This window comes from Salvelinus namaycush, chromosome 31 (genome assembly GCF_016432855.1).
Source record: "Salvelinus namaycush isolate Seneca chromosome 31, SaNama_1.0, whole genome shotgun sequence".
Taxonomy (NCBI): domain Eukaryota; kingdom Metazoa; phylum Chordata; class Actinopteri; order Salmoniformes; family Salmonidae; genus Salvelinus; species Salvelinus namaycush.
The window spans coordinates 43,870,518-44,158,875 of NC_052337.1; the positions used below are offsets into that span (position 1 = coordinate 43,870,518).

Consider the following 288,358-nt stretch of genomic DNA (forward strand, 5'->3'; position numbering starts at 1 on the left):
AGCAGGATGTCATGAAGCCGGCCCAACGCATCTGGTCACCAGTGCGTCTCCTCGGGACGGCTTACATGGCACCAGCCTTACGCATGGTGTCCCCGGTTCGCCTACATAGCCCGGTGCGGGTTATTCCACCTCCCCGCACTGGTCGGGCGACGGGGAGCATACAACCAGGTAAGGTTGGGCAGGCTCAGTGCTCAAGGGAGCCAGTACGCCTGCACGGTCCGGTATTTCCGGCGCCACCTCCCCGCCCCAGCCTAGTACCACCAGTGCCTACACCACGCACCAGGCTTCCAGTGTGTCTCCAGAGCTCTGTTCCTCCTCCACGCACTCGCCCTATGGTGCGTGTCTCCAGCCCGGTACCACCAGTTCCGGCACCACGCACCAAGCCTCCTGTGCGTCTCCAGAGTCCTGTGCGTCCTGTTGCTGCTCCCCGCACTAGCCCTGAGATGCGTGTCCCCAGCCCGGTACCACCAGTTCCGGCACCACGGACTAGGCCTAATGTGCGTCTCCAGGGTCCAGTATGCCCTGTTCCTTCTCCCCGCACTAGCCTTCAGGTGCGTGTCCCCAGCCCGGTACCACCAGTTCCGGCACCACGCACCAAGCCTCATGTGCGTCTCCAGAGCCCTGTACGCACTGATCCTTCTCCCCGCACTCGCCCTGAGGTGCGTGCCCTCAGCCCGGTACCAACAGTCCCGGTACCACGCACCAGGCCTATAGGGCGCCTCGAGAACTCAGTGTGCCCTGTTCCTGCTCCCCGCACTAGCCTTGAGGTGCGTGTCTCCAGTCCGGTACCACCAGTCCGGTACCACGCACCAGGCCTATAGGGCGCCTCGAGAACTCAGTGTGCCCTGTTCCTGCTCCCCGCACTAGCCTTGAGGTGCGTGTCTCCAGTCCGGTACCACCAGTTCCGGCACCACGCACCAGGCCTACTGTGCGCCTCAGCAGGTCAGAGCTGCCCGTCTGCCAAGCACCGTCTGAGCTGCCCGTCTGCCAAGCGCCGTCTGAGCTGCCCGTCTGCCAAGCGCCGTCTGAGCTGCCCGTCTGCCAAGCGCCGTCTGAGCTGCCCGTCTGCCAAGCGCCGTCTGAGCTGCCCGTCTGCCAAGCGCCGTCTGAGCTGCCCGTCTGCCAAGCGCCGTCTGAGCTGCCCGTCTGCCAAGCGCCGTCTGAGCTGCCCGTCTGCCAAGCGCCGTCTGAGCTGCCCGTCTGCCAAGCGCCGTCTGAGCTGCCCGTCTGCCAAGCGCCGTCTGAGCTGCCCGTCTGCCAAGCACCGTCAGAGCTGCCCGTCTGTCCCGAGCCGCTAGAGCCGTCCGCCAGACAGGATCAGCCCGAGCCGTCCGCCAGACAGGATCAGCCCGAGCCGTCCGCCAGACAGGATCAGCCCGAGCCGTCCGCCAGACAGGATCAGCCCGAGCCGTCCGCCAGACAGGATCAGCCCGAGCCGTCCGCCAGACAGGATCAGCCCAAGCCGTCCGCCAGCCATGAGCAGCCCGAGCCGTCCGCCAGCCATGAGCAGCCCGAGCCGTCCGCCAGCCATGAGCAGCCCGAGCCGTCCGCCAGCCATGAGCAGCCCGAGCCGTCCGCCAGCCATGAGCAGCCAGATCCGTCAGCCAGCCATGAGCAGCCAGATCCGTCAGCCAGCCATGAGCAGCCAGATCCGTCAGCCAGCCATGAGCAGCCAGATCCGTCAGCCAGCCATGAGCAGCCAGATCCGTCAGCCAGCCATGAGCTGCCGTCCCTCAGTCATGAGCTGCCCTCCAGTCATGAGCTACCCCTCAGTCCGGAGCTACCCCTCAGTCCGGAGCTACCCCTCAGTCCGGAGCTACCCCTCAGTCCGGAGCTACCCCTCAGTCCGGAGCTACCCATCCGTCCGGTGGCGCCCTCTGGGATGGTCTTCAGTCCGGGACTTGCTACAAGGGTCGCCGCTCCAGAGGCGCCACCAAAGCGGGTATTGACAATGGTGGAGTGGGGGCCTCGTCCCGCGCCCGAGCCGCCGCCATGATGGGGGCCACCCCGGACCCTCCCCTTCTGTTTCAGGTTCTGCGGCCGGAGTCCGCACCTTTGGGGGGGGGGGGGTACTGTCACGCCCTGGCCTTAGTATTCTTTGTTTCCTTTATTATTTTAGTTAGGTCAGGGTGTGACATGGGGAATGTATGTGTTTTTGTATTGTCTAGGGTGGTTGTATGGTTTAGGGGGTTAAGTAGAATAGATGGGTTTGTGTTTAGTGTAGGTGTCTAGCTGTGTCTATGGTTGCCTGAATGGTTCTCAGAGACAGATGTCATTAATTGTCTCTGATTGGGAGCCATATTTAAGACAGCCATAGGCACTAGGTTAATGTGGGTAATTGTCTATGTTGTACGTTTGTAGCTTGTGTGTGCACTTACGTCTATAGCTTCACGATCGTTTGTTTGTTTTGTTTCGGTTTGTTAAAGTGTTCGTTGCGTGTTTTTCCTTTTCTCTAAAATAAAAGAGAATGTATTTTGCACACGCTGCGCCTTGGTCCACTCTCTCTCAGCAAGACGATCGTGACACCACAGGGATTTAAAAGTGTTTACAGTCATGTTCTTAATAGGTGCAAGCTTATTGGTAATTGGGATAAGCAATTTCATAAATGTGTGCAACGTCTGTTTTTTCCTCGTTACATACCACAGACCAACAAATGATTCTTTACATCAACAACTTAGGAATCACTACAAAAAGTATTGTATGACACTATATTAGGCCCAGCTTTTGGAAGCTGGTTTTCCTAGATATGGCTACTATATTGTGATCACTACATCCAATGGATCTGGATACTGCTTTCAAGCAGTTTTCTACAGTATTAGTAAAGATTTGATCAATACATGTTGATTTCACTCCTGTGCTGTCTGTGACTACATTGGTAGGTTGTTTGATAACCCGAACCAGGTTGCAGGCACTAGTTACAGTTTGAAGCTTTTTCTTGAGTGGGCAGCCTGATGAAAGCCAGTCAATATTTAAATTACCCAGAAAATATAACTCTGTTGACTGTAAGCATTTGGTGGTCTATAGCAGCTTCCCACAAGAATGGGCTTTAGGTGAGGCAGATGAACCTGTAGCCATGTTACTTCAACAGTATTTAACATGAGATGCTCTAATCTTTACAGGAATGTGGTTCTGAATATAAACAGCAATACATCCACCACTGGCATTTATGTCTTTTATCAAATCACATTTTATTGGTCACATACACATGGTAAGCAGATGTTATTGCGAGTGTAGCGAAATGCTTGTGCTTCTAGTTCCGACGGTGCAGCAATATCTAACAAGTAATCTAACAATTCCAGAACAACTACCTAATACACACAAATATAAGTAAAGGGATGGAATAATAATATATACATATAAATATATGGATGAGCAATGACCGTGCGGCATAGGCAAGATGGAATAAAATACAGTATTTACAGTTGAAGTCGGAAGTTTATATACACTTTAGCCAAATACATTTAAACTCAGTTTTTCACAATTTCTGACATTTAATCCTAGTAAAAAATCCCTGTTTTAGGTCAGTTAGGATCACCACTTTATTTTAAGAATGTGAAATGTCAGAATAATAGTAGAGAGAATGATTTATTTCAGCTGTTATTTCTTTCATCACATTCCCAGGTCAGAAGTTTACATACACTCAATTAGTAACTGGTAGCATTGCCTTTAAATTGTTTAACTTGGGTCAAACATGATGCTGCCACCCCGTGCTTCACGGTTGGGATGGTGTTCTTCGGCTTGCAAGCATACCCCTTTTTCCTTCAAACATAACGATGGTCATGATGGAAAACTTATTTGGGACATTGGTGACATTATTGGTGACATCTGTCGTGGAAAATCATCTCAGAAATATAACACTCATAAGAACTTGTGAAATCAAATAGACTTTTTAATACAAAGTATATCAAAGCCGGAATGTCCCGCGGAACACACCCCGCTTCCCAGCCCCGGTTCCAACATTTATACACAAATAGCATATGGGTCCACCCCATATGCAAATAAGCATACTTCCCCTAATTCTTCCTGCCATCATTATCTTTTTAGTTCAGGCTTCCTACTTGTTCACACCCAATAACGCCCATATCTGCTTTCAGTTCGATTATAATAGTGACCAGACCCATGCTTGTCTTAAAAATAATATATGTCCATCTATCCTATAGGCCTATGACTTAGCCCTGTAATTAACTCAATGCCTCAGCATGTTCTCTGGTATGTGTGTTTATTGGAATTGGCAGACTATGTGTCTCTTCTATCATTAGTATCCAGTTGCCTTAGGCATATTTCTCTGGTATGTGTGCTTATTGGAATTGTCAGACTATGTGTCTCTTCTATCATTAGTGTCCAGTTGCCTTAGGCATATTTCTCTGGTATGTGTGCTTTTAGTGGAATCAGCAGACTATGTGTCTCTTCTCTTCATGTGGTCTGCCACTTCAATGTTCAGCTGTCCTATGCCTCCACATGCCATCCATGTGTCTCATTTTACTCCTACAATCCCTCCTCTGGGGCTAATCAGCCACATAAATCATACAAATATGACTTTGGGATAGTAAATGAGAATACCTATGATAAACAAGAAAATACAAAAACAGAGTAAAACACATAAACCAACTGGACCAAACATCTCCAAATGATTAAAACTAAAATAGGAGTAAAAAATCCAATTAGAAACATTAATGAAAACCTAACTAGACCAAACATCTCCAGTTTGCATAAGAGTAAAAGATCTAATTAGGTGTAAAAATTAGAAAGATTAATATATTACATTTTTGAAAAAACATGAGCATGTAGGTACCTAGCCTTGCCTGAGGTTATCTCAGTTATGTGAAAATAAAAAATAAAAGATAATACAATGAGTATAATAATAAATTGAATATGAGAAAATCAAAGACCTATATGCAGTTATAAAAGAAAATTGACACAACATCATTCTAAATTTAAGCATTTCAACATGATCCTCCCTCGCAGACACCTCTCTAATAAAGTGATATCAATGATACCAACCTTTGTTTAGAAGATTAAGGACATGGTCCATAGACACTTGTAACCGGAATACCCTCTGTTACCTAACATGTTTTTAAAATTAACCTAGTTTTTTAGAAGGCATAACTAGCTTTAATTAAAGAAAACCATATATATTCATCAATATATATATCTAAAAATTCAAAGAAACATACAAAGAACACAAAGCTTTAGGCAAAATAAAAATGCTAAAACTCTTACATAGGAGCACAGTCCTCATCCTGACAGATTCTACAATCACCTCTTTGACATTTCGCGCAAAACACGGTACTTCTGTCTAATTGAGGTCCATTTGATTCAGTTCTAATGTTATAGGCAGCACAATCATTATCTCCCAGCATGGTCTCATTAAACATAATTTTACCCCTAGTGCTTACCCAGAGCAATCCTACATTCTATGTCACACAAGGGAATAGAATACTTTCTATTGTTACAATGGTCATTTTTCCAACTTACACAGTTTTTAAATGATGCTGGTTCAGAGACTATTAAAAGATCAGACAAAGTTGATTTTCTACACAAAATACAATTGTCCATTTTGTGTTTGTTTGCCATATACTTAGCTCATTCGTATCACTCCTTCTTCACTACTTCTTCTCGTGTGGTGTCCTTGAGTGGTTCTAATATATCTAATTCTGTTGCTTTTTCAATGTTCTTATCTTGAGGTAGATCATTAGAGTTTATCAGAAAGTTCCAAATGTCAGTAAAAAAAAACTCTCCTGACTCTGATGTCTCAGGTTGCTTTGTGGATACGGTGGTCTGCTTGGTAAGGGAGGTCGATGTCACCTTAGTGGTAGCTACTGTGGTCGTCACAGCAACCGCCACCCTTGTTGTTGTCACAGGTTCTTCCTGTTCAGGTGCAGGGGTAGGATCAATCTTAATGACCGTGGTGCTACTCCCTTCGGTCACTGTTGTTCTTGTTATTTCAACTATTAATTCTTCACCTTCAACTGGTTCAATCTGATTCATGATGAGCACCCTCTCGTCTTTTTCTTTGATTAATGTCAGGTCACATCCTTTCGGATCCCAAACGACTTGTCCCTTTGTTTGGTGATGTGTCCATCCACAGAGTGCCATCTCCGGTAAGGGTTTGATCCTTATGATTGAGATAGACTTCAGTTCTCCTGCTTCTGTTATAAGTTGAGGTGGAACAGAGATTCTAACCTTGTCAGTCTTTTTGGATTGTTCAGCTGATTCCTTTCTTCTCTTCCTGCTTCCACCATACATCTTGATTGTGCGTGAGTCTGTTGTTTCTGTACTAGTGTTCACTGTTACTTTTGTTTATGTCAATGTCATTATTCTTTTGTTGTTCTACCTTCAATTGTCTGTAAAGGAGGCCATTCAAAAGTTTAAAAGTCAATTGTGAGGAAATCCCCATTTTCTTCAGCTTGCGGGACTTTTCCTCCTCTTTCTTCACCTGAGGCTCCCTCCTCAGGCCGGACTTAGCTTCCATCTGGAAGGGTTTCAATTTTAGGGAAGAAATGTTCTCATTCTGTTCCTTGTGAGGCCTCTCCTCCTCTTCTGGGTGCATTAGTCGGTGCACCTGTCACATTTTGGCTTTCACTTGATTTGCTGTTTTCTTGGCTCCTCCCTGGCGTCTCAATCGTTTCCGCTGCTCCTGCTCCCTCCGGGCTCCCTCCTGGTGAATCAGCATCCTCTGTGTCCTCATCTCTATGTGGTTGTATCCTTCTCTCTGTTGGGACTCAGCTGCAGTGGTTCAGATGGTACCACGTCTGGCTTCTTTTCACTTGGACGGCCGTTCTTGTTGCTTTGGCCACCTCATAGGGTCCTTCTCTCCTCGGTTGATCCCACTTCCTCCGGAACACTCGAACGTGGACTAGATCTCCTGGTATCACTGGGAGAGGTCCTTCTGGTCCCCTTGGATCATCAGACGCAGAACCTCTCGTCCTGGTTCAGGTTTCTGCCTACTTTCTGTGAGGCATTCATACTTAGAGACTTATGGCCTCTGTTCTATGATTGCACCATACATCCTCTTACTTCCATCACTCATCACACAACAAACTGACATTCCAGCTGAAGCTGGCGAACCCCTCTCCTTCTGGTTTCCTAAACATAAGACTTGGAAAACAACAGACAAAACATAACAGCATTGACAATGTTATGTGTTATGCATAAATATATTCATGCAAACTGAAATCTGAGACCATGACAATTCCCACTCTCTCTTTACCTGACTCTATGCCTCCAGGATACTTTTCTGCTGGACTCCACAAAAATAAAAGCCCTAAAAAGCTTCCTCATGCTTCCACCCAGTCTTCCCCTTTCGGCCCCAGGTTCTGAGAGGTGTTCCCAAATCATGTCATTTTTTACTTAGTTTCCCATCTGCTCCATTTTAACTGATAATCATGTGCATAACCTTAATCAACATGATCTCTTCTTGACGTAATTCAACACTATATATGCTTTCACATCAATTCCTTTAACATGTTTGTTTAGAGTATAATATCCTATCATCTATTCTTTTTCACATGATGCATTAAAAAAGGAAACAAGTAGCCCCCAAACTCAACCCAGTATGTCTATAGTGGAATCTAGTCTCTCTCTCTCTCTCTCTCTGATTCCACGTCCTCTGTCATGGTGTTTTCAAGCTCACCCTTTATTCAGCTGGACCTCACTTCTCGTGAGACTTATGTACCCACCAAAGAGAGACATGAAGAACTTTACCACTGCAGTGTTGTAAGAAGTATACCACCAGCCTGGTGTATCTTGATGTACACTCAGTCTCCAGAATGCAGCCCAAGCCCTTCCATTTCTGGCTGTTTTTTCCTGAGGACATACACACTAACACATGGATTATTCCCTGACAACAGACTTTTCTTCTTATAGCAAGATCACTAAATCTTAATTTTTAATAACAGCCCTATGTAACCATTCTGCCTCAAATACCTGGCCTCCTGCCACAGAAATATTCATAATGATAGTCAAATGATGGTCCCTACAGCAACTGCTGTAAAATAACATATAATCAGTCAAGTGTCTTCCAGTTGGATTAATATTCAATCCTAACAAAACTAAGTCATAAGTTTCTTAAACTTTTGCTCTAATGTTCAAAATGCCACCACTTATTATTTTTACCATATCTTTAGATATGTGAATTGTTCTATTTACTTTAGAATTGTCGCTATATTTTACACAGCCAGCTGTCTTTCCTTTTCTGTGAATTATCTCTATTTTTATACATAGTTTCTAGAAATAACACCCCTTCACTACCATTACCTTCATTTATGAGCCCTCTCATATCCCCTAACCCATAACAGCCATTGTTTGATACATACTTAAAACATCCTTAAGTCAATTTATATATCATTTATATCAGTATCAGTCCCTCCTCAGGAACATATACACAACCTTATGTTCCTCAAAACAAAAATAAATTGACCAAACGAGAAAAACAGAAAAAAAAAATTATAATAATTACACATTTGCAATAAATTACCACTATTTGTAATGTAATTAAACCTGGGGAGAATGTCCATCTGTTTCATTCTATGCCCATGTTATTATTGGTCTCTTTCTTCTTCATTCTTGGGTATCATCGCACAACAGACTACCTTTTTATTCAATTAAACATTACATTTTATCATTACAATTCCAATGACATTATAAAACAAAAGAAACAAAAAACCTTATCTAATATTCTGTAAGTTTTGTCAACCTCCTTGTCTCAGGATTAGTTTCCAGAACTTCCCTAAGCCTATTAACGTTAAACAGTTCTATATCCAAATAACTAAACAGTTCTTTAAAAAAAAAAAAAAAACTTTTTCCAATCCAATATTCAGGATAACAGTCCTTAGTGTTTCCTTTAACTCAAATTTGACCTTATCTATTCAATACACATCATCCCTTTAATAATTAACATTTATACTAAACACTTTAAATACCAGTATTATCTATTGTACAATATCCCTTTAGTCTCAGTTTTTCTCTCATGAGTGGCCTGATAATAAAAGGTCAGTACCCCAATTCCTTTAAGTCATTATTCACCCAACAAATATATTTCAGCATGTCTATTTTTAAACACAGTTCACAGGTCATCAGACACAGTTGTCCCTCACCATTCAGTCGGTCAGGGTGGGTTTGAGCTCCACACCCACTTGTGGTGATATTCTCTCCCATGCCTTAAAGCATTCTGTCGTCACCTTTTATGATAACTCCCTTATTCTACTGGTGATCTCTCAGATGAATTACAGATGAGGTATTAATCAACAAAACCCTCACAGAAACCCACACTCCAATAAACCCTTTGGAGTAACTTTCATCACTTTTTATATGCAGAATGAACAAAACACATTTGTATTTACCCAAAGACCATAACCCCAAGGAACTGATAGTTTTACCTATGAACCCATGTTATATCAAAATAAAAATTAAAATAAACCTATTTGAATAACTTATTCAATTTAAGGGTACAACTCTTCATAATTTTCCCAGGGACATAATAGATTTTCAAAGTAATTATACAGTTTGAATAGAGTCTGGTGTCTTTTAATCATTTTATAAGTAAATCCCACCTGTTCCAACAATTTCTAGTAAAAGGTGATCAGTCTTTCACAGGAAATTCTTAGGATTCAGGGCATTTTGACACCATTAATATGTTTCCACTCCCCCTTTCTTTAGGAACAACTTAAATACATTTTTCAAAAACATTTCCATCCTTTTGCATACCCAATTTGAAACTGAATTGGAAAAAACCCTTCCAATAAATCTACTAATGCATATTCATTCCCAGTACATGGTGTACTTACTAGTGAACCATAAGCCAATATCGCAAAGGGACTGGACTCACTCATCCAGAACTCCATTTTTTAGCCTTATCCAGATATTTTTATTTTTAAAGCAACTGACTTTAAGAACTGCTTTCCACAGTAATGCAGTCTCCAATGACATTTTGACCAGAGAAGATTAAACCCTTTTTTTCTGGAAAAGAAAGTATACATATCGTTAATATTCACAATGTTACCTTTTAATCAGCAAATAGTTTTTATTCCATAAACGTCTTAACAGTTTTCAGAGAATGACGGTATAGAATGCCTAACAATTAAAATTCCATCTGTACTCTACTAGATGTCAAGTCAAACGTGATCTAATACTTCTTCTTGACCACATATAAACTGTAATCTCTATGAAACACTCATTGTTCGCTCAGAGACTACACACCGCCAAGTAAAAAATTCCATTCTCACTAACCTCAAACCAATTAGTTGTTTGTTATTTTGACAAGGATATAAACTCTTGTATAGCGGCATTTCCTGCTACCGCACTAAGTTCTAGTGTCACATTACACTAATTTTCCCCATACCCGATATACCTATATCCAGAACAGAGAGCTATTTTCTTATTGGTTCTTAGATCTTGTCAATAGTTCTGCTAATCACCCGCACGTCTGCGAGGACTAGAGGAACCACATTTGTACCTCATCGCAATGTATTTTCTGATGATAGAATGTTGACATCAGAACGCCTGCAAATCGAGCTTCACATTTTGGTCCCATGCGACTGTGCCTCCCTTATTCTATTCATCCTGTTTATCAGGTAATAGTGTCCTGGATTCCACTATTTATCTTAACTAACCTAGATTCGTTTTTAACTTTATAGTATAATTTCAATTTATCGGCGATTCTGTTTTCTCTTTTGTTACCCACTGTTCTATCCGTATTTATACTATTCGGTTAACGCCTTTTTAAGTATTTTTATTTATTATTTGTTTTGACACCTTTTTGTTATTTTTACCGCGGTCTCTTACCACTTTATCACATCAGTGTTTTTATCCTTGATTACAACTTATTTTACTTCGATGTTTCTTAATTCCGTTCCATCTGCCTAATAGCAGTTAACTGCACCTTTCTACAACTCTATACTCTATTCACAGGAGGGCTGCGCGCTCCCTCTTCTGGACGTTCTGCCTACACACACAACCTGTCCTTTCTTTCTTCCTAATGTTCTATCTTTACACAGATCCACTCATTTCTTACAACATTTTCATTCATCCTTTTTATTTTTCATCTGTTCATTCAATCCCTTTGTTTTTACCTCAAAACAACTTAGTCTTTCTTTATTGACTTAATTCACTTCCTCCTACATAAGCCTAGACTGCTAAGATTTCTACAATATGACGAGACTACTGTCTAATCGGATCAGCTTGTCTTCATATCCTATTCACCCCCCCAATACTGATCTTTTCTTCTATTATTAGAGTAGTATTGTGGCGTGACCTACTGAATTACAAAACCCTGTTAGCTAGACAGAGCGGTTTTTTATTCGCAGGATTTCTTTTGCATTTGAACGCCGCACAATCGGGCCAACGTCCTAAATATTTCACCCGTACAGTCCCCCTTTCGGGGCGGTAACCATGAATATTTATTTAACTACTGATTTACGTTTTAACCGTATAAGCTACTTTTGCAGTTGAACGCCGCACAATCGGGCCAACGTTTTCCTGCAACCTAATATTTCACCCGTACAGTCCCCCTTTCAGAGCGGTAACCATGAAATATTTATTTAATTACTGATTTATGCTTTGACCATATAAGCTACTTTTGCAGTTGAACGCCGCACAATCGGGCAAACGTTTTTTCTGCCTTCTAAATATTCATCCGTTCAGTCCCCCATTCTGGGGCGGTAGCCATGAAATATTTATTTAACTACTAAATATTCACCAACAGACCCTTCTGCCGTGAATATCCCACCCAAGCAGACCTCTTAAAAAATGTTCCTTTTTTAAAGAGCGGTATCGTGGCTTCCTAACTACTTATTTATGCAGTTCTCTGTTATCTTTAGAGCCGTTATTCATAAGTAACCTGTCCAAGCATTCCTTCTACTAATTTTATTGAAGAGGTATCACAGGATTTTCTACCTACATTATCTGTCCCTTATTATAGCCAGCCATCTCAGCCAGATGCGCAAACAACCGCATCATTTAAGCTACACATTCGAACGGTCTGATCAGAACGAGCGCATGCATACCCACTCCGCTAAACACCTAACACAAGCAAAGTTCACAGCGCCTATTCACTCAGTCTCTATACTACATGCGCATACATTTATATTTAATACAATTCCCCAAATTACACATACATGCAAATTCATTGAATTCAAAAGTTCTTTAGTATTTACTGGTTTCATTTTAGGAAATTTGAAAGAGAGACTTACGTGGCGCCCCTCTCGCTGAGACAGGATCTCTGAAGCAATCCATACAAACATTTCAACTATGTAAGAACAAGCTTACCTTTTTCATAGTTGTGGCCATAGTGTTTGCAAGATTGTCCAAAGAAACTATCTCCAGCCCTGAACGCCATTCCTCAGTCCCTGTCCCTTCTGGCTAAGCTCGCCAAATATGTCGTGGAAAATCATCTCAGAAATATAACACTCATAAGAACTTGTGAAATCAAATAGACTTTTTAATACAAAGTATATCAAAGCCGGAATGTCCCACGGAACACACACCGCTTCCCAGCCCCGGTTCCAACATTTATACACAAATAGCATATGGGTCCACCCCATATGCAAATAAGCATACTTCCCCTAATTCTTCCTGCCATCATTATCTTTTTAGTTCAGGCTTCCTACTTGTTCACACCCAATAACGCCCATATCTGCTTTCAGTTCGATTATAATAGTGACCAGACCCATGCTTGTCTTAAAAATAATATATGTCCATCTATCCTATAGGCCTATGACTTAGCCCTGTAATTAACTCAATGCCTCAGCATGTTCTCTGGTATGTGTGTTTATTGGAATTGGCAGACTATGTGTCTCTTCTATCATTAGTATCCAGTTGCCTTAGGCATATTTCTCTGGTATGTGTGCTTATTGGAATTGTCAGACTATGTGTCTCTTCTATCATTAGTGTCCAGTTGCCTTAGGCATATTTCTCTGGTATGTGTGCTTTTAGTGGAATCAGCAGACTATGTGTATCTTCTCTTCATGTGGTCTGCCACTTCAATGTTCAGCTGTCCTATGCCTCCACATGCCATCCATGTGTCTCATTTTACTCCTACAATCCCTCCTCTGGGGCTAATCAGCCACATAAATCATACAAATATGACTTTGGGATAGTAAATGAGAATACCTATGATAAACAAGAAAATACAAAAACAGAGTAAAACACATAAACCAACTGGACCAAACATCTCCAAATGATTAAAACTAAAATAGGAGTAAAAAATCCAATTAGAAAGATTAATATATTACATTTTTGAAAAAACATGAGCATGTAGGTACCTAGCCTTGCCTGAGGTTATCTCAGTTATGTGAAAATAAAAATAAAAGATAATACAATGAGTATAATAATAAATTGAATATGAGAAAATCAAAGACCTACATGCAGTTATAAAAGAAAATTGACACAACATCATTCTAAATTTAAGCATTTCAACATGATCCTCCCTCGCAGACACCTTTCTAATAAAGTGATATCAATGATACCAACCTTTGTTAAGAAGATTTAAGGACATGGTCCGGAGACACTTGTAACCAGAATACCCTCTGTCATCTAACATGTTCTTGAAATTAACCTAGTTTTTTTAGAAGGCATAACTAGCTTTAATTAAAGAAAACCATATATATTCATCAATATATATATCTAAAAATTCAAATAAACATACAAAGAACACAAAGCTTTAGGCAAAATAAAAATGCTAAAACTCTTACATAGGAGCACAGTCCTCATCCTGACAGATTCTACAATCACCTCTTTGACATTTCGCGCAAAACACGGTACTTCTGTCTAATTGAGGTCCATTTGATTCAGTTCTAATGTTATAGGCAGCACAATCATTATCTCCCAGCATGGTCTCATTAAACATAATTTTACCCCTAGTGCTTACCCAGAGCAATCCTACATTCTATGTCACACAAGGGAATAGAATACTTTCTATTGTTACAATGGTCATTTTTCCAACTTACACAGTTTTTAAATGATGCTGGTTCAGAGACTATTAAAAGATCAGACAAAGTTGATTTTCTACACAAAATACAATTGTCCATTTTTTGTGTTTGTTTGCCATATACTTAGCTCATTCGTATCACTCCTTCTTCACTACTTCTTCTCGTGTGCTGTCCTTGAGTGGTTCTGATTCTGATATATCTAATTCTGTTGCTTTTTCAATGTTCTTATCTTGAGGTAGATCATTAGAGTTTATCAGAAAGTTCCAAATGTCAGTAAAAAATTCTCCTGACTCTGATGTCTCAGGTTGCTTTGTGGGTACGGTGGTCTGCTTGGTAAGGGCAGTCGATGTCATCTAGTGGTAGCTACTGTGGTCGTCACAGCAGCCGCCACCCTTGTTGTTGTCACAGGTTCTTCCTGTTCAGGTGCAGGGGTGGGATCAATCTTAATGACCGTGGTGCTACTCCCTTCGGTCACTGTTGTTCTTGTTATTTCAACTATTAATTCTTCACCTTCAACTGGTTCAATCTGATTCATGATGAGCACCCTCTCGTCTTTTTCTTTGATTAATGTCAGGTCACATCCTTTCGGATCCCAAACGACTTGTCCCTTTGTTTGGTGATGTGTCCATCCACAGAGTGCCATCTCCGGTAAGGGTTTGATCCTTATGATTGAGATAGACTTCAGTTCTCCTGCTTCTGTTATAAGTTGAGGTGGAACAGAGATTCTAACCTTGTCAGTCTTTTTGGATTGTTCAGCTGATTCCTTTCTTCTCTTCCTGCTTCCACCATACATCTTGATTGTGCATTAGTCTGTTGTTTCTATACTAGCATTCACTGTTACTTCTGTTATGTCAATGTCATTATTCTTTTGTTGTTCTAACATCAATTGTCTGTAAAGGAGGCCATTCAAAAGTTTAAAAGTCAATTGTGGTGTAATCCCCATTTTCTTCAGCTTGCGGGACTTTTCCTCCTCTTTCTTCACCTGAGGCTCCCTCCTCAGGCCGGACTTAGCTTCCATCTGGAAGGGTTTCAATTTTTAGGGAAAAGATGTTCTCATTCTGTTCCTTGTGAGGCCTCTCCTCCTCTTCTGGGTGCATTAGTCGGTGCACGTGTCGTATTTTGGTTTTCACTTGATTTGCTGTTTTCTTGGCTCCTCCCTGGCGTCTCAATCGTTTCCGCTGCTCCTGCTCCCTCCAGGCTCCCTCCTGGTGAATCAGCATCCTCTGTGTCCTCATCTCTATGTGGTTGTATCCTTCTCTCTGTTGGGACTCAGCTGCAGTGGTTCAGATGGTACCACGTCTGGCTTCCTTTCACTTGGACGGCCGTTCTTGTTGCTTTGGCCACCTCATAGGGTCCTTCTCTCCTCGTTTGATCCCACTTCCTCCGAAACACTCGAACGTGGACTAGATCTCCTGGTATCACTGGGAGAGGTCCTTCTGGTCCCCTTGGATCATCAGACGCAGAACCTCTCGTCCTGGTTCAGGTTTCTGCCTACTTTCTGTGAGGCATTCATACTTAGAGACTTATGGCCTCTATTCTATGATTACACCATACATCCTCTTACTTCCATCACTCATCACACAACAAACTGACATTCCAGCTGAAGCTGGCGAACCCCTCTCCTTCTGGTTTCCTAAACATAAGACTTGGAAAACGACAAACAAAACATAACAGCATTGACAATGTTATGTGTTATGCATAAATATATTCATGCAAACTGAAATCTGAGACCATGACAATTCCCACTCTCTCTTTACCTGACTCTATGCCTCCAGGATACTTTTCTGCTGGACTCCACAAAAATAAAAGCCCTAAAAAGCTTCCTCATGCTTCCACCCAGTCTTCCCCTTTTGGCCCCAGGTTCTGAGAGGTGTTCCCAAATCATGTCATTTTTTACTTAGTTTCCCATCTGCTCCATTTTAACTGATAATCATGTGCATAACCTTAATCAACATTATCTCTTCTTGACGTAATTCAACACTATATATGCTTTCACATCAATTCCTTTAACATGTTTGTTTAGAGTATAATATCCTATCATCTATTCTTTTTCACATGATGCATTAAAAAATGAAACAAGTAGCCCCCAAACTCAACCCAGTATGTCTATAGTGGAATCTAGTCTCTCTCTCTCTCTCTCTCTGATTCCACGTCCTCTGTCATGGTGTTTTCAAGCTCACCCCTTATTCAGCTGGACCTCACTTCTCGTGAGACTTATGTACCCACCAAAGAGAGACATGAAGAACTTTACCACTGCAGTGTTGTAAGAAGTATACCACCAGCCTGGTGTATCTTGATGTACACTCAGTCTCCAGAATGCAGCCCAAGCCCTTCCATTTCTGGCTGTTTTTTCCTGAGGACATACACACTAACACATGGATTATTCCCTGACAACATCCTTAAGTCAATTTATATATCATTTATATCAGTATCAGTCCCCCCTCAGGAACATATACACAACCTTATGTTCCTCAAAACAAAAATAAATTGACCAAACGAGAAAAACAGAAAAAAAAAAAATATATATATATATATATAATTATAATAATTACACATTTGCAATAAATTACCACTATTTGTAATGTAATTAAACCTGGAGAAAACGTCCATCTGTTTCATTCTATGCCCATGTTATTATTGGTCTCTTTCTTCTTCATTCTTGGGTATCATCGCACAACAGACTACCTTTTTATTCAATTAAACATTACATTTTATCATTACAATTCCAATGACATTATAAAACAAAAGAAACAAAAAACCTTATCTAAAATTCTGTACGTTTTGTCAACCTCCTTGTCTCAGGATTAGTTTCCAGAGCTTCCCTAAGCCTATTAACGGTAAACAGTTCTATATCCAAATAACTAAACAGTTATTTTTTTTTATACATTTTCCAACCCAATATTCAGGATAACAATCCTTAGTGTTTACTTTAACTCAAATTTGACCCTATCTATCCAATACACATCATCCCTTTAATAATTAACATTTATACTAAACACTTTTATTACCAGTACTATCTATTTTCCCAATAGCCCTTTTGTCTCAGTTTCTCTCATGAATGGCCTGATAATAAAAAGGTCAGTACCCCAATTCCTTTAAGTCATTATTCTCCCAACAAATATAATGTCATTTCAGCATGTCTTTTTTTAGATACAGTTCACAGGTCATCAGACACAGTTGTCCCTCACTATTCAGTCGGTTAGGGTGGGTTTGAGCTCCACACCCACTTGTAGTGATATTCTCTCCCATGCCTTAAAGCATTCTGACGTCACCTTTTATGATAATTCCCTTATTCTACTGGTGATCTCTCAGATGAATTACAGATGAGGTATTTATCAACAAAACCCTCACAGAGACCCACACTCCAATAAACCCTTTGGAGTAACTTTCATCACTTTTTATATGCAGAATGAACAAAACACATTTGTGTATTTACCCAAAGACCATAACCCCAAGGAACTGATAGTTTTACCTATGAACCCATGTTATATCAAAATAAAAATTAAAATAAACCTATTCGAATAACTTATTCAATTTAAGGGTACAACTCTTCATAATTTTCCCAGGGACATAATAGATTTTCAAAGTCATTATACAGTTTGAATAGAGTCTGGTGTCTTAAACATTTTATAAGTAAATCCCACCTGTTCCAACAATTTCTAGTAAAAGGTGATCAGTCTTTCACAGGAAATTCTTAGGATTCAGGGCATTTTGACACCATTAATATGTTTCCACTCCCCCTTTCTTTAGGAACAACTTAAATACATTTTTCAAAAACATGTCCATCCGTTTGCATACCCAATTTGAAACTGAATTGGAAAAAACCCTTCCAATAAATCTACTAATGCATATTCATTCCCAGTACATGGTGTACTTACTAGTGAACCATAAGCCAATATCGCAAAGGGACTGGACTCACTCATCCAGAACTCCATTTTTTAGCCTTATCCAGATATTTTTATTTTTAAAGCAACTGACTTTAAGAACTGCTTTCCACAGTAATGCAGTCTCCAATGACATTTTGACCAGAGAAGATTAAACCCTTTTTTTCTGGAAAAGAAAGTATACATATCGTTAATATTCACAATGTTACCTTTTAATCAGCAAATAGTTTTTATTCCATAAACGTCTTAACAGTTTTCAGAGAATGACGGTATAGAATGCCTAACAATTAAAATTCCATCTGTACTCTACTAGATGTCAAGTCAAACGTGATCTAATACTTCTTCTTGACCACATATAAACTGTAATCTCTATGAAACACTCATTGTTCGCTCAGAGACTACACACCGCCAAGTAAAAAATTCCATTCTCACTAACCTCAAACCAATTAGTTGTTTGTTATTTTGACAAGGATATAAACTCTTGTATAGCGGCATTTCCTGCTACCGCACTAAGTTCTAGTGTCACATTACACTAATTTTCCCCATACCCGATATACCTATATCCAGAACAGAGAGCTATTTTCTTATTGGTTCTTAGATCTTGTCAATAGTTCTGCTAATCACCCGCACGTCTGCGAGGACTAGAGGAACCACATTTGTACCTCATCGCAATGTATTTTCTGATGATAGAATGTTGACATCAGAACGCCTGCAAATCGAGCTTCACATTTTGGTCCCATGCGACTGTGCCTCCCTTATTCTATTCATCCTGTTTATCAGGTAATAGTGTTCTGGATTCCACTATTTATCTTAACTAACCTAGATTCGTTTTTAACTTTATAGTATAATTTCAATTTATCGGCGATTCTGTTTTCTCTTTTGTTACCCACTGTTCTATCCGTATTTATACTATTCGGTTAACGCCTTTTTAAGTATTTTTATTTATTATTTGTTTTGACACCTTTTTGTTATTTTTACCGCGGTCTCTTACCACTTTATCACATCAGTGTTTTTATCCTTGATTACAACTTATTTTACTTCGATGTTTCTTAATTCCGTTCCATCTGCCTAATAGCAGTTAACTGCACCTTTCTACAACTCTATACTCTATTCACAGGAGGGCTGCGCGCTCCCTCTTCTGGACGTTCTGCCTACACACACAACCTGTCCTTTCTTTCTTCCTAATGTTCTATCTTTACACAGATCCACTCATTTCTTACAACATTTTCATTCATCCTTTTTATTTTTCATCTGTTCATTCAATCCCTTTGTTTTTACCTCAAAACAACTTAGTCTTTCTTTATTGACTTAATTCACTTCCTCCTACATAAGCCTAGACTGCTAAGATTTCTACAATATGACGAGACTACTGTCTAATCGGATCAGCTTGTCTTCATATCCTATTCACCCCCCCAATACTGATCTTTTCTTCTATTATTAGAGTAGTATTGTGGCGTGACCTACTGAATTACAAAACCCTGTTAGCTAGACAGAGCGGTTTTTTATTCGCAGGATTTCTTTTGCATTTGAACGCCGCACAATCGGGCCAACGTTTTTCCTGCAACCTAATATTTCACCCGTACAGTCCCCCTTTCAGAGCGGTAACCATGAAATATTTATTTAATTACTGATTTATGCTTTGACCATATAAGCTACTTTTGCAGTTGAACGCCGCACAATCGGGCAAACGTTTTTCCTGCGTCCTAAATATTCATCCGTTCAGTCCCCCGTTCTGGGGCGGTAGCCATGAAATATTTATTTAACTACTAAATATTCACCAACAGACCCTTCTGCCGTGAATATCCCACCCAAGCAGACCTCTTTAAAAATGTTCCTTTTTTAAAGAGCGGTATCGTGGCTTCCTAACTACTTATTTATGCAGTTCTCTGTTATCTTTAGAGCCGTTTTCCATAAGTAACCTGTCCAAGCATTCCTTCTACTAATTTTATTGAAGAGGTATCACAGGATTTTCTACCTACATTATCTGTCCCTTATTATAGCCAGCCATCTCAGCCAGATTCGCAAACAACCGCATCATTTAAGCTACACATTCGAACGGTCTGATCAGAACGAGCGCATGCATACCCACTCCGCTAAACACCTAACACAAGCAAAGTTCACAGCGCCTATTCACTCAGTCTCTATACTACATGCGCATACATTTATATTTAATACAATTCCCCAAATTACACATACATGCAAATTCATTGAATTCAAAAGTTCTTTAGTATTTACTGGTTTCTTTTTAGGAAATTTGAAAGAGAGACTTACATGGCGCCCCTCTCGCTGAGACAGGATCTCTGAAGCAATCCATACAAACATTTCAACTATGTAAGAACAAGCTTACCTTTTTCATAGTTGTGGCCATAGTGTTTGCAAGATTGTCCAAAGAAACTATCTCCAGCCCTGAACGCCATTCCTCAGTCCCTGTCCCTTCTGGCTAAGCTCGCCAAATATGTCGTGGAAAATCATCTCAGAAATATAACACTCATAAGAACTTGTGAAATCAAATAGACTTTTTAATACAAAGTATATCAAAGCCGGAATGTCCCGCGGAACACACCCTGCTTCCCAGCCCCGGTTCCAACATTTATACACAAATAGCATATGGGTCCACCCCATATGCAAATAAGCATACTTCCCCTAATTCTTCCTGCCATCATTATCTTTTTAGTTCAGGCTTCCTACTTGTTCACACCCAATAACGCCCATATCTGCTTTCAGTTCGATTATAATAGTGACCAGACCCATGCTTGTCTTAAAAATAATATATCTCCATCTATCCTATAGGCCTATGACTTAGCCCTGTAATTAACTCAATGCCTCAGCATGTTCTCTGGTATGTGTGTTAATTGGAATTGGCAGACTGTGTGTCTCTTCTATCATTAGTATCCAGTTGCCTTAGGCATATTTCTCTGGTATGTGTGCTTATTGGAATTGTCAGACTATGTGTCTCTTCTATCATTAGTGTCCAGTTGCCTTAGGCATATTTCTCTGGTATGTGTGCTTTTAGTGGAATCAGCAGACTATGTGTCTCTTCTCTTCATGTGGTCTGCCACTTCAATGTTCAGCTGTCCTATGCCTCCACATGCCATCCATGTGTCTCATTTTACTCCTACACATCTTCCTGTGACATCGGTTGCTGTAGATGTCCTGGAGGGCAGGTAGTTTGCCCCCGGCTATTTTTGTTTCATCAGACCAGAGGACATTTCTCAAAAAAGTACGATCTTTGTCCCCATGTGCAGTTGCAAACCGTAGTCTGGCTTTTTTATGGCGGTTTTGGAGAAGTGGCTTCTTCCTTGACGAGCTGCCTTTCAGGTTATGTCAATATAGGACTCGTTTTACTGTTGATATAGATACTTTTGTACCCGTTTCCTCCAGCATCTTCACAAGGTCCTTTGCTGTTTTTCTGGGATTGATTTGCACTTTTCGCACAAAAGTACATTAATCTCTAGGAGAAAGAACGCGTCTCCTTCCTGAGCGGTATGACGGCTGCGTGGTCCCATGGTGTTTATACTTACTTACAATTGTTTGTACAGATGAACGTGGAACCTTCAGGTGTTTGGAAATTGCTCCCAAGGATGAACCAGACTTGAGGTCTACAATTTTTTTTCTGAAGTCTTGGCTGATTTCTTTTGATTTTCCCATGATGTCAAGCAAAGAGGCACTGATTTTGAAGGTAGGCCTTGAAATACATCCACAGATACACCTCCAATTGACTCAAATTATGTCAATTAGCCTATCAGAAGCTTCTAAAGCCATGACATCATTTTCTGGAATTTTCCAAGCTGTTTGAAGGCACAGTCAATTTAGTGTATGTAAACTTCTGACCCACTGGAATTGTGATACAGTTTATTATAAGTGAAATAATCTGTCTGTAAACAATTGTTGGAAAAAATGCTTGTCATGCACAAAGTAGATGTCCTAACCGACTTGCCAAAACTATAGTTTGTTAACAAGAAATGTGTGGAGTTGTGTCACAATCGCCTGGAGTGGTGGGTGCAGAGTCAAATGCAGAGAGCAGAGGATACTGGGGGAAACCGACTTTATTAGGATTCCCAAAACGAACGCCCAAAACAACAGGCGGAAAATCGTCAGAAAATAGTCCAACCCAACACAGGGCGCAAACGGACAGGAACACAACACGCACAACCTGACTAACAGAAAAACAATCCCGCACAAAAATAGGCTTAAATAGACATGAATCAAGAAACAAAATAAGAGACAGGTGCAACCAATAAGACCAAACAAACAGAAAAGGGGATCGGTGGCGGCTAGTAGACCGGCGACGACGACCGCCGAGCGTCGCCCGAACAGGCAGGGGTGCCACCTTTGGTGGGAGTCGTGACAAGTTGTTGTAAAACAAGTTTTAATGACTCCAACCTAAGTGTATGTAAACTTCCGACTTGAACTGTACATATGAGATGAGTAATGCAAGATATGTAAACATTATTAAAGTGCCATTATTAAAGTGACTCGTGATCCATTTATTAAAGTTGTTGGTAATCAAGCCTACTACTGTTGTGTCGTCTGCAAACTTGATGATTGAGTTTGAGTTGGCTGCATGTCCACGCAGCCATGGGTGAACAGGGAGTACAGGAGGGGGCTGAGCATGCACCCTTGTGGGGCCCGAGTGTTGAGGATCAGCGACGTGGAGATGTTGTTTCCTACCTTCACCACTTGGGGGGTGGCCCGTCAGGAAGTCCAGGACCCAATTGCACAGAGCAGGGTTGAGACCCAGGGCCTCAAGCTTAATGATGAGCTTGGAGGGTACTATGGTGTTGAATGCTGAGCTGTAGTCAATGAACAGCATTCTTACATAGGCATTCCTCTTGTCCAGATGGGATAGGGCAATGTGATGGCGATTGCATCGTCTGTGGACCTATTGGGGCGGTATGCAATTTGAAGTGGGTCTAGGGTGACAGTTAGGGTGGAGGTGATATGATCCTTGACTCGTCTCTCAAAGCACTTCATGATGACAGAAGTGAGTGCTACTGGGCGATTAGTCATTTAGTTCAGTTACCTTAGCTTTCTTGGGAACTGGAACAATGGTGGCCCTCTTGAAGCATGTGGGAACAGCAGACTGGGATAGGGATTGATTGAATATGTCCGTAAACACACCAGCCAGCTGGTCTGCGCATGCTCTGAGGATGCGGCTAGGGATGCTGTCTGGGCCGGCAGCCTTGCAAGGGTTAACACATTTAAATGTTTTACATTTAGGAGAGTCCGCAGGTTTTGGTAGCGGGCCGTGTCGGTGGCACTGTATTGTCCTCAAAGCGAGTGAAGAAGTTGTTTAGTTTGTCTGGGAGCAGGACATCGGGGTCCGCGACGGGGCTGGTTTTCTTTTTGTAGTCCGTGATTGACTATAGATCCTGCCACATTCCTCTCGTGTCTGAGCCGTTGAATTGCGACTCTACTTTGTCTCTATACTGACGCTTAGCTTGTTTGATTGCCTTGCGGAGGGAATACCTGTACTGTTTGTATTCGGTCATGGTTCCGGTCGCCTTGCCCTGATTAAAAGCAGTGGTTAGCTCTTTCAGTTTTGCGCGAATGCTGCCATCATTCCACGGTTTCTGGTTGGGGAAGGTTTTAATAGTCGCTGTTGGTACAAGATCACTGATACACTTGCTAATAAACTCGCTCACCGAATCAGCGTATACATCAACATCAACAGTTCAGAGGAGACTGCATGAATCAGGCCTTTGTGGTCGAATTGCTGCAAAGAAACCACTACTAAAGAACACCAATAATAATAAGAAACTCGCTTTGGCCAACAAACACGAGCAATGGACATTAGACCTGTTGTGAGATTAGTCCAAATGTGAGGTTTTTGGTTCCAACCACCGTGTCTTTGTGAGACGCAGAGTAGGTGAATGGATTCTCTGGTCTGATGAAACCAAGATTGAACTCTGGCCTGAATGCCAAGCGTCACGTCCGGAGGAAACCTGGCACCATCCCTACGGTGAAGCATGGTGGTGGCAGCATCTTGCTGTGGGGATGTTTTTCAGCGGTAGGGACTGGGAGACTAGTCAGGGACGAGGGAAAGATGAACGGAGCAAAGTACAGAAACATCCTTGATGAAAACCTGCTCCAGAGCGCTCCGGACCTCAGACTGGGGTCACTTTCACCCTCCAATAGTACAACAACCCTAAGCACACAGCCAAGACAACGCAGGAGTGGCTTCGGGACAAGTCTCTGAATGTCCTTGAGTGGTCCAGCCAGATCGCGGACTTGAACCCGATCTAACATCTCTTGAGAGACCTGAAAATAGCTGTGCAGCGATGCTCTCCATCTAATCTGAAAGAGCCTAGCAGTACTGTATCTGCAGAGAAGAATGGGAGAAACTCCCCAAATATAGGGGGAGCTTGTAGCATACCCAAAAAGACTTGAGGCTCTAATTTCTGCCTAAGGTGCCTCAACAAAGTATTGAGTAAAGGGTCTGAATACTTATGGAAATGTGATATTTCGTTTTTTTACATGTTTATACATTTGGTAAAATTTCGAAAAACCTGCTTTTGCTTTGTCATTATGGGGTATTGTGTGTCGATTGATGAGAAAGAAAAACAATTTAATACATTTTAGAATTAGGTTGTAATGTAACAAAATGTGGAAAAATTCAAGGTGTCTGAATACTTTCTGAATTATTATTTATAAAGTTACATATAACTAACTTTAGGTTATAGTTTCATATACCAAACCACTGTATCAGGGGCGATTTTAGCATGTAAATCTTAGTGGAACAAACTCAACAATTGCACTATAACGGTGCCCACAAACTGTTAGGGCCTACATAAAGCTGTCCCGACATATGAGCTTTGCTTTCAGCACCATGGAGTGAATCCTTACCACCGCTACACCTGGCTATCAGTGGAGCCTCGTCTGGCAGCGAAACAGTTCATTCAGCCCCATTTACTGACTTTTTAAAAACATGGCTGACTTTCTTAAACAAATGTGGTGTCTACTCACTCCATGTGGATTTGTGTAAGTCGATAAGAACCTCACTGTCCTTTAATAATAAAGAACGCCAACATGAGTTTTGACTTTTGAACCATACACAAACATTATTACATTTATATTCAGTAAATGCAAACGAGCTGCAACGAGGTAGGCCTATTCGGTCAGCACTTTCAAAATGGATACAGACAGAAATTCAGATCGACTCTTTTTAAATTTTCTCTGAAGGGGCATTTAAAAATGTGGAGCTAATGTTGTAAACTGTGATTGACCACACACTCCAGTACAGTAGGTGGCGGCATGCACCTTTAACGTTTGAGAACTGCCATTACATAATAGAAGAAGTGTGTCTCTCTCTCTCTCTCTCCACACACACACTCCGACGGTATTACAGACTACAGTGTCTTGTAAAGGAATGGAATCTTTGGAAATTACACTTTGCTTGGTTTTGTCACGGTCCAGCCATGAGTAATATACTAAAATATGTCAACGTTTGCGTGCTAATTTATCAGCTATAGAGGGAAAACCTCGTGCAAGATAACAAAAAGTTTGTTAGAAATCTATTTAGATTGCTGTCAAACGTCAAACTAGCGTTCTACACGGAGTTATCTCGCACCCAGAATGAATCGGAAACAAGAACCTGACACGAAGGAGACGAAATTAATGGGGAAGCACGCGGACTGCAACGTTAATGGTTTTGACTTCTGCAACAGTCATAACTGTCATTCGGAATAATTTCCTTCCCGTTAGCTACAACATTCAGAACGGACAACGTCCAGGTAAAGTACGTTATGCTGTCAATCGTTTAGCAGACCAGTTTAGCCATCATGCTGTTTTCCGTGATATAGCCTATAAGCTATAAAGGCCCAGGGAAGTTGTGTAATTCAAATAAAACCAGACGAACTTCAAAATAGTTCAAATTGCAAGGCATTGTTAGATGCAGATTACCAAAATATATGTGCACGCTCCTGCCTCTCTCCCTCGCCCTGTCTCTGCCTGCAAGTCTTCTGCGTGTAGAATATGCTGGCACAGATGTCTTCGGGACAGTCTTATTTGTTTTATTTTTAATTTACCTTTATTTAAGTCAGTCAAGAACAAATTCTTATTTACAATAACGGGCTTCCGGGGAACAGTGGTTTAACTGTCTTGTTCAGGGGCAGAACGAGAGATATTTACCTTGTCAGCTCTGGTATTCGATCCAGAAACCTTTCGGTTACTGGCCCAACGCCACTAGGCTACCTGCCGCACGGTTTTACTAGCACCTTAGTCTTTTTTGTGTGCCTCATCACAGGCTACCGGTAGCCTGTATCGATTACGTTTTTCAGATGGAATGGAATGTTGCCCCGGCTACGGAATGTTTGTTTGTCTGTTAGGGTAGGCTACACTACGGTTTTTAAATTGCTGACTCGAAACCTCCGGTGATATGAACGGACATTCTACTTGTCTGTAAAGGATTGCCGTTTCTGAAACGGGACTAAAATCCATCACAAGGTTATTTGATCTGCAGTTCTGATAATCTCGAGCTGCTGCGGGCAGCCTGCTTGTCTACTGCCTGCGCGCAGACGACTATCTTAAAAAATTACTTAAAAGTTTGTTAAATACCGTGATTTCCCAAGACATTTATTAGAAATAAAACACATCTAGCTACCATATCATAAAAAAACTGCATAAAAAACCAACACAGCAGCACATAAATCAGTGACGTTTATTGTTAGGGGAAAAATATACTCTTTTTTTATTTTATTTTAAGGCTGAGCATAATTCTACGGTATGAAATGGTACAGACCTGATGCACTTTTATTTCCTGAGAATTGATCAATTGTTGCTATCGACATGTCACTGTAGCTGCATTCTCTCTGTAGAGGGTTGCGGTAGATATAACTTAACTGCCCGGCCCTAGCGGTTAAACGTATAACACCAATATTGGGCATTGTAAATTGACATGGAATTGTATGATTTTTCTTATAATTAACTGAAAACCGTAAAAAAAAATGGTAGTTTAAACATTAAGCAAATTGTCAGTTTGTCTCATCCCTAGTGCCCACTGTGCCACCATCAGGACAAATAGTATACATTGGCCTAAGATAAGCTTCCTCTGTACAGTTTACAACGCTTGCCAAATATCAGAACTCAAAATCAAACTGATCATGCAATATAATATGCTTTTGGTGTATTTTGGACCATATGAAGTTGACTACTTTAAACGTCTTCTCCAGAACCGCTGGACCGATGTTGTATATATCATCTGGATGCACATCTTAAAACCCAATATTTTCCAAGACTAGCTGAAACAATATGGCCAATGAGCTTGCAATAATGTTTTTTCCTGACCACAATGTGGTCAAACTCAACCATACTTTACAGGTTAGCTAGACTCATCCTTGAGCATGTGTGCCAAATTTCATCACTCGGAGTCAAACCGACCAAGAGAGAAAAATGTGGCAGTTATAACGCCACTGTGTGGTGTATGAAGTGTATACTCTTAGCATAGTCTATTAGCTAGAAAGGTACAGTGTATCTTGACGCCATAAAGAAAAGTTTTCTGTTGTAAATCAAAATGTTCCAATGCTGTGTTTCTCTGCTCAAACAAAATCAATGGGCATGTGACCTGAATGCCCGTTAAATTTTTTTTAGATTCTCCCTGACTGTGTAGCTTTTATTTGATTATTATGGTATTATTTAAAAATGTATATCGTTTTCTATCTGGTTTTCTTCATTTAAGGTGACACCGAAACTGTTTTTCCATCTCAAAAATTACTGCTTAGACTGCCTGTCGAAGAATTTTCTATACAGAAAAACCCAGTAATAGCTCCAATGACTGTAATTTCCTCCAGATTAAAAGGGTAGTTTGAGTCATTGCGCTAACACTAGTTAGCATTGGCTTGTGAAATTACCTCTGCCTACCTTCTGAACGCAAGAGAAATAAAAATGGTGTCTACAATGGTATTGTTTTCCAGCTAACGATATTCATTAAAAAAAAGTAAAATCACCAAAAATTGCCCCAAATATTTTCCCCAAAACATATTTTAAAAAGTACGGCCCCCTGCAGTACCCCGGGACCCCAGTTTTAAAACACCTGCCCTAGTTCATTCAAGAATGAACCTAGTCTGATTTAATCAGGCTGTAATACACAAATAATTGGTATATACAGCCTGAGACGTGTGTGCAAAATCATGTAAATGTTCCTTACAAACCAGAACGTTGAATAAAATTACATTTAAACTTCTCTACCGGTTGTCTGTGCTCGAAATTTGAGACAAAATATCCAGAGTATTGTTTACCTAACTTTTTAGAGAGCTGATAGGTACCAAGGTAAAGTTAGTTTCATATTGAATGTGGATAATTCTCCATCATTTGATTCAGAATATAACATTTTCATTGTCATGGCATGCTTGGTTCAATAGATAATGACGAGAAAAAATATCCAATATAAAACTAACATTACCTTGGTGCCTGAATGGAACCATATACCTACCGGCTCTCTTAAAAAGTTGGGGAAACAATATTTGGTACAAATGTGTACCGTTACATCCCTACTATTCAGTAGCCTATATCCCCTGGATAGCCCCCGTCTCCCCTAATCTGCATAGCATGTGCTCCTAAATTTGCCGCTATACTCACAGAACGGTCAAACAATAATACTGCGCGACCCTGGTTCTTTTGCTGTGTTTGTTCCGGACTGCGTTCTCCCCTGCAGCGAACCGCACTACGGTACGAATTGACTCGGGCGAGACCACCCTTGTTTGAGCTAGGTGCATGGTTCAGTGCTCTCCCGAGTGTGGATTGTGTTCACACCATTCCAAATGAACCAAACTAAGGGGGTAAACGCACCAGAGTTTGGAAAAAAACACTCCAAAATAATTTGGTGTGAAAGCCCCCTAAGGGTGTTTTCACATATAGTCCTCTTTAAAATTAATTCTGTGGTAAAAATGTTGGAATGTTCACACTGCACAAATGTAAGCCAACTGCACTGAGTTCACAAAAAATTGAATGTTGGGTAAGCAGCATCCTCACAGTAGCTTTACGCAAGGTTTTGCGACTCAAGACATCCTGCTCATGAATTCCACTGTCCATTGGTAGAACTGTTGTAGAACTCGTGTGAATATGCCTCATGCTAGCTGCATGATGTCCCTTTTGACATTGTCAGTGAGAGGTCAGGAGGGTTTTTAGGAGTTGCAGACCCAGTAGAGTAGATGGAGCAAGCCTTGTGACATTAAGGCAGAGTGGACAGTACAGGACAGCCTGCAGGATACAGTCTGGCTGCAGTGATAGTGGTTCGCCCCAGCTTCCCCCAAAGCCCTGATAAGCCGGTGACACCATGGACAAACCAGGGTTACGTACGTAGTTGTGTGTGTGGTTGCGCCTGTGAGGGTGTGTGTGTGTGTGTGTAATCTAGAGAGTTAGAGGGGTGGCTGAGCAGGGTTTAGGGGATTGTTAGGGAGTGTCCCAGCCCTGTGTGTTTTTTGAGTTTCAGCAAAACAGACCGCTGAAAGAATACTGAGCTAGGCTTATTGATATCAGCATGGAACGAGTCTGGCTGTGTCCCAAATGGCACCCCATCAACAAGCTCTGTCTCATTGCAGAATGAAATGTTTATCCACTTTTCTACAAACCAGTGTATGTATGTGAGTGGATTTGAGCTGGCGGCAATCTTGCTCATGGAGCAGTGCACTCCAGCGCTCCACGTCCTTTCCAACCACTCTGCGCTCACGGGGGGGGGGGGGTGGGGGGGGGGGGGACACTATAGCTCCAAATTTGTATTGAAACCAAACCATATGATTTGAATGAAAAGTATTTTAATAAACATGAGAAGATGAATGTTAGAAGTGCTCATTTTAAGTAGGCTACATGTCATATTAAACAGCATATACGGTGCATTCAGAAAGTATTCAGACTCCTTGACATTTTTCACGTTTTGTTACGTTACAGCCTTATTCGAAAATGTATTCAATAATTTTTTCCCCTCAGTCTACACACAATACCCCATAATGACAAAGCAAAATGTAGCTAATTTATTACAAATAAAAAACAAAAATAGTATTCAGACTAGAGGTCGACCGATTCATTGGAATGGCCGATTTAATTATGGCCGATTTTCAAGTTTTCGTAACAATCGGTAATCGTCATTTTTGGACACCGATCATGGCCGATTACATTGCACTCCACGAGGAGACTGCGTGGCAGGCTGACTACCTGTGCAGCAAGGAGCCAAGGTCAGGTGCTAGCTAGCATTAAATGTATCTTATAAAAAACAATCAATCTTAACATAATCACTAGTTAACTACACATGGTTGATGATATTACTAGTTTATCTAGCTTGGCCTGCGTTGCATATAATCGATGCGGTGCCGGTTAATTTATCATTGAATCATAGCCTACTTCGCCAAACGGGTGATTTAACAAGCGCATTCGTGAAGAAAGCACTGTCGTTGCACCAATGTGTACCTAACCATAAACATCAACACCTTTCTTAAAATCAATACACAAATATATCTTTTTAAACCTGCATATTTAGTTAATATTGCCTGCTAACATGAATGTCTTTTAACTAGGGAAATTGTGTCACTTCTCTTGCGTTCTGTGCAACAGAGTCAGGGTATATGCAGCAGTTTGGGCCGCCTGGCTCGTTGTGAACTAATTTGCCAGAATTTTACGTAATTATGACATAACATTGAAGGTTGTGCAATGTAACAGGAATATTTAGACTTATGGATGCCACCCGTTAGATAAAATACGTAACGGTTCCGTATTTCACTGAAATAATAAGCGTTTTGTTTTCGAAATGATAGTTTCCGGATTTTACCATATTAATGACCTAAGGCTCGTATTTCTGTGTGTTATTATGTTATAATTAAGTCTATGATTTGATATTTGATAGAGCAGTCTGACTGAGTGGTGGTAGGCAGCAGCAGGCTCGTAAGCATTCATTCAAACAGCACTTTCGTGCGTTTGCCAGCAGCTCTTCGCTGCGCTTCAAGCATTGAGCTGTTTATGACTTCAAGCCTATCAACTCCCGAGATTAGGCTGGTGTAACCGATGTGAAATGGCTAGCTAGTTAGCGGGGTGCGCGCTAATAGCGTTTCAATCGGTGACGTCACTCGCTCTGAGACTTGGAGTAGTTGTTCCCCTTGCAGAGTAACGATGCTTCGAGGGTGGCTGTTGTCGATGTGTTCCTGGTTCGACCCCAAGTAGGGGCGAGGAGAGGGACGGAAGCTATACTGTTACACTGGCAATACTAAAGTGCCTATAAGAACATCCAATAGTCAAAGGTATATGAAATACAAATGGTATAGAGAGAAATAGTCCTATAATTCCTATAATAACTACAACCTAAAACTTCTTACCTGGGAATATTGAAGACTCATGTTAAAAGGAACCACCAGCTTTCATATGTTCTCATGTTCTGAGCAAGGAACTTAAACGTTAGCTTTTTTACATGGCACATATTGCACTTTTACTTTCTTCTCCAACACTTTGTTTTTGCATTATTTAAACCAAATTGAACATGTTTCATTTTATTTGAGGCTAAATTGATTTGATTGATGTATTATATTAAGTTAAAATAAGTGTTCATTCAGTATTGTTGTAATTGTCATTATTACAAATAAATAAGTACAATTTTAAGAATCGGCCAATTAATCGGTATCGGCTTTTTTTGGGTCCTCCAATAATCGGTATCGGCGGTGAAAAATCATAATCGGTTGACCTCTAATTCAGACCCTTTACTATGGGACTCGAAATTGAGCTCAGGTGCATCCTGTTTCCATTTATCTTCCTTGAAATGTTTCTACAATTTGATCGGAGTCCACCTGCGGTAAATTCAATTGATTAGACATGATTTGGGAAGGTGCACACACCTGTCTATATAAGGTCCCACAGTGCATGTCAGAGAAAAAACCAAGCCATGTGGTCGAAGGAATTGTCCGTAGTACTCCGAGACAGGATGTGTCGAGGCACATATCTGGGGAAGGGTACCAAAACAATTCTGCAGCATTGAAGGTCCCAAGGACACTGTGTCCTCCATCATTCTTAAATGTAAGAAATCACTCTGAAAGAGCTCCAGAGTTTCTCTGTGGAGATGGGAGAACCTTCCAGAAGGACAACCATCTCTACAGCACTCCACCAATCAGGCCGATATGGTAGAGTGACCAGACGGAAGCCACTCTTCAGTAAAATACAGCCCGCTTGGAGTATGCCAAATGGCACCTAAAGGACTCTCAGACCGTGAGAAACAAGATTCTCTGGTCTGATGAAACCAAGATTGAACTCTTTGGCCTGAATGCCAAGTGTCACATCTGGAGGAAACCAGGCACCTTCCCTGTGGTGGTAGCATCATGCTGTGGGGATGTTTTTCAGTGGCAGGGATGGGAGACTAGTCACATGAATGGAGCCAAGTAGAGAGATCCTTGATGAAAACCTGCTCCAGAGCGCTCAGGACCTCAGACTGAGGCCAAGGTTCACCTTCCAACAGGATAAGGACCCTAAGCACACAACCAAGACAATGCAGGAATGGCTTCGGGACAAGTCTCTGAATGCCCTTGAGTGGCCCAGCCAGAGCCAGAGCTCCCCATCCAACCTGAAAGAGCTTGGGAGAATCTGCAGAGAAGAATGGGAGAAACTCCCCAAATACAGGTGTGCCAAGCTTGTAGCGTCATACCAAGAAGACTCAAGGCTGTAATTGCTGCCAAAGGTTCTTCAACAAAGTACTGAGTAAAGGGCCTGAATATTTACAGTACCAGTCAAAAGTTTGGACACAAGTTTTTTACTATGTTTTACATTGTAGAATAATAGTGAAGACATCAAAACGATGAAATAACACACATGGAATCATCTAGTAACCAAAAAAGTGTTAAACAAATAAAAATATATTTTATGTTTCTTCAAAGTACCCACCCGTTTCCTTGATGACAGCTTTGTACACTCTTGGCATTCTCTCAACCAGCTTCGTCTGGAATGCTTTTCCAACAGTCTTGAAGGAGTTTCCACATGCTGAGCAGTTGTTGGCTCCTTTTCCTTCACTCTGCGGTCCAACTCATCCCAAACCATCTCATTTGGGTTGAGGTCAGGTGATTGTGGAGGCCAGGTCATCTGATGCAGCACTCCATCACTTCTTACACACTCTGGAGGTGCTTTGGGTCATTGTCCTGTTGAAAAACAATTGATAGTCTGTCGTGGAAATTCAGTACTGAGAGAAACTTGGTCAGTTCTTCAAACAATCATCTTTATTTAATATCGATGAATTATTGCAGTAATGAGACCGTCAGCCCAACAGTCTTGTTCTGACTGTTAGGCTGAGAGCCTAGCCTTTACAGACAATGCACAGTTTTTATATTGCTCATACCAAGATTGCTTAGTCAGTCATTTCTAACCTTTCCATCAGCCACCTTGGTTATCTACGTAGGATGATGTTTTACTTAGTTCCCCAGATGCCAGGAATATGAGACAATGAAGCATTGTTCTACTCCTCTGTATCCCAGTTACAATCACCCTTCATTCTGTCACTGGAATGCCATCTGTAGGTTTTATCACCAGGTCAATCAATTGCCAGCTCCAGCTATCTCTAGTAAAACCCATGTCCACGACACCCAGACTAGCTGCAGGAAGCTAGAGTGGACACCATAAAACTCAGCATTAGCAGGACTGAAATATCTTACTTTTTGTTAAGTAAATAATTGTTACATATCCAACAAATAAGGTGAATACATAATTTTTCCCTCAAGTCCCACTAAGCGCGAACCAGATGGGAGGGTGTATCACTGCAAAATGCTGTGGTAGCCATGCTGGTTAAGTGTGCCTTGAATTCTAAATAAATCCGTGTCACCAGCAAAACACCTCCATGCTTCACGGTGGGAACCACACATGCGGAGTAAATCCGTTCACCTACTCTGTGTCTCACAAAGACACGGCGGTTGGAACCAAAAATCTCAAATTTGGACTCATCAGACCAAAGGTCAGATTTCCACCGATCTGATGTCCATTGCTCGTGTTTCTTGGCCCAAGCAAGTCTCTAATTTATTATTGATATCCTTTAGTAGTGGTTTCTTTGCAGCAATTCGACTAGGCCTGATTCACGCAGTCTCCTTTGAACAGTTGATGTTACGATGTCTGTTACTTGAACTATGAACAATTTATTTGGGCTGCAATTTCTAAGGCTGGTAGTTCTAATCAACTTATCCTCAGCAGCAGAGGTAACTCTGGGTCTTCCTTTCCTGTGGCGGTCCTCATGAGAGCCAGTTTCATCATAGTGCTTGATGATTTTTGCAATTGCACTTGAAGAAACTTTCAAAGTTATTGAAATGTTCCATATTGATTGACCTTCATGTCTTACAGCAATGATGGACTGTCGTTTCTCTTTGCTTATTTGAGCTGTTCTTGCCATAATATGGACTTGTTCTTTTACCACATAGGGCAGTCTTCTGTATACCACCCCTACCTTGTCACAACACAACTGATTGATGAGTTCAAATGCATTAAGAAGGAAAGAAATTCCACAAATTTTACTTTCAACAAGGCACACCTGTTAATTGAAATGCATTCCAGATGATAACCTCATGAAGCTGGTTGAGAGAATGCCAAGAGGAATCTAAAATATATTTTTACTTGTTTTTGTTTACTACATGATTCCTTGTGTTATTTCATAGTTTTGATGTCTTCACTATTATTCTACAATGTAGAAAATAGTAAAAATAAAGAAAAACCCTTAAAAGAGTAGGTGTCCTTACTTTTGGCTGGTAATGTATGTAAATGTGATATTTAATTTTTTTAAATCGTAAACCTGTTTTTGCTTCATCATTATGGGGTGTGTGTAGATTGAGGGGGAAATAAACATTTGAATACATTTTAGAGTAAGGCTGTAATGTCACAATTTTGAAAAAGTCAGGGGGTCTGAATACTTTCCGAAAGCACTGTAAACATTCTAAATATTTCCGTAGCTAGACAGGGAGCCTAAGAAGGAACTAAAATGAATTATTTAGGTGTAACCGATGTGAAATGGCTAGCTAGTTAGCGGTGGTGCGCGCTAGCAGCCTTTCAGTCGGTTACGTCACTTGCTCTGAAACCTAGAAGTAGTGGTTCCCGCTCTGCAAGGGCCGCGGCTTTGGCTGATTGGTTCGGACACAAGAAGGCATGGGCCATTTTAGTAAAATGATCAGTGACGACCAGAACATCCAATGACTTGTTGTTGGAGTCTTCAGCAGACCAGAAGTCCACACACACCAACTCGAGGGGCTCAGTCGTGATGATGTTCTCCAGTGGAGCTCTGGCCTCTGGCTCGGAGGCCTTACTGAACACACACCTCTTGCAGGTCTTGACATACTCTCTCACATCCGACTCCAGACCATGCCAGAGGAACCTCTGTCTTTTTCTGCAGCAACCAGTGATCCGGGTCACGGCACCAATGTAACAGTATAACTTTATGGCGTCCCCTCGCCCCGACTCGGGCGCGAACCAGGGACCCTCTGCACACATCAACAACGGTCTCCCACGAAGCATCGTTCCCCATCGCTCCACAAAGGGGAACCACTACTTCTAGGTTTCAGAGCAAGTGACGTAACCAACTGAAAGGCTGCTAGCGCGCACCACCGCTTACTAGCTAGCCATTTCACATCCGTTACATAGGCAATATTATTCCAAGGCTATAGCTTACAAAGAAATACATTGGGAAGCATTTGCGGGTGTGACAGACTAGGCTGGTAAGGAGTCAGGGACATTAGGCGCTCAGCCTTTAAACAACATTTTGTTGTATTGAATCATTATAGTCTATAAATTGCACATATAGGCTGTGACTTACTTAAATGACTTTTTTATTAGGGTCAGTCTACAGTGCCTTTCAATTAATTTTTTAGAATCACGAGTTTGGCCAGAGTCTGCTCATGCTATTGTCCCTGGAGAGCAGGCCAGCAGTGGAGAATATCCTCTCTGCTTGCAGAGCCACATTTTTATTTATATTATTGTTTTTGTATTTATTTAACTGACTTGTTTAGTTAACCTTAATTTAAGAAAAATTCTTATTTACATTGACGGCCTACCAAAAGGCCTCCTGCGGGGACGGGCTGGGATTTAAAAATCAAATAAAAATATTGGACTAAACACATGACGAGACAACACAACACTACATAAAGAGAGACCTAAGACGACAAAATAGCAAGTCAGCAACACATGACAACACAGCATGGTAGCAACACAACACATGTTAGCAGCACAAAACATGGTACAAACATTATTGGGCACAGACAATGGCACAAAGGGCAAGAAGGTAGAGAGAACAATACATCACGCAAAACAGCCACAACTGTCAGTAAGAGTGTCCATGATTGAGTCTTTGAATGAAGAGATTGAGTAGTAGCTAAAGCAAGGGGCTAAAGCAGCACACAAGTTGACTACAAATTCATGCTGGGCTGGGCATGCCCTGAGCTCGTGAAGTGAGCACCACTGGAGCGCTATTGGAGTGGGCGAGAAGGCCAAAGCTCCAGCCTTTGGGAATCTCGCTCCCCACTCCAGTCAAATTGGGCACGCTCCTCTCCAGCTCCGCTCACATACTCTGCTTCAAACGTCAAATTTCTACGTGTTTTTGATACCCTGGGTTGCTCCTGCTTCTCTGTATCGTTCCATTTCTCCAAATTTCGAAGTTTAGTTCAAGCCCTCATTCCGAATTGTTAAAGGTGCTAGACATGGGATGCTTTTTTAATTTTTGTAATTTCATTAAATGGCCATAATATCTGCAGTAATAGTGGAATGATAGTGTTTCACAGGGAGATATGTTTTGAATGCAGCCTAGTGCATTCAAAACGAATCTTCACCGCATCCCATTTCCCCTTAACATAGCAGATTCGCGCTTGAGCCTTTTACTTTCAGGTTTGGTCCACCAGCTTCAAACGGCTGTAAATAAATAAAAAGTTTTATTTTATTGAAAAGATTTTGCAGAGATTTAGATGGTATACACACTATTCATTGCTTGTTTTCTCACAAACTTAAATTGAGTGAACAGTGTAGAATTTTACCAACCAGGAAATAACAGAGCAATTTCCCCAAGATGTCACAGCCACAAAGTCAGAACAGCTTTGACTACGGATGCCACTCTGGCGGGAGAAATCAATAGGCGAGTCACAGCCAGTCACAACACTGGTGGGCAAGTAATACTGTGAAGCGCTGTCATTCCACTATTAATGCAGATATGTTATGGACACCATCCCTGTCCACAACACCCTAGCAAACCCAAGCGTACTTGATGGTAATAACGCTCACTTTTGCACCTAGTGGCTGGTTTTGAAAGCATTTCCCGAGGTCCTCAGGACATGGATAAACTTCCAATTTCGAAGTCAATCTCCCTGACCCTATTCCCCTTAGTGCTCTGGTCAAAAAGTAGTGCACTATAAACGGAATGCACCTGTGACTAACTTCTCCCACCTGTAGGAGTTCAAACAGCTGTAGAAATTAATTTAGCCCATGACAATTGTTCATGTGTGAGACCGAGCAACCACATGTGATTGTAGAGTTAGTAGCCTACATCAGTTGACCACAGCTACTTTTGCTTCGCTTGTCATTGTCAGCTCTGCCTGGGCTACTACCTACGTGATTGGAGCTGTGCATGCTGAACATTCTAGAGAAATGCAAAAATTCTAATAGAGGAAGTGTTGCACATCTAGCAATCTGTGTAAATAGTCACAGTTAGGCCAAAGCTATACGTTACGTGTCGACCTACTTTTATGTTCACTTCCTTTTTCCTACTATCGGTCTGCAGGGACTCCCCTAATGACACATTGAAGTACTGAAGCGCAATAGCAATGCATTGTGTGACGCAATGATAGCTTGAAACATGTTTTGTTTAAACTGCTGGTTAACATGGACCTTGTTTAGCCTACGTTTCGGTTTGCACTACTTTTCATCATTTTTACTGATGAAACGTGATGTACTAGCGTAATGGCAGTGCCCGAGTGCTTTTCAGAAGTCAGCCACAGTGTGGACTATTCTCACGTCACCAATTCTAGTGCTTCCCATAGGATTTTTGTAAAGCAGCGGTGGCGAAGTTAGCTCGGGGTAGTGCGCGTGGCCAATGGCGCCGTATTTTCGGCCAACATTTTTAGAGGCCTTCCTTTTGGCCGCAGAGATAACGTTGCTGTATTCCCAGTCATGTGAAATCCATAGATTACGGCGTAAGACGTCCTCAGGCGGAGATGTCAATAAGGAAAACATTATGAAAACGATCTGAATATCTGACCAAGGCCAGGGAATGTTTTAGCTACTATAAGGGATTTGCGTCAATTCAATCTGGTATAAGGACAAAATGTGATTCAGTCACCGAATATACTTTAAGTATTTTTATTAAACTCAAGCGATAAATGGTAAATGCAATTTTCGTATATACGGGTTCACTGTAACACCTCGCAGGGTAGAACAGGGAACTGGCAGGATGTAAGTAAACAGCTGTTCTTATACTGTGATAGACGTAGTTCCAACCCGTCTGTTGGCCTATCACAGTAGAGGATGAGCGTGGTTTAAACTTGCTCAGCCTATCGCCGGCGCTCAGGCTGGTCCCAGCCTCTTGGCGCTCCTTGGTGTCCGGCGCTGTTGCTGTGTAGATTACGCTCCCACACCCCAGAGACTGAGGTCAGACAGCTCTGCAACATTGTTTGAGCCACTTGCACCTGCATAGAAAGCACACTGTTCTCGCTCAAGGCTAACCACAGCTTCCCAGCACACAGATCTGGGGCAAAATGTTACCTCCAGCACACACACAGGAACCTAGACCAACAGTTGCTAATATTCAATTATAGCGCAATAAACACAGATCCTCACACTACTAAAAATGTAGCCTAATTATGGTGTACTTGTTTTTTTTAACCTCTTGTTTTATATTCTTTATTGATTTCATACATAATGGTATCTGATCAGATTTGCTCATTATCATAATCTTGATGCCATGTACTGTAGAATGCAAGCAATTATCTGCAGGTAGGTAGGTAGATACTGCTTAGCTTTGCAGAGTCCGTGACATCTACAGCCACCTACCTCCGGTTCAAACCTGATTCATAGGGAAGCTGTAGGGCTGGCACAGTAATTGTATAATCGTGTAACCGCCTATTATGAATGAAGACCGTCATGAAAATCAAATGACCGTCGACGTACTTTACCCAAAAGCAGCACGGTAAAAGTAAGCCTAGTCAACAAAAAACAGCTGATGGTCATTTGACTGATGTGTCACCCAAAAATCCATTACAGTCACAGCCTCAGGAAGCAGTTGTCGGCCCAAAGCTGAGGGTTGGAAAATTACTACGGGATTTCCATCTAGGATGAGTAACAGAATCAGTGGGACAGTCTAGTCATGTCAAACGGTAGGCTTGTATCTTTTCTCTGATACAGTTGGTGGATCATTAACTCTCTGCCTCATCTCCGCGCTCACGTGGATTGCTATTTTTTATCATTGTTTAACAATTAAATCTTATCATAAACTGTTATGATGGTTCTCATAAATGTTGAGGTGATCAGTGTCTGAAAATATGTTTTTGTAACTTTGTTTCATCATGTGAAATATCTCAATGGTCACTGCAACCGTAAAAAGATTAGCAAGTTTTTACTCACCTGTTACCTCCTTTTTCACAACAGATACTGTATTGTCACAGGTCTACTCGTTATGACATGGGAATAGAGCTGAGCATACAGTAGGTAATACATTGTAGTTATATACCGTAATAACACATTAACCTTTTCATACATAAAACACCATTATAGTAACGTTTTGCTACCGACAATTGATAACCTTAAGCGCTGATAAGTCATACAGTGCATTCGGAAAGTATTCAGACCCCTTGACTTTGTCTAAATGTTTTACGTTACAGCCTTATTCTAAAATGGATTAAATCGTTTTTGCCCCCTCATCAATCTACACACAATACCTCATAATGACAAAGCAAAAACAGGTTTTTAGATATTTTAGTAAAGGTAGAAAAAAATGAAAAAAATAATCTCATTTACATAAGTATTCAGATCCTTTACTCAGTACTTTGTTGAAGCACCTTTGGCAGCTATTACAGCCTCGAGTCTTCTTGGGTATGACGCTACAAGCTTGGCACACGTGTATTTTGGGGAGTTTCTCCCATTCTTTTCTGCAGATCCTCTCAAGCTCTGTCAGGTTGGATGGGGAGCATTGCTGCACAGCTATTTTCAGGTCTCTCCAGAGTTGTTCAATCACATTCAAGTCCGGGCTTTGGCTGGGCCACTCAAGGACATTCAGAGACTTGTCCCGAAGCCACTCCTGCGTTGTCTTAGCTGTGTGCTTAGGGTCATTGTCCTGTTGGAAGGTGAACCTTCGCCCCAGTCAGGTCCTGACCGCTCTGGAGCAGGTTTTCATCAAGGATCTCTCTGTACTTTGTTCCGTTCATCTTTCCATCGATCCTAACTAATCTCCCAGTCCCTGCTGCTGAAAAATTCCCCACAGCATGATGCTGCCACCACCATGCTTCAAACTTGGTTTCATCAGACAAGATAATCTTGTTTCTCATGGTCTGACAGTCTTTAGGTAATTTTGGCAAACACCAAGCGGGCGGTCATGTGCCTTTTTACTGAGTTGGTGGAGTGCTGCAGAGATGGTTGTCCTTCTGGAAGGTTCTCCCATCTCCACAGAGGTACTCTGGAACTCTGTCAGAGTGACCATTGGGTTCTTGGTCAACTCCCTAAGGTCCTTCTTCCGATTACTCAGTTTGGCCGGGCGGCCAGCTCTAGAGAGGGTCTTGCTGGTTCTAAATTTCTTCCATTTAAGAATGATGGAGGCCACTGTGTTCTTGGGGACCTTCAATGCCGCAGAAATGTTTTGTTACCCTTATACAGATCTTTGCCTCGGCAGAATCCTGTCTCGGAGCTCTACGGACAATTCCTTCGACCTCATGGCTTGGTTTTTGCTCTGACATGCACTGTCAACTGTGGGACCTTATATAGACAGGTGTGTGTGCCTTTCCAAATCATATCCAATCAATTGAATTGACAACAGGTGGACTTCAAGTTGTAGAAACATCTCAAAGAGGATCAATGGAAACAGGATGCACCTGAGCTCAATTTCGAGTCTCATAGCAAAGGGTCTAAATACTTCTGTAGATAAGGTATTTCTGTTTTTTACTAAACCTGTTTTCGCTTTGTCATTATAGGGTATTGTGTGTAGATTGAGGTAAAATTATTTAATCGATTTTAGAATAAGGCTGTAACGTGACAAAAGGGAAGGGGTCTGAATACTTTCCAAATGCACTATATTCTATAGAATTCTCAAACGCTCCAGGAAACCGAAACAGGGTAATGAATTTCATATGTGAAAACGCCCTTAATTAAATATGGTACATAAACACACTGTACGTGGTTAACCCGTTTCCTTTCCCCCAAGGGAATGCATCTGTCAGCGTCTAGTCTCTTGTGGATACAACGGGATGCGGGAAGTAACGAGCAGCATTAGTTCCGGAGCTTTGTACAAATCACGATTTCGCATCTCTCGAATTTCGTGAGGGGACATTTGGCATATTGACTTGCCCGTAACTTGCGAAAAGAGAGGTGGAACTCTTCGTTACGGTTCCGATCCTTGTTCTATCACTTCTCTTAACACGTATGGACCCTGAACCTACAGTAATCGAGCAGCTGACCAATAACGCAATGATTTTAGTTCTGGGTTAACTGAGATTAGATTGCGTCTCCACACAGTATGCACATACCACGTTTTATTACATATTAATCCATATCACAGTAAATCAAATACAGGAAAAGTTACTCAAATAATTTCCCATTACACAGGTTTACAAAGCAAGTTTCAAATGGCCTTCATTTGTGCAAGAGAGGGCTTACTGTCACTTAAAGTAAACCGACTTGATTGTGCAATTCAAAGCATCTATTCATTTTAGTTGGGGAATTTTGGTTATACAGCAACAGTATGGTATTCATCTACTGGCCTAGGACTTATATCTAGTGTACATCCCCTGTTCCTTATATAATGCTCTACTTTTGACCAGAGCCCTATCCAGAACCCTATACAACGAAAAGGGTGCTTGATTAGGATATACGGGTCAGTCAAAGGTCTATATTATAACACTGACATCAACATACCATGGCACATTTTTCCGGGAATGTTGGTGTGAAGACTTGTTCCTCATACAGGCTAGTATTTCACTTTCCTGGTCAGTGTGCCTTGTGACATAGTAATCTGATGCTTGCAGACAGTTTCAGAAGTGATATAATAGTGCAGCTGTAAGTACAACTCTCACACTAGAACACCCTGGACATGAGTCAACTTTGACCTTTTTGATCGCTAGCCTCTGACTCTGAACATTATCCATTCACATGTCAAAAGTATGCAGGCCTAGCACTTGTTTAGACAGTGATTTGCAGCCCTGAGCGTTGGGCTGGGCGGTATACTGTATTTTACGATATACCGGTATTGATGCATGGACTGGTGTGGGTTTTTACGTTACCTTTTATAACGGTATTTTAATTCTCTCTCCCCCCCCCCCCCCCCCCCCCCCTGCTGCTTTCCACACAGACCTATCCCCGCCCCCTGTCACCGAAGGAGTGGATTTGTTGTTCCTCGACCACAGCACACTTTCGTTCAGTCTGCATGGTCAATGCCACAATGTTGATGACAACGATGCTGTTTTCACTTTGCTTCTTAATATAAAGTATCAGTCAAAAGTGTGCAAAGCTGTCATCAAGTCAAGGGTGGCTACTTTGAAGAATCTCAAATATAAAATTGATTTTCGTTTGTTTAACTTTTTTTTGGTTACTACATGATTCCAGGTGTTATTTCATAGTTTTGATGTCTTCACTATTATTCTACAATGTAGAAAATAGTCCCAAAAAAAGACAAACCCTGGAATGAGTAGGTGTGTCCAAACTTTTGACTGATACTGTAAATCCACTAGTGTTCTATAATTACACTTAGTTTGTTTTTCTTTCATCTGCAATCGGCTAGTTTGCCTTTTCTTAGGGAGTTGGGCCTAAATCGTGTTAGCCGCTAATGCTATTGGCTGGCTGGCTAGCTAGCTAGCTAATAAATGTACTGAGTCAGAGCAAACGTAACTAGCAATACAGCCTGCTAATACCATTGATGGTGTAGACTTAAATCAGCATGTTGTTTGTGCAACAGTATCTTCTAAATCACAGAGGAATAAGCAAGGCATGAATATGTTCGCTATATGAAGTAGCTAAGAGAGAATATTCAATGTAGGCAAAGATAGTAGGGCACCCTAGGAACCACTTATATACACTTTGGTCACAATAACTCCTCTTGGAATTTTCAGTTGTCATGTCAAACAACACTTTGAAGTGCACACTATCATATTTTAACTATAGAATTAGAATAATTATCAGATCACAATTGCAATATTTGGTAAAATAAATAAGGCATTGATTGTTTGCCCATATCGGGCAGCCCTACTTAGAAGTGTGGAAATGACCGCAAATTATTGCAGGAAATGCAGAATTGGATACATTTATTTTTGGTTGTAGTTGAATTGAACAGTATAAAACAATCAGAATGGAGAAAAACAAATTGAAATCACTTGGCATGTATGTGTTGCCACCCTAGGGTCACGCCTACTCATAAAGTAAATGTAGAACTTTTTAATTATTCAAAAACATAAAATTGTGTCAATGTAATCATTTAAAAAAAATAATGTGATATATTTTGGACATATTGCCCAGCCCTACCTGACAGGCATTCACACTTGGAAATGTATGGTTAGCTTGGTTAGTTATTCTATTCTCAGAAAAGGCTATTTTAAATGTTTTATTTTACATTTATTTAATTAGGCAAGTCAGTTAAGAACAAATTCTTATTGTCAGTGACGGCCTAGGAACAGTGGGTTAACTACCTTGTTCAAGGGCAGAACGACAGATTTTTACCTTGTCAGCTCGGGAATTCGATCTTGCAACCTTTCGGTTATTAGGATCACTCCAGTGTTAATCTGCTAAATTGTAATTACTTTGATACTATGGCCTATTTATTGCCTTACCACCTTACGCCATTTGCACACACTGTATATAGACATTCTTTTTTCTCGATTGTGTTATTGACTGTACGCTTGTTTATTCCATGTGTAACTCTGTGTTGATGTTTCTGTCACACTGCTTTGCTTTATCTTGGCCAGGTCGCAGTTGTAAATGAGAACTTGTTCTCAACTAGCTTACCTGGTTAAATAAAGGTGAAATAAAATGTTTAAAAAACGAGTCCACTAGGCTACCTGCTGCCCCCCTGCTATAGCATAACTGTAAACCAAGCAGAGCAGTTAAAGGTCTGTGTTTCTATCTCACGACATGAGTCAACTGTGCTAACTGACTCCCCTCTGCCCCCCTCCATCTTCCCCTTTCTGACTTTCTTTTGCTCTTTCCCCCCTATTTCTCTCTGCTCTTGCTGTCTCCTCCCCTCTCCCCTCTTCTCTATCTCCTCACACTCTTCTTTCTATCTCTTACACTCTGTCTCCTCTCTTCTCTTTCTCCTCCATTCCTCTCCCTTTAGGTGGATGTATCTGCTGAGCCACACATGGACATGGAGTGTCCAGTATGTCCCTCGTCCAATCAGGATGGCTGTGTCCTAGACCCACTTCATGTCTCCGAGCCCAAACAGGTAGTAGCTCCTCCCTGTCTGAGGGTGCACCTGTATCACCTGGGCAGGGGCAGGGCCAATAGCCCAGACCTCACCTATCCTTCAGGGAACTATGTGGCTGAGGAGCTGTGCATCGATGCGGCCATGGCATGCGGTGAGTGAGACAATGCATAGAAAAAAGGGAATGTCTGCTCAATGTTTTTCTGCTCCCAAAGATGATTATTTGATAAAGCTTAAAGGGATACTTTGGGATTTTTCCCAATGCTTTCCTTTTATCTACTTCCCCAGAGTCTGATGAACTCGTGGATACCATTTTTATGTCTCTGCGTCCATTATGAAGGAAGTTGGGAGTTAGTTTTGCGAGCCGATGCAAACTAGAGATGCCAATATCACAGACTGCCCCCAGCCTCCATCAGAACCTACATGGGCTCCAAACACGGGTCTAGTGTCTGACCCACAGACAGTCGCCTGCCCTACAGGACCTACAGTACATGATGTTCACTCTTATTGCCCCTAAAACAAGCATTAAAGAGATACTTTGTGATTTTTGACAATTATGCTCTTTATCATCTTCCCCAAAGGCAGATGTACTCGTCTCTGTGTCAAGTATGAAGGAAGTTGGAGGTAGTTTTGTGAGCCAATGCTAACTAGCGTTAGCGCAATGACTGGCAAGACCATTAAGATTAAGGGCATCATTACGCGTTCCACAAAACATGTGATATACCTGATCAAGTGTATTTGTGGTTTATGCGATGTAGGTAACGAAACAAGCTCTGGAAACAGAACACCGGAGTAATATCAGGATATTTGAGAGAAATCCTGTGGCTGCGCATTTCATGGCGGCTCGTCACAACATTATCTCTCCTGGGATACATTGATATAGAACGTGTTACGACTCTTAGGAGGGGGGGGGGATCTATTATTGACAAGGGAATTTTATTGAATTCACCGTTTGTGTACCATGTCTCCTAAAGGTCTGAACCAAGAGTTTGATATCAGACCATTTCTTACACGAATATGTCACGTTCATTTGTCCTCCCTTTCAGGTCTCCTACTTGGTCATTTTGTACATATATTAGATTCTGTAACTGGAATTATATCTACGACCACCACGCCTAGTGCGCGTAATGGTCATGTAGGCAGGTATTCCAACAGTTTCCAACAATCTTTTTTATGGTTGCCCAGGTTTTAACTTGAACCCATTTGTATGTATTTCTGTGATTAATTAGGATTTTATGCACAAAAGTGAATTGAATTGTTTCCAACCCCGCCATGTGTCATGTGCGTAATGGTCATGCGAGGTGAAATGTGTAAATTTTGGGAAGTGAGCACTCTGTTTGTTTTGACCTGACGAAGATCCGTTTCGGATTGAATCGTAGTCAATATTGGGATGAATTGGGAGCTTCGAGTGTGCGGCCCTTATTCTTTATTAGCCCAGCACCTATGTTTTTAAGGATGTACGTATGACCACAAACTTTTCTATGGAAGACTTCCAGTCATAATGCTCCCGCTAGTTAGCAATTGCTCTAGCGCCAGTTAGCAACTTCCTTCAAACTGCACGCAGAGACATAAAAATGGTATCCACGAGTTCATCTGACTCTGGAGAAGTAGATAACGGGCCTCATTGCCAAAATCCCGAATTATCCCTTAATGCTTGTGTCGTGTCTTTACTATCATTATATTGAAGACTCAGTTTTTTATCAAAGATTCCTGTAATTAGTATTACGCGATTAAACTGAATAATCATGTAACTGTAATTAACTAGGAAGTCAGGGCACCAAGGAAAGTATTCAGATTACAAAGTTATAATTTCCCAATATAACCTTTCAGATATTTTCATATCTGATCAATAGTCTTCTGATTAATGATTTATTTATTTTACCTCACGTTAGTCTCATTCCAAACGTCGTAAATTGTTTGTTATCTCCACGAACCCAGTCTTCACTGAGTCATCCATACATCAATTGTCTTAAATCATGTATTTATTACTAACTAAGTAATTCACAGAAATGCATAAACAAACAAACAAACAAATTAAATGTGGTTACAAGAAATGATAGGAGAATCGGCCCTAGTGGGCTAAACCGGCATGGCGGCTTGTTAAACCAAAGGGAAGTGGGGGTCGACTGAGATGAGACACTACAAAATTCATAATTATAACAATTGAAATGCTAATCCTTTGCACATGAACGCTCACTCATTCGGGAACAATTGCAATCAATATATATATTTACGCTCAGTGTGTCGTCTTGATCGCTGGTGAAAAGTTTGTTTCTGTTGGAGAGTTTCGTCCTCTCTCTGTCTCTCTCTCTGTCGTGGTTATAGTGGATAGTTCAGAGTGACATTCATTCGTGTTGTAGAATGGATGTTTCGGTGGTATCGTTCTTCGCGTTCAATGATACCGAATTCCTAGCTGCAGACTAGTAATTAGTATCAAAGACTTGTTCTTATTCTGTCAGTATCGATGGTCTAAGAGTTTAACCACGTGGTTAAAAGATTCTGCAACCTTTAGCCATCTCGTGATTGAGGTAAGCTCGGTCTGCTGATCATTTCTCAAAGTTGGGTTTCATTCGGAATGGCAGAAAAGGGGCTGTCCCAGGATGTCTGACCCTAACTGGTCTCAGGGACGGTCCTCTGATTTAGTTCAAATCAAAAGGGAATTGTATTTCTCTTCATTAAACAGTCCAAAATCATTTTACACAATTATACAAACAGTATCATACTCACTCATTCATCTTATACAACAATTAGATGTAAACCTCATATCTTTGGCTATTATATAAACAGCGGTATGGTAATGTAACCACAGTCTCCCTTGAGTTTCCCTAAGTTGTAACAAACGGACCAGTTCGTAGCTGGATTCTTCACCGATGTTTTATACTTTCTCCGGAACATGAAATTTGTTCGTACCTCAAGTTCTGTGAGGTGGAAGAAATCCATTTGTTCTCTATGAAAGTGTACCCTCTGCTATACTGCGTGGCCAGGGTCTTCTACTCAGGAATTTACGACCTCTCTTTGACCACAGCAGCCTAGTTGTAGGGGGCGGGGAGAGGCAGGGAGAGGGGGATGGGGCTTGCTGTACCCAAACAGGCAACGTCATGACACTTGTTTAAGGGGCAATAAGAGCAAACGAGATGTACTGTAGTAATGTACTGTAGGGAAAGCCCATACCCCTAACAGTTGATTAACCTTTCAGCGCAGACAGCAGCACAGACCGAACCAGACTTTCTCACTGTGAGGAGGGAGTGTAATAAAATTGATATCTATCCACACAAAGCTCTCTTCTGCCATATTTTTCACTAGCATCGAGTCTGACTCCGGTTGACTTTTTCTAAGGGCTTTGTCTAACTATAACTACAGTCATTGTTAACTGCAGTTTACCGAGCTCTCATTTGATGATACAGAGCCATTTTACGTCATCGGGCGGAACATTCATTCAATGTAGGAAGTCATTTTTTTGTATATTGGCCTTTATTTAAACTAACCCCCAGGGTGAACCCAATTCGTACACAAGAACAAAGCGTTGTCTGAAACGTCTGTGTGAAATTACCCCTGCTGCTGAAAGACAAAAAGATTTAAACATCACTAAAGGAAGACCGTCTGTCTTAACTTCGTGTGGGAACCCACTTCATTAAACCATAAGGAAGATGATAATGTATTCGTTATGGTGGTTAAGGTCAGTTAGTTTACGTATAATGACACTAGCAGCACTGAGGTTGTGTGTTTGATTCTGACATGGGACTATTCCACACCTCCATTTAGTATAAGAATCTGTCGAATCCAGTAGTCGACACGTAGGATTCTGACAATGGGCAAGCTAAGGGTTGATTTGGGATTCAGCACGTGTGACCCAGCCTAGCCACCATGGGATTAAATCATTAAAACCTTAATCTCCTCCTTGGTATAGACCTGTATTGTGACAGGGGTCATATCTGTGCCTGAAGAGAGGCTATGTAAACACAGATGAATTAATTAAGGAATTATTCCATTAGGCTATTTGATTAGGTAAATGCTGACGAAGAAGTGTTGCGCTTCTTTCCAGTCGTGGTGTGCAATGTGCTTGACTGGCGGTGACAAGTTGTATACATGAGAGTTGGGAAGTGTGGTCTGTTCTTAAAATATAGAGCAGTGTACATAGGAGGAGAGATACACTAGGTCTATCACACTTTATTCTTGGCAGTCTTACAATTAGTTATTTTATGCAGTTAAGTGCCATAGTTGGTGTATTTTTAAAGGGGGGCTGGACTTACTGATTTGGCCTCGTTTTGAACTTTGCTCATTAACAGTTTAGAACCCGAAGTGGCATCTCTTTAAATTACTATAGCGGCAACGAACTGCCTTGTTTTTCTAACAATATTATGTGTCAATTTCACAAAAGTAGTGAAAACCTTGTGAAGACTTACAGAAAACGTTTGACCTCTGTCATTGCCAACAAAGGGTATATAACAAAGTATTGAGAAACTTTTGTTATTGACCAAATACTTATTTTCCACCATAATTTGCAAATAAATTAATTAAAAACCCTACAATGTGATTTTCTGGATTTTTTTTTCTCATGTTGTCTGTCATAGTTGAAGTGTACCTATGATGAAAATTACAGGCCTCTCATCTTTTTAAGTGGGAGAACTTGCACAATTGGTGGCTGACTAAATACTTTTTTGCCCCACTGTAATTTGCTATCAACCAGTTGTTGTATTCGCGTGGCTGTTGTCATCAACCAGAAGCCGGAAACGCGGTATGCTGTTATTTGACCTTCTAAAATACAAAAATCACAAAATTACAGAAAATTATTCTTCTGCAGGAAATCCCACAGGATTTTTGTGATCATTTTCCTGTGGGACAACATCATGATTCCTGCAGGAATGGTTTTGCAGGACCAATCCTGGAGGATTCTTATAATTCCTGCAGGAAGTACCTCAGAATTGAATTTAGACATTTCCTGCTGGAACGGTCTTGCAGGACCAGTTCTGCAGGGATCTTCTGCAGAAATCCTACTCATACTACCTTCAGTATTATAATTTTTCTTGTAGGACTAACCAACAGGAGCAATACTGCACAATTTTAATTATTCAGGATTCAACAATTTTATTTATGCAGGATTCAAACTCAAATGTATCCTGCATGACACCTACTTGTAATTCCTGCAGTAGGCCTATATGCAGTATATACTTTCATATAGATGGGGGAAAAGATAACACTGCATCAAGACTCTAATTCAACATGTGTGTATGAGTGCTTGTCCACCAATCATCCAGTCATGTAACGCAGGAATTCCTAGGAGACAAAAAATAAACTGCATCAGGAAAATGGGATATTGGTTTTGGGCCTTTATCAAATTTAAGATTTCAAAAAGCAGAAATTCCTGATTAATCATCCCTTATCTATACTGAACGGAAATATAAATTCAACCTGTAACAATTTTCTAATATTTTACTGAGTTACAGTTCATATAAGGAAACAAATCAATTGAGAGAAATTCATTAGACTCTAATCTATTGATTTCACATGACTGGGTAGGGGCGCAGTCATGGATGGGATTGGGAGAGCATAGGCACACCTACTTGGGAGCCAGGCCCACCCACTGGGGAGCCAGGCCCAGCCAATCAGAATGAGTTTTTCCTCAAGTCTTTATTACAGACAGAAACACTCCTCAGTTTCATCAACAGTTTCATCAACCCAGGGACTGCGGTTGAAAATTAGCCGGCTGGCTAAAACCGGCACTTTTACTGAAACGTTGATTAATGTGCACTGTCCCTGTAAAAATAAAATAAACTCAAACTCAACTGTCTGGGTGGCTGGTTTCCGATCCCGCAGGTGAAGAACCTGAATGTTGAGGTCCTGGTCTGGTGTGGTTACACGTGGTCTGCGGTTGTGAGGCCGGTTGGACGTACTGCCAAATTCTCTAAAGTGACGTTGGAGGCAGCTTAAGGTAGAGAAATTAACATTAAATTCTCTGGCAACAGCTCGATTGGACATTCCTGCAGTCAGCATGCCAATTGCACGCTCCCTCAACTTGAGACGGCTCTGGCATTGTTGTGTGACACAACTGCACATTTTAGAGAGGCCTTTTATTGTTCCAGCACAAGGTGCACCTATGTAATGATCATGCTGTTTAATCAGCTTCTTGATATGCCACACTTGTCAGGTGGATGGATAATCTTGGCAAAGTAGAAATGCTCACAAACAGGGATGTAAATAAATTTGTGGCCAACATTTTAGAGAAATAAGCCTTTTGTTCTTATGGAAGATTTCTGGGATCTTTTATTTCAGCTTATGGGACCAATGGGAGCTCATGGGACCAACACTTTATATGTTGCGTTTATACTTTTTCCACAAGAGTTAATGTTAATGATTTATCACTTCGCTTTAACATGCAATGTCCAAACAGATCCTCATGAGTCCACTGTTATGATGATTTCCTGCTGATGAAATATAAGATCATTAATTTGTATTAAAAAAATATAGGCTATCCTAATAGTGTCCATTCAATTAAAAAAAAATCTTAATTGGGCAGAGTCATGGTGACAGTTAGCGTATTCTATATCTACACTTGAAGTGGGCAGAGCTGTTTTTGATGATGTTGTGGGGGAACCTCATGCATGCCTCTGGTGGTGTGTAGACTCAATGTGTAACACCGTGGGCAAATAAACAATATAAAAAAAACTCCATAAGTCAACTGACCAAAGGAGTTGAGTAGGTTGACTTATGATTTTGAACAGCATTTCAAGATTTCACAAACTGTGGTCTGAATCCAATCAACCAGGATCACAACACACTCACCATGAGTGAGGGGTCAGTCCTTTTCCTCCATGTGCTCCAGAACAACCTTCCTCTGTATTGCCAGAGGTCTGTGAAACAGTTGATGGAGAGCAGAGGGAGTTGGAATGAAATTATATAAGCACATTTGTGCTCTTTTGTGGGGATTTTATAAGGCAAAGAGAAGGCCTATCACAAGTGGCACATGTTTGGGACTAGGATAGTGGGAGAGGTGGTTTAAGGTGGTGGGGGGGGGGGGGGGGGGTGTAATCATTTCTGTATTGACCTCGCTTTGTTCATGGGGCCATTGTCATGCTGAAAGGGCCTTCCCCAAACTGTTGCCACGAAGTTGGAAGCAGGGAATCGTCTATGCTGTAGCGTTAAAATGTATCTTCACTGGAACTAAGGGGACTAGCCCGAACCATGAAAAATATCCCCAAACCATTATTCCTCCTCCACCTAACTTTACAGTTGGCACTATGCATTCGGGCAGGTAGTGCTCTTCTGGTGTCCGCCAAACACAGTCGTCCGTCGGCCTGCCAGATAGTGAAGCAGGATTCATAACTCCAGAGAACTAATTTCCAATGCTCCAGGGTCCAATGGCGGTGACCTTTACACCACTCCAACCAGTGCTTGGCATTGCGCATGGGGATCTTATGCTTGTGTGCGGCTGCTCTGCCACGGCAACCCATTTCATAAAGCAAACAGTTATTGTGCTGACTTTGCTTCCAGAGGCAATTTGGAATTCGGTAGTGAGTGTTGCAACTGAGGACAGACAATTTTTACGTGCTTCAGCACTCGGCGCTCCCATTCTGTGAGCTTGTGTGGTCTACCACTTCGCAGCTGAGCCGCTGTTGCTCCTAGACATTTCCACTTGCTACTATAACAGCACTTACAATTGACCGGGGTATCTCTAGCAAGGCAGAAATTTGACTTAAACTGACTTATTGGAAAGGTGTTATCCTATGACTGTGCCACGTTGAAAGTGACTGAGCTCTTCAGTAAGGCCATTCTATTGCCAATATTTGTCTGTGGAGATGGCATGCCGGTGTGCACGATTGTATACACCTGTCAGCAACGGGTGTGGCTGAATAGCTGTATCTACACATTTTTAAGGGGTGTCCACATACTTTTGTGTGTGTATATATATATATACAGTTGAAGTCAGAGGTTTACATATACCTTAGCCAAATACATTCAAACTCAGTTTTTCACAATTCCTGACATTTAATCCTAGTAAACATTCCCTGTCTTAGGTCAGTTAGGATCACCACTTTTTTTTAAGAATGTGAAATGTCAAAATAATAGTAGAGAATGTTTTCAGCTTTTATTTCTTTCATCACATTCCCAGTGCGTCAGAAGTTTACATACACTCAATTAGTATTTGGTAAAATTGCCTTTTAAATTGTTTAACTTGCGTCAAACGTTTAGGGTAGCCTTCCACAAGCTTCCCAGAATAAATTGGGTGCATTTTGGCCTATTCTTCCTGACAGAGCTGATGTAACTGAGTCAGGTTTGTAGCCCACCTTGCTCTCACACGCTTTTTCAGTTCTGCCTACAAATTTTCTATAGGATGGAGGTCAGGGCTTTGTGATGTCCACTCCAATACCTTGACTTTGTTGTCCTTAAGACATTTTGCCACAACTTTGGAAGTATGCTTGGGGTCATTGTCCATTTGGAAGACCCATTTGCGTCCAAGCTTTAACTTCCTGACTGATGTCTTGAGATGTTGCTACAATATATCCACATAATTTTCCTACCTCATGATGCCATCAATTTTGTGAAGTGCACCAGTCCCTCCTGCAGCAAAGCACCCCCGGTTGGGATGGTGTTCTTTGGCTTGCAAGCCTCCCCCTTTTTTCTCCAAACATAACGATGGTCATTATGGCCAAACAGTTCTATTTTTGTTTCATCAGACCAGAGGACATTTCTCCAAAAAGTACGATCTTTGTCCCCATGTGCAGTTGCAAACCATAGTCTGGCCTTTTTATGGTGGTTTTGGAGCAGTGACTTCTTCCATGCTGAGCGGCCTTTCAGGTTATGTCGAAATGGGACTCGTTTTACTGTGAATATAGGTACTTTTGTACCCGTTTCCTCCAGCATCTTCACAAGGTCCTTTGCTGTTGTTCTGGGATTGATTAGCACTTTTCACACCAAAGTACGTTCATCTCTAGGGGACAGAACGCGTCTCCTTCCTGAGCGGAATGACGGCTGCGTGGTCCCGCGGTGTTTATACTTGCATACCATTGTTTGTACAGATGAATGTGGTACCTTCAGGAGTTTGGAAATTGCTCCCATGGATGAACCAGACTTGTGGAGGGCTACAATGTTTTTTCTGAGGTCTTGGCTGATTTCTTTTGATTTTCCCATGATGTCAAGCAAAGAGGCACTGAGTTTGAAGGTAGGCCTTGAAATCCGGAAGGACAACCATCTCTGCAGCACTCCACCAATCAGGCCTTTATGGTAGAGGGGCCAGACGGAAGCCACTCCTCGGCAAAAGGCACATGACAGCCCGCTTGGAGTTTGCCAAAAGGTACCTAAAGACTCTCAGACCATGAGAAACTAGATTCTCTGGTCTGATGAAACCAAGATTGAATTATTTGTCCTGAATGCCAAGCGTCACATCTGGAGTAAACCTTAAACCATCCCTACGGTGAAGCATGGTGGTGGCAGCATCATGCTGTGAAGATGTTTTCAGCGGCAGGGACTGGGAAACTAGTTAGGATCGAGGCAAAGATGAATGCAGGCAAAGTACAGAGAGATCCTTGATGAAAACTTGCTCCAGAGTGCTCAGGACCTCAGACCGGGCGACGGTTCACCTTCCAACAGGACAACGACTCTAAACACACAGCCAAGACAACGCAGGAGTGACTTCAGGACAAGTCTCTGAATGTCCTTGAGTGGCTCAGCCAGAGCCCGGACTTGAGCCCGATCATCTCTGGAGAGACCTGAAAATAGCTGTGCAGCAACGCTCTCCATCCAACCTGACAAAGCTTGAGAGAATCTGCAGAGTTGAATGGGAGAAACTCCCCAAATGTAGGTGTGCCAAGCTTGTAGCGTCATACCCAAGAAGACTCGATCCTGTAATCACTGCCAAATGTGCTTCAACAAAGTACTGAGTGAAGGGTCTGAATACTTATGTAAATGTGATATTTCTGTTTTTTTATTTTATAATTTAGCATTTCTAAAAGGTATTTTTGCTCTGTTATTATGGGGTATTGTGTGTAGATTGATGAGGAGAAAAAAAACTATTTACAGAATAAGGCTGTAAGAGCAAAATGTGGGAAAAGTCAAGGGGTCTGAATACTTTCCGATGGCACTGTAAATATTTACACCGCTGAGTGAATAATTTATAGAAGCACCTTTTGGCAGCGATTAGAGCTGTGAGTCTTTCTGGGTAAGTCTTTTTAAGAGCTGTCCACACCTGGATTGTGGGCATTTGCCCATTATTTTCAAAATGATTCAAGCTCTGTCAAATTGGTTGTTGATTATTGCTAGACAACCATTTTGAGGTCCTGCCATAGATTTTCAAGTAGATTTAAGTCAAAACTGTAACTCCGTCACTGTCTTCTTGGTAAGGAACTCCAGTGTACATTTTGCCTTGTGTTTTTCGTTATTGTCCTGCTGAAAGGTGAATTCATCTCCCAGTGTCTGGTGGAAAGCAGACCGAAACAGTTCTTCCTCTAGGATTTTCCCTGTGCTTAGCTCCATTCCGTTTATTTTTTTAATCCTGAAAAACTCCCCACTCCTTAACGATTACAAGCATACCCATAACATGATGCGGCCACCACTATGCTTGAAAATAATACAACAATCTCACTAAAATGACAAAAAGACGAAACCCATTTTCTACCATAATTCCCCTTGGATCACTAATATTTGGTTAGTATTGTGAAATAACTAGAACCTTGTTCATCCGTCTTCAGTTTTGTCCTATCACAGCCACAAACTCTAACTGTATCAATTGGCCTCATTGTGAAATCCCAGAGCGGTCTCCTTCCACTCCGGCAACTGAGTTAGGAAGGACACCTGTATCTGGGTGTAACTTCACCGTGCTCAAAGGGTTATTATTTCTCTCTCTCTCTCTCTCTCTCTCTCTCTCTCTCTCTATATATATATATATGCCCTTCTTTGCGAGGCATTGGAAAACCTCCCTGGTCTTTGTGGTTGAACCTGTGTTTGAAATTCACTGCTGAAGGACCTTACAGATTGTATGTGTGCGATACAGAGATAAGGTAGTCATTAGACAATCGTTAAACTCTATTGCACACAGTCCATGCAGCTTATTATGTGACTTAAGCACATTTTACTCCTGAACTAAGGCTTGACCTAACATTTCAATACATTTCAGCTTTTCATTTTTAATTCATTTGTAAAAATTTGTGTGTAGGCCCAGTGACCAAAAATCTCAATTTAATCCATTTAAAATGTACGCTGAAAAAGTCAATGGGTGTGAATTATTTCTGAAGGAACTGTAGATTATACCTCAGTCCCGGGTGTTCATAAACTTTACACCGACCTCGGCAGGCTGTCGACTTGTTGCTTTTGTGTCTTCTATTGCTCTATCTCTCTCAAACACACTCAGAAGGTCTCACACTGATAAGCACCTTGCAGCTCTCTTTCTTGCTCTCACTCTCGCTCGCTCTCTCTCTGTCTCTCACTCCCCCTTCTCCTTCTGACGTTTAACTAATCCATACTGCAGTGTAGACACATATGGGGCAGTGAGTAGTCTTCCGTGTGTGCAAGGGACCTCATGATACGATATTATCACGGCACTTTGATGCCGGTACGATATGTATTGCGATTCGACACTGACGTTTTATTGCAATTCAATGTTCCAAACATATTGGTCACCATATTCTCTGCTGCAGAGGGACAAGAGGGACATGATATCTAATTTTGATCAGTCATGGAAATAAGTGCTGAGAGCAAATTGACACTATTTAGAAATATGGAGAACAAGCTATGAAGGATCATACTGGAATTTTGCTGCAGGTACAGCCAATGAGCGCAAAAATAATAATGCGGTTTCGATGATAATATACACTACCGTTCAAAAGTTTGGGGTCACTTAGAAATGTCCTTGTTTTTGAAAGAAAAGCAAACATTTTTGTCCATTTAAAGTAACATCAAATTGATCAGAAATACAGTGTGGACATTGTTAATGTTGTAGATGACTATTGGAAACGGCAGATAAAAAAAAAAAAAAAAAATGGAATATCAACATAGGCGTACAGAGGCCCATTATCAGCAACCATCACTCCTGTGTTCCAATGGCATGTTGTGTTAGCTAATCCAAGTTTATCATTTTAAAATGCTAATTGATCATTAGAAACCCTTTTGCAATTATGTTAGCACAGCTAAAAACTGTTCTGATTAAAGAAGCAATGAAACTGGCCTTCTTTAGACTAGTTGAGTATCTGGAGCATCAGCATTTGTGGGTTTGATTACAGGCTCAAAATGGCTAGAAACAAAGATGATCTGAAACTCATCAGTCTATTCTTGTTCTGAGAAATTGCCAAGAAACTGAAGATCTCGTACAACGCTGTGTACTACTCCCTTCACGGAACAGAGCCAACTGGCTCTAACCAGAATAGAAAGAGTGGGAGCCCCCGGTGCACAACTGAGCAAGAGGACAAGTACATTAGAGTGTCTAGTTTGAGAAACAGACGTCTCACAAGTCCTCAACCAACAGCTTCATTAAATAGTACCCGCAAAACACCAGTCTCAACGTCAACAGTGAAGAGGCGAATCAGGGATGCTGGCCTTCTAGGCAGAGTTGCAAAGAAAAAGCCATATATCAGACTGGCCAATAAGAAGAGAAGATTAAGATGGGCAAAAGAACATCGACACTGGACAGAGGAACTCTGCCTAGAAGACCAGCATCCCGGAAAGTACCAGCACAGCACACCCATTGACTATACATTAGAATTAGCGTATTACCATTACTGAAATTAAGGTTCTCGTTAATAAAATAGGCAATAATTATAGCTCAATAAGCAAGTAATCTTAGACAGCCATTGTGAGTCAGCAAACAATTGAACACGTCACTAAAGCCCATTCATGCCTCCATGTTGGTAAGGTAATGGTTTTCTAAGTTTTTCCCCAATTTTTTACTTTTTAGTCATTTCGGTAATAAGGTTGGTGTAAAGGGGGTGTTTGAGAATAAGATCCTCATTCTGAAGGAATTCAATTAATTTGTTAATCTAAGGACTAGTACTCCTAGATGATGCATCATAGGTGAATAAAACCACAATTGTGAACTTCAACTAGTATACCATTTTTATGATTTATGGACAAACTACAGCAACATATTTATTTTTATTCAAAAAAGTTAGAATTTTCAAAAGTACAATTTTATAAAATGTACCCAATTTTATCCAGACGTATTTCACTAAGAGAATTTGGTTGATAAGTTACATAATTCAAATCAGACACTACCTTACACTAGGCATTTTAGTCTTCCGAATGATAGTTGAGTGTTGCAGATGCATCATGGTTTTCTAAATCAGTCTTACTACCTCAATTTGTTACTACCATGGTTAAAACTGTTTTCATGACAGTCACCCAACTAACCTCCACCACACAATATGCTCTGCTAGGTTTCTCTTCCTGTTATCACACGGCACTCTACTCTCACTTCCTGCTTCTTTCATCTACTTTCTCTTCTTCCTTATGTGTGTCACACACTTGTCTTAGAGTTTGTTGTTGTTGTTGTTGTTGTTGTTGTTGTGGGTTGAGCTGCAGATAAATAGTGTTGCTGAGGCCTGGCCCAGGACATCTGAACTTCATCCATTCTCTGGCTTGTTGTATTCTGTCTTTACTCTGTGACTCAAGCCTCTTCTTGCATTTTCCACTGGCCCCTCGCCCTTAGCTTTGTCCCCTGCACAAGGATGTCATTCATAGACACATTGAAACCCAAATATATACATACGTGTGCAAAAACATGCAGGACATTGTCACGACTTCTCCCGAAGTGGGTTCCTCTCCTTGTTTGACGGTCGACGTCACTGGTCTTCTAGCCATCGCCGATCCATTTTTCATGTTCCATTTGTTTTGTCTAGTTTTCACACTCACCTGGTTTCAATTCCCTAGTTACATGTTGTATATTTTCCCTCTGTTTCCCCCATGTCCTTGTCGGGAATTGTTTATTGTAAGTACTTGTGCTATGTGTTACTTGTGCGCTACGGGTTTTGCACCCATGTGTTTGTTATTTTGTATGCCGTTAGTTTTATGTATTAAACTGCTCCGGCTATTCACCAAGTTCTGCTCTCCTGCGTTTGACTTCCCTGCCACCAGTTACGCACCCCTTACAGGCATCTATTTACAAGTACAAGTTTCAAGCTGTTGTAATGCCATTTCAGGAGCCTAAAACCCACAAGTCAACAGTTTTTCCACTGTCCATTTTACAAGGCTATTTCCATTCTGAGAAGAGTGACACCTCCTGACCTCAACCCCTCCTTCATCTAATCCACAGATATCCATCTGTCTTAACTATATCAACACATCGCTCTCCTCGCCTCCATCAAACACATCCCAAAGCCTTCTGGCTTTCTACAGAGAACCCTTAACTTTCTCCTTTGATTCTATGCTTATTTTCTATCATTTATTTAATATCTCAATGTTCAAAATGTCAAACCCAACAGGACACGCCTCCTTCTCTCTCCAATCCTTACATCTTATGGTTCAACAGAAAGTAGGGAACCAGATACTAAACCCTGATTACTCCCTTAATAAGGGGAACTGACCTCGCCTCCTGACCTCAACCCCTCCTTCCCCTAGTCCACAGATGTCCACCTGTCTCCCCTATCTCAACCGTTGCTCTACTCCCTCCCACCCAACTTATTCCAAAGCTATCTGTCTTCCCACAGAGAACCATTAACATCTGACACACAACCCAGTCTCTTTCACTCTTCCTATTCAAGGCTTTTTCTCTATCATTTATTTAATATCTCAATGTTCAAAGTTTAGCCGATTCCAACAATACCCTCCAAGATTCACAAGAAGCTTAACCATCCCCCAGGAAGGCTGTCGTTTTTTCTATTGGTTTTGACCGAGAAGATGTCCCCCCAAAAAATCTGAAACCACGTGACTACCCTACCAGCCTATGTGAGAGATTCCGTGGACATGAGAAGCATATTGAAGTCTTTAGGATGTATTGAGGGAAATGTCATTATGGCTACATTTGATGTTGAGTGCATTCGGAAAGTATTCAGGCCCCTTGACTTTTTCCACATTTTGTTACTTTACAGCCTTATTCTTAAATGGATTAAATCATTTCCCCCCCTCATCAATGGACACACACTACCCCATAAAGACAAAGAAAAAATTGGATTTTAGACATTTTTTACTAATTTATAAAGAATTTAATACTATCACGTTTACATAAGTATTCATACCTGTTACTCAGTACTTTATTGAAGCACCTTTGGCAGCGATTACAGCCTTGAGTCTTCTTGGGTATGACGCTACAAGCTTGGCACACCTGTATTTGGGGAGTTTCTCCCATTCTTCTCTGCAGATTGTCTCCAGCTCTGTCAGGTTGGATGGGGAGCATTGCTGCACAGCTATTTTCAGGTCTCTCCAGAGATGTTCGTTTGGGTTCAAGTTCCGGCTCTGGCTGGGCCACTCAAGAACATTCAGAGACTTGTCCCGAAGCCACTCCTGTCTTGGCTGTGTACTTAGGGTCGTTGTCCTGTTGGAAGGTGAACCTTCGCCCCAGTCTGAGGTCCTGACCGCTCTGGAGCAGGTTTTCATCATGGATCTCTCTGTACTTTGCTCCCTGCCTCTGAATAACATCCCCACAGCATGATGCTGCAACCACCATGCTTCACTGAAGGGATGGTGCCAGGTTTCCTCCAGACATGACGCTTGGCATTTAGGCCAGAGAATCTTGTTTCTCATGGGCTGGGACTCTTTGTTGGTATGTGGTGGAATGTGTTATTGGTATAATGTTTTTAAGTATTTTTGGGGGACTCGTTAGAACATATCAAGGATGATTCATGGAAACAGGATGCACCTGAGCTCAATGTCTATGCTCAAAGGGTCTGAATACATATGTAAATAAGGTATTTCTGTATTTTATTGATAATACATTTACAGAGATGTCAACTGTTTTCATTTTGTCATTATGGGGTATTGTGTGTAGATTGAGGGGAAAGAAGTTCATACATTTTAGAATAAGGCTATAATATAATGTGGAAAAAGTCAAGGGGCCGGAATACTTTCCGAATGCACTGTACTTGTATTCCCCACCATAGAAGGCTAGAATCTCTCACCTTCTTTCTGAATCAGTGCTTCCCTGAGGCACGCCGATGGGCTCCCAATTATGCCAACCTTTTCATGGGGCTCCTATAACCGAAAATAAATAAAATAAAATAAAATAAGCCAAAATAAAACCTTTTTAAGCCGGGTAAAGTTATGACTTCGCTATGTGGATGATGATATGGTTATTTGTCATGGGTCTTTTATGACTTTTTAAACCACTGCAACGAATACTATGTATGTACAATTGAAGTCGGAAGTTTACATACACTTATGTTGGAGTAATGAAAAACTTGGTTTTCAACCACTGCACAAATTTCTTGTTAACAAACTGTAGTTTTGGAAAGTCGGTTAGGACATCTACTTCGTGCATGACACAAGTCATTTTTCCAACAATTGTTTACAGACAGATTATTTCACTTATAATTCACTGTATTACAATTCCAGTGGGTCAGAAGTTTACATACACTAAGTTGGACAATTCCAGAAAATGATGTCATGGCTTTAGAAGCTTCTGATAGCTAATTGACATCATTTGAGTAAATTGGAGGTGTACCTGTGGATGTTTTTCAAGGCCTACCTTCAAACTCAGTGCATCTTTGCTTGGGAAAATCAAAAGAAATCAGGCAAGACCTCAGAAAACAAATTGTAGCCCTCCACAAGTCTGGTTCATCCTTGGGAGCAATTTGCCAACGTCTGAAGGTACCACGTTCATCTGTACGTACAATGGTACGCAAGTATAAACACCATGGGACCACGCAGCTGTCATACCACTCAGGAAGGAGTTCTGTCTCCTAGAGATGAACGTACTTTGGTGCGAAAAGTGCAAATCAATCCCAGAAAAATAGCAAAGGACCTTGTGAAGATGCTGGAGGAAGCAGGTACAAATGTATCAATATCCACAGTTAAACGAGTCCTATATCGACATAACCTGAAAGGCCGCTCAGCAAGGAAGCAGCCACTGCTCCAAAATCGCCATAAAAGCCAGACTACGGTTTGCAACTGCACATGGGGACAAAGATCGTACCTTTTGGAGAAATGTCCTCTGGTCTGATGAAACAAAAATAAAACTGTTTGGCCATAATGACCATTATGTTTGGAGGAAAAAGGGGGAGGCTTGGTGTCAGCGTCATGTTCTGAGGGTGCTTTGCTGCAGGAGGGTCTTGTGCACTTCACAAAATAGATGGCATCATGAGGTAGGAAAATTATGTGGATATATTGAAGCAACATCTCAAGACATCAGTCAGGAATTTAAAGCTTGGTCGCAAATGGGTCTTTCAAATGGACAATGACCCCCAAGCATACTTCCAAAGTTGTCGCAAAATGGCTTAAGGACAACAAAGGAGAGGTATTGGAGTGGCCATCAAAGCCCTGACCTCGATCCCATAAAAGATTTGTGGGCAGAACTGAAAAAGCGTGTGCGAGCAAGGAGGCCTACAAACCTGACTCAGTTACATCAGCTCTTTCAGGAGGAATGGGCCAAAATTCACCCAACTTATTGTGGGAAGCTTGTGGAAGGCTACCTGAAACGTTTGACCCAAGTTAAACAATTTAAAGGCAATGCTACCAAATACTGATTGAGTGTATGTAAACTTCTGAGCCACTGGGAATGTGATGAAAGAAATAAAAGCTGAAATAAATCATTCTCTCTACTATTATTCTGACATTTCACATTCTTAAAATTAAGTGGTGATCCTAACTGACCTACGACAGGAAATTTTTACTTGGATTAAATGTCAGGAATTGTGAAAAACGGAGTTTAAATGTATTTGGTTAAGGGTTATGTAAACTTCTGACTTCAACTGTATGTATACACACACTCTCTCTACTGGTCAAACGTTTTAGAACACCTACTCATTGAAGTTTTTATTTTTATTTGTACTATTTTCTACATTGTAGATGAATAGTGAAGACATCAAAACTATGAAATAACACATATGGCATCCTTTATGACTGGCCTGCACAGAGCCCTGACCTCAACCCCATTGAGCACCTTTGGGATGAATTGGAATGCCGACTGCTAGACATTCCTAATCGCCCAACATCAGTGCCCGACCAACTAATTATTTTGTGGCTGAATGGAAGCAAGTCCCCGCAGCAATGTTCCAACATCTAGTGGAAAGCCTTCCCAGAAGAGTGGAGGCTGATATGGCAGCAAAGGTGGGACCAACTCCATATGAATGACCATGATTTTGGAATGAGATGTTCGACAAGCACTTTTTGGTGAAATAATCTGACGAAAATCCTTGCAGGATCGAAATGTTGTTTATTTGTGAATAAAGGTACGTGGTGGAGTTTGAGTGTGAAGGCTCTTTTATACCTACTTCTTTCGGCCTTTCACCCCACTTGAGGATGTGCGTTTGATCACACTTGACTACTACTATCAATTTCCACTGGAATGTCTCGTCTCAAGCTTGAAATCCTAAACCCTCACAACCCCAATGCTCTTATAGTGACCATTTGACCACAGCAACCCTGTTTGTGTAGGATTGCTGATCTAGAATCAGCTTTGCCTTTGAAGACCCACTACACTTCTACTCGAGGCTGCGGTGTAAATATTTAAATCATGCCTGTCAGGCTGCGCAGGCGCCGAAGTTGCACACATACTTTTTTTGCTGTGAAACTTGCCTGTGAGGCAGCGTGCGTGCCAAAAGGACCTTCAAAATCTGCACACTGCCCCTTGTGGTGAAATTAAGAACTGCCATGAGATACATTTGCAAATTGTTTTATTTTATTTATTTAATATTTTATTTAACTAGGCAAGTCAGTTAAGAACACATTCTTATTTACAATGACTGCCAAACCCTAACCAGGACAACGCTGGGCCAATTGTGCGCCGCGTTATGGGACTCCCACTCAAGGCCGGTTGTGATACAGCCTTGAATTGAACCAGGTTCGATTCAAGTGACGCCTCTAGCACTGAGATGCCGGGCCTTAGACCGCTGCGCCACTCGGGAGCCCCAAATACAGGGCAAATACATGGTCATAGAAGATATGAATTATTCGAATAAAGGAAAAGTTACTGTTTGACCAAATAGGCATACAAAGACAAATGTAGCAAAGTGTGGAAATGATAACAATTGAGTGAAGGAAATGCGTAAATTGGTAAAAATGCGGACATTTTTGGGTGATTGAAGTTTCATTTGTTTTATACGGTTCAATCAGAAGAAAGCCCCATTAAAACCACACCCTGGGGTCATACACTACTCAAAGCACATTTAGAACTTTTATTATTAAAAAACCTGTAAAATACCGTCATACCATCAAAAATTAGAAATATATTGTGATATATTTTGGCCATATCGCCCAGACCTACGCTAGTCTATTGCAGGGCCTTCGCCCCAATCCATCTCCTTAATGCTGTGTGTGCCAAGCAGAGAGGCATCAGGTCCCACTTTTTTTGTGTTTTCGTGTGACTCGACCAGGGATAGATGCCTGTGGATATGTTTAGTGTCAATGTTTTTATTATTCTGTTCTCTCCTGTGTCCCAGGCCTGTCACCAATGTACTGCAGCCTATTTGGCCTGATGAGGGAGAGCGACCGCATGTGGTTCCCACCCAATCACATCCTCAAACTGGACGAATCAGCCAATGAGATGCTCCTCTTCAGAGTGAGGTAGGAACTAGGAAGTGTCATGGGTTCAGGGGTCTAGCACTATTTATTTCTCTGTTGAAAAGGAAATGTTTAGTTGGACTAGATTTATTTATTTTTTAAATTAAAAAAATGGAGGAATTAAAGTGTGACATACAGTGGTAATTAAGTTTAATCAAAGTATCATTGTTATGTGGTATTATACACAATGTTAATTTATCTTCTATGACATCTTACTCTTTGGCTCAATCCCAATAACCCACCCCCTTAGCCCTCCCCCTCCGTTTTGCGCTATCCCGCAAGTGGTATGTCGTGGAAGTGGTGTCCCAATTCAACTTTGGGCGAGGTGTAGTGCCTTTTCAGTCCTCTAGTTGGCCCTCCAAACAATGTGAATCGAGTTGCTGACTTCCTACCGCAATAATGTCCATCTGCGGACTGAGGTTACTACATGGCGCCTACTATGCCTCGCTAAATGCCGCGGCCACTGCCATTGTGGCTGCTAGCGTGGTTTCTGGCCCAGACTGCAGCACAATAAGTGGCGGTAATGTACCAAAAACCCACCGAAGGAGGCTGCTAGCTAGCTAGGGGACACCGGTACACAGTGTCCTTCACCCCCGCCTGCCGACCACTGATTTCCCACAGTTATTTTAACGTTAGGGCGAGGGAGGTAGTTAGCTTCTGTCGCCAACCCAACTCTCGCGTGGCACTACCCTCGCCATAACATTAAAATAACTGCGGGAAAGCAGTGCTCGTCAGGTGGGGGCGAAGGACACTGTACTGGTGTCCTAGCTAGCAGCCTCAATGGCACTGGACGAGGCATGTAGTGACGCATAGTGGGCGATACATGTAGTAACCGCAGTATGCAGATAAACCCTACTCTCCTACCGAGTGGTTCTCAAAACTTCCAAGGCTCGAATGTTGCTTCAGGAAAGATGGCTGATTAATAAATACTAGGATAGAAGCAAATGTAAGTAATTTTTATGAATCATGCAAAACATGTACTGTTAAGAGGAATATGTTCGGTAGTCCGTTACACTCGTACCCCTGTGCGGGTTGAAAATGGCAGATTTGGGGACTGAGAAGTGCCTAAATTGGAATGCAGTGGCTGTACAGTAACATGCTATAAATGATGTCAGAGCTCAGGCTCTGCGTTTTCACAGCGCTGTATGGGTTTTGACTGACAGCCGTTCTGAACTTCCCCACCGCACAGTTCAAGAAGCTTCCGTGAACCCTCCTGCTAATTGGGCATTTTTTGTTTTCTGAGGGAAGAAAAGGCTTTAAAATTAGGAAGAGACTATGTATTTTAAAAGAGGAGACGATGAGGATTATAATAAATGCCACTTTCATGTCATACAAGCAAGCCAAACACTCGTGAGTCCAAATATGCACTTCACATTAAAACTTATGTCCTAAACAGTCAACGTTTATGATCACTATGTTTGATGTACAGTTACAAGATGACATGGCGTCATACCTAGTCATGTTGGCAATAGAACGAGATTTCAAATGATGCCCACCTGACCCAGATAGCGATTTATAATGGGCTGTTTTTGGATTGCGTAAACAACAATAGTAATTGTGTGATGACGGGGACGCAGGGCTCTATTCCAAACAAAACAACTACAAGTGTGCTTGCTCTAGTTCCTGAACCGCACAGCTAGGACAGCTCAAAAAAGCATCTTATAGTTGAAGACTCTTTGAGCCATAAAAGTGCATTGCGGATAAAAAAGACATGTACGTCTATGGATGTATAGCCGATCTGTGTATGGACCCTAAAACATTTGGTATAAATATTAGTTCAGTAACATTGGTTTTAATTGTTCTACAATGATTCTACTGGTTAATCGTTAATCCCTAAAAAATTGCAGAAAATGCCTGTGTGAAGGAAATGTGACTGTTTGTAGCAGTATTTATTAGAGAGGAGTAAATATAAAGATTTTGTTTGGGCGCCAGGCAGGTATTAACCATGCCGAAAGGAAAAGAGTAGAATAGAGAGAGTACCACTACCAGACCCACACACATCAGCAGAAGAGACTGCCTAGAGTGTAGCCTGTTTGCCAGATAGCCAGTGGAGAGAAAAGAGAAGACACACCATATAAAAACCCACATCACAGCACAGGGGAAACCCCACCAAGAATACCTCATACAATAATAATAATAATAATGGCAGAGCAATTGAACGGCAACTTCATAGAAACAATTTACAAGAAAGAACCCAGTCATCAACAGAGGATTTGCAATAATCTGTATTCTCTTCCAGTGGAGGAGTGCAGAGGGTATGAATGTGGGACACAAAACAAAGGCCTTAAAAATGTCCACAATCTTCTCGGCCACATGTCAACATGTTACATGTCAAACTGCTATTATGGAATGAAAGTCCTACTCCACGTTGAACCACAGCCAGAGGATGTGTCCGGGCACTTTGTTGTTTTGCTGTTCTCATTTGTTGCTGACGCAGTAAGTACGTATTTGTTGCATAAGAAATATAAGGAAAGCTATTACCGCCGCCTGTACAGGCTAGTCATCCTTTGCATGGTAGGCTATCCATTGGCTGCTTTTATTTATCGCTCCACCACTAGTTGCTCCGTTTTCAAGTGCCACTCCCCCACCGAAGGACACATGAAAACAAGGTGAGGGGAAACTAGTGGTAGAGTGATAAATAACCCTCGGGGATGGACATCACTTCATCACTCGCGCACATCTGATCGTAGCTTGTTGGGATGGAGCCCTTATCTTTCCCTTTTCTCTTACTACTCTGTTTCTTTCCCCTCTCTCCAGGTACTACTTCCCTGGCTGGTATAACAACAGAGTCTCCTGTGCCCACCGCTATGGGGTCAACAAAGGACTGGAGAGCCCCGTCTTAGACGACACCGTCATGTCCTACCTCTTTGCTCAGGTTAGTCTTGACTTTGGCATTATTTTTGCCTGGTTTGTTTTCGGTCTGGTCGAGTGAAATTCAAGAGAGCAAAGGTGTAAATTCATAAAAGAGTCTCAGGGTAGGAGTGCTGATCTAAGATCAGCTTTAAATTCATCGTCTCTTCTACTCAGAGTTGCTTTGTAAATATGGGCTCTGACCAGACCATGTAGCCTTCAGGCTACATTTGAGGGAATGGTCTCTATAAGCAAAGCACCAATCAGCGAGGCTGTAGAGCTTGCGTTGTGTAAATCATTGCTTAATCCACCCATTGGGTGGGTGGGTGGTAGGGTACTGAAGAAAGGGGAAGTGATATTGGGAGGCAGGGTGAGAGGCACAGTGGTGGAACCTGGGTTTTTTATGTGTTTTTGTGTGTATGTGTGTGCGCTTCCTCACATTTTTACAATGTATATGTGAGGATATGTGAACCAGGGGGCCCTTTCACTTTATCTCTGCTTATCCTTTTGACTTTACTATGAGAGAATATGCTGTCATTTAAGGGGCGATACGCATATAAATAATATAAATGATATACACTCATTGATTCTTGAAGAATATAACTTAGAGATGCCTCATGAGCTTAGTTAAACTTTCGTACATCAGAATCCAAAATATAAGCTTGTTTTACCCAATGTTTGTAAAAAATTGTAAATATAAATAAACACTAGCTTCAAAATATGCTTAAAACTATAATTCTGATTACCTTGGATAGTCAGTCCTTGCATCAATTACACTGTCTATGAATTTAAGAGTGGTTACATTTCTCCTGGCCTTTTTACCAGAACAGAGGTGGGATGTGCTCTGTTATTGTTTCAACTGCAGATTGCCCCTTAAGTCTGTAGTGTTAGGTTCTACATTTCTGGTACGAATTCCAGTTTTAGTTGATGTTATCCACAGAGAATATAGAAAGTGAAACTGGACTGGCCATAGTTCAAATCTGAGTATGTGAGCGGAGCTGGAGCAGAGCGGGCCCAATTTGACTGGAGCGCAGAGCGAGATTCCCAAAGGCTGGAGCATTAGCCTTCTCGCCCTCTCCAATTTTGCTCAAATAGCGCTCCAGTCGCCCTCATTTCACGAGCTCAGGGCATGCCCAGCATGCATTTGTAGTCTACTTGTGTGCTGAGCCCCTTGCTTTAGCTACTGTCATGGAGTTACATTTACATTTTTTTTTTTACATTTTAGTCATTTAGCAGACGCTCTTATCCAGAGCGACTTACAGTAGAGTGCATACATTTTATTACATTTTTTACATACTGAGACAAGGATATCCCTACCGGCCAAACCCTCCCTAACCCGGACGACGCTATGCCAATTGTGCGTCGCCCCACGGACCTCCCGGTTGCGGCCGGCTGCGACAGAGCCTGGGCGCGAACCCAGCCCAGCCTGGGCGCGAACCCAGAGACTCTGGTGGCGCAGCTAGCACTGCGATGCAGTGCCCTAGAACACTGCGCCACCCGGGAGGTTAGCGAACCCGGGAGCGAACCCGGGAGGTTAGCGAACCCGGGAGGTTCGCTAACAAATGTCATAAAGAAACTAGTAAAACCCAGTTGAAAAATCAAGGTGACTTACAAAGATGAGGACCAAGAGAGGCAGTGAAGTGATGTAGTGTCCACAACTAAAGAGTCATTCTGGAATCTGAAAAGACACATATCCCGAGAGCATGATGGTGTACTTACTACCAATGTTCCCTCTAAGCTGCGTGCGTGTGCTGCCGTGCGCCTCCAGGACTGCCGCGCAGAAGAAATGCCATGCCTCGCAGAGACACAAGAGATTGAACTTCACTGAGTTCGCCTCATTAGTTTGCACTATATAGATTAGGGCCGACCCCAATTAGTCGACTGGTCGATTGTTTAGTCATTAGACTGTTGGTCGACCGAGATTGTTTTAGTCAAGCAGTAGTGTGTATATGTATTATAATATATATATATATACACACATAGAGTTGAAGTCGGAAGTTTACATACACCTTAGCCAAATGCATTTAAACTCAGTTTTTCACAATTCCTGACATTTAATCCTAGTAAAAATTCCCTGTCTTAGGTCAGTTAGGATCACCACTTCATTTTAAGAATGTGAAATGTCCAAATAATAGTAGAGAGAATTATTTATTTCAGCTTTTACTTCTTTCATCACATTCCCAGTGGGTCAGAAGTTTACATACACTCAATTAGTATTTGGTAGCATTGCCGTTAAATTCTTTAACTTGGGTCAAACATTTCGGGTAGCCTTCCTCAAGCTTCCCACAATAAGTTGGGTGAGTTTTGGCCCATTCCTCCTGACAGAGCTGGTGTAACTGAGTTAGGTTTGTAGGCCTCCTTGCTCGCACATGCTTTTTTCAGTTCTGCCCACACATTTTCTATAGGATTGAGGTCAGGGCTTTGTGATGGCCACTCCAATACCTTGACTTTGTTGTCCTTAAGCCATTTTGCCGCAACTTTGGAAGTATGCTTGGGGTCATTGTCCATTTGGAAGAGCCATTTGCGACCAAGCTTTAACTTCCTGACTGATGTCTTGAGATGTTGCTTCAATATATCCACATAATTTTCCTACCTCATGATGCCATCTATTTTGTGAAGCGCACAAGTCCCTCCTGCAGCGGTTGGGATGGTGTTCTTCAGCTTGCAAGCTTCCCCCTTTTTCCTCCAAACATAACGATGGTCATTATGGCCAAACAGTTCTATTTTTGTTTCATCAGACCAGAGGACATTTCTCCAAAAAGTACGATCTTTGTCCCCATGTGCAGTTGCATACCGTAGTCTGGCCTTTTATGGCGGTTTTGGAGCAGTGGCTTCTTCCTTGCTGAGCGGCCTTTCAGGTTATGTCGATATAGGACTCGTTTTACTGTGGATATGGATACTTTTGTACCTGTTTCCTCCAGCATCTTCACAAGGTCCTTTGCTGTTGTTCTGGGATTGATTTGCACTTTTTGCACCAAAGTACGTTCATCTCTTGGAGACAGAACGCGTCTCCTTCCTGAGCGGTATGGCGGCTGCGTGGTCCCATGGCGTTTATACTTGAGTACTATTGTTTGTACAGATGAACATGGTACCTTCAGGCGTTTGGAAATTGCTCCCAAGGATGAACCAGACTTGTGGAGGGCTACAATTTTTTTTCTGAGGTCTTGGCTGAGTTCTTTTGATTTTCCCATGATGTCAAGCAAAGACGCACTGAGGTTGAAGGTAGGCCTTGACATATATCCACAGGTACACCTCCAATTGACTCAAATGATGTCAATTAGCTATCAGAAGCTTCTAAAGCCATGACATAATTTTCTGGAATTTTCCAAACTGTTTACAGGCAAAGTCAACTTAGTGTATGTAAACTTCTGACCCACTGGAATTGTGATATACACTGCTCAAAAAAATAAAGGGAACACTTAAACAACACAATGTAACTCCAAGTCAATCACACTTCTGTGAAATCAAACTGTCCACTTAGGAAGCAACACTGATTGACAATAAATTTCACATGCTGTTGTGCAAATGGAATAGACAAAAGGTGGAAATTAAAGGCAATTAGCAAGACACCCTCAATAAAGGAGTGATTCTGCAGGTGGTGACCGCAGACCATTTCTCAGTTCCTATGCTTCCTGGCTGATGTTTTGGTCACTTTTGAATGCTGGCGGTGCTCTCACTCTAGTGGTAGCATGAGACGGAGTCTACAACCCACACAAGTGGCTCAGGTAGTGCAGCTCATCCAGGATGGCACATCAATGCGAGCTGTGGCAAGAAGGTTTGCTGTGTCTGTCAGCGTAGTGTCCAGAGCATGGAGGCGCTACCAGGAGACAGGCCAGTACATCAGGAGACGTGGAGGAGGCCGTAGGAGGGCAACAACCCAGCAGCAGGACCGCTACCTCCGCCTTTGAGCAGGAGGAGCACTGCCAGAGCCCTGCAAAATGACCTCCAGCAGGCCACAAATGTGCATGTGTCAGCATATGGTCTCACAAGGGCTCTGAGGATCTCATCTCGGTACCTAATGGCAGTCAGGCTACCTCTGGCGAGCACATGGAGGGCTGTGCGGCCCCACAAAGAAATGCCACCCCACACCATGACTGACCCACCGCCAAACCGGTCATGCTGGAGGATGTTGCAGGCAGCAGAACGTTCTCCACGGCGTCTCCAGACTCTGTCACGTCTGTCACATGTGCTCATGTGCTCAGTGTGAACCTGCTTTCATCTGTGAAGAGCACAGGGCGCCAGTGGCGAATTTGCCAATCTTGGTGTTCTCTGGCAAATGCCAAACGTCCTGCACGGTGTTGGGCTGTAAGCACAACCCCCGCCTGTGGACGTCGGGCCCTCATACCACCCTCATGGAGTCTGTTTCTGACCGTTTGAGCAGACACATGCACATTTGTGGCCTGCTGGAGGTCATTTTGCAGGGCTCTGGCAGTGCTCCTCCTGCTCAAAGGCGGAGGTAGCGGTCCTGCTGCTGGGTTGTTGCCCTCCTACGGCCTCCTCCACGTCTCCTGATGTACTGGCCTGTCTCCTGGTAGCGCCTCCATGCTCTGGACACTACGCTGACAGACACAGCAAACCTTCTTGCCACAGCTCGCATTGATGTGCCATCCTGGATGAGCTGCACTACCTGAGCCACTTGTGTGGGTTGTAGACTCCGTCTCATGCTACCACTAGAGTGAGAGCACCGCCAGCATTCAAAAGTGACCAAAACATCAGCCAGGAAGCATAGGAACTGAGAAGTGGTCTGTGGTCACCACCTGCAGAATCACTCCTTTATTGAGGGTGTCTTGCTAATTGCCTATAATTTCCACCTTTTGTCTATTCCATTTGCACAACAGCATGTGAAATGTATTGTCAATCAGTGTTGCTTCCTAAGTGGACAGTTTGATTTCACAGAAGTGTGATTGACTTGGAGTTACATTGTGTTGTTTAAGTGTTCCCTTTATTTTTTTGAGCAGTGTATAAGTGAAATAATCTGTCTATAAACAATTGTTGGAAAAATGACATGTGTCATGCACAAAGTAGATGTCCTAACCGACTTGCCAAAACTATAGTTTTGCCAAAACTAAGTTTTAGAACACCTACTCATTCAAGGGTTTTTCTTAGTTTTTACTATTTTCTACTTTGTAAACATTAAAACTATGAAATAACACATATGGAATCATAAAAGTAGTAACCAAAAAAGTGTTAAGCAAATCAAAATATGTTTTATTTTTGAGATTCTTCAAAGTAGCCATCCTTTGCCTTCATTACAGCTTTGCACACTCTTTGCATTCTCTCAACCAGCTTCACGAGGTAGTCACCTGGAATGCATTTCAATTAACAGGTGTGCCTTGTTAAGTTAATTTGTGGAATTTCTTTCCTTAATGCATTTGAGCCAATCAATTGTGTTGTGACAAGGTAGGGGTGGCATACAGAAGATAGCCCTATTTGGTAAAAGTCCAAGTCCATATTATGGCAAGAACTGCTCAAATAAGCAAAGAGAAACGACAGTCTGTCATTACTTTAAGACATGGTCAGTCAATACGGAACATTTCAAGAACTTTGAAAGTTTCTTCAAGTGCAGTCGCAAAAACCATCAAGCGCTATGATGAAACTGGCTCTCATGAGGACCGCCACAGGAAAGGAAGACCCAGAGGTACCTCTGCTGCAGAGGATAAGTTCATTAGAGTTACCAGCCTCAGAAATTGCAGCCCAAATAAAGGCTTCACAGAGTTCAAGTAACAGACACATCAACTGTTCAGAGGAGACTGCGTGAATCAGGCCTTCATGGTCGAATTGCTGCAAAGAAACCACTACTAAAGGACACCAATAATAAGAAGAGACTTGCTTGGGCCAAGAAACACGAGCAATGGACATTAGACCGGTGGAAGTTTGTCCTTTGGTTTGGAGTTCAAATTTGAGATTTTTGGCTCCAACCGCCATGTCTTTGTGAGTCTCGGTGTGGGTGAACGGATGACTTCTGCATGTGTATTTCCCACCGCAAAGCATGGAGGAGGAGGTGTTATGGTGTGGGGATGCTTTGCTGGTGACACTGATTTATTTAGAATTCAAGGCACACTGCATTCTGCAGCGATACTCCAACCCATCTGGTTTGCGCTTAGTGGGACTATCATTTGTTTTTCAACAGGACAATGACCCAACACACATCCAGGCTGTTTAAGAGCTATTTGACCAAGAAGGAGAGTGATGGAGTGCTGCCTCAGATGACCTGGCCTCCACAACCCCCTGACCTCAACCAAATTGAGATGGTTTGGGATGAGTTGGACTGCAGAGTGAAGGAAAAGCAGCCAACAAGTGCTCGGCATATGTGGGAGCTCCTTCAAGACTGTTGGAAAATCATTCCAGGTGAAGCTGGTTGAGAGAATGCCAAGAGTGTGCAAAGCTGTCATCAAGGCAAAGGTTGGCTATTTGAAAAAACATATATATATATATATATTTTGATTTGTTTAACACTTTTTTGATTACTACATGATTCCATATATGTTATTTCATAGTTTTGATGTCTTTACTATTATTCTACAATGTAGAAAATAGTAAAAATAAAGTACCAGTCAAAAGTTTGGACACACCTACTCGTTCAAGGGTTTTTCTTTATTTTTATTATTTTCTACATTGTAGAATAATAGCGATGACATAAAAACTATGAAATAACACATATGGAATCATGTAGTGACCCAAAAATTATTAAACAAATCAAAATAGATTTGAGATTTTAGATTCTTCAAAGTAGTCACCCATTCCCTTGACAGTTTTGCACACTTTTGGCATTCCCTCAACCAGCTTCACCTGGAATGCTTTTCCAACAGTCTTGAAGGAGTTCCCACATATGCTGAGCACATGTTGGCTGCTTTTCCTTCACTCTGCGGTCCAACTCATTCCAAACCATCTCAATTGGGTTGAGGTCGGGTGATTGTGGAGGCCAGGTCATCTGATGCAGCGCTCCATCACTCTCCTTCTTGGTCAAATAGCCTTTACACAGCCTGGAGGTGTGTTGGGTCATTGTCCTGTTGAAAACAAATACTAGATATAATAGACTCATTCAAGGGTTGTTCTTTATTTTTACTATTCTCTACATTGTGGAATAATAGTGAAGACATCCAAACATGAATAACACATGGAGTTTTGAGATAAAGGAAAACCCTTGAATGAGTAGGTGTGTCCAAACTTTTGACTGGTACTGTATATATTTGTGCCCATCTCAATGAGCTAATCCATTGCAGAGGTATAGACTAAAAGTCAATTTATGCTTGATTCGAAAATGTGGTCGGAGTCTCCATATGGAGGGTGTGATGCAATTGCGGAGCCTCCAGAGGCCAAATCGAGCTCTACCGCGTCTTCATGCGCCTCCCAAATGTTGTAACAATGCGGAGAACTCATTGACATGAGTGGTTGATGGTAGGTGGGGGTGGTACATCCTGTATAAACTCAAACTCACTTCCTTGTTCCGCTCTGCGAAGCGCAAGAAGTATGAATATCACCGTAAATGCTGCATGGTCTATGCAGACGTCGGATTGACCATGCGACCAGATGCACAATGCTCTTTCTTTCCATAATGCGCTCTCTCCAGTACAGTCATCGTTTCATAACTTCATTGTGTGAATTGTTTGCGTTTGATTGTTAGTGTATATCAATTCGCCATTACATACAGTGGGGAGAACAAGTATTTGAAACACTGCCGGTTTTGCAGGTTTTCCTACTTACAAAGCATGTAGAGGTCTGTAATTTTTATCATAGGCACACTTCAAATGTGAGAGACGGAATCTAAAACAAAAATCCAGAAAATCACATTGTATGATTTTTAAGTAATTAATTTGCATTTTATTGCATGACATAAGTATTTGATCACCTACCAACCAGTAAGAATTGTATGATACATTAGCTAGCTAACGTTACGTGTATGATCTGCGTAGTAATATTTGTATCTCAGTTAGCTTGCTAACATTGAACCTGGTTGGTTAGCTACCTGCAGATTCATACATTATGAGTTTAGTTTATGGTTCATTGTTTAGCTAGCTACATGTCTAAACAAATGACTCCACTATGCAAGTAATAATTTCAATTGAATGTTCATGATGTAACTACAACAACTGTCGATAGACGTAGCTGGTAAATTCGCTCTGACAAATTTACGAACGCTCAACACCCGTTGAATATGGCCTGTGTCGTGCAGCGTTGAGGTGCATGGCAGCGGATGCATGGCACCACAATGGGCCTCAGGATCTTGGCGCGGTATCTCTACATTTTAAATTGCCATCGATAAAATTCAGTTGTGTTCGTTGTCCGTAGCTTATGCCTGCTCATACCATAACCCCACTACCACGATGGGGCACTCTGTTCAAAACGTTGACATCAGCAAACCGCTCAACCACACAATGCCATACACGTGGTCTGTGGTTGTGAGGCCGGTTGGACATACTGCCAAATTCTCTAAAATTACATTAAGGTGGCTTATAGTAGAGAAATTAGCTTTACATACTCTGGCAACTGCTTTGGACATTCCTGCAGTCAGCATGCCAATTGCACACTCCCTCAAAACTTGAGACATCAAGTTTTGTGTGACAAAACGGCACATTTTAGAGTGACCTTCTATTGTCCCCAGCACAAGGTGCACCTGTGTAATGATCATTCTGTTTGATCAACTTCTTGACATGCCACACCTGTCAGGTGGATGGATTATCTTGGCAAATGAGAAATACTCACTAACAGGGATGTAAACAAATTTGTACACAGAATTTGAGAGAAATAGGCTTTTTGTGCAAATGGAACATTTCTGAGCTCTTTTATTTCAGCTCATGAAACATGGGATCAACACTTTTCATGTTCCGTTTATATTTTTATTCAGTGTAATTGGAAGCTTCCTTAACGGCCAGATCCGGGTACCTTTTATACTTTTCAGAACTGTAGAATTTAACTAACTGCTCTACCAAGTCAACGGCCTTCAAAGGGAGAGATGGGTACTATACTAAATCACTATACTTAATCTTAATCAGTAACAAAAAGGTTTTAATTACTGACTAAACAAAACACAACTTCTGTTCACAGGGAGGCCACTCTCCCCCTTTACTTTAACCTTACTGGAAGGTATTGTTTTAATCTACCCCAAAGTTTTACTGTATGTACTATTACAATCTCTGTTGGATATTCACTATTTGCTTCACACTCCTTGTGTATTATTTTGAGATGAATAGGTTTTGTACCCAAATTATAAAATACATCAGCCAGATACCAATGTTCACCAAATTAAAACTTAGTGTTTTTTCGAGCCAGATATCGCACAAAAAACAAAAATGTTGAAGGCTAATTTACCCCATTCTGACAGAGGTTAAACTATTTCAGAATAAGAATGAATAAAGTCTCACAAAATTGAGCGTGTGAGGAGTGTTTGGTCATGCCAACAGATTATCCAAACACAAAATCGGTTCTACCCCAGCTACAATAAAGAATAAGCCCGGGAATTGTTACTGGACCTATTGTAAACTGCATGGGTAGTAGTTAAATTGCTCTTGACTCTGTCTCTTGGCGCCACTGAACGTAATGATTTTTCTCGTCGTAAATGTAGCCAATTTGAGCGACTGCACAGAGGCCAAATATCCCTATGCTTTCTTTACCTCCAACTCCGGACATTTTCAGGAGAGTTTTTCTGCTGCCCACTAGTCAGTGAAGAAAATGAGTCGGCGCAGAGAGCCCAGGCACCACCGTACATTCTCACCCAATGGCCAAGTGGGCGGCATCGGTTTGCTTTTATTCTCCCTACTCTCAAATCCATTACCAGTGATTGGGGTATGGGTAGGAGCGACAACACGCACTGCTGCACCGTGAGTTGAATTCGATTCCGCTCTCAATGCAGCTTGCACTATCTGTTCCCAGCTGGCGTGTTGATCCACCACGCTGGCCATAGCAGACTTAATGGTGGGTTTCAAACCTGTCACAAATTCCTCTATATCTTTAATTTGAGCTTTATCGTTTCAACCTTACTGTTGATTAAACAACGCCATCAAAACGCGTGTATATTGAGCTTGCGATTTGTCCTTGACGTCATTGTGCCATACCACCACATCTCTATTTGATTGGAATTTTCAGTCAGCAGGGAAATTCTGACCAATGTCTCAATTTGCACGATTTTCCCCATACCAAGTTGGTAGATTCTTTGCGCACACCCATGGATTTACAAAATGTTTCCTCCTCTATTTCCCGTCTCCCGACGGTATCCAAGGTGATTAGATGTTCTCACCCAGTAGTTACGGTATACGTGCTTAATAAATTTGTCACTGGACCGGATATCTTGTGTTGAGAACGACACTGAAGCGTCTGCAAATTTACTATTGGAGAATCCAGGAGACCTAAGGTCTTTAATACCAGTGTCACGCCTCAAGTATTACTATGGTTGACAACACAAGTTGTTTTATTGCTACACAATCGGTCTCTATTATTAGCCCCAATAGACCACAAACCAACCTCCTGACTTATAGTATCTCCACAGCAACCTTCTAACACTATACGCATTACTACTCACTGATAACGCCTCATCCTTGATTAGATGCTATTAACAGGAACCGTCCATGTTCAATGAATTCATGGTACCCAAGAAGGTTCTTTCAACATGAACTCCTTCTCTACAACCAAACGTACTGGTATAAAAATGACCATTTATCCATACAAAGAACAGACGATAACACACAATAAGACAAAACATTAATATAGTCATCTGGGCCAGGAACAAAAGGGGTCGGGCACGAGGGGTCGGCAGGGGAGACTCATTCCGGCTTTAAGCGTACTCTTGAAAGTTGTAATAGTAGAATGCACAAGGTGCAATTTTGAAATTGGGTCGTGCTTCATCGGTTCCTCTTGTCATGCTAGTCAATGCATACCTTACAGAGCTATTTATAACTTGTCAGATATGTCCAGAACAACTAACCCATGTCAGCTAACATTTTTTATTTCGTTTTTTTAGCCCATAGATATTGTTGTAATTTATTCACATGAATACACATTAGACATGGCAAAATGTATAGAATTGCCATAAAATGTGCTTTAAAACTTTAAAATTCTCTTTGCCCCCCCATGACAAAATGTGTAGAATTGCAGGAAATAAGCTTTAAACCTGCTAAATTCTCTCCATTAACAAGAAGGGTATGAACAGTTGTCATGAACAGAGCTTGTCTCAATAGAAATAGATGTGGTGCGCAGGGGGGGGATGTTCCCCAATGCTGGAAGCGGAAAATGTTTGGGAACCCCTGATCTAAGCCTCAGACTTCAAATTACATAGTCATCCAGTAGGGGACGCTCAAATGAAAATAGTCATCTAGGCCACAAACCTAAAAAATGACAATCATCCACGACGTCAAAACAGTGGGACGACTGAATAAATCCAGGCTTTCGAAGTCCATTTCCAAAAATTCATATTCTGCCTACGACAAAGATCAGAATGAGTGGAACGGTTATAGGAACTTTGCCTACCTCGTTTTTGTGTGCCGGCTCCTGTTCCACTGATTCAGACTCTTTAGTTCAACTGTAAATCGTGGTGAATCCTACCGACAACGCCAATTGTTAGGTTCGAAGTTTCTGGAACAAATTCCCGTCGGACTCCAACGAAAGCTAGATTTACTAAACCACGCTGGGTCATACAGCTGCGAAAGACAAGGTACAGAATCTCAGAACATATATTTATCACCTCTGTTTTCCCGGACAAGCCCTCCCCTTCCTGAGTCTAGGATGTACAATGAATCTCTGGCTAGGCAGGTGGTGTTAGCATCCCAGCCCCAGTCCAGAACCTTTGGTACTCTTCCACGCATCGCCCGGTCTTCTTATCAGTAGGGAGTATACATTCTTGCACCTTGCCGCAGTCCATTGTTAATTATCCTCTCATACACAGAGGGCTATTTGAGAATTAGCAATACATTCATGATGCAAATCATATTGAGAGAATATAATGATATAAAACAGTTAAGCTATAAGACAGTGTTACAGGGCAGTAGTTCGCAATCTATTATCTCTACCATATGACTCCTATCTCACCCTTATGGAAACATTCTGTCTCAGGGGGCATCTATCAAACCCATAACATGTTATTCACTATTGCTAGGAAACTTATATGATTTATAAACATACTAAAACATGCTCAAGTCAATTAGTCACTTTCCGACAGTAGTTTAGGACAAGTTTGGCCCTGGGTTGCTGTAAGGAAAGGGGTGTTGACTCTTTAGTACACTTTCTGAGAACCGAGGTACCTGGCTTCCACGTATCTTCGGGAAGTTGGGTGATGTTCCTCAAGACGTTCTGTCTGGTTAATGCATTAGTTGTCTCGTCGAGGCCGATCTCTGTTGTGGTTTTAGTTGATGTTATCCACGGAGAATGTAGAAAGTGAAACTGTACTGGCCATGGTTTTAATAACCGTGAGGGCCCGTGGGGACAGAGAGAGGCATGACACTGATAGGGCTGTGTAACTACAGATTTGAGGCTTTAACAACTGCTTTGTGCCTAATCAGATGGTCTGTCTGCCGTTTCTCCTCTCTCATATCATGTTAATGTTATCTCTCTCCTTTTTTTTTTCTCTGTCTCTTCTCTCTTTCCCTTATTTCCCTTTTTTCTGTTTTCACCTTATGCCACCTGTACCCTGTATCTCCCTGCCTATTTACTTCCTCTGCCACTTTCTTTCTTGCTTGTACCTCCCTCCCTTTCTTTCTTGCTTGTACCTCCCTCCCTCCCTCAGTGGCGTAGTGACTTTGTGGATGGCTGGGTCAGTATCCCAGTAAACCATGAGGCCCAGGAGGAGTGTCTTGGCATGGCTGTGTTGGATATGATGAGGATGGCTAAGGAGAGCAGCCAGGCTCCTGTGGACATCTTCAACGACACCAGGCGAGTACACCGGAGGAAGATGGAGCATATTGAACCTCAAAGCAAAGAAAAATGTATAGGAAACTGAAGTGAAAACGTTTGGTCACAAAGCGGCGTTCACAACGGTCAAACCAGGTGGAATGCATAGCCTCCCCTGTGGTCACTAAAGAAATAGGGATGTTAACCCTGTGTCCTGGCTAAGATGCTAACTTGACATTTGTATTTCCTTCCCGGCCACCTAATCATCCCTAAATCCCTAGCTTCCAATTGGCTTATTCAGTTGTACCCCTCTCCCCTGCAACTCTTCCCCTGAGGTGTTTCTGTAAGAGAGGAATGTACTGGGTGAACACTTCACAGTTAGGGTTAAATATAACTTGCATGTTTTGGGACATGACATATGGTATAATGATGTCGCTCCCTCTCTACTAGAAGTCTTCGGATCTACCAAATTACCTGAGATCCGACCAACGTTGTTGTAGTTAACCCCTCGGATCCCAGGTTGGATCTCGCCCGGTGGCCACATACCTCAAATCTGTGTGAAAATAGGTGAAATACCAACCGGATCTGAAATTAAATCTTTGAGTTTTGTTCCTAAACAATATAAATGCTAATTTCAAATTTTTGCATTTTATTCTCTTAACACTAGAACTGCCATAGGCCAATGGCCACTGACGTTTGATTTTGTACTGTATATTAAAAGAACCCCCCCCCCCCCCCCCAAAAAAAAACGCCATGTCCTGTTCCTCGCCTGACTTTTCCTAAATGTTTGTATTTTACACTGCTCACTTGTCCGAATTTCGAAATCACAAACAGAGAAGTATTTAGAGCTTTTTTACCAGTTAATTTTTTTCTCACACTTATTCCCAATTCATTCCGCCAAGACAATGTGCTGTAGGACGTTGGTACCTAGCCAGGCGCTAATGCGTCTCTCTCTCACTGGGCAATAATTGTGCAAGTTACTTCACAATCAAATTTAAATGAGGCCTAACTGAATGATGAGGGTGAAGAGGTTGATTTAATTTCGAACAATAGTAGTTGTAATGATGAGTTTCTGTTATGCCTATTTATCAGTGTTGGCTTATGTTAATCATTTGACCACGCACCTTGCAGGTTCATACATTCTCATTTACGTTTTACTTTATAAAAATAAGCTGTTATGGTACTGTTTTATTTACTATGACTCTATTACTAATCAAATGTATTGTACAGGAAATGAAAACATGCTATATGTTGCAGTAGGCCTTTAGAATCATGCAAAACATATCCTTGACTCTATCCAAGTTGATGAGCAGGAAACAAACAATGCCAGTCAGCCTGCACAGCCCGCCCATCGAAACTATACCAAAACTAATTTCACACGTAATAAGAGTTAGCCTATAGACAAGATTAAATTGACAATAATCTGATGAGTGACAATATTAGGCCTATCGGCACTCAAATTGTACATGAAGAGATGGGCACATCTTGTAATTGACAGATGCAGGGAAAGGAGCATTGGTTTATCCAATCCTTCTTCAGTCACATGCAGGTAAAACATTTTGATTTCTACATAGTATCTGAAAGAGCACATTCTGCAGTTTCTGTGACACTTTGTCAAATAACTCAAAATTCAAGAGGTGCAGCTATTTTTCCACATTTCACTTTTTATTAGACTAACCGTGCTGTCCATGCATTCAGTACATGACCGAGCTGAATTATGTTTTTATATTTTTCTAATATTTTTCAAATGAATTACATATGAAAAGCTGAAATGGATTTACATTTTACATTTACATTTAAGTCATTTAGCAGACGCTCTTATCCAGATTGAGTCAAGTATTCATCCCCTTTTTTATGGCAAGCCTAAATAAGTTCAGGAGTAAACATTTGCTTAAATCACATAATAAGTTGCATGGACTGTGTGTGCAATAATAGTGTTTAACACAATTTTTTTGTGACTACCTCATCTCTGTACTCCACACATACAATTATCTGTACGATCCCTCAGTCAAGCAGTGAATTTCAAACACAGCTCCAACCACAAAAACCAGAGAGATTTTCCAATGCCTCGCAAAGAAGGGTACCTATTGGTAGATGGGGAAAAATAGAAAAACAGACATTGAATTTGATGAAGTTATTAATTACACTTTGGATAGTTTATCAACACACCCAGTCAATATAAAGATAAAGGCGTCCTTCCTAACTCAGTTGCCGGAGAGGAAGGAAACCACTCAGGGATTTCACCATGAGGCCAGTGGTGACTTTAAAACAGTTATTGATAGGAGAAAACTGAGGATCGGTCAACAACATTGTAGTCACTCCACAATACTAACCTAAATGACAGAGTGAAAAGAAGGAAGCCTGTACAGAATAAAAATATTCCTAAAGTAAAACTGTGGCAATTTTTTTTTAAACTTTGTCCTAAATACAAAGCATTATGTTTTGGGCAAATCCAACACATCACTGAGTACCACTCTTCATATTTTTAAGCATGGTGGTGGCTGCATCATGTTATGGGTATGCTTTTCATCGGTAAGGATTGGGATTTTTTGTTGATGAAAAATAAATGGAGTAGAGCTAGGCACAGGCAAAATCCTAGAGGAAAAACTGGTTGTCTGCTTTCCAACAGAAATTAGGAGACAAATTAACCTTTCAGCAGGTCAGTAACCTAAAACACAAGGCCAAATATACACTGGAGTTGCTTAGCAAGATTACCTCCTGAGTGGCCTAGTTACAGTTTTGACTTAAATCGTCTTGAAAATCTATGGCAAGACTGTCAAGCAATGATCAACAACCAACTTGACAAAGCTTGAAGAATTTAAAAAATAATAGTGGGCAAATATTGTACAATCCAATCCAGGTGTGCAAAGCTCTTAGAGACTTACCCAGAAAGACTCACAGCTGTAATCACTGCCAAAGGTGATTCTAACATATTGACTCAGGGATGTGAATATTTATGTAAATGTGAGAGTTCTGTATTTCATTTTTAATAAATGTGCAAATACTTCTAAAAACATGTTTTCACCTTGTCATTATGGGGTATTGTGTGTAGATGGGTAAGATATATATATATTTTTTTTAAATCAATTTCGAATTCAGGCTTTAACACAACAGAAAGTATTCATACTTTACTTGTTCCACATTTTGAAGGCACTGGTCCTGCAAATCAATGAACATATTAACCCTTAGTGTGTGTGAGAATATCAGTATTGAAAACGTGTTCATGACATCCTTTACAGAACATAATAAACCCATGTCATTAAATATTTCATGATACACGGTCTCTGTACTCACCCTGGCCTCCTTTTCTCACTCCATCACACCACACCTCCCTCCTATCCAACCCAGCCCATGTATTTAAAATATATATTAATTTCTGTTAGTTGCTCATTTTCAATTAAAAAAAAAAATCCTTTCTTAAATCATGAAATTGTATCACATAATTCATCTCTTGGCTGCTATTGATACTAGTATTTAATGCACCCCAATTGTAACTAATCCAATCCCATTCTGTCTCCCCCCCCACAGCTATAAGTCATTCCTGCCCAAGGACATACGTGCCCGTATCCAGGAGTACCACTTTGTGACCCGGAAGAGGATCCGCCATCGCTTCAAGAAGTTCATCCAGCAGTTCTGCCAGTGTAATGCCACCGCTCGCGATCTCAAGCTCAAATACCTGGCAAATCTGGAGATGCTGCAGCCAGCCCTCTACTCCGAGTGCTTCCGGGTCACAGAGCCCTCGGCTGGAGAGGTCACCATCGTCGTCACGGGTAACAATGGAATTCAGTGGTCCCAGGGGACGGATATGGAGATAGAAAAGGTAGGGAGAAGTAGCATTCTCTTCTCTTTCTCTTCTCGTTTCTTGTCCTCTTATTGTCCTTTTTCCTTCTCTATTCTTCTCCTCTTGGAAACAGCACATGCCGTGCTGAAACGACCACAGAATGGCTATGATTAGTTATGTGTTTCAATCGTCTCATGCAATCATTTCATCGTTTCATAGAGAGTAAGCGGAAGGGCGTTTGAACATTGTGCATTCAGGATTGCTGCCACTGTATATGACTTCTCTTTCTCGCTCACCATGTCTATCTCTCTCCCGGTCTCTCTCAGGGTTTCCAGACGTACTGTGATTTCCCTGAGGTTATAGACATCAGCATTAAGCAGGCCAACAAGGGCGGTGCTATCGAGAGTCGTATCGTCACCATCAACAGACAGGACCATCAGACTCTGGTACGACCACCCTGCTAACCTAACTCATAGAGGGACAAGAACACCTGCTTTATCTGAAATGATAATGACCCTATTCCCGATATACACTGAGTGTACAAAACATTAAGAACACCTTCCTAATATTGAGTTGAAACCCCCCCCCCCCTTTGCCCTCAGAACATCCTCAATTCGTTGGGGCATGGACTCTACAAGGTGTCGAAAGCATTCCACAGGGATGATGGCCCATGTTGACTCAAATGATTCCCACAGTTGTCAAGCTGGCAGGATGTCCTTTGGACCATTCTTGATACAACAGTTTCCCGTGTGCATGTGGAAAAACCCAGCAGTGTTGCAGTTCTTGACACAAACTGGTGTGCCTGGCACCTACTACCCTACCCTGTTCAAAGGCACTTTCATCTTTTGTCTTTTCCATTCACCCTCTAAATGGCACTAATACACAATCCATGTCTCAATTAACTCAAGGCTTAAAAAACCTAAATCTGTCCCCTCCCTTTCATATACACTGATTTGAAGTGGATTTAACAAGTGGCATCAATAACAGATCATAGCTTTCACCTGAATTTACCTGGTCAGTCTATGTCATGGAAAGATTTGTACACTCAGTTTATAAACTCAGCAAAAAAAGAAATGTCCCTTTTTCAGGACCCTGTCCTTAAAAGATAATTCGTAAAAATACAAATAACTTCACAGATCTTCATTGTAAAGGGTTTAAACACTGTTTCACATGCTTGTTCAATGAATCATGAACAATTAATGAACATGCACCTGTGGAACGGACACTAACAGCTTATAGACGGTAGGCAATTAAGGTCACAGTAATGAAAATTTAGGACACTAAAGAGCCTTCTACTGACTCTGAAAACACCAAAAGAAAGATGCTCAGGGTCCCTGCTCATCTGCGTGAACATGCCTTAGGCATGCTGCAAGGTGGCATGAGGACTACTGTGAGACGCCTTAGACAGCGCTACAGGGAGACAGGGCGGACAGCTGATCGTCCTCGCAGTGGCAGACCACGTATAACAACACCTGCACAGGATTGTTACATCCGAACATCACACCTGCGGGACAGGTACAGGATGGCAACAACATCTGCCCGAGTTACACCAGGAACGCACAATCCCTCCATCAGTGCTCAGACTGTCCGCAATAGGCTGAGAGAGACTGGACTGAGGGCTTGTAGGCCTGCTGTAAGGCAGGTCCTCACCAGACATTACCGGCAACAACGTCGCATATGGGCACAAACCCACCGTCGCTGGACCAGACAGGACTGGCAAAAAGGGCTCTTCACTGACGAGTCGCGGTTTTGTCTCACCAGGGGTGATGGTCGGATTCACGTTTATCGTCGAAGGAATGAGCGTTACACCGAGGCCTATACTCTGGAGCGGGATCGATGTGGAGGGTCCGTCATGGTCTGGGGCGGTGTGTCACAGAATCATCGGACTGAGCTTGTTGTCATTGCAGGCAATCTCAATGCTGTGCGTTACAGGGAACACCACCTCCTCCCTCATGTGGTACCCTTCCTGCAGGCTCATCCTGACATGACCCTCCAGCATGACAATGCCACCAGCCATACTGCTCGTTCTGTGCGTGATTTCCTGCAAGACAGGAATAATGTCAGTGTTCTGCCATGGCCAGCGAAAAGCCCGGATCTGAATCCCATTGAGCACGTCTGGGACCTGTTGGATCGGAGGATGATGGCTAGGGCTATTCCCCCCAGAAATGTCCAGGAACTTGCAGGTGCCTTGGTGGAAGAGTGAGGTAACACCTCACAGCAAGAACTGGCAAATCTGGTGCAGTTCATGAGGAGGAGATGCACTGCAGTACTTATTAATGCAGCTGGTGTCCACACCAGATACTGACTGTTACTTTTGATTTTGACCCCCCTTTGCTCAGGGACACATTGTTCCATCTCCGTTAGTCACATGTCTGTGGAACTGTTCAGTTTGTCTCAGTTGTTGAATCTTGTTATGTTCATACAAATATTTAGTTTGCTGAAAATAAACGCAGTTGACCGTGAGAGGACGTTTTTCGCTGTTTAGTACCCTACAGACACTTGTATACCTTGTATGTGTGGAAGAGTTTCTTATGCCACAGAATGTGGAAAAGGCCATCCTTTCTTTCCTTAGGTTTTAAGTATTAATGTCACATGCCCAAAGTACAGTGAAATGCCTTTCTTGCAAGCACTAAACCCAACAATGCAGTAATCAATAACAATGTAATATTAAAAATAACATAAGGTAGAACAAAAACACAAAAAATAAAAATAAGAAATAAGAAGAGCATGAGTAAGTAAGCATACTACATACAGGGTTACTCCGTTCCAGTACCATATTTACAATGTGCAGGGATACTGGCGCGATAGAGGTAGATGCACTATATATACAAAAGTATGTGGACACCCATTCAAATTAGTAGATTTGACTATTTCAGCCACATCCGTTGCTGACAGATGTATACAATCGTGCACACAGCCATGCAATCTCCATAGACAAACATTGGTGGTATAATGGCCTTACTCAAGAGCTCAGTGACTTTCAACGTGGCACCGTCATAGGATGCCACCTTTCCAACAAGGCAGTTTGTCAAATTTCTGCCCTACTAGAGCTGTCCCAGTCAACTGTAAGTAATGTTATTGTGAAGTAGAAATGTGTAGGAGCAACAGCGGCTCAGGCGCGAAGTGGTAGACCACACGAGCTCACAGAACGGGACTGCCAAGTGCTGAAGCGTGTAAAAATCATCTGTCCTCGGTTGCAGCACGCACTCACTACCGAGTTTCAAATTGCCTCTGGAAGCAACATCAGCACAAGAACTGTTCGTCGGAAGCTTCATGAAATGAGTTTCCATGGCTGAGCAGCCGCACACAAGCCTAAGATCACCATGCGCAATGCCAAGCGTCTGCTGGAGTGTTGTAAAGCTCGCCACCATTGAACTCTGGAGCAGTGGAAACGCGTTCTCTGGAGTGATGAATCACACTTCACCATCTGGCATTCCGACGGACGAATCTGGGTTTGGTGGATGCCAGGAGAACGCACCTGCCCGAATGCATAACATTTGGTGGAGGACGAATAATGGTCTGGGGCTGTTTTTCATGGTTCAGGCTAGTCCCCTTAGTTCCAGTGAAGATACATCTTAACGCTACAGTACAATGACATTCTAGACGATTCTGTACTTCCAACATGGTGGCAACATTTTGGGGAACGCCCTTTCCTGTTTCAGCATGACAATGCCCCATGCACAAATAGCGAGATCCATACAGAAATTGCTTGTCGAGATCGGTGTGGAAGAACTTCACTGGCCTGCACAGAGCCCTGACCTCAACCCCATCAAACACCTTTGGGATTAATTGGAGCACCGACTGCGAGCCAGGCCTAATCACCCAACATCAGTGCCCGACGTCACTAATGTTCTTGTGGCTGAATGGAAGCAAGTCCCCGCAGCAATGTTCCAACATCTAGTGGAAAGCCTTCCCAGAATAGTGGGGGTAAGGAGACTAGGCATCAGGATATATGATAAACAGAGTATCAGCAGCTTATATGAGGATTGTATGTGAGTGGTTGTGTGTTGAGTCAGTATAAATGTATGTGCATATTATCCTCAGTCTAAGCCAAGTAGGGGGGGGGGGGGGGGGGTGATAACATATGGAATTGTTTTAAGATGGTCATACCATGGATCATTTAGCTATTAGGTTTTTTAGGTATGTCATTATAAATATTTTTACTACTAAAATATTGAATTTGGTCTTTACTACTTTAGCCCATAGAAACACATTGCATAACGCAGAGACAGTCAATAAACAAATCATTATTAATAAGGATTTGAATTGTCTGTCCTATTTAGAAGATATACAAGAAAGAGCAGGATTTATTTTTTTATTTTTATTTTGTCACATTTAACCCCTTATTTTTGTTGATACAAACCTACCTCCATACTTCCATTCATTTGTATGGGATACCTTCAGATGATCCCTGTGACACTTGTGGGGGTCGTAGAGTAAAACGGAGATCACCACCGTGTTCGTGAGAGTCTCATATTCCCTTTGAGTGGTCATATTAGTTTGGATGCTACAGACGTTTTTTTGTGAGAAGACCGATTTCTGACGAACACTGCTGTGCTCGATCACCTTCCACCGTAGATGCGGAAGGCCCACATAGGGCAATTTTGTTTTTAATCTCTAGCTTAAACTGACGGATTTTGATGGGGGATTTTTTTATGTTACATAGATTGACGCGTGGGTGCGTCAATAGATTCTTGAGGATTATGTGTGTGTGTGAGCAAATGATGAAGTGAGTGTTTGTGCGTTGAAGGCTCAGGCGCGAAGTGTCCATGTGCGGGAGTGTGTAGGGCCCTGAGAGTGTGCATAGAGACAGTGCAAAAATAAAATACATGGGCTAATTCTGTTTAGCCATTTTGTTAGCTATTTAGCAGTCTTATAGATTGGGGATAGAAGCAGTAGCCTCTTGGTGTCAGACTTGTTGCACCGGTACTACTTGCGGTGCGGAAGCAGAGAGAACGGTCTATGGCTTGGGTGGCTAGAGTCTTTTTAATGATTTCACACCACCTGATATAGAGGTCCTGGATGGCTGTGTATGATGAGAACCTCCTGAAGAACCCTTTTTACCATCGATGTACTGGGCTGTTCGCACCACCCTCTGTAGTTCCATGTGATCGAGGGCAGTGCTATTGCCATACCGAGCAGTGATGTAGCCAGTCAAGATGCTCTCAATGGTACAGCTGTAGGAGTTTTTGAGGATTTGAGGGTCCATGCCAAACCTTTTCTACCTCATGAGGGGGAAGAGGCGCAGTCTCGCCTTCACGACTGTGCGCATGTGTGTGGACCATTTTAAGTCCTTAGTGATTTGGACATAGAGGAACTTGAAGCTCTCGACCCGCTCCACTACAGCCCTGTCGATGTGGATGGGGGCGTCCTCGCCCCCCTGTTTTCTGTAATCCACAATCAGCTCCTTGGTCTTACTGACGTTGAGGGAGAGGTTGTTATTCCGGCACCACACTGCCAGGTCACTGACCTCCTCCCTGTCCCACCAACGTGACGTCAGCAAACTTTATTTTTTATTTATTTTTTATTTTTTATTTTATTTTTTAATCTCCCCCAATTTTGTGGTATCCAATTGGTAGTAGTTACTGTCTTGTCTTATCGCTGCAACTCCCGTACGGACTCTGGAGAGGCGAAGGTCGAGAGCCATGCGTCCTCCGAAACACAACCCAACCAAGCCGCACTGCTTCTTGACACAACGCACATCAAACCGGAAGCCAGCCGCACCAATGTGTCGGAGGAAACACCGTACACCTAGCGACCTGGTCAGCGTGCACTGCGCCCGGCCTGCCACAGGAGTCGCTAGTGCGCGATGAGACAAGGATTCCCTGCCGGCCAAACCCTCCCTAACCCGGACGACGCTGGGCCAATTGTGCGTCGCCCCATGAGCCTCCCGGTCGCGGCCAGCTGCGGCAGAGCCTAGGCTCGAACCCAGAATCTCTGGTGGCACAGCTAGCGCTGCGATGCAGTGCCTTAGACCACGTCGTCAGCAAACTTGATGATGGTGTTGGAGTCGTGGGTGAACAGGAAGTACAGGAGGGGACCAAGCACACACCCCTGTGGGGCCCCCGTGTTGAGGGTCAGCATGGCGGAGGTGACGTTGCATACGCTCACCAACTGGGATCGGCCCGTCAGGAAGTCCAGGATCCAGTTGCAGAGGGAGGTGTTCTGGTGTCCTAAGCTTGGTGACGAGCTTGGAAGGGACAATGGTGTTCAACGCTGAGCTGTAGTCAATGAACAGCATTTTCACATAGGTGTTCCTCTTATCTAGGTGGGTTAGGGCCGTGTGAAGTGCAATTGAGATTGTTTCGTCTATGGAGCCGTTGGGGCGGTATGCAAATTGGAGTGGCTCTAGGGTGTCTGGGATGAGGGTGTTGATGTGTGCCATAATCAGCCTCTTAAAGCACTTCATGATTACAGATGTGAGTTCTGCAGGGCGGTAGTCATTGTGGCATGAAGCCTTAGAGTTCTCGGGACCAGGAATGATGGTGGTCATCTTGAAACATGGGGACTGGCACAAGGAGAGGTTGAAAATGACCGTGAATATCCCTTCCAGCTATTCTGCGCATGCTCTGAGAATGTGCCCTGGAATATCATTGGGCCACACAGCCTTGTGGGTGTTGACTAGGACTGTGGTGGTCATTACATTTTGTCAGACAGTTATTATCATGCAAAAACTTGCTATGCGCCATGCCATAGGCTGTAGGCTTGTTCATTTAGCAGACATGATCAAATCAAATCAAATTTTATTTGTCACATACATACACATGGTTAGCAGATGTTAATGCGAGTGTAGTGAAATGCTTGTGCTTCTAGTTCCGACAATGCAGTAATAACCAACAAGTAATCTAACCTAACAATTCCACAACTACTACCTTATACACACAAATGTAAAGGGATAAAGAATATGTACATAAAGATATATGAATGAGTGATGGTACAGAACGGCATAGGCAAGATGCAGTAGATGGTATAGTGTACAGTCTATATATATGAGATGAGTAATGTAGGGTATGTAAACATTATATTAAGTGGCATTGTTTAAAGTGCCTATATATAAACATAAAGTGGCATAGTTTAAAGTGGCTAGTGATACATGTATTACATAAAGATGGCAAGATGCAGTAGATGATATAGAGTACAGTATATACATATGAGATGAGTAATGTAGGGTATGTAAACATTATATTAAGTGGCATTGTTTAAAGTGCCTAGTGATAAATTTTTACATAATTTCCATCAATTCCCATTATTAAAGTGGCTGGAGTTGAGTCAGTATGTTGGCAGCGGCCACTAAATGTTAGTGGTGGCTGTTTAACAGTCTGATGGCCTTGAGATAGAAGCTGTTTTTCAGTCTCTCGGTCCCTGCTTTGATGCACCTGTACTGACCTCGCCTTCTGGATGATAGCGGGGTGAACAGGCAGTGGCTCGGGTGGTTGTTGTCCTTGATGATCTTTATGGCCTTCCTGTGACATCGGGTGGTGTAGGTGTCCTGGAGGGCAGGTAGTTTGCCCCCGGTGATGCGTTGTGCAGACCTCACTACCCTCTGGAGAGCCTTACGGTTGTGGGCGGAGCAGTTGCCGTACCAGGCGGTGATATAGCCCGACAGGATGCTCTCGATTGTGCATCTGTAGAAGTCTGTGAGTGCTTTTGGTGACAAGCCGAATTTCTTCAGCCTCCTGAGGCTGATATGATATGCTTATGTCCCGTGCCAAATCTATGATTTTATAGTAAGAAGAATATAATTGAAGTTGGCTAGATAAAATGGGAAGGATATTTTTCCCATTCCGAAGCGGCTATGTTGAGCATAAAAGTGATCATTTGAAACCGTTCCTATAGGCTATCGACTTTAGTTATGAATGATGCAAGTCTTAGAATGTCTTACAAATCAGAACGTATATGGGCTGCATAGTGCAACTATAGGCTATTGATGGTTTTGAGAAAGTAGGCCAAAAAAGTTGCGCTCTGGTTCTTTGTCTCAGGCTGCACACGCTGTGATCATATTTTCGCCCATCGGACTATTCCAGGGCCGGCACCAGAACGAATCAGTTGGGTGGCATTTGATTTCTATAGGAGGGCAATTATTATTATTTTTTCACGGGACCTCCTGTGTGCGCTAATTTTGTTATTGGGTGTTATAATGAAGACCATTAGCAGCGTGTGAGTTTCAAGTTTAGGGAAGCTTACAATTTCTCCTAACATTTTTACCTACTGTATCTGCGTGCCAGTTATGATTCGTGAAACAATTTAATTTCAATAATATCATTTTTTCTCAATTATTGTCACGTGGTTAATCATAATCTGAATTAAAATGATATAGATCTAAAAGTTAAAATTCAGCTAATGCAGGAGCATCAGTCTTTGCCATATGGACACATTGATACGCGGCTAAAGAAATTAGGGCGTGAAACTCAGAGATAGCCTACAATGCAGCAGTAGGCCTATAACTTCCATCGTCAACTAAGTAAAATACATAGGCCTACAGCTGACAACTAAAAACAGGAAATCTCCAGATTAAAATGTAGGTTCTTTCAATCACATTAATCTTTCTACTCCGCCTGTTTGCCTCCCTTTCGATCTGACCTGTTTTGAGCTATCGCTAGTGAAGTGCAACTATGTATCAATTTAGCAGGTTGGCGTGCTCAGGCGCAGAGATACGTTGTCATTTCTTCAAACAATCATCTTTATTTGATATCGATAAATTATTGCGATAATGAAACCGCCAACCCAACAGCCTTGAATAAACATTAAAAGGGAAAACAATTCACACAATGGAACAATGAATGTGCAGGAATTGGCGGGAGAGAGCGGAGCACATTCTGGAGAGCTGAGTGCATGCATTCTGGAGAGGTGTTGATAAAACGTTTACTGTTGACAGGAGAACAAGAGGAGACAATAGGACGAGGTGGATAATTTTATAATAAGGCCGTTTAATCACATGTAAAGACATCTTAGTAAAATCTTGCAGCAAGGCTCTTTCTGTCTGACTCGTATGGAATCGTCCGGAAAGAGGTAGTTTAAGCAGTTGTACAGTTTTATATAGACAACAAGCAAAGTAGGTTGATCTGGAAGTCTGGCCTTCCGATTGGTCGATCTGGGTCTTGGGTAGTCCTGAACAGGCCTGGTGTCAACGTTCCATTGGTTCCTGAGATAGTTCTTTGTCTTGAGCTCCAACCTTGAGTTGTGTGTGTCTGTGGTTATCATGGGGGAGGGGAATTGTGTGTGTCTGTAGTTGGTGTCTTAATAAGTCCAGCATATGTCCAAGAGAAATGAGGAGTATGTGTATTTTGTATAAAAGATGGCTTATGTTGAAATGTTGTTATTACTAGTTTCCAGTATCTATTACAATTTCTTACAAATCCCTCTCTTCACGTCTCACAAGAGACGTGACATAAAAGTATAAAAAAGACAAAGCTATGGGATAAAATTTGTCAGAAGACAAATTTTAATTCCCTCTCTTCACGTCTCACAAGAGACGTGACATAAAAGTATAAAAAAGACAAAGCTATGGGATAAAATTTGTCAGAAGACAAATTTTAATTCCCTCTCTTCACGTCTCACAAGAGACGTGACATAAAAGTATCTTAGTCCTCAAATAGATAGACAGGTCCAGCTTCCCCATCATCAAGCAATGGGAACATTCGGGCCCTTTCCTAATTAGGGTCTATGGCGGCAGTTATAACACGGCTTGCAAGCGTGCACGCACATGGAATGCAACAGCATCCACAAAGTACAAGAATGCCCGCATAAACGGAAATTGATACTAGGATAGAGGAAACCAGCGTCTTATATTTACCAAAAGCATCCATCCATGAGTCCCACACAGAAGTGTCCACTCCAGAATGCTGTTTCATCTTACCATTAAGGGTACGAAGTCCCTCCAATGCTACAGTCAGACTCCCATCCGTAGCTGTGTTATTGGGAATGAAAGTACAACACTGTTCACCAAACATTGCACAGACCCCCCCCCCCGTTCAGCCAATAACATATCAACCGCGATTCTATTTTGAAATGCCATCAGGGACGTAGCTGCCAATTGTCCATGGACCGCCTCGAAGCCTTGTTGAGTCCAATTGCCCAGTTTCTGGACATTAAAATGAATGTAGTTAATTCTGTCCACATTTTTACTAACTGTTCACCACCAACAGACAGAAGATTCAAACCCAGCTGTCACTTGGTCCACCAGTTTATATTCATCTGGCACCCCCTAGGGACACCAATAGCATCAATGTAAGTTGAGTCGTAAATGAGCAAGGACCAAAAAGGAGACCACTCCAATAACTACACCTGGAGTGGCCAACCACACATTAGTAAACCAAAGAACGAGAATATGTTAAACCCTCAGGTCCATCCCTCTATACAATCTGTACCAGGTGGGCTCGTCGCCACCCGGGAACTTCAAACCTTCACAACAGGGAGGACAAACATCACTTTTTATTCATTCAACAACATCATCTACAGCAAACCAAAGGTCCTCCTCTGTCAGCCCACTCTCCTGCGGAAGCTTGTTTTCGTATCAGCCTCTCCAACTGGATCATCAAGCAACGGCATCATACCAGAGGCCCCTTACACATCTGTAACAAACTTCTTCAAACAAGGTATGATACAAGCAACACAGAAATGAAAAACAACAACTAGTGTCAGAAATCCAGTAATCATCATCGCAGTGTACTTACCAAAACAACCACCCAGCCAGGGGAACAGTCCACTCTCCTCCACACCTGCAAGACCCTTCATCTCCACTGATAACCTTGCCAACCCACTCAGAGCTTTTGAAATGCTCCCATCCGGACTAGTATTGTTAGGAACAAACGTGCAACACTGTTCTACAATCCTTTTACATACACCTCCCTGGTTGGCCAGACTTATGTCCAGTGTTAGTCTATTGTGTCTACTGGTTTGAGAGGTAGCATCCAATTGTTCAGCCATCCCTGTAAGTCCTGTGTGGGTGTGTTTAACAAATCATCATTAATTATAGTAGATATAATTGATCCAGACCTTTTGTTTTAGCATCAACAATAGCTGGGCCAATGATGGGCATCAGATGCCACAGGCCATCATTCCTGTTTAATGTCTGGAATTCGTGGGGGACCCCTATTGGGACCCCCAACAGGTTGGTGTGCATGTTATCTGTACCCTCGGACCAAGGAGCGTCACGGTTCTGCCGTCTCCTGGGTTGGTACCGAGTCTCTGTGTCATGTACAGCTCCCAGAAGTTGGTTAGCTATAACCTCAATAATAGGCAATGGTGGTATCAGACTGGCCAAAACACATGTGCAACGACAATTTCCTTTCAAAATGGGGTCAACCGCCTGGCAGGTCCACACATCCACCATACATCAGCAACACCTCTAGTTAATAGTGGCATTAGTGATGCAGGTAGTAGTAGGGAGCCTTCCATAGTCTATACCTCTACCTGTACCAGTGATACAGCTGTTATATCCCCCATATGCCTTAACTCCCCACGGTACCTTCTGGGGAGGGACTTCTGGGAACACAAGACTCAGAGTTTTACACAGGGTTGAATTTGGCTTGAACTTTCCAATATGCACATCCAACCTTCCCCATTACTTAGGACAAATGGGTGAGCAGCCAGAATAGGTCTGGCATGTCCACATACGACACAGTCCTTTCTATTAAGTGTTTTGTAGGCCAACCACATATTCTCCCTTTCCTCATAACCAGTTTCAGTCCCCAAATGTTCACTATCTGAGATGTCTTTTATATTTATTATCTGTACCAGATTGGAGAGCTTAGGTGATGGCGTGGGACTTGGTCTTGAAGTGGTGGAGGAGGCCGGCTGAACCCTGGTCCGTTGGAACTGGTGGTGGTTCTGGCAGCACTGCGATGGTAACATCCCCATCGTATCCTAATCAGACAGCTCAGGACTACAAGCAGTCCTGTAAAACCCCACCCTCTCCCCGAGAACACATCATCAGCCAGAGATCAAACAACACTTTCACTTCTATGAATGTACACAGTGTTGAGAGGTCGGGGTCAGGGGATTCTTCATTAAGGAGTTGATCCCCGAGCTCTATTAGCAACGGTTCTTCTCCTTAACTCTGTGATCATTCGGCAGTGTCAGTGTGTCTCACCCTCCAAGTGCGATATGCCCCCAGGTCGAGTGATTCACCTTCTCCCTTAATTCACCTGCAATGCATAAACTCCTGGACATACAGGTTTGGTTAACAAACAGTTTCTCATGTTCTTTCTGATTATATATTTAACTTCTATGCCTATTTTTTTTAGCTAGAAATTTTTAATTTTAAATAAGTTTATTATCCAATAGGCCCCATCCTTTCCTAGACCACAATGTACCCTCCTTCGTTTGATACCTGGCTCTGGCCAGGTATCAACCTTACCTACTCTAAATAATGACTTAGTACATCATATCATATAGGAACGTCCCTTTTATTCGCCGCATATCCAATTCTCCCTTGGGCGTACATTCATATCTATTCTTTTCCAATTCTCTGTCAAGTGACTTATCTACTTTGAAATGTATCTGTGCTGCTTATATATGTTAACCCCTTTCTCTCCTATCTTATTTCACAGCCTACCTTGCTCATTTCCTGGTCCACCCTCCCCACTCTGCTCTCAAACCTTCAAGGTCTCAACAGTGCGGGGTAGACCCCTCTGTCTGCCTTTTTCTAATAATAGTCAATAACAACTATGTGTTCCTTTGCAATATTAACTAAGTGTCTCACTGTTTTGACTTTATCTGCATGGATTTAAAAATAACAACATGTCTTATAGTGTCAATCTCTAAAGTCCTTACATAACCTTAATAAACCTATCTCTATCTTCTAATGGCCAATACAAATGCTTACCTTATGGTCAAGAGTTATAAACTCTATTATAATCAATTTACCTCAAAACTAGTATCCCAAATGACACAACTTCATTATTCTCACTACATTTTCCCCGTGAGTGATCAAGTCACCGGAAAAATGCAACGAAAACAGAAAATAGGTCAAAAGGTTACACCTACATTCGTGTTCCATATCTAGACATACCAAAAGAACCCTTTATCTTCTCAAAGTCCCTTGCCTAAATAAAACTCAGAAAGTAAAACTCCTATTCCCATATGAGTGTATTCTTTTAAGATATCTTATCTCTGGGAACACGGAAACCCTTAACCTTAATGTTTACTTCAAAAAACAAAATTATGTCACTAGCATTCAACCAGGCTCCCCGTCGGCTGGGAGACCATTGGGTGCTGCAATACTGCCATCTTCTGTCCATTCTCTGCACAGCTCTCCACCCACTCTTATTCAACCTTCTCAATTTGAGCCATATTAGTTTCTTATTTTAACTATTGTTTTCTAAATTTTAATTTTTTAATTTTTTTAATCTATTATTACCTAGTTAGACTAAAGTGTCCGTGACATACATCCATGGGGATCCGGTTATAGTTATTCTATTAACCATGTGAAAGTGCCCAGGGACACCCCAAATATCAGTAGGAATATCACAAATAAGGGGCCAGATATCCCTAGCCTTGCCCAGGGAGGGAGAAATATCCCTCTAACTGGGCGAGGTTCCTTTATCAGGGGAGGCGGAGTTTGATTCCGCATCACCTGAGTCAGGAATGTCTTCATTTGGAATCGAATTTAAGCTGTTTAAATCAGCTCTGACTTCTGTCAGTGTTCTAGAAGGGATTGGGGCTGGAGTGCAATGTGTGAGGTGGTGCCAAGGTGCGCCTGATTTACCTTTGACCTGGACTGAGTGTGAAGTAACCTCCCTCACTTCGTACAGTCCAGTCCACCTGGGTTCTAGCCACTTTCTCTTGTGGACTTTAACCCCACCCAGTCACCAATTTTTACCTTCAGTGGTGCCGGATCTCCCGTCAGCTTCCCCGTTGGACCTTGTGAATCTGTGTGGAGAGAGCTGCAGAAAGTTCCGTCAATTATCAGACATTACAATTTGTTGTACATCAAGGGCGGGCATATGACCTCCCTCCCTTGGTGAACCCAGCATGCACATACCTTTGATTGGCGCATTCCACGAGACTTATGAGATTGTGGCCTGTACACTAACCCAAACTTGTGCACAATACCCAATCTTTCCTCCACCTGTCTCAGGTGTTGGTTACTGAAACGGGACCCGTTTGTCGGATCAGATTTGCCTTGGAACTCCATACCTTAGTATGAGTTCGGTTTGCAGCCACTTAATGACCGATTTTGCATCCTCCCTTGCTGTTGGTATTGCCTCAACCTATTTAGAGAACCTGTCTACCATAACTAACAGGTACCTTTTCCATTTGTCACATTGTCTTGCCCCATATCTGTGTAATCTATGCTGATGTCCTGCTAACCCATTGTGGTCCATCAGTATGGACTGCTCCATGAGCATACGCTGAGTCGGTGTAGATGTTTACAGTCTTTCCTTCAGCCTTTTCCAAAGCTTGTGTTAACCCTATGATTTCTGCCAGTTGGGCCGATGCAGGTTGTGGGATGATGGCAGATTCCAAGGTCACGTGTGACCTGTCTGGAAGCTGTTGTACCACTTCGTATGCTGCTATGTTCCCTTCCTCTCCTCTATAGCAGCATCCATCTGTGTATAACCATAGGTCCGGGTTAGTGAGTGGTTCGTCCCCCAGGTCAGGTCTCAGTTTCAGTTCTTGTGCAGCTCTTTCTGCACAGGAGTGGGGCAGACCTTCTTCAGCATTGAGTGCGTCTGCCATGTTTTTGTCAGTGTTGCCAAATGTGATGTGTGATTGTGTGCATTTATTCTGGATTTTCGTTTTTCTTTCAGCGCTGAACGTGAATTCTTTGCTCATCAGATATGCTGCAACCCCATGGTGGGTGTGGATTTCCAATGGATGGCACATTATCATGTGGGCTGTTTTTCCAATAGCTTTTGCCACTGCAGCCACATACCTGGAGCATGTGGTTTGTCCTTCTTCAATGTGGCCCAGTTTGGAGGAGTGATACCTCAACACTCTACTCTCCCCCTCTAGGTTCTGGAACAGGATGGATGATGTAAATCCTTCTTTTTCAGAAAGATCCAGATGGAACTTGTTTTTTTTAGTCAGGTGCTGTTAAGGCTACTGCCACTTAGAGATCTGTTTTCAAGAGTGCAAAAGCCTTTGATGCTTCAGTAGTCCAGGTCAATGATGAGTGTAGGTTAGTGGTGAGCAGCTTCAGGGCCATGGGGCATATTCGTCAGACATGCCCTGGAAAGGGGGAGGTGATTGCTGATTCGGGTCTGGATTGGGGTGATTGTATGCGGGTTGAAGGGCCGCACGTGGTTGATACATCATGGGACGGACCCCTCCCCCTCTTCTGTCCTGCATTCTCTGATCCAAGTATTCATTGAATTTGTGTTTGGGGACGATAGTCGTGGTCATTTTGTCGTTAAGCTATGTCTGGGTCTATTAATATCTTTGTATACTTTAGCCCGTCACTGATCGAACCCAGCGATGTATATTTATTTTTTCTCTACCACCCACCAATCTCGTGTCCGACCCGCGTGCACAAAGAATTTTATTACCGTGTATTCGATTAATTATTTTCGTTTTCCAACAATATTTCAGCTATATCTTTTTGAAACAATATACGAATATATTCACGCGCTCCTGATATAATTGGAATGACAATTTTAGGTACTTATATTAAAGAAAAGTATTATTGCTTTTCGCTTATTCAATTAATTAAATACTTTGGCGAAGTATTTCAGAACTTTCCTTTGGGAACAATATACTAGTAATTCAAGCGCTACTAAAATAATTGTCAAATTAATTCTAACCCTTAAGGATTTACCAACAGCACAAGAGGGAAAAACCAGGTCAATTTATCCACAGTATATAGCTGCTTCACAGCGGCACACACATTCTGACTCGGCGGTCATTTTAAACCCAGCCTGAACTAAGCATATGGCTAATTAGTAGCATTCGGTCTCGTGGAACGTTCAATCCCCCACATTGCGACAACACAACTTACACATATCACATTAGATTCCTCACGTAACACCTAGCTAAATAGCTATTGCACGACTATTTGAATCGTATTCATATTATTTTTTTAAATATTTTTTTATGGGTCCTCACGGTAACACTTAGCTGATTGCCAAGTCAAACTACTGCCCGGCTATCTGGATCCCATCTCTTAATTATGGATTCTTCACGGTAACCCCTATCTGATCGACTGTCAGATATGGCCCGACTGTATGAATCCCCTTTTTTATTTTTATTTTGTGGACTCCTCACGGTAACCCCTAGACGGTCAACTTTCACCTATGGCCCGACTATTTGAATCCTTATAAAGCTTATTCTTCACTGTACACCTACTCGATCAGCATACCGCGTAGTGCCAGACTGTGTGAATAAGTCTTTGACCTATTAATACTTAGATATCTTTACACAATGCCTTAAATTCTAAACAATTCCACATAAATTTAGCAACAATTCACACTCACCCTAGTACTCCTGATCATTGAATTTAGATATCGGCTATAATACAATATACAGATTTTGATTAAACAGGCATCTGCTCACCTTTTAGTTTCGAGCTCTCTGATCAGTTTCCTGGGTGAGTTGAATCGCGATTTTCCCTCGAAAAGGTCACCTCTCCTCTGGAATCTTTCTCCCCCTCGTCTCCTGTCTGATAACCATTTTCTATTGGGCCGAATTCAAAGATGTAACCATCCTCTGCTTACCAAGTTTGTTGATAAAACGTTTACTGTTGACAGGAGAACAAGAGGAGACAATAGGACGAGGTGGATAATTTTATAATAAGGCCGTTTAATCACATGTAAAGACATCTTAGTAAAATCTTGCAGCAAGGCTCTTTCTGTCTGACTCGTATGGAATCGTCCGGAAAGAGGTAGTTTAAGCAGTTGTACAGTTTTATATAGACAACAAGCAAAGTAGGTTGATCTGGAAGTCTGGCCTTCCGATTGGTCGATCTGGGTCTTGGGTAGTCCTGAACAGGCCTGGTGTCAACGTTCCATTGGTTCCTGAGATAGTTCTTTGTCTTGAGCTCCAACCTTGAGTTGTGTGTGTCTGTGGTTATCATGGGGGAGGGGAATTGTGTGTGTCTGTAGTTGGTGTCTTAATAAGTCCAGCATATGTCCAAGAGAAATGAGGAGTATGTGTATTTTGTATAAAAGATGGCTTATGTTGAAATGTTGTTATTACTAGTTTCCAGTATCTATTACAATTTCTTACAGAGGGAAGGCCATGTCTTTGCCACACACCCCTCCCCTTGTCTCAAATGTTTTTTATTATACTCAAGACACATTATCTAAACACATTTTAGATGCTTTTCACTGACAGCTGCAAACACAATAATCAGCTAGGCCTATTGCCACACGCGCTGCCCAAATTGCGGGCTTCCCAAGTAGACATAGGCCTACGAGCTTGTGATTTTAAAACAACCCACAGCTATTTTGTTTTAAAGAAGATTATGATCCTCTGTGACTAAGTCATGCTCTCTGATAAAGTATTGGAATGATTTTTATTTAGACAGGAATAATTATAGAATTTTGGCAAACGTCAATTTACTTTAGGGGAAGTCAGCATCTGAACAGTGCACTATGCACCCACCAACTTTGATTTCTAATTCGAAAGTGGCTGAAACCAGAGATCTGTATATAATGATGAAATGCGCATGTCTCCACCCTAGCAATGTGAGTCGTTGTCCCAAAGGCAGGAATGCAGGCGACAATCTTAGGTCTGCATATTACAGTATGCCTATAGAAACGCATTGGGCTTATTCAGGAAAGATTTTTGCTAGAGGGAACCCTCTCGCTTCGACTCTTCCTCTCTGCTGAAACTAGCGAGCGAAACAGCGCCCCTCTCTTACTTTATGTAGCCCATGTATCTGATGCTGTCTGGACAGAGAAAAGTATGACATGCTATACTCCTTTTGTCCAGACAGCATCAGATACATGGTCTACACATACTGAGACAGAGGGGCACCGTTTCACTCGCTCGGATGCTTTTTTCTGAGATTTCCGTGTCTTTCTGTTGGTACTCGTCTCGGTCAAATATATGATCATTATTTCAGTATTTTATTTGGATGGGCAAGGAGGTACAGCGAGGGGCCTGCCCATAATGCTGGCCCTGGACTATTCTCAATTTAATCTTGTATTTACTCAAATGTAAAATTAGTTTCGATTTAGAATGGCCCATTTAACAAATGGGCAGGAACAGGGGCAGGGGGAAAAAATACATGTCATCTGTATGCACCTGAATAGTGAATGGAGGCCGCTTTCCCACTTTTTCCATTCCCCCCCCCCCCCCCCCCCATTTTTTTTCAGGCATGCTGGGTAGACTACTCCGGTTATTTCACTCCACACATCAACCACTGTTTGAGGAGCATGAAGCCTCACGTTGCGGGACAGTTGATATTTCGCCCAAACGCTGTATGCCACGGGCTCTCCAACCCTGTTCCTGCAGCTACCCAGTGTGGTGGTAATACGGTTACCACAACAGCCCTAGTGTTGACCTGATCAATTACGTTGGCCATGTCAGGTTGCTGGTTCATACCTGGCTCAAAGGAACAACGAGGCCTTTTCCGTACAAAAGCATGTCAGAGTACTGACCCAACCCTCTCTTTTCCTCCATCTTCTTTAACTGTCTCTCTCTCTCTTCTACTACACAGGAGCTGGAGTTCCATTCCCTGTCCGAGGCTCTGTCCTTTGTGTCTTTGGTGGATGGCTACTACCGGCTAATAGCAGACGCCCACCACTACCTGTGTAAAGAGACGGCGCCCCCTAAGCTGCTGCAGGCCATTCAGAGCTACTGTCACGGCCCAGTTTCGTAAGTCTAGTGTATGTGCGCACGCACACACTCGCACACGACCCTGACTGAACCCATCTGTCATCTCCATCTCTGTCCTCAGGATGGAGTTTGCTATCAGTAAGCTGCGACGGTCCGGGAATCATAAGGGTCTGTTCATCCTCCGCAGCAGCCCTAAGGACTACAACAAATACTTCCTGACCTTTGTGGTGGGGGTGAGTACAATGCATGATACTGGTGGTGTGTGACCTGATGGATTGAGTGTCCCCAGAGTCCCCTGAACCACTGCTCTAACGTTAAAACTAGAACTATCCATGTTAAGTCCAGAACAGACGTATGGTAGCCTTTCTCCTCGTGTGGACATGACATAACCTTACTGTCAAAAGTGTGTGTCTGTCTCTGTATGTATCGGTCTCTGACCTGTTCCCCCTCTCTTCTCTGAAGCAGAGTGACAGCCTGGTGGAGTATAAGCACTGCCAGATCGTGAAGACAGACCAGGGAGAGTACATCCTCTCTGGGGCCAAGAAGAGCTTCAGCTCTCTAAGGGAGCTGCTCCACTGCTACCAGAAGGAGGCGCTGCGCTCTGACGGACACATCTTCAAGTTCACCAAGTGCTGCCCGCCAAAGGCTAAAGGTGAGAGGTCAGGGGATAAGGGGCAACGAGGGGTCATAACATAAACTGTCCTACTTGATTTAATTGGCCAATGTTGGCAATTTGGGTAAACGTTTTGGGCTGGCTCCCCAGCCACACTTGACTTTCGACCTATATTCTCACAGTAGTTTAATAAACAAGTAATGCACTATCCTTCAAAAGGAGACGTGCTCCAGAGCACTCAGGACCTCAGACTGGGGCGAAGGTTCACCTTCCAACAGGACAACGGCCCTAATACTGAATACTTTCCAAAGTGCGATTTATATGAACAGATTCTAATAAGATTTCATGTTGCTACAATGCTGTCGGTTCCACTTTGAATGCAACAATGGTTCACGCACAGAAGTTATTTTCAAAGAGATGGCTAACAACAGCAAGTGCTGCAATAAAAAACACAGTTCCACTCACCAGATGATGATAAGGAGAAGCTAACAAATTAGCAACAACATCATCTTTGATACCTGCTGCAAACTAGCCGACCACAAAAGCTAGCTAGACTGTGGGAAAAATACTGCTCGCTATTGCGCAGTGACCTGTTTCCATAAGTTTTTGTAAAAACGGTCCCACCCATTAAGTCAAAATGTGATTGGTGACATTTGGTTTTGAATTGGACTTGCATTTTTCTGGTCTTGGCTCGGTCTCGGAACCTCTTGTCCCCCTCCCGGTCTTGACTCATATACAATAACAAAATGTGTGTACCCCACTAGCTGCGTTCTACCCTACATTCACAGGTAACTTAAGGAGTTACGGGAGAGACAAAGACAATCTCTTTATATACCCCTAACTCTACATCTTCATCTCTGTCCCATCTTTCTGCAGACAAGTCTAACCTGTTGGTCTGCAGGGGTAACCAGGGCGCTGAGGTACCTCTCTCCCCCTCCCTCCACAGAGACATTAGCCAGATGGTGTTCCACAAGATACGCAAGGAGGACCTTGTCATTGTAAGATACCTCTCTCAATCACTCTTTTTCTACCCATCTGTATTCCCCCTCACTCATTACTAAAATGAATAGCTCTGGTCAATTAGGTTGAGAGCAGAGGCCACTGGGTTCTGTACCCACACACACACACACACACATACAAAAAATACTTCTGAAGAGGTGATTGCGGGTAGTAACAGACCTGCCACTTAAGCACCAGGGAATTGATTGTGTTCCCTTTGTGTTACAGAAAGATAGTCTGGGTCAGGGAACGTTTACTAAGATCTTCTGTGGCGTGAGGAAGGAGCTTGGGGACTATGGAGAGATTCACCAGATGGACGTCATCATCAAGATCCTGGACAAGGCCCATCGCAACTACTCCGAGGTTAGTTAAGAAAATGACTCTCACATCAGTAAGAGATTAATTCTAATTTAGTCTTTGATTGAAATCAATGCATGAAAAAGTGGAAATTCGATTTAAATCCAAGTTAGGATATGACCCTAAGAGAGCTGTAGTGTTCAGGAGCTAGTCTTGATTTGACTTGAGTACAAGTCTGCATCCGTTCTTGAAAGCAGTGGTGTAAAGTACTAAAGTAAAAATACTTTAAAATACAGTTGCAGTTGAAGTCGGAAGTTTACAATCACTTAGGTTGGAGTCATTAAAACTCATTTTTCAACAACTCCACAAATTTCTTGTTAAACTATAGTTTTGGCAAGTCGGTTAGGACATCTACGTTGTGCATGACACACGTCATTTTTCCAACAATTGTTTACAGACAGATTATTTCACTTATAATTCACTGTATCACAATTCCAGTGGCCCAGAAGTTTACATACACTAAGTTGACTGTGCCTTTAAACAGCTTGGAAAATTCCAGAAAATTATGTCATGGCTTTAGAAGCTTCTGATAGGCTAATTGACATCATTTGAGTCAATTGGAGGTGTACCTGTGGATGTATTTCAAGGCCTACCTTCAAACTCAGTGCCTCTTTGCTTGATATCATGGGAAAATCAAAAGAACTCAGCCCCAGAAAAAAGATTGTGGCCCTCCACAAGTCTGGTTCATCCTTGGGAGCAATTTCCAAATTGATGAAGGTTCCACGTTCATCTGTATAAAACAATAGTACGCAAGTATAAACACCACGGGACCACGCAGCTGTCATACCGCTCAGGAAGGAGACGCGTTCTGTCTCCTGGAGATGAACGTACTTTGGTGCGACAAGTGCAAATCAATCCTTGAACAACAGCAAAGGACCTTGTGAAGATGCTGGAGGAAACAGCTACAAAAGTATCTATATCCACAGTAAAATGAGTCCTATATCGACATAACCTGAAAGGCCGCTCAGCAAGGAAGAAGCCACTGCTCCAAAACCGCCATAAAAAAAGCCAGACTACGGTTTGCAACTGCACATGGGGACAAAGATCGTACTTTTTGGAGAAATGTCCTCTGGTCTGATGAAACAAAAATAGAACTGTTTGGCCATAATGACCATCGTTTTGTTTGGAGGAAAAAGGGGGAAGCTTGCAAGCCGAAGAACACCATCCCAACCGTGAAGCACGGGGGTGGCAGCATCATGTTGTGGGGGTGCTTTTCTGCAGGAGGGACTGGTGCACTTCACAAAATAGATGGCATCATGAGGAAGAAAATTATGTGGATATATTGTAGCAACATCTCAAGACATCAGTCAGGAAGTTAAAGCTTGGTCGCAAATGGGTCTTCCAAATGGACAATGACCCCAAGCATACTTCCAAAGTTGTGGCAAAATGGCTTAAGGACAACAGTCAAGGTATTGGAGTGGCCATCACAAAGCCCTGACCTCAATCCCATAGAGAATGTGTGGGCAGAACTGAAAAACTGTATGCGAGCAGAGGCCTACAAACCTGACTCAGTTACATCAGCTCTGTCAGGAGGAATGGGCCAAAATTCACCCAACTTATTGTGGGAAGCTTGTGGACGTTTGACCCAAGTTAAATAATTTAAAGGAAATTCTATCAAATACTAATTGAGTGTATGTAAACTTCTGACCCACTGGGAATGTGATGAAAGAAGTAAAAGCTCAAATAAATCGTTCTCTCTACTATTATTCTGACATTTCACATTCTTAAAATAAAGTGGTGATCCTAACTGACCTAAGACAGGGAATCTTTACTAGGATTAAATGTCAGGAATTGTGAAAAACTGATTTTAAATGTATTTGGCTAAGGTGTATGTGAACTTCCGACTTCAACTGTAAGTAGTTTTTTTGGTATCTGTACCTTACTATTTATATTTTTGCCTACTTTTACTTCATTACATTCCTAAAGAAAATAAAGGACTTTTTACTCAATACATTTTCCCTGACACGCAAAAGTACTCGTTACACTTGCACAGGAAAATTGTCCAATTCACACACTTATCAAGAGAACATCACTGGTCATCCCTACTGCCTCTGATCTGGTGGACTCACTAACACACACATGCTTCATTTTGCAAATTATGTCTGAGTGTGGCCCTGGCTAAAGAAAAAAATAAAATTGTGCAGACTGGTTTGCTTAATATTAGTCATTTGAAATTATTTTAACTTTTATTTTAGCAATTCCATTTACTTTTGATACTTATGTATATTTAAAACCAAATACTTTTAGACTTTTACTCAAGTAGTATTTTACTGGGCGACTTTTACTTGAGTCTTTTTCTATTAAGGTATCTTTACTTTTACTCAAGTATGACAATTGGGTAGTTTTTCCACCACTGTTGAAATGGACAGGAAAATGTTGTTTTGCCAATGGTATTTGTTCATTTGCTATGTTTGCATTTTCAAATGTGTCTGTCACCAGTCGTTCTTTGAAGCCGCCAGTATGATGAGCCAGCTGTCCCATAAGCACATGCTCCTCAACTATGGCGTGTGTGTCTGCGGGGAGGAAAGTAAGTGACATCCCACAATTCAGTTATATTGTTCCTCCCGCCTTTTCCTCTGATAGCCTACCTCTCCCTCCCAACCATAGCCCCTGAACTCTCCCTACCTCCCTGCCCTCTCTACAACAATGTTGACCTTTGTCTGTCTCTGCAGTCAGTGTCGTCGGTCTGAGGATCAGTCTGTTATGATGGGATAAGGGTGTTTTTCTAATGGAGTCCTGCTGAGGCAGGATTAAACATAACAGGGTCATGTTCATTAGGGCACCTGACAGGTGCAGGTAGTCCCTCCCTTTTTGTCAGTTTTCTTCCATTTGGTGCCTAATGAACATGACCCTGGCCACATTGCCCGTGTTCTCTGTGGGTTAGCATCAGGGCCAGCATTGGTCACCACACTGTCTGGACTAAAAGGCTTACAGTAGCTGTGACCTGTGACTACTGAACGGACTGATGCCCTGGGTTAATCCTATGATGTAATGACTGGAGCAGCCAGCTAGTGCATCAAGTGCAGGCTCAGCATATAAAGCAGGCCTTGCTCTATATACTGAGTGTACAAATCATTAGGAACACCTACCTTATGTTATTTTTAGTATTACATTGTTATTGATTACTGCATTGTTGGGTTTAGTGCTTGAAAGAAAGGCAGTTCACTGTACTTTGGGCATGTGACATTCATACTTAAAATCTAAGGATAGAAAGGATGGCCTTTTCCACATTCTGTGGCATAAGAAACTCTTCCACATATACAAGGTGTACAATAAGTGTCTGTAGGGCACTATAAACTGAGTGTACAGTCGTGGCCAAAAGTTTTGAGAATGACACAAATATTAATTTTCACAAAGTCTGCTGCCTCAGTTTGTATGATGGCAATTTGCATATACTCCAGAATGTTATGAAGAGTGATCAGATGAATTGCAATTAATTGCCAAGTCCCTCTTAGCCATGCAATTGAACTGAATCCCCCAAAAACATTTCCACTGCGTTTCAGCCCTGCCACAAAAGGACCAGCTGACATCATCATGTCAGTGATTCTCTCGTTAACACAGGTGTGAGTGTTGACGAGAACAAGGCTGGAGATCACTCTGTCATGCTGATTGAGTTCGAATAACAGACTGGAAGCTTCAAAAGGAGGGTGGTGCTTGGAATCATTGTTCTTCCTCTGTAAACCATGGTTACCTGCAAGGAAACACGTGCCGTCATCATTGCTTTGCAAAAAAAGGGCTTCACAGGCAAGGATATTGCTGCCAGTAAGATTGCACCTAAATCAACCATTTATGGGATCATCAAGATCTTCAAGGAAAGCGGTTCAATTGTTGTGAAGAAGGCTTCAGGGCGCCCAAGAAAGTCCAGCAAGCGCCAGGACCGTCTCCTAAAGTTGATTCAGCTGCGGGATCGAGGCACCACCAGTACAGAGCTTGCTCAGAAATGGCAGCAGGCAGATGTGAGTGCATCTGCACGCACAGTGAGGCGAAGACTTTTGGAGGATGCCCTGGTGTCAAGAAGGGCAGCAAAGAAGCCACTTCTCTCCAGGAAAAACATCAGGGACAGACTGATATTCTGCAAAAGGTACAGGGATTGGACTGCTGAGGACTGGGGTAAAGTCATTTTCTCTGATGAATCACTTTCCGATTGTTTGGGGCATCCGGGAAAAAAGCTTGTCCGGAGAAGACAAGGTGAGCGCTACCATCAGTCCTGTGTCATGCCAACAGTAAAGCATCCTGAGACCATTCATGTGTGGGGTTGCTTCTCAGCCAAGGGAGTGGGCTCACTCAAAATTTTGCCTAAGAACACAGCCATGAATAAAGAATGATACCAACACATCCTCCGAGAGCAACTTCTCCCAACCATCCAGGAATAGTTTGGTGACGAACAATGCCTTTTCCAGCATGATGGAGCACCTTGCCATAAGGCAAAAGTGATAACTAAGTGGGTCGAGGAACAAAACAGGAAACTCCCCAGACCTTAATCCCATTGAGAACTTGTGGTCAATCCTCAAGAGGCCGGTGGACAAACAAAAACCCACAAATTCTGACGAACTCCAAGTATTGATTATGCAAGAATGGGCTGCCATCAGTCAGGATGTGGCCCAGAAGTTAATTGACAGCATGCCAGGGCGGATAGCAGAGGTCTTGAAAACGAAGGGTCAACACTGCAAATATTGACTCTGCATCAACTTCACGTAATTGTCAATAAAAGCCTTTGACACTTATGAAATACTTGTAATTATACTTCAGTATTCCATAGTAACATCTGACAAAAATATCTAAAGACACTGAGGCAGCAAACTTTGTGAAAATTAATATTTGTGTCATTCTCAAAACTTTCGGTCACGACTGTACAAAACATTAAGAACACCTGCTCTTTCCATGACATCGACCGACCAGGTGAAATCTATATCCGTTATTGATGTCACTTGTTAACGCCACTTCAATTAGTATAGATGAAGGGGAGGAGACAGGTTAAAGAAGGCGTTTTAAGCCTTGAGACATTTGAGACGTGGATTGTGTGTGTGTGCAATTCAGAGGGTGAATGGGCAAGACAAAAGATTAAAGTGCCTTTGAATGGTGTATGGTAGTAGGTACCAGGCGCACCGGTTTGAGTCAAGAAGTTTAACGCTGCTAGGTTTTTCACGATTAACAGTTTCCCGTGTGTGTTAATGGTCCACCATCCAAAGGACATCCAACCAACTTGACACAACTGTGGGAAGCATTGGAGTCAACATGGCCCCAGCATCCCTGTGGGTAGATAGAGATGGAGATGGGATGTTTTCACCCAACAGTCCTTATTAACCATAGAAGCTTGGAAATGGCTTGCCCTCATCGTGGCAATATGGAGCTCTATGGCAGTTTGAAGTCCCCTTTTTGTACAATTTGGCACGTATCACTGTATTGTGCTGCGGTAGTACAGCTGTGATTGTTGAATTATAATCCTTTGCTTTTCAGACATGATGGTGCAGGAGTATGTGAAGTTTGGGTCCCTAGATACATACCTGAAGAAGAATAAGAGCTCTGTGAACATCACCTGGAAGCTAGAGGTGGCCAAGCAGCTAGCCTGGGCTATGCATTACCTGGTAAGACCAATCAATCAGTAACACAGTAACACATTTAAAAAGTTTCATTGCCACATACACCACATAGGTGCAAACAATGACCTAGTAAGACCCTAATCATCATCTGCTAGAAGAACCTCCAGGGTTCACACAAGAAATATGTATGCAATCACTGTAAATCGCTTCGGCTCAAAGTGTCTGCTATGTCACCTGGGTGGTCTAGCAGTCTGTGCCGCTGCTTACAACACATATACCAGCGTTGACATGGGTTCGAATCTGACCGACAGTCCACTGTGAAGCTTGATGATTAGTTGACTATTTCAATCAGCTGTGTAGTGCTAGGGCAAAAATCTAAACGTGCACCCCTTGAGGTCCCGAGGACCGAGTTTAGGAAACCCTGGTCTACTGTATGTGATGCACACTCCTACCTTTCCCACTTTCTCTCTCCTCTCTGTCCAATATAACATATACAACTGTGTCTGCTAAGTGGTGTGTGTGTGTGTGTGTGTGTGTGTATATAGCACCGTAATGGTATTACTTTTTTATTTGCAATCTGCCACAAATCTGTCTGTCATATTCTGTGTGTAACAGGAGGATAAGAACCTGATCCATGGAAACGTGTGTGCCAAGAACGTCCTGTTGATCCGAGAGGAGGACAAGAAGACTGGGAACCCTCCCTTCATCAAACTGAGTGACCCTGGAATCAGCATCACTGTCCTGCCCAAAGATGGTGAGCACCAGCTCTTGTATCAGTTATTACAAAGAGATACTAAGAAATTATACTTTACTGAACTTTTACATGGTCTTTACAGGGCATTTACAGGGCCTTTAGAACCAAACAGGTCTTCCTCAGGCAGTGTTGATGCAACGTATTCACCACGTATACAATATTTCAAAGGAAACAAATACTGCATTGTCAGAGGACACTCCTCTCTTCGCCACCCCTCCTCTCTCCTCCACCAAGAGGAGATACTAGGAAATAAATCAAAAAGTGTTAACCATGCAGAAAGCATGCGAAGGTAGAAACTCCAGACATTTTTCGACACGCTTTTCTTTAAGTAATGTCGGCTATTTTTTGTGGCTATTGCACAGTGGCAATGATAAAAACGAAAGAAAAAAAATATCCTTGAACATATACAGTCCTTCTCTCTCCGATGCATTCTCGACCCACCCCTCGCTCCCTCTCAACCCTCACCTGAAGAACGGTAGGGTGAAGCTGACTACTTTACAGTCCATGGTCACAGGGAAACTCATCCTCCTCCTTCTTCTTTATAACCTCTAGTCTTGGTGGAGCGTATCCCCTGGGTGCCTCCAGAGTGTATAGAGGTGCCTAGACACCTGACTCTGGCCACGGATAAGTGGGCCTTCGGCACAACCCTGTGGGAGATCTGCAGTGGAGGAGACAAACCACTCAGCACACTGGACTGCTCCAAGGTAAAGACCGGGGAAGGTGTTGTTGTTGGGCAATTCATATTAATTACAGCAATAACAGTTCATTTAGTTTGAAAGCCATGTCCGAGCCAGAATGGCCCATAGGGCAGGAGCCGATCTCCTGTTTCTGAAGCATTGTTTGTATAGCACACTGTAAATTACACCAAAATATCAAGGTAGTTCACAAGCAGGAAATCAAATAAAAGGCAGGAAAATGAAAAGTTTATGAGCTGTGTAGGGTTTTGTTCCTCTGTTGTGTTATGTTTTGAGGGCCATAGTTTCTGGTCTTCTGAAAATGTGTATAATGAATACATCTATTGAAACCAACATGTTTTGGCATATATGTCTTCAAGGTATTTTCCTTGCTAGAAATACCTGTTCCATGAGGACAAGGAGAAGGGACATAGTGGATACTATTTCATGCCAACATTGTGTACTCGCTCTGCTCTTTATTATCTCCCTCTGTAGAAACGGCTGTTCTATGAGGACCGCCACCAGCTACCTGCTCCGAAGTGGACAGAGCTGGCCAATCTCATCAACAGCTGTATGGACTATGAACCCTCCAACAGACCTTCCTTCAGAGCTGTCATCAGAGACCTCAACAGCCTCTTCACTCCTGGTCAGTAGCCCTCTTGTCTTTCTACTGCTCTGCCCACAGACAAAGATGTAATTCTAGTCATTTTACTAAAACCTGATGATGTTCCAATGGCTCAGTGTGTTGAACCATGGCGCTGGCAACATTAGGGTTGTGGGTTCGATTCTCGCGTGGACTACTTATACCGAATATTGGCTATGGGTCATTTTGGATAGCATATTATTATTGTTGTTTAGTTGATTTACAGAAGGTCTCGGTATTGATTGTGTTCTGTCTCCTGTCCCAGACTATGAGTTGCTGGTGGAGAGTGACATGGTGCCCAACAGGACCAGAGGGTTTGGGTTCCCAGGGTCTTTTGAGAACCAGGAGCCCGCTCTGTTTGAAGAGAGACATCTCATCTTCCTCAAGCAGCTGGGGAAGGTTAGACGCTTGCAACTACACACACACTCTTTCTCTCTTCATTATGCTAGTTATGCTAGCAATGCTAGTTATGCTAGTTATGCTTCATTATGCTAGCAACCACCGTCTGTGGTTGTAGATTTTCCCCCCTCTTTTGCGCCGTTACGTTTCATTTTTATCTCCGTTTTCGCTCGATGAATTGATCAATCACTCACTAATCTCTTCGAGACAGACCACGTCAATATAAATGATACCGTAGATCATGATACTACAGGATGCGTGAGATAACTAACAGAATTATTTTGGGTTCTTTGGACAAATCACGATTTTGCAGGTGTTAGCAACTTTAGAATTTCGGATGGGGAGAGGACATTTGGCCCATAGACTTGCCCGTAACTTGCAAAGAGAGAGGGTAGAGATTCTTCCTTCTGGTTCCCGATCCTTCTCTTAACCAATATGGACCCAGAACATCTGACCGATTACATCGATCATCTGACCAATTACACAAGACTTAACCCTTGTGTTGTCTAAGAGTCAAAAATGATCCGCCACTATGTTTAATAGCAGAGAAAACCCCCTAAATTAAATTTTTTCAACTTGAAATTTGTTGACTTTTCCTAGACTGACCCCAACATTAGAAAAAGTGAAACATCGTCTTTGTTCATATTTCCATGAAAGCTGTACACCACCAGGGAACAAATATTGTCTTAGGGTCATTTTTGACCCGGCAGTTATAAAATCATTTACACACCACAAAAACCACAGACACACACACACACACACACACACAATGAGAAATTGAGATTGTGTGCTACTGATTGAACTCAGACGAAACTAAAACTTTCTTGTTCATGTGCAGCACCTCCCCTCCACGACCCCTCCACGACCCCACACATGACTCAAGTTCACAGACAAAATAAAAACTATTTCAGACAAAATAAACATTTCTTGAAAGCATTGTTTACTAATGGGGAATGCAGTTAGAGACTATAAAGGTGCTGCAGATGACAGTCCCCCCCAGTTCTCTCTATGCTGAAGCCATGAGTGCACGTTTCAGTGCCCAACAGGTCGTAGATCAGATTTTTTCAGATGTCCAGGAGGAACAAGAGAACAGTGATTTAGAAGAGGAGGAGGTATCTGAAGAAGAATATGGGGAAGAATACAACCCAGATAACGATGCATCATCTTCAGATGAAGAAGAAATCCCCCAAGCTGAAAGATAATTTTTTTGTCAAAGAACAGCTAAATAACATGGTCCTTGTCACCATATGACAACCAGGGCAGGATGGCAGCACAAAATGTCATAAGGATGACCCCATGGCCCACAAGACATGCAGTTGCCCATGCCCAGGACATCGCCTCAACAATCTACATGTTCATCACACCAGCCATTGAAAAAATCTTCCTGGAGATGACAAATTTGGAGGGTTTCTGTAAATATCAAGACATCTGGAAAAGGATGAGTTTGACCTACGTGCCTACATAGGGCTGATAATCTTAGCGGGTGTGTATAGGTCCCGAGGCGAGGCTTCATGTAGTCTCTGGAATGCAGAGAGTGGAAGGGCGATTTTCCGTGCCGCGATGCCACTGAAAGTCTCACACTTTCTCAAGAAGGCTATGATTTGATAACCGTGAGTCAAGACCTGCAAGACATGTGAGAGACAAACTGGCGGCCATAAGAGAGGTCTGGGAGAAGTGGGTGGAGTGTCTGCCAAGTGTCTACAACCCTGGGCCTGAAGTAACAGTGAATAAGCAACTGGTTCCATTCAGAGGTACATTTTTATTTCTCTAATGTAAGTGATTTTCACTGTTAATTCTATTATGTATTGCTGTAATATCATTGATTTATGTGATTGTTTTCTGTGACACTGATACTAATTTCTGGCAGTATATGCCCAGCAAGCCAGCAAAGTATGGCATCAAGATATGGGTGGCCTGTGACGCACAATCCAGCTACGCTTGGAAGATGCAAGTCTACACAGGGAAGCAGACCAGTGGAGGCCCAGAGAAGAACCAGGGGATGCAGGTTGTGCTTGATGTGACAGATGGACTGAGGGGGCACAGTGTCACGTGTGACAATTTCTTCACCTCTTATGAACTCAGCCAGCAGCTCCTGAAGAGGAAGATCACCATGGTTGGCACAGTTAGAAATAACAAGCCTGAGCTCCCTCCTGCACTCCTCGTAACAAGGGGGGGAGAGGCCTTCTCATCAAAGTTTGCATTCACCCCCACCACCACTCTAGTTTCTTACCTCCCAAAGAGGAACAAGAATGTGGTCCTCCTGAGCACACTGCACAAAATGGCTGAGATCAGTGATCGTGAGGACAGGAAGCCAGCCATCATCCTGGACTACAACCACAACAAAGGAGGCATGGACAACCTGGACAAGATGATTGGAACTTACAGCTGCAGGAGGATGACTTCCCGCTGGCCCCTGGTCATCTTCCATAACATCATTGATGTGTCCTCATACAATGGCTTCGTGATATGGAACAAGATCAACCCTACCTGGATGCCTGATAAGCGGAACAAGAGGAGGGTGTTCCTGGAGCAGCTGGGAAAGGCACTTGTAACCCCCACACATTCAAAGAAGGGAGTGCCTCCCTCGCACAGCAGCGCTTGTGAAAGCTGTTCAGGAGGATGAATCTTGTCCTGATCCACCTGAGGCTGCAGCTGGGGCAGGCAAGAGGAGGAGATGCCAATTCTGCCCCCCCAGAGAAGGACTAAAACAAATAATATGTGCTGCACATGTGAGAAATACATCTGAAAAGTCCATGCACACACACTTGCATACTGTCCTACATGTGCTAATTAGAGTTGATTGATTTATGTTCTTCACATTTTTGTTTTGTATCTATTATCTTATTTTCTTATTGTTGTTGTTTATGAACCTTGTGGGTGGGGGCAATGGTTCAAAAAATGGGAGAAGACTAGTATTTTGTAGTTGAATTCCTCATTGTACAGTATATAAGAATATATCACTATGTTGCCAAAAAAATACTGTTATTGTTTCCCTTCAGTAAAATGCATTCAAAACTACTTTCTGCACATTTCTGCTACTTTCTTTGGCTATGCAAGTGCTATCTCTTGCTAAAAAATGTATGTTTACACCTATACAGTACCTTTAGCAATAATAACAATGAACCTCTACTTTAGTAAAGAAAACAATTACGACAGGTTAGTTGTAATAAAAACGAGTGGTGTCCTCTGATTAAATGCAGTCTTTCTGCATTGTGAAGAGGGAAAACCCAGATATTCACAAAGTTTGATGAATGACACGTTTTTTTTCTTCATGCAAAATAGATTTTGGGGTTTAAAATTCAATTAAGCGGCTTTCTTTTCGGGGTCTAGTGAAGGCGGGTAATTTTTGACCTTTTGGACAAGTGGAGTATACAGAATGCTAAGACTACACAAGGGTTAAGTTCTGGGTTAACCGAGATGAATAACTCCCACTGTCTCTCTCTCTCAGGGTAACTTTGGCAGTGTGGAGATGTGTAGGTACGACCCTCTGCTCGACAACACAGGGGAGGTGGTGGCAGTCAAGAAGCTGCAGCACAGCACAGCCGAACACCTCCGAGACTTTGAACGGGAGATCGAGATCCTCAAGTCCCTCCAGCATGACAACATCGTCAAGTACAAGGGAGTGTGCTACAGCGCTGGTGAGATCCGTATGTTCTTCTGCTGTTGAGCAAAAGTGTGACGACCGCAATCTTCTCGCGGTCATTGTTCCTTGAATATGCAACTGTTTGAGATGAATCATGCTACTATGTCCCAGCTTTGTACAGTACATGACCGTCGTAACAAGAACTTTCAATCACTGGAAATTAGCGCAAGCTAAAGTGTTGTAGTGCTATGCATCTGACTGCTGCGCTGTTTATTCAATTCTAACCATGTCCTAGGTCGGAGGAACCTGCATCTGATCATGGAGTACCTCCCCCACGGCAGTCTGAGAGACTACCTCGTCAAGAACAAGGATCGCTTCGACTACAAGAAGCTCCTGCTCTACGCCTCACAGATCTGCAAGGTACAGGACTGTCACAGTACATTGTAATACTGTGCAAATGCTTGAGGAAGACGATTGACCTTTTTTCAAGTCCTGCCCTCCCTGTTTACTGTTGCGATGTCCGACAAACTTTTGCAACGGAGAGCAATTTCCCATTAAAACCAATGGAGAAGAACCTACAAAAATGTTGTTAAACTTTTACTACTTGATTCAATTGAATGCAGGCAGCCCCTTGCTCCTCGGGAGACTGGTGTTTGTTACTGTGGACTGTCATTTGAATGACTTCACAGGAACTCACTGAACTCTACCTGTGTGCCCCTGCAGGGCATGGACTACCTGGCGACCAAGCGCTACATCCACAGAGACCTGGCCACCCGTAACATCCTGGTAGAGAGTGAGCTGAGGGTGAAGATAGGAGACTTTGGGCTCACCAAGGTCCTGCCTCAGGACAAGGACTACTACACCGTCAGAGAGCCGGGAGAGAGCCCCATCTTCTGGTGAGAAATAATACCGCAACTTCTTTAACAGGCAGTGGGAGAATTGTGGTTACTACAGTAATCGATTGTTACTTTTATTAATGAAGTCGGTCACAAATGAGCTCACTAATTGGCAAGCACCAAAATAACAATCCTACAATTTGAAAAAATATTGACTTTTTATTAATGTTGCATAAACTATTTTAACTAATGATTGACTGTATATTCATACTTAGATACCCTTTATAACCCCTTTTAAAGGGTCTCTTTTTTTAGCTTTTTAGATCACTGCTGTGTGTATGTTTTATATATATTTGTACGCTCGTTTGTGTGTATGTCTAATTTACATTTGTAAGCTCGTTTTGCTTCGTTGTGTGGAAGGTATGCCCCCGAGTCGCTGACTGAGAGCAAGTTTTCAGTGGGCTCTGACGTGTGGAGCTTTGGAGTGGTCCTATACGAGCTGTTCACCCAGAGCGACAAGAACTGCAGTCCTCCAGCCGTACGTCTCTGCACTATTATTTTTCCTCTTCCACCTCTTCGTCTCTATCACTTTTCTAACTCGACTGTCTCCCTCAACCTTTCTCTCTTTGATACTGCCTACTTGTTCAAAAAGGTGGAAAGAGCTCGATGAAGACTTGTCGTAGTCATAATTATGGCCGTTGAAGACTATTTCTTGTACCATGTGTCCTCATAGAAATGATCAAACTGCATTTGATGCTGTAACTAACCAAGCTCTTACCCCCCCCCCCCCCCCCCCCCCTCCTCCAGGTGTTCATGGATAAGATGGGCCGTGACAAGCAGGGCCAGATGATAGTGTACCACCTCATTGACCTCCTGAAGAGAGGATACAGACTCCCTGCTCCCCAGGCCTGTCCTGAGGAGGTGAGGCTGACCGTCTGTTTTTGTCTGTTTGTCTCCGTCTGTCTCTGTATATTGTGTATATCTGATTGCCAGCTAAACTCGAGCCTCTCTCAAAATCGTAAGGCAGCCTAAACAGAGAGCTCAGTACATGTTTGACATATTTTATGTTTTTAGGTGGTTTTTTTAATAGTTTTTTATTTTTTATAATCTTTTTAGTTTTGTTGATAAGTAATTGAGTTGTTGATTGGATATATCTGGTTGCTTTCACCCACGGAGTTGCAGGACTGATGGCAGGATGACTTGTCAGGTTTAGCTAGCTGGCTAATATTAGCATTTTAAAAGACGCATTTCAACACCGGCTGCTTCTTGATCAATGGTGACCTGACTGCAGAATGGAAACGGCAGCGAGCTCGTACTGATGTGTGGTGGGCGTTTCTTGTGCTGTAGCAGCAGCAGAGGCATCACCCAAGTGGGCGCTACACGTGAGTTGTGGTGGAATACCAAGTCCAGGCTACAGAGAGGCTGAGCTGTGGACGACATCAGGGCCAGCAAGCCAATTGCGTCATTATATTTCTACGGCATCAACTGACACCACCATCATCTAACTCAGTTTAGGAGCCAGAGATCGCTGATCTGCTGAGGGAGTCCTGCTCTGTGTCTATGACAATGTCATCCTGTCCTTTGTTTTGTTATGTTATACTGTATGTGTTGTTAAGTTCATGTGACACTGAAACTGACACAGGAAATGGAGCAGAGACCTTCAACCATGCCCCTGGTAATACTGTTGAGCGTTCGAATGAGGAAAACATTCAACAACAGCCACATGTGTTAAGAGAACATGGTTGTTCCAATCTGAAAACTGGACAAACTGTTAACTACAAGAACAGAGAAAGTGGTACTCCACATACAGCAACCGTCATTGGACGAGCAGGGAAAGCAAAAGGAAAACAACAGAACTGGTACAACTTGCAGTACTCTGAACCAGCTACACTTTCTGGTACAACAGGGTCAGCTGACCTGCCACTTGTAGATAATATCAGAATTGAACCAATGGAAAATCGAGAAAAACAGAATGACATTCAAAATGATGATGTACTTGAAACAAAGGACGTGTCATCTGACTCAGCTAAGCTAGATGAGCTCAGTAATTGGAGGAAAAATGGAGTGTTTGAGGAAGTCAAAGACATTGGCCAAAAATGCGTCTCAACAAGGTGGGTGTGTACCCTTAAAGAATCCTTAACTGGAATAGTGCCCAAAGCACGTCTAGTGGCTAGAGGTTTTGAGGAGCTGGCTGCTAAAGAACTCCCAAAAGACTCACCGACATGCGCCTCAGAGTCACTCAGATTGCTGATGTCAGTGATCTGCCAGAAAAAATGGAAACTTAATTCCATAGACATCAAATCTGGATTTTTGCAGGGAACAGAGCTGTCAAGGGACATTCACATCCGACCTCCGTCCGAAGCTAAAAGCGAAGGAACACTGTGGAAACTAAAAAAGTGTGTGTATGGACTGGCAGATGCATCACTCTACTGGTACAACAAAGTCAAGGCAACAATGCTGAATACAGGTGGAAAAATGTCACAAGTGGATCCTGCAGTCTTCTATTGGCTTGATCAAGACTGCAATGTGACTGGAGAACTTGCCTGTCATGTTGATGACTTTATCTGGGGTGGCTCACAGACCTTTGCTTCAACTGTGATTCCATACCTCAAAGCTGTTTTCTAGGTTGGCCGTGAGGAGCATGATCATTTTTGTTATGTTGGCATAGAGTTTATTACAGTTGATGGAAAAATACTGATGCTTCGCTAGGGAACCTTACAGATGGAGGCACACAAGGTGGACATCTAATCGTGTTAATGGGTGAAGGAGGAAGATTCTCACCTATCTGTTGGCAGTCAAAAGGATCAGAAGGGTTGTCCGAAGCGGACTTGCTGGAGAAACACTTGCTCTTGCGGATGGAATTGACAATGCGATCTTTCTTGCAACTCTGTTCTCAGAGCTTACCACTGGTGAGACAAAACGGCACATTCTACCTGTAGTTTGTGTCACTGACAACTACTCATTAGTTGATGCTGTGAAGTCAACCAAGTCTGTCACAGAGAAAAGACTTCGAGATTAGCAGCATCAAGGAACTTAATCAAGCACAGAGAATCCAGCGGATTCTGTGGTCGACCACAAAGGAACAGCTTGCTGACTGTCTGACTAAAAAGGAGCATCCGGTCTTGTGCTCCTACAGGCTCTCAGTAATGGAACGTGGCAGCTTGAGTAATACAAATAAAAACTGTCACACAACCCATTTGTAATGGGGATCTTGAATAATACTTGGACATTTAATTATGTTGTTGATGTTTTATTTGTCTTTAAAGAAAACGGGGAGATTGTTAAGTTCATGTTTTAAGTCTCCCTATATTTCTGTTATTACGGGGCTTTCACTCAGTCAAGAGTGCGCATGCGCAGGGAGTCTAGTCGTCGATGGACCTAGCCTTGAGTGTAATGGCTACCTTGTAGTGTGTTCATATCTTATAGTAAACTTTGTTAAACTGGAACCTTGTCGTTGTGTCATTTCGAGTTAACATGTGTCACCCAATTCTGCCTAGTAGGCTAGGTCTACTGTGTAGCTTATACCTACTACTATGTTACATTTTTGAACCATTTATTTAAGAGGACTTTTTTGTGTCATCCTCAATGATTTTAAATGCATTATCCACTTGTGTGCTTGTATTCCGTTTTAAATGGTCAACTCTATCTATTTACCCCTCAGATCCACAACATGATGACAGAGTGCTGGAATGGTGACCCAGGTCTGCGGCCCACCTTCAAGAAGTTAGCCCAGAGTGTGGACACGTTCCGGGACAGTAAAGAGGGCTGAGGAACCTTTCCTGGAGGGTTCTGCTGGAGGTGACCTGGCCCAGCCCACATGATCACCTTGTCCAGTAAGAAACGCTCATTTTCATTTTCCATTGTAAAACGTTTTGCTACGGTGTGCCCTAATCAATACAGCCCTGGCGACGCCTTAACTCTCAAAGACTACGACAATGAAGTCACTTGAGCCAACAGTCTTCTGGAGCAGATAGGAGGAGCAAACGGGGAGGATTACCAATGGCATTCTGGGAGAAATCACAAAAAGACAATATTGAAGTCTGTCTTTGTGTGCGAACCTACCCCTTTTTTCACTGATTTGGGGGAAGGAAAATGACCACATGCTGTTACTTTGCCGTCGTCTTTTCTCCATTCTGGGATGTTTTCACTGTGGCTATTATGACTTATTTTGGGCTCTGGCCTCAGACTCCAGCACAGGCAGAACACACTCCGCTGTTGTATATGTTGATGCTAATGGCAGCAGAGAAACACGTCAAGGATAGCAATACGGAAGACGTACATTTAGTAAAGACGTGAAGAGTGTTCCATCTGCCTCCCTCCTCAACTCAAGTGGATTATGTCAAACCACTTTTCTCTTTGTCACAGTCATCCATATTGTGTTAATGTGCCGTCATCTCACCTGCTGACCTCCATTGGAATATGAATGTGCACTTCTGCCGGATCAGTAGTACGTATAAGAAAATGGACGAGACTGTTTTGTCTGTCAGTTTGTTTGTCCTTTTATTTTAGGTTGTTATGGCAGCCGTACGGACTGTCATAGGCGATGCCACGTCAATGTCAAAACTTCGAAGGTTAAAGTGTTTTGAGTGAACATATTTGTTGTTTTTCTTTTTTTTTTTAAGCGATAATCTATGATCATGGCGAGGAAAGGGTTTTTAACATGTATTTATTTAATTGTTTTTATACAAGCCAGTATTTACCTGTTTGCGAGTTGAACGTAAGTGTGCTGGTGTTACATTTGAGTTATAATGCGTAGGCTAAATTGATTGTAAAATATCAGCTATTTTATATCAAAGCAGTCATACAGTATTAAAGGGTATGTTATTGCAAAACTGGTCAGACATTGATTTTGTTGCTTTAGTGGCATGTTTTATTTATTTGTGTGAGACAAAAGTTCAACTGCCATTTTATTTGGTTGTATTCATCCTCTTGAGTGGAAAGTTGGTGACAGGGGCTCTCATCTCCATCCACACCGTCAGCCCTCAAAAAAGGTCACATACACACACGTGCACACCAGACCTGGGTTCAAATACATGTGTATTTGAGTATCTGTTATTTCAATTACTTTTTTTTAAATGTATTTGAGTATTTTCAAAATACACAGAACAAAACGAATACTTAATCAAAAACTTTCCTGGAACACTATTTGAACCCCTTTTCAAATATATTTGCACCAAACACTTTGCTGCTCCATGTCCAACGAGCTTTTAGAAACTGTTTTTGTAACATGTAAGAGACACCAATGTAAAGTATGGGCTGCATATTGCGATTAATAAGTCAAATGAGACCTTGAATAGCTTCGATTTCAAACGAAACTTAAGTACATTCACAACTATTTTCAAATGCACACCAAATAATCAAAATATTTATTTGAAAACACTGTCTTTCAAATGCTTCCAATTATATGTATTTTAAGTAATTGTAAATACATGCAAATCTTTCCAAATAGTATATATTTTTTTAAATACATTCCAATATTCAACTACTTTAAAATTAAGATGCTCTAAATACTTGTTTTGAAATGTATTGAAGAGTAATTGCACACATGGACGCACACACACTCCACAGAGAAACTTGTATCTATTTAAGGCGCTGACTGGTGACTTAAACCATTGTCAAATACTCAGGTATAGTCGGATTAGTCAGGAATGGTCTCCCACTGAGAAAACTGTGATTTGTTGTGATTGCTTTGAGGCTAAATGGGGTAGGATCCTCATAAACCAGTGAGTCCCTGTTAAAACTAGCTGTGTGAAATCCCTCTCATGTACACCTTGATAGTGGTGGTGATAGTAAGTGTAACTAATGATCTGTGGAAGTATGGTAGTCATTGCAATAACCGTTATTGTGTCTGGTTGATCCTCCTGTCGTCAGGGCCACCAGCTAACTGTTACCGTTTCCATGGTAAACCAGGAGAGTGGTGAGAGAAAAAAAAAGCTAATAAGGGAAACTAAGAGCTTATTACCTGACTTGTTGCCATGGCGTCAGCTACAGTAAACATTGAGTAAATGGCCAACAATAATGTGGTTTTACCCCAGGTAGAATGCAGACATGAAATAATTTAGTTTGGATGAACCTAATAAATAACTGTGTTCTTTCATAGCTAGCACATTTTTTGCTTTTCCATTAAAGTGGATGAGACATTTCGACGTGGACAAGATGTGATTTCCAAAATAGACTTTATATACATTCACAGTATTTCAATGGGGTATTCTTGGGTGTAAAGGGGGATGCATTTTTCAAGTCATTCAAACAATTGTATTTCTCAGGGAAGTGCATAGGTGCTCTTTGCTTCAGTAATTCATTTAATGATGAAACAACACATTTAATTGCAAACTATTTGCCTTACACATTATACAGAAAAGCGTACAAAGCCATTTGAACAGCTAGCCCAGCATTTCCCAAACCTGGTCCTCTGGATCATAAGGGGTGCACGTTTTGCCCTAACACTACACAGCTGATTTAAATGATCAAAGCTGGATGATTAGTTGATTATTTGAATTAGCTGTGTTGTGCTAGGGCAAAACCCAAACTCCTTGGGGTCCCGAGGACCGCGTTTGGGAAATCCTGAGCCAGCCTGTGTTGAAATTTCTCCCATCAACAACCTAATCGAACACTGAAAAGAAAACGGGCTACCTGTCACCCACACTCCAATAACACAGAGAGGAGGTGGTCCGATAAACCCAAGCTAGGGCAGCTCTACCTCCACCATCCTGTCGCCCACTGCCCCAGTCTCAGCACAGACGCCCAATGTCATTCTTAGTGCAGCCCTGGTTGCAGCACATGCCAGCTACGCCCAAGGAAAAGTTCCTCTTTCGCTTGATGCGGCGTTGCCAATTGATGCTGGGGCTCCTGGCCAACTCTCTGGCTCCCACCACTCCTCCCAACACCAATGCATGATTCTGGAGCTCTTCACTGGGGTCGAGGTTGGCCGCGGACCCCCTATGGTCCCCCACTCCATCCAGGAGTGAGAGGAGTTCAGCCAGGGGGGTGGGGGATGAGGAGGAGAGCTGGAGAGGGTGGTCTGCTACTGCGGCCTGGTCCAGACCATGAGGCCAGTTGAGTCTGCTGTCCTCGCCCTCTCTGACATCACTATGGGAGCTGGCATGGAAGAGATCTGAGCATAGGGGGGGGGGGGACAGTCAGTAGGGGTGAGTACACCTTGCATTAACATTTTGGTTGTCATCCATCCGATCAAGATGAGCCGATAACTATCTGATCAAGTATTGTTGCTTCTACACATGGTTTTAAAATGTCTCCCATCTGCATCTGCATTGTGAGCAGATTCCCTGGTCCCTCCCTGTACGCAAACTAATCCAACCTGCCTTGGACCTTCCCTTATGACACAAGCTGTGTAAATCAACAGGAAAAAAAGCATACTTTTATACTCAATAGTTATACTCTCATCATTACGGCCTACTTTTGTTAACCAACAATTTAATACTGGGCTTAATACTGTCCCGATAGCCTCATCAGCTCATGCTCTTTGTTTTATTCCAAATGATTTGTAAATGCGGAAGTGGCCTCGCTGATGCTTACAGAAAGTTATGCCCCTTTACGAATCAGTTTGGACATCTTCTGCACTTTATTGCTAGCTATTAGTCTGGAAAATGCTCAAAGATTCACAGAATATAATAGAACAGAATTCAATAAAGATTCTGCGTTAGCCTACACTAGACCTAAACAGTTCTACCAAAGGAACAGAAATGTAACATGCTGGGAGAATGACTGTGTCCAAATAATTGATAATGATAATGTGATAATTCCGAAACGGAGTCACTTTCACTCATCGAGGGTTGATTATAGGCCTACTACAAACGTGTTGGGGATGATGTGACGGACTATGATGGAGTCGCAGCAGAAGAGCGCAGTGTATGGCAAGGTACATTACATGACCAAAAGTATGTGGACACCTGCTCATCGGACATCCCAAAATCATGGGCATTAATATGGAGTTAACCCCCCCCCCCCTTTACTGCGATAACAGCCTCCACTATTCTGGGAAGGCTTTCCACTCGATGTTGGAACATTACTGCGGGGATTGCTTCTATTCGGCCACAAGAACATTAGTGAGGTCAGGCACTGATGTTGGGCGATTAGGCCTGGCTCGCAGTCGGTGTTCCAATTCATCCCAAAGGTGTTCAATGGGGATGAGGTCAGGGCTCTGTGCAGGTCAGTCAACTTCTTCCACAACGGTCTCGACAAACCATTTCTGTATGGACCTCGCTTTGTGCATGGGGGCATTGTCATGCTGAAACAGGAAAGGGCCTTCCCCAAACAGTTGGAAGCACAGAATCATCTAGACTGTCATCATATGCTGTAGCATTAAGATTTCCCTTCACTGGAACTAAGGGGCCTAGCCCGAACCATGAAAAACAGCCCCAGGCCATTTTTCCTCCTCCACCAAACTTTACAGTTGGCACTATGCATTCGGGCAGGTATCGTTTTCCTGGCATCCACCAAACCCAGATTCGTCCATCGGACTGCCAGATGGTGAAGCGTGATTCATCAATCCAGAGTCGCATTTCCACTGCTCCAGAGTCCAATAGTGGCGAGCTTCACACCACTCCAGCCGACGCCCCTGGGCGATCTTAGGCTTGTGTGCGGCTGCTCAGCCATGGCAAGCCATTTCATGATGCTCCCGACTAACATTTATTGTACTGACCTTGCTTGGAAAGGCAGTTTGGAAATTGGTAGTGAGTGTTGCAACCAAGGAAATACAATTTTTACGCACTTCAGCGGTCCTGTTCTGTGAGCTTGTGTGGCCTACCACTTCACGGCTGAGCCGCTGTTGCTCCTAGACATTTCTACTTTACGATAACAGCACTTATTTGACCGGGGTAGCTCTAACACCTGTCAGCAACGGGTGTGGCTGAAATAGCCAAATCCACTAATTTGAAGGGGTGTCCACATATTTTTGTATATATTGTAGGCCTAATTTTCCACCTGTAGGCTACCTTTAGAGCCAGAGTGGATTTTTATACAATTTCTATAGACAAGCCACTGTACTAAATACTGGCCAAACACATGTAGTGTTAGTCCCATGAGCTGAAATAAAAGATCAAAGATTTTCCATAAGCACAAAATGATTATTTCTCTCAAATTTGTTTACATCCCTGTTAGTGAGCAGTTCTCCTTTGCCAAGATAATCCATCCACCTGACAGGTGTGGCATATCAAGAAGCTGATTAAACTGCATGATCATTACACAGGTGCACCTTGTGCTGGGGTCAATAAAAGGCCACTCTAAAATGTGCAGTTTTGCCACACAAAATGCCACAGATGTCTCAAGTTTTGAGGGAGTGTGCAATTGGCATGCTGACTGCAGGAATGTCCACTAGAGCTGTTGCCAAATAATTTTATGTTAATTTCTCTACCATAAGCCGTTGGAGGCCAACGTCGTTTTAGAGAATTTGGCAGTACATCCATCCGGCCTCACAACCACCAGACCATGTGTAACCACGCCAGCCCAGGACATCCATATCTGGCTTCTTCACCTGAGACCAGCCACCCGGACAGCTGATGAAACTGAGGAGTATTTCTGTCTGTAATAAAGCCCTTTTGTGTGGGAAAAACTCATTCTGATTGGCTGGGTCTTGCTCCATGGTGGGTGGGCCTATGATCTCCCAGGCCCAGCCATGTCTGCGCCCCTGCCCTGTCATGTGAAATACATAGATTAGGGCCTAATGAATTTATTTCAATTGACTGATTTCCTTAAATAAAGTGTAACTCAATAAAATCGTTATTTGTTGCGTTTATATTTTTGTTCAGTATAAATACCACTTATTTTCATATCTGGTAATAGCAACATGAATTAGGGCTCTGTTCAATCTGTAACGATGAAGCGTTACAGATTCCGCTATAGCCTATAAATGTAAAGGTAATTTCAGAATGAGCCGATATAAGTAGCGTCTACTGCATTTCCGAAATGCGGTTTGAGTACAGCCCTTAGACTTTTCACAATACAAAAACGGTCAGCATTTAATTATCTCCATCATCCACAGCGCTGTCCAGAATTAACGGTGGGCGTTGGTGGGATCATGGGATGGCCACAATACTGCATCCAGCTCCGAATAAAAATGGGCTCTGGGTTATCCCGTTCCCACTCCTGCTATTACAGTAATTGACCTTTAAGATGTTTTCAAATATTTGATGTTGCGCTGGCATTGGACATGTGAACCCTTTTTCATGTATTAGGGACGATATCTTCGTAAATATCTTTATTTCTATACGTGTTATCTAATTTCGATTGGACTATGGCATCCGACCACAGTACCAGAAGGCACTTGGTTTCTATTGAAGACCATGATCTTAATTCTGGAGGATTTGTAGAGGTAACCTATCGTTGTTCATACTTACTACCTCGACTGGCCGGTGTGATGTATTTTATGAGGGCGGGACAACCGTGAAATTGGCCATATTTATAGGCTATGCTTTTGTTATCAGGATTTGTTTACACTTCAAGAATATCCTTACAAGATGCGTCTTGGCTGCCTCCGGTGGTCAGAAAGATCTCATCAAAATCAGTTAATTAATATTTTGATTGTCTATAGGCCTGCCTGTCGACAAATGTGGGCACAATCAGAATGTGAAGAGACGTATTTTAGAACCAGGTATAAACGAGGCTAGTGAGACACATTATGTTAAAAAAGATCTACACTTTAATGCATAGACTCATGTGAATACCGGTACACAAACTCTAAAAGAGAATACATAAAATGCTGGGTTCTTTTTTTAATTCCAACATGTTCCACCGTGTCAAGACACCCTAACAATTAATTTCAGTAAAAATCAGAGGTTCACTGTTACTGCACGGATAGCTATGACGGTCAGAAACCGTGCTAAGTACATTGCAGGTCCACCGTGCTAATAATTGAAAGCGCTCTGAACAACTTTTACATAGGAAATTACAAAATAATGTTGGGTTGATTGTGTTTCAATTAGTATACTTCTCGGTAATCAGTCCAACAGGGTACCATATTTTTTACAGAGGAAAAAGCAGCGCTCCCTATTTTCTAATTCTCCAACCAATACACTGTCGGTGGTTCTGAAGTAGGCTACCACTATCAAGCTGAAACGTCTCTCCATCGTTCTCTGGGACAGAATTGACCAAATGTACCAAAATCTTGATTGAATATATGCGCTTTTCTTTCAAAACCTAGACTGCAACTTTGGATTTTTAGACCATAGCTTGTCTTTTAAAATCGAAAATAAGACTTTGTAGGTCTACCAAAACAATGCGGCGCCCAAGTCACATGAGATTTACACAATTAATAGGCTATAACAACGTCTTACTGCGGAGAAAAGTACAAGTTTGACCAGTTCAACATCATCGACAAGTGTTTGCATTAAGGACCGCAATGATGTAGCTACTTACCCAAGTCTCCATCTAAGGACCGTTTCCAACGGGACCCGCCGCACGTGAAGATAACGGCTCTTATAAACTCTCTGCCGCACAGTTTCATCCCATTGTCTCTCGATAGGCTTTGAGTGCTTGTACACATTAACAAAGTACCAACACACACAAGGATGACAAAAGAAAGCTTTGGTAGCATTTTTCAGTTTAGAGCTGGTTTCCTTGTGAGAGAGATGAACTAAAGTTACCCTATAGTGTGTGGTCCTGGTGTTCTGTGTGTTCTGAGCTTCTATGCTGTTCTGTGAGTCCAAGTTCTCTTGTCAATGTAGACTTCAATAGGATATCATTAGGTACCTCTCACTATCCCGTGATGCTTCTTGTGGTCTGTTTGCTACTGGTCCATCTTTTATAGTCACTAACCCCACACCATTACCATCCTGGGTGTGAGTCATATTACTCTACACTCCATCCACCTCCACCTGATAACAACCCCCAACAATTGCACACAGGCATGCAAGAGTGGCTCTGGAAGATGTTTAGGGGTGGGGGTGCTTACATTTTTTGGTACTCTCATACAGGATAGTAAAGTCCTAGTGCACTACTTTTGTGAGAAAAATATATAAATATTTCCCCCCCCCCCAATTTTTTTTGTACAACTTGAAATTCTGATTCATCAGGGGGTGCTGCAGCACCCCTACTTCCCTAGCCACATGTGCATGCTCTCTCTCTTACACACAAAGCATGTGTAGAAAAGGATTCCAGACACACTTTAGATACATAATAATGAATGAATTCATGTTTTTTTTTTACGTATTCTGGGTATAAATTCTTTCATGTAGCAGAATTACAGTGAAATGTCACTGTTCAGATTTGGAAACAGCTCGGAGCTATACACTCGAAACGGCTTCCAATCAAATCTTCATCTGCAATAAACAATCTGTTTGTAAATGATGACCGGTACTGTGATAGCAGAAAATTAAGAATTTCTGTGGAAATTGATGAATATGATTTTCTTCTATTCCAGAAAGTAAACTTTGTCATGAGAAATATCCACATGGTCCTGCGTACAGACAATCATATTTTATTAGTAGTTTCATCAGCAGCCAACTTTTCTTTTATACGTTTACAAACTTTTGACAGTAGTGCAGGGCTGAGTAGTGACTGCTTACCATCAATCTTAGGCATTTGAAGTCCATTTTAATGTGGGCTTAAATATATATCTGAACACCATTGGTGTAGATCATTCTAAAACAAGGCAGATTTTGATCACAACAGTCATTCCTAGGTCAGCACAATAAGTGTCCTATGTGCATGGATGGCTGTATAATTTCGCATTCATGTGCTATTGGAATGATCGGAAATGCTAAAATATCTAACTAGGTACTTGCTACCCAAGTTTCCGATCATTTCTATAGCATGTGAACACAGCTTAACTTTGTGGTGAAGACCTGATGAACGTTGATCTTGGGGACCGAGGAGCATCACTCACTCACTTCCAGGGGTGGAGATCAGAGGGGTGTGACACTGGACAACACACCCACCATGACAGCGTCATTTCTCAAAGAGGGAGCCGAGGGCGGTCTTGGCTCTTCTTGCCTTCTCAATGCTCTCGAAGTTGGGCACACCGTGTGGAAGGTCCAATCGGTCGTGTTCTGAGACCATGATGCTCTCCGCCTCTCCTGGGGACCCACACAGGCAGGAAGTGACATAATCAAATAGCAAAGGAAACAAGCAAGCAAAGAAGAAGACTTTATTGTCCATTTTCTTTTCAGATCACAGAAATGAGTTTATTGCTTTCATCCAAGATACTGATATTTAACTGTGGTGGTCTGCTGTGGGTATTGTTGAAATCACATCTACCCTATACTGTAGTAACAGACTACAGCAAGAATCTGGTTTACCCACGTTTAATTTATCTGAGGGAGGATATGCCTTGGAAGGTTTCTGGTTGGCTGAAAGAAAATCAAACCCAAGTATTTTTGTGAAGTGGTGACGCTTTCGGAAGTGACTATAAAAGCAGCCCATTTTCCCCTGAGAGGTAGCCAATTATTGGAGATTGGTCAGCGTATCCAAATGGCTTTCTCCATACCTAATGAGCATGGAACCCAATAACCAATGTCCCAGAATGTTTGAAGTTTGACAGAGAAGTCGCACAAATCAAAGCAAGATCTGTCTTTTTCTTCTTGAGGTGGTTTTTGATCCTGAAATTAGGTGATTGACAACCCTGTCTCGTTCTAAACTTGGTGAAATCACTAACAAATGTGAGTGTGAGCTAAAATACCCTTTTCACATTACCGAGCTGAGCTGACAATGAAAATAAAATATCTGAGTTTGCAAAATATGTTTTGGGTCAGCTGCCTGTGCACATGGTAGAGAGAGAAGTACTTACCCCTCATTCGGTAGATTAGCGTTCCATACGCCATGTCCATCTGATAGGCCAGGACAAAACTGAGAGGCACGACAGGGGCAAAGAGAACAGGCTTCTTCTTCTTAATGGCACTGCAAGAGTGGGAGATGGTGGAACATTAGACAGTCACAGAGAGAAACTAACAATTAAAAGGGAACTGCACCCGCTGGGCTCCGTTTTTTGGCTTGCTCCTCAAGAAATGCTGGCAGGCCATGACAGAAGCCAAACGTGAGTTGGTTTAGGGGTGTGGTTTGATGTGGGTGTGTCCTTTCCACCACCAACACACACCCATCTGTCAGAACCTTGCCCACAGCTGTTTCCCCCCCACTCAATCAAAACAAATATACCTCTTGCGGGTTGAGTTCAATAACTACAGGCAGATGTATGGTGAGATGCCGGAGGAAACTTTGAATAGGTCAGTAGCCTACAGAGTAATACGAGAATAATGCAATTGCTGAACTTATCTAGATATTCTAAACTGTGTTTTTTGATAACTTTCAAATGTAACAGGTTCATGTAGAATATACAAACCATTTACATAATACCATAGAAGCAGTGTCATGCTAATATAACAATGTGCACCTTTTATTGTCGTTCCCAGCCGGTACAGACACTGTGCCTATTTGCATTTTGTCTGGTGGTAATGGGGCTACCTTGGCAAACATATCAGTGGTCATACCTTCCTGGGTGGAGTCCCATATACAACAGGAGTTCCATGATCCTGGTGCAGAATACACAGGGTTTCTCCCTCCCCATTTTGACTGATACCATTCAATTCAATAAAGACAATACAAGTAAAAGTTGTGTCTAGTAAAATGTTTATGCCGAGTGCCAGGTCTCTCTCCATTCAGAGACATCAGTATCAAGTCAGTCTGGACTTCATCACATCATCTTGCAAGTCTCCATACATGTTTCTGTGAACATACACACAGTCACTGTTCTATTACCAATGGCAGTTAGGGAGCGGTCGAAATTTACACAATTGTTACCCGGAGGAAAATGGGGGAGGGTTTAGTAGAATGTTTTATTTAGTCCAGGGGAAGGTAATTTAATTTGTAATAGATTAAATGTCATATTGCTCAGTGTTTGAGAATTAGTTGCTTATTATATCTCGATGTGTGCCCGATGCTGCCCCTCATCCCTTATTCTCTACTGGGGACGCAATATCAAGTGCGCCTAGTGTGATCTCAATCAAATGATCCATAGCCTGTACAATACGCAATAGGCCTAGGCTATACGAAGAGAATGCTTGGAGAAGCAAATGGCAAAGTTATATTTCTAAAATAATGTACTTCCTTCCCGAGTTTTTGCGCTGCTGGGATGGTGTATATAAAACTAGGCTACACTGCATTACACACTGCAATGGACAGGCTATCCCAATCATAAGCCCTGGCCTGCCCTGCTCTTGCTGATGTAAACCCTTTTGTGCTGCCTAACCAATGGCTGTGCTGTGTACGGTGGCACTTCAGCTGGCAAGTCAAACGTGTCTTCTGAAAAAAAAAGTATTTGTCCCAGAAATGCAATATCTGTGCCTGCGGACTAGGCCTACTGATGTCCTGTTCAGTTTGAGAGGGAGAGGGCGAAAATGAGGAGGACTGGAGGTAAGCTTGCTACTGCTATAATTGATTTGAATAAAAACAATGTTTCGTTGCCCATAATGAAGCTATTTATCAGTTACTGACCTCACAATAAGCAATAGTCGAGTAATTTACATTACTATGGAGCGGTAGCCGCGAAGCGCATGTGTGCTGAAAGTAGGCTAATTCGAGGAAGGCCTTAGTTTAAACAGTCTTCATTTTAATTTAAATTTAGGCTACTAACGAGGAATTTGTGTTGGAGACTATTTCTTTCTATTCATGAAATAAGAGGTACGACTACCTGTTTGACAGACAAAATTTTAGACTACTATCCATGGATTTTGTCAGCAAATTCCTTCAGCGACCATGTGTAACAGTATAACTTTAAACCGTCCCCTTGCCCCGACCTCGGGCGCGAACCAGGGACCCTCTGCACACATCAACAACAGTCACCCACGAAGCATCGTTACCCATCGCTCCACAAAAGCCACGGCCCTTGCAGAGCAAGGGGAAACCCTACTTCAGGTCTCAGAGCAAGTGACGTAACCGATTGAAATGCTATTAGCGCGTACCCGCTAACTAGCTAGCCATTTCACATCCGTTACACTCTCCCCCCTTTCAACCTCCTCCTTTTCCGCAGCAACCAGTGATCCGGGTCAACAGCATCAATGTAACAGTATAACTTTAAACCGTCCCCTCGCCCATACCCGGGCGCGAACCAGGGACCCTCTGCACACATCAACAACTGTCACCCACGAAGCATCGTTACCCATCGCTCCACAAAGGCCGCGGCCCTTGCAGAGCAAGGGGAAACCCTACTTCAGGTCTCAGAGCAAGTGACGTAACCGATTGAAATGCTATTAGTGCGTACCCGCTAACTAGCTAGCCATTTCACATCCGTTACACATGCACTCCTTAAAAATCAGTGTCAGTTATGGGCTTAGTGTGTTAAGTTAAAACCAGGGCTCGAATTGAGAGGGTATGTGAGGGTATTGTGGCTTTTGTTCAAGAAAATGGCTAAAAACATAGGCCTAACCCTTGTTTGCTTAAGATTTAGAAAAAACATTTATGGACCTGATTATATAAAGTGATCTATAACACTTTAGTCCGCAATGCTTTATGCTAGAAGCAAGCTGCAAAATGCCAGACGTGACTCCGATGCATATGGGATATCTTTGGTTTGACATTCAGAGGCTGCGCAGCAACCTTCTATAGCCGAGGAGACAAAAAATGTACTTTGCTTTGGAAGTAATGTGTGATTTTGTCACTATCAATTGATGTTCAACATTTCAACAGGCTATTAAACAACATACTAAACTCTAAATCAGTCAGGAGCAAGCCAGGTAGCCAAATTATTTAGGCTATATTATTATTATTTGGAGGCTATTGCCTGCCATTTAAGAAAGAAATTGTGAAGCATTTGTGACACACTACAGCACGTGTCAAACTCATTCCACGGAGTGTCTGCGGCTTTTCGCTCCACTAGGTCACTAATTAGTAAGGAACTCCCCTCACCTGGTTGTCTAAGTCTTAATTAATTGGAAAAAAACCCGCAGACAACCAGCCCTCGGTGGAATGAGTTTGACACCCCTGCACTACAGGCTAGAAGGAACGCTCAGCATTTCGACAACACATCGACAGCACCACTAACAACATGCCTATACATTTCACAAAATTATTACTTAGAATCAAATAATAATGAAATAAAAAATGCCTTACTAGGCTATACTTTTTGAATTCACTTTTAGAAACACAAGTTTGGACAGTCTTTGGTTTGAGGATCATGCGGTGAGCTATGCATGCCTAGTATCACAGTCAACACAAATCTATTTTGCAACAACAATATCATGGAATAAAATCGATTATTTAAAAAAGGATAGTTTCCCAAATGAAAAAAAGTTACAAGCACATATAGGCCTACCGGATTATATGTGGCCGCTATGTAAAAAAAAAAAGGCCTTTTTCACGAATTCATTGATAATCAGATACTTCAGTTGTAACTGGTTCTGTTGCGCAACATCTTTACAGTTGATAGACAACTTTAGCACTGTTCCAATCTTAAGACTATCCTCATTTTTAACAATTGCCTGTATAGAAATCTCCGGTGTTGTAGCATGCGCTCATTCGTTGTCATGCTCTGTTGTGGTATTAAAAAAAGAGTCTGCTTGCTTCTAGTCACGTAAAATGACCTAGAATTGCATGAAATGCGTTTATATATAAAAAAAAAATATCTTTGGACTGCAAATAAGATATTCACGCAGTGCTTATATTATAATGGAGGTCTTTTCACCCCTGCCTTTGTCCGCAGTGGTCTGCGAATCCACAACCTTCTGGCTACTTGTAATGCTTACTAAACTGCATATCTAAGGCTCTGATCTGTCCTAGGAGTGAGGGTAGGCATGCTCTCGGCCATCCACGTTATGTTTTTATTATTATTTTGGGTACAGGGGAGGGTCACTTTTTTTTTCTTCTTCCAAGCATTTAGGGAGGGTAAGATTCTTCAAATAGCCACCCTTTGCCTTGGCAAACTTTTTGCACACTCTTGGCATTCTCTCAACCAGCTTCACCTGGAATGCTTTTCCAACAGTCTTGAAGGAGTTCCCACATTTGCTGAGCAATTGATGGCTACTTTTCCTTCACTCTGCGGTCCGACTTATCCCAAACCATCTCAATTTGGTTGAGGTCGGGGGATTGTGGAGGCCAGGTCATCTGATGCAGCACTCCATCACTCTCCTTCTTGGTCAAATAGCCCTTACACAGTCTGGAGGTGTGTTGGATCATTGTCCTGTTGAAAACAAATGATAGTCCCACTAAGCGCAAACCACTTGGGATGGCGTATCGCTGCAGAATGCTGTGGTAGCCATGCTGGTTAAATGGGCCTTGAATTCTAAATTTAAAAAATTTAACTATTTCTTGATCTGTATTGTAGGTTAAGGGCTTGTACAGTTGAAGTCGGAAGTTTACATACACCTTAGCCAAATACATTTAAACTCAGTTTTTCACAATTCCTGACATTTAATCCTAGTAAAAATTCCCTGTCTTAGGTCAGCTAGGATCACCACTTTATTTTAAGAATGTGAAATGTCAGAATAATAGTAGAGAATTATTTATTTGAGCTTTTATTTCTTCCATCACATTGCCAGTGGGTCAGAAGTTTACATACACTCAATTAGTATTTGGTAGCATTGCTTTTAAATTGTTTAACTTGGGTCAAACATTTCGGGTAGCTTTCCACAACCTTTCCACAATAAGTTGGGTGAATTTTGACCCATTCCTCCTGACAGATGGTGTAACCGAGTCAGGTTTGTAGGCCTCCTTGCCCAGTTCTGCCCACAAATTTTCTATAGGATTGAGTTCAGGGCTTTGTGATGGCCACTCCAATACCTTGACTTGGTTGTCCTTAAGACTATTGAAGTATGCATTGTCTATTTGGAAGACCCATTTGCGACCAAGCTTTAACTTCCTGACTGATGTCTTGAGATGTTGCTTCAATATATCCACATAATTTTCTGCCTCATGATGCCATCTATTTTGTTTACTGCACCAGTCCCTCCTGCAGCAAAGCACCCCCACAACATGATGCTGCCACCCCTGTGCTTCACGGTTGGGATGGTGTTCTTCGGCTTGCAAGCTTACCCCTTTTTCCTCCAAACATAACGATGGTCATTGTGGCCAAACTGTTCTATTTTTGTTTCATCAGACCAGAGGACATATCTCCAAAAAGTATGATCTTTGTCCCCATGTGCAGTTGCAAACCGTAGTCTGGCTTTTTTATTGCGGTTTTGGAACATGGCTTCTTCCTTGCTGAGCGGCCTTTCAGGTTATGTAAATATAGGACTCATTTTACTGTGGATATAGATACTCTTGTACCTGTTTCCTCCATTATCTTCACAAGGTCCTTTGCTGTTGTTCTGGGATTGATTTGCACTTTTCGCACCAAAGTACGTTCAGGAGAAAGAACGTGTCTCCTTTCTGAGCGGTATGATGGCTGAGTGGTCCCATGGTGTTTCTACTTGCGTACTATTGTTTGTACAAATGAACGTGGTACCTTCAGGCGCTTGGAAATTGCTCCCAAAGATGAACCAGACTTGTGGAGGTATACAATTTTTTTTCTGAGGTCTTGGCTGATTTCCTTTGATTTTCCCATGATGTCAAGCAAAGAGGCACTGAGTTTGAAGGTAGGCCTTGAAATAGATCCACAGGTACACCTCCAATTGACTCAAATGATGTCACTCAGCCTATCAGAAGCTTCTAAAGCCACAACATAATTTTCAGGAATTTTCCAAGCTGTTTAAAGGCACAGTCAACTTAGTGTATGTAAACTTCTGACCCACTGGAATTGTGATACAGTGAAATAATCTGTCTGTAAACAATTGTTGGAAAAATTACCTGTGTCATGCACAGAGTATATGTCCTAACCGACTTGCCAAAACTATAGTTTGTTAACAAGAAATTTGTGGAGTGGTTGAAAAACGAGTTAATGACTCCAACCTAAGTGTATGTAAACTTCCGACTTCAACTGTATATTTGGATCATTATCACTGTCATCACCAGCATAGCTGACGATAGATACCCTAAACAGCACTTCATGATGACAAAAAGTCATTTAGTTCCGTTACCTGCTTTCTTGGATACAGGAACAATGGTGGCCATCTTGAAGCATGTGGGGACAGCAGACTAGGATAGGGAGAGATTGAATATGTCCGTAAACACTCCAGCCAGCTGGTCTCTGAGGAAGCGGCTAGGGATGCCGTCTGGGCCGGCAGCCTTGCGAGGGTTAACACGCTTAAATGTCTCACTCACGTCGGCCACGGAGAAAGAGAGCCCACAGTCCTTGGCGGTGGCATTCTGTTATCCTCAAAGCGGGCGGAGGTGTTTAGCTTGTCTGGAAGCAAGACGTCGGTGTCCGCGATGTGGCTGGTTTTCCCTTCGTAGTCTATGATTATCTGTAGACCCTGTCACATACGTCTCGTGTCTGAGCCGTTGAATTGCGACTCGACTTTGACTCTATACTGACATTTTGCCTGTTTGATTGCCTTACGGAGGGAATAACTACTGTTTGTATTCGGCCATATTCCCAGTCACCTTGCCATGGTTAAATGTGGTGGTTCGTGCTTTCAGTTTTGCTCGAATGCTGCCATCTATCCACAGTTTCTGGTTCGGTTTTAATAGTCACAGTGGGTACAACATCCCCTATACACTTCCTGATGGTATCAGTGTATTCGTCAATGTTATTCTCAGAGGCTACCCGGAACATTTCTCAGTCCGCGTTTTCAAAACAATCATCAAGCATGGATTCCGATTGGTCAGACCAGTGTTGAACAGTCCTTAGCACAGGTACTTCCGGTTTGAGTTTATGCCTATAAGGAAGGGAGGAGCAAAATGGAGTCGTAATCAGATTTGCCGGGGGGAGCGCCTTGTAGGCATCCCGGAAGATGGAGTAGCAGTGGTCCAATGTTTAAGTAGCGCGAGTACTACAGTCAATGTGTTGATAGAACTTCGGTAGCATTTTCCTCAAATTTGCTTTGTTAAAATCCCCAGCTACAATAAATGTGGCCTCAGAATTTGTGGTTTCCAGTTTGCATAAAGTCCAGTGAAGTTCGAAGGCCGTCGTGGTATCGGTTTGAGGGGGAATATACACGGCTGTGACTATAACCAAAACTCTTGGGAGGTGATACGGTCAGCATTTGATTGTGAGGTATTCTACAGTAGGTTGGGTGAACAAAAGGACTTGACTTCCTGTAATGTTATCACAATCACACCATGAGTAGTTAATCATGAAACATACACCCCCGCCCTTCTTCTTTCCGGAGATATTTATTCCTGTCTGTACGATTAACTAAGAACCCAACTGGCTGTACTGACTCAGACAGTATAATCCCGAGAGAGCCTTGTTTCTGTGAAACAGAGTATGTTACAATCCCTGATGTCTCTCTAGAAGGAAATCCTCACCCTGAGCTCGTCAATTTTATTATCCAGAGAACATTAGCGAGTAATATACTCGGAAGCGGTGGATGATGTGTGCACCTCCTGAGTCGGACTGGAAGTCCACTCCTAATACCTCTTCTCCGACGACGGTGTTTTGGGTCAGCCTCTGGAATCAGTTAAATTGCCCTGGGGGATACGAACAAAGGATCCGATTCGGGAAAGTCGTATTCCTGGTCGTATTGCTGGTGAGTTACCGCCACTCTGATATCCAAAAGTTCTTCCAGGCTGTATGTAATAAAAAATAAAAAAATCTGGGCTAATAATGTAAGAAATAATATATAAAAAAACAAAATTCTGCAAAGTTGCCTAGGGGCTAGAAGTACGGCTGCCCTATCTATCGCCCCCATTTTCTCAAACCACTAGATGTTAATTTTTGCAACGATGGGGCACACAGTTTAGCTTACATTATCAAAACTGGCCACGGCTTAAAGCCTGCATGCACACAAACTCACTTCCTTGACAACAGCTCTGCTCTGTGAAGCGCAAGAAGTATGAATGTACTGACGTCTGCAGTGGCCGCATTGCAATAAATGCTGTACGGCCACTGCAGACGTCAGATTGACGATGCAAAGCCTTGTATGTTGATGGATGGCCAAAGAGAGATCAACAAATACTTAGAACAATCATTGATATGCTCGGAAACAAATTATATTGCTTTACACAACATTATGGTCGGTATTGTATTTAACGTGTGTGTTTTGACAAAGAACATATCGCCCCATCTAAATCAACCTGCATGTGAATAACAGGTCATGAACTGCATACAAGACAACCTTCACACTGCTGTAAATAAAACAGTGATGTTGCTTTAAAGGCCACTGCACTTCACATCATTCAGTCACCCTCTGACCCTTTAGATCAGTGAGCCTCTCACACCTAACATGTGGGAAATGCAGTCACTCAGGTCTGCAAGCTGTGGCAGCAGTAGTGGGCCTTTGTACATTTCTGAGAATCAAACCATCTGTTAACATTTCATTTGAACTGTACATCATAATATGACATAACAAAAGTAGTAAGTCAAGATATCATTTGTCATGTCATGCTTATGCCAATAGTATGACACTGACGTACAGTTAAAATAAAGTGTTACCCCGTCTTTTCAGCTTTCATGTCAGCTTAATACAAATATTTATGAATCGAAATGGCATCATCCATGTCCTATCTATAACTATTGAAGAACAGACTTAATGTGAACAAACATGTTGTAGGCCTACTGGCCTAGTTAACACCACGGAGAACCCACCCGATGGTGAGGCCTAGTGCGGCCAGGCTGAAGAAGGTGCCGTAGTATTTGAGGAACTCCCTGGACCAGGCTATCTGCATGGCCATCTGTCTCTCTCTCATCTGATTCTGCATCAGGATCTGTCTCTCCATCTGGGGTTCGGGCAGGAAGGTCAGAAACACACTCCGTCAGAGCTAAGAGCGGGCAAAACTGGTTGCAATGACATCATTATGACATGACACTCAGTAAAAATACGTTTTGTTAAGCAGCAGAACTGAGCAGGCAAAACTGGCTGCATTATGACGTAAAAGGACGTTTTGCAGCAGCAGAAAGCCAAATTACAACCCAAAATATGTCTGGTTGCTAAGAATACATATTTTTGGATGTAATTTGGTTTTCTGCTGCTGCAAAACTTTGATCTCAAGGTACAGACCCTGTAAATGAATAGACTATAGCTGATGTATACATCTCTTCAACACAGATCTCAGAGTTATGTTCAAACTGTTGTATCAAGAGAGGAGAATGTGCATGAATGAAAGGAATAAAGAAAGGCATGGAGAAACATTTATGCACACTGTGGCTCTACTGGTGTAGCTATACCTATGGGGGATTGTGCCTCCCTGACAATAGACGTAATAACAGTAGGATAGCTAGGGGTAAGAGTTAGTTGAGAGAGGTGGGGTATTGGTGGGGGTCAGAGAAAGATGGAGGAGAAGAATTGATAATCTAGTGACGTAGGACTGGGAGAGTGGAGAGCCTGTGGCAACCACATCCTGGCTTGAACTGTGGAGTCACTCACCACCACCAGTCACACGTTTGAAAGTAATTATCATCGGCATCATAATTGAATTATGAGACGGGACCATACAGTGCATTCGGAAAGTATTCAGACCCCTTGACTTTTTCCATATTTTGTTACCTTACAGCCTTATTCTAAAATTGATTTTTATGCCCTCAATCTACACACAATAAGCTATAATAACAAAGCAAAAACAGGTTATATTTTTTGTGTGCAAATTTATAAAAAATGTACAACTGAAATATCACATTTACATAAGTATTCAGACCCTTTACTCAGTACTTTGTTTGAAGCACCTTTGGCAGCGACTACAGCCTCGAGTCTTCTTGTGTATGATGCTACAAGCTTGGCACACCTGTATTTGGGGAGTTTCTCCCATTCTTCTCTGCAGATCCTCTCAAGCTCTGTCAGGTTGGATGGTTGGGGAGCGTCGCTGCACAGCTATTTTCCGTTCTCTCCAGAGATGTTCAATCGGGTTCAAGTCCGGGCTCTGGCTGGGCCACTCAAGGACATTCAGAGACTTGCCCCAAAGTCAATCCTGCATTGTCTTGGCTGTGTGCTTAGGATTGTTGTCCTGTTGGAAGGTGAACCTTTGCCCAAGTCTGAGGTCCTGAGTGCACTGGAGCAGGTTTTCATCAAGGATCTCTCTGTACTTTGCTCATCTTTCCCTCAATCTTTAGTCTCCCAGTCTCTGCCACTGAAAAACATCACCACAGCATGTCACCACCATTCTTAACCATAGGGATGGTGCCAGGTTTCCTCCAGATGTAACGCTTGACATTCAGGCCAAAGAGTTCAATCTTGGTTTCATCAGACCAGAGGATCTTGTTTCTCATGGTCAGAGTCCTTTAGGTGCCTTTTGGTAAACTCCAAGCGGGCTGTAGTGCCTTTTACTCGATTCCTCAGTATGGCCGGGCGGCCAGCTCTAGGAAGACTCTTGGTGGTTCCAAACTTCTAAAATGTAAGAATGATGGGAGGCCACTGTGTTCTTGGGGACCTTCAATGCTGCAGAAATGTGTTGGTACCCTTCCCCAGATCTGTGCCTTGAAACAATCCTGTCTCGGAGCTCTACGGACAATTCCTTCGACCTCATGGCTTGGTTTTTGCTCTGACATGCACTGTCAACTGTGGGGCCTTATAGACAAGTGTGTGCGCCTTTCTAAATCATGTCCATGGAAACAGGATGCACCGGAGCTCAATTTCGAGTCTCATAGCAAAATATCGGAATACTTATGTAAATAAGGTATTTTTTTTATTATTATTTTTTATACATTTGCAAAAAAAAATCTAAAAACCTGTTTTCGCTTCGTCATTACGGGGTATTGTGTGTAGATTGATGAGGGAAAAAATACATGTAATCCATTTCAGAATAAGGCTGTAACGTAACAAAATGTGGAAAAGGGAAGGGGTCTCATTACTTTCCGAATGCAATGTATGTATCTTGCCCATGATGTAGGCCTATTTACTGTATCAGAGTAATTGACCTCACAATAAGCCAGATTCGAGTAACACATTGTGGTGCTGAAACTTGATGCCGCAGCCACGGAACAATCAATTGGAAATGGACAGTTCATGGATATGATAAAGGCTCTGAGACACATTCAGAGTGGATGAGAAAGCTTGCTATTTTGTCTTGTCACCTGTGTGAATATTATTAATATATTAATAATGGGAAACTTAAATCAGTTTTACCGAATTTCTATCAACATGTTAAATGTGCAACCAGAGGTTAAAAAAAAATCTAGACCACATCTACTCCACACAGAGACGCATTCAAAGCTCTCCCTCGCACTCCATTTGGCAAATCTGACCATAACTCTATCCTTCTGATTCCTGCTTACAAGCCAAAATTAAAGCAGTAAGCGCCAGTGACTCGGTCTACCAAAAAGTGGTCAGATGGAACAGATGCTAAACTACAGGACTGTTTTGCTAGCACAGACTGGAATATGTTCCGTGATTGGCATTGAGGAGTACACCACATCAGTCACTGGCTTTATCAATAAGTGCATCGAGGACGTTGTCCTCACAGTGACTGTACGTACATACCCCAAACAGAAGCCATGGATTACAGGCAACATTCGCACTGAGCTAAAGGGTAGAACTGCCGCTTTCAAAGAGCGGGACTCTAACCCGGAAGCTTATAAGAAATGCCCGCCGACGAACCATCAAACAGGCAAAGCATCAATACAGGACTAAGATCGAATCGTACTACACCGGCTCTGACGCTCGTCGGATGTGGCAGGGCTTGCAAACTATTACAGACTACAAAGGGAAGCACAGCTGAGAGCTGCCCAGTGACACAAGCCTAACAGACAAGCTAAATAACTTCTATGTTCGCTTCGAGGAAAGTAACACTGAAACATGCATGAGAGCATCAACTGTTCCGGATGACTGTGATCATGCTCTCCTCAGCCGATGTGAGTATGACCTTTAAACAGGTCAACATTCACAAGGCCGTTGGGCCAGACGGGTTACCAGGACGTGTACTCCGAGCATGCGCTGACCAACTGGCAAGTGTCTTCACTGACATTTTCAACCTCTCCCTGTCTGAGTCTGTAATACCAACATGTTTCAAGCAGATCACCATAGTCCCTGTGCCCAAGAACACTAAGGTTACCTGCCTAAATGAGTACCGACCCGTAGCACTCGCATCTGTAGCCATGAAATGCTTTGAAAGGCTGGTCATGGCTCACAACACCATTATCCCAGAAACCCTAGACCCACTCCAATTTGCATACCGCCCTAACAGATCCACAGAAGATGCAGTTTCTATTGCACTCCACACTGTCCTTTTCCACCTGGACAAAAGGAACACCTACGTGAGAATGCTGTTCAATGACTACAGCTCAGCGTTCAACACCATAGTGCCCTAAAAACTCATCACTAAGCTAAGGACCCTGGGACTAAACAGCTCCCTCTGCAAATGAATCCTAGACGTCCTGATGGGCTGCCCCCAGGTGGTAAGGGTAGGTAACAACACATCTGCCACACTGATCCTCAACACGGGGACCCCTCAGGGGTGCGTGCTCAGTCACCTCCTGCAATCCCTGTTCACTCATGACTGCACGGCCAGGCACAACTCCAACACCATCATTAAGTTTGCTGATGACACAACAGTGGTAGGCCTGATCACTGACAACAATGAGACAGCCTATAGGGAGGAGGTCAGAGACCTGACCATGTGTTTCAAGAACAACAACCTCTCCCTCAACGTGATCAAGACAAAGGAGATGATTGTGGACTACAGGAAAACAGGACCGAGCACACCCCCATTCTCATCGATGGGGCTGTAGTGGAGCAGGTTGAGAGCGTCAAGTTCCTTGGCGTCCACATCAACAACAAACTAACATGGTTCAAGCACACCAAGAGAGTCGTGAAGAGGGCATGACAAAACCCATTCCCCCTCAGGAGACTGAAAAGATTTGGCATGGGTCCTCAGATCCTGCCTGACGGGTTGCATCCCTGCCTGGTATGGCAACTGCTCGGCAGTTGCCATACCTGACCGCAAGGCACTACAGAAGGTAATGCGTATGGCCCAGTACATCACCGGGGCCAAGCTTCCTGCCATCCAGGACCTCTATACCAGGCGGTGTCAGAGGAAGGCCCTAAAAATCGTCAAAGACTCCAGCCACCCTAGTCATAGACTATTCTCTCCGCTACCGCACGGCTAGCGGTACCGGAGCGCCATGTCTAGGTCCATGAGGCTTCTAAACAGCTTCTACCCCCAAGCCATAAGACTCCTGAACAGCTAATCAAATGGCTACCCAGACTATTTGCACCCCCCCGCTACATCATCTCTGTTATTATCCATGCATAGCCACTTTAACCTGTTTTGGAGACTGGTTATTGTTCGGAATTTCAGATGACTGACATGCCCAAAGTAAACTGCCTGTTACTCAGGCCTAGAAGCTAGGATATGCATTGGATAGAAAACACTCTGAAGTTTCTAAAACTGTTAAATAATGTCTGTGAGTATAACAGAACTGATATGGCAGGCGAAAACCTGAGGAAAATACATCCAGATATTCTTTTTTTGAGGTCACAGGCCATTTCAGTGCTCGCCTATGGGAAATACAAATAGATAGGACCCAGATTGCAATTCCTATGGCTTCCACAAGATGTCAACAGTCTTTAGAAAGGGTTTCAGGCTTGTTTAAAAAAAAAAAGAGCAAGTAGTTGGAAAAACTACACAGTGTCTCATTAGAAAAGTAGTCTTGTTGGCGCATGAATGAGGTGCGCGCTCTTCGTTATTTATCTTCCCTATTGAACATACTATTCTCGTCTTAAATATTATCATTTATTTAGATATTAGAGTACCTGAGGATTAATTAGAAACATCGTTTGACTTGTTTGGACGAACTTTACCGGTAACTTTTTGGATTCGTCTGTATGCATGTTGAATGAGTGGACTACTGAGATCATTGGCACCAACTAAATACTTTTTTGGATATAAAGAATGACTTCATCGAACAAAATGACCATTTATTGTGTAGCTGGGACCCTTGGGATTGCAAACAGAGGAAGATCTTCAAAGGTAAGTGATTTATTTAAATCGCCATTTGTGATTTTGTGACACCTGTGCTGGTTGAAAAAGTATTTGATGTGGGGCGCTGTCCTCAGATAATCGCATGGTATGCTTTCACCGTAAAGCCTTTTTGAAATCTGACGACGCGGTTGGATTAACAAGAAGTTAGTCTTTTAAATGATGTACGACACTTGTATTTTCATGAATGTTTAATATTATGATTTTTTAAATTTTGCGCTCTGCAATTTCACCGGATGTTGTCGTAGATGTCCCGCTAGCGGTTCATGCGCCCAAACAGGAGTTATCAAACCTACCCGCATGTACATAATTATCTCAATTACCTCGACACCAGTGCCCCCGCACATTGACACATTGACTCTGTACCGATACCCCCTGTATATAGCCCCGCTATTGTTATTTACTGCTGCTCTTTAATTATTTGTTTTTCATCTCTTCCTTTTTTCTTAATTATTTTTTTGTTGTATTTTCTTAACTGCATCGTTGGTTAAGGGCTTGTAAGTAAGCATTTCACTGTAAGGTCTACACGTGTAGTATTCAGCGCATGTGACAAATCCAATTTGATTTGAGGACAAAGGTTCATTTGCCACATTTTTTGCAGTTTTACTTAAGTGCCTTATTGCAAACAGGATGCATATTTTGGAATATTTTGTATTCTGTACACGCTTCCATCTTTTCACTCTGTCATTTAGGTTAGGATTGTGGAGTAACTACAATGTTGTTGATCCATCCTCATTTTTTCTCCTTTCACAGCCATTAAACTCACCATTGGCCTCATGGTGAAATCCCTGAGCAGTTTCCTTCCTCTCTGGCAACTGAGTTAGGAAGGACGCCTGTATCTTTGTAGTGACTGGGTGTATTGATACATCATCCAAAGTGTAATTAATAACTTCACCATTCTCAAAGGGTTACTCAATGTCTGTTTTTATGAATTTTTATTTTCCAATGGATGCCATTCTTTGCAAGGCATTGGAAAATCTCCATGGTCTTTGTGGTTGAATCTGTGTTTGCAATACACTGCTCGACTAGAGATAATTGTATATGTGGGTTAGAGATCATAATCATTCAAAAACCATATTAAATACTTATTGCACACAGACCGAGACCATGCAACTTGTGACTTGTTAAGTAAATGCTTACTCCTGAACTTTAGGCTTTTCATTTTTTATTAATTTGTAAAAATGTCTAAAAACATAATGCCACTTTGACATTATTGGGTATTGTGTGTAGGCCAGTACCACAAAATCTCAATTGAATACATTTTAAATTCAGGCTGTAACACAACAAAATGTGGAAAAAGTCAAGGGGTGTGGATACTTTCTTCAGGTACTGTATACAGGGATCCAAAACTATTGACACCCTTGATAAAGATGAGCAAAAAACACTGTATTAAATCATTAAAATACTGAGTTGTATTGTATACAAAAAATGTTGGGGGGTGAAATTATATTATACTAATTCATTTTCTCAATAAGTTCAGCATTCTGAGTTGGAGAACACATTGGGAGGGATCTTAGACCAAGATCCCTCCCAATGTGTTCTCCATGGGTTGTTCCATCTCATTTCAGCAAGCCATGACACAAACCATCTCAGATCGTGTCTGTAGTTAGAAACAGATAAGATTAGCATTCCTGAAACATTATTTTAATTAAATTGTTTTTGATCTCTAATCAATTAAGCTAATTGATTACACCGAAATTTGCCATTTTAATTAATATGATTCATATGATCTTTAATAAATATAGTACAAAGTATCCGATTTAGACCATCATTCTTCCGAACAATGAGTATCCAATAAAATGGTCAAAAGCCATCCACAGACCCACCCACACCCCAATCCCACCCCAACAACCAGTATACAGTCTCAGTTCTCTATGTTTGACTAGTATAAATGTGGTTTTGAATATTGGTCCTTCATCCTTGGCAATGTATATCCTGTGAATCTGGTCATGTTTTATTTTTATACCCCCTTTTTCTAACCAATTTCGTGATTACGATCTTGTCTCATTGCTGCAACTCCCCAAAGGGCTTGGGAGAGGCGAAGGTCGAGTCATGCGTCCTCCGAAACCTGACCCGCCAAGCCGTGCTTCTTAAAACCCGCTCGCTTAACCCGGAAGCCAGCCGCACCAATGTGTCGGAGGAAACATCGCTCAACTGACGACCGAAGTCAGCCTGCAGGCACCCAGCCCGCCACAAGGAGTTGCTAGAACGCGATGAGCCAAGTAAAGCCCCCCCGGCCAAACCCTCCCCTAACCCCAGGCTGTAGTGACGCTGCAACACTGTGATGCAATGCCTTAGACCGCTGTGCCACTCAGGAGGCAATCCATAGCTTTTTTAAAAGGGAATAAACCACACACACACGTCTGTTTCCTGGACGCAAATTAAGCTGAAAACTGAATTGCTATCATGGAGGACTAGCTTGAATTGTGAGGTTGACAGCACAATGTATTTTCATCATGAGAAAAAGCTATTGGTAAAATAAAATGTTGTGGTCTATTTAATAAACACAAGAGACCAGCAAAATGGATAGAAATATCAGGAACAGCGGCATCTAGTGGGCAAAACTGGGTACTTTCACACAAATGTATGGTAAATAATGAAATCGACTTCAATTACTAATTTCTCTGAACAGTGGGGGAAAGAACATCACCAGATTCACAGGGAGTACATTTGAAGAAGCAATACTCCAAGCAGCAGTGCCATACTACTTGTCAGACAGAGATGTGATACTGTATACTGGTTGTTGGGGTGGGGTGTGATCAGCGGGTGGCTTTTTAAAATGTTATTGGATTTCTCATGTCTTACCCATTGTTAGGAAGAATTATGGTCCAAATCAGATGTTAGGTATTATATTTACTGAAGACTATATGAATCCTATAAATTACAAATGGCCAATTTGGGTGGAGTCTATTAGCATATTTTCTCAGAGATCAAATTATATTTCAAGAAAATGTTTCAGGAATGCTGATCTTAGCTGTTTCTAACTACAGAAACGATTTCAGAACAATCAGATGGTGGGTGTCAAAATCCTCTTGTGCTTTTTGAGGTGGAATGACTCCCATGTCATAAAACATTTTAGAAAAAGGCTGTGCCATTATCCTCGCGTGGTGAGGCATTGAAATGTATTGAAAACAGGGGTGTCAATCATTTGAAAAAATATATATTACTTGTTTAACAAAATCTCTTTCTCTGAGCAATTGTATTAGCATAAAATAGAATTGTAAAACATTTGAGCATACAATAAAGCTCTGTATTAGAATTTTTTTATCAAGGGTGTCAATTTCGGATCCCACTGTAAAAAAGACATAAATTATAGTATGTCATGTGACGATGATTTATGACAATTATATTTTTTGGGTCATTTGTGGCAACACATTGAATATTGGAACAGTAAGTGGGCCAGAATTGACAGAGCACTAGACAACATGGTAAAGGACATATAATGAAGAAAAAAAATATCACTGATATAGACTGACTGTCTGAACATTTAGGCATGGTTAAAAAACAAGCTCAACGTCGATCTCCATTGAACGTTATTTTTAGTGTAGGACTAGGCTTCATCTAGTCCAGACAATTGTTATATTCCAAGATTTCAAATGGAATTTCATAAAAACAAAGCTTTACATTTCTGCAAACAACAGATGTTTCGTCCACTCTTTCTCGTGTGGTGATCTGAATGACGAGAGGTAGAGTGAGACTGATTGGCTCAATTTGAGACTCATTAGTCATTACTCAATTGATTTTAGTCACACAACCCATTGTGAAAAGGGCACATAACCAATCAATCATGAAAGCCATTGTGTCCCCAGGAAGCTGGAAGTATCATATCTGCCTGATTGCCCGAGTGTCATTAACGCCATTAACTGAGTGCTGTTAACTCAGAGTTGCTGAATAGAGCATAGAGGTGTTGTGACGTGAGAAGAGGGGAGCTCATTGGTGGTTCTAGCCCGAATAGATCACCTCCTCCGTCCAGTCAGGAGGCCTCTCCCTGGGCCGGGTCACAGAGTAGAAAGTGAAGAGTAATCCAGTGAAGGTGTCCCAAATGGCATCCTAATAATAGTTGATTGGATTTATATAGCGCTTTTCTACCAACTGAGGTACTCCTAGCGCTTCACATTGGTGGTGGATTAGGTGAGTTTCCACCTATGTGCTGCCCGGTGACCATTTTTGTGCCAGAACACTCACCACACATCAGCTATCTGGTACGCCAATTAGAAATTAGGGGGATGATTAGGTGGCCATTATGGAATGGGGCCAGGTTGGGAATTCTTCCAGGACACCAGGGTTAACCATCAGGCAGGTGGGGGAATTCTCATCTGCAGTCATTTAAATGGGCTTAACACTTTAGACTGTGTGGCCACCAGACATCGATTTCAGCATGTTTTGCCATCAACAACGTTGCGTCATCGAACTGGAGATGGCGAAGCAGAACCCCCCCCCCCCCCCCCCCCCCCCCCTTCCCCACAAAAAAAGAGAAAACACCACAGAGGAAAGATGTACAGTTAAGATGAAGTATAGTGTATTTTAAAGGCTCATTCCCGGCAGTGTGTAATGCATTTTCATTAGGTCCACGTAAGGTAGTGGGCCCACTTAACTGTTTATATACCTCAGAGCGCAAAAGGGGGTCACCAGGGCATTCGGGCAGATAGGAAAGATTTCTTCCTGTGTATACCACATTGATGTCTGAGTAAGGCATTAGGCCAATGTTTTGTGGGACTTTGATTGCATGGGGCTTTACCAAATCCCTGCAGCCAAGACATAGGCCTATGAAGAATCTTTACCTTTGTCAACTCAAGCCTTAAGTCAAAGTCATGCTCAAATATAATCTGTTCTGAATAGTCAGATGGGGGTTAGGGATCAGGGAGGCAGGGGAAGTCGAGGGAGGAGTATGGAGGTGACGAAGTGGTTATTCATCTGTGGAGGAAGCTCACTGACATTTCCTAAAGGCCGTGTGGAGGGATGTTCTTGACCGAGCAGTAAACCAAACGCAAACAAGAGACCTTCTCAAATAATCAAGACAAGTTTCTCAAGCAACTTTTATTTTTAGTGTGTCGGGTCTAGGCAGGAGAGAGAACTTTTTGATTGTGATAAGGTTTTATCATCTCACATATCGTCATACGCAGGGAAATAATTTGAGCTTTGTGAAAGACCAGACATTGAGGGGTGTGAATGACTGTCTTAAAACACTAAATTATGAGAGCAATAAATCATCTAGATTCAATGCTGTTCCACCTTCCTCAGAACATCAGGACACACACACCCCTATAATTTGAGGGCTATTTTCCCCATATTTTGATAATGATGAATAAAAAACAAATGTCATAGCCTTCAATCATGCATGACACACCATAAAAACTGACCACTTAATAATCAAATCATAGACAATAACATAAAACGTTTTTGAGATTCCACTACAATGAGCAGTGACGTAGGTTTGACATCTTAATGCAGGAGAGAGGGAGAAGGCATATGCTAGATACACCAGCTATCCTTTTAAAATTGCCAGGCCGATTCCATTCATTACCAAGTGTCAGATAGTAATTTACATCGACATGGAGATGGCTGCAGTACAGTAATGTTGTTCTATTTCTAGGTGATTCTGTCCTCACATTACCTTTAAGAATTATTTTTTTTAAATCCATAGTTACAGTAATGTTGCCAGAGCATTAGGCACATAACACAATGGCGTGTTTTACAGTATGTATTTTTACAACGATGATGTCTGGCATTAATAAGTTTGTCACCACCTATGGGCACTTGTCTGATAATGACATTGTTCTGCTACAAACAATGATCACAGGTGCTGATTGCCTCACAGGCAAAAATACAAAATGTATTGTTCCACAAAATGGAGGGGAAAAAAGCTTTTTAACTTGTTGTAAAAAGCCACCTCTAACGATTGCAATAAAACCGTTGTTTTACAACCTGCTTAAACTAGCCCCGAGAGGATGGAAGCGCCTCACTTCATCTTAGAGACTGCGTTGCTGTGATATTCTAGAATCTAGGGGAAACTACTGAGCACAAATAAAATGTGTGCTACTCAGTGGGCAAAACTCGTTTAAATGACATCTTTACAACCAGAAACCTGGCAAAACTGGTTGAGAAGATGCCGTTACAACCGTTGTAATGACGTCATTTCAACCAGTTTTGCCCAGTTTTACACACAGGCACACCTGAAACGTCTGTACCTTTCCTCCTCCAAGATACAGAAATAATGGCCACAAATTGTATAGGTTTATATATGAATCTTTGTAATGGCTTTCGCATTCGTGAAGACATAACAGACCAGGGGTGTAAGCACTGAGCCATTTACACTTTTCTAACATCAAATAAGGCAGTGGTTCTCAAACTTCTCGTGGGGACCCGCACCTGTTCAATGTGCATTTGATCAATTCTAAAGCTAGCACAGCTGATTCTACTTGTCAACTAATCACCAAGCCCTTGACTGACAGCATGCCCAAACTGGACGCAAATTGATTTTGTCCCCCCCACACCAAAAGCGATCACGACACGCAGGTTGAAATATCAAAACAAACTCTGAACCAATTATATTAATTTGGGGACAGGTTGAAAAGCATTAAACATCTATGGCAATTTAGCTAGCTAGCTTGCGGTTGCTAGCCAATTTGCCCTGGGACCTAAACATTGAGTTGTTATTTTACCTGAAATGCACAAGGTCCTCTACTCTGACAATTAATCCACACATAAAACGGTCAACCGAGTCATTTCTAGTTATCTCTCCTCCTTCCTAGGCCTTTTCTTCTTTGGACTTTATATGGCGATTGGCATCCAACTTTCCTAATAAGGTGTATTACCACAACCGACCGACCTCAGTTCATCTTTCAATCACCCACATGGGTATAACCAATGAGGAGATGAGGCACGTGGGTATATGCGTCTAAAAGCCAATGAGGAGATGGGAAAGGCAGGACTTGCATCGCATTCGGAGTCACAAATAGAAGCAACTTCTATTTTAGCGCTTGGCAATGCAGACGCTCGTTGGCACACGCGAGCAGTGTTTTTATTTTACCTTTATTTAACTAGGCAAGTCAGTTAAGAACAAATTCTTATTTTCAATGACGGCCTAGGAACAGTGGGTTAACTGCCTTGTTCAGGGGCAGAACGACAGATTTGTACCTTGTCAGCTCGGGGATTCGGTCTTGCAACCTCCCGGTTACTAGTCCAATGCTCTAACCACTAGGCTTCCTGCCGCCCCGTGTGGGTGCAATGATTGAATAACATGTATGTGTACATTTATTTTGCAGCGCTCGCGACACGTCCGGTTTGGGTAGTGTGTAAGTGAATCAGGTGAGCTAGTTCAGGGCTCCAACAAAATTGTGAATCTTCTGGGGGTCCCGGGTTGAGGTTTGAGAACCACTGCAATAGGGGGAAATCAGTGGTAAAAGTGGTTGAGTAGCCTATTACGTCAAATCAATTAACTAAATAACACATCAAACATTAAATTGATTATAAACTGCTATATCCCCATTTCAGGTAAGTCTAATGTTGAGGCCATGGGAATGTAATCAGACATTTTATATAATTACCTTATTTTGAAAAGCCCACCCCATGTTCTATGGCTCTGGTGCTGGAGCCACACTTCACACACTGCTTATCAAATGTTTTTCAATTCATCGGCCTACATAACGGTAACTAAAATCATCTCCTTGGCTTCCAACTGGTGAGATATGATGTAGTCTAATTCAGGGGTTCTCAAAGGTAGGGGGTAGGGGGAGACAACCAAGCCCCCAGTTTGGGAACCACTGGTCTAATTGACAAGTTTTTTTAATTTAACCTTAATTTACCTAGGAAAGTCAATTAAGAACAAATTCTTATTTACAACAAGTGTGGCATCAGGCTATATTTTTTGGCTGTATTTACTGCTATGTGCAGCACTGCCTCCTAGAAGTAGAAAAATACATAGGGAGACTTAACATCTTAGATAATGTAAATATTCTCAGAATGACCATAATTATTTATAATGTTAACATTTTTACTGGTACGTATGACCGGCATGTCAGTAGAGATGATTCAGACTCTGTATAATCTGTACAAGTTTATTATACCACCCTCTCACATGGGGAAATTCATTGGAATCGTTGGAATCTTTTGTTGCTTCCAGCCTACAAACAGAAACTAAAACAAGAAGCTCCCGCGCTCAGGTCTGTTCAATGCTGGTCCGACCAATCTGATTCCACGCTTCAAGACTGCTTCGATCACGTGGATTGGGATATGTTCCGCATTGCGTCCAACAACAACATTGACGAATACGCTGATTCGGTGAGCGAGTTCATTAGAAAGTGCATCTGCGACGTTATACCCACAGCAACGATTGAAACATTCCCAAACCAGAAACCGTGGATTGATGGCAGCATTCGCACGAAACTGAAAGCGCGAACCACTGCTTTTAACCAGGGCAAGGTGACCGGAAACATGACCGAATACAAACAGTGTAGCTATTCCCTCCGCAAGGCAATCAAACAAGCTAAGTGCCAGTATAGAGACAAAGTAGAGTCGCAATTCAACAGCTCAGACACAAGAGGTATGTGGCAGGGTCTACAGTCAATCACGGATTACAAAAAGAAAACCAGCCCCGTCATGGACCAGGATGTCTTGCTCCCAGACAGACTAAATAACTTTTTTGCTCGCTTTGAGGACAATACAGTGCCACTGACACGGCTCGCTACCAAAACCTGCGGGCTCTCCTTCACTGCAGCCGAGGTGAGTAAAACGTTTAAACGTGTTAACCCTCGCAAGGCTGCAGGTCCAGACGGCATTCCCAGCCGTGTCCTCAGAGCATGCGCAGACCAGCTGGCTAGTGTGTTTACGGACATATTCAATCAATCCTTATCCCTGTCTGCTGTTCCCACATGCTTCAAGAGGGCCACCATTGTTCCTGTTCCCAAGAAAGCGAAGGTAACTGAGCTAAACGACTACCGCCCCGTAGCACTCACTTCCGTCATCATGAAGTGCTTTGAGAGACTAGTCAAGGACCATATCACCTCCACCCTACCTGACACCCTAGACCCACTCCAATTTGCTTACCGACCCAATAGGTCCACAGACGACGCAATCGCAACCACACTGCCATAACCCATCTGGACAAGAGGAATACCTATGTGAGAATGCTGTTCATCGACTACAGCTCAGCATTAACACCATAGTACCCTCCAAACTCGTCATCAAGCTCGAGACCCTGGGTCTCGACCCCGCCCTGTGCAACTGGGTACTGGACTTCCTGACGGGCCGCCCCCAGGTGGTGAGGGTAGGTAACAACATCTCCACCCCGCTGATCCTCAACACTGGGGCCCCACAAGGGTGCGTTCTGAGCCCTCTCCTGTACTCCCTGTTCACCCACGACTGCGTGGCCATGCACGCCTCCAACTCAATCATCAAGTTTGCGGACGACACTACAGTGTTAGGCTTGATTACCAACAACGACGAGACGGCCTACAGGGAGGAGGCGAGGGCCCTCGGAGTGTGGTGTCAGGAAAATAACCTCACACTCAACGTCAACAAAACAAAGGAGATGATTGTGGACTTCAGGAAACAGCAGAGGGAGCACCCCCCTATCCACAACGACGGGACAGTAGTGGAGAGGGTAGTAAGTTTTAAGTTCCTCGGCGTACACATCACGGACAAACTGAATTGGTCCACCCACACAGTCAGCGTTGTGAAGAAGGCGCAGCAGCGCCTCTTCAACCTCAGGAGGCTGAAGAAATTTGGCTTGTCACCAAAAGCACTCACAAACTTCTACAGATGCACAATCGAGAGCATCCTGTCGGGCTGTATCACCGCCTGGTACGGCAACTGCTCCGCCCACAACCGTAAGGCTCTCCAGAGGGTAGTGAGATCTGCACAACGCATCACCGGGGGCAAACTACCTGCCCTCCAGGACACCTACACCACCCGATGTCACAGGAAGGCCATAAAGATCATCAAGGACAACAACCACCCGAGCCACTGCCTGTTCACCCCGCTATCATCCAGAAGGCGAGGTCAGTACAGGTGCATCAAAGCAGGGACCGAGAGACTGAAAAACAGCTTCTATCTCAAGGCCATCAGACTGTTAAACAGCCACCACTAACATTTAGTGGCTGCTGCCAACATACTGACTCAACTCCAGCCACTTTAATAATGGAAATTTATGTAAAAATGTATCACTAGCCACTTTAAACAATGCCACTTAATATAATGTTTACATACCCTACATTACTCATCTCATATGTATATGTATATACTGTACTCTATCATCTACTGCATCTTGCCATCTTTATGTAATACATGTATCACTAGCTACTTTAAACTATGCCACTTTATGTTTATATACCCTACATTACTCATCTCATATGTATATACTGTACTCTATACCATCTACTGCATCTTGCCTATGCCGTTCTGTACCATCACTCATTCATATATCTTTATGTACATATTCTTTATCCCTTTACACTTGTGTGTGTATAAGGTAGTAGTTGTGGAATTGTTAGGTTAGATTACTCGTTGGTTATTACTGCATTGTCGGAACTAGAAGCACAAGCATTTCGCTACACTCGCATTAACATCTGCTAACCATGTGTATGTGACAAATAACATTTGATTTGATAGGCTATGTATAAGCATCTCACCTGGAGCCGTGCGTTGTGTAGCATGAACTCCTGCTGCTTCTTGAAGTTCTGGTCCATAGATTTAGACAGCATAAAACCCATGGTGCTGGTTTAGATAATAAAATGGAGCCACATGTTATGAGATAAAGCAAGGGTCAGGGCCCTGGGTTTATCCTGGAAGTGGAAAAACTCAGGGCCCTATTAAAGTAAGATGTGCAAACTACTGTAGGTGGCTGGGCCACCAACAAAACAATGAGGATTTCTATGGTAGCAACTGCTGCTAGCTAAACAATATATGTAGCTATAGAGCACTGCTCAATGAATGCCATTCCATGGGTGCAAAAATACGTTTGTTAAATGTATAGCTAGGTAAAACTGTTTACGCGTGACACTCGACGCCTGCTAACAGTAAGTGGCTAGCTAGTGGTGCATTGAATCATTATTAGCTAGCTAAATCAGCTAGCTACTAGTAGTAGTTGGCGCGTTAAGGCAAACATTTCCACATTTGAAATTATTGCATGCTGTACTGAAAAGCCACGTCGATTCGCTGTGGCAGTGGAAAAACATACCTTTTATTTTACGTCGCTATTCTATGAATGTATTTATTTAGCTAGTTAGTTATGATTAGTGTGTGCTGCTCCGCTAAAGTTTCCTTTTCCCAAGTTCTATGGGTATGTTCACGCAAGCATGCGCTACCCACAACACAAAGGCGTCTCACTCATTGGTCAGAGTTTTGACATTGAGGGACTTATTTTATGCTGTCCGGAATTGAACTGGGCAAAAGCCGAACGCGGGGAGGGAGGAGAAGGTAACATGGTGCATCGCTTTTGCATAAAATATGATTGTTATTGATGAAGATCAGATCAAATTTTATGACCAATTTATGCAGAAATCCAGGTCATTCCAAAGGGTTCACATACTTTTTCTTGCCACTGTATCTGTTTTCGAGTGCACTTGAAATATTCATTATGCAATACGAATTGCTTTGATCGTATGAAGAGGTAACTCCATTTAGCCAATGTATTGAAAGCTAGCCAATGGTAGTTTGACTAGCCTAGCCAGCTATTGTAAATGTCATCTTTTTCACTCTGTCAGTGAATTCACATTTTTAATTATGTTTTGTCTTATTTCAAGTAACTAGCTGCAGGCTTAAAGAAACATTGAATTAAAGAAACATTACTTTGCACAGAAACCCAAATAAAAGCATGTAGATAGAACGATGTGTGTGTCATGTACGCTAGAATGGAGATTTAAAAACAACAGCTGCATATACTGTACACATTTTTAACCAGGCAAGTCAGTTAAGAACAAATTCTTATTCACAATGACAGCCTACTCCGGCCAAACCCTAACCCGGATGACCCTGGGCCAATTGTGCTCAACCCCATGGGATTCCCAATCACGGACGGTTGTGATACAGCCTGGAATCGAACTAGGGACTGTATTGAAGCCTCTAGCACAGATTGCAGTGCCTTAGACTGCTGCACCACTCGGGAGCCTAGAACATAATGTATACCTTGCAATACAAACTTCTTTAAAAACAGTTGTAGAATTGTAAAATGTGCCTTGCAATAAAATAACCAGAGTTTGATTTCTAAACCAGATGAGTTCTCAAATAGCAGCTGCCCAGTATGGGGCGGTAGGTAGCCTAGCGAGATCCTATTGGTGGGTTCTAGCATTAATTTGCATATCTCCACTAGGGTTCGCCTACTATGTGAAGTGCGCGTGTGCAATAATTCAATTCACCCTTGCACTCCTAAACGCCGCAATTTTTAGAAACTTTGGCGAAGGGTAAAGTCTACAAGACACAGTCCACTCTGTTACAGATGATAGTTTTGGAAACAGAAAATTGTTTGGAGATAAAATGTTTCGTCGTTGAGTAAAATTGCAGAATTTCGGCCAAAATCCATCTTTCGGCATATTCTCCCACTGCCGGCCACTGGGCTTCCTCTCGTCACCATATATGGTAGTGAGTGGAAACGCCAACCAAATGCTTCACATTTATACATCCGGTGACATGTCTGGCTCATTGTTCTGTGGTTGCTATTCAAAATAACTGTTCGTCACTTGTTTGTGTCACTTGCTAGCTAGGTAACCAACTTCAGCTAACTGTCACGTCAAACATTGAACCTGGAATGACAGTACACTAGCTGCATTTTCGTTTGTTTTAACTTTTTTTCTATTGGCATTTACTTGGATATGTCCATGATAATGACGTTGATGCGAAAAAAGTTGTCACGTCTGGGCACTGTTCACCATATTTATGGTACTACAGAGATTGAAATTGAAACATTGAGGTCAGACAGGCAGACAGCGAGGCCTATATTAACCCCTGCTGTACCGAACAAAATGCTAGACTAGAAGCAAGGATAAATAATGTGCGAGTTGAGATAAATACAAGAGAAGATTCGGACAGCAACATGAACATGATATTCGTATGGAGGTGCAGTGTTCATTTTTAGATGGAACTGTTAGCAGGCATAGGTTTGTCTGTTACAGCAAGGCTTGGAACAATGCTCATCCAATCAGCATCCAGGATCCAAACAACCCGTTCTATAAATGTAAATGTCATGCATATACATTTATTGAGTACTGAGTCAAATAGCAAAAGGTGTCTCAGGCAGTATTTTAAGTATCTAATGTTGTTACATTACAGCCTTATTCTAAAGTTGATTACAAAACAATTTGCCCCATCAATCTTCACACTACTCCACAATAACAAAACAAAAACAGGTTAAGACAGTTTTGCAAATTTATTACAAATAAAGTATTCAGACCCTTTGCTCAATACTTTGCTGAAGCACCTTTGGCAGCAATTACAGCCTTGAGTCTTCTTAGGTATTACGTTACAAGCTTGGTACACCTGTATTTGGGGAGTTTCTACCATTCTTCAAAGCAGATCCTCTCAAGATCTGTCAGGTTGGATGGGGAGCAACGCTGCATAGCTATTTTCAAGGATCTCTCTGTACTTTGCTCCGTTCATCTTTCCCTCGATCCTGACTAGTCTCCCACTCCCTGATGCTGAAAAACATCCCCACAGCATTATGCTGCCACCACCATGCTTCACCGTAGGGATGGTGCCAGATTTCATACAGATGTGACGCTTGGTATTCAGGCCAAAGAGTCCCATCTTGGTTTCATCAGACCAGAAAATCTTGTTTCTCATGGTCTGAGAGTCTTTAGGTGCCTTTTGGCAAACTCCAAGCAGGCTGTCATGTGCCTTTTACATAGGGGCGCTTCCGTCTGGCCACTCTACCATAAAGGCCTGATTGGTGGAGTGCTGCAGAGATGGTTGTCCTTCTGGAAGGTTCTCCCATTTCCACAGGGGAACTCTGGAGTTCTTTCTCCCCCGATTGCTCTGTTTGGCCAGGTGGCCAGCTCTAGGAAGAGTCTAGGTGGTTCCAAACTTCTTCCATTTAAGAATGATGAAGGCCGCTGTGTTCTTGGGGACCTTCAATGCTGCAGACATTTTTTGGTACCCTTCCCCAGATCTGTGTCTCGACACAATCCTGTCTCGGAGCTCCATGGACAATTCCTTCGACCTCAAGGCTTGGTTTTTGCTCTGACATGCACTGTCAACTGTGGGCCCTTATATAGACAGGTGTGTGCCTTTCCAAATCCAATCAATTGAATTTTCAACAGATGAACTCTAATTGACTTGTAGAAACATCTCAAGGATGATCAATGGAAACAGGATGCACCTGAGCTCAATTTCTTTCGAGCCTCATAGCATCTGTACACTTATGTAAATAAGGTATCTATTTTTTAATACATTTGCAAAAATGTATAAACCTGTTTTTGCTTTGTAATTATGGGGTATTCTGTGTATAGATTGAGAATTTTTTTATTGATCCATTTAAAATAAATAAACAAAATGTAGAAAAAGTTAAGGGGTCTGAATACTCTCCAAATGCACTGTATATCAAGTGCCATGGATGGCACAATCTTACTATTTTATTTAAGCCTTATTTAACTAGGCAAGTCAGTTAAGAACAAATTCTTATTTACAATGACAGCTTAGGAATAGTGGGTTAACTGCCTTGTTCAGGGGCAGAACAACAGATGTTTTACTTTGTCAGCTCGGGGATTCGATCTAGCAACCTTTCGGGTTACTGGCCCCACACTCTAACCACTAGGCTACCTGCCGCCCTACAATATTGCAGTCGAGAAATGAGAGCTTTACCATTTATGCCAAAAGCCTGGGCATCTGATGGAGACTGTAGAACTGTCATCAACGCATGCTTCAGTATTTCCCCTTCTCTCTATGTGTGCCCAGGTCCCATAGGCATATCGAAAGGATCCCACCCTGGTCACCAATGTAGCTGACTGATGTAGAGAGAGACAAGGGCCTTAGCATAATGCAATCTAAAGCTTGTGTGGTCCAGAGATGAGAACTCTGGGCTCCTGAAAAGGAGAATGGAATTCTCCCCACTGCATGTTACAATAGTAAAATAATCTCTTTTGTCATCTGTTAAACTGATTCTACATAGAATTTAGTCTTTGAGATGCTCAAACAAGCACGTGTATCTGTAGTGGGTGTTTTTCAACTCTAAAATGCACCAGACTGTGTAAGACAAAATCCACAAAGAAAAGACAACAGGCAAATGCATATGTGGTCCTAATGCCTAAATAGTGACGGCAGGCCTAGTTCAAACTGCAGTAGGATGGTTGTCCTCACAGGTGAGTGAATCAGCCCATGCTTGGTGAATAGCACTTGGTTGATCTCTGGGAGCAGGACACAGGAGAGCTAAATATCATGTAAGACAAAGGTGAAAGACAAGAAGTTATCAAATAAATCATCAATGTAGCTTGTGAGCTAGAAAATGAACATCCAGACAGTCTGAGGCAGGCTGCACTGCATTCATCCTACTATTGATAGGGATAATGTGTCATTTCATATTTGGCAGTATGAATGAAATGAGTGTGTCACGCCTTGATGACTATTAGATTTACACTACTTGTCCTATACATGGCTAATTTAGGAAAGGGACAATTTTAGTTAGCTGGCTAGCTAGCCACCGGAGGACAACAACACAACGAGAAGCAACTATTAAAAGTTTTTCTGTCAACGACGTTTCTGTCTATCTTCTTACTGTACTGTCTTTGATAGTACCGGAGATAGTAAACGGGTTTTGATTGGTTTACAGGTAAATACTCAGCGGCGTTTGCCTGTCCATCCACATACAGTATTTTGAAAAAGTGTGCAAGAATTGACAATGCCAACAAACATAAATGTTTTCAAATAAATATACACACTATATAAATAACAGCTCCTCCCTTGACAGAGATCGATCATCTAAAAACTAAAGCAGATAGCTTGATACGGCCCACCTGAGTTATAATAAGAATAAGAGTTATAATATAACCTCCTATAGAGGAAGGTTCATAGGGATAGTCAGATAGCTTTGGTTGAGGAAATGGCGCCCACTAGTGAAGATTATATTGTATTCATGATGACGATTTATTTATATATATTTTTTAATTCACCTTTATTTAACCAGGTAGGCTAGTTGATAACAAGTTCTCTTTTAGAACTGCGACCTGGCCAAGATAAAGCACAGCAGTTCGACACATACAACAACACAGAGTTACACATGGAATAAACAAACATACAGTAGAAAAAATAAAAATCTATATACAGTGAGTGCAAATGAGGTAAGATAAGGGAGGTAAGGCAATAAATAGGCCATGGTGGCGAAGTAATTACAATATAGCAATTAGACACTGGAATGGGAGATGTGCAGAAGATTAATGTGCAAGTAGAGATACTGGGATGCAAAGGGGCAAGATAAATAAATAAATACAGTATGGGGATGAGGTTGTTGGATGGGCTGTTTACAGATGGGCTATGTACAGGTGCAGTGATCTGTGAGCTGGTGCTTAAAGCTAGTGAGGGAGATATGGGTCTCCAGCTTCAGTGATTTTTGCAGTTTGTTCCAGTCATTGGCAGCAGAGAACTGGAAGGAAAAGTGGCCAAATGAGGAATTGGCTTTGGTGGTGACCAGTGAGATATACCTGCTGGAGCGCGTGCTACGGGTGGGTGCTGCTATGGTGACCAGTGAGCTGAGACGTTACTGTTTTATATGAAGGAAAATGTATCTCCAGTCTCATACAATTTGGATTTATTTGTAAAGGGAGGGTTGGTACGGTTATTGTAGTTTAGGTTAATTAGTAACTTTGGCAATAAACAACTAAATTGTCTGGGCAGGCTTTTCCTTTGTAATAGGTCCTTTTGACTCACTGCCTGTTAAGGCTATTCATAGTACACTGCTGGGCTTGCCCCTTCACTGTAAATTCAGAATTCTTCCTTGTAAAGGAAATAAGGGATTTGATCATAGTTACTACTAGGTACTCGGCAACTTTGTGTCCAGATTTCACATGCACAGTCACTACCAGGAAACTGCATGGTTTGGGGGGGAGGAGAATTACAGTATGGGAAGTAGATAGGAATATAAATACTGCGCTACAAAACAATATATCTCACAGCTGTGATATGATTATGAAAGAAGGAAGGAAGGAACAAGAAATACTTCTATTAAGGTAGAAGACTGCATCTACTGCATTTAGTGAGTGCTGAACTTCATTTCGTTTATGTGTCAACATATTTGGCTTAAATGCTTTTATTTTCAAACGTGGTGGTAGATTATGCAGACTCATAAGATGCTTCTAAAGTTATCTTTATGTGTATGCAAGTAGGGTAATGATGGTCTAGTATCTTTTTTTTAAATCCATTATTTTTTTTGTTGACTTTTACTTTTTTCCCAAATCCACTATTCTCAGGTTAAATACAGAAATGCTATTGTTATGTTTCAATATTCCCTCTGCTTTTTCTACATATATATTTTCCATGGTATATTATTGTGCTGTGATATAGTCCTCAAATGGACTATATCTCTTATCCAGATTATATATATACAGTATATATAATCTTTTTTTGATCAATTGTTTTATTATATGTTCAAGCAAAAGGCAGAATAAATCATTGGACAAATAACAATTAGAATGTCAGCACACCCCAACAGATTTTTGAACGTGGGTTTATTGTATTGATTTAAAAGTTGAATTTATGCAATTCACTAAGCTGTACTGAGCCTGATGTGTTCCTTTTGTTTACATCCACTATTCTTGACCAGTGTGTGTGTGTGCGGGTATGCTGACTCATACCAGTATGGTCTAATCATGAGGTTGTATGTCAAGTTCGAATGATGACTGTGCATGAAATGTTTGCAACATAACAAGAGATTAATAAATACAGTGCATTCAGAAAGTATTCAGACCCCTTGCCTTTTTACACATTTTGTTACGTTATAGCCTTATTCTAAAATTGATTAAATACACATGTTTCACATCAATCTACGCACAATACCCCATAATGACAAAGTGAAAACAGGTTTTTAGAAATGTTAAAAAATAAAAAACAGAAATACCTTATTTACTTAAGTATTCAGACCCTTTGCTATGAGACTCGAAATTGAGCTCAGGTGTATCCTGTTTCCATTGATCATCCTTGAAATGTTTCTACAACTTGATTGTAGTCCACCTGTGGAAAATTCAATTGATTGGACATGATTTGGAAAGGCACACACCAGTCTATATAAGGTCCCAAAGTTGACAGTGCATGTCAGAGCAAAAACCCAAGCCATGAGGTTGAAGGAATTGTCCATAGAGCTCCAAGATCAGGATCATGTCGAGGCATAGATCTGGGGAAGGTTACCAAAAAATGTCTGCAGCATTGAAGGTTCCCAAGAACACAGTGGCCTCCATCATCCTTAAATGGACGAAGTTTGGAACCATCAAGACTCTTCGTAGAGTTGGCTGCCCTGACAAACTGAGCAAATCGGGGGAGAAGGGCCTTGGTCAAGGAGGTGACCAAGGACCCGATGGTCACTCTGACAGAGCTCCAGAGTTCCTCTGTGGAGATGGGAGAACCTTCCAGATAGACAGCCATCTCTGCAGCACTCCACCAATCAGGCCTTTATGGTAGAGTGGCCAGACGGAAGGCACATGACAGCCCACTTGGAGTTTGCCAAAAGGCACCTAAAGGACTCTCAGACCATGAGAAACAAGATTCTCTGGTCTGATGAAATCAATGCCAAGCGTCACGTCTGGAAGGAACCTGGCACCATCCCTAAAGTAAAGCATGGCGTTGGCACATCATGCTGTGGGGATGTTTGTCATTATGGGGTATTGTGTATAGATTGATGAGGGAAAAAAACGATTTAATCCATTTTAGAATAAAGCTGTAACGTAACAAAATGTGGAAAAGTCAAGGGGTCTGAATACTTTTCGAATGCACTGTAGGCACATATTCTTTTTCCTTTGGGTCACCCGTTGCTGACAAGCTCAGACCAGCCTTATAAAGATGTAGGATCTTAATTTGATCACTCTTTTTGGTGAGCATTTTCCTGTTGCTGCAGGATTATTTTCCTGCTGTAACAAACTGGCTCCAATTAAGGTCCTACATCTGTACAGTCGTTTTGGTGTGTTCTATTTAAATAGACTGACTCATAATTCCACTTACAAAAGGATGTGGTTGCAACATTTCAAATGTTTTCGTTCTTCTCTAGTTAGAATGGAGCAGGCCTTTCTTTTGGTTTTACAAGTAGTCTTATGGCCCACTCTTGCAGGTATGTTATTGATGTTTTTAAGTACTCAATGCAATACAATACAATAGAGACTCAGGGCCACATTTAAAAGTTTTGTGTATTTAGTTCATAGAACCCCCCCCCCCCCCCCCCCCCCCCCACACACACACATCTTTTGTTCTCTCTTTCCACACAGCCTTGTTCACAGTGGAGGTGGACAGTCCTTTCCACGTGGCAGAGTTCCGCGGTGTAGTCACCATGGGTTGCAGGTTCCAACCTGGGGGCCAGGGCCCAAACTTGTCAGTGATATGGCATCGCATCTGGCCTCCTCCAGTTGTGGAGGTGTACAGGCTGGAGAACAGACAGGAAGACCTCACTTCCCAGAATCCCCAGTACCGTGGCAGGGTACGATTGGTGACGGAGGAGATGACCAATGGGTGGGCCAAGCTAGAGGTGTCCATGCTGAGGATCAATGACTCTGGGACCTACCAATGCCTCGTGGAAATGGCGGGAGCTGATTACAAACAGACAACTTTGACTGTTAAAGGTCAGTCATGAATCTGTCAGTGTAACAGAACATTACTCTAGGCTAATTCTAATTTCCAGTCTTTCAGTATTGAGTAATAAACTTTAATAAACTTTAAAATAATTGTGGTAACACTTTTAGTTGCTCGTAAAACTATGTAGTAATGCTGTAATTACACTTTATATTATCATGTTGTTACATAGTAAAGTTTTTATCTATCTTTTAGCCTCCTATAAAACTATTGTTAAAAGCATGAAGAGACGTAGAGGAGATGAGGTAGAGCTGGTCTGTGAGTCTGAGGGCTATCCTCTGGCCACTATGACCTGGAAAGACAGGAGTCTTAGGAACATAAAGTCCAATGACACCACTGTTAGAACTCCAGACCAGCTTTTCCAAGTCGCCAGCAAGATAACAGTGAAATCCTCTGACAAAAACAACTACACCTGTGCCTTGGTGGAGGAAGGGGAAGTTCCAAAGGGTCCATCAGCCAGGTTTGACATCCCAGGTATGAAGTGAATTTGATCATGTTTGATAACACTTTATTTGAAGGGTACCTCAATCAGGACTTCATAACACATTCATAACTCATACATAACACATTAATAAGCCGCTTATGCACTGCTTCTAAATGTGTTGTGAAGTCCTTATGTAGGTACCCTTCAAAATGTGTTACCCCTGTTTTTATTTTCACACCTCTTAGCTTGACACCGATACCCTAGAAATGAGACTCTGTGACGTTGTACTGACTGCACAAGGTAATGGAAACTAGGAGGTTATGGTGAGGCCTACACCATTTTTTTTTTAACGTTGAGTGTAGATGTGTTGTTGATTTAAAAGGTACTATAAACGGGTGCATTCCTCAATGATCATGGCGTCAAAGCGTAATATTTACCCTTCCATTCAGCAAAACACATGTTGTAGGAGGTCTACGTCAACGTGGGAGGAAAATGGCTTTAAAGATGGTAATGGAGATAGTGGAGATAAAGAGCATCCACCTTTCCATGAAAACCAAATTTCATCCATTTCACACATCTGAACTACTGGTGGTCACTGTCGGTTAAGATTTAGGGAAGTTCTGTTCCCACCGGCCTATCTGGTGTAATATCGGGTTATTTCCAAAATGCTTGTTTTTGTTTTGCACTTCTGACTGAGAACATTTGCAACTTCTTGTTGTGCATTATATATTTGACGATGCAAAATAACATTGTTTGCCTCTCAATCTTTTTTCTTCACAGATGAAATAGACCTACCAGCAATTCATAGTCAATGTAACACCCTTTCTATTGCATTGGGCACGTCACTGACAGTCATTGCTGCTGCCATGGCCATTGCTGCTGCCATCTTTGGCTATCGCAGATGGAGAGGTAACTTTTCTGCTGTTCTTACTTGATTTGCACACATTTCTGTCTCAGGTTTACTACAAAGAGTTTCCACTGTTTGTTGGTTTGCTGAGATCGAGACGAGATGATGCTACTGTAAACTCTAAAGGTGTAGAGATGCTGTTGAGAGCAGAATAATCAATGAGACGGTGTTTTTCGACTCACGATCTTGTGACAATGACTTAGCATGCGAGAACATGTGTGCACGTTCTTAACCTATCCGAACTGCGACGTGTGAAAACACCCCCACAGACACGATTTCTCCTTTTGTGTCAGGGGGATTTTACATGTTGTAAAGTCATGTGGGTGGTTTCTCAATATAGGCCTTGTCATTCCTTATATTTAGAATAGTCCCCTATCAGTCTTTTGGTTCAATCTTTACGGTATTGCATAGTATTTTAAGACTGCGTGTTAAAATGAGTTAGAAAGAGGAAAGTCCCAAACTGCCTTTGACAGTAAATTCTAGACAGTGACAAATGCAGTTACTGCTTAGTAAGTAATAACCGTAGTAGGTACAGCAAAATATCTCTTGCAACATGGAATGGAACAGAATATATACTATTGTAAACTATATACCCTGCTTTATCTTTCTGCTCACAGGGAGGCCCAGGGATCCCAGCACCCCGAGCACTAACACCCTCCAGGCTCAGCAGAGATGGGAACTGGACCCTTTTATTGTCTAGCAGCTTCAACTGGCCCTGGTAATAAACTGTCAGAGGGTCACACAGATGACCTGTTCCAGGAGGTAATAGAGAAGGAGCTTGTCAGGACTGTGCTGTAGCTCCTCACTGAGACTGAGACTGTAAACTGTGTGCAAAGGACTGAGGACACAAAAGACTCATGCACACACACATACACTCACATTGACTCTGTCAGATAAAGTTTTAATCGTGTTACATTTACTGATACCTCAAGAACATGTTTTACGTTTTTATATTAACATTTCAGAATTGTTTTGATAACATCAAACCACTGATAATGTGGTTATACCCAGTGGCGATTTTAGCATGTAAATCTTGGTGGGGCAAATGCCACAATTTTTAAAAATGCACACCAACAAAGCCACAACAATACACAACACTAAACAATACATTAATTGCACGCTAACAGTGACAAACGGTGCCCACAAACTGTTAGGACCTACATAAAGTTGTCCCAACAGCAGAGCTTTCTTTTCAGCACCATGAAGTGAATCCTTACCACCGCTACACCTGGCTATCAGTGGAGCCTTGTCTGGCAGCGAAACAGTTAATTCAGCCCCATTTACTGACTTTTTAAAAACATAGCTTATACGGCTGACTTTCTTAAACAAATGTGGTGTCTACTCACTCCTTGTGGATTTGTGTAAGTCGATAAGAACCTCATTCTCCTTTAATAGTAACGAACTCCAACATGAATTTTGAATTTTGAACCATACACAAACATTATTACATTTATGTTCAGTAAATTCATAATGTCTGTTCTTATCATTAACACTTAATTCTAAGTGCAAGCAAACGAGCTGCAACGAGGTAGGCCTATTCGGTCAGCACTTTCAAAATGGACACTGACAGAAATTCAGATAGTGAGAGAGATGCAGTTATCCTACCATTTGAAGTATTTTATTTGGCCTATGTGGTCTAAAAAGGAAGGAAAATACAATCATAGACAATATACCGACACACAGACAGCGCAAACAAAACGACCCTTGCAATATATACTGGAAATACATGAACTTTTTGTTGAAAACAAATATTTGAATGGGAAGAGCCAGTCACTGGCAACAGCGTTTACAGACCGAAAAACATTATATAGTATCCCCTCCTCATGAAGAAAAGCACATGAGCTAATTTATGCAGCAGCATACAAGATGTTTTTGGACCATTGTTGTGCTGTGCTCACTTGAACAGGAAGGTGGCACGGTGTTCCTTCTTGTGGGAAAATTTTGTCGTCTAAGGTGCTTTCAAGACAACTGGGAACACTGAAAAAAACAAGGTTGAATCATGACGTCAGTGATCTTCAGGTCGGAACTTTAGTTCCCGGCTTGGAATTCTGAGTTGGATGACCGTTCAAAACGTATTTTCCCAATCTGAGCATGTTTTTTTTCTAAGTTTCCAGTTGTCTTGAACTCACTGAAATCTGAGATTTCCCAGTTCCGAGTTTCCATTTGTTTTGAAAGCGGCAGAAGTCATGCTGGATTGACAGCATGGACAATGTATTCAACCTTTTCTGGCACCCATGGTGTTGCACCCATGGTGTTGCGAGTGAATGTTTATGCTTTTAAGCTTGGAAAAGACACAATTTCAGACAGATGTTTTAAATCCTTAAACCCAGACTTGGACCATACACCCTGTCCACTGAATAGCAGGCAGGGGAAGCAAAATAGGGATTGCTTTGCAACGCTTGCAGTTAGCCACTGATTCCTTCCCAAGCACTCATTGTTGAATTTGCGATTTCCGACTTGTTGTATAATGTTTATGTCCAATGGCCGTTTAGCACCGATACCTTTTATCTGTAATTTATCTTCATATGACAAGGATTGAAAAGGATTTGCCAGTAGATTTCGAAGTGATTCATGATGATAACTGCTTGTCTAGCAACTAGCTAAGATTTTGAACGTAACATCAGTTCAATCAAAGCTATAACATGATTTGGCATAATTTTATCTGTGGCCAATGACCTTGGGCCTTCTTGGATGGGCACTTCTAATGTAAATCTACGGCAGCACCCAAGGGGGCTAGAACTGCCTAGCTCTCCCTGTAGATTTCTGCAGCGACGTAGTGTCCCCAGGAGTGACAGAACACTGAGCCAATCACGGCGCAACTAGAGAACATTACCAATGCCTACATATTCGTCTGGCTGTCCCTCCACCACAGAAAGCACTGAGCTAGGCTGAAACACTTGCATTTTGGAGCTGCCTTACTAAAGAAACAGACCACGTTTGTAGGCTGCTTTATTAACTCTGTGACATAAATTTGTGCCAAAATAATATTTTTTTTTTGCTTAACAGGTGGGGCTCAAAACAGGTGGGGCTCTGCCCCCTCCTGCCCTGAATGACGGGTCGCCACTGCTTATACCACATTTACTTGCTGTATATGCTGTACCTTTACTATGTATAATACAGAGATAATTACATGTTTATACAGAGATGTCCCATGTTGGGGGATGTTATTGAAAAACCAGTTCACCTCCATGCTCACCATGAAACTCCAGAAAGCAAATGAGTGATTTCAGCTACAGTTTTAGTATTGCTCATATTAATGCAGTTATCTACAGTACCTCGAGGATTTAATGCTGTTTGAAACTCATTATGAGTCTAACCATTTGCTGACCACACAGTTTCATTTTCAGTCCAATGTACAATTTCCTGTAAAACAAACTGCCTTAAAGACAGCTGTGCTAAAGACAAGGACATGCTCTTGATTTTTCCCACAAAATAAAACATTCAGTCATCAAACAAACTCAGTCATCAACTCTGCTCTTCTTTCTAATTCCCATAATATAACATTGTAAAACAACTGACACGTGATGTGCCTTGATAACAGTTTGCTATTTGTGACAGTATGCTTTGTTACACAAGGAAACAGACAATGATTTCCCAGTATCTCCACCCTGTGAGGATCTTTTCCTTATTGATGTGTCTTACCTCAGATATATATATATGTCTTTCTTCTGTTGTCCCCAATTGATCTATTGTTCTACCATGGTGTTAAATAACATAAGCCATTAGCTTGGAAGGGCATTTTTCTTCTGTGCATAATCATAAGGATGACAATTAAAATGCTCTCTTTCCTCTGCATTTCAAACAAATGAAACAGTGTGTGCAGTGAATTACTGGTCAACATGCTCTGTTGTTGCATTAAACTAACCACCAAAGTACGATTATCCTACTGAAAAGTCTGGCGGTTTCCAGTGCCTCTGACCTCCACTGTGTAGAGCACCCATTAGTGGTCATTACTCATTATTGCAATGCTCGGCTCAAAATGGGAGTCAAGCCTGGGCTTCTGAGGCTAGAATAAATCAAGAGTTATTTATGTAATGTATGTGGGGTTTGTGAATAAATGCCTGACATCATCACATAAGAGCTTGGTAGTCAGGAAGCCCATACGCCAGCAATGTAACAAATGGATACATGAGTCATCAGAGCTAATCTAAAATACATATATCTATTTTATGTGTTGTACACGTCTGTAGCGTCCGAACTGTTTGGGCTACAAACCCCACTATGGAAAGGGGAGACTCATGAACACAACGTTTTTTTCTATTTTGCTCTACATCACGGGACTCGTCTGAAAGTAACCTGTTACCGTTTTTTTTAAATTATGGAAGTAGTTTTGTGCCAACAAAAAAAGGGGTTAAATATGTGTCCAAAAAATGAAAATATTTCCTGAGCTTTCATATGTTTTCTTGATATAGGACAGACATTTCAAAACCTTATTCATTGTGATACATTTTTTGACTGTCTGTTTTACCATTTATGTGTTATTCAATGCATTTCACGGCATTTCTATGTATTTTGGGGGATACCTACAGTGGTCAAATAGCTAAATGAGCCTAAGTAGAGCACACTTTTTTATGATGTCATTTCTCAATCAAAGTTTGTACTGATGGATGCAGCCTATTGAATATCATTGTAGAATAAGCCTATGCATAAAATGCATCCTCCAATTGCAATGTTTTCCTATGCCCACACATACAGTTGAAGTCGGAAGTTTACATACACTTAGGTTGGAGTCATTAAAACTCGTTTTTCAACCACTCCACAAATGTCTTGTTAACAAACTACAGTTTTGGCAAGTCAGTTAGGACATCTACTTTGTGCATGACACAAGTCATTTTTCCAACAATTGTTCACAGACAGATTATTTCACTTATAATTCACCGTATCACAATTCCAGTGGGTCAGAAGTTTACATACACTAAGTTGACTGTGCCTTTAAACAGCTTGGAAAATTCCAGAAAATTATGTCATGGCTTTAGAAGCTTCTGATAGGCTAATTGACATCATTTGAGTCAATTGGAGGTGTACCTGTGGATGTATTTCAAGGCCTACCTTCAAACTCAGTGCCTCTTTGCTTGACATCATGGGAAAATCAAAAGAAATCAGCCAGGACCTCAAAAGATGTTTTGGAAACCTCCACAAGTCTGGTTCATCCTTGGGAGCAATTTCCAAACGCCTGAAGGTACCACGTTCACCTATACAAACAATAGTACGCAAGTATAAACACCATGGGACCACGCAGCCGTCATACCGCTCAGGAAGGAGATGCGTTCTTTCTCCTAGAGATGTGCAAAGCAAATCAATCCCAGAACAACAGCTAAAGACCTTGTGAATATGCTGGAGAAAACAGGTACAACAGTATCTATATCCACAGTAAAACGAGTCCTATATCGACATAACCTGAAAGGCCGCTCAGCAAGGAAGAAGCCACTGCTCCAAAACCGCCACGAAAAAGCCAGACTATGGTTTGCAACTGCACATGGGGACAAAGACTTTTTGGAGAAATTCCTCTGGTCTGATGAAACAAAAATGGAACAGTTTGGCCATAATGATCATCGTTATGTTTGGAGGAAAAAGGGGGAGGCTTGCAAGCCGAAGAACACCATCTCAACCGTGAAGCATGGGGGTGACAACATCATGTTGTGGGGGTGCTTTGCTGCAGGAGGGAGTGGTGCACTTCACAAAATAGATGGCATCATGAGGAATGAAAATTATGTGGATATATTGAAGCAACATCTCAAGACATCAGTCTGGAAGTTAAAGCTTGGTCGCAAATGGGTCTTCCAAATGGACAATGACCCCAAGCATACTTCCAAAGTTGTGGCAAAATGACTTAAGGACAACAAAGTCAAGGTATTGGAGTGGCCATCACAAAGCCCTGACCTCAATCCTATAGAACATTTGTGGGCAGAACTGAAAAAGTGTGTGCGAGCAAGGAGGCCTACAAACCTGACTCAGTTACACCAGCTCTGTCAGGAGGAATTGGCCAAAATTCACCCAACTTATTGTGGGAAGCTGGTGGAAGGCTACCCGAAACGTTTGACTCAAGTAAAACAATTTAAAGGCAATGCTACCAAATACTAATTGAGTGTATGTAAACTTCTGACCCACTGGTAATGTGATGAAAGAAATAAAAGCTGAAATAAATCATTCTCTCAACTATTTTTCTGACATTTCACATTCTTAAAATAAAGTGGTGATCCTAACTGACCTAAAACAGGGAATTTTTACTTGGATTAAAAGTCAGGAATTGTGAAAAACTGAGTTTAAATGTAATTGACCAAGGTGTATGTAAACTTCCGACTTCAACTGTATTGTCAGAAGAAAAATGTATATTATTAATCCGGAGCTCACGGTCAATCGTGAATTATATTTCTTTACATTTTTCCGGTGAAATGTCCAAACTGCATGCCAATCATTTGATCTCAGTCAGTTTCATGGGAATATGCATTTAAATATTTTACTTCCGTGGGCTAAATCAGGGTCACACAAAGTGCTTATCGGTAATCTTAAACATATGTACTTTGAAACAAAAGTATACATCTCACACATGGTTATGAGCTTAAAAAAAGTAGACACATGTACCATGTCAGATATAGAGTTAAAATGTATTCAATTTAGAGTTTGCATCCCAATATTACACTTTATATACTGTGTATTCGGAAAGTATTCAGACGCCTTCCCTTTTTCCACATTTTGTTATGTTATAGTCTTATTCTAAAATGGATTAAATAAAACAAATTCCTCATCAATTTACACACAATACCCAATAATGACAAAGGGGAAAACAGGTTTTTAGAATTTTTGGAAAATGTATAATAACATAAAAAACACATACCTTATTTACATATGTATTCTCAGACCCTTTACAATGAGACTCGAAATTGAGCTCAGGTGCATCCTGTTTCTATTGATCATCCTTGAGATGTTTCTACAACTTGATTGGAGTCCACCTGTGGTAAATTCAATTGATTGGACATAATTTAGAAAGGCACACACCTGTCTATATAAGGTCCCACAGTTGACAGGTCATGTCAGAGCGAAAACCAAGCCATGAGGTTGAAGGAATTGTCTGTACAGCGCCGAAACAGGATTGTGTCGAGGCACAGATCTGGGGAAGGGTACCAAAACATTTCTGCAGCATTGAAGGTCCCCAAGAACACAGTGTCCTCCATCATTCTTAAATGGAAGAAGTTTGGAACCACCAAGATGGTCACTCTGACAGAGCTCCAGAGTTCCTCTGTGGAGATGGGAGAACCTTCCAGAAGGACAACCATCAGGCCTTTATGATAGAGTGGCCAGACATAAGCCACTCCTCAGTAAGGTATAAGGTATAAGGTATATATGACAGCACGCTTGGAATTTTCCAAAAGGCATCTAAAGAACTCTCAGAACACGAGAAACAAGATTCTCTGGTCTTGTTGGAAGGTTCATCTTCCAACAAGACAACACAGGAGTGGCTTCGGGACAAGTCTCTGATTGTCCTTGAGTGGCCTAGCCAGAGCCTGGAATTTAACCTGATCGAACATCTCTGGAGAGACCTGAAAATAGCTGTGCAGCGACGCTCCCCATCCAACCTGGCAGAGCTTGAGAGGATCTGCAGAGAAGAATGGGAGAATCTCCCCAAATACAGGTGCACCAAGCTTGTAGCGTCATACCCAAGAAGACTTGAGTCTTTAATGGCTGTCAAAGGTGCTTCAACAAAGTAGTGAGTAAAGGGTCTGACTACTTATGTAAATGTGATTTTGCACGTTTTTTTGTTGATATGCAAAATTTCAAAAAACGTTTTTTGCTTTGTCATTATTGGGTATTGTGTGTAGATTGAGGGGGGAAAAAACGATTTAATACATTTTAGAATAAGGCTGTAATGTAACAAAATATGGAAAAAGTCAAGGAGTCTAAATACTTTCTGAATGCACTCTACATCACAGAAGACTGAAATATAACAAAACCGTTTGATATAGAAACACTGGGCGTCCGGCATTTAATTATTACATTTTTATTAATTATGAAATTCCGAAGATTTTTTTTTATAACATTCCACCCATGAGGCCACTAGAGGGCGATTTGGTCATATGACTTCAGGAAAGGGCTACAGCTTATGGTGTTAACAAACTATTAGCGTTTCTTTTAGGCCAATTTTTGTTTCAATCAAAACATAGGCCTATATCCTGCCTAGTTGAGCACACTTTTCAGGTAATTCTCCAGAAATATTTTTACCAGCTCCGTATATTCTCAATTTGAATTTTTTGGGGGAGCGCCACTCCTCCGCCCTACGGCAAGACTACATCCCTAGTAAATATTTACCATGACTGGCAGAATACCCACTATTTGCCCTTCTTCAACACAAAACCACGTCAGCCCATCCTCTTTATATTTACTGTACACTGTGTGCAGTCAAATATCAGAAACTGAGCTAAGTTTTTTGTGCAGGTCTTTTGCAGGTTTTACTATATAAATTCTTAGATCCTAGCCAAATTCCCTCATCTGCTTGCATGCGCCTCCCCTATATCAAGGTGTTTTGGTACTTTCTTTATCAACCTGGTCTCAGAGCATTTCGTATTATTCTGTACGTAAATCGAGGCACTCCATTTAGTGTGATATATTATGTTTGGTGTGGTTACATAAGAAAGATGGGGACTAAAAATAAAAGCAGGGTGTTTTTTTGGTTTCGCCGACCAAGCAAGGAGTTTTTGCATGGTGGTCAATGAGTGTCGATTTTGGTCAACAACAAAAATGTATGGCTTATTTGCTACTTATTTGATCAAATAGAAGTTTCGTGGTGCTTAAGTTATCAGTGTACTGATATACAGTAAGTAGGACACATGACATCCCAACATCTTTCAGAAGAATTGCGGTGCAAGTCCTGCCTCTCCCATCTTCTCATTGGTTTATAGAAGCAGGTACCCACGTGCCATCTCCTCATTGATTATACCCACTTGGGTCACTGAAAGACGAACTAGGTCAGTGGCGGTAATGCACCTAATTTATGAAAGTTGCCAATCGCAATATAAAGTCCAGAGAAGGAAAAGCCTGGAAGGAGGAGAGATAACTAGAAACGATTCGGTTGACTGTTTTATGTGTGGATTCATTGTCGGAGTAGAGGACCTTGTGCATTTCAGGTAAAATAACAACTCAATGTTTATATCCCAGGACAAATTAGCTAGCAACAGCAAGCTAGCAAGTGCAAACTAGCTAGCTAAATTGCCATACATGTTTAATGATTTTCGACCTGTCCCCAAATGAATGTAATTGTTTCAGAGTTTGTTTTGATATTTTAACCTGCGTGTCGTGATCGCGTTTGGTGTGCGGGGACAAAATAAATGTATGTACGATGGCGCACGCGCGCAGCCGGTTTGGGATCCGTGTTTGCAATCTCCACATATTACCATCAGAGAGCAGCAATGAGCCATTCAAATTTGAAGTTCACGAGAAAATGAAGTCAGATATCAACATCTCGTTCGACGCAAACTTCACACCGGGCGGGGGAACCTATGTGAAATAGCCACAATAAGGATTAGCCATAATAGTGGAATTTACGGTCGACTTCAAAATAAAAGTCGACCGTAAATGGCTACAAATAGTGCAATCGTGTCATTTGGACTAGCTAATCCTAAACAAGTTTGGAACGTTATATAAATTCAACAAAAGACAATAGTTAATTTGAAAATGTTATTTGACAATATTTAAAATCGCACATTGTGTATTAGACTTCAGAATTGCATTGGGGGCATACTTATTCCACTATATAGCCTTACCTATGGATTGTTGATCAATGAAATGGGGTATCAGTGAACTCAGTGACACCCACAGAACACAACTGTGAAGAATTTACACCAATATTTGCATCGTAGCTCAAAGTGCGGGACTCTGAAAGCACTGTGAAGTTTAGTTTTAGTTTATTAATTTGACCATTTAAAAAAAACAAGCACACAACTTGAAAAAGCCATACATGCACATGAGTAATTTCAGTGAGGATATCACACAAAGTCTGGGACTTTTTGTGGTCCTCTTGAGATAAGATGTCTAGGCAAGATCGAGCACGGTTGAACACAGTTTGACAGCGAGATAATAAAACATAAAAACAAAGAGGAAAATCTATTTCATCATTGCAGTTACATCATAGGGTACATGCATATGGGCACAGCAGACATCCCACAGTTTTTAAAAAACTTTTATTTTTAAAGCTGCCCAGAGAGGACATCGTTTTTATGGGCAGAGTGCTCCAGTATACAAGAAAGTACCATTCCCAGCATTACTCCTGAACCTGTATAAGCACACATTAGCAACACCTGATCTGGGGCTGTGATTGTGTCCATCCCTAATATGGGGAAAGTAATCAGTTAGATATCTGGGCGCAGAACCATAAATACTCCTGTAAACCAATCTAATCTGAAACACCCTAGCCTCAACAGGCAGTCAGTTGACTTCCTGAAAGCAGCTCCTGCCTATGTGAGTACGTAGACTTACCTTCAATACTGCCCTGCCCTGGAGTCCTTATCAAGCAGATTGGACTTTCTAGCCAAAACGCTAGTCCTGGCATTAACCTTGCCTAGCACTTTAGTGGCCATGCTCACACCACCTAAGCTTCCATCAAGGATGCATCCCAGGTAGCTAACAGAGGTTTTTGTAGTGAGCCACATTAAGCTTACCAGTCAACCTACTATGTGTATTGGGCATGCATATTGCACTGTACAGCCTCACCTATGGATTGTGGATCAATCAAATTGGGTATCAGTCTACTGTGACACCCACAGAACAAGTGTGAAGAGTTTAAACAAATATTAGTGTCGTACGGCTGTACAGTGGTTTCAGAGTCCCGCAATAAGAGCTTCAACACTAATATTTGTTTAAACTCTTCACAGTTGTTTTCTGTGTGTGTCACTGAGTAGACTGATACCCCATTTGCTTCATCCACAATCCATAGGTGAGGCTGTACGGTGCAATAGGCTGACTGGGGAGGTTATTTACGACAGTCAAAGTTCCACAATAAGAGCTATGATGCTAATATACTGAACAAACATATAAACGCAACATGTAAAGTGTTGGTCCCATGTTTCATGAGCTGAAATAAAAGATCCTAGACATTTTCCACACGCACAAAAAGCTTCTTTCGCTCAAATTTTGTGCACAAATTTGTTTACATCTCTGTTAGTGAGCATTTCTCCTTTGCCAAGATAATCCATCCACCTGACAGGTGTGGCATATCAAGAAGCTGATTAAACAGCATGATCATTACACAGGTGCACCTTGTACTGTGGACAATAAAAGGCCACTCTAAGATGTCTACAGTAGTGAGGGAGCATGCAATTGGTTTGCTGACTGCAGGAATGTCCACTAGAGCTGTTGCTAATTTCTTATGGTAAGCATTGTTTTATAGAATTTGGCAGTACATCCAATCGGCCTCACAACCACAGACCACGTGTAACCACACCAGCCCAGGACCTCCACATCTGGCTTCTTCACCTGCGGGATCATCTGAGACCAGTCACCCGGACAGCTGATGAAACTGAGGAGTATTTCTGTCTGTAATAAAGCACTTTTGTGTGGAAAAAATCATTCTGATTGGCTGGGCCTGGCTCCCAAGTGGGTGGGCCTAAGCCCTCCCATGCCCATCCATGGCTGCGTCCCTGCCCAGTCATTTGAAATCTATAGATTAGGCCCTAATTCATTTATTTCAATTGACAGATTTCCTTTAAAGGATCTGTAACTCAAATCATTGAAATTGTTGCATGTTGCATTTATTTTTGTTCAGTATGTATGTGTAAACACTTCACAGTTGTGTTCTGTGGGTGTCACTGAGTAGACTGATACCCCATTTCAGTAATCCATAATCCATAGGTAAGGCTGTACAATGAAATAAATATTCCCCCAATGAAATTCTGAAGTGTAGTACATCCACGGTGCAATTTCAACAGATTTTTAAAATATTTTTTTCTCCCATTAACTTAATTCGTTATTGTCTTTTGAATTTATATATCAAATCTCCAACCTTGTTTAACATGATTTATTCCAAATATGACATGATTTCGCTATTTTTTAAACATTTGCATTAATTTCAGTGAGGGACTTTTATTTAGAAGGCGAGCCGTAAATTCCAATATTGTGGCTAGCTTCACATAGGTGGGCAGAGAGGCATGGGATAGCGAATCGGATCCAGGATAGCTAGCTAGAATCGATAAAGATGGCGACAGCGAGAGACACCGAAGATAAAATTATTATCGCTAATAAAAATAAGACATGTTTATTCAGATAGGTGCAGAAATGATACCTTTATAACAAAAATAAATTCGCTCATACTGTTGCATTTTGTTTTTAACTTAAAGTCCCGTGTGCGCAAGCGATTTGTTTTCAGAGGAGCTCCACAGTTCTATGTCAAGTTAGCTGTGTTGGCTAGTTAGCCTAATTGAATCTCAATCGCTTATGGATTTCTAGGATCAGGACGAATGTCGTTTGACTGAAAATCGACTTTACGCGGGATTGAATTTGCTACAAATTGTTCATGAACCGATTGGACAACATCGTTTATTTTACGTTGGGAATATAGCCATTCCACTGGCCCGGTGACACGGAGAGTGTCGAGTCGGAGTGCCTGACCGTCATGTATTTTTTAACTGGCTGGCCCCGGAGGCTACTTTGTCCACTGAAAAGTGAAGAGGAACCGTTTCATATTCAACCCAACTCACAGAGGTTTTACTTCGCTGTGTTGTCAGAGACTCAACTAAGCATCTGGTTTAGTCGGGTAAGCAACCACTTAATCGCCGATGAGCTGGGTAACCGCTACCTAACAGTTGTTAGCCAGTTAGCTAGTAGCAAGCAAGCTAAGTTTTGTCTGCACACTGGTTGCCTCGTCACCGACTTTATCATGGCATGGTATATTTAGCTAGCTAACTGTCATGGCTATCATTGCATACAGGGACTTGGAAGAATGTTAGCTAGTTAGCTAGCTGACGTTAGTAGCTGGCGCAACAAGCATCAGCTGTTTGGCAAAAGTACTAGCTAGCTAAGCTAACGTTGCACAAATCATGTACTCAGTCCAGTATTATATTAAAGTATGTAACGTTACCAAACTAACGTTACTTTGGCTAGCAGTAGCTAGCTAGATAAGTACATGGCAAATCACAACATTTTGAGTTATTGGCACTAATATTTAATACGTTAATGCAGTTTAATGAGGATTATGTAAGAATGATATTTAATGAACTCGCTACTGTCCAAAGTATTTAGCTAGGCCGGCTTTTGTAAGAGCTGCAAATCAGAGCTATAATTTGGTATACTCAGTTCTGCTTTAAAAGCAATGTTTATTTTACTCCCCTAACACCCTACCATAGCTCTGGTGCAAATTCCTTCACAGTCACTGGGTGCCCCATGAAACTATCTTGAGTTAAAGGAGATAATTGTTATGTATTTAGCTATAACAATGTGTAAATTAGAGTTCCAGTGAATTTGAATACCTCCATGTGCGTCATTCTTCTTCCCATTCCTCTCATATCATCATGCTACTACAAATATCGCAATATCTGATATAATCGTTTTACGTTGTTAATGACTAAATCATTACAGACTGTGCGATATCTGTGCATATTAACGATATTATAGTCGCATTCGCATTGAATAATTTTAGTATGGTAAAGTAAGGCTTAGTTAATGATTTTAGACTTCATTTTCAACTGATCAAACTGCATAGTTTTGATTTGTAAACCTCAAATATAATAATCATGCACATCACAATATATCTTCTTGCACTTCACAGTATACCATCAATGTCAAAATCTGCAAATACAGTTATGTCAGCCCAGGTGTAAAATTAGCTCTGCCTCCATGACTAGGTTGCACAAGAGTGTAAAAGCAAGAGTGCTACAAATATATCAGATTTAGATGGTTCTGCATTACATCATTCATATATAGTGTAAATCTAGGCTGGTATTTATTTCCCTGTCTTTACAGGAAGTATCCTGTTGAGCTTCCCAGTTTTTCTTATTTTCTCCAGTGGCCTGAACATAAACTGGGAGAAACGATAGAGAATGGACAGGATGTCCAGGAAAGGTCCACACAGGACAGGAATGTGGGTGCTGCTATAACCCTAACTTAGTCGCCGGTCCAGGCCCCCCTTGCCTTCTGTTTGCTCTGCATGCCTTTTAGTGTTTTAAAGCAGCCAGGCATGTCCAAGACTCAAGGCCTCTTTGAAGGTCAGCCAATCTGACTGAACTAGGCACCAAAGCACAGATCTAGGGCTATCTGATCTAGAAGTCATGTCAACCTCAACAGCTGGGCATGAACTGATCCCATAACGGATGGTATGTAAAAAATTCATGTTATCTACAGTTTATAGCTCAGACGGTCCCTTTCCCCCAGAAGTTATCAGGTCTGAGCTTGGGACTTTCCTAGTCTCCAAGTTGGATTTCTGCCCCTGGCCCCATAAATGGATCACCTCTTGCACACTTCAGTACTAGTTTCCTTCCTCCTCCATGGGAGCAGTTTCCCTCCATGGGAAACTCTCCTACTGCCTGCTCCTCCTCTGTCCTCTTGCCAGTTCCTTCTCTCTCCTATCTCTCTGTTTATCAGCCATCTCCTATGACCCCCCATGACTCCTCTAAAGCCCATGGCTCTAATCCCATCTCTCATCAGCTTGGCCTGCCTGGCCCAAGCAGAAATCCATGTATGGGAGCAGCTTAGTCATGTAGTCTTGCTGTCACCCTGCCCTGCACCTTGGATTTTGCACGTGCCAAAATGTGTGGGAATTAACTAACTGTGAAACTAGGAAAATATGGAAGAGGTGGCGGTTGACAGGCAGGACCAGATTTGGGAAACACTGTTCTAGACCTCTGGGACCTCTTCAATTACACTGATTTAGTAGAATGTGTTGTGATATTGCATATTATATTGGAGGTTTTGTCTGAGGGGCCTTGGTGTTTGGTGTGCAATCACACAAGCGCAATTTGGATTTTGAGAACAGCACTCGGTATCAGTTGACATAAAATGGAAAGACAGTTTAGCATAAGGGCATTTGCTGAGTGAGGGTTGTTTATTGGTTCAGCAGAGGGAGGCTTGTTGGGGTTGATTGAGATGTTCTCTATCGTGCAAGAATGCATCATTCCCTCAGTAAAGAGGGCAATGAGTGACCCTGGTATCCAATTGGTTGTTAGTCTTGTCTCATCGCTGTAACTCCCGTACGGACTCGGGAGAGGCGAAGGTTGAGAGTTGTGCGTCCCCTGAAACCCAACCAAGCCGCACTGCTTCTTGACACAATGCCCACTTAACCCGGAAGCCAGCCGCACCAATGTGTCGGAGGAAACGCCGTACACCTGGCTACCGTGTCAGCATGCACTCCACCACAGGAGTCGCTAGTGTGCGATGGGACAAGGACATCTCTGCCGGCCAAACCCTCCCCTAACCCGTACGACGCTGGGCCAATTGTGCGCCGCCCCATGAGTCTCCTGGTCGCGGCCGGATGCGACAGAGCCTGGACTCGAACCCAGAATCGCTAGTGGAACAGCTAGCACTGCGATGCAGTGTCTGAGACCACTGCTCCACTCAGGAGGCCGCGAAGGAGCAACTCTACCTCCCCACAGAGAAGAGGGGTCCACTGAGGTCTGTCTGGCTCAGGCATTCCTTTCATATTAGGCAGTATACAGTTAGCTGATTTTTGAGGTGTTCTGGATGGCAGTCTACTAACCCCTTCCCCCTAAGCTTAAAGATGTCCTCCAGCAATTTGAACTACTGTTGAAAAGCGATATCCCAAGTATAAAAACAGTAATATACTCCCACTAAAGGGTTAAAAAAATTTTTTTACAAAGGTTTTATATTTTTTATTAGACTGCAAACTTCGGGGAGTAGGGAATTGAAGGAGTTGGTCTGATGGTGATTCGTGATGTCATCGGCCTCCCCTATTGCTTAAAGAGATTCTTCTGTACTTTTGTATACTTTTTAGCCAGTAGTTCTGAAAGTAGCACACCGAAAATTGCATACTATGTCACGTATGTGCAGATATGTGCACCGCGTCCTTTCTCGCTCTCTCTCTCGTTGATTGGGTTAAATGCGGAAGACACATTTCGGTTGAATGCATTCAGTTGTGCATCCCCTTCCCCCTCTCTCTCTCTGCGGTGTCCGTTTGAGCTGTTGCACCCACCCTGCAACCTCATTGGAGAACGCTAGGTAGGCCTTTTGCTAGCTGTCACTCAAATGCGAGGGGCTGAAACGTATTGGCTCGAACTGGACTTGCTAGAGGGCTGGCCCGCGTGGGGGGGAAATGTAGGAGGTCATTTTGCAGGGCTCTGGCAGTGCTCCTCCTTGCACAAAGGCGGAGGTAGCGGTCCTGCTGCTGGGTTGTTGCCCTCCTACGGCCTCCTCCACGTCTCCTGATGTACTGGCCTGTCTCCTGGTAGCGCCTCCATGCTCTGGACACTACGCTGACAGACACAGCAAACCTTCTTGCCACAGCTCGCATTGATGTGCCATCCTGGATGAGCTGCACTACCTGAGCCACTTGTGTGGGTTGTAGACTCCGTCTCATGCTACCACTAGAGTGAGAGCACCACCAGCATTCAAAAGTGACCAAAACATCAGCCAGGAAGCATAGGAACTGAGAAGTGGTCTGTGGTCACCACCTGCAGAATCACTCCTTTATTGGGGGTGTCTTGCTAATTGCCTATAATTTCCACCTTTTGTCTATTCCATTTGCACAACAGCATGTGAAATTTATTGTCAATCAGTGTTGCTTCCTAAGTGGACAGTTTGATTTCACAGAAGTGTGATTGACTTGGAGTTACATTGTGTTGTTTAAGTGTTCCCTTTATTTTTTTGAGCAGTGTATATATGTCGCCAAAGTACCGGAGCATGTCTTTAAGGAACACTAGAGGAGCAATAGAGAACAAAAGAGGAAAGCTGGAGAGGAGACTAGAGTAGGACTTCTAAGCCTAACAAATGTCAATACCTATGCATTTTCATCTGCCTGCTAGTTGAATATCCTCTTCCGTCATATTATTCTCAGGACCTATCTGTGTGATTCCGATGGGAATAGGAATCCTCACTGCAGCAAGGTCATCTGAGACCTTTGTAATATGGCTACTGTATTGAAAATGTATGTTTGAAGTCGGGCCCTTGGGGTTATTCTAGCTAATTAGCATTAGTGCTAGGCTAGCTGGGTTTGTGCTTGACTGAATTAATTGGGTTGTGGGGGAGGTTTGGTTTAGAGTTACTACCCCTGTGCCTTGTTACCCATCCCCCGCATGCGAAGAGTCCCACTGGGGCAGTTACAGTACAGTCCCTGTCTACATCCCACCCTATCTATGTGGAGTATATACACTGAGTGTACAAAACATGTCAGACTGACCAGGTGAATCCAGGTGAAAGCTATGATCCCTTATTGATGTCACTTGTTAAATCCACTTCAATCAGTGTAGATGAAGGGAAGGAGACAGGTTAGATAATGATTTTTGGTTCCAACTGCTGTGTCTTTGTGACGCAGAGTAGGTGAACGGATTATCTCCGCATGTGGTTCCCACCGTGAAGCATGGAGGTGTAATGATGTGGGGGTGCTTTGCTGGTGACACTGTCTGATTCTATTTAGAATTCAAGACACTTAACCAGCATGGCTACCGCAGCATTCTGCAGCGATACGCCATCTGGTTTGCACTTTGTTTTTCAACAGGACAATGACTCAAAACACACCTCCAGGCTCTGTAAGCGGTATTTGGCCAAGGAGAGTGATGGAGTGCTGCATCAGATGAGCTGACCTCCACAATCACCTGACCTCAACCCGTTTGGGATGATTTGGACCGCAGAGTGAAGGAAAAGCAGCTAACGAGTGCTCAACATATGTGGGAACTCCTTCAAGACTGTTGGAAAAGCATTCCTCATGATTGAGAGAATGCCAAGAGTGTGCAAAGCTGTCATCAAGGCAAAGGGTGGCTACTTTGAAGATTCTAAAATATAAAATATATTTTGATTTAACACTTTTTGCTAACTACATGATTCAATATGTGTTATTTCATAGTTTTGATGTCTTCACTATTATTCACAAACTTTTGACTGGTACTGTATATACGGATGCTTTATAAAGCCAGGCATATTTAACAGTTAGGCTATTGATTATAGACCTAATTAAGTTGCGGTTTCCTCTCCTCACTTAGACAATTACGGCAAGGGCTACTTTTCGTCTCTTAACTATTATTACCGTTCTATCAACACACTTGTCAAACACTGATGCAGCGGTCTAAGGCACTGCATCTCAGTGCTAGAGGCGTCACTACAGACCGTGGTTCGATTCCAGGCTGTATCACAACCAGCCGTGATTGGGAGTCCGATAGGGTGGCGCACAATTTGCCCAGCGTCGTTATGGTTGGCCCGGGGTAGGCCGTCATTGTAAATAAGAATTTGTTCTTAAATGACTTGCCTAGTTAAATAAACTCGTTACTCCCGTTCTACAACTAATTACTTTGGCACAATAGGCATCAAGTCACTTGCAGATAATGTTACGTAAATCATGTATCATTTTCACTGAACACAATCAGTCAACATACAGTAGGCCCTAAATCTTTCAATTGCTGAACTTCGAGGCATGCCCAAAAATAACAGAATTTTTATAATATTACAGTTCACCAAAACGCTCGTAATTCCCGTTCAACAACTCTAAATCGCTTAGGCATGCGCTCCAAAGGGATAACATGATATACAGTGCTTTCGGAAAGTATTCAGACCCCTTGACCTTTTTCCCATTTTGTTATGTTACAGCCTTATTCTAAAATGGATTGAATAAAAACTATTCCTCAGCAATCTACACACAATAATGACAAAGCGAAAACTGGCCTCCCGGGTGGCGCAGTGGTCTAGGGCACTGCATCGCAGTGCTAGCTGCGCCACCAGTGTCTCTGGGTTCGCGCCCAGGCTCTGTCGCAGCCGGCCGCAACCGGGAGGTCCGTGGGGCGACGCACAATTGGCATAGCGTCGTCCGGGTTAGGGAGGGTTTGGCCGGTAGGGATATCCTTGTCTCAGTATGTAATATGTAATATGTAAAAAAATAAATAAAAAAAAAAGTAAAATGTAATAAAATGTATGCACTCTACTGTAAGTCGCTCTGGATAAGAGCGTCTGCTAAATGACTAAAATGTAAAATGTAGAAATGGTTGCAAATGTATTAAAATATACAGAAATCCCTTATGTATTATTGACTACCTGGCCTAATGACTCCTTGCTGTTCCCAGTCTACCTGGCTGTGCTGCTGCTCCAGTTTCAACTGTTCTGCCTGCGGCTATGGAACCCTGACCTGTTCACCGGACGTGCTACCTGTCCCAGACCTGCTCTTTTCAACTCTCTAGAGACAGCAGGAGCGGTAGAGATACTCTTAATGATCGGCAATGAAAAGCCAACTGACATTTACTCCTGAGGTGCTGACCTGTAGCACCCTCGACAACACGTGTAATTATTATTTGACCCTGCTGGTCATCTATGAACATTTGAACATCTTGGTCATGTTCTGTTATAATCTCCACCCGGCACAGCCAGAAGAGGACTGGCCATCCCTCATAGCCTGGTTCCTCTCTAGGTTTCTTCCTAGGTTCGGGCCTTTCTAGGGAGTTTTTCCTAGCCACATGCTTCTACACCTGCATTGCTTGCTGTTTGGGGTTTTAGGCTGGGTTTCTGTACAGCACTTTGACATCAGCTGATGTAAGAAGGGCTTTATAAATGCATTTGATTTATGTAAATAAGTATTCAGACCCTTTTCTATGAGACTTGAAATTGAGCTCAGGTGCATCCTGTTTCCATTGATCATCCGTGAGATGTTTTTACAACTTGAATGGAGTTCACTTGTGGTAAATTCAATTGATTGGACGTGATTTGGAAAGGCACACCTGTCTATATAAGTTCTCATAGTTGACAGTGCATGTCAGAGCAAAAACTAAATCATGAGGTCGAAGGAATTGTCCGTAGATTGTTTCGAGCCACAGATCTGGGGAAGGGTACCAAAATATTTCTGCAGCATTGAAGGACCCCAAGAACACAGTGGCCTCCATGATTCTTAAATGGAAGATGTTTGGAACAACCAAGACACTTCCTAGAGCTGGCCGCCCGGCCAAACAGAGCAATCGGGGGAGAAGGGCCTTGGTCAGGGAGGTGACCAAGAACCTGATGGTCACTCTGACAGAGCTCCAGAGTTCCTATGTGGAGTTGGGAGAACCTTCCAGAAGGACAACCATCTCTGCAGCATTCCACCATTTCCGGTGTTTTTTCATACTTTTGCAAACATTTCTGACCTGTTTTTGCTTCATTATGGGATTTTGTGTGTAGATTGAGGTAAACATTTTTAATCAACTATAGAATAAGGCTGTAACATAACAAAAAGTCAAGGAGTCTGAATACTTTCAGTCAAGTCAAAGTTTATTTGAAACGTGTCGACCTTATAGTGAAATGCTTACTTGCAGGCTCTAACCAACAGTGCAAAAAAGGTATTAGGTGAACAATAGGTAAGTAAAGAAATAAAAATAACAGTAGCGAGGCTATATACAGTAGCGAGGCTACATACAGGCTCTGGTTAGTCGGGCTGATTGAGGTAGTATGTACATGTAGATATGGTTAAAGTGACTGCATATGTGATGAAAATAGAGTAGCAGTAGCGTAAAAGAGGGGTTGGCGGGTGGTGGGTGGCGGGGCACAATGCAGATAGCCCGGTTAGCCAATGTGCAGGGGCACTGGTTGGTCGGGCCAATTGAGGTACTAGGTACATTAATGTATAGCTATAGTGACTATGCATATATGATAAACAGAGTAGCAGCAGCGTAAAAGAGGGGTTAGGGGGGGCACACAATGCAAAATGTCTGGGTAAAAACTGTTGAGAAGCCTTTTTGTCCTAGACTTGGCCACTGCGGTACTGCTTGCCATGCGGTAGTAGAGAGAACAGTCTGTGACTGGGGTGGCTGGGGTCTTTGACAATTTCTTTGGGCTTTCCTCTGACACCGCTTGGTGTAGAGGTCCTGGATGGCAGGCAGCTTAGCCCCAGTGATGTACTGGGCTGTACGCACTACCCTCTGTAGTGCCTTGCGGTCGGAGGCCGAGCAATTGCCGTACCAGGTAGTGATTTAACCAGTCAGGGTGGTCTCGATGTTGCAGCTGTAGAACCTTTTGAGGATCTCAGGACCCATGCCAAATCTTTTTAGTTTCCTTAGGGGGAATAGGCTTTGTTGTGCCCTCTTCACGACTGTTTTGGTGTGTTTGGACCATTCTAGTTTGTTGTTGATGTGTATACCAAGGAACTTGAAGCTCTCAACCTGCTCCACTACAGCCCCGTCGATGAGAAGGGGGCGTGCTCGGTCCTTCTTTTCCTGTAGTCCACGATCATCTCCTTAGTCTTGATCACGTTGAGGGAGAGGTTGTTATTCTGGCACCACACGGCCAAGTCACTGAACACCTCCTTATAGGCTGTCTTGTCGTTGTATGTGATCAGGCCTACCACTGTGTCGTCTGCAAACTTAATGATGGTGTTGGAGTCGTGCCTGGCCATGCAGTCGTGGGTGAACGGGGAGCACAGGAGGGGACTGAGCACACACCCCTGGGGGGCTCCAGTGTTGAGGATCAGTGTGGCAGATGTGTTGCTACCTACTCTCACCACCTGGGGGCGGCCTGTCAGGAAGTCCAGGATCCAGTTGCAGAGGGAGGTGTTAAGTCCCAGGATCCTTAGCTTAGTGATGAGTGTTGAGGTTACTATGGTGTTGAACGCTGAGCTGTAGTCAATGAATAGCATTCTCACGTAGGTGTTCCTTTTGTCCAGGTGGGAAAGGGCAGTGTGGAGTGCAATAGAGATGGCATCATCTGTGGATTTGTTTGGGCGGTATGCAAATTGGAGTGGGTCTAGGGTTTCTGGGATAATGGTGTTGTGAGCCATTACCAGCCTTTTAAACCACGTCATGACTAAAATGGCGCCGGAAGAAATGGCAGCAGTTTTACGGGCGCCCAACCGTGCTATTATCTGTTATTTGTAACTTATTTTGTACATAATGTTTCTGCAACAGTATTTTACGGCAACAAAGAGCTTCTGGATATCAGGACAGCGATCACTCACCTCGGATTAGACTAAGATTTTTTTCTTCAACAAGCAGGACGCACAGGACGTTCTCCGAACACCCGACAAGGACAACATCCCAGTTATTGGCAAGAGGAAGAGACGCAGGTAGAGAGGGGGATGCCTCGTGAGGATCCGAGGATCCGCAAAAGGCAAGTGGGAAAGCTGCCGTTACCGTCATTACTCGCCAACGTGCAATCATTGGACAATAAATTAGACGAGGTACGATCACGAATATCCTACCAACGGGACATCAAAAACTGTAAAATCTTATGTTTCACGGAATCGTGACTCAATGATGACATGGATATTCGGCTAGCGGGATATACGCTGCACCAGCAAAATGGAACAGCACACTCCGGTAAGACGAGGGGAGGCGGTCTGTGTATATTTGTAAACAGCTGGTGCACGAAATCTAAGGAAGTCTCTAGATTTTACTCTACTTCAGGCCAGCAACATCTAGAGATCTTGTGATAAATTGCAGGCCACACTACTTGCCTAGAGTTTTCAGCTATACTTTTTGTGGCTGTTTATTTACCACCACAGACGGATGCTGGCACTAAGACCGCACTCAGTCAGCTGTATAAGGAAATAAGCAAACAGGAAACCACTCACCCAGAGGCAGCGCTCATAGTGGCAGGAGACTTTAATGCAGGGAAACTTAAATCAGTTCTAATTTCTATCAACATGTTAAATGTGCAACCAGAGGGAAGAAAATTATAGATCACCTGTACTCCACACACAGAGATGCGTACAAAGCTCTCCCTCGCCCTCCATTTGGTAAATCCGACCACAACTCTATCCTCCTGATTCCTGCTTACAAGCAAAAATTAAAGCAGGAATCACCAGTGACTCGGTCTATAAAAAAAAAAAAGTGGTCAGATGAAGCAGATGCTAAACTACAGGACTGTTTTGCTATCACAGACTGGAACATGTTCCGTAATTCTTCCGATGGCATTGAGGAGTACACCACATCAGTCACTGACTTTATCAATAAGTGCATCAAGGACGTCGTCCCCACAGTGACTTTACGTACATACCCCAACCAGAAGCCATGGATTACAAGCAACATTCGCACTGCGCTAAAGGGTGGAGCCGTCGCTTTCAGGGACTCTAACCCGGAAGCGTATAAGAAATCCCGCTATGCCCTGCGACAAACCATCAAACAGGCAAAGCGTCAATACAGGGCTAAGATTGAATCGTACTACACCGGCTCCGACGCTCGTTGGATGTGGCAGGGCTTGCAAACTATTACATACTACAAAGGGAAGCACAGCTGCGAGCTGCCCAGTGACACGGGCCTACCAGACGAGCTAAATCACTTCTATGCTCGCTTCGAGACAAGCAACACTGAGGCATGCATGAGAGCACCAGCTGTTCCGGATGACTGTGTGATCACACTCTCCGTAGTCGACGTGAGTAAGACCTTTTAAACAGGTCAACATTCACAAGGCTGCAGGGCCAGACAGATTACCAGGACGTGTGCTCCGGGCATGTGCTGACCAACTGGCAGGTGTCTTCACTGACATTTTCAACATGTCCCTGACAGAGTCTGTAATACCAGCATGTTTCAAGTAGACCACAATAGTCCCTGTGCCCAAGAACACGACGGCAACCTGCCTAAATGACTACAGACCGGTAGCACTCACGTCCGTAGCCATGAAGTGCTTTGAAAGGAATACACTGTATATAGTATATATCACCAGTAGAAGCCTACATTTAACGTTAATTCCCATAATATCTCATCTGCAATGTTTGTTTTAATTTTAATGTTTTAATTTTAATATTATTATTTATTATTATTACAGTGGTTTACCATTCTCATTGTCTGACTGGACACATAGGTTGTGAATTGTGCAAACAATGCTACATTCTTGAGACAAGTTCTTGTTTATTTCATTCCATTTACGAGTTTTGTCATTTCAGTCATCTTTTGTTTGAAATAATGCTCCTGACAATGTTGAGTAACATTGACCTGATTACGCATAGAAATAGAACTAGTCTACCTGGCCTGCACGCAAATTAGGCCTATAAATGTTCCCTTTTGGGGATGTCTGATTTAGTGTTTCTGATTGTCTTATCTCACCACCACTAATGAGCTGAGGAGCTTCTCAAAGTAAGTTTTTCTTCACCTCAAACAGCAAGGTAACTAAGTCTGCTTTTAGAATCAATTGAGAATGATAATAGTTCCTCAAAGTATTGGACAAATATTTCCAGCTCTCTGCCTTTCGATAACCACTTGGTAGTAAAGGGAAAAATGTAATGCTCTGATCCAGTGGAAATGTCATAACATTACTTCTTATCCCTTGTACAAATAGCCTAGGGTTGTGCCACTGGTGCGGGAATTTTGTTATGCAAGTTTGTAAGCACGAGTTTCGGGCTGACCCAGTTGATAGTTGATACGTTTCAAGTATCAACTATGCGATGGTCTTATTTGTTTGCTTTATGTAGGCTATTTTTATATAGCTGGCAATGGCAATAAGTTACTTATTTTAGATATAGACAATGATTTTGAGATACAAAGACTATAAATGAAACTGTTACACGGAATCCAAACCGGCTGTGCGTGTACTCCATCGTGCACAAATGTATTTTGTCCCCCCACACCAAACGCGATCACGACACGCAGGTTAAAATATCAAAACAAACTCTGAACTAATTATATTAATTTGGGGACAGGTCGAAAAGCATTAAACATTTATGGCAATTTAGCTAGCTAGCTTGCACTTGCTAGCTAATTTGTCCTATTTAGCTAGCTTTCTGTTGCTAGCTAATTTGTCCTGGGATATAAACATTGAGTTGTTATTTTACCTGAAATGCACAAGGTCCTCTACTCCGACAATTAATCCACACATTAAACGGTCAACCAAATTGTTTCTAGTCATCTCTCCTCCTTCCAGGCTTTTTCTTCTCTAGACTTTATATTGCGATTGGCAACTTTCATAAATTAGGTGCATTACCGCCACCGTTCATCTTTCAGTCACCCACGTGGGTATAACCAATGATGAGATGGCACGTGGGTATCTGCTTCTATAAACCAATGAGATGGGAGAGGCAGGACTTGCAGCGTGATCTGTGTCACAAATAGAACTGACTTCTATTTTAGCCCTTGGCAACACAGACGCTCGTTGGCGCGCAGTAATTGTATAATATAGATTTCTAAATTTATTTTGCAACGCTCTCGCACGCAACACGAGCGGTGTCAGCCTGTTACATTAAAATGTGCATATGAAAATCATAACCGGCACACAGATTGGTAGAAATGGTAAGATAAATTGGCGCTCCAGATGCAAAAGGTTGCCGACTGCTGGTGTAGCCTATTACCTGCAACTTCAGGAGCATAAAGGAAGAATCTGCGAAGGCCAGCTGGAGGAAGAGGTTCTTGTTAGGCTTTCTTGATCTCTGGCTCCCTCTTGAGTCATTTGTGTGTCTTAATTATTTAACCAAACAGCGTGTTTGAGCATCAGACAAATTCAGTACATGTAGTTGATTTTATTAAAACACATGGTGTGTCATATAAAGAAACGTCCTCTCACTGTCAAATGTTTATTTTCAGCAAACTTAACGTGTAGATATTTGTATGAACATAACAAGACTCAACAACTGAGACATAAACTGAACAGGTTCCACAGACATGTGACTAACAAAAATGGAATTATGTGTCCCTGAACAAAGGGGGGGGTCAAAATCAGGAAATCACGCACAGAACGAGCAGTATAGCGGGTGGCATTGTCATGCTGGAGGGTCATGTCAGGACGAGCCAGCAGGAAGGGTACCACATGAGGGAGGAGGATGTCTTCCCTGTAACGCACAGCGTTGATTGCCTGCAATGACGACAAGCTGAGTCCGATGATGCTGTGACACACCGCCCCTGACCATGACGGACTCTCCACCTCCAAATCAATCCCGCTCCAGAGTACAGGCCTCGGTGTAACGCTCATTCCTTCGATGATAAACGCGAATCCGACCAATCACCCCTTGTGAGACAAAACAGCGACTCATCAGTGAAGAGCACTGTTGCCAGTCCTGTCTGGTCCAGTGACGGTGGGTTTGTACCCGTAGGCGATGGTGATGTCTGGTGAGGACCTGCCTTACAACAGGCCTACGAGCCCTCAGTCCAACCTCTCTCAGCCTATTGCGGACAGTCTGAGCACTGATGGAGGGATTGTGCGTTCCTGGTGTAACTCGGGCAGTTGTTGCCATCCTGTACCTGTCCCGCTGGTGTGATGTTCGGATGTGCCGATCCTGTGCAGGTGTTGTTACACGTGGTCTGCCACTGCGAGGACGATCAGCTGTCCGTCCTGTCTCCTTGTAACGCTGTCTAAGGCGTCTCACAGTACGGACATTGCAATTTATTGCCCTGGCCACATCTGCAGTCCTCATGCCTCCTTGCAGCATGCTTAAGGCACGTTCTTGCAGATGAGCAGGGACCTTGGCCATCTTTCTTTTGGTGTTTTTCAGAGTCAGTAGAAAGGCCTCTTTAGTGTCCTAAGTTTTCATAACTGTGACCTTAATTGCCGACCGTCTGTAAGCTGTTAGTATCTTAACGACCGTTCCACAGGTGCGTGTTCGTTGTTTATGGTTCATTGAACAAGCATGGGAAACGGTGTTTAAACCCTTTACAGGGAAGATCTGACGTTATTTGGATTTTTACTAATTATCTTTGAAAGAAAGGGTCCTGAAAAAGGGCCGTTTATTTTTTTGCTGTGTGTGTGTGTTTTTCAAGTTAAAACAATCAATTGATCGAAAGAAAAGACTACTCTTGGTCAAACAAGATTTGTTTTTGTCTAGTAAGGATACTCTTTCTTTTTGTCTCTTTTCTGTATCTTTCTCCCTCCTTTCTGCTCTGAAGCGTGTAGAATTGAATATCTGGTCCCTTTTTATGGAAACACTGGTGTTGGCATAGGCAGCTGATTGTGTGAGAATGGGATTACATGGTGCAGTGTGGTGCTGATGAATAGTCTCCTGTTGGGCCGAAGAGTACTTGTGACACACAGAGGGTGAGAGGGTATTCTTCACATTAATCAACCATAATCCCAACTCATAACTACCCTGCATGGATCTACAGGTAGCTAGCTACAGGTAGCTAGCTACAGGTAGCTAGCTACAGGTAGCTAGCTACAGCTAGCTAGCTACAGCTAGCTAGCTACAGGTAGCTAGCTAGGTAGCTAGCTACAGCTAGCTAGCTACAGGTAGCTAGCTAGGTAGCTAGCTACAGCTAGCTAGCTACAGGTAGCTAGCTACAGGTAGCTAGGTGGATCTGGATGGATCTACAGGTAGCTAGGTTCAATGTTAGCTAGCTAACATTAGACTATAACTAGCAATGCAAGTGGCTCTGAGATACGAATAATATTACTGCACAGATCATGCATGTAACAATAGCTAGCGAGCCAGCCAACGTTAGGCTTGCTCGCTAACAGTATGCTTTAACTTGCAATGAAAACGACTTTCTGACAAAATTAGAAAGGTATAGTAACTGAAAATGTAGCTAAGTAGACTCCACCTGTATACATGGATGTTCTCTTCTTCCTCTGTCACGGATGCCATGGTTGACCTTAGTTTGAAGATGTAATCCGGAGACAGGTGTTTTATATAACTGTTCTCTTTTCGACACCCTCTGCATTTGCAATCAAACACCTGAATTTTCTCCATCTCCTTAGCTATCATATTCTGCTTCCACCGGGCATTACACTGATTTCAAAACTCGGCCATCTAGAAAGTGGAGAGCCTTAAGGTGGACCTTAACCCCCCAGTCTGAGGTCCTGAGTGCTCTGGAGCAGGTTTTCATCAATGATCTCTCTGTACTTTGCTACGTTCAACTTCCCCCCTCAAACCTGACTAGTCTCCCAGTCCCTGCCACTGAAAAACATCCCCACAGCATGATGCTGCCACCCAGGCTTCACCGTAGGATGGTTCCAGGTTTCCTCCAGATATGACGCTTGGCATTCAGGCCAAAGAGTTCAATCTTAGTTTCATCAGACCAGAGAATCTTGTTTCTCATGGTCTGAGAGTCTTTTTTACCGAGGAGTGGCTTCCGTCTGGCCACACTACCATAAAGGCCTGATTGGTGAAATGCTGCAGAGATGGTTGTCCTTCTGGAAGGTCCTCCCATCTCCACAGATGAACTCTGGAGCTCTGTCAGTGACCATATGGTTTTTGGTCACCTCCCTGACCAAGGCCCTTCTCCCCCGATTGATTAGTTTGGCCGGGTGGCCAGCTCTAGGAAGAGTCTTGGTGGTTCCAAACGTCTTCCATTTAAAAATGGAGGCCACTGTGTTCTTGGACCTTCAATGCTGCAGAAATGTTTTGGTACCCTTCCCCAGATCTGTGCCTCGTAACATTCCTGTCTTGGGCTCTATGGACAATTCCTTCAACCTCATGGCTTGGTTTTTGCTATGACATGCACTGTCAACTGTGGGACCTTATATAGACAGGTGTGTTCCTTTCCAAATCATGTCCAATCAATTGAATTTTCCACATGTGACTCCAATGAAGTTGTAGAAACATCAAATTCAAGTTCCATAGCAAAGGGGCTGAATACTTACGTAAATGGCCCCGTGTGGCTCAGTTGGTAGAGCATGGCGCTTGCAACGCCAGGGTTGTGGGTTCGATTCCCACGGGGGGCCAGTACAAAAAAAAAAAAAGTATGAATGTATGTACTTGTAAGTCGCTCTGGATAAGAGCGTCTGCTAAATGACTTAAATGTAAATGTAAATAAGGTATTTCTGTTTTGTTTTTAGAAAAAAACAACTTCTTTTGTCATTATGGGGTATTGTGTGTAGATTGCTAAGGAATTGTTTTAATTTAATCAATTTTAGAATAAGGCTGTAACTTAACAAAATCTGAAAAGTCAAGGGTTCTGAATACTTTCCGATGGCACTGTATATCATGTTATTTGAAGTTATCCCTTTGGAGCGCATGCCAAAGCGATTTAGATGTTGAATGAGTTTCAAACATTTTCGCTTTGTCTTTATGAGGTATTGTGTGTAGATTGCTGAGGAATTTGTTTTATTGTATCCATTTTAGAATAAGGCTGTAACGTAACAAAATGTGGAAAGTCTGAATACTTTCCGAAGGCACTGTATGTATTTGAAGGTTTTGTCAAAAAGTGATTGAATTCAAATGGATTTATCAAATTCTGTTGCCAAATCGTTAACGGTTGAAATTTGGTCAGTCTGCCCTGGCCGGACCAAATCTGACCCAATCATAGACATTTATATTTCAGAAGTTTTGAGCGCACAGTACAGTAAACAATGTACTGAACATATCTACTGTACGGTGCTGTAATGTAATGTCCAAACTTGTGAAATGTAGACGTCTATGATTGTTTCAGATTTGGTCTTGTTTAGGGTGGAGCTCATTACAATAATAGCCAGTGTGTAGAATAATACCCAAATATGCAACAGGATATTGCATATTTATACCTCAGTGTACCTATTCATGGCCATAATTATGCATTTCTGTATAGTACAGGTCAAGGACCCATGATGTGATTCCGTTACCAGATGTAAATCCACTTCACCTACTGTAGTTAAATAACCCAAATAAAAATGTTCTAATTCAAGGTGTCATGTCAAACCAGACATCTTTTGAATCTTAATTCAGAGCAGATATTTAAAGAACAACTGCCCCTATAAAAAGCATTTAATACCTTTGCCAATGTGGCATTAAAATGAGTCACAAACATTTGTGGACATCTACTTTGTGCATGACATGTCATTTTTCCAACAATTGTTTACAGACAGATTATTTCACTTATAATTCACTGTATCACAATTCCAGTGGGTCAGAAGTTTACATACACTAAGTTGACTGTGTGTTTAAACAGCTTGGAAAATTCCAGAAAATGATGTCATGGCTTTTGATAGGCTAATTGACATAATTTCAGTCAATTGGAGGTGTACCTGTGGATGTATTTCAAGGCCTACCTTCAAACTCAGTGCTTCTTTGCTTGACATCAAGGGAAAATCAAAGGAAATCAGCCAAGATCTCAGGGGGGAAAAATGTAGACCTTCACAAGTCTGGTTCATCCTTGGGAGCAATTTCCAAACGCCTGAAGGTACCACGTTCATCTGTATAAACAATAGTACGCAAGTATAAACACCATGGGACCACGCAGCCGTCATACCGCTCAGGAAGGAGACGCGTTCTTTCTCCTAGAGATGAACGTACTTTGGTGCGACAAGTGCAAATCAATCCCAGAACAACAGCAAAGGACCTTGTGAATATGCTGGAGGAAACTGGTACAAAAGTATTTATATCCACAGTTAAACGAGTCCTATATCGACATAACCTGAAAGGCTGCTCAGCAAGGAAGAAGCCCCTGCTCCAAAACCGCCATAAAAAAGCCAGACTACGGTTTGCAACTGCACATGGGGACAAAGATTGTACCTTTTGGCGAAATGTCCTCTGGTCTGATGAAACAAAAATAGAACTGTTTGGCCATAATGACCATCATTATGTTTGGAGGAAAAAGGGGGAGACTTGCAAGCCGAAGAACACCATCCCAACCGTGAAGCACGGTGGTGGCAGCATCATGTTGTGGGGGTGCTTTGCTGCAGGAGGGACTGGTGCACTTCACAAAATAGATGCCATCATGAGGCAGGAAGATTATGTGGATATATTGAAGCAACATCTCAAGACATCAGTCAGGAAGTTAAAGCTTGGTCGCAAATGGGTCTTTCAAATGGACAACGACCCCAAGCATACTTCCAAAGTTGTGGCAATATGGCTTAAGGACAACAACGTCACGGTATTGGAGTGGCCATCACAAAGCCCTGACCTCAATCCTATAGAACATTTGTGGGCAGAACTGAAAAACCGTATGCGAGCAAGGAGGCCTACAAACCTGACTCAGTTACACCAGCTCTGTCATTAGTAATGGGCCAAAATTCACCCAACTTATTGTGGGAAACTTGTGGAAGGCTACCCTAAACGTTTGACCCAAGTTAAACAATTTAAAGGCAATGCTACCAAATACTAATTGAGCGCATGTAATCTTCTGACCCCCCCCAAAAAGCTGAAATAAATAATTCTCTACTATTATTCTGACATTTCACATTCTTAAAATAATGTGGTGATCCTAACTGACGTAAGACAGGGAATTTTTACTAGGATTAAATGTCTGGAATTGTGAAAAACTGAGTTTAAATGTATTTGGCTAAGGTGTATGTAAACTTCCAACTTCAACTGTATTTTAGTGTCTCGATTGACCACAAAGTGTAAATAGGATAATTTTGGTCATTAATCAGTCTCGTCTTAAACAGACTTTGGATCCTCGATGTGTCACGAGTAAATAAAGGTTGGGTTCGGATGACAATTATATCAACAAATCATGCCCCCTTTTGCCAAGCTCCACGTGCAAATCGTCACTCTCTACCCTCTCCGCTTTCCTTCATTGAATGGGAATGTTTTTTATTTGAGATTCTTCAAAGTAGCCACCCTTTTCCTTGACAGCTTTGCAGCCTCACCTCTTGCCTGCTCACCAACGGTTGTTGATGGGGAGACCAGAATTGGGTAGGCTTCGTCTGACTTGTTCAAACTTCAACCAAGAATATGTGTGTTTGTCAGATATGACCTATCCTTACTGCCATTGGTAATAGAACAGTGACTGTATGTGATCACAGAAACATGTATGTAGCCAGCACATGGAGACTTGCAAGATGTTCAGACTGATGTCTGTAAATGGAGAGACATGGCACTCGGCATTAATGTTACTGGATGCAAATTTTACTTGTATTGTATTTTTTTATTATTGAATTGCATGGTTTCAGTCTATGGGGAGGGAGCACCAGGATTAGGGAACTGCTGTTGTATACGGGACATTTTACATTACATTTAAGTCATTTAGCAGACGCTCTTATCCAGAGCGACTTACAAGTTGGTGCATTCACCTTATGATATCCAGTGGAACAACCACTTTACAATAGTGCATCTAACTCTTTTAAGGGGGGGGGGGGTTAGAAGGATTACTTTATCCTATCCTAGGTATTCCTTAAAGAGGTGGTGTTTCAGGTGTTTCCGGAAGGTGGTGATTGACTCCGCTGACCTGGCGTCGTGGGGGAGTTTGTTCCACCATTGGGGTGCCAGAGCAGCGAACAGTTTTGACTGGGCTGAGCGGGAGCTGTACTTCCTCAGAGGTAGGGAGGCGAGCAGGCCAGAGGTGGATGAACGCAGTGCCCTTGTTTGGGTGTAGGGCCTGATCAGAGCCTGAAGGTACGGAGGTGCCGTTCCCCTCACAGCTCCGTAGGCAAGCACCATGGTCTTGTAGCGGATGCGAGCTTCAACTGGAAGCCAGTGGAGAGAGCGGAGGAGCGGGGTGACGTGAGAGAACTTGGGAAGGTTGAACACCAGACGGGCTGCGGCGTTCTGGATGAGTTGTAGGGGTTTAATGGCACAGGCAGGGAGCCCAGCCAACAGCGAGTTGCAGTAGTCCAGACGGGAGATGACAAGTGCCTGGATTAGGACCTGCGCCGCTTCCTGTGTGAGGCAGGGTCGTACTCTGCGAATGTTGTAGAGCATGAACCTACAGGAACGGGTCACCGCCTTGATGTTAGTTGAGAACGACAGCGTGTTGTCCAGGATCACGCCAAGGTTCTTAGCACTCTGGGAGGAGGACACAATGGAGTTGTCAACCGTGATGGCGAGATCATGGAACGGGCAGTCCTTCCCCGGGAGGAAGAGCAGCTCCATCTTGCCGAGGTTCAGCTTGAGGTGGTGATCCGTCATCCACACTGATATGTCTGCCAGACATGCAGAGATGCGATTCGCCACCTGGTTATCAGAAGGGGGAAAGGAGAAGATTAATTGTGTGTCGTCTGCATAGCAATGATAGGAGAGACCATGTGAGGATATGACAGAGCCAAGTGACTTGGTGTATAGAGAGAATAGGAGAGGGCCTAGAACAGAGCCCTGGGGGACACCAGTGGTGAGAGCACGTGGTGCGGAGACAGATTCTCGCCACGCCACCTGGTAGGAGCGACCTGTCAGGTAGGACGCAATCCAAGCGTGGGCCGCGCCGGAGATGCCCAACTCGGAGAGGGTGGAGAGGAGGATCTGATGGTTCACTGTATCAAAGGCAGCCGATAGGTCTAGAAGGATGAGAGCAGAGGAGAGAGAATTAGCTTTAGCAGTGCGGAGCGCCTCCGTGACACAGAGAAGAGCAGTCTCAGTTGAATGACTAGTCTTGAAACCTGACTGATTTGGATCAAGAAGGTCATTCTGAGAGAGATAGCAGGAGAGCTGGCCAAGGACGGCACGTTCAAGAGTTTTGGAGAGAAAAGAAAGAAGGGATACTGGTCTGTAGTTGTTGACATCGGAGGGATCGAGTGTAGGTTTTTTCAGCAGGGGTGCAACTCTCGCTCTCTTGAAGGCGGAAGGGACGTAGCCAGCGGTTAAGGATGAGTTGATGAGCGAGGTGAGGTAAGGGAGAAGGTCTCCGGAAATGGCCTGGAGAAGAGAGGAGGGGATAGGGTCAAGCGGGCAGGTTGTTGGGCGGCCGGCCGTCACAAGACGCGAGATTTCATCTGGAGAGAGAGGGGAGAAAGAGGTCAAAGCACAGGGTAGGGCAGTGTGAGCAGAACCAGCGGTGTCGTTTGACTTAGCAAACGAGGATCGGATGTCGTCGACCTTCTTTTCAAAATGGTTGACGAAGTCATCCGCAGAGAGGGAGGAGGAGGGGGGGAGGGGGAGGAGGATTCAGGAGGGAGGAGAAGGTGGCAAAGAGCTTCCTAGGGTTAGAGGCAGATGCTTGGAATTTAGAGTGGTAGAAAGTGGCTTTAGCAGCAGAGACAGAAGAGGAGAATGTAGAGAGGAGGGAGTGAAAGGATGCCAGGTCCGCAGGGAGGCGAGTTTTCCTCCATTTCCGCTCGGCTGCCCGGAGCCCTGTTCTGTGAGCTCGCAATGAGTCGTCGAGCCACGGAGCAGGAGGGGAGGACCGAGCCGGCCTGGAGGATAGGGGACATAGAGAGTTAAAGGATGCAGAAAGGGAGGAGAGGAGGGTTGAGGAGGCAGAATCAGGAGATAGGTTGGAGAAGGTTTGAGCAGAGGGAAGAGATGATAGGATGGAAGAGGAGAGAGTAGCGGGGGAGAGAGAGCGAAGGTTGGGACGGCGCGATACCATCCGAGTAGGGGCAGTGTGGGAAGTGTTGGATGAGAGCGAGAGGGAAAAGGATACAAGGTAGTGGTCGGAGACTTGGAGGGGAGTTGCAATGAGATTAGTGGAAGAACAGCATCTAGTAAAGATGAGGTCAAGCGTATTGCCTGCCTTGTGAGTAGGGGGGGAAGGTGAGAGGGTGAGGTCAAAAGAGGAGAGGAGTGGAAAGGAGGCAGAGAGGAATGAGTCAAAGGTAGACGTGGGGAGGTTAAAGTCACCCAGTACTGTGAGAGGTGAGCCATCCTCAGGAAAGGAACTTATCAAGGCGTCAAGCTCATTGATGAACTCTCCAAGGGAACCTGGGGGGCGATAAATGATAAGGATGTTAAGCTTGAAAGGGCTGGTAACTGTGACAGCATGGAATTCAAAGGAGGCGATAGACAGATGGGTCAGGGGAGAAAGAGAGAATGTCCACTTGGGAGAGATGAGGATCCCAGTGCCACCACCCCGCTGACCAGAAGCTCTCGGGGTGTGCGAGAACACGTGGGCAGACGAGGAGAGAGCAGTAGGAGTAGCAGTGTTATCTGTGGTAATCCATGTTTCCGTCAGTGCCAAGAAGTCGATGGACTGGAGGGAAGCATAGGCTGAGATGAACTCTGCCTTGTTGGCCGCAGATCGGCAGTTCCAGAGGCTGCCGGAGACCTGGAACTCCACGTGGGTCGTGCGCGCTGGGACCACCAGGTTAGAGTGGCGGCGGCCACGCGGTGTGAAGCGTTTGTATGGTCTGTGCAGAGAGGAGAGAAGAGGGATAGACACCACACAGGAAGGTATGACCTTTGCCAAGGTAGCCCCATTACCACCAGACAAAATGAAGATATGTGCAGTATCTGTTTCGGCTTGGAATGGAAGGTGCAGATTGTTATATTAGCATAAAACCGCTTCTATGGTATTATGTAAAGGGTTGTTTATTCTACATGGACCTGTGACTACATTTGAAAGTTATCAAACCACTTAGTTAAGAGTATCTACATAAATTCAGCAATTTCATTCTTATGATGCTCTGTAGGCTACTTACCTACTCAAAGCTTCCTCTGGCACCTCACCATACGTCTGCCTGTAGTTATTGAACTCTACCTGCAGGAGATTTGCTTGTTGTGATTGAGTGGTGGGAAACAGCTTCGGGCAAGGTTCTTTATAGATGGGTGTATCTTGGTAGCAAGGACACGCCCAAGAAACACCCACATCAAACCACAACCCCAAGCCAACTCACTTTTGGCTTCTGTCATGGCCGCCAGCATTTCTTGAGTAGCAAGCCGGAAAATGAGTCCAAATCAGCTGGTGCAGTTCCTCTTTAATGGTGCGATATGCAGAAATCGCTCCGCCATTTCCTGGTTGTTAAAATTTGAATATTTACCTAATTTCAGTTTGACAAAACAAGCAAGGTGTAGTGTACAGAATTATTGTACCATCTAAACATCTGTGATTATATTTTTTCAATAACCCAAAATATTGTATTTTCAGCTGTTTTTGAAGCTGGTGTACAAAACCGAAAGCAAAACTTAAAAACAGGACGCACAGACATATCCTACATAGAAAAGGTCTACTGCTTCTTAGACTTGCTTTCATTGAGAATGACAGATCTGTAACTCACATTTCTATGTGCATTTGGTCGGGTCGCCCAAAAAGTTGCATATTGTAAAATGTGGTCGCATATAAAAATGAGTTTACTGTAATTCTGTTACCAAACTGCACAGTTCATCCAGTAAATGTGTTTTGTGAAAATCTGTGTAAATTGTTAGTGGGGAGAACAAGTATTTGAAACACTGCCGATTTTGCAGGTTTTCCTACTTACAAAGCATGTAGAGGTCTGTAATTGTTATCATAGGCACACTTCAACTGTGAGAGACGGAATCTAAAACAAAAATCCAGAAAATCACATTGTATGATTTTTAAGTAATTCATTTGCATTTTATTGCATGACATAAGTATTTGATCACCTACCAACCAGTAAGAATTCCGGGTGTCACAGACCTGTTAGTTTTTCTTTAAGAAGCCATCCTGTTCTCCACGAGTTAATCTGGCTCTGTGGAAGTAGATAAAGGGCTTCAAAGGGCAAATCACAAGTATCCCTTTTAAAGACAAACTTTACTAAGCATCTTGAGCTAGTGTCAGAACTCGTTAAGTTCTGCCTTGAGAGGCATGGTATGCATCCCCGCATTCAGCCAGGGCAAAATGTTGTTTAATAAAGAAAGTCCAAATATTTCCCTTTTTTTTTTTTTTTCACGCCGCCGCCTCGCTATTAAATCTAGTTATCGTCACTAGGGTATGTAGCGTCCCACCTAGTCAACAGCCAGTGAAACTGCAGGGCGCCAAAGTCAAAACAACAGAAATCCCATACTTTCAAATTCCTCAAACATACAAGTATTTTACACCATTTTAAAGATACACTTGTTGTAAATCCAGCCAAAGTGTCCGATTTCAAAAAGGTTTTACGACTAAAGCACACCAAACGATTGTTAGGTTAGAGCCAAGTCACAGAAAAACAGCCATTTTTCCAGCCAAAGAGAGGAGTAACAAAAAGCAGAAATAGAGATAAAAATAATCACTAACCTTTGATCTTCATCAGATGACATCAGATGATTAGGCGGGACGCTACTGTCTCACTTGGCAAAAAGACAGAAAATGCAGAGGGACAAATTCAAATTAATTACTATAAAAGTCAAACTTTCATTAAATCACACATGAAAGATACCAAATTAAAGCTACACTGGTTGTGAATCCAGCCAACATAGGCTTTTCGGCGAAAGCAAACGATGCTATTATCTGAGTATAGCACCATTGTAAACAAAGAAGCATATTTCAACCCTGCAGGCGCGACACAAAACGCAGAAATAAAAATGTAATTCATGCCTTTGACGAGCTTCTGTTGTTGGCACTCCAATATGTCCCATAAACATCACAAATGGTCCTTCTGTTTGATTAATTCCGTCGATATATATATATCATAAATGTCCGTTTATTTGGCGCGTTTAATCCAGAAAAACACCGGTTCCAACCTGTGCAACGTGACTACAAAATATCTCAAAAGTTACCTGTGAACTTTGCCAAAACATTTCAAACTACTTTTGTAATACAACTTTAGGTATTTTTTAACGTAAATTATCGATACAATTGAAGACCAGATGATCTGTGTTCAATACAGGATTAAAACAAACTGTAGCTAGCTTTCTGGTCACGCGCCTCTAACAAACAGTACACTTCAAGTGACCCTCGTTCAAGTTGGCCGTACTTCTTCATTACACAAAGGAAAAAACCTCAACCAATTTCTAAAGACTGTTGACATCCAGTAGAAGCGGTAGGAACTGCAAGAAGGTCCCTTAGAAATCTGGATTCCCAATGAAAACCCATTGAAAAGAGTGACCTAAAAAAAAAAAATCTGAATGGTTTGTCCTCAGGGTTTCGCCTGCTAAATAAGTTCTGTTATACTCAGACATGATTCAAACAGTTTTAGAAACTTCAGAGTGTTTTCTATCCAAATCTACTAATAATATGCATATCTTATCTTCTGGGGATGAGTAGCTGGCAGTGGAATTTGGGTATGCTTTTCATCCAAACGTGAAAATGCTGCCCCCTATCCTAGAGAATTTAAGGAACAAATCGATGGTTCTGCAGCCTGAATGGAAAATGTTTTATGTGGACAGCAGTAGAGCTGACTCCATTTAGTCGACTGGTCGATTGTTTGGTCAATAGGCTGTTGGTCAACCGAGATTTCATTAGTCTAGCAGTCGCGATACTTTTTTGTTTTTTTTGTTCATGGTGCACAAGACACCTGTCTGATTCGCCCGTCTGTGGTCTAATCCATTGTGGAGACCACGAGGATGGCACAGTCCATCACTCTAAGACGTGTGGTACTGAAATTGCATATGGTTATATTATGTAAAGATAATGGTGCAATACTAATAAATATATTTTATAACGAATGTGCTTTCTCCCGCGATGGATACGGTCGCCGTCCACAGCTCTGAAACAAAATCTTCAGTGCGTCTCCCTATGTTGCTATGTCCATAGTAGCAAAGTTAATCAGCATAGTGGGATTGAGAACAATGCGGCGGAGGCAGCAGCGGCAGCAGCAGCTGTGACGAGGAAACAGCCATTGTCTTAGCCTAATTGTCCACGAAAATTGAGGAGAGGAAACCCCAACGTAATTAGGTCTATAATCAATAGCCTAACTGTTAAATGTGCCTGGCTTTATAAATCATCCATATATATCTACAGAAATAAGACAGATCCTGCTTCTGTTGCCTGTTTGAGTGTTTAACTTCTACTTCATCACAATCCCGGATCCGGGAGCACCCCCATCAGTAAAAAAGCTGACTAGCATAGCCTAGCATAGCGTCACAAGTAAATACTAGCATCTAAATATCATTAAATCACAAGTCCAAGACACCAGATGAAAGATACACATCTTGTGAATCCAGCCATCATTTCTGATTTTTAAAATGTTTTACAGGGAAAACACTATGTATTTCTATTAGCTAACCACGATAGCAAAAGACACAACTTTTTTTTCCCACCATTTTTTTCCTGCATAGGTAGCTATCACAAATTCGACCAAATAAAGATATAAATAGTCACTAACCAAGAAACAACTTCATCAGATGACAGTCTGATAACATATTTATTGTATAGCATATGTTTTGTTAGAAAAATGTGCATATTTCAGGTATAAATCATAGTTTTACATTGCAGCCACCATCACAACTCTCACCAAAGCAACTAGAATAACTACAGAGACCAACGTGAATTACCTAAATACTCATCATAAAACATTTATGAAAAATACACAGCGTACAGCAAATGAAAGACAAAGATCTTGTGAATCCAGCCAATATTTCAGATTTTTTAAGTGTTTTACAGCGAAAACACAATATAGCATTATATTAGCTTACTACAATAGCCAACCACACAACAGCATTGATTCAAGCCAACAATAGCGATAACGAATAAACCAGCAAAAGATATACATTTTTTCACTAACCTTCTCAAACTTCTTCAGACGACAGTCCTATTACATCATATTACACAATACATATAGAGTTTGTTCGAAAATGTGCATATTTAGCGGCACAAATCGTGGTTATACAATGAGAATAGTAGCCAAGCTGCCAACAAAATGTCGGGAGAAATCTTGGGAGAGGCACCTAATCTAATCATTAACTAATCATAAACTTGACAAAAAAATACAGGTTGGACAGCAAATGAAAGATACATTAGTTCTTAATGCAACCGCTGTGTTAGATTTTTAAAATTAACGTTACTACGACATACAGCGTGCGTTAAAGCGAGACCGCACCGAAATTAATGGCGGAATAGGAGTTTTACATTTTTCAACAGAACAACGAATTAACATCATAAATAGTTCTTACTTTTTGATGAGCTTTCATCAGAATCTTGGGCAAGTTGTCCTTTGTCCAAAAGAATCGTTGCTCGGTTGTAGATTGTCGCCTTCAACTTTGGAATTAGCAGGAAACATTAGCCATGTGGCCCAGACGTGCCCAACTCACTATAACGCAGCACAAAGAAATATCCGAAAATCGCAATATACTGATATAAACTGATATAGCTCGGTTTAAAATAACAACATTATGATGTCTTTAACACCTATATCGAATAAAATCAGAGCCGGATATATCTAAGGCCTATAACGGGAGCTTTCCAGAACGCCATCCTGAGGTCTGTCTTGCGTCATGACGAACGTTGAAAAGAGTGCACCCCACGTTCCAAGACCATTTATATGGCCTCAGATCTGCCTAGCAACTCCATTCCAATTCTCACTATTTGCTGACATCTAGGGGAAGGCGTATGCAGTGCATCTCGACCAATAGAAGACATGCAAATTAATAAACTGACCCCAGAACAGCCTGCCTGATTTCAGATTTCTCACTTCCTCACAGGAAGTTTGCTCCAACTTGAGTTCTGTTTTACTCACAGATATAATTCAAACGGTTTTAGAAACTAGAGAGTGTTTTCTATCCAATAGTAATAATAATATGCATATTGTACGAGCAAGAATTGAGTACGAGGCAGTTTAATTTGGGAACAACATTTTTACAAAGTGAAAACAGCACCCCCTATTAAAGGTTAATAGCCTACTTATTCCGTGAGCACCAAGCCTCATGCAATGGCCAAATGTCAGATATAGCAATTTCACAGATTTTTGTACTTTTTTTTAACAGGATGGTATTACTTTGAATTTATTTAGTGTTCCAAACAGGCAGAACATTTTTATTGTAATCTAACAGCACCTGTTTGTCACACATAATATGCACGCAGCTCTTGCTCCTATACCCTCCTTTTTCTTGATCGCCTTATTGTTATTACTATTATTATTATGATCATGATAATAATGTACTTATCATTAGTAGCCTTGTTATAACCGCCATTGAGCTGTAGGCCTAAGAGCGCATCCTGTTTAGTCTCAATATCGTAACTTACTTAGGCCTATTTCAATATATAGGCTACTGTATCAATTATTCGTTCACGCCATCACACAGCATAAGAGGCTTTCATGCTTTGAAGTCAAGCATTTTAGTTTTAAAATTAAATAACAATAACTTAATTAGCCTAAACAATAAATAGACAACAATTCACGAATGCATGCAACTTTTTTAGTCTGCTTTATACATCTTATTGTTTTGTTAGGACAGACTCTCGAACACTTATTTTGTGTGTACACTGTTCTAAATGGTCAGAAAAAGTAATAATGTTGCAATCTAACAGCAACACATAATACTCATGTAACGCTTCCTCCTATACCCTCCTTTTTCTTTATCTCCAGTAGCTTCCACAACTAAGTCGGTCTTCCACAGATCGGACTTCCCCTTTCCCTCCTGAGCAACCAATAAACATTAGCCTGTTTTTAGTTTCTTTTTCACGCCCTCCACGTCCGTTTTGCTGTCACGTGTTACTGTGTTCGTAGTTTGTTATAACCAATTTATTGATGTGATTTATGATCGACTATTGGTCACATTCATGCGACGCTTACATGTTGCGGGTAAGGAGAACAAGGGTTGATGGAACAGGGAATGTTTTTCCTAAGCAAATTAGGGATTTCGGGAGGATAGCTTTTCAGTCAAACAAACACTTTCTGTGCTGTGGTGCCTTTATCATGCAGTAGCGAGGAGAGCAAGAACGTGCATCAGTCACACAGGCACTCGCTGTCTTTTTTTTTTTTTTTTTTTTTACACAGTGTGACCATTGGGTCATTTGTGTCTTATTTAATCAAACTGTGTGCTTAAAGCATCAGCCAAGCTCAGTGCATATGTAGAGGATTTTATTCGAACATAAAGGGTGTGTCTGTCTATATATGGAAAAATGTGTTTAAACATTTCGACCTGTCGATAGAACAGGGACAACTCTCGGTCGACCAAGATTTTTTTGCTGTTGGGGACGGCCCTAGATAGCAGTGTATTACTGGCTGGCCACGTCAAGCCCAGACAATAGTGGAGACCCATAAAGCCCACTAGCGGCTGCCCAGGCTAATGTTACTTGTGATGTACGCCACATGGTGTGATATTTCAGGGGTTGTTCGGTTGTACTATTTTGTGCAAGTTTCCGGCAACCATGTTGCCTGCGTTCTTCAGAGCCTGCTTCATGGGACACTGACTACTTTATTACTGTGAAACACTTCAGCTGTAGATTTTATACAGGGCAAATTCTAAAGTATTGTAGGATAATCTCAAAAGTCTCTGTCTCTCACGCTCTGTTTTTCTCCGTCTCTTTCAGCCCAGTGTTCTGATAGTGAGCTACATAGAGTCAGTGAAAGCAGCAGCCCAGTTTGGCTTCTATCAGCAGGCCGAATGGAAGCCGGACGATTCCATGATAGCAGTGGCGGTGAGTAATGCAACTTCTCTCATTTTAGTAATAATCTCCTCCCCTCTCTTGCTCACACGTCCCTTTTGCGGGCCCCCATCATTTGTGTTGTGTGTGTGTGGTTCGGCCCCCAACGAAGGGTTCATTGGGTTCAGTTGGGTCATTAGTGTGTGTTCACATCCCTTCAACCCAAATGCCCGCTCACTTCCCCTGCAGTGAAATTCCAGGGGGAATTTCAGCTCCACCGCGCCAGGTCCACTTAGAACCTTTTCACACTACTGAGATGAGCTGTGCTTTACGTGTTCGCCACAGTTGCTGTAACCGTGCTGGAAACGATCACGTGAAAAAGAAAATATCTGAGCCAGTACAGCAGGATAGTGTAGAAAGGGTCAAACAGAGAGTGAGGCTCAGACCTTCAGTCAGTCCTGCTTGCGAGCCCATCTCCCTAGCCTTGAGACTGTCTGTCTGAACAGAGCTGCCTATAGGCCTACTATAGCGTCAGCGGCGATAACAATCATTGCCTATTGCTCAGAGAGGGTGCAAGTCACAACAGTGTTGTTATTGCCTAGCCAGGCTCTGACCTTCTGCCTGCAGGCACAACTAACAGCTTGTGTGCCATATTAGCTAGTAGCTATAGTAGGTGGAGATTAAAGGATCCAGAAACCGCAGCTATTCTGAGAGGCTGTGGAGACACACACAGAAAGAATGTGTAGGATAGGATTCCAGCTGTTTTCATGTAAACCGTATCTCTCTGACTCTGTCCCCTATGTGTTTCTTTCATATCATTATGACGACTGAAACTCTGGATTTATTTGGCAGTTCTAACGGAGCAGAATAGTGAACGAAGTGGCTGGCCCGGTGCCAATGGGAGCCCAGTTCAGGTCATTCTGTTCTTCCTATTGGCTCTGGACTGTCAAGCTGACCTTCCTACTGGGGCATGTATTTGTATGTGCCCAGTTCAGACGAGGGCACTGGCAGACACACAGAGGAAGTTACTGCAGTCAAGGGTCACAAGGCCTATTGGGCCATTACTCATAAAGGTCTTTTAATGTGGTTAAGTCTAATGTTGTCTCGCTCAACGCTGCCAGGATGAGAGCAAAGCTTATTGGGGGAATATAAAAAGCTACTTTTTGTTTTGGTTCATTTTTTGTTCCCTGAGGCATGTTTGCATATTTGTTTGACTTTTAGGATGGATTACTGTGGATATTTAAAATGGTCGGCCAAACATGGTTTTGAAATTGTATTAAGATTTTAAGGCGGAAATAAGTAACAAATTGCCTCTAAGGATCACCTTCTTGGCCAAAATTATCCCCCCCCCCCCCCCAACAGGGAAGTTGGATAACCACGACTAATGTTATGTTTATATATATTTTGTTCTTTGCATAGTACATTTTCTGACCTCATTTTAAAGTCTTTCAAAACTAAGTTTGTGATCGTAAGGCTTGAACAAGAATTTGGTTCTTATTCATTTAGTCAGCTGAACTTCTTACCACTTGACTTTCAGTTCTACTGCTGAAAACTCACATCTTGGCTGTTGAGGGAAACCGGTCCTAGTGCAGAACACTCACGGCGCCCGATCTAGGTGTGCAGCTCACCGCGGTGGTTTATTCTGTCCCTTTGTTCCCATTGTTGCTCAGCTTCTAGTTCCATCACAGCTGCATTATTTATTTTGTAGTAGGACGGCCTAGACACGGTCGCTGAAAGATCTGAACAGAATGGAATGTCCTTTGAAACATTTAAAAGACATGTTGCGTAAGGATACAAATACTTCACGCATCGGTTCTAATACCAATGTGAGAACCTTTTCTGTTGTTCTCACTCAGTCTAGGACATACTCCAGAGACCCAGACTGTGACCGCTGTTGTTTTGTGTGACACCGGCTGACCCTGGTCGATCTGTTGATCGGCACAGCGGCTTTAAGAAAGACACCGGAGCTCTGAGTTTTCCGTTCAGGCTGTCGTCAAGGCAACGGGCGTCTGGAGTTTCACAAGTGGAGCGTACATTTCGGGACGGCATGGGGGACCTGCGTTGGTACATGTCACTCACACAGTCACAACAAAACTGCCAGGGAGGGGGTTTGGAGGAATGAGCAGGGTGAAGGCCAAGAACAGTCTGCCTTTGCGTCCCAAATGGCACTCTATTCCCTATGTAGTGCACTACTTTTGACCTGAGCCTGGGCTCTGGTCAAAAGTAGTGCACTATATAGGGAATAGAGTGCCATTTAGGGCTTTTAGGACACAGCCTGTCTGCTTGCTGTCTTGTTTACTTACCCCTGCTCTGAGACGACGACTACCACATGCTCAGTTGTTGAGAGGTTTTTATTTGTGATGGAATATTAGTTACACAGCATCCTAATTGCAGCTAATCCTCTAAATCCCCCAGTGTGAACGCAAATGTGTGTGTTACTGACTGGAGCCTAATTACACCAAGACGGTCTGGCCAGAACTAACTTCCACTCTTAACATAATTGCCTCAGACAGATGGTTTCAATTCGGGCAGAAATGAAAGATGGAAGTAGCTGATGCGGTTGAGTTCCTTCTGACGTTTGATTTCTGACTTTAGTGACTTTTGGCCTTGCATTATAGTAAGTGAAAGAAGTCGCCACGCGACTAGACTCAAGTCCCCGCCTAAACTCTGGTGCTGCGCTGCAGGGCTGCGTTCTTGGAGACAGGAGTGTGTGTGACAGCATACAGGCACTATACTCAAGTCCCCAATTGACCCCTCTGGTCATGTGCTGGGGGTTTAAAGACAGGAGTGTGTGAAGCTATGAAGCTTTTTGGTAACTGACCCAGTCCCCCCTCTGTTGCTATTTTTAATAACCTCTGCATCTGCTCCCTCTGTTGCGTTTGGCTCGTTGGGCCTGATGGTTTTCGCACATTCCTAGCGGTCACCGAGGAGGGATTTGGCTCTTGTGGAAGTTGAAACGGACAGTCCTGGCCAGGAGGACATGTTAGTTAGTTAGGCTCTCTCCTAAAAGCCTCCACCTTCCTCGTAGTGAAAATATTTCTACGCTCCGACTGAACATTCCGTTTCAGTTTGGATGAAAGTTTCCTTGGGTTGGCTTGGCGTTGGTTTCTCCTGTCTGTGTATTGCGAGTCCATGACCCTGAATCGCACTCTGTTGCAGATGCATTCATAATATCTTGTCTTCAAGGTTGGACATTGTTTTGGGACAAACAGACCATCGCTGAACCTTTGTTTGAGTCAAGTGAGTAAGGCGTGATGACCGAAGCTTTGAGACCAGTGAGGCATGGTGACTCTAAGCCAAAGGTTATCTAAATACACAGATCCCTGTACATCATAAAATAGAGTTTAATGCAGCCTTTATCTACCTAAAATTTCACTCAGAACTTTCAGTTAAAAGGTTCGGACTCCTCCAGAGAATAAACGTCTGCTGAGTTGAAGTAAAGTCTTCATGCTCAAGTAATCTCTTTTAGTCCCTGTCGATTACTCGCTTTAATACAGTGTAGATATTTGATGATCCTTGATTTTCCTCTGTGCGTTTCTGCTTTCTTGACAGCTTATTTATTTTCCTCGTGGTCGTGACCTTGCAAATCGTATTCCCCCTCCCCCCAACCCTGAGGTAAAGTTCAGGATGACAGCATCCAAAGAGGTGTGTTTTTCAACCTGAAGAAATCATCTTGCAGAAAGAATACAGGACAATTGTTTTCAAATCAGCTCTCTTGCTGTGTCCTCTCTCTCTGTCTTACCTAGAGTAACTAGGCCAATATGAGCAAACTCGAAGCTCTGTTACATAATGAAGACTCCATTTGTTTTTCGACCGTCTCTTGTATTAATTAATTCAGCACACAAAAGAAGCTGACGCAAACAGATACCTCCAATGCAGTCACTATATCCTAATTGTGTGCAAACTTCTACTTTTTCCTTCGAGCCGTATTGAGAGTGAAGACCGAGCTGGCTGGCTGGCTCCTGGCTGAGCTTTCAAGTACATTTTTTAAAATGTATTTTTTATCTGTAACATGAGAGATAAAAACAGCTGGCTTGATGTTTTGTCTGGAAACCCTGTGCCATTTACATTCCAGGCGCACAGAGCATGAGATGGCTGGTCAAAACCCCTTCTCTCCCACACTCTCTCCCAACTTTCTTCCCCTACTCAGAGAGAGCTCTTACGCAGAGCTCTTAGACTTACCCAGAAAGACTCACTGCTGTAATCGCCGCCAAAGGTGCTTCTACAAAGCATTGACTCGGGTGTCAATACTTATGTAAATGAGATTTTCTGTATTTCATTTTCAATAAATGTACTAACATTTCTAAAAACATGTTTTCATTGTCATTATGGGGTATTGTGTGTAGATGGATGTGTGAGAACCCACATCGATTTAATCCATTTTGAATTCAGGCTGACTAAGTCAAGGGGTATGAATACTTTCTGAAAGCACTGTAAAACCCCTGCTCGTCTGGCCATATCGACAAATACACCGGACTAGGAACCTCGGTCTTTCCTGGGTCTTTTTAGGGAAATAGAAAAGGGAAATAGAAAGGGGATACATAGTCCGTTGCACAACTGAATGTATTCAAACGAAATGTGTCTTCTGCATTTAACCCAGCCTTGATCAACGTCGTCGGCGCCCGGGGAGCAGTTGTTGTGACGGTTAACTGCCTTGCTCAAGGGCAGAACGGCAACATTTTTCACCTTGCACACTCGGGGATTCAAACAAGCAACCTTTCGGTTACTGTCCCAATGCTCTAACCGCTTGGCTACCTACCTAATCATCACTGCTTGTCTGGCTATTCGTCTAACTATAACGCCCGGTTATAGTACAGCCCACGGTCTGTCTTTTTACCCCGAGGAGTGTTTTTCTCAGAGAAGGGCTGGAAGTAAAAACTCAAACTGAACTCCCTGGCCCTCCCTCGGTTATGGAGTGTTGAGACTTGGGGACGCATAGTCCTGCTGGAAACCCCAAACTGGAGGAGAGCAGACCAAAGCTCCCAGGAGGAACAGCTGTATTCCATATGCGTTTGTACCATGATTCCGGCCGGGTAAACGTAATCACACCAGACCCAGGCAAAGTTTATCTTTAGGAGAGGGAGAAAGGAAAAAGAAAGCTGTGTGGAGAGAGGGGGAGGAGTTCTTGTCGCCATTTTATAATTTTTTGTGTTTTTCTTCTTTTTTCCCCCTTTTTTCTGTGTTCAGTGTGTTTCTGTTCATCTTAACTGTCTGACCACAGTTTGGCTCATAAAACAGGATTTTTGAAGTAGACCAGTAGAGATGCTTAGTTGCACTACACTATATATGCTGGGTAAACCATTATATTATTAGGTTTAGGCCCTAACGACTGAATTGTTGAGATTATACATATAGTGTGCTCCCTCCTTTTTATACAGTTTAGTACTCTCCGTTAGTCAACACTTCTACAAACATCTTTCGGTGTGCGTCAGCTCATGCTTTTTACCATTGAAGAAGTAATTAAGCGATAAGGCACGAGGGGGTGTGGTGTATGTCCAATATGCCACGGCTAAGGGCTGTTCTTATGAGAGGTCGACCGATTTATGATTTTTCAACGCCGATACCGATTACTGGAGGACCAAAAAAAGCCGACATCGATTAATCGGACGTTTAAAAAAATATATATATATATTTGTAATGATGACAATTGCAATAATACTGAATGAACACTTTTATTTAACTTAGTATAATACATAAATTAAATCAATTTAGAGTGACACAATTTCCCTAGTTAAAAGAAATTCATGTTAGCAGGCAATATTAACTAAATATGCAGGTTTAAAAAACAACTTGTGTATTGATTTTAAGAAAGGCATTGATGTTTATGGTTAGGTACATTGGTGCAACGACGGTGCTTTTTTTTGCAAATGCGCTTGTTAAATCATCACCCGTTTGGCGAAGTAGGCTGTGATTCGATGATAAATTAACAAGCACCATATTGATTATATGCAACGCAGGACAAGCTGTATAAACTAGTAATACCATCAACCATGTGTAGTTAACTAGTGATTATGTTAAGATTGATTGTTTTCTATAAGATAAGTTTAATGCTAGCTAGCAACGTACCTTGGCTCTTTGCTGCACTCGCGTAACAGGTGGTCAGCCTGCCACGCAGCCTACTCGTGGAGTGCAATGTAATCGGCCATAAATGCAGATTACCGATTTGTTATGAAAACTTGAAATCGGCCCCAATTAATCGGCCATGCCAGTCAGTCGACCTCTAGTTCTTAAGCACGATGCAAAGCGGAGTGTTGGATACAGCCCTTAGCCGTGGTATACTGGCCATATTCCACGACCCCCAAGGTGCCTTATTGCAATTGTAAACTGTGTACCAATGTAATTAGAGCAGTAAAAATACATGTTTTGTCATACCCATGGTATACGGTCTGATATACCACGGCTGTCAGCCAAATTAGCATGCAGGACTCGAACCACACAGTTAATAATCAACATTAGAGAATAGACTACAGAGATGAGAATTGACAACATTCTGATTCTAGAGACCTGCTGTGATCTGTATAAATGTCACTGTTAAGTGATGTACTAATTAGCCTGCTGTCACTATCTTTGAGCAGGGGGGGAAATGAAATATTAGGAAGGTGTTTGTAATGTTTGGTATGCTCATTCTATATGCCATTTAGCGGAATTTTTATCCAAAGCAACTTAGTCATGCGTGCATTCATTCAAGTCCTGGGAATGGAACCCACTATCCTGGTGTTGCAAACACCATGCTTTACCAACTGAGCTACAGAGGACTCTGCTGACTTCATGTCTCTCCAACAGTCAGGAAGTTCAATTGGTTTCCAATGCTTGGGCGTAGTTAAGAAGTAGCTGAGGCTATGCTAGTCCTGCATGTCCACTCCACGCCTATACATTTTTGTAGATCTGATCGTGTTACTTAATAATGTTCAAAGGAAAGAAAGGCTGGTAGCTGCAGGGATAGAAGCCCTGGAGACGAGTAGGTGGCCTTCCTCACAGCACACACAAACACACACCGAGCTCGCTGCCATCCAGGACCTCTATACCAAGCGGTTTCAGAAGATTCCGCTGTTGGTGTACACCTGGTGTTTACGAAACGTGCCAAATAAAACCACACAAACACACACACTGTTATCTACCCAGTGGGAGGAAGAACAGCACTCCCTCTTTACACTTTATTGCAGATCCTGTACCCACTTAGCAATTGCGGACTGCACCTTTAGCCCACTGCATCGTGCCCTCGGCTGAGTCACAACACCAAGAAGGGTAGATGGCCTTTCAGTTCTGTTTTCTCAACAATGTAGCCTGTCAGCTTGATAAAATAACAAAACAGAAAGCAAGGCCCTTTGCCAGATCCAGATATATTCTTTGAGGTAGGCTTAGTTAAAGCTGCAATATAACTTCTTGGACGACCCGACCAAATTCCCATAGAAATATGTGTTTATAGATCTGTCTCATTTGAAAGCAGGTCTAAGAAGCGGTGGTTATGTTATATGTGCGCTATTTCTATGCTTCCCATTCTTAAGTTATGTTTTTGCGTCTTTTGGTTTTGTACAATAGTTGAAAATATACTTTATTTCACAGCGGTTTAGATGGTACAGTGATTCTCTACACTTTGTCACAAACTGAAATTACACACACTATTTGAATTTTAGCAACCAGGAAATGGTGGAGACGGAGCAATTTCTCCATATTGCACCATTTAACAGCTGCTGCCAAAATACCATCGTTGTCTTTTGTAGAATTATTATTATCTATGTCTAACATGCATTTCCACGGTAGCTGTTTAGAGGCTAGCTACTATGTTAAGTGTTTGAAGGGGGACCTTTGATGCTCAAGATTAAGATCATCACAGGTGCTGCTGTCCATTTGTAGCTGTGTGTTTGAAACATCAGAAGCATTCCTTGTTTTATAACATGCTCAAGCTCTTTTGATATACGAGTTTTTTCCGAGAGCTCATTTTGGCTCCCAGTAAGCAGTAAGACTGACAGTGAAATGAATGATCACATTGAAAGTTCTTCCAAGGAGCCCACAACCAGTTGTGTGTTTGAATGAAATGTGCAAATGCAACAAAGTCAAACATATGTATAAAAAAAAGAAATAAAAAAAAAGATATATATCAATATATTTTCCACAGTAAGTTATTTTGTTAGATTGAGTTGGTGCAGTCGGTTTAGTTTCACAACAGTCCACCGTATCTCAGCTCAGCTGCAGTGCTGGCTGGTTAGCTCAGATATGCCTGAAATATCTGCACTGCGTTTTCTATCTGAGGAAATGGTTATCATAATAACTAGGCCATCCAATGAGACTGAGGAGCCTGCTGTGAGCGTTCACACTATATTTATATACTCCCCCTTCTGAATGTGATTAAGTGCTTTTCTTAAGTAATAACTAACTGGAAGTGTTGGGCCAACTTTTGCTGTATGCAGAATATTTATCTGCCGAGGAGTCGCAGTTAAAGGTTTGAGTGTTGGCGTGTATCGACTTACTCCAATGTAGGTAATGAAATGTAAATTGTTTTCTATGGCAACTACTCTCTTTTCAACAGAGTTTTTAATAGATGTTTCCTCCTCCATCTCCTCTCCTGTAGGACTAATAAACTCAGCAAAAGAAACGTCCTCTCACTGTCAACTGCGTTTATTTTCAGCAAACTTAACGTGTAGATATTTTTATGAACATGATTCAACAACTGAGACAAACTGAACAAGTTCCAACAGACATGTGACTACCAGAAATTGAATAATGTGTCCCTGAACAAAGGGGGGGGTCAACATCAAAAGTAAGTCAGTATCTGGTGTGGCCACCAGCTACATTAAGTACTTCAGTGCATCTCTTCCTCAGACTGCACCAGATTTGCCAGTTCAAGGATGTCTTCCTTGTAATGCTCAGCGTTGAGATTGCCTGCAATGACAACAAGCTCAGTCCGATGATGCTGTGTGTTACGCACGCCTCTGAGAAGGAACGCAACACCCTGCTGCAACAACTCCCCGTGAAGCAAAAGAGGTATGAACTGTAGGTGCGAGAAAAGACGACAAAAGGCAGAATACTATGATTTATTTCCTTTACACGGTAATATGGGGAGAAGGGGCTGGACGGAACCAAAGCAAAGAAAGTAAATATCAAAGCTCCCCCTCTCCTTTCTAACCACTACTTACCTAACTTAGCACCACCTGGTGCCCTAACCAAAATACAGGGGGTGGTCCGCCCAGGTCTTACCTAGTGTGCCTAGACAGTGAATATACTACGGATAAATGTATGCCTCTTGCCTAAGCACTCCCTAGGTGCCTTCCCCTTCCCCCCTGGGAACAAATGAAACAGAATAACAAACAATTACTCAAACAAACTAAGAAACCAAAGACATCAAATAAGCTCTCTGAGCAACAATCTCACACAGAACATACCAACTGCTCCCAGCAACAACTAACACAGTACATACCAACTACCAACATGCTATAACCCTCAGCCATCAACCTCCTCTCTCAGCAATGATCTATATAACATTTAATCTCTCCAGCAATGATCTCAGCCTACAATGATCTCAGCCTGCTTATGATCTCTCTCTCTCTCTTCTGAACAGAACACTGGCTTTTATAGCTTCAGAAGGCATTGGTAATTAGAGACAGCTGCGTCTTGACGAGGGGGCGGGGTCAGCTCTCCAATCATCAATTGGGGCCGACCAATCAGCTGCTTGGGGAGAATTTCAGGAAGCCATCTCCTGAAACACACACACTCAAATACAAACTACAACACAGAAACTGGGGAACGTAACATTGTGACACCGCCCCAGACCATGACGGACCCTCCACCTCCAAATCGATCCCGCTCCAGAGTACAGGCCTCGGTGTAACGCTCATTCCTTCGACGATAAACACGAATCCGACCATCACCCCTTGTGAGACAAAACCGTGACTCGTCAGTGAAGAGCGCTTTTTGCCAGTCCTGTCTGGTCCAGTGACAGTGGGTTTGTGCCCGTAGGTGACGTTGTTGCCAGTGATGTCTAGTGAGGACCTGCCTTACAACAGGCCTACAAGCCCTCACTCCAGCCTCTTTCAGCCTATTGCGGACAGTCTGAGCACTGATGGAGGGATTGTGCGTTCCTGGTGTAACTCGGGCAGTTGTTGCCATCCTGTACCTGTCCCGCAGGTGTGATGTTCGGATGTGCCGATCCTGTGCAGGTGTTACACGTGGTCTGCCACTGCGAGGACTATCAGCTGTCCGTCCTGTCTCCCTGTAGCGCTGTCTTAGGCGTCTCACAGTACGGACATTGCAATTTGTTGCCTTAGGCATGGTGCAAGGAGGCATGAGGACTGCAGATGTGGCCAAGGCACGTTCTTGCAGATGAGCAGGGACCCTGGGCATCTTTCTTTTGGTGTTTTTCAGAGTCGGTAGAAAGGCCTCATTAGTGTCCTAAGTTTTCATAACTGTGACCTTAATTGCCTACCGTCTGTTAGCGGTTAGTGTCTTAACGACCGTTCCACAGGTGCATGTTCATTAATTGTTCATGGTTCATTGTGCACGTACTTTTGGCCATGTAGTGAGTAGCTATCTCGTTCTCTCTCCTCTTCTATGCTCTCTCATTTTTCCAGCCCAGACTCTATCTTCAGTCTCTTATTGCTCTGCTCTCTGAGTAATGCTTGGCTTTGTTTCTGCGCCACGCACTAGATCAAAGCTGCATGGACTCTGACTGGTCTGTTGGTTGTCATTGACAGTTCTTTTCTTCACAACAGTTATTTTTCAGAAGAATTTCTCTAGCTTTTCTTTCATAACAGCTTTGCCTCTGGCATTGCTAGTGTCACTAAATCACTTACTCCAACCAGGCTTTTACTGAAATGTCATGTTTAATTATGGAACTAGCTTAACTTCCGGAGTTTTACTTCCTCCCCCACATCTCCATGGAGACGACTGTGTAATTGTATGGTTCTGTTGCTCTTTGGGTTATTCTTTATTGGATGCTCCTTAGTCTGGTCCCGGATCGATGTTGTCCTGCCAACAGTCGTAACAATGATGACTATAGGAGTTGGCAAAATGGCACAAACAGATCTGAGACCAAACGAGATACTCCCCAGTCTTAAGTTAAGCTGTTTTTGGCAGTGGCAAAAAAAATACCGAACTCCTTTAAGAGTTGTTTTTGTCAAATGAATACACGGAAAAGCTTCAGTAAGACTAACATTAGACGATTTGGTCTCTGTATGCTTCTGTGGTAAGCTGTACATGAAATATGGTCCTTCATTTAGATCATAAATAGCTGGACCTTTTTTTAATTCGGTCATAAACAGCTGTTCCTTTTCGGATCTAGAGGTTGTCACATTGAATGACCGACAGTCTGTGATATGAGTGTTGGATTGAAGCGTTTGTTTTTAAGAGTAGGCCAAGACCATATGTCTGCTACTCCAGCCTTAATGACTATAACAGAGCCCAGTTTGGCTACAGATCTCTCTTTCTCTGTCTCTCTCTCTCTGGTTTTATAGTACCGTAGCCTACTTATTGCTCCAGCTGGTGTTGCCTGTGGGGAATGAGTCAAATTTCTCACCTCGTTATATTTCGTTAGTGCGTGGCACTCCTTTTTGGTTGCCACACTGTGGAAATGTCAGGGGGTACTCCAGGTGTCCTTTGACTGTTTGGGGTTGCTTGAGGTTAGGCTACAACGTTAGTTCAGGGAGTGCTGTGCACTGCGAAACCACGCAAATGATATATGCCATTCGCTGACTGACTGTGTCACGTGTCGCTGAAGTCTCGGACTTCAAGGCTCGAGTGTACTGTGAGCGTCTTTGAACGTGTGGTGTGCAAATAAAGTTGGCGTTCAACAGGAAAGTCAGGAACTGGACAACAGTTAACATGAAATTTAAAAGTGTGTGCATTTAGGCTTGTTATAGGCATATCTCTATTTACTGTGCCCCTTGATGCCCCGAAGCTTGTAGAAAAACTCCCCTTTTATCCGAGGTCAAACTTTCTCTAGCCTGAAGTCGTTTCCCTGTCTCGACTGCCCTTGCACGACAAGCGAGCAAGGCCAGACGGGCTGAAAAGGAGCGCTCTCTCTCCTGACTGATGATAATGACACGTCTGAACGGTAGTGGCTGGGGATGGAGAGATATGTTCTCTGTATACAGCAGGCTGGATGTAATAACACACCAAACCACAGTCCCCCTCTGATGGATCCGAGTTGATCTCAAGCATGACCAAGGCCACACCTTACTCATGAATAATGTGTATCTTTCTCTCCCTCCTCTCTCTCTCTCTCTCTCTCTCTGTCTCTGTCTCTGTCTCTGTCTCTGTCTCTGTCTCTGTCTCTCTCTCTCTCTGTCTCTGTCTCTCTGTCTCTCTCTCTCTGTCTCTCTCTTTCTTTCTTTCTCTCTTTCTTTCTCTCTTTCTTTCTTTCTTTCTCTCTTTCTTTCTCTCTTTCTTTCTCTCTTTCTCTCTGCAGGCTGCCAATGGCTACATCCTCATGTTTGACGTGGTTGGAGGAGGAGAGGACAAGTATCTTTATGAGCCAGTCTATCCCAAGTGAGTACTCAACTCTTTCCTTCCTGTGTTCTCTCCGCCCACTTCCATCTCCCCCCCCCCCCCCCCCCCCAGAGTCAAATGTTGAAGTTCAAAGTACAACAACAAAGGTCAACTGCAGCAGGCAAAGGACCTGCTGGGGAAGGAAGGGGTTAAATGTGGATGTTCATAGCTAGCAACAAAGACCAACAATGCTCCGTCACTCATAGCTTAGGACAAACCCCACTGTGTGTCTACACATGGCATGTTATCACAATTCATTTGCCAGGAGGTCTGAGCAATAGGCTGTAGTTTAGGACTGGACTAGAGTTCAAAGTTAGCCACAAAGGTCAATGTTGTACTCTAGCAGGCAATGCTCAGTCACTCGGTGTGAAACACAAACCCAACTGTGTGTGCTGTCTACACAATGTAATAATGAGTGTACCAGTCAGTGGGCCTGAGGAAAGGGCTGTAGTTCAGGACATCATTGCATGTCGAAAGGCCTTGGCAAATGTCAGGACTAATTAGATTAACCATTAATGCTGTGGATGACTGTGCAATGTGCTCTTCACCAGTCATATGCTGAAACCTCCCACTGTTATAACACAGGGCACAGGGGTGTGTGCATGGGTGTGTCATCACCACAGCCACTCTGAGCTCCACAGGGAGCCCAGTCGTTTAAATTGATGGCCTATTTTATACAGAGATATTGGCACCGTAGGCAATGTAACCAATCCTAGCCCTCCTTTTACTTGTATTATTGCACATCCTGCAAATTACCAGCAGAGGTCGACCATTTTCACATTCACTCTGTTGGTAGTGCTTACAAGTTGGATCATAATTCAAAAAGTAGCAGAGATCCCACTCTGGAACTTTGATATGCACATAGTGTATTGTGTGTGTGTGTGTGTGTGTGTGTGTGTGTGTGTGTGTGTGTGTGTGTGTGTGTGCAGTTTATATACATGCATAAGGGCGGCAGGTAGCCCAGCGTTTAAGAGGTTGGGCCATCTGTCGATGTACCCTTGAGCAAGGCATTTAACCCTAATTGCTCCTGTAAGTCGCTTTGGATAAGAGAGTCTGCTAAATGACTAAAATGTCAATGTACACACACACACAGTATATACATTGCATTCGGAAAGTATTCAGACCGCTTGGTTTTTCCCACATTTTGTTACGTTACAGCCTTATTCTAAAATGTATGAAATTATTTTTCCCCTCATCAATCTACACACAATACCACATAATAGACAAACTAAAAACAGGTTTTTAGAAAAAACAGAAATACCTTAAGTATTCAGACCCGTTGCTATGAGACTCGAAATTCAGCTCAGGTGCATCCTGTTTCCATTGATCATCCTTGCCATGTTTCTAAAACTTGATTGGAGTCCACCTGTGGAAAATTCTATTGATTTATATAAGGTCCCACAGTTGACAGTGCATGTCACAGAAAAAGCCACGCCATGTGGTTGAAGGAATTGTCTGTAGCGCTCTGAGACAGGATTGTGTCGAGGCACAGATCTGGGGAAGAGTACCAAAACATTTCTACAGCATTCACGGTCCCCAAGAACACATTAGCTTCCGTTAGCAAGATGGCGCCGACGGAGATGGTCGCCTCGCTTCGAGTCCTTAGAAAACTATGCAGCATTTTTTTAATGTATTATTTATTACATTGTTACCCCAGAAAATCTCAAGTGTTATTACATACATCCGGGAAGAACTATTGGATATAAGAGCGATGTCAACTTACCAGCAATACGACTTTCCCGACGCTGATATTTTGATCGTTCCACCACCCAGGACAGTGTATCTAATCCCAGAAGCCGACCCAAAACAACGTTGCCGCAGAAGAGGCAGACTGAGCGGCCTCCTGGTCAGGCTTCGTAGGCATGCACACCGCCCACCGCTTCCAAGTATACTACTCGCCAATGTCCAGTCTCTTAACAAGGTAGACAAAATTAGAGCAAGGGTTGCCTTCCAGAGAGACATCAGAGATTGTAACATTCTCTGTTTCACGGAAACATGGCTCTCTTGGGATATGTTGTCGGAGTCGGCCCAGCCACCGGGCTACTTCATGCGTCGCGCCAACAGAGATAAACACCTCTGGGAAGATTGGTGGGGGTATATGCTTCATGATTAACGACTCATGGTGTAATCATAACATACAGGAACTCGACGTTCTTCTGCTCACCCGACCTAGAATTCCTTAGTCAAATGCCGGCCATATTATCTCCCAAGTGAATTCTCGTCAGTTATCATCACAGCTGTGTATATACCCCCTCGTGCAGACACCACGATGGCCCTCATGGAACTGCGCTGGACTCTATGTAAACTGCAAACCATGTCCTGAGGCTGCATTAATTGTAGCTGGGAATTTCAACAAAGCAAATTTGAGAACAAGGCTACCTAAATTATATTATCATATTGATTGCAGCACTCATGCGGACAATACACTCGATCACTGCGACTCTAACTTCAGCAATCCATACAAGACCCTCCCTCGCCCTCCCTTCAGCAAATCCGACCACGACTCCATCTTGCTCCTACTGTCTTATAGGCAGAAACTCAAACAGGATGTATCTGTGACTAGAACATTCAACTCTGGTCTGACCAATCGGAATCCATGCTTCAAGATTGATTTGATCATGCGGACTGGGAAATGTTCCGGGCAGCCTCAGAGAACAACATCGATCTATATGTGAGTGAGTTTATGAGGAAGTGCATTGGAGATGTTGTACCCACTGTGACTATTAAAACATACCCTAACCAGAAACCGTGGATGGATGGCGGCATTTGCGCAAAACTGAAAGTGCGAACCACCGCATTAACCATGGAAAGAGGACTGGGAATATGGCCAAAATATAAACAGTGTAGTTATTCCCTCCGCAAACAAACAAGCGAAATATAGGGACAAAGTGGAGTCGGTATAGGGGCAAAGTGGAGTCGCAATTCATTGGCTCAAACACTAGACTTATGTGGCAGGGTCTACTGGCAATCACAAAAAGAAAACCAGCCACGTCACGGACACTGATGTCTTGCTTCCAGACAAAATAAACACTGTTGCCTGCTTTGATGAGCCTACACGGAGGAGGTGAGGGCACTCTGTAGTGTCAGGAAAACAACCTCTCACTCAACGTCAACAAAACAAAGGAGATGATCATGGACTTCAGGAAACAGCAGAGGGAGGACCCCCCCCCTATCCACATTGCTGGGACAGTAGTGAAGGTGCAACGTTTCAAGTACCTCGGCGTACACATCACAGACAAACTTAAATGGTCGACACACACAGACAGTGTAGTGATGAAGGCACAACAGCGCCTCTTAGGCCTCCTGAGGTTGAAGAAATTTGGGTTCTCACCTACAACCCTCACAAACATTTACAGATGCACAGTTGAGAGCATCTTGTCGGGATGTATCACTGCCTGGTACGGCACCGCCCTCAACCACAAGGCTCTCCAGAGGGTGGTGCGGTCTGCACAACGCATCACTGGGGGCAAACTACCTGCCCTCCAAGACACTGTTGTCGTTGATGATCATTAAATGTGAAGACTGTATATTATCAAATCAATTCTCTGTGTAATTTTAATTGCACGATCTAACTAATCCTGTAATTTTAACTAGAGTCAGGGAACCATGGGAACATGTTTAGAGTTTCAATTTCCCAAATATAACTCATATCTTATCAAAACAGTCGAGTATTAATGAATTTGACCTCATCAGTCTCATTACTGGACATCGCAAACCCTTGGATATCTGCACGAACCCTAGCATAGAATCATGAATCGACGATGTACAAATTGGCTTGATTATTTATTAACTAACTTAATCAATCACAGAATTACATAAACACACACACAAATAGGTCATACATTGGTTACTACATGATACAAAGAAAAAGTTCCTAGCGGACGAAACCGATATGACTGCTTGGTAGACAAAGGAAAGGGGGTGGGGACCACTCGAGCGGGAAACTCATAGAGGATAACTACATTCATTGCTAATACTTTGAACATGAACAACCGCTCATTCGAAAATAAATTCCAATTTACATATTTCCGAGTGTCTGCCTTTTGTTGTCCCTCTCTGCGATTGCCGGTCCTTCTGCTGGATAGTCAGTCGACAGAGAACCTCTGATTTGTCCACCAGAGATCAAAGTTGTAGGTTGTTAGAATGGTTACTTCAGAGTATTTAAACAGCTGCAGTCTGAATAGTTTAGTTTGTAGATGTATTCGCCATTTCAACGTGGGAATGCTCTCCACGTTCTCTGGTCTTGTCCTCTGGTAGAGGTGTAGTTCTTAACCATTTCAACATGTAGCGTCAGCTCCATGTTTTCTGATCGAATGTAAATGTAGTTGGAAGTGATTTTATACTCTGGTGAAGAAGGGGCGGTTCTATGATGCCTAATGTGATGTCTGGGCTCATGGGGGTGTGGCCACTGACTAGTTAAAACGTTATATGTAAACAAGTATCTTGTTGAGGAGGCCAACATCACATCTTCTCACAAATAGTTTCATATTCAATCATATATTTTACACAACCATCAGATGCAAATCCCATAATTGAGAATTTTATATAGACGAAGAAACAGTAATGTGTGTCTACTGTCCTTCATGAGGTCACCAAATGAAACAAACTCGACATGACTGTTCCTTGATTTCCCACCGACCGGTTCCACATTCTGAAAAATATAAATATTGTTTCATTCTCAAATTTTGGGAATGTAGAAGTTTGTGGGATCAGCCTCTTTGTTCCACTGTGAAATCCTCTCTTCTCTTACTGCATGTCCAAAGGGGAAGAGGGTCTCTTCCAAGAATTTACGACCTGTCGTTAAGTAATAAAACTGTGGAGGGAGATAGGGGGGGTGGGGGCTATGATCCGTCGTGACAACACCTACAGCACCCGATGTCACAGGAAGGCCAAAAAGATCTTCAAAGACAACAACCACCCGAGTCACTGCCTGTTCACCCCGCTACCATCCAGAAGGCGAGGTCAGTACAGGTGCATCAAAGCTGGGACCGAGAGACTGAAAAACAGCTTCTATCTCAAGGCCATCAGACTGCTAAACACCAGTCAATAACTCAGAGAGGCTGCTGCCTACATAGACTCATCACTGGCCACTTTAATACATGGATCACTAGTCACTTTAAACAATGCCACTTTAAAAATGTTAACATATCTTACATTACTCATATGTATATACTGTACCTTATACCATTTATTGCACCTTGCCTATGCCGCTCGGCCATCGCTCATCCATATATTTATATGTACATATTCTCATTCCATCCCTTTTAGATTTGTGTGTATTAGGTACTTGTTGGGGAATTGTTAGATTACTTGTTAGATATTACTGCACTGTCGGAACTAGAAGCACAAGCATTTCGCTACACTCACATTAACATCTGCTAACCATGTGTATGTGACCAATAAAATTTGATTTGGATTTGATTTGACCCTTTAATGGAACAAGTTTGGAACAACCAAGACTCTTTGTGGAGCTGATCGCCCAGCCAAACTGAGCAATCGGGGGATAAGGGCCTTGGTCAGGGAGGTGACCAAGAACCCGATGGTCACTCTGACAGAGCTCCAGAGTTCCTCTGTGGAGATGGGAGAACCTTCCAGAAGGACAACCATCTCTGCATTACTCAACCAATCAGGCCTTTATGGTAGAGTGGCCAGACAGAAGCCACTCCTCAGTAAAAGGCACATGACAGCCAGCTTGGAGTTTGCTGAAGGACTCTCAGACCATTAAACAAAAATTGTCTGGTCTGATGAAACCAAGATTGAAATCTTTGGCCTGAATGCCAAGCATCACGTCTGGAGGAAACCTTGCACCATATCTATGGTGAAGCATGGTGGTGGCAGCATCATGCTGTGGGGATGTTTTTCAGCGGCAGGGACTGGGAGACTAGTCAGTATCGAGGAAAAGATGAACGGAGCAAAGTACAGAGATCCTTGATGAAAACCTGCTCCAGAGCGATGGTTCACCTTCCAACAGAACAACGACCCTAAGCACACAGCCAAGACAAATCAGGAGTGGCTTTGGGACAAATCTCTGAATGTCCTTGAGTGACCCAGGCAGAGCCCGGACAGTAACCCAATCGAATATCTCTGGAGAGACCTGAAAATAGCTGTGCAGCGATGCTCCCTATCCGAAGAATGGGAGAAACTCCCCAAATACGGGTGTGCCAAGCTTGTAGCGTCATACTCGAGACTGTAATCGCTGCCAAAGGTGCTTCAGCTAAGTTCATGAGTAAAAGATCTGAATACTTACGTAAATGTGATATTTCCATGTTCTTTTTTTATTAGCAAAAATTTCAATAACTGTTTTTGCTTCGTCATTATGGGGTATTATGTGTAGATTGATGAGGGCAAACTAATTTAATACATTTTAGAAATAGGCTGTAACATAACAAAATGTGTAAAAAGTCAAGGTCTAAGTACTTCCCAAATGCGCTGTATATAAACACTTTATATATTTATATATATTCATGTTTTATATTTTCAACTATTCATTAAAAAAATAAAACATTAAAAAAATAAAACATAAAAAAAAAATTGTGCTACTCCTATTACAGTGCAAGTGGTAAAGCTTCATATAACACCAATTTTTGCTTTGTAGCGCCTACAGATGGAACATTATGGAGTCTTACCCCTCCTGTTGTGTACGTTTCATGTTAATTCTGTGTTCCCGGTCCAAAATGACCGCCCCATTATAGCTGATTTTATAAATCCATAATAATACAAATATTATCGCCTAATGTTGTGTTAGATCTTTTTATCAACTTAATTTTTGTGAACATTACAAGTTTTGAACTTCTATATGCTATTTATGGCCTGTAGGCCTCATTGACCTGAGCTCATACAACGTGTTTTTTGAGTAAATAAAGCATCATGTATGGATTATTTTGACTAGAACAAATACTCAGATGAAACATATTGTGCTATTTATCACAGGCTACTTTGTGTCAAAGTTTAACAAGGACTCTCTCACCAGTGTCATGATCAAAGATATGATCAAGAGCCTCCTCAAATACAGTATATCATTTGGTCATTGTGCTGCCACAGTATGAGTTGTGAGTAAAGGCCTTAACAAAATCCTCATGTCCCAGAGCTGCTAGAAAAGTTCTATTGTTATTGAAACAATGTTGCGATTGTTTGTGAGAATGCCAACAGGTGTGGTTCCCGTGGGGGAAAGGTTCTATTGGGGATAAGTTTCCATGGGGGTTGCCATGGAAGCTAAGAAGGAGTGAAGTGTGTGTGTGTGCTCAAACACACATGCATGTGGGGGTCTGGGAGAGGAAGTGTGTCCATCTGATGAATGGGCATGTGCTTGAACTGAATTTTCTACACCAATTGTAGTCTCACCCATTCATTTCTAATGACCGGTCATTTTTGACCAGGAACACCACAGGTGTACAAAAGTTAAATTAAACACCCAAAATGTAATGAAAATCATCCAAATGTATTCAAAGTGTTCAGATGCCCTGTGTGGACAAAGTCATGGAACCTTATGACAGTCAGATTAAATGAACTACATTTTTCAGAGAGAGGACTTGTAAATAGGTCCAATTCAACCGGAACACAGCAGGAGTGTTAATGGAGGACTGGGATACAATTTTGTGAAAATCACTGAAATCCTGGTATTGTCTTGTTTTTTTTTGTCCTGGTGTCTTATGGAATCACTCCAGTCTGGAAGGATGCACTAGACCCAACCTGCTCTCTGTCTGCTGCTGTTAGGCGTCATTATTGCCTAGATCCTAGAGCGACGTTGTTGACTAACCCAGGCTTTTTTGCCTTTTGATTTAGACTTGATATGGTTACTGTGAATTTGATCTTTGTGTGTGTGTGTTTAGAGGGAGTCCACGTGTCAAGGTCACCCCAGGTTATAAAGAAGAGCAGTGTGCCCCTGCTCTCAGCCTGGAGATGAAGAGACCCATCGATCTGGAGGCTCCCATCACCAGGTACTACAGTGTCTCACACACACACGCTATATACACACACACGCGGTATACAAACCCCAACACATGCACACAGTATACAAACCCCAACACATGCACACAGTATACAAACCTAAACACGGAATCGCACATACATATACATACATACATACATACATACATACATACATACATACTACTGGACACTGAAGTGTGTTTAGTATGCAAGTAACCAAAAATGTTGTTTTACATTCTGGACTGGTGCACATGGTACGTACTTCAGCCACTGTACGTTTTGTGCCGAAGAGATTTCCTCTTCTTCCCAAACCAATTTATCAATTTGACTGCGGAAAATTATTAAACTGCGTATGGCTTCGCACATTCTTCCTCTGGTCCCTGTGGACTTCAGTAGGACATTAAAGATCTATCATCCTTGCGTTTCCTTTGTGTCTCTGTCTGTGTGTGGGGGTGTGTCTCTGTCTGTGTGTGTGGGGGTGTGTCTCTGTCTGTGTGTGTGGGGGTGTGTCTCTGTCTGTGTGTGTGGGGGTGTGTCTCTGTCTGTGGGTGTGTCTCTGTCTGTGTGTGTGGGGGTGTGTCTCTGTCTGTGTGTGTGGGGGTGTGTCTCTGTCTGTGTGTGTGGGGGTGTGTCTCTGTCTGTGTGTGTGGGGGGTGTGTCTCGCTCTCTCTCTCTCTGTGTGCACGTGTTCCCATCCTCCCAGTAGCCTGGCTTTAGAGCTGCATGCCTGGGGTGAACTGAGCAGAGCAGCTAAGCTCCAGTATTGTCCTTTTTGCTTGAGAAGGCCCATTCTCCAGAGAGTCCTGTTGGCTCTAGAATGCCCCATTCTGCTCTGGAGAGATGGAGCCAGACCACAGTCAGATTACTGAGGCTAGGCTATCGGGTAGTCCTCAGTACTCACAGACCATCTGAGTACACTGGGACCACACATTCCAGCCTGGTTCCTCTGCATCTCCCCAGGAGAATGACACTTCTTCTCTTTCTCTTTCATCTGTCTGTCTTCTATTATCTGTCACTCTTCCTTTTATCCGACTGAATTTTTCTGTCGCATGCTCTCTCTCTCTCTCTCTCTCTCTCTCTGTCTCTCTGTCTCTCTGTCTCTCTCTCTGTCTCTCTCTCTGTCTCTCTCTCTGTCTCTCTCTGTCTCTCTCTCTCTCTCTGTCTCTCTCTGTCTCTCTCTGTCTCTCTCTCTCTCTCTGTCTCTCTCTGTCTCTCTCTGTCTCTCTCTGTCTCTCTCTGTCTCTGTCTCTGTCTCTCTCTCTGTCTCTGTCTCTGTCTCTGTCTCTCTCTGTCTCTGTCTCTGTCTCTCTCTGTCTCTCTCTCTCTCTCTGTCTCTCTCTCTCTCTCTCTGTCTCTCTCTCTCTGTCTCTCTCTCTCTGTTTCTCTCTCTCTGTCTCTGTCTCTCTCTCTCTGTCTCTGTCTCTCTCTCTCTCTCTCCATTTTCTACTCATTTCTGTTGCGCGCGCCCTCTCCCTCTGAATTTGACAGTCGCTCTGTTACATACTCGCTCTCACATGTTCTTTTCTCCCTATGTCTTTCTAGCTGCGCTTCAGGCATAACAATGAGCAGGAGCGTCTATTTGAAGGACGGCGTTAAGGGGTCCGAGTGACTGTAGGAGAGGTGCTGGGTGCTTCTGATCTGCTGCCGTAAATCATTGTTTCGGGGCCTTCCTCTCAGATCCTCTATATGGGCTGCTTTAACATCCCCAGTGCATTCTCTCTCGCTCTCTTTCTTGTTGTTGTGTGGGAGACACTAAGACCTGGTACTAGGAATAGATGTGCACACAGCCGGGCGTCTAGTAAACACTAGCTAAACACCCCTCTCTCTCTCTCTCTCTCTCTCTCTCTCTCTCTCTCTCTCTCTCTCTCTCTCTCTCTCTCTCTCTCTCTCTCCTCCCCCAGTATTAAGTCTCTTCAGGAGGACTTGTTGGTGTCTACAGCTGATGGCTACCTCCACATCCTCCACTGGGACGGAGTCAGCAATGGCCGGAAGGCGATCAGTCTCTGCACCGTCCCCTTCTCCCTGGACCTTCAGTCAGCACGCGGTCAGTCACACTCACTATATACCATCCTCTCCTCGCCACCCTCTTCCTACCTCGCCTGCTGGTACCCACCCCACCCGATCCCTCTCAACTGACCTGAACCTCTACCCATGTGTACATTTGCAGTCGGGCTCAATCTACACCATCCTCTCCCCAGACCTCGCCATCCTCTCCCAACTACATCTATACATGTTTACATAAAACGAGGCCATAGAGATCGTATCTAACTGGCAGCCCATTTCAGATCTTTTTTCCCACTCATTGGTCTTTTCACCCATCCCATCAAATCGTTGCACATCAGATCTTTTTCATAGCTGATCTGATTGGTCAAAAGACCAATTGGTGGTGGGGGGGGGGGGGGGGGAATAAAAATCTGAATTGGGCTGCCTGTGTAAACGCAGCCTAAGTGTCGTCCCTACGTAGGCCTGAAGTCATGTATGTGCGTAATGTTTCTAGATCACTGTGTTTCTTCATGCGTTTTATTGCTTGTGCAGGTGGTCCGTCTCTGGACCTGGAGGGGCTGCACATCACAGACATGGAGTACTGTGTGACTCTGGATGGCTTTGCTGTGGTGCTTGACGACGGGAGGCTGGGATTCATCAGTCCTGTAGCCAGCAGGTTTACTGCAGAAGTACGAGAAAGAAGTCCGTGTGTGTGTGTGTGTGATTTGCTGTGGTGCTTGACGATCGGCAGGCTAGAATTGATAAGAGCTCTGGGAGAAGTGTTGTTTTGGGGTGTGTGCGTTTTTGCTGCGGTGCGCGCACAATGCAGCCGTGTTCTGTAAGTCATGTGAAGCGTGACTGTCGAGGGTTGATGGAAAATGGGGGTGTGGGGGGGGGGAGAGGAAGTGAAAGGCGGAGGCGAGTGTCTGCCTGCGCGTGAGTCGGGAGTGACGTACGGTGATCTATCGGACTGTCTCTTGTCTCCTCCAGCAGCTGCAGGGCGTCTGGGCAGCAGACGTAACAGACGGCACGTGTGTGGCGGTCAACAATAAGTACAGGCTGATGGCGTTTGGTTGTGCCAGGTACGTGTGTGTCCTGCCGACATCAGTACAGGCCTCTGTAGCCACTTCCTATCTGCTGTTTAACTGAAATGCAAATTACAAAATCAAGAGGTCCAGGGTCCCACTGTTCAGTCAGTCAGTTAAGCAGGAGGTGTGTGTGTGTGTGTGTGTGTGTGTGTGAGAAAACACACACAAGCTGGCAGATTGCACAATCCGTGAGAACCGCTTGTCAAACACACACCAATCACAAAGGCGGACAGCGGCTTGATTTGCACACACACTGACCTGCAGGGATGAGTCCAGCAGAGAGAACCTGAGTGGCAGTAGATAATGGGTCAATCACTGGCTGTGGAATCGACAACCTTTCTCTTCATTAAATGCCTGCTCATTATTTCAGCGTTTTGTTTTTCATTTAGGAAACGTCGGCTAATGAATTGCTGGTCCTCGGTATTAAACAAGATTGACTTGAACTTGACCGCACAGGCGGCTGTTATGTAATATGCCTACCTCTGATGGGTCAGCGTTGTTTATTCATGTGTTGAATCCCCTGACTGTGTTTGTGAAATTCAATTTGGTTTATTTGCTTTCGGTACATAATTGCCCAAGCACAATGTTACCTTAGAATAAAGAGTAATGAGTAATTATTAACATTTGTCTGTCTTTAATTTGTCTGTCTCTCTCTGTTCCAGTGGCTCAGTATTGGTGTACATGATTGACACCACTACAGGATCCATGCAGCTCTCCCACAAGCTGGAGCTCACCCCAAAACACTTCCCCGGTATGTCTGTCTCTGACTGACCACCAGCTCACGCTCCCATTCTAGTGTTGACAGATGAGAGAAAGTACACTTCATACAAGCTAGTACGCCCCGTCAGGTTTTAACACAATGGTATCACATGATGCCTCTTTATAGTGCTGGTTTTCGTTTTGACTCGAAAGTGCTAGTGATTCTATGTAGTAGTTCCCCTCAACACATCAGCCATGCTGAACCATTGGTTTGTTTATGGTACACTCCTACCCCCTAGTGGTAGTGGGTGGTATGAAAGTACAGTACCTTGTAAAATCCTATTGACATTTTCAATGACCCTGGGCTAGATTACGTCACAGGGATGTTTATTTTACACGGTACTGTATTATCTCTGTTAAACCAAAGAAACCATACTACTGTAAAAGCAGAGTTGTGGTCAATTCCGTCAATTCAGGAAGTAAACCATATTCCTATTCTACTTTTCCTCAATTGAAATGGATTGACTCAACTGTGTTACTGAAAAGATTTCTGTCTGACCGGTCGCCGTGTCTGTATCGAATCTCCCTCCCTCAGACGTGTGGAACAAGACGGGCGCGGTGACGCTGATCCGCTGGTCCCCCGACTACAGCGTTGCCATGGTGACCTGGGAGTGCGGCGGGCTGTCTTTGTGGAGTGTGTTCGGCGCACACCTCATCTGTACGCTCGGGGAGGACTTTGCGTGAGTGACGAGACACAGCGGTCTTCTTCTCTATTCTTCCTCCTCTATTGGTCTCCGTTTTCCTCCTTGCCCTCCAGGACTCCGCAGCCGTAGCACAATTCACACCGCTGTCGTCTTGTCAGCTACGCTCTATGGTGCAGGCTGCGCGCTCTCATACGGTACAGGTTGAGCAGGCGTCATCCTGAAGGGGACAAAAAAAACTGTGCAAAATCTTATCTTTTTCTCCTTGCGATTTGTGTATATTATAAACCCTTATCTATGACTATGGTCTCGACCCCAGGTATCGGTCAGACGGCACTAAGAAGGATCCTATACAGATCAGCTCTATGTGCTGGGGAGCGGAAGGCTACCACCTGTGGGTCATCACCAGTAAAGAGGAAGCAGCGCTTGTGGAGAACATGGAGGAGGCTCCACCTCCTACCCAGACCAAGCAGGCGGGCATACTGCAGTTCCACTTCATCAAAAGCGCCCTGACCGTTAACCCCTGCACGGTGAGCTTATGGACAAAGGCGTCAATGCACACATTCCTGACACCAACCAATTTTGCTTGCTGGGCTCTTTTGTGTAGAATACTGATATGTTGCAAACATATTGATTATTCGTCGATTCCCTGTTGTCCGTCCCAGAGTAACCAGGAGCAGGTTTTACTACACGGGGAAGACCGTCTGTACCTGACCTGTGGTGACCCCACCCAGGTCCCATCCAGCAGCTCAGATGGCCCTCACACCCCTCACCCCCATAACCTCGCCCATGGCCTGGAGGGCAGCCCCCTTCACCACCGCTCCGCCCCCTCGCCCAACGCCATCTCTCAGGGACTCAGCACTTTACTGGGACACAAGCACTGGCACGTGGTCCAGGTACATCCTCATAAAACTTCTTCATTCGTTTCGAATTCAAAAAGCGTTGTTGTCCATCAGCTGGCTATCTATTCAAATGTTGCTTTGATATGTTGAAGCTTAACAAGTTAGAAATTATGTTTTAGTATCCTGTCAGTAAAACTATCCTGTGTTTTTCCTCTGTCGTAGATTCACAGCACATACCTAGAGAGCAATTGGCCTATACGGGTGAGTCGGTGTGGGAAATACTTCTACGTCTGTCCTTAGGGATAAGTATTCAGTGTGTGTGTATGTGCGGCTACATAAAACCATGTTAACCTGAGTTGTCAAATTAATGCAGTTTTTCCAGATACCCAATGTCGTCATGTGCACTTGGCCTGCTATGTCTATGGCTTCTAATGCATGAGAGGTGTGTGTGTGTGTCTCTAGTTTGCAGCCATAGACACAGCAGGCCAGTGCATAGCGGTGGCAGGGAGACGTGGATTTGCACATTACTCCATGTCCTCCAGGAAATGGAAGCTGTTTGGGAACATCACTCAGGAGCAGAACATGACCGTGACAGGGGGGCTGGCCTGGTGGAAGGACTTTGTCGTTGTTGCGTGTTACAATTTCATCGACCGGCAAGAAGAGGTAAGACGGCATAACACGGATATCTAACGTTCAGGAACAATACTACTTTTTTTTTTAAATACATTTTACACCACCCTGTTCTGAACATGTATGGGCCAAATTTGCATGGACAAATTGATTGAGAATGTGTGATCGTTTGCGCATGAGCTCAGTTTGATTGGTCGATTTGATGGATTGACAAAGTGAGCAGCTGTACTTTCTTTCCTCCTCTGTCGTTTCTCCCCTCCCGGCGTAGCTGCGTCTGTACCTCCGGTCGTCCAACCTGGACAATGCCTTCGCCTCCGTCACCAAGCTGCACTCTGACACTCTGCTGCTCAACGTGTTCAGAGACCTGATCGTCCTCTTCAGAGCAGACTGCTCCATCTGCCTCTACAGCATCGAGAGGAGGCACGACGGGTAGGGAGGGACGAACACGCTTAGGACAGGCACACGCATGCACACCCACTCATACAAAAACAAAATAATCTCTCACACACATTTATTAGCAGGCAGGACGAGACCGGTAGGGAAGATCACCTGACAGAGGTCTCGGATGATAATCAATAGTGTTGTGAAAATAAATTCACATGAGAACTTTAGAAAAATCCATTAATACTTATCACATGCCATTGGTTGGGGCTTTAACTGGGGGTGGGGGGGGCTTTACAAAGGGCCTATCCAATCAATGTTATTAGTAGCGTATTGTCTTTCTCTGAAGGCCCAACCCGTCAGCCTGTGTTGAGCTGCTTCAGGAGGTGTCCATGTCCCGCTACATCCCCCATCCCGCCCTGGTGGTGTCTGTCACTCTCACCTCGGTACGCACAGAGACCGGCATGGCGCTTAAAGCCCCACAGCAGGTACTGGTTTCAATACACACATGAAATCCCATCAGAAGCCCGTCTCTTCAGACATCCGCGTGGCTCTTCTACCACTGCCCTCCCTGCTCCTAGCGCTTTTCTTTCGTCGATTTAGCAGAGGGGTCTCCAACTCCTGTTCCTGGAGAGCTACCGTCCTGTAGGTTTTCACTCCAACCCTAATCTAGCACACCTGATTCTAATAATCAGCTGGTTGATAAGCTGAATCAGGTTAGTTAGAGCTGGGGTTGGAGCCAAAAACCTACAGGAGGGTAGCTCTCCAGGAACAAGGGTTGGAGAGCCCTTATTTAGCAGCTATTTTGAACAGAGTTTGTATTTGCGCTGATGTCTTTTTAACGTACTTTAGTGAATGCACTGATTTGTGAATCACTCTGGATAAATGTCTGCTAAATTGTTAAAATGTGAATGACTAATTTGTGTCGCTGTACTAGGCCTGTATGGCAGAGAGCATCATGCTGAACCTGGCTGGCCAACTCATCATGCTACAGAGAGACCGGTCTGGACCACAGGTACGAGAGAAGGAAGACCAGAAGAAACTGGTGAGTCACTCACGCAGACACACACACACACACACACACACACACACACACACACACACACACACACACACACACACACACACACACACACACAGTATCAGTCAAAAGTTTGGACACCTACTCATTCAAGGGTTTTTCTTTATTTTGACTATTTTCTACATTGTAGAATAATAGTGAGTGCATCAAAACTATTAAATAGCATGTATGGAATCATGTAGTAACTAAAAAAGTGTTAAACAAATCAAAATATATTGCCTTGATGACTGTTTTGCACACTCTTGGCATTCTCTCAACCAGCTTCATGAGGTAGTCACATGGAATGCATTTCAATTAACAGGTGTGCCTTGTTAAAAGTTTCTTTCATTGATGTGTTTGAGCCAATCAGTTGTGACAAGGTAGGGGTGGTATACAGAAGATAGCCCTATTTGGTAAAAGCCCAAGTCCATATTATGGCAAGAACAGCTCATAAGCAAATAGAAACTACAGTCCGTTTCTTTAAGACATTAAGGTCAGTCAATCAGGAACATTTGAAGAACTTTGAAAGTTTCTTCAAGTGCAGTCGCAAAAACCATGAAGCACTATGATGAAACTGGCTCTCATGAAGACTGCCACAGGAAAGGAAGACCCAGAGTTACCTCTGCTGCAGTTACCAGTCTAAATATATGCTTCAGAGTTCAAGTAACAGACACATCTCAACATCAACTGTTCAGAGGTGACTGCGTGAATCAGGCCTTCATGGTCGAATTGCTGCAAAGAAACCACTACTAAAGGACACCGATAATAAGAAGAGACTTGCTTGGGCCAAGAAATACGAGCAATGGACGTTAGACCGGTGGGAATTTGTCCTTTGGTCTGATGAGTCCAAATATGAGATTTTTGGTTCCAACTGCCATATCTTTGTGAGACGCAGAGTAGGTGAACGGATTATCTCCGCATGGAGGAGGAGGTGTGGTAGTGTCACCAGCTAAGCACCATCTGTGAATTATTTAGAATTCAAGGCACACTTAACCAGCATGGCTACCACAGCATTCTGCAGTGATACGCCATCCCATCTGGTTTGCTCTTAGTGGGACTATCATTTGATTTCATCAGGACAATGACCCAACACACCTCCAGGCTGTTTAAGGGCTATTTGACCAAGAAGGAAAGTGTTGGAGTGCTACATCAATTGACCTGGCCTCCACAATCACCTGACCTCAACCCAATTGAGATGGTTTGGGATGAGTTGGACTGAAAAGTGAAGTAAAAGCAGCCAACAAGTGCTCAGCATATGTGGGAACTCCTTCAAGACTGTTGGAAAAAGCATTCCTCATGAAGCTGGTTGAGAGAATGCCAAGTGTGTGCAAAGCTGTCAAGGCAAACGGTGACTACTTTGAAGAATCTGAAATATATAAAATATACTTTGATTTGTTTAACACATTTTTGCTTACTACATGATTTCATATGTGTTATTTCATAGTTTTGATGTCTTTACTATTATTCTACAATGTAGAAAATCCCTTGAATGTGTCTCAACATTTGACTGGTACTGTACACACACACCTACCTACCTACTGTTTGGGCTGTATAGCCTACTCCTACAGTCATTGTCATGCTATACAGCACAACCAGATCTGGGACCGGACTAAGTCACCCCCCTTGTAATAGTTGTCTTTGTCTCGTCATAATACATATATTGATCGATTTAATTTGTCATACTTGTCATTGTCCATGTAGATCTATAGCATCTTACCCACCGGCCACAGTATGCACTGTGGTGCGTGTATGCTAACCCGGTGTGTCACTCTCTGTTTCTAGCTGCAGTTCTGTCCTCCCGTGGTTCTGGCTCAGTGTGTAGAGAACGTGTGGACGACGTGTCGCAGTAACAAGAAGAAGCGCCACCTGCTGGAGGCTCTGTGGCTGTCCTGTGGCGAGGCCGGAATGAAGGTGTGACTGCCCCTTCGTCTTATTGAAATGAAACGCTTGTTGTTATTATTCCAATCTACACATCCTTCTATAAATTGCAACAATAAAAACACATGTATGGTTACATTGGAAGGAATTTGAAGTATGTCGGTGTGTTTCATGATCGACTTGTTAGTGCCGAGCATATTATTCAATGCTGCAACGGTGATTGTTTAATTGTACCTTTCAAAAGGTGTGGCTGCCCCTGTTCCCGCGGGACCACCGTAAGCCCCACTCGTTCCTGTCCCGGCGCATCATGCTCCCCTTCCACATCAACATCTACCCCCTGGCCGTGCTGTTTGAAGACGCCCTGGTGCTGGGGGCCTCTAATGAGACCGTGCTTTACGACGGCCTGCAGGTACTGTAGTAGGAGTATTATATTGTAGTTATTACAGTAATAGTATTATCTGGTGCTGAGGGTTGGCAACGAGAACCTGGTCTCCGACGGCCTGCAAGTAAGGGAGGGGGGGGATGATATCGAATCCTAGATGCCATCTCTTGACGTTGTGCCAAGGCTCTTCCGCTCTACAACTGTACAAATCACGGTCTCTGTGCGAATAAAGTAATCATCGTGTTCTTCTGCAGGGTCCCAGAGAGGGCCAGGAGCCTCTTGAGGTGATGTTCCCTTACTGCACGGTGGAGAGGACCTCCCAGATCTACCTCCACCACATCCTGCGCCAGCTACTCGTGCGTAACCTGGGAGAGCAGGCTCTGCTCCTGGCCCAGTCCTGCGCAGCGCTCCCCTACTTCCCCCACGTCATGGAGCTCATGGTCCACGTGGTGCTGGAGGAGGAGGCCACATCCCGGGAGCCCATCCCCGACCCGCTGCTGCCCACGGTGGCCAAGTTCATCACCGAGTTCCCCCTGTTCCTCCAGGTAAGGAGGAGGGAGAGAGCGATGTGGATGGAGGAGTAGTTAATGAACGAAACCTAGGCTGTGTGTGAAATGGCATCCTAGCTTTGTGTTTGAATCCTCTGTGATTTTTTCAATGCGTGTATTGTCGTACTCGGCTGAGGCAACTCTTGTGTATTTTCAACTGAATTAATTCATTTGTTCATTCATGTTTTCTTCCTCCAGACCATCGTGCACTGCGCCAGGAAGACTGAGTACGCCCTGTGGAACTACCTGTTTGCTGCCGTGGGCAACCCCAAGGATCTGTTTGAGGAATGTCTGATGGCTCAGGACCTGGACACAGCAGCATCCTATCTCATCATACTGCAGGTGTCTATATATACTCCCCTATCCCATGGTACTGTAAGATTCCTATCCTATAAGCCAGAGGCACATTATTTAGAAATGTGACTGGTATCAGGTATGGAGCGAGGGTTGGGGCTCCGGTTAGGATTGGAGCCACTGTACGGTGAGGGTTGGAGCCAGGGTGAGGGTTGGAGCCAGGGTGAGGGTTGGAGCCAGGGTGAGGGTAATGTTAGGGGTGGAGTTATGTCGTAAATGTTTTGTATTGATAATGTAACTGTGTCGTCTAGAACATGGAGGTTCCGGCGGTGAGCCGGCAGCACGCTACACTGCTCTTCAACACGGCTCTGGAGCAGGGCAAGTGGGACCTCTGTCGTCACATGATCCGATTCCTCAAGGCCATTGGCTCTGGGGAGATGGAGACCCCGCCTCCAACACCAACCACTCAGGTATCGGAGAGAACTAATTCGAACTCGCTGCTTCTGCTCGGTCTTCCACCTCGGTCTCTTTCTCGCTCTCTCTACATCTTTCTGTGAGGTCAGAGGGTTTTCTTTGGAATTATGGTAGAGCTAAATCTCTAAGCGGCTAGTCTAATCTATGGGGATGATATTAGAGATGGTCTAAAAATACTGTATAAAGACTGCTATTAAGGCTACTGCCTCACGTCCACCTCTCTCTATTTAAGCAATAAGGCCCGACGGGGGTGTGGTATGTGGCCAGTATACCACGGCTAAGGGCTGTTCTTAGGCACGACGCAGTGCGGCCAAGGCCTGGATACATCGCTTAGCCATGGTTTATGGGCCATATACCACAAACCTCCGAGGTGACTTATTGCTGTTATGAACTGGTTACCAACGTAATTAGACCAGTACATTTTGTAAAAAATATATATAATGTCCATATGGTATATGATCTGGTATACCATGGCCTTCAGCATTCAGGGCTCGAACCATCCGCTTTATAATTCAATATAAATTGGATATACTGTATATTTTGTCTTTGAGTATACGCCTGCTGTTTCAGGGGCTTGCTGGATGAGTTTTCCCCTCCTGATCATGAGCACGTTGTTCCAAAACAAGATTGGAATTTGAAATGCTTTCCCCGTAAGTGACCAGGTGATGTGTCCTCTCAACAGGAACCCAGTTCGACGGGAGGCTTCGAGTTCTTCAGGAACCGCAGCATCAGTCTGTCCCAGTCAGCTGACAGCATCCCCGCTGGGAAGTTTAACCTACAGAAGACCTTCAGCATGCCCTCTGGGCCCTCCACTAAAGGGTACGGCTGGTATTATTATAATCAAATATTCAATTGAACAGATTTTATTCAGTGAGACTTAAAGTACAGTGAGTGCATACGTTTTTTCCGTGTATCCGTGTATGCGTGATCCTTGCAGGAATTGAACACACGACCGTGGCGTTGCTAGCCCTTCTCTTGTATCTACTGAGCCAGGCAGGCCAACTACTGCTGGGCTCCAGTCCTCAAGTTCAAATGAACAATGATGATGATAACATAACATGTAGTAATTATATAAAGGATTAGTGGGCTATTATCTGTTTTGCATAATTAATTGGATGGAATTGAGACCAGCCCTCGTGGTATTTGCGCTATTCGTGCTACTGGCCTTTCCCATCGTACCTATAATAGCTCTTCCGTCTCTTCCATGTGTCCTCGCTCTAGGTCTGAGCGATGGAGTAAGGACAGTGACTGTGCTGAGAACATGTACATAGACATGATGTTATGGCGTCACGCCCGACACCTCCTGGAGCAGGTCCGCCTCAAAGACCTAGGCTGTTTCTCCGCCCAGCTGGGCTTCGAGCTGATTGGCTGGCTGTGCCGCGAGCGCACGCGGGTGGCGCGGGTCGATGACTTTGTCATGGCGCTGAAGTGTCTCCACAAGGACTTCCTGTGGCCGTTTCCTGTCATCCCAGCATGCTCGATCAGCTCGCCCTTCAAGAACGGACACCGCAAGACGGGTGAGGGTCTGGTGCGGGGGGGGTGTGTGTGTGTGTGTGGCTGTATCTGCCCTCAGCTGTGGTTGTCGGTCTCCCCAGTCAACTTCTTCTTTTTGTAAGTGTGTTCAGTGTGTATGGCGACGCTCCTGTATATGTGTTTCTCCCTCCTCCAGTGCTGAGCCAGCGGCTGCTAAAGTCCCAGTCAGCAGACAGCCTGTTGAACAGTGACATGGACACAGCGCCCCCGCAGGCCTCAGCACGCAACAGCAACCACACCTGGCTGGACGGTCTGGGGGCACTGGGGCCGGAGCCTAAAGAGATGAACACAACCTCTTCCCACGGGGGGCCACAGACACAGGAGGCCTTCCTCTCTCCGCTCACTAACAAAAGTTAGTGGCCCTCCTCTACTTCAGCATTCACTTGTCACCCCCCCCCCCCTTTCTCTCTACATCTGCCTCTCGCTTTCTCTCTACCAGGCTCTCTCATTTCCTGTCTTATCCCTTTACCTCTTCTTCAAAATTCTCTCCGGGTCACCTCTCCCTCCATTCCTCTCCCCCCAGCGGAGGAGTGCAGTATCGGTTCGGCCACAGACCTGACAGAAACCAGCAGCATGGTGGATGGAGACTGGACCATGGTGGATGAGAACTTCTCCACTCTGAGTCTGACCCAGTCTGAGCTGGAACACATCTCCATGGAGCTGGCGAACAAGGGGCCTCACAAGTCCCAGGTCCAGCTACGGTAAGACTGTCATCCTCTCCAGTCTTCTCTATTAGGTGCTACAAAATACTCCTTCACCCCACCCACCATCCCAACCCAGCTAGATTTATGGCTGTGGTGACCTATTCTGCTTGTTGGTTTCATATGTAGGTTTGTGTATATCTTGTGTGATTTTGTTACCCTTTGTGTGTCCTTGGGTAGGTTTCCCAGACACAGATTAAGCCTATTCTGGACTAAAATGTTCTAAATGGAGAATCTCCATTGAACGTGATTCTTAGTGTAGGACTAGGTGTAATCTGTTTGGGAAACCAGCCCCTTCTGCACCATTCCTCATCTCTTTCTGTCCTCAGCTACCTGCTGCATGTGTTCATGGAGGCGGGCTGTCTGGAGTGGTGTGTTGTGATTGGTCTGATCCTGAGAGAGGCCACGGTCATCAAGCAGGTGGTCAACTTCCTGGACAGCCCAGAGGTTCCTCCTGAGACAGTCCAAAGTATCCGCTCCGGCCTGCTGGGAGTCGATGCGTGGGCCTCCGCAGACTGGTTAGTCTATCTATCTCTCTTTCTTTACTTTCTATCTCTGTCTCTCTCGCTCTCTGTCTCTCTCTCTCTCTGTCTCTCTCTCTCTCTTACTAAGCTAGGAGAACTGTTGCTGCACATGTCTATGACAAAAATTCAATGGATGCTTGAAATGGCTATGAATATTATGATGAATACTGACTCCCTCGCTCTCCTCCTCCTCCCTGTAGCCTGGGCTATAAACCCTTCCTGAAACTGATCCGGCCCCAGCTGCAGAAGCTGATAGAGACTGCTGTGGAGCAGGTCCAGCCTGAAGCCTTCCAGCCAGGGGCTTCCAACCCCAACTCCAAGCTGACTGAGCCCCAGCCCGGGTGCCCCAGGGCGGAGGACAGTAGAGGGCCTGCTCCCTTGTGCCTGGCCCTGCCCTTGGAGCCCTCTGGAGGGTTAGTGACAGAGGACGGAGGGGCTCCAGAGGAGCAGGAGGAGCAGGCGGCAGACGAGGGGGCGTATGACTGCACCCTGTCCTGACGTGCCCTGTCCTGACCTGGGTCGTGTTCATTAGCCACCAAAACGGAAGAAAATGGGCTGAAACAGGGAGGGACTACATAAACTGTTTTTTTGCCACGGTGTGTGTGCCCTAATGACTACAGCCCTGTCCTAACCTCTGACCTTGCTGGGCAGGTGAAGGGGTGTGGTGCGGGTGTGTGATGGGACACAGGATGAGGAGGAGGAAGGGGTCCTCAGACTGAATACTCTGCATTGTGGGTCTAGAACCAGTTTGTTGGCTGATGTGGACCCAGATATGTTACATCGACCATGTGTGTGTGTGTGTGTGTGTGTGTGTGTGTGTGTGTGTGTGTGTGTGTGTGTGTGTGTGTGTGTGTGTGTGTGTGTGTGTGTGTGTGTGTGTGTGTGTGTGAGTATATGCTTGTTTATGTGAGGCTTTTGTGTGTTACCATACTTTGGGTGTAAAACACAAGGAAGCTCTCTATTTTGTTTCTCTCCTGTCCGCATACTCACCCATCCCAGTGCTGGAACAGGGTCTGAGTGAGCGGAGTGGACTGGGCTGCTCCTGTGGTTGAGTGTCAGTATTATTCACTTGATTACGGACTTGAGTCACTGCAAACGACGCTTGCCAGGCCACAGCCAATTCATAGCACCCAAACAAAAACAAAGGCTTACCTAAGATATCCATACTGTACGACAGGTGGCTCAAACCTCTACATTTATTCTACTATTTGATCACAGACCAAGTTTTTGCGGATGATGAGTTTGGGCTTGTCGGGCTTTATTCTGGAATTAAGCGTACGAGCACAAGGCAGACAGTTTGTTGCAATTTAGCTTTTTACCAAAATGTGCTTTTCAGATCAGAGAATTGCTCGCTGTCCGTGTCGTGTGCTCGGCTAGGCTTCGGTGTCCGTCTAGATATAAATGTGTACTGCTCGGCTGGCTTTTCTGTGTGACTTGAGCGGATTCCCAGTCAGATCACCGCGACGACTTGTATAGGGTGAGCACAATGAACAAAAAGCGTCCGTGATGTTCTCCCCGACAGACCTGTCACACATGAACCTTTATTGGCAGCCATTCCACAGAACTGAACAGTTAAACCTTTATATATATTTTTCACAGTTTGCACAAACGTCTATTGTACCTTTTGTCGCGGAGTTAAGTTCAAGTATAACTTTGGTACTTTTGGCAAGAAACCGCCCCTGAAACCAGTCAACTGTGTGCCGGGACATTTTACGAGATGCATGCATTGTGCAAGGGGAGGTGTCTCATATTTTCATACCTCATAGTGTACAGTGGATTTTAAGATTATTTTCTGATACCTTTGTCAATAATGTGGTGGTCTTCTTTAGGAAATGATGTCCCCTTATTCCGATGCTAGACTGTGGCGTGAGAATATTCTTGGTCAAGAGCGAAGGCGTGTCTGTGTGTGCGACGATGACTTGGATTGGTCATGTATGTTGTTGACGAGGGCCTGATGAGCCCTCAACCGGGGGCGGCAGGTAGCCCCGAGGTCAGAGCGTTGGGCCAGTAAGCGAAAGGTTGCTGGTTTGAATACCGGAAACCGACAAGGTGATAAAAAAATATCTGTTGCCGTGTCCTTGAGTAAGGCCCTTAACCCTAATTGCTCCTGTTGCGCTGTACGACGGTGACCCTGGCTGTGACCCCACTCCCTGCGGGACACCCGAGAGGAGTTCGGATATGCCAACACAAAACCATTTCCATGAAACAAAACGTGTGCAACAGAACAAATATAAGCACCCCTCAAATGAATTCAACCAAACCGTGACTGACTCCTGAAGGGAGAATCTAACCATATCTGAGGACAAACCAAATGATTATGATGATCCTGACCTGCATCTTCACACACATACTTGGCTCGAGAATTGAAACATTACTGCTCAGTTAATTGGCTTCGGTCCTGTGGAGGATCCAATGGGAAGCAAACCATAGGAGAAACAGAACTATGTTCATTCACTTTATATTGATATGCCAGAGTTCACTTTTATTCGCCCCTTTTGTAAAGACAAAAAAAACTATTGTGTTAACCTAACGTCGTATATCGTTATCGTTATCGTTTTTAAGGTAGGATTGTGTTTTATCTCCTATCGGTGATTTTTGTCTTGCCTTGGGAATTGCTGTGGAGTTGAAGAGGTCCTGGACTCTTTAATGTATTCAGAATGAATATTCCCATAGTTTCTATAAGGACGTAGGTCTATAATGTCTCGGTCGTTATCACCGTGGTAACATACCAAAACCTTGGTCGCAAGCGGTGATACTGATAACAATGACTTTAAGAGAATCTCCAACACCGAAGCGGCTGCGTGTGTACGATGTAACTGCAAAGACCAAGTGGTATTGCATCTGTTAATGATTCTATATTGTTGACTAAGTACAGTATCCTCACATGGAATCGAGCTTTTATGAGGCCGAGTGTTATTCTTATTTATTGGTTGTGTTGTTATTACTATTCGAAATAGTCATTTTTATTCTTCAAAATGTTTTTATTTTTGGCTATATCAAAGCAGCTAATCAAGAGCTATTTAATTGCTTTTGCCTCAACATACTGTAGTCATCTGAGTCTTTAGACCCAGGCCCATATCCCACTGCCTGACCCGAAAAGAGCTCTCCACCTAAAACTGGGCGTCGGTTCGTCACGCGTCTCAGAGTAGGAGTGCTAGGTTCCGTTTTGCTTTTCAGATCATAATGTATACGATTACATGGACAAGGCGGATCCGAGTTGAATCTGGTGTGTTTGTCCGGCGCTACAGCAAAAAATGTGTGCTGTTCGGGGTACTCGAGGAGTTGAGGAACGCTGGTATCAAATCTTATTTGTCACATGTGCCGAATACAACAGGTGTGGACCTTACAGTGAAATGCTTACTTACAAGCCCTTAACCAACAATGCAGTTTTAAGAAAAATAAGAAATAAAAGTAATAAATAATTAAAGAGCAGCAGTAAAATAACAACAGTGAGGCTATATTCAGGGGGTACCGGTACGGCGTCAATCTCTGGGTAGTCATTTGATTAGATGTTCAGGAGTCTTATGACTTGGTGGTAGAAGCTGTTTAGAAGCTTCTTGGACCTAGACTTGGCGCTCCGGTACCTCTTTCCGTGCAGTAGGAGAGAAAACAGTCTATGACTAGGGTGGCTGGAGTCTTTGACAATTTTTAGGGCCTTCCTCTGACACCGCCTGGTATAGAGGTCCTGGATGGCAAGAAGCTTGGCCCCAGTGATGTACTGAGCCGTACACATTACCCTCTGTAGTGCCTTGCGGTCAGAGGCCAAGCAGTTGCCATACCAGGCAGTGATGCAACCCGTCAGGATGCTCTCGATGGTGCAGCTGTAGAACCTTTTGAGGACCCATGCCAAATATTTCCAGTCTCCTGAGGGGGAATAGGTTTTGTCATGCCCTCTTCACAACTGTCTTGGTGTGCTTGTTAATTTGTTGGTGACGTGGACGCTCTCAACCTGCTCCACTACACTCCCGTCGATGAGAATGGAGGCGTGCTCGGTCCTCCTTTTCCTGTAGTCCACATTCATCTCCTTTGTCTTGATCACGTTGAGGGAGAAGTTGTTGTCCTTGCACCACACGGTCAGGTCTCTGACCTCCTCCCTATAGGCTGTCTCGTCGTTGTCTGATCTAGGATCAGATCCCCCTTGTCCATGTAATCTTATACATTATGATCTGAGAAGCAAAATGGATCCTAGCACTACTTCTCTGAGACGCTTTATGAATAGAGGCTCAGGGATACTCGAGGACTGGAATTGGGAAAACACTGCTTTAGACAACTGTTGGTGCTCTGGACACAGCGGTTCTGTTTAACTTACTGTGCATGTAGGCTACGTTCCTCTATTATATTAGGTCCCTACAACTACAGAAAGTACAGCAATGGTGTCCACTTACTTACAGTAAGTACATCAGTATTAAATTGTGCAATTCTGAAATGTTACTTTGTTTCAGCTTTATCATGTTTTTTAATGTTTTTATTTGAATCCTTTTATTTTCAGTTTTCAGCCTTTTATTTGCATTCTCTGCTCCTCCTTTTTTTTCCCCCGTCACTCATACAGACCAAAATATTTTGTATTTTAATCATTATTTTGCTGCAGCTTACTGTGTTTGTAGTGTACATGGTGGTTTGCAGTTTTTTTTGTTTTGGCTCTGTTCTGATTCTCACTTATTGTTCTGCTGCGTTAAGAAAATCCCTTTGTACAGTCACGACGACTGTACGCCACATTGATGTGCTTGGCTATATTCCATCTCTGCTTTCAGTACGGTATAGTATATGCAGTCAGTGGCTTACTTTTGCTGCCTGCTCTCAAACTGTGAGGTTTACCTAACATGCATACAGTACTTGGCTAACCAAAGACAAATGTTCAGAGGCTTTCCGGTCGGTGTGTGCAGGTTGTTGAGAAGACGAGTGCTTGTGTAGAGGTGCATAGATGTACAATGAATCCCCCCCCACTCCCTCCGTGATGAGAAAGATGACCAACCATTGACGCTCAAACCAATTTTTTTCAGTTAGTTCTCAAGACTGTTTTTCTGTATCATATCGAAATAGATGTTATGATTTTCCACTTTATGTTTCTGTCTGATCTGAGGATGAAGAAGCCTATTGTTTTGTGTGTCTTGTCTTTGCTGCTGGGAAAAGCACAGTCATACCAGACGCAGTGGTACTGTGTTCAAAGAAAGCCGGTGTCAAGGGCGTTATAAGAACATCTCTGGTTCATGCATACACTATATAGGTGATCAAAGACATACCGAGTGGAAGAGGACTCTTTTACTTCATGTTGTACTTTAAAGTATTGCCTATCTATGACACATTACCTGGGTCATGCAGACAGTTGGCCATCTTCAATGCAGTGTACAGTATATAGTGTTTCTTGTACAATTAGCCTTTTCTACTAATTTTTTTTGTTTTCTATTTTATTTTTTTCCTGTACATAAAGAACAATAAATTATTTTAAACAAAAAATGACTTTTTTTCCCAATTTGCAATTGATATTTTCAAAGACGACGACTACCAAAAATAACGGTTAAATCATGTATTAAGCACTTAATTGCTCTACGCGGTGGTATCTTCATTTGAACACGTGTTCATTTCAAGCTTCTTTTTTGCATGGGGGGAAAAAACAGTGGTTCTTTTTCACTTACTGTGCTTGACACATCATTCCCGTAAATTATATCAACCATGTTAATCCTGTTGTCATGCTATAATAACTGATTTAAAAGTATGGTTAGGGGGTAACACCAGTTGATGAATATCTAAAAATGTAATACAAAACTGCACTTTATTCAGTGGCTCTGAAATACACTGCAACTAAGTAAAATGTAAATTAAAAAAGGGATAAGTGAGTTAAATTTGAACAAAACATGGCAAGATAACACTTTTACTTCAACATAGGTCCCCAGAAAACTCATTCAGCAAAGACAATCAATGAACAAACATGGACTTAAGATGTTGCCATGTAAATTTCAGTTCCCATTTTTCTAACTCAAGTTTAAGTTAAATGATATCAGCAATATGAATTACAAAAATTTTCATTAAAAAAATTAAAGTGAAATTTGAGGCCCATATCATGGGATTCAATTCATATTTTCACCAAATATTGACCCAGATTAAATTAGCGCATTGGAATTCATGTTTAATGGGATATGACTATTTGTAGGCCTTTGCTAGCTCCTTTTGAATACTGTTTATCATAGTTTGTTTGAACTTGACATGTACTTTGGTGAACATGGGAACGAGTGCACTATCAAGACACTAGTGATTGCGTTTTGTTAGCAATGCTACATATAAAGGAAATTTCCAGTTGAGATCGGATTGAATCCCCTGCCTTAGTGCTGGATTCAATCCCTATCGAGGAAGATCTGTTCTAACTCACGTTTGCGGTGACTGCATTCACGGTAAGGGCTGCAAATGTCGGCCCAATGAGACATTTTCTTTAAATGGCGTTTATTTTTTTTAAACCTTTTTTTGTCAAATCATATTTTACATTAACATTTTAGTCATTTAGCAGACGCTCTTATCCAGAGCGACTTACAGTGCATTCATCTTAAAATAGCTAGGTGGGACAACCACATCACAGGCATAGTAAATACACATTTCCTCAGAGTAGCTATCAGCAAAGTCTGAGCTGGGGAGGGGGGGGGGGGGGATCAAGTGCAAGTGTTGGTTCAGGATTATTATTGGGGGGGTTCGAGGTGAGGGGGATTATTTAAGATACTTCTTGAAGAGGTAGGGTTTCCGGTGCTTTTGGAAGACGGGCAGGGACTCTGCTGTCCTAGCTTCGGGGGAAGCTGGTTCCACCATTGGGGTGCCAGGACAGAGAAGAGCTTGGACTGGGCTGAGTGGGAGCCAAGAGACCAGAGGTGGCAGAGCATAGGGTTTGAGCATAGCCTGAAGGTAGTGAGGGGCAGTTCCTCTTGCTGCTCCGTAGACCAGCACCATAATCGTGTAGTGGATTATGCGGAGGAGCAGGGTGACTTTTTTTGTTTTATTTAACTAGGCAAGTCAGTTAAGAACAAATTCTTATTTACAATGATGGCCCGAGAGAACTTGCAAACAGAGATCCAGCCTAACAAAACTGAGTCACAGGTTTCTTGAAAGTTTACCATAGTCTGAACTGCCCACACTATCTCTGCTACTCTCACCCTGATCTGGGTATGTGTAAAGTGCAATTGAACTTCCCTATATTGTGCACAGTTAGCTGTCCTCCCTCTCCTACGAGCTATCCCCTGTAACAATATACCTAGTCTCTGGGAATGATACCCCTCTATTACCACAACCTTAATTTATAAATTTATAAGCCCCCCACAGATCTTCACTGCAGTCACATTCCATCCCACTTAACAGCCCTATGTAAACATTCCGTCTCAAACACAGGCCTCGTGTACCTCGCCTCCTGCTACAGATACATTTGATTTGCACATATATCATTCCATCTAACCCATAACACACTAGTCACTACTCCTAATGCACTTCTACAGTTATAAACATACTGAAACATTCTCAAATCAGTAGGTTAATATACATCAGTCCCTCTGGAACAACGATCACTCTTATGTTCCACGAAACCTAAAAACATATTGATTTGAAAAGGAAAGAGAAAAAAAGTGCATGTTTAACGACTTCACACCACCCTTGATGCGACTAAAACTGGGGAAAGAACCGTCCATCCGTTACATTCTATACCCATGTAATGCTGGTCTCCATGCCCTCTCCTTCATTTTCCTCCTTGGGTGTTATCGCAAAACACAGACTATGAGCCTTGTATGCAATTAATTGTACCGTATCATCCAGCCATCTCTATGTATCGATGCGATTTAACATAAAAATTCTGACACGGTAAAACAAAAGAGAACAATAAAAAAAACAATGGTTGACCCAAGCGATCATCCAGTGAGTTCTCTAACAACCTCAGCATACTTAAAGATAAGGTATCTAGAGCCTCCCTAGGCCTAATAAATTTGAGCAGTGTCCCCACCCCTCACCATTTGAAAGCAACTCTCTCTCGCTGTATCCGAATCATAGCTAAAACATTTTATAAATTATCCAACCCAAATTCAGAATGACAGTCCTTAGTGCTTACTTTGAGTCTATGACTCAAATTCACGCCTCTCAACCTAGCACACACCATCCCGGTTAGAATGTACATTTATAAACAGAACTTTTTATTGCCGGTAATAACTCTTCTCATTACAGCCCCCCTTTTGTCGCTGTTTTCCTGTCGCAAGTGGCCTGGTAATGAAAGATCGGCATCTCAATGCATACTTAGTCTAAATTGCTTGCAGTGTGTAGACCACCCCCACCCTTTCTCCCGGCACTTATCATTCTAGAGTGTCTTCTTCAGATAGCATTACTGTTAATCTTCCCAACGGCACATGTAACTCTTGCCTGTCACATTTGATGGCCCTTGATAATGTCCAGATTTCCAAATAAATACATCCGTTTCTCCCACGTACACGAGTCTCTCACCTGAGCCGCTATTACCATCCTGTCTGGTCTATTTCTCCCACCAGCACCCCAGGAACATGAGAGGAAATGTGTATGTTATCTCTCTCCACATGCACTGTCTCAGGACTCTGGTGCACTCCTGCCGCCGGTACCCAGGTTAATGGCTCAGACTCAGATAGAGGTGTTAAAAGTCAGTGTCGCATTGAACGCCATTGTCGCACTTTCTTCAGCCAGTTAGGGAGGGTTTTGAGGTTCAAACACAGTTTGTGGCCAGATTATTCCTACATGCATTAAGACACTATCTGACGTCACCTTCCATGATAACCTCAAGAGAGGACAGATCAGAACAACAGTTTAGTTCAAGTAATTTCTGTTTCAGGAAATCCAGACAAGCATTGACTATGTAACAAATGATTACATTCCCAATTTCTTAACATTATCTCTACGACAAATGTCAAAGAGCATAAACAACATACTGTTACTGTTGAAACCATTTTCAAAATTTGTTCATACTCCCTTATTTTACTGGCAACATCTTGGAAGAGTTACCAGATCAGGAAGTTAGCACCCTAACCCATCGGGGAATCTCACACTCCAATCTGGTGAAATTTGTATCGAAACAAAAACAAAAAATGAAATCAGCAATTCACATATCACAATCCATTTGGCGTAACTGTCATCCCTTATTAACATAGAAAGAAAAATATATCTGCAGACTGAACAAAGTACATTTGTATATTTGCCCAAAGACCAGGACCCAGGGAACTGGTAATTTTCCTGTCGAACACATGATTCACATCGTGATTCAAAAACATGTTAAATCAGAATAAACAAATTCGACTAACCAATCAACTTAGAATTACAACTCTTGATAACTCCATGAGGAAATAATAGTATCTCATTAAGCAATGGTAAAATAGAATAGAAACTAGTGTTTCTCATTCATTTTATAATTAAATCCCACCTGTTTTGATCATTTCTAGTGAGATTGATCAGGCCTCACCAGAAAGTCAGGATACAGGGCATTCGACACCATTCAATATTTTCTCTTCCTTTTCTTTCCCTGTCCTTCAGAAACATTTGAAACGTTTCCATCCTTCTGCACATACTGAATTGAAAAGACCCCATCCAAAATAAATCCCACAGTATCAACACCATTAACGCATATTCATAACTGGTAAGTTGTGTGTGTGTGGTAAACCTGAGGTCCAAAAACACACATGAACAGGCTTTACTTATCTGGGAACTCCATTGATGGCTTAATCCAGATACTTTTATCCTTAAAACTGCCAAATATCCCTAACTGCTCTCCCCAATACCACAGTCTCCAGGGGCATTCCAACGAGAGATAATGAAACCCCCTCTTCTGGAAAAGGAAGTGTACATTTCATTAGCATTCACTATGCTAAATATTTTTTTATTCTTTTATCCCCTTTTCCCCCAAATTTTTTCGTGGTATCCAATCGCTAGTAATTACTATCTTGTCTCATCGCTACAACTCCCGTACGGGCTCGGGAGAGACGAAGGTCGAAAGCCATGCGTCCGAAGCACAACCCAACCAAGCCGCACTGCTTCTTAACACATTTACATTACATTTACATTTAAGTCATTTAGCAGACGCTCTTATCCAGAGCGACTTACAATTTGGAAAGTTCAAACATATTCATCCTGGTCCCCCCGTGGGAATTGAACCCTGGTCCCCCCGTGGGAATTGAACCCACAACCCTGGCGTTGCAAGCGCCATGCTCTACCAACTGAGCCACACGGGAACACAGCGCGCCTCCAACCCGGAAGCCAGCCGCACCAATGTGTCGGAGGAAACACCGTGCACCCGCCCCCCTCGGTTAGCGCGCACTGCGCCCGGCCCGCCACAGGAGTCGCTGGAGCGCGATGAGACAAGGATATCCCTACCGGCCAAACCCTCCCTAACCCGGACGACGCTAAGCCAATTGTGCGTCGCCCCACGGACCTCCCGGTCGCGGCCGGCTGCGACAGAGCCTGGGCGCGAACCTGGACCACTGCGCCACCCGGGAGGCCCCTCACTATGCTACATTTTAATCAGCAATCCAAAAGTATTCATTATAAACCAAACATGATAATGGTAAATACACTGTCCTTACTCCAATCATTAAACATTTGTTTCAATCCACCCCAACGTTTATGTATCTTTTATTTAGCATGTACTAACCTTAGACACGGCGACTTTATCTCGCCACCGAGTTCAACGATTCATAGTTCTCCTTTCCCTCTCTGATTCTCCATAACCACCACAATGTTTATGAACAAAAAAAAAAGACATTTCATTTTAGGTTTAGTAACCCCTTTGCTAATTCCTCGTTACCCCCGCCACCCTTTTGTCCATTCTAGAAATCTATTTCAGAATAAGACGACATAAAATGTAAATCTATTTCAGAATAAAACCACATAAAATGTCATGATCAAGTTGGGTAAGACTATCTCCCTACGCTTTGAGTTTTTTCACTAGGTTTCTTTGTCTTACCTTGGCCATTGAAACCACTGTTAATGACTTTCACTGTGGCCGTATTCACCACTTGCACGTCTGCGAAGTGAACGGAGTTATATTCCACTCTCAAAACATCTTCCTCTATTTCATCCACAACCCCCGCAATTGTCGTTTTGATCACAGGTTTCAAACCTGCCATCAAAGCCGAAGTACAAATTCTATCAATGTACCCAATCTTTTTGCAGCTGAATACATCTACTAATTTCCCATATTCGAGCCAAATTAGTAGACTGCTCGTGCGCTTCTTTCCATGGTTTTATTAAAATCCTCTAGCTCCACTTTACCGGGAGAATCTGGGCCGTCTGTCGCCATATCAATAGTTATTATTCCCCAACCCCTCCCATCGGTGTCCAGGGTGATTTAGATTTCTTCACTCCCATCTATAAAACACACCTTCTATTAACTATTTTCCAAGGTAGCGCTACCCACTTCCCCGGAGAATAGTTACGGTATTTGTACCTAATTAATTGATCACTGCACTTAATACCTTGTATTAGAACCAATACTATAGCATCTGCAAATGTATTGACTTAATGTCTTATTCCAGTATTACGCCTCAAATATCACTGTTGTTGATAACACACATTGCCAAAATTATTCACACTTGTCTTCCTATTCCCACATAATCTGTCATGGTTACATTAATAGGGTCCTAGACTACAGATTAACAATATATATATTCATTATAGAGGTTTAATATTGTTCCACAGTTTTTTTCTTAGAAAGAAACGGTCTGAGACAGAACTCTGCAGGGGAGTGTAAGAAATAAGAGACTAGTCAGACATTCCACTATAAATCAACTAGGGGAGTTGACATTTACTGCTTAGCCCTTAGAAAACATTGGATCTATTGTATCTCTCTTGCAAGTTTGTATAGCTGTGTATGCATGGGCTTGGTCTGATGAGTAGAAGGTAATGCCGTATGCCGTGACATCACTAGGGCTGGACTTTGTGCTTAACCTTTCAGTGATACCCATCCGGGAGCATCCTCATCAAAAAAGCTGACTAGCATAGCCTAGCCTAACGGGACAGGGATATCATATAATATAATTTTCATGAAATCACAAGTCCAATACAGCAAATGAAAGATAAACATCTTGTGAATCCAGCCATCATTTCCGATTTTTTAAATGTTTTACAGCGAAAACACTATGCATTTATATTAGCTAACCACAATAGCCAAAGACTCAACCGCATATTTTCACCATGTTTCTACCGCATAGGTAGCTATCACAAAACCGACCAAATAGAGATATAATTAGTCACTAACCAAGAAACAACTTCATCAGATGACAGTCTTATAACATGTTATACAATACATTTGTTTTGTTCGAAAAATGTGCATATTTGAGGTATAAATCATAGTTTTACATTGCAGCTACCATCACAAATAGCACCGAAGCAGCCAGAATAATTACAGAGAGCAACGTGAAATGCATAAATACTCATCATAAAACATTTATGAAAAATACATGGTGTACAGCAAATGAAAGATAAACATCTTGTGAATCCAGCCAATATTTCCGATTTTTTTTAAAGTGTTTTACAGCGAAAACACAATATATATTTCTATTAGCTCACTACAGTAGCCAAACACACAACGCAATTTACTCCCCGCCAAAATAGCTTGCACAAAACTGACAGAATAGAGATAAAATTAATCACTAACCTTGAACAACTTCATCAGATGACAGTCTTATAACATCAGGTTATACAATACACTTATGTTTTGTTCGAAAATGTGCATATTTAGAGCTACAAATCCTGATTATACATTGTGAATAGGTAGCATCGATTCACCAGAATCTCCAGAGATATTTTGGACACTCACCTAATCTGACCAAAGACCTCATCATAAACTTTACATAAAAATACTTGTTGTATGGCAAATGAAAGGTACACTGGTTCTTAATGCAACCGCCGTGTTAGATTAAAAAAAATAACTTTACCATAACAGCTTGCGTTATTGCGAGACAGCGCTCGCCAAAACGGCGGAGAATAGGACTCAACAATTTACACAGAAATACGAAATAACATCATAAATTGTGCTTACTTTTGCTGAGCTTCCATCAGAATCTTGTACAAGGAGTCCTTGGTCCAGAATAAATCGTTGTTTGGTTTTAGAATGTCCTTTTCTTCTGTCGAATTCGCGCCACAATGCTAGCCAATGTTGATAACGTTCCCACCTTCTCTTGACGCAAAGAATGGAAAACTCCAAAAGTCCCAATAAACGTTGAATAAACTGATAAAACTCGGTTGAAAAAAACGACTTTACGATGTTATTATAACATGTATCAAATAAAATCAGAGCCGGAGATATTCGCCGTGTAAACCGAAAGCTTTTCAGAAGCTAATGTCGAGCTCCGCCTCACGCCTTGGTAGACAAATGAAATTCCTGACCTGCCACTCCAAAAGCTCTTGTTCGACCTCAGATCAAGCTAGACACCCCATTCCACCTTCCACTGCCTGTTGACATCTAGTGGAAGGCGTATGAAGTGCATGCATATCGATAAATATAAGACAATTGAATAGGCAGGCCCTGAAACAGAGCCCCATTTTCAGAATTTTCACTTCCTGTCTGGAAGTTTGCTGCCAAATGAGTTCTGTTTTACTCACAGATATAATTCAAACAGTTTTAGAAACTTGAGTGTTTTCTATCCAATAGTAATAATAATATGCATATTGTATGATCTAGAATAGAGTACGAGGCCGTTTAAATTGGGCACGATTTTTTCCAAAGTGAAAATAGCGCCCCCCCCTATTGACAATAAGTTAAAAAAATAACTTGGGACTTTTCCTATTTTGCAGAACATACTTGGGAAACATGCGTGCTATGTTCCTGTTGTCAACTTCTGTCTGCAATTGCATTAATAAAGGTTTTTGAATGATTTAATTAAAGATATTGTCAGAATGATAATTTCGCCAATGATTAACAAGGAACTAACCCCAACACCTGGAACTCAAGCCTAACCTAGTCCCGACAGGCAGCGCAGACATAATCCTCCAATGATAGGATGGTTTTCATACAGGACTGCTGGAACCATCGTGGGCAGCATTCACAAACAATCTGAAGTGTATGATGAATTTTTAAAATATATTTAAAACAAATACATTTTCTTGAGTTACAATTATTTCATTATCAGACAAAGCGATCGATGATACTACCTCTAGAAATATTACTGCTTATACAAATTCGTACTCCTAAAAATGTGCCTTTTAGAAGTGAACAAGCAATTACCCAGTTAGTGTCTTCCTCATTATTGTCCACCTCCCCACAGAAGTGGCACAGTTGGCTCAGGTCATCTAGCAAAACATAAATGGCAAGTAGTCTATACATCTTTACATGTATTTTTCTGAGCAAAACAGGGAACAAGAGAATAGTATAGGTTTCTTGTAACATAATTATTTAAATACATGTGTTTTAGTGGCCATCTAGTCAGAAGTTGGATCAAGGAGAATTTTGGCAGGCAAGAAAATAGCCGAAATCCTCCCCCCTTTCTAATTTCCTTAATTTTGTGGCTAGAGTCAAACACTTTCTATAGAACAACTACTAGTCGAATAAGACATGAGAGAGATGACACATTTTGGCAAAGAGATTTATTTATAGACTAATACACTTGAAACAAATAGCCAAACCGAAAACTGCAGACATTACAGATGCCTCCCCTGTGATCAAACCAACATAAAACAAATTATCAAACGCAGCCTAACGTGATCAGAAATCTCAACTAGCAAGCAAGTCGCAGCAATGAAGAGTTCAGTGTGTGTGCGTTCACACAAAGGGGGGGGGGGGGGATTCTGGCAGGGGGAGATTTTCAGCACAACACCGGCTCCTGTTTCACTGATTCTCGTTCGACTTCAAATCGTGGTGAACCCTGCTCGCAGCGCCAACTGTTGAGTTTTTTTATTCTGAGAATTATAACCTAACAGACACTATAAAAGCTTAACCACATTTATTCTTCCCAGAGGGTCCATACAGCTGCATTCAGACAAAAACATTTTCACACAAGCACTGATATTTAACCCTTCCTCCTAGGCTGAGTCTCCTCCTACACATCTGTACAAACATTGTATCTTTACTGCTCGGGGCCATACACTTCAAACTTCATCACTAATCCATGGCTCTCTCCCCTTATCAATGCCTGCCACGTGATTGCTTCCCTGCACTCAATATTTCAATAGGATAGCTGATATAATGTAAAAGTTATACATTGCCCTCTCTCCCTCAGTGACATGAATAAGTATATTTCATATTCTCAGAACCCCAACAGTAGTTACACGTGTCTTCAGTTCAGCATAATCTCTGAGAAAAAAACAGTGTGTCTGATACACACGAGCTAGGTAGCAAGTTCTCAAAGTACGAACAAATTCACTGTCCTTTAAACCAAATTCATGCAAAAACTCACACCAAACTTGAATTAACATTTCATTGCACGTTGCTAGTTAAAACAAAAGACAGGAAAAGACAGCCAGATTTTTATCTAATCAACTATATTTAAAGGATAGGAGTGCACCCTTGTGCCGCTCCCTCTGAACTATCCGCAGTTTCCCTGTAAAAAAAAAAAAAAAAAAAAAAAAAGTCAGTACAATAAAATATAAACAATCCAAACATGACAATTTAATTCACACAGAAACATTTATTCTTCAACCCATATTTTTTTTTTTATATATATAAAAAAAAAAAAAAATACACCCTAGGGAAATGTAAAATAAGTGAATTTTCCCTTTAAGCTTGGCCCTGGAAAGGTCAGAACCAGAGATGTTAGAGCTATAACCATCCATCTAAGGCACTGTAGCCTTTCCTGAAAATATAGATAGTGACGCTAGAGAATGATGCTTTTGACCTCGTGCTTGTTGACAGAGCTGGCAGGAGGTAGAATAGATACAAAACAGTTAGGCAGAGAGAGTTAAAAAAAAAACAATGCCCTAATTATCTCTATCCCCACAAAGAAAGGAAGAACTCCGGGGGACCATGCCCTTGTCAGTAAGTTAGTCCTACCTGTTACTTTATACTGTATAAAAAAGGATGCTTGGCTTAAGTGGCTCTCCTGTTAGCAACTAGCTTATTGACAAAGTGATGGTGAGGTTCTCTTGAATATGCCAGGGAACTGGGTACGTGCATGTCCGTGTGTCTGCCATCTGTGTCTGTTTCAGTGTGTTGGAGTGGAGGGGAAGCAGGCTCAACAACGGGCACATTATCTCAGTATCGGTACATGTGATAGGTGGAGACCCAGGAAGAGGGGAAGGCCCACTTGGGGAACCTCTGTAGCATGTCGTCTAGCTGAACAGTCCTCTGGTCCTCTCCAAAGTAATAGTGAGATGAGATGGCTACTGAGATCATCCCCTCTGGGCCCTCCTCTCTGGGAGGCTGGAGAGGGGAAATACAGACACATCAAAAAACACAATCATATATGGACAATATATAAATAAACACATAAATGTACATTGTGCACAAATTAGTGTGAAGCTTTTGAAAATACAGTACTAGTCAAAAGTTTGGACACCTACTCATTCCAGGGTTTTTCTTTATTCTTTCTACATTGTAGAATAATAGTGAATATATCAATACTATGAAATAGCACATATGGAATCATGCAGTAACCAAAAAAGTGTTAAACAAATCTAAATATATTTTAGATTTTAGATTCCTCAAAGTAGCCACCCTTTGCCTTGATGACAGCTTTGCACACTCTTGGCATTCTCCCAACCATCTTCATGAGGTAGTCACCTGGAATGCATTTCAGTTAACAGGTGTGCCTTGTTAATTTGTGGAATTTCTTTCCTTCTTAAGGCTAGGGGGTGCTGTTGTCACTATTTATGGAAATCGTGTAATTTTTGAAACGGCTTCCTACAAAATTCTTGATCGTACAATATGCATATTATTATTATTATTGGATAGAAAACAGTCTATAGTTTCTATAGGCGTTGAAATTTTGTCTCTAAGTGGAACAGAACTCATTCTACAGCAATTTCCCTGACATGGAGTCAGATTTCACACATTTTGGCCCCTGTTCTGGAGTCAGTTTTAAGGCCACTGTTATTCCTATGAGTATACGGACACTGCTTACGTCTTCCCCTGGATGCCTTTACGTGATGACGATTTGAATGGTGTCGATTGCCCAATCACAGCCACTATAAATAAAAAAACCCTGTAGGTAGGAACTCTTTTCTTGGTGCGTCATGCGCGCGGAGGATACCGACCTACTGTTTTTCCAAGCATTAGTGTAGCCAGTTATATTTCTCCGGTCATATTTTTACTCGTTATAGGAGTTAAAAACATCATAAGGTAGTTAATTTAAAGCGTTTTATAGCAATTTATATCCGTTTAGTGCGATTTTGGGACATTTATTTCTGAGCCACTGTGAATCTCTGGGCACCGTTCCAGTTCATGCCGAACGCAATGTGCATTTCTGCATGGCAAGAGGACAGCTTTCGACCAAAAGACGATTAGACCCAAGAAAGGATTCTTTGCCCAAGATTCTGATGGAAGAACAGCTCAAAGTAGGAACAATTTATTATGATAAATCGTGTTTCTGTCGAGAAATGTTAATCGTTTATGACGCCATTTTGTTTGACGTAGCTTCGCTTGGCGCAAACTGTATTGAAAAGTAAGGATAATTTAAAAAATGTAATTCCGCGATTGTATTAAGAATTAAATTGTCTATCAATCGCTGTCCACCCTGTATTTTTTAGTCAAGTTTATGAGTATTTATGTATAAGACTAGATCACTGTCTAATATGGTGCAGGACATTTTCTGACCAGCTGAGCTACTTTTGTCATTGTCTAACCATGATTTTGGTGGCTAAATATGCACATTTTCGAACAAACTGTATATGTATGTTGTAATGTGATGTTACAGGAGTGTCATCTGAAGAATTCTGAGAAGGTTAGTGAAAAAATTAATATATTTTGGCGATGTTTACGTTATCGCTCTCTTTGGCTAGAATCAATGCTGGGGTAATGTTTGCACATGTGCTATGCTAATATAACGATTTATTGTGTTTTTGCTGTAAGACACTTAGAAAATCTGAAATATTGTCTGTATTCACAGGATCTGTGTCTTTCGATTAGTGTATGCTGTGTATTTTTACGAAATGTTTGATGATTAGTAGTTAGCTAAACACGTTGCTCATTGTAATTATTCTAGTCCATTTGTGACGGTGGGTGCAATTGTAAACTATGCCATCTACCTGAAATATGCACATTTTTCTAACAAAACCTATCCTATACCATAAATATGTTATCAGACTGTCATCTGATGAGTTTTTTTCTTGGTTAGGGGCTATCAATATCTTAGTTTAGCCGAATTGGTGATAGCTACTGTTGTTGGTGGACAAAGTAAAGATGGTGGATTATGCTAATGTGTTTTTAGCTAATAGATTTACATCTTTACATATTGTGTCTTCCCTGTAAAACATTTTAAAAATCGGACATGTTGGCTGGATTCACAAGATCTGTGTCTTTCATTAGCTGTATTGGACTTTAATGTGTGAAAGTTAAATATTTTAAAAAATATATTTTTTTTGAATTTCGCGGCTCTGCCTTTTCAGTGGGGGTGGGGGGGGAGTGCCGCTAGCGGCACCCCAGTCCTAGACAGGTTAATGCATTTGAGCCAATCAGTGATCAGGCCTACCACTGTTGTTTCGTCAGCAAACTTAATGATGGTGTTGGAGTCGTGTTTGGCCACGCAGTTGTGGGTGAACAGGGAGTATAGGAGGGAACTAAGTACACACCCCTGAGGGGCCCAAGTGTTGATGATCAGCGTGGCAGACGTGTTGTTGCCTACCCTTACCACCTTGGGGCGGTCCGTCAGGAAGTCCAGGAGCAATGGGCATTCGACCGGTGGAAATCTGTCCTTTGGTCTGATGAGTCCAAGTTTGAGATTTTTGGCTCCAACCGCCATGTCTTTGTGAGACGCAGAGTAGGTGAACGGATGATCTCTGCATGCGTGGTTCCCACCGTGAAGCATGGAGGAGGTGTGATGGTGCTTTGCTGGTGACACTGTTGTGAATTATTTAGAATTCAAGGCACACTTAACCAGCATGGCTACCACAGCATTCTACAGCGATACGCCATCCCATCTGGTTTGCGCTTAGTGGGACTATCATTTGTTTTTCAACAGGACAATGACCCTACACACCTCCAGGCTGTGTAAGGGCTATTTGACCAAGAAGGAGAGTGATGGAGTGCTGCATCAGATGACCTGGCCTCCACAATCACTCGACCTTAACCCAATTGAGATGGTTTGGGATGAGTTGGATCTCAGAGTGAACGAAAAACAGCCAACAAGTACTCAGCATATGTGGGAACTCCATCAAGACTGTTGAAAAAGCATTCCAGTTGAAGCTGGTTGAGAGAATGCCAAGAGTGTGCAAAGCTGTCATCAAGGCAAAGGGTGGCTACTTTGAAGAATCTCAAATATAAAATATATTTTGTTTAACACATTTTTGGTTACTACATGATTCCATATTTGTTAGTTCATAGTTTTGATGTCTTCACTATTCTACAATGTAGAAAATTGTTTAAAAAAATATATTTAAAAAAAACGAATGAGTAGGTATATCAAAACTTTTGACTGGTACTGTACATTGTGCGCGAAAAAAAGCAAGGTATGAAATGAAGCGCTAACCCAGCAGGCAAAACTGGTCCAAATGATGTCATTACAATCAGATAACAGACAGTTTTGTTGTCACCAGCTTTGCCTGCTTGGAACCTTAAATCCCTAATATTCAATACCTGTATTTCGAACCAGAAGTTCCAGGCGGGGGCGTCCAGGCCATGGGTGTAGAATATGAAATACTCTCTAGCCAGGTATAACTGGGGGGTGCCGTCCCCAAACCACCAGCTAGACAGAGAGGCTCCTCGGTGGGGCATGAGGTAGAGGGACATGTGGCTGGGACCTGGAGGACACACATTCAGTCATATAGTCACACACACATACACAGTCTCACACACAACGCATAGGGTCAGGAGTTAATCCTGACCACATGATGTAATAAACTATGGGTTCTAGTCACACGAGGGTAGTGCCATTTTTACAAAATATTTGGAAAGAGCTGGGAGGGGTAATGGATCTTACAGAAGGTAGGAGGAGAGGATGTAGACACACGGTGCAGAGGATTAGAGGATGAAAGGGACATCTCACCTTTGACTTCAAAAGTCATCTTAACTGTTCCCCATTTTGTCTCCTCTTTAGAAAGGAGCTGAAACTCCACAGGAGACTTGGGAAAGACCTCAGGGGCTGGGAGGTACCAGTTATTCCTGAAAACAAGAAAAGTTGATTTTCTTTTTTACAGCTGTTATTTTGTTTTTTTTGCTGAACCAGTCAAAACTTGCCAGAAAGTGTTCGAGAATAAATATATGGTATATGCATGATACAGTAACATTTTAAAAACAGTTCATGTCTTTCTTTTTAAGTATACAGTACCAGTCAAAAGTTTGGACACACCGACTCATTCCAGGGTTTTTCTTTATTTGAACTATTTTCTACATTGTAGTATAATAGTGAAGACATCTAAACTATGAACTAACACATATGGAATCATGCAGTAACCAAAAAAGTGTTAAACAAATCAAAATATAGATTGAGATTCTTCAAAGTAGCCACCCTTTGCCTTGATGACAGCTTTGCACACTCTTGGCATTCTCTCAACCAGCTTCATGAGGTAGTCACATGGAATGCAATTCAATTAACCTCTCTGGGATATCTGGGACGCTAGCGTCCCAACTGGCCAACATCCAGTGAAAATGCAGAGCGCCAAATTCAAATAAATTACTATAAAAATTAAACTTTTGTGAAATCACACATTCAATATACCAAATTAAAGCTACACTTGTTGTGAATCCAGCCAATGTGTCAGATTTCAAAAATGCTTTACGGCGAAAGCAAACGACACTTATCTGAGGATAGTACCCAAGCAAACAAACACAGACCATCATATTTCAACCCTCCGGGCGCGACACAAAACGCAGAAATAAAGATATAATTCATGCCTTACCTTTGACGAGCTTCTTCTGTTGGCACTCCAATATGTCCCATTAACATCACAAATTTTCCTTTTGTTCGATTAATTCCATCGATATATATCCAAAATGTCCATTTATTTGGCGCGTTTGATCCAGAAAAATACCGGTTCCAACTCGCGCAACGTGACTACAAAATATCTCATAAGTTACCTGTAATCTTTGTCCAAACATTTCAAACTACTTTCGTAATACAACTTTAGGTATTTTTTAACGTAAATAATCAATAAAATTTAAGACTGGATGATCTGTGTTCAATGCCGGAGGAAAACAAAGTATAGCGAGCTTTCAGGTCACGCGCCTCTAACAAAGACTACACTTCTCTCTACCCTCATTCTGAACAGTGCTACTTCTTCATTTCTCAAAGAAAAAACCTCAACCAATTTCTAAAGACTGTTGACATCCAGTGGAAGCGATAGGAACTGCAAGAAGGTCCCTTAGAAATCTGGATTCCCAATGAAATCCCATTGAAAAGAGAGTAACCTAAAAAAAAAAGATCTGAATGGTTTGTCCTCGGGGTTTCGCCTGCCAAATAAGTTCTGTTATAGTCACAGACATGATTCAAACAGTAGTAGATGATCCAAATCTACTAATGATATGCATATCTTAGCTTCTGGGCATGAGTCGCAGGCAGTTTAATTTGGGCACGCTTTTCATCCAAAATTCCGAATGCTGCCCCCTATCCTAGAGAAGTTAACAGGTGTGCCTTGTTAAAACTTAATTTGTGACATTTCTTTCCTTCTTAATGCGTTTGAACCAATCAGGTGTTGTGACAAGGTAGGGGTGGTATACAGAAGATAGCCCTATTTGGTAAAAGACCAAGTCCATATTATGGCAAGAACAGCTCAAATAAGCAAAGAGAAATGACAGTCCATCATTACTTTAAGTCATGAAGGTCATTCAATCCGGAAAAGTTCAAGAACTTTGAAAGTTTCTTCAAATGCAGTTTCAAATGCAGCAAAAACCATCAAGCGCTATGAAACTGGCTCTCATGAGGACCGCCACAGGAAAGGAAGACCCAGAGTTACCTCTGCTGCAGAGGATTGCACCTCAGATTGTGAAGCATTTATTTTGGCTGCAGAGTTCAAGTCCCAGACACATCTCAACATGAACTGTTCAGAGGAGACTACATGAATCAGGCCCTCATGGTCTAATTGCTACAAAGAAACCACTACTCAAGGACACCAATAATAAGAAGAGACTTGCTTGGGCCAAGAAGCACAAGCAATGTACATTAGACCAATGGAAATCTGTCCTTTGGTCTGATGAGTCCAAATTTGTCTTTGTGAGATGCAGAATAGGTGAACGGATGATCTCTGCATGTGTGGTTCCCACAGTGAAGCATGGAGGTGTGATGTTGTGATAGTGCTTTGCTGGTGACACTGTCTGTGAATTATTTAGAATTCAAGGCACACTTAACCAGCATGGCTACCACAGCATTCTGCAGCGATACGAAATCTCATCTGGTTTGCTCTTAGTGGAACTATCATTTGTTTTCAACAGGACAATGACCCAACACACACCTCCAGGCTGTGTAAGGGCTATTTGACCAAGGAGAGTGATGGAGTGCTGCATCAGATGACCTGGCATCCACAATCACCTGACCTCAACCCAATTGAGATGGTTTGGGATGAGTAGGGCTGCAGAGTGAAGGAAAAGCAGCCAACAAGTGCTCAGCATATTTGGGAACTGTTGGAAATACATTCGTCACGAAGCTGGTTGAGAGAATGCCAAGAGTGTACAAAGTTGTCATTAACGCAAAGGGTGGCTACTTTGAAGAATCGAAAATATATTTCAATTTGTTTAACACTTTTTTGGTTACTACATGATTCCATGTGTGTTATTTCATAGTTTTGATGTCTTCACTATTATTCTACAATGTCGAAAATAGTACAAATAAAGAAAAACCCTTGAATGTGTCGGCCGTCATTGTAAATAAGAATTTGTTCTAAACTGACTTGCCTAGTTAAATATAGGTTAAATTAAAGAATGAGTAGGTGTGTCCAAACTGTTGACTGGCACTGTACGTTCTACGAGGTTCAGGTTCAGTTTAGGTTTATTTGAACATCTTGGTACGTATGAAACATACATACAATGTCAAACAATATAAAACAAGTCAAAGAAAGATATGATCCGCCTAACTACATGGACAGTGCACCATCAAGTCATAAGACGTAAACAAGATCCATCATGGCCAACAGAACTTTAAACAACAGAGCAGACGAGTCACGGAGATACAACAACACATCAAATGTATTGTAATTATAAAAACGTTCCATTTAATTCTGTGGGTGTGACTTACTTATCAGATCGGAACCAGGGGTAGCCACAGAAAGGCCTGTCCTCCTGACAATTGGTCATGATGGTATCATTGATCTCTGGTATGATAGGCGTGATGTGCTGCATGCCAGTGTAGTCAAAGCTGTTGATCCACAGACCTGAGTCTCTACTCTCCACCTGGCCGTCCAGACCATGGACGATACGAGTGGTGTGCTTTTGGGGAGGGGGGGGGGGGTCCCCGCATCAGATAATCGTTTATTCAATGTGTCAACGTGTTTGCATCTGTTTCTAACTAAATAAACCATTCATGAATTTCATTCAAATAATACATTTGTTATTAACTGACTTGCCTGGATAAATAAAAGGTGAAATAAAAATCAGTCAAGGTGTGTGTGTGTGTAAGCAGAAAGAGCCTCAGATGGTCTCACCTGGATGAAGACCCGTTTGGGGCGTGGACCAGAGGGGTCTGCTGTGTAGGGGAAGAACATACCACAGGATACAAGCAACAGAAACACAGTAAACACTGTTCCCAGACCTGCCAACAGCCACTTAGTAGACCTGGCCAGATAGATAAAGTGGAGCTAGACGAGAGAAGGAAACAGAGAGAAAATGAGAAAGAGAGAGGCTTAAAAACACCTGTCATCACATTTTGCTCCTAAGAGACACTTGAAACAAGTTGAGTTTCTAATCTTTCGCTAAAGAGGTACAGTAACTGTACTGACAAAGAAGGAGGAGAAGAAGAGTATGGTGAGGGTGACGATGGTGGCCAGGACCACATCAGCAGGGTATGTGTTGCTCCTTCCCAGGGTGGGCGTGAAGACCTCAAACACCAACCAGATCAGGAACATGAAGTGGACGTAGGGCAAAGCCAGACCCAGCTGGTAGAGCACAGAGTACTTCACCGAAGCACCTGGAGATATAGACAGGAGAGATACATTTACATGAACTAACTCTAACCCAGCTGGTAGAGCACAGAGATATCCACAGATACACCTGGACCAAAGCAGGACAGGAGGGACATATTAACAGCCAGAATAATAACAATTCCTGCCTTTCCATTTAAAGAAACAATAATGGTTAGACACATCAATGCATCAGCTGAGCTGTGAAAATGAACTGAAAAATACCTTCTGATTAAACATCACACTTAATAATAACAACAATGGGACCAATGAACAGTATCCAGTAGGGTTGGGTCGACATATGATTAAAATAGAATATCGTGATATTTGACATTGACGATATATCGTGAAGTGGAAGAAATACTATACTCCGTTTGAACTTCACAAATAAAAACGGCCCTTTTATCAGTTAGGCTGCACCGATATGTTGACAACGAAGTCCAAATGAATTAACTAAGCCTCATTTTTTTTTGCCACACAAAGATTATTTAAATGAGGATGTGACTATAAAATTGTAAATCGGTACAAAAAAATTATTTGGCCATTATTGGCGCCAAACGATCATATTGGATATCGAGACATTTGGAGTAGCACACTGCAAATATCACCCAACCCTAGTATCCAACACTAACCAGTATCCATTTATTTTCCATGAAAAGGAACTTCCTCATCGGAAAGAAATTCGAATAAAAGTTATAAATCTGTAACACAGAACCAGGTACAGTGTGGTACAATGTTTTGACCACTCAAGTCTCTTGACCTCGGAGTTTGAACTCCCTGGCGAGGAGCAGCTTGGTGGCCAGAGGGAAGGCCACCATGAGCATGGGGACGTAGGCAGAGCAGAGGCCGTTAGCTGTGAAGTAAACCAGTGCGCCACACCACAGCAGCAGGCTCACGTCAAAGTAGAGCTCCCCCACCTCCAGACGACGCGCACCCTGGAGGAGGAACAGACAGACACACGGAGTGAGAGGGGTCAACAAGGGCATGGAAGAACCCTGGTGACATCTATAGCAGGAGAAAACCATAGAGAGACAGGTCACTAAGGGCAAACACATTATCACCACTTAACCGCTGAAATATTATTCTCCCAAAAAAGGCCCATCAATTTCAGTTCATATCAATACAATGTTCCTTGATTCTCAGGGGTAGTTGCACCTCTTAGCTACATAAAATCAATAACATTTGTTTTGAGCTGTGTTCTCCCTGGAGCCCAACTGTGGCCTTGCAAAGTGAACATGTGAGAGATGGAGTGTGTCTGAACTTCAGTCTAGATAGAGTGAGAGGGATGGGAGGGACTCTCTCGCTCTCGCTCTTTCCACCTGTTCTCTCCACCTGCTCTCTCTTGCTCTTTCCACCTGCTCTCTCTTGCTCTTTCCCCCTGCTCTCTCAATTCAATTTAAGGGCTTTACTGGAATGGGAAACATGCCAACATCGCCAAAGCAAGTGAAGTAGATAATAAACAAAAGTGAAATAAAGACTGTTGCTCGCGCTCTCTTTCCCCATGCTCGCGCTCTCTTTCCCCATGCTCGCGCTCTCTTTCCCCATGCTCGCGCTCTCTTTCCCCATGCTCGCGCTCTCTTTCCCCATGCTCGCGCTCTCTTTCCCCATGCTCGCGCTCTCTTTCCACATGCTCGCGCTCTCTTTCCCCATGCTCGCGCTCTCTTTCCCCATGCTCGCGCTCTCTTTCCCCATGCTCGCGCTCTCTTTCCCCATGCTCGCGCTCTCTTTCCCCCTGCTTGCGCTCTCTTTCCCCCTGCTCGCATTCTCTTGTTTCCCCATGCTCGCGCTCTCTTTCCCCATGCTCGCGCTCTCTTTCCCCCTGCTCGCATTCTCTTGTTTCCCCATGCTCGCGCTCTCTTTCCCCATGCTCGCGCTCTCTTTCCCCCTGCTCGCATTCTCTTGTTTCCCCATGCTCGCGCTCTCTTTCCCCATGCTCGCGCTCTCTTTCCCCCTGCTCGCGCTCTCTTTCCCCCTGCTCGCGCTCTCTTTCCCCCTGCTCGCGCTCTCTTTCCCCATGCTTGCACTCTCTTGTTTCCCCCTGCTTGCACTCTCTTGTTTCCCCCTGCTTGCACTCTCTTGTTTCCCCCTGCTCGCACTCTCTTGTTTCCCCCTGCTCGCACTCTCTTGTTTCCCCCTGCTCGCACTCTTGTTTCCCCCTGCTTGCACTCTCTTGTTTCCCCCTGCTTGCACTCTCTTGTTTCCCCCTGCTCGCACTCTCTTGTTTCCCCCTGCTCGCACTCTCTTGTTTCCCCCTGCTCGCACTCTCTTGTTTCCCCCTGCTCGCACTCTCTTGTTTCCCCATGCTCGCGCTCTCTTTCCCCCTGCTTGCACTCTCTTGTTTCCCCCTGCTTGCACTCTCTTGTTTCCCCCTGCTTGCACTCTCTTGTTTCCCCCTGCTTGCACTCTCTTGTTTCCCCCTGCTTGCACTCTCTTGTTTCCCCCTGCTTGCACTCTCTCGTGCCATGGCAACCTCTCACTCTCTCCCAGCTCCACTTATAGATGTATGAGCTGAGCACTAACAGAGGCCTAATTCACAGGCTGTTCAGAGTTCAAAACCACTTCATTATTACTAGCCACTGTGCATGTCTGCACACTCTAAATACCCTCCTGAGAATACCTTTTACCACACACACCGAATAACGCTCTCCTCCTCTGAGGCTAGTAAATACTGCAGCATACTGCATCATTCTGTACTCATTAGGGAGACCCCGTCATGTTGCAAGGAGGAGAATGTTGTTTAAATCTACCTATTCCAGGTCACAACGCGGAGAAAATGACTTTGAAACAACGTTGATTCAACCAGTTTATGACCAGTGGGAGGAAAGCTTACTGTGGTTTCAACTTTAAGCCACTTGTGAATGTACAGGTAGACAGAATGCTCTGCTCACCCCGTACAGGAGGTTCTTGACCAGTGTGGGCCACGCACCGCACGCCCACCCACACACACAGCTCACCCCATAGAGGTTCTTGGAAAGTGTGTGGAAGAGGACCATCATCCCAGTGGCAGCAGAACCGTACATAAACATGCAGGTGTAGAAGTTGTTGTACCTAAAGAGAGGACAATGGAAAATACAATATTTATGCAAAATTGACTTGACTTCTATATGTAATGACAAGATTCAACATTATTTTGAAAAAATTCTAGAATTGTCCTCCGAAGTGGGTGGTGGGGACAAGCCAATATATACATACAGAACAAATATTGATTTGATAAGTCTACTTCCATATTTCTGTTCTTGTTATACTCAATATTAATATCTCAATGTTTTTAAATAAAAACAGAATAAACTAGAAAAGGTACATTTCCTGAAGAAAATGTGTGTTTCAAGTGGTACTACCAGAACATGGATCGTCCCATCAGTGACACCACAAAGGCTATAAAGACCACGGTCAGCAGAGTGACCAACCAGCTGAGGATGACCGCCACCGTGGCACATGCCAACTCCTTCACGTAACGACCTCCTGGCAGAGAGACCGGGACATACAGACGTCATCAGCTTTAACCTACTTCAGAAGAAAAGATCTAGACTGTAAATGGAACGACCATAGGAGTTGGCTATTCCGCACTAGAAAAGACCCTGTGCCCAGGTTACATAACCAGACCAACCTGCTCTGCACTGACACTTAGACCACATTAACATCCTTCACAAACATACAACACCCATTCGAGGGCAGAGTGTCATGTGCTTAGTGCCGCTGAACCTGGAACACGTCGAATCAGAACCACTGCCCTTCTGACTCGCACTCCTCCAACCTTTCCTTTCCACGGGTCCCTATCCGTTTAATACAAACGCAAACAAAGGAATGAATAAATGTCAAAATATGCTCATGATACCACTTACCCACGTTGCTGGGATGGAGGCACTTCTTCAACAGGTAGAGGAAGGTTGCTATGGCAGTCGTGTAGTTGATGATGGTGCCAACATGTTCCGGGTACGCCACCACCACCATGCCAAGCAGGTCAAAGAACACCATGTTGCCATGGGCATACTCGGACGGGTCCGCCAGCTCCTTAGACATGACCAGGTGCTTCAGTACTGCCAGGATGTTGTCACCTAGGGATACGATGAGGTAATGTATCTAATACATTTGATTTATTTGTGTGAGGGCAATTTGGATAAGCAGTTTAATAAATGAACAATGGTTCAGAGGGTTTCGTCTGTTCAAATCCCATCTGGATTATACTGCCCATGTGCCCTTTAGAAGGCAACAGCCTGAATGGCTGTAGGGATTCACTGGTATAATTAGTCGAGCAATTGCTTTCAATAAAAGCATTTGCTAAGCAAACACAATGCAATATATCAATCATTAAACAAACAGCAAAGCAACGCAATATATCAATCATTAAATAGACAGAGGGATCAGTGGGAGGATGAGATACATGAATGTGTTGCATTCTATGCAAAGACAACAACACCCCTAAACAAATAGGCCAACAATACAAAGGCAGAGATACACTATATATACAAAAGTATGTGGACACCCCTTCAAATTAGTAGATTTGTCTATTTCAGCCATACCCGTTGCTGACAGGTGTATAAAATCAAGCACACAGCTATGCAATGTCCATAGACAAACATTGGCAGTAGAATGGCCTTACTGAAGAGCTCAGTGACTTTCGATGTAGCACCGTCATTGGATGCTACCTTTCCAACAAGTCAGTTCGTCAAATTGCTTTCCTGCTAGAGCTGCCCAAGTCAACTGTAAGTGCTGTTATTGTGAAGTGGAAACATCTAGGAGCAACAATGAACCAGCCGTGAAGTGGTAGGCCACACAAGCTCACAGAACGGGCCCACTGAGTGCTGAAGTGCGTAAAAATCGTCTGTCCTTGGTTGCAACACTCACTACCGAGTTCCAAACTGCCTCGGGAAGCAATGTCAGCACAAGAATTGTTCGTCGGGAGCTTCATGAATTGGGTTTCCATGGCTGAGAAGCCGCACACAAGCCTAAGATCACCAAGCGCAATGCAAAACTTCAGCTGGAGTGGTGTAAAGCTTGCCGCCATTGGACTCTGGAGCAGTGGAAACACATTCTCTGGAGTGATGAATCACGCTTCACCATCTGGCAGTCCGACGGACGAATCTGGGTTTGGCGGATGCCAGGAGAACGCTACTTGCCCGAATGCATAGTGTCAAGACTGTCCTGTGAGGACAATAATTCTAACATAAAAATGTGGGGAACGGTCAGTGAGGAGCTATTGAAAACTAATGTAATATTGCTTTTCATTTTGTGATGACATTAAAAACTCTATGGACGAAATACTGTAAGTTGGAAAGTATATCCCCTTTGTCAAGTTTCCATCCAATACGTTGCGCATATAATATGAAAAATGAAAGTATTTTTGTTAAGATATGCATGTGATTTTAGGAGGTATAAGAGTATCTATCTCCTTTAAACTGTTCATAAGTAAGTAGCCACGCCCCGAGTATGGTTGGAGAGCGTGTCAGACTGATGGAACCGTCCTTTTCTGAGGAGAACGCTACCGAAGTTCTACCAACACATTGACTGTAGCACTCGCTCTGACAAAACATTGGACCACTGCTACTCAACTTTTTGAAAAGCCTACAAGGCCCTCCCCCGCCCTCCCTTCGGCAAATCTGATCACGACTCCATTTTGCTCCTCCCTTCCTATAGGCAGAAACTCAAACAGGAAGTACCCGTGCTACAGACTATTCAATGTGGATCTGACCAATCGAAATCCATGCTTCAACATTATTTTGATCACGCGGACTGAGATACAAAACCTATTTCCCCTCAGGACACTGAGAAGAGTTGGCATGCGTCCTCAGATCCTCAAAAGGTTCTACAGCTGCACCATCAAGAGCATCCTGACTGGTTGCATCACTGCCTGGTATGGCAACTGCTCGGCCTCCGACCGCAAAGCACTATAGAGGGTAGTGCGAACGGCCCAGTACATCACTGGGGACAAGTTTCCTGCCATCCAGGACATCCATACCAGGCGGTGTCAGAGGAAGGCCCTGAAAATTGTCGAACACTCCAGCCACCCTAGTCATGGACTGTTCTCTCTGCTACCACATGTCAAGCGGTACCAGAGAGCCAAGTCTAGGTCCAAGAGGCTTCTAAACAGCTTCTAGCCCCAAGCCAAAAGACTCCTGAACATCTAGCCAAAGGCTACCCAGACTATTCACATTGCCCCCCCCCACACACCCCTGCCACTCTCTGCTGTCATCTATGCATTGCCACTTTAATTAACTCTACCTACTACCTCAAATAACCGGTGCCCCCACACCCGCACATTGACTCTGTACTGGCACGCCCCTGTATATATTGTTATTTTTTACTGCTCCTCTTTAAATTACTTGTTACTTTTATCTCTTATTCATATTTTTTGAAACGGCACTGTCGGTTAGGGGCTCGTAAGTAAGCATTTCACTGTAAGGTTGTATTCGGCGCATGTGACTAATAAAATTTGATATGTTCCGGGTAGCCTCTTAGAATAACATTGATACGGTGACTGAGTTTATCTGGTAATGCATAGGAGATGTTGTACCCACTGTGACTATTAAAACCTAGATTGCATCATTCGTGCAAAACTGAAAGCACAAACCACCGCATTTAAAAATTGCAAGGTGACTGGGAATATGGCCGAATACAAACAGTGTAGTTATTTCCAACGTATGACAATCAAACAGGCAAAAAAAATCAGTACAGAGACACAGTGGAGTCGCAATTCAACAGCTCAGACACGAGACGTATGTGGCAGGGTCTACAGACAATCACAAACAACAAAAGGAAACCGAGCCACGTCGCGGACACCGACGTCTTTCTTTCGGATAAGCTAAACACCTTTTTCGCCCGCTTTGAGGATAACACAGTGCCACCGATGCGGCCAGCTACCAAGGACTGTGGCCTCTCCTTCTCCGTAGCCGATGTGAGTAAGACATTTAAGCGTGTTAACCCTGGCAAAAACAAAGGAGCTGATCGTGGATATCAGGAAACAGCAGAGGTTAGCACCCCCCAATCCACATCGCCGGAACCGCAGTGGAGAAGGTGGAAAGCTTCAAGTTCCTTGGCGTACACGTCACTGGCAAACTGAAATGGTACACCCACGCAGACAGTGTGGTGAAGAAGGCGCAAAGAAGGCGCAACAGAGCCTCTTCAACTTCAGGAGGCTGAAGATATTTGGCTTGGCACCTAAAACTTTTACATAGGCCCAATTGAGAGCATCCTGTACGGCTGTATCACCGCCTGGTACGGTAACTGCCCCGCCCGCAACCACAGGACTCTCCAAAGGGTGGTGTGGTCTGCCCAACGCATCACTGGGGGCAAACTACCCAGTCACCTAAAGCACCCGATGTCACAGGAAGGCCAAAAAGTTCATCAAGGACAACAACCACCCAAGCCACTGCCTGTTCACCCCGCTATCATCCAGAAGGTGAGGTCAGTACAGGTGCATCAAAGCTGGGACAGAGTGACTGAAAAACAGCTTCTATCTCAAGGCCATCAGACTGTTAAATAGCCATCACTAGCACGTTAGAGGCTGCTGCCTATATACATAGACTTGAAATCACTGGCCACTTTAATAATGGAACACTAGTCACTTTAATAATATTTACATATTTTGCATTACTCATCTCATATGTATATACTGTGTTCTATTATACTGTATTTTAGTCTATGCCACTCCGACATTGCTCGACCAAATATTGATATATTCTTAATTCCATTCCTTTACTTTAGATTGTGTGTATTGTTGTGAAATTGTTAGATATTACTTGTTAGATATTAGTGCACTGTTGGGGCTAGAAACACAAGCATTTCGCTACACCCGCAATAACATCTGCCAAACGTGTATGTAACCAATGAAATTTGATTTGAGTTGTGCCATATGGAAGAATATTTTTGTTTCTACTGGGAAATTCCAAGCATCTTACGAATCTTAACCCATACCTCTTGGGAATGTCGTAGGATTGGGCTAGCCTCTTCAGTTTTGCGGCCTCTGAATATTTTTTCCGTGATAAGGTCTCAATAGGTCTAAACGTGGCCGTGATAGACCTCTCAATCTGAGTCCATCCCAAATGGAAATCACAATTGCCCCAGTGTCTGGCCAATTTGGCTACGTCATATGATATGTTATATAGTTCTACATTGGATAATGCTAGTCCTCCTCTATCCCTTGGAGCATATAACTTGTTCACATTTATTCTGGGGGTTTTCCCTTCCCAAAGGTAATCCTTAATCATTTGATTGTATTGCTTAAATAGTAAGGAAGAAATGGTCACAGGCAGCATCATAGACACATCATTGAACTGTGGTGCCACACCTATTTTAACAGTATTTATTTTGCCCTATAAAGTAAGATTAAGCAACCTCCATTTATCAAGATTATTATTTATTTTTTGTAGTAGTGGCATCATTAATTTGCATGATATTCTGTAGTTCGTTGCTCAGTCTTATACCTAGGTATTTCATCCCTGATGGCATCCATTTGAATGGAAATTAAGCAATTGCAACAGGAGGATAACATTTGGATACAGGCATAGCCTCTGACTTCTGCCAATTAATGTTATAACCAGATATCTGTGAGAATGTGTCAATTGTGTTAAAAACCTGAGGGATCGATGTGGCCAGTTCCCTTATAAGTAACAATATGTTGTCAGCATATAAAACAGCTTGTGCTCTCTGGCACCTCCCATCACTCCTTTGATTCCTGAAGCAGTTCTGTTTGCTGCTGCCAAGTGCTCCAAAAAGAGTAAAAAGGAGAGGCGAGAGAGGACTACCCTGCTGGGTTCCCCTTGACAAATTAAAAAAGGAAGAGACCATACCATTTGTAAGGACTGCTGCTCTGGATTGGAGTATAATACCTTAACCCACTTGACAAATCCAGGGCCAAAGCCAAACTTGAACGGTATATGTCAAAAAGCCTCACTCCACCCTATCGAATGCCTTCTGCCTTCTCCGCAAGAGCTGCCAGCTGAGTATCCTCTTTTTGACTCAGCCACGAGGTGAAGCAAACGTCTAAGATTGTCTGTGGAAGTTCTACTTTTTACAAATCCCACCTGATATGTGTGAATCATATGAGGTAGAACCTTCTCCAGCCTCATGGCTAGTACTTTGGAGAGCCCCTTACAAATTAACTCTGATTAAACTGATAGGGCGAAAACTCCCTGGGTCAGTGGGGTCTCTATCCTTCTTGAGAATGAATGAAATGAGTGCCTTAGTAAAAGTGTCAGGTAGCTGCTCAAGTCCCAGAGCTGCTGCGCACACCCGTGTTAATATATGGGCTAATACGTCAATAATATTCCCCTTATAATACTTAACCGGGAAGCCGTCTAATCCTGGTGACTTTCCAGACTTCGTTGAGATGATGGCTGTTATCTCAGATTCTAATATAGGAGCATCCAAATCTTCTATTTGATTTGGGGACACCCCCAGAAGCTATTTTTTTTAATTTTTTTTAAAAGGCATTCAAATTAACTGCATCTAAGTTACATTCAGACTTATAAAGCATTGAATAACACATTGTCAATATATTTTGTACCAGTCAGTACCTCCCCACTTTCATTTTTGATAGCTGGTATTACAAAACTGGAATCTTTTTGTTTACATTTTCTAGCCAAAATGTAACCTGCTTTTTCATAAAAGTTGGTCCTCTGCCGAAACATTGCATACTCAGCCTTTTTTGTTAAAGATCTCATGTAATTGAAACTTCAGATCACAGACTTTTCTTGGATAACTCTTTTTCCAACTCTTTAATTTGTCCCTTTCTTTCTACTGGTGTGTGCTATTATTTTGCCCCTAACAAACTTTAGAGGCCTCCCACACTGTACTCATTTATCAGTGGAACCAATGTTTGTCTGAAAAAACCCCACTTAAGATTAAATGTTTAGTTTTAGAATAAGGATGAATTCATCCTCGATCTAATGCTTTTCTTAGACATATCAGCACTGCTATACATAATTCCACTATTGCGTGGTCAGTCAAAGTAATAACCCCTATTTTACAATCTATCACCTCTTTAGTCATACTCTTGGAAATTGGGAAGTAATCTATCCTGGAATGATATTTATGGTTATGTGAATAAAATTAATATTCCTTCTCTCTAGGATTGAGAGAAGGAAGTCTCCATACGTCTACCAGATCCCTCATTAAGGTTATGAGAGAAATCATTGTTGGAAATACAGTGGTGGCGGGAGACTTTAACCAGGTTCAAGATGGTATCTTTGATAAAGCTACTTATTCTAAAGCTGTAACAAGGAACAGAGCAGCGATACACCAACCTCTTAAGGATCTGACCCTTTTCCCCCCCAATTTTCGCTTAAGACGACATACCCAAATCTTTTAAAAAACACAGCAGGGGTTCAAACTGTAGAACCCATTTCCTACATTTGAATATAAAAATTGATTTTACCTATGCTACATTTTATCTCTGGGACCCTCAGGATGACCAATCAGAGCAATATTACTGAATGTAAGTACATTATTTACCTTCAGAGGTGAATGTCAAACCAGTTGCCGTGATAAGTTTTTTTTTTGTGCACTCTCCTCAAACAATAGTATGGTATTTTTTCACTGTAATAGCTGGTGTAAATTGGACAGTACAGTTAGATTAACAAGAATTTAAGCTTTCTGCCCATATAAGACTTGTCTATGTCCTGGGAAATGTTCTTTTTACTTACAATGTCATGCTAATCATATTAGTGCATGTTAGCTCAACTGTCCCGCGACAGTTGAGGTTAACCTCATGGAAAAACCCAGGATCCTCCTTGTTTGGTGCTTAAATATTACACATAACCTTATTACCATTTACCAGAGCCTCAACACAAATCATTCTTTCTTCCTCATACTTATGTTGCTTTAACATGACAAAATTCAATTTATGTACCAAAATTGCAACACCATGTTTTTGCTTGAAAATAAGATATGAAATACCTGCAAAATATATTTCTCCCATGGGCAAAGAAATTCAAAAGGGGTGATGGTTTTAATTAACAATAATTTTGATCCAAATGTGCAAATTGTCCAAACAGATCCTCAAGGTAGATGGATTATTTTAAATATGATATTGGACAATAAACAGATATGGCTTATTAACCTATACGGTCCGAATAATGATGATCCAAGCTTCTTTGAAAATATATAGAAGAATTTATCAACTCTACAAGCAACAGTAGACTCTATTATTATGGAGGGAGATTTTAATACGGTCTTAAATACCTCTATGGACCGGAAAGGAAATCCCACTACAAACTATCACCCTCAGGCACTTAAGGAAATCATGAATGTCATGGATATATTGGAATTAGTGGATATATGGAGACTTAAATACCCTGACCTAGTGAAATATACATGGCGGAGGCTTAATCAAGCTAGTCGTCTTGACTACTTTCTTATGCCATTCTCTCTGGCACCAAAAGTTTAAAAAGTGTTGATAGGGGACAGAATGCGGTCGGATCATCACATAATTGGCATATACACTGCTCAAAAAAATAAAGGGAACACTTAAACAACACAATGTAACTCCAAGTCAATCACACTTCTGTGAAATCAAACTGTCCACTTAGGAAGCAACACTGATTGACAATAAATTTCACATGCTGTTGTGCAAATGGAATAGACAAAAGGTGGAAATTATAGGCAATTAGCAAGACACCCCCAAAAAAGGAGTGATTCTGCAGGTGGTGACCACAGACCACTTCTCAGTTCCTATGCTTCCTGGCTGATGTTTTGGTCACTTTTGAATGCTGGCGGTGCTCTCACTCTAGTGGTAGCATGAGACGGAGTCTACAACCCACACAAGTGGCTCAGGTAGTGCAGTTCATCCAGGATGGCACATCAATGCGAGCTGTGGCAAAAAGGTTTGCTGTGTCTGTCAGCGTAGTGTCCAGAGCATGGAGGCGCTACCAGGAGACAGGCCAGTACATCAGGAGACGTGGAGGAGGCCGTAGGAGGGCAACAACCCAGCAGCAGGACCGCTACCTCCGCCTTTGTGCAAGGAGGTGCACTGCCAGCGCCCTGCAAAATGACCTCCAGCAGGCCACAAATGTGCATGTGTCAGCATATGGTCTCACAAGGGGTCTGAGGATCTCATCTCGGTACCTAATGGCAGTCAGGCTACCTCTGGCGAGCACATGGAGGGCTGTGCGGCCCCACAATGAAATGCCAACCCACACCATGACTGACCCACCGCCAAACCGGTCATGCTGGAGGATGTTGCAGGCAGCAGAACGTTCTCCACGGCGTCTCCAGACTCTGTCACGTCTGTCACATGTGCTCATGTGCTCAGTGTGAACCTGCTTTCATCTGTGAAGGGCACAGGGCGCCAGTGGCGAATTTGCCAATCTTGGTGTTCTCTGGCAAATGCCAAACGTCCTGCACGGTGCTGGGCTGTAAGCACAACCCCCACCTGTGGACGTCGGGCCCTCATACCACCCTCATGGAGTCTGTTTCTGACCGTTTGAGCAGACACATGCACATTTGTGGCCTGCTGGAGGTCATTTTGCAGGGCTCTGGCAGTGCACCTCCTGGCACAAAGGCGGAGGTAGCGGTCCTGCTGCTGGGTTGTTGCCCTCCTACGGCCTCCTCCACATCTCCTGATGTACTAGCCTGTCTCCTGGTAGCGCCTCCATGCTCTGGACACTACGCTGACAGACACAGCAAACCTTCTTGCCACAGCTCGCATTGATGTGCCATCCTGGATGAACTGCACTACCTGAGCCACTTGTGTGGGTTGTAGACTCCGTCTCATGCTACCACTAGAGTGAGAGCACCGCCAGCATTCAAAAGTGACCAAAACATCAGCCAGGAAGCATAGGAACTGAGAAGTGGTCTGTGGTCACCACCTGCAGAATCACTCCTTTTTTGGGGGTGTCTTGCTAATTGCCTATAATTTCCACCTTTTGTCTATTCCATTTGCACAACAGCATGTGAAATTTATTGTCAATCAGTGTTGCTTCCTAATTGGACAGTTTGATTTCACAGAAGTGTGATTGACTTGGAGTTACATTGTGTTGTTTAAGTGTTCCCTTTATTTTTTTGAGCAGTGTATATTACTCTTACAGAATTTCCACGTGGGCGAGGATATTGGAAATTTAATCAAAGCCTACTAGATGATAAATTGTTTAGAACTAGGACAGAAGAATTTAGAACTGACATTTTCAGACATAACATAGGTACAGCAGATCCCCGTATTGTATGGGACACTTTTAAGTGTGTCTTTAGAGGCCATGCAATTCAGTACTCATCTATAAAACAAAAGCAATTTATATCAAAACAGTCCATATTAACAAAGGAAATTGAAGGACTAACAGTACAGTTAGATAGTAATAAAAACGGTACCATAGAGGCACAGAATAAGTTAGAGGAAAAACAAAAAGAAATGGAGGAACTTATTCAAGAAAGATCCAGTGTAATATATTATAAAAATAAAGCGAACTGGATGGATTATGGGGAAAAATGCACAAAATTCTTTTTCAATCTTCAATATAGAAATGCTACCAAAAAAATGTATTAAAACTTGTTACAAATGATGGAGTCACGCATGATTCACCAAATTATATTTTGAAAGAGGAAGTAAAGTACTTTAAGAATATGTTTTCATTTCAGGCTCCTCCATCTCCACTAACTGAAACTAGTATTTAAAAAAAAAAAAAAAAAGGATTTTTTCCCTAATAATAATGTAAAATTAACATCTGTACAGAAAGATTCATGTGAAGGCCAAATTACAGAGGAGGAACTGCTTGATGCAATTGGGGCCTTTAAGGATGGGAAAACTCCAGGGCTGGATGGCATACCAGTGGAAGTATACAAAACTTTTTTTGATATACTCAAAGGACCATTATTAGCATGTTTTAACCACTCCTATATAAATGGTAGATTATCAGACACGCAACAAGAAGGTCTGATATCATTATTACTGAAACAGGACCCAAGTGGTAAATATAAAGATCCAGTCCATTAAAAAAATTGGAGACCTCTTACACTTCAGTGTTGTGATGCAAAAATCCTAGCAAAATGCTTGGCGCATAGAATTAAAAAAGTATTGTCAGATATTATTCATCCTAATCAGACAGTTTTTTTTACATGGACGATACATTGGAGATAATATAAGACAAGTACTGGAAACAATAGAATGCTATGAAATATCGGGGACACCAGGCCTGGTTTTCATAGCTGATTTTGAAAAGGCTTTTGATAAAGTACGACTAGAGTTTATATATAAATGCCTAGAATATTTCAATTTTGGGGAATCTCTTATAAAATGGGTTAAAGTTATGTATAGTAACCATAGGTGTAAAATCTTAAATAATGGCTACATCTCAGAAAGTTTTAAACTATCTAGAGGAGTAAAACAAGGTTGTCCACTATTGGCATATCTATTTATTATTGCCATCGAAAATGTTAGCTGTTAAGATTAGATCAAACAATAATATTAAGGGATTAGAAATCCGTGGCTTAAAAACTAAGGTGTCATTGTACGCTGATGATTCATGTTTTCTTTTAAAACCACAATTAGAGTCTCTCCACGGCCTCATAGAGGATCTAGATACTTTTGCTATCCTCTCTGGATTAAAACCAAATTATGATAAGTGTACTATTTTACGTATTGGATCACTAAAAAATGCAAATTTTACATTACCATGTAGTTTACCAATTAAATGATCTGACGGAGATGTGGACATACTCGGTATACAAATCCCAAAAGAAAGAAATTATCTCACTCTTATAAATTTTTATAGAAAGTTAGCAAAAATAGATAAGATCTTGCTACCATGGAAAGGTCTTTTATACTGATAACAAGTTCAAACAGGTACTATTAATACAGGTAACGAGTGGAGGACAGAGGAGCCTCTTAAAGAAGAAGTTACAGGTCTGTGAGAGCCAGAAATCTTGCTTGTTTGTAGGTGACCAAATACTTATTTTCCACCATAATTTGCAAATAAATTCATAAAAAATCCTACAATGTGATTTTCTGGATTTTTTTCCCTCATTTTGTCTGTCATAGTTGAAGTGTACCTATGATGAAAATTACAGGCCTCTCTCATCTTTTTAAGTGGGAGAACTTGCACAATTGGTGGCTGACTAAATACTTTTATGCCCCACTGTATGTCGGCCCTGTATTAAAGAACATAAATGGTTAAAGAAAAGTGTGATAAATAAAAACATATACCAATTTCATTTTAAGGAACAAAAAACTGACAGCTGTGCCATATAAATTGCAAAATAATTTCGGAAGAGATTTTCGATGTACCCATTCCATGGCACATGGTTTATGAATTGATACGCAAAACAACGCCGGATTCAAAACTTCGAATTTTTCAATTTAAATTACTGAACAAAATTCTTGCAACTAATAGAATGTTATATATATGGGGGATACAATCTTCCCAGCTCTGCAGATTCTCTTGTGAGGAGGCAGAGTCATTAGATCATTTACTTTGGTATTGTCCATATATAGCTCATTTTTGGTCACAGGTCCAGGAATTGCTGAAGAATTGCAACATTTGCCTAGAACTAACGCTACAGATAGCAATACTGGGCGATTTGAAAAGCCATCGTCAATCAATCAATAATATAATAATTATTTTAGCAAAAATGTTTATTTTTAATTTACAATCTGTAGAAGCTATGAGAATAGAAAGTTTCAATTATTTTGTGAAGCATCACAGCACAGTTGAAAAATATATGGCAAATAGAAACCCGAAATGGATGATGTTGAGAGATAGATGGGAGGGGTTGAATGGAGCTGAAGGGTGTGACTAATAACAAGATAAACAATGTAAAACATACGGGATCTGTAAAATGTATATAGGTTCGGAACTTTTGTGAAATAGCAAAGTTACAAATAGAAATCAAACTGGATGGACATCAGAAATAGAGGAAGGACTAAGAACAAACAAGAGAGAACTATTGTAAAGTAGACTGTGTCTGTAAAATGTGTATAAGATGTATAAATTGAAGGTAAAAGCCGAAGTGTTTATTAGTTTACTCCAATTGGGGGATCGGTGGTAGGGTTTGCAGGGAATAATAATAAAGGTATATTCTTTAAAAAAGTATATATATCTATATAGGTATGTGTAACAGTTTAACTTTAGTCCGTCCCCTCGCCCCGACGTGAACCAGGGACCCTCTGCACACATCAACAACAGTCACCCACGAAGCATCGTTACCCATCGCTCCACAAAGGCCGCGGCCCTTGCAGAGCAAGGGGAACCACTACTTCAAGGTCTCAGGGCAAGTGACGTCACCGATTGAAAGGCTATTAGCGCGCACCACCGCTAACTAGCTAGCCATTTCACATCCGTTACATATGTTTATATGTGTATATGTATGCATGCGTGTACGGATATATATATATTTACAAAAAATATATGTGGGGGATTGGAAATGATGCAGACAATTACATTGATGGAAGCAACATTCTTTCCGCAATATTAAGCTGATCCACCCCTTAAAAAAAAAAAACACCACACCCTCTCCCTTTGTTTTTCTACTTGAAGAAAAAAGCCCTCCTCCACTTGGTCTGCGAGAGACCGCTTGTAACCGAGGAGAGTGTGAAATGTACTCATGCAGCCTCAATTTATCCGCCGGCTCCTTGATCATATCGGGAAAGAATGATAGCTTGCAGCCCTTCCAAGCCACCTCTCTCTTCTCCCGATACATTCCCTTCGCAGAGGCCAGCACTCTTTCTCTCCAGACCCCTGAGAAAGCGGATGATGATCAGTATGGGCGGCTGATTCTCGTGTGGTATTTGGTGCAAGGGAACCGTGGACTCGTTGAAGCTCAGGTTCTACCAAATCCACCCCCAGAGCCTTCAAGATTATTTGTCTCACGCATTCCTCAGCTTGCCATCCTCCAGACCCTACTTGACTACTAAAAGTCTTAAAATGAGGTGCCTGTCTCGGTTAGCTGCGTCCTGCATGGTTCTGTGGAGATCCTCATAAAGTTTGGCGTTCTTCTCAGCTTTCTTGATCAGCCGGTCATTATCGTCCTCCACCGTTGATATCCGACCCACTGCCTCATCGAGCCTCTGTAATATGACCGATACATCTTCTTGCATATCCATCTGAGATTGCTTTACCTGAGAGACATCCGATTCAAGAATGGTGCTGACTACAGCCATTTCTTCCATGGCCTTCTGTAGGGATAATTGCAAGGCCGACAACGAGCTGGGTTCTATGTTCTGCCCTTTCAACATCATGCTTGCTGAAGTGCTAACAGAGCTATCCCTGTTAGCCGCTGCGCTAGCGATCATGCTATGTATACGCGTTGAAGCTGATTTTTTTTAAACGCAGACGATAAAACAAATAAAAAAAGTAACTTTTCCCTCAAAAACAATTATACTAAATTAACTATTCTATCGAACTTTGAGGAAATTGGGAGGGTTTTATCAGGAGGCTCCTTTCAGACAACCACCCTGCTTCACAGCATCACAACTCCGATTCTCTCTCCTTAAATATTTGTCATCTGATGTATTCGTTTTGCTCTCTGAATTTTTTTATTCAACTGTTAGCTACCAGCTCCTGATATCAGGGCATAAAAACTACAATCTGTGTCCTGAATTAGCCTATTGCGCATGTGAGCCCAGCATGTTTTCCCGGTTTTCCCTGGCTAAATTAGCTGGCTAGTTGAACTATGCTAGCTTTCGTCCTCATTGCCAAATTTCTTAAATACTGCACCCTCAACTTTAAAACTTATTTGATAGTTATATAATCATGTAACTAAGAAATGTTTAATTTCTTGTTTTGTTGAATAGTCAAGAATGCTTCGAGGTATCTGTCGTGGTAAAACAAAGGTGGCAAAGGATATCATTGCTACTTAACGTGGATCCAAGTTCAGTTTTGAGATTCACCGGCGTCATTGGCGTAGGGTTAGCTAGATGTCTCTGACTGGTCTTGGAACTGTGACAACGGGCAGCTTATCCCTGCTTGGCTCGATGGGATATGTAGTGATTTTGCCAGCACAGCCAGGTACCCTTAACCTTTAAAAAAATCTTATTTGTTGATTAAATCTGACTTTTATTAGTACAATGAGTAATCCAGGAATGTCACGAGTTAAATTGGCACAAGAAAACGGCAACTCTACAGAGCACAATTGGCTACAATGAATGGCTAAATTACTTCTAGACACGAAGGCTCCGTGGAGCTCCTCCTCACCACCACCACCGTCGTCGTATTCCCTATATAAAGCCCTATGGGCCCTGGTCATAATTAGTGCACTATATATGGAATAGGGGGTCATTTTAAACCCATGGCTAGTGTGGGAATTCCATTGGTGATAATGAGGTAAGTGCTTTGTACTGATCTTTCTTTCTGTCTGTCTGGCCTGAGCTGTGCGTCGGAGCACAAAGAGGAGAGAAGGACGGAAGGTTATGGGAGGTGTAAAGTTGTTAAGGTGACCGTATTACTGCCACATCGGCGGCCACGAGTCATGACGGCAGTCAAATTCCACATGACGGTTTAGTCATGGTAATTGCTGATGGTCATTAGTAGTCTACCAAACTTGCTAACTGTCTGGTACTCAGCAGCGCATGTTACGCAATATTTATATAGGCTACGAAATTCAGTGAAAAAACAGAGTGATGGCCTCTTAAAAACAGTTATTAGGCTAGGCCAACTATATTTATAACTATATTTATTTATCAACTTTTCTAATATTAAAGCACATTGCTTCTCTTTACAACAGGAGTATAGCCTACCTGGCTGGCATGAAAATGGACCACGGGAAAAGCGTCCTCCATTCGCTATTTAATGCATAGATGACATGTATTTTTTCCCCCTGCTTCGAGTCAAGTGCATGATAATGGTCCATTCTAAATCAAATTTTCACACATATATTATTTAGTATATGTAAAGATAAGATCAAATCAAGAATTAGCCTATATATTATTAGCCTATCACTTGTGAATGATGCCCAGTTGGTGTTCAGTAAGAAACAGCGCATGCCTTTTTTAGTAACTTTTTCAAATCCTAGTCGCACACCTCATGTAGTCTAGCCCATAGGCCTATATGTTTTGATAAGGTTTGTATTACAACTAAAGTGGCCAAATCACTTCTTAAAATTAAGCACATTAATCCGCTTTACAACAGGTGTAGAGCCTAACTGGCATGCAGCGCGTGAGTTTCAAGTTTGGGGAAGCTAAATTGCACCTTTTATAATAAAAGCATTGCATGCATAAATCACATTTGCAGTCACTTTTGAGAATGGTGTTTTCCCGCTAATTGCTTATATTTTGGAACATTTGCTCTTATAGCCTACTGTCGTGTGCACATTGCTGCACTTATAATGTAAAGAAATAGCTTAGTAGTTTATCAACATTTTCAGGTAAACGTTCTGATCTGTTGCGTCAGCCTCATTGCCTAAAAACGTTTTTTTTTTTTTTATGCTAGTGGTTGTATTCATTTGGGATCTATCGCATCCCACAACTGTCCCAGACTATGTTTGGAATATTTATTTTTTTGCACAGAATAGGTCAATTTTTGTACTATGAGGGATGGTAGATTGACATAGCAATCTAATATCCCCCATAGTACAAAAGTTGATAGGCTAGTGCTTTTGCTGTTCATTAGGCCTACTCATCTTGTTGGCTGACGAAAAGTAAACGTGGACAGTTCTTACAATATCTTCAATATGCGCCTCCGAATTGGATAGTCGCATCATGCAGCCTTATAATTTATTAAAAATCAAAAACATATTATCCAATGTTTGTATCACAACTAAAGTTGCATAAATAACTCTAAATTAAGCATATAGGATGACCTGTTTCTTTGTTAACTGCTCAACACAGAAAAGCCGCATGTGCGCACTCCCTCAAATCGTTTGAAGAAAATATCCTTTCTAATTTATGTTCAATGGTATTCTTCATACTATAAAATAATGCCACGGAATTCTAAGCAAATCTCGTCTACTAAATGAACTAGTGTAGCCCACAGCCATATGGCATAGCCAGATCAGGACCTAACATAAGGACAACTCAGAGTATGCGATTCTGTTCTTCTGAAATAGACATTTTATTCATATCATGTCTCTTTAGAATAAAAAATAATAATTAATGGATTTATTGTGACAATGCAGGCTATATTACATGGATTTATTAGACTTTTTAAAATGTAGATGTTCCAAAGGTCTGCATCAGTGGCTAATTAATTAACGGTGAATTACCGTGAGACCGGCAGTTATTTGCTTGACAATCAACGGCTGACAAGATTTCTTGACCGCCACTGCCCTAGTGTGGCCTGAGCTGAGCTGAGCATTGGAGCAAGGAGAGAAAGATGGTGACGGAGGGAGGTGTAGGTCTAGTGTAATTTCAAACGTCACTGCAGAACACCCACCATTTGCATATGCACCAAGCTCCAAGACAGGATTGTGTTGAGGATCTGGGGAAAGGTACTAAAACATTTATGCAGCATTGAAGGTCCCAAGAACATAGTGGCCTCAATCATCTTAAATGGAAGAAGTTTGGAACCCCCAAGACTCTTCCCAGAGCTGGCCGCCCAGCCAATCTTAGCAATTGGGGGAAAAGGGCCTTGGTCAGGGAGGTGTTCAAGAACCCGATGGTCACTCTGACAGAGCTCTAGAGTTCCTCTGTGGAGATGGGAGAACCTTCCAGAAGGACAACCATCTCTGCAGCACTCCACCAATCAGGCCTTTATGGTAGAATACATGAAGGTCAGGCAATCCAGAAAGGGTGGCTACTTTGAAGAATCTCAAATATAAAAATATATTTTGATTTGTTGAACACCTCTTTGGTTACTACATGATTCCATGTGTTATTTCATTGTGTTGATGTCTTCACTATTATTCTACAATGTAGAAAATCATAAAAATATAGTAGGTGTGTTCAAACTTTTGACTGGTACTGTATGTAAATGTGTTATCAGGTTTTTTTTCTTTCTAAAAACAAGTTTTTGCTTTGTCATTATGTGGTATTGTGTGTAGATTGACGTGGGTGAAAACACGATTCAAATCAATTTTAGAATAAGGCTGTAACCTAACAAAATGTGGAAAAAGTCAAGGGGTCCGAATACATTCCGAAGGCACTGTAGGCCTCCTGCCTGTGCGATCACACGAACCAAATATTCAGAATAACTTCACAGTACAGTTTGTAAAGGAAAACACATTTTCCTACCTTAGTTTTCAAAACCTGACCACAACAACACTCCCCATGTCAAATCCATTTAACGCCAGTCAATTTCTGTCTCAAAGCCATGAACAGGCTTGTGGCAGTGACATTTAGTCTCCTTCTAAAGTTGTTCTGAAGACTGGATGTAGTGTCTATTTTTTCATTTTGAGTGTTAACTATAACCTGGGTGTCCTCTTCAGCCTTATCTACAATGGTTGCTGCCACCAAATACGCCTTGGTTCGGGCATGTTCAAAAACTTTTTTCCTGAGGGCTCTGTTTTTTTTCTGTCAGAGGCAGAGGATGTTACTGTACATTTGTCATCAAACTCAATGACCTTTTCTTATCCATTCCTTATTTGACTTTCCCACGTTTCAAATTCAGTAGGGGGACGACTAGCCTAGGCTACGTGACGTGATTTACGTCGGGACCTCTTCACTAGTTGACCACCACAACCAAGACCTGTGTTAAGATCAGTTACTTACCCAACTGGCCCTCCCCATAACCTCTATGTATAAATAAGAGAGCAGGACTGGAATCAGTGTGTTTCAGGATAGAATGATTACACAGAAGGATGATTTAAATGGTCTTTCTGGGGGGGGCGAGAGAAATAACGAGGAGGCAACTTGATTTAACACCCATCGCTTTTATTAGAATGTTTACAGTGAGAACAGTGAAACGAATAAAATCATTCGGCAAGAGGTACCGGATCCGGGTAAATAGGTGCCGAAACAGTCAAATCTGAGGTGCAGGATCCTGTTCCGTCTCAAATTAAGCACTTGTAAACAGGCGTAACCCACTATCCCTTGCCTAAACCCCACCAAAGCGGAGCTAAGCTGAGCCAGCCATGCAGCTGAGCCGTCCAAACACCCCGGTACCAGTCTTCTTCGACTCCCTGCAGCTTCAGATTGATGACGGAGAAACTGCCCTCCACACACACAATCTTTGCTCTTATCTGAGAAGCACCGCTATATGGCCCAAAGTACTCACCCGCCCTCTGGATGGAGTCTGTCAGTATCCTGTCGGGTGTGTCGTATTTGGTGTGGTAGATGAAGCCGTTCTCAATGAAGGCTAAATCAATGCCTACAGACAGAGGGACATGAGTCACATTGGAGGAAAGACTCCAGGGAGAGTATAGGGGATGGAATTTACTAATTAGAGGCCGACAGATATAGTTTTTTGGGGTCCGATACCAATTTTGGGAGGAACAACTTACCGATATACAGTTGAAGTCGGAAGTTTACATACACTTAGGTTGGAGTCATTAAAACTCATTTTTCAACCACTCCACAAATTTCTTGTTAACAAACTATAGTTTTGGCAAGTCGGTTAGGACATCTACTTTGTGCATAACAAGTCATTTTTCCCCCAAAATTTTTAGAGACAGTTTATTTCACTGTATCACAATTCCAGTGGGTCAGAAGTTTACATACATTAAGTTGACTGTGCCTTTAAACAGCTTGGAAAATTCCAGAAAATTATGTCATGGCTTTAGAAGCTT

The 288,358-nt window shown here is 42.7% G+C and overlaps 6 protein-coding genes across 9 annotated transcripts in view; 3 read left to right on the forward strand and 3 right to left on the reverse strand.

Moving 5' to 3' along the window:
* Nucleotides 1–25,149: 25,149 nt before the first annotated feature.
* On the forward strand, nucleotides 25,150–121,365 carry LOC120025864 (tyrosine-protein kinase JAK2-like). Of its 2 annotated transcripts, none has more exons than XM_038970567.1 (24): nucleotides 25,150–25,542; nucleotides 44,247–44,487; nucleotides 63,845–63,968; nucleotides 66,723–66,840; nucleotides 79,528–79,673; nucleotides 83,160–83,451; nucleotides 83,739–83,858; nucleotides 102,017–102,174; nucleotides 102,257–102,368; nucleotides 102,598–102,787; nucleotides 103,625–103,746; nucleotides 103,976–104,110; nucleotides 106,544–106,631; nucleotides 109,562–109,689; nucleotides 110,260–110,398; nucleotides 110,951–111,102; nucleotides 111,568–111,718; nucleotides 111,981–112,114; nucleotides 115,563–115,752; nucleotides 115,993–116,117; nucleotides 116,421–116,593; nucleotides 116,954–117,071; nucleotides 117,341–117,454; nucleotides 120,195–121,365. In XM_038970567.1, the coding sequence occupies exons 2-24, from the start codon at nucleotides 44,271–44,273 to the stop codon at nucleotides 120,300–120,302; spliced, it is 3,354 nt and encodes a 1,117-aa protein (XP_038826495.1). In that variant the 5' UTR covers nucleotides 25,150–25,542; nucleotides 44,247–44,270; the 3' UTR covers nucleotides 120,303–121,365. The 2 variants fall into 2 exon arrangements, with proteins under 2 accessions (XP_038826495.1, XP_038826496.1); XM_038970568.1 differs by having other exon boundaries at nucleotides 102,601–102,787; nucleotides 120,195–120,302.
* Nucleotides 121,366–123,264: 1,899 nt separating this feature from the next.
* Nucleotides 123,265–128,165, reverse strand: LOC120025651 (relaxin-3-like). Its single transcript, XM_038970197.1, has 2 exons — nucleotides 127,907–128,165; nucleotides 123,265–123,647 (listed from the first exon to the last, which is right to left on the reverse strand). Exons 1-2 carry the CDS (start codon nucleotides 128,082–128,084, stop codon nucleotides 123,265–123,267), a joined length of 561 nt encoding a protein of 186 aa, XP_038826125.1. The 5' UTR covers nucleotides 128,085–128,165.
* Nucleotides 128,166–128,945: 780 nt separating this feature from the next.
* Nucleotides 128,946–155,731, reverse strand: plgrkt (plasminogen receptor, C-terminal lysine transmembrane protein). 2 transcript variants are annotated; one of them, XM_038970560.1, is made up of 5 exons: nucleotides 155,598–155,731; nucleotides 155,050–155,134; nucleotides 139,101–139,231; nucleotides 130,275–130,384; nucleotides 129,437–129,564 (listed from the first exon to the last, which is right to left on the reverse strand). In XM_038970560.1, exons 2-5 carry the CDS (start codon nucleotides 155,128–155,130, stop codon nucleotides 129,437–129,439), a joined length of 450 nt encoding a protein of 149 aa, XP_038826488.1. In that variant the 5' UTR covers nucleotides 155,131–155,134; nucleotides 155,598–155,731. The 2 variants fall into 2 exon arrangements, with proteins under 2 accessions (XP_038826489.1, XP_038826488.1); XM_038970561.1 differs by lacking the exon at nucleotides 155,598–155,731 and having other exon boundaries at nucleotides 128,946–129,564; nucleotides 155,050–155,130.
* A 5,789-nt stretch (nucleotides 155,732–161,520) lies between these two features.
* LOC120026506 (programmed cell death 1 ligand 2-like) lies at nucleotides 161,521–169,238 on the forward strand. The gene is made up of 7 exons (XM_038971392.1): nucleotides 161,521–161,594; nucleotides 163,596–163,655; nucleotides 163,810–164,160; nucleotides 164,366–164,644; nucleotides 165,375–165,503; nucleotides 166,119–166,219; nucleotides 168,508–169,238. The coding sequence occupies exons 2-6, from the start codon at nucleotides 163,601–163,603 to the stop codon at nucleotides 166,199–166,201; spliced, it is 897 nt and encodes a 298-aa protein (XP_038827320.1). The 5' UTR covers nucleotides 161,521–161,594; nucleotides 163,596–163,600; the 3' UTR covers nucleotides 166,202–166,219; nucleotides 168,508–169,238.
* An 8,452-nt stretch (nucleotides 169,239–177,690) lies between these two features.
* On the forward strand, nucleotides 177,691–245,006 carry LOC120025845 (guanine nucleotide exchange factor subunit RIC1-like). Its single transcript, XM_038970543.1, has 27 exons — nucleotides 177,691–178,240; nucleotides 207,432–207,539; nucleotides 219,886–219,965; nucleotides 227,795–227,902; nucleotides 229,796–229,938; nucleotides 230,430–230,566; nucleotides 230,868–230,959; nucleotides 231,628–231,716; nucleotides 232,260–232,404; nucleotides 232,685–232,895; nucleotides 233,031–233,261; nucleotides 233,430–233,468; nucleotides 233,670–233,870; nucleotides 234,106–234,266; nucleotides 234,568–234,706; nucleotides 235,156–235,263; nucleotides 237,061–237,189; nucleotides 237,401–237,565; nucleotides 237,793–238,083; nucleotides 238,285–238,428; nucleotides 238,692–238,850; nucleotides 239,537–239,673; nucleotides 240,076–240,371; nucleotides 240,524–240,739; nucleotides 240,911–241,088; nucleotides 241,418–241,606; nucleotides 241,813–245,006. The coding sequence occupies exons 1-27, from the start codon at nucleotides 178,100–178,102 to the stop codon at nucleotides 242,108–242,110; spliced, it is 4,335 nt and encodes a 1,444-aa protein (XP_038826471.1). The 5' UTR covers nucleotides 177,691–178,099; the 3' UTR covers nucleotides 242,111–245,006.
* Nucleotides 245,007–257,269: 12,263 nt separating this feature from the next.
* The window catches only part of LOC120026443 (endoplasmic reticulum metallopeptidase 1-like), a 56,655-nt gene continuing 25,566 nt past the window's right edge, over nucleotides 257,270–288,358 (reverse strand). For both annotated transcript variants that reach the window (XM_038971305.1, XM_038971306.1), the window contains 11 exons: nucleotides 287,848–287,940; nucleotides 269,620–269,832; nucleotides 269,116–269,239; nucleotides 268,666–268,825; nucleotides 266,538–266,712; nucleotides 265,598–265,785; nucleotides 265,304–265,456; nucleotides 264,898–265,088; nucleotides 261,718–261,833; nucleotides 261,309–261,472; nucleotides 257,270–257,939 (listed from right to left, as the gene is read on the reverse strand). In XM_038971305.1, coding sequence (XP_038827233.1) covers nucleotides 257,772–257,939; nucleotides 261,309–261,472; nucleotides 261,718–261,833; nucleotides 264,898–265,088; nucleotides 265,304–265,456; nucleotides 265,598–265,785; nucleotides 266,538–266,712; nucleotides 268,666–268,825; nucleotides 269,116–269,239; nucleotides 269,620–269,832; nucleotides 287,848–287,940 — 1,745 coding nt within the window. In that variant the 3' untranslated portion in view covers nucleotides 257,270–257,771. The remainder of the gene's footprint in view (nucleotides 257,940–261,308; nucleotides 261,473–261,717; nucleotides 261,834–264,897; nucleotides 265,089–265,303; nucleotides 265,457–265,597; nucleotides 265,786–266,537; nucleotides 266,713–268,665; nucleotides 268,826–269,115; nucleotides 269,240–269,619; nucleotides 269,833–287,847; nucleotides 287,941–288,358) is intronic.

Excerpts from the sequence above, each read along its gene's own strand:
- LOC120025864 (XM_038970567.1), top strand. The coding sequence starts at position 44,271 with ATGGACATGGAGTGTCCAGTATGTCCCTCGTCCAATCAGGATGGCTGT. Across the intron at positions 104,111-106,543 it reads CCCATCGCAACTACTCCGAG|TCGTTCTTTGAAGCCGCCAG; the intron begins GTTAGTTAAGAA and ends GTCTGTCACCAG. Across the intron at positions 111,719-111,980 it reads CAACAGCCTCTTCACTCCTG|ACTATGAGTTGCTGGTGGAG; the intron begins GTCAGTAGCCCT and ends CTCCTGTCCCAG.
- LOC120026506 (XM_038971392.1), top strand. The coding sequence starts at position 163,601 with ATGGAGCAGGCCTTTCTTTTGGTTTTACAAGTAGTCTTATGGCCCACT. Across the intron at positions 163,656-163,809 it reads CTTATGGCCCACTCTTGCAG|CCTTGTTCACAGTGGAGGTG; the intron begins GTATGTTATTGA and ends CTTTCCACACAG. Across the intron at positions 164,645-165,374 it reads AGCCAGGTTTGACATCCCAG|ATGAAATAGACCTACCAGCA; the intron begins GTATGAAGTGAA and ends TTTTCTTCACAG.
- LOC120025651 (XM_038970197.1), bottom strand. The coding sequence starts at position 128,084 with ATGCTACCAAAGCTTTCTTTTGTCATCCTTGTGTGTGTTGGTACTTTG. Across the intron at positions 123,648-127,906 it reads GTCCTTAGATGGAGACTTGG|ATCTCTTCCATGCCAGCTCC; the intron begins GTAAGTAGCTAC and ends CCCTATGCTCAG.
- plgrkt (XM_038970561.1), bottom strand. The coding sequence starts at position 155,130 with ATGGGTTTTATGCTGTCTAAATCTATGGACCAGAACTTCAAGAAGCAG. Across the intron at positions 130,385-139,100 it reads GCACTAGGCCTCACCATCGG|TGCCATTAAGAAGAAGAAGC; the intron begins GTGGGTTCTCCG and ends CCACTCTTGCAG. Across the intron at positions 129,565-130,274 it reads GCTAATCTACCGAATGAGGG|GAGAGGCGGAGAGCATCATG; the intron begins GTAAGTACTTCT and ends GTGGGTCCCCAG.
- LOC120025845 (XM_038970543.1), top strand. The coding sequence starts at position 178,100 with ATGTATTTTTTAACTGGCTGGCCCCGGAGGCTACTTTGTCCACTGAAA. Across the intron at positions 207,540-219,885 it reads ATTCCATGATAGCAGTGGCG|GCTGCCAATGGCTACATCCT; the intron begins GTGAGTAATGCA and ends TTCTCTCTGCAG. Across the intron at positions 241,607-241,812 it reads GCGTGGGCCTCCGCAGACTG|CCTGGGCTATAAACCCTTCC; the intron begins GTTAGTCTATCT and ends TCCTCCCTGTAG.